A 288,358-nucleotide genomic window follows, 5' to 3' on the forward strand; every position below is an offset into this window, starting at 1 on the left:
AGAGAGTAGCCCCTGCTCATTGAAACTAGAGAAAGTTATGAAGACCCAGCACAGCCAGAGATAAAATAAAAAATAAATAAATCTTAAAACAAGAAGAAAAAAACCCGTGCATGAATGTTCATAGCAGCTTTATTTGTAATAATCAAAAACCAGGAATGATTCAACATGTTCTTTAGTGGGTGAATGGATGGTTCAACAAATTGTGTGTGTTAGTCGGTTTGGGATGCTATAACAAATTACCATACGCAGGCAGGCTTATAAACGAAAGAAACTTATTTCTCACATTTTGGGTGGGAAGTCCAAGATCCAGGCTCCAGCAGACCTGATGTCTGATGAGAGCCTGCTTCCTATTCTGGAATTTCATTTGTTGTTGTTGTTAAGGCACTAAGTCATGTCCAACTCTGTGATCCCATGGACTGTAGCCCACAAGGGTCCTCTGTCCATGGGATTTCCCAGGCAAGAGTACTGGAGTGGGTTGCCATTTCCTTCTCCAGGGGGTCTTCCCAATCCAGGGATCGAACACGTGTCTCCTGCATTGGCAGGCATATTCTTTTCTGCTGAGCCACCAGGAAAGCCTGGAGTTTCTGAAAAGGAGTACGTCAAGGCTGTATATTGTCACCCTGATTATTTAACTTATATGCAGAGTACATCATGAGATACACTGGACTGGAAGAAGCACAAGCTGGAATCAAGATTGCCGGGAGAAATATCAATAACCTCAGATATGCAGATGACACCACCCTTATGGCAGAAAGTGAAGAGGAACTAAAAAGCCTCTTGAGGAAAGTGAAAGAGGAGAGTGAAAAAGTTGGCTTAAAGCTCAACATTCAGAAAACGAAGATCATGGCATCCGGTCCCACCACTTCATGGGAAATAGATGGGGAAACAGTGGAAACAGTGTCAGACTTTATTTTTGGGGGCTCCAAAATCACTACAGATGGTGACTGCAGCCATGAAATTAAAAGACACTTACTCCTTGGAAGGAAAGTTATGATCAACCTTGATAGCATATTGAAAAGCAGAGACATTACTTTGCCAACAAAGGTTCGTCTAGTCAAGGCTATGGTTTTTCCTGTGGTCATGTATGGATGTGAGAGTTGGACTGTGAAGAAGGCTGAGCGCCGAAGAATTGATGCTTTTGAACTGTGGTGTTGGAGAAGACTCTTGAGAGTCCTTTGGACTGCAAGGAGATCCAACCAGTCCATTCTGAAGGAGATCAGCCCTGGGATTTCTTTGGAAAGAATGATGCTAAAGCTGAAACTCCAGTACTTTGGCCACCTCATGCAAAGAGCTGACTCATTGGAAAAGACTCTGATGCTGGGAGGGATTGGGGGCAGGAGGAGAAGGGGACGACAGAGGATGAGATGGCTGGATGGCATCACTGACTCGATGGACGTGAGTCTGGGTGAACTCCGGGAGTTGGTGATGGACAGGGAGGCCTGGCGTGCTGCGATTCATGGGGTCACAAAGAGTCGGACACGACTGAGCAACTGAACTGAACTGAATCCCATTCTTTAGAGTCCTGCCTTCATGACCAAATCATTTTCCAAAGGTCCCGCCTCTAAATACTGTTATAGTGGGTTAAGTTTCTCCATACGGCAACACAAAAATTTAATCTACAGCACTGTGGTACACTCATACCATGAAACACTCTTCAGTAATAAAAAGGAATACGTTCTTTTTTCTTGGCCATGCCACACAGCATGTAGGATCTTAGTTCCCCAAACAGGGATCAAACCTATGCCCCCTGCACTGGAAGGCGAAGTCTTAAACCACTGGGCCACAAGGGAAGTCCCAGAAATAAACTCGTTTTTAATTATATTTCTTCTTGAAGTATAGTTATTTATAATGTTGTGTTAGTTTCTGGACAGCAAAGTGATTCAATTTATATATACATATATATATATATATATATATATATATATATAAATAGAATATGATATATGTTCCTTTCCATGATTGTTTATTATAGGGCATTGAATATAGTCCCCATGATGTACAGTAAGACCTTGTGTAGTAGTTTGTATGTATAGTAGTTTGTACCTGCTAATCCTATAACTCCCAATTTGTCTCTCCTCACGCCTCTTTCGTGCTTCCCTGATGGCTCAGATGGTAAAGAATCTGCCTGCCATGCAGGAGACCCAGGTTCCAACCTTGGGTCAGGAAAATCCCCTAGAGAAGGATGGCTACCCATTCCAGTATTATTGCTTGGAGAATTCCAGGGAGAGAGGAGCCTGGCAGGCTATAGTCTGTGGGGTTGCAAAGAATTGGCCACAACAGAGCAGCTAACGCTTTCATTGCCTATTCCCTTTCGGAAACCATATGTGTGTCTTCTGTGTCTGTGAGTCTGTTTCTGTTTTATAAATAAGTTCATTTATATCATATTTTTCTATGCCACATGTAAGTGAGACTGTATGGTACTTGTCTTTCTGTCTGAATTACGTCACTTAGTATGATTATCTCTAGGTCCATCCATGTTGTTGCAAATGGCTTTATTTCTTTTTATGGCTGAGTAGCATTCCAGTATATATCTGTCTATATATTTACTATGTATTATATATGCCACATGCTCTTTGTCCATTCATCCGTCAGTGGACACTTAGGCTGCTTCCATGTCTTAGCTGTTGTCAACAGTGCTGCTGCGAACAGTGGGGTGCACATATCTTTTCAAATTAAGAGTTTGGGCCAGATGTATGTGCAGCCTAGGATTGCTAGATCATATGGTAACTATTTTTAGTTTTCTTAAGGAGCTTCCATACTGTTTTCCATAGTGGCTACACCAATTTACATTCCCACCAACAGTGTAGGAAGGTCCCAAAAAAGAATGGATTCTTCCTTGTAAATGTTATTTGCTTACTTTATTTATTTTTGGCTTGCTGGGTCTTCGTCGCTGTGTGCGGGCTTTCTCTGGTTGTGGCGAGTGGGGGCTACTCTCTAGTTGCGGTGGGCAGGCTTCTCATTACTGTGGCTTCTCTTGTTGCCGAGCACAGGTTCTAGGGTACGTGGGCTTCAGTAGTTGTGGCGCTTGGGCTTAGTCACCCCACAGCATGTATCTTCCTGGACAAGGATTGAACCCGTGTCCTCTGCTTTGACAGGCATATTCCCAACCACTGGGCCAGCAGGGATACCCAGGAATGAACTCTTGATACATGCAACAGCTGGGATAGATCTCAAAGGTGTTGTGCTAAGTAAAAGAAGCCAGTCTTAAATGTTCACATACTATATGATTTCTCTTATACCACTTTCTTGAAATGACAATTATAGAATTGGATAACATTTCTTCATAGTTTTCAGGAGTTGGAAGTGCGGGTGTAGGTATGGCCATAAAAGAATAACAGGAGGGATCCTTTTCTTTTTTGGCCATGCTGCACAGCATGCAGGATCTTAGCTCCCCAACCAGGAGTCAAACCTGAGCCCTCTGTGGTGCGAGTACAGGTCTTAACCGCTGCACCACCAGGGAAGTCCCACTAGATGATCTTAACAATAGACGTGAGATGGTAGAAGAATCAATGAACGTGAACACAGATCGTGAAAATCACCCAAGCCTGAAAACTAGACAGAAAAAAAGATGGAAGAAAAATGAACAGAGCCTCAGGACCCATGGGCAATGTCAAGCATACCAACATAGGAAACGGTCGTCACAGAAAAAAAGGAGGTTAAAAAAAGGGACGGAAAAAACATTTGAAGAAATAATAGCCCTCAAACTTTCAGATTGGATAACGATCACTAAATCTGCAGATCCAAGAATGTCAATGAATCCCCAGTTAAATCAACACAAAGAGATCCCTCCCTAAATATACCATGAAAGAACAAAGAAAGGAAGTGAAAGTGAAGTCACTCAGTCATGCCCAACTCTTTGTGACCCCATGGACTGTAGCCTACCAGGCTCCTCAGTCCATGGAGTTTTCCAGGCAAGAGTACTGGAGTACTCGTTTCCTCCTCCAGGGGATCTTCCCAACCCAGGGATCCAACCCAGGTCTCCCCAATTGCAGGCAGATGCTTTACTGTCCTGAGCCACCAGGGAAGCCCATGAAAGAACAAGGAAAGGTCAAAAAGTAGCAAGAGAAAAATGACTCAAGGAAACAGTGCAATTAACAACTGGCTTCTCAGAAGCAACGGAAGAAGACAGTGGAGTGGCATATTGTTGTTGTTGAGTCACTGTTGTGTCCGACTTTCTGTGACCCCATGGACTGTAGCCCCCTGGGCTCCTCTGTCCATGGGATTTCCCAGGCAAGAATACTGAAGTGGGTAGCCGTTTTCTTCTCCTGGGGCTCTTCCTGATCCAAGGCTGGAACCTGAATCTCCTGTATTGGCAGGTGATTCTTTATCACTGAGCCAGCAGGGAAGCTCTGGAGTGGCATGTTTAAAGAGTTAGAAGGAAAAACTGCCAACCAAGAATTCTACATGCAGAAAGACTATCCTTAAAAAATGAAGTTGGAGGAGATCAAGATGGTGGAACAGGATGACACAAGCTGACCCACCCGCTTGAACACATCAAAAATGCATGTGAGGTGGAGCAAGTCCCACTGAAAAACTGGAGAGCAGCAAAGGACACATACCACCGCGGCTGTAAGAAAGATTCACCCAGAATCAGGCAGGAAGGAAAGAAAAGTAATCAGGGGGTGATCTGCACCCCTGGGAGTGGACACAGAAGAGGAGGGGGATTACATGGCTTTGGAGATGGCCCCTGGGGATACCGGGCATCCCAGGCTTGGGGGCCTGACCCTGGGGGAGTGAGTCCCCTTAACTAGTTTGGGAACCAGTGGGGCAGACAGCAGGGCTGTAAGGAACCAAGACTGCTCCTGAAGGGTGCACACACAGCTGCTGATTTCCAAAACCAAGGGAGAAGAAACAGATTAAAGCTGTCTGGGACTCTGGCCAGTTTCTCTCAAAGGTCCCAGTTGTGCCCCAGCCCGAGCTGAGTGTCTGCCCCGGACCCTCTTGCCCCGCTGTGGCACAGCTCCACACTAGGGCAAAGGCTGCCCCAGCTGAGGGGGCTGCACGGCTGTAGGGGACAGAGCAGTGCAGACCCAACACAGCACCTGGACAGGTGAGGGAAGCCATTTTTGGTGCTTCTGGAGGCAGGAGATGGGGAGTGAACAGGAACTCTGACTGGTGCAGGGGCTGCCCGAGCCCGTGCCCCAACACACGCTGAGCGCTCACTCAGCCCCTCTTGCCCAGCACTGCTCCCCTTTAGGACAAAGGTGCCAACGCTGGGAGCAGGGAGCACACACACAGAGGGAACAGAGACAGCGTGGACCTGATCCTCAGGACTGCTGCTCCAGCAGTGTGGGGACTGACCCCACGCCCAAAAGGGATGTGCTGGTCACTGATAGAAGAGATGGCCCAGCTCACACCAGGCTCCAGCCCTAGCCTCTCCGTTTTTAGCCTCACTTCCTATCAAGGTGCCAACCGCCAGCACACCCTGGGGTGGTGACTTGTGCCTGTGCGTCCACTAGGTGGCGCTAGTGGGAAAGAACCAACCTGCCAATGCAGGAGACATGCGACTTGAGTTCGGCCTCTGAGTTGGGAAGACCCCATGGAGGAGGGCATGGCAGCCCACTCAGTATTCTTGCCTGGAGAATCTCATGGACAGAGAAGCTTGGCAGGCTACAGTCCATAGAGTTGCAAAGAGTTGGACACGACTGAGCGACCTAGCACACATGCACGCATGTCAGACCCAGCTCTCCCAGAAAAGCCACTGGGTATGCACAGGCTGCACAGGGCTGCTCTCACACAAGACCAGGATAGGTAACTGTTTCACCTAATTCCATGGAGACAGAGACATTTAATCAAAATGAGAGACAGAGGAATTTGTTTCAAAAGCAAGAACAAGAAAAACAACTAATGAAACAGATAAATAATTTACAAGAAAAAAAGTTCAAAGATTTAGTAATAAGGATGCTAATTGGTATAGGGAAAAGAATAGATGAACATAGTGATAATTTTAATAAAGAATTACAAAATATAAAAAGAAAATCCAATCAAATCTGAAGATTACAATAACTATAACAAACAAACCAAAAAAAAACACTAGAAAGAGTTAACAGCAGACTACGTGATACAGAAGAATGCATAAGTGATCTGGAAGATAGAATAATGGAAATCAACCAATCAGAAAAAAGCAAAAGAAATTTTAAAAATGAGAACAGTTTAAGGGGCCTCTGGGACAACATCAATTGTACCCACATTTATATAATAGAGGTCCCAAAAGAAGAAGAGAGAGAAAAGGGTCAAAAATGTATTTGGTGAAATTATGGGTGAGAACACCCTGAATCTGAAGAAGGAAATGGATATTCAGGTACAGGAAGTACAGAGGGCCCCAGAAAAGATGAATCCGAAGAGATCCATGCCGACACATATCATAATTAAGATGGCAGAAGCTAAAAAGAAAATTCTAAAGGGATCAAGAGAAAAAGAGTCATAGACAAAAGTGAAAAGTGAAAGTCACTCAGTCGTGTCCAACTCTTTGTGACCACATGGACTATACGGTCCCTAGGATTCTCCAGGCCAGAATGCTGGAGTGGGTAGCCATTCCATTCTCCAGGGGATCTTCCCAACCCAGGGATCAAATCCAGGTCTCCCTCATTGCAGGGGGATTCTCTACCAGCTGAGCCACCAGGGAAGCCTAAGAACACTGAAGTGGGTAGCCTTTCCCTTCTCCAGGGGATCTTCCCAACCCAGGAATCGAACCGGCAGGCAGCTCCAACTAGAGCCAGGAGGGAAGCCCGTCTAGAATGGAAGGACATATAAAGAACTTGTCAGACAAGTAAAACTAAAAGCTAATCAATACTAAACCCACCCTAAAAGCCATGTTACAGGGTCTTTCCTAAGTGGAAACGAAAAGGCTGCAACAAGAAATAAGAACCCTTGTGGGAACTAAGATCCCACATGCGAGGGGCAACTAAGCCTGTGTGCAGCAACTATATCGCCCACGCCCTAAGGAGCCCGTGAGCAGCAGCTCGAGGCTTGTGTGCTCCAACGAAAGACCCTGTCTGCTGCAACCAAGACCTGACGCAGCCACAAATAAATATTAAAGAAACCAAATCCAGTATGCTATTGGCCCAAAAATAGACATATAGATCAGTGGAACAGGATACAGAGCCCAGCAATAACTCACACACTTATAGCCAATCGATTTGTGACAAAGGAGGCAAAAACATACAGTAGGGTAAAGACAATCTCTTCAATAAGTGATGCTGGGCTAACAGGACAGGTTCACATAAATCAATGAAATTAGAAAACGTTTTAAGTTTCTCATACCGTATACAAAAATAAACTCAAAGTGGATTAAAGTCCTAAATTTAACACATTACTGACCAGGGAATTTTCGCAGAAACTAACACCTGTGGCCAGCGATTTGTTATGTAGGTGAATACTAAATCGTCTCTGGTCAATAACCTTTGGCTGACAAAAGATGTTTTAATACATCATCAGTCAATAATGTGTTAAGACCGGAAACCATAAAATTCCTAGAAGAAAACATAAGCAGAACACTCTTTGACATAAATCAGAGTAGTAGTTTTCCGGATCTGTCTCCCAAGGAAAAGGAAAAAAAGCAAAAATGACAGAATGATCTCTGTTCGTTTCCAAGGCAAACCATTCAATATCACAGTAATCCAAGTCTGTGCCCCAACCAGTAATGCTGAAGAAGCTGAAGTTGAACGGTTCTATGAAGACCTACAAGACCTTTTAGAACTAACACCCAAAAAAGATGTCCTTTTCATTATAGGGGACTGGAATGCAAAAGTAGGAAGTCAAGAAACACCTGGAGTAACAGGCAAATTTGGCCTTGGAATATGGAATGAAGCAGGGCAAAGACTAATAAACTTTTGCCAAGAAAATGCACTGGTCATAGCAAACACCCTCTTCCAACAACACAAGAGAAGACTCTACACATGGACATCACCAGATGGTCAACACCGAAATCAGATTGGTTATATTCTTTGCAGCCAAAGATGGAGAAGCTCTATACAGTCAACAAAAACAAGACCAGGAGCTGACTGTGGTTCAGATCATGAACTCCTGATTGCCAAATTCAGACTGAAATTGAAGAAAGTAGGGAAAACCACTAGACCATTCAGGTATGACCTAAATCAAATCCCTTATGATTATACAGTGGAAGTGAGAAATAGATTTAAGGGACTAGATCTGATAGAGTGCCTGATGAACTATGGACTGAGGTTTGTGAGGCTGTACAGGAGACAGGGATCAAGACCATCGCCATGGAAAAATAAACAAGTGGGGGCTAATTAAACTTAAAAGCTTTTGCACAGCAAAGGAAACTATCAACAAAACAAAAAGATAGCCTGCTAAATGGAAGAAAATACTTGTAAGTGATATGATGATAAGGGTTAACATCCAGTATATATAAACACTTCATATAACTCAATGTCAAATAAACAACCTGATTTTTAAAATGAGAAGACCTGAATAGACATTTTTCCAAAGATATACAGAGGGCCAACAGACACATGAAAAGATGCTCAGCATCACTAATCACCAGAAAAATGCTAATCAGACCCACAATGAGATATTACCTCATACCCATTGGAAGAGTTACCATCAAAAAGGATCACAACCAAATGCTGGTGAGGATGTGAGAAAAGGGAAATCTGGTACACTGTTGGTGGAAATGTAAATTGGTACAACCACTGTTGAAAGCACTATGGAGGTTCCTCAAAAAGCTAAAAATAGAACTACCATATGATCCAGCAATTCCACCACTGGGTATCTATCTGAAGAAAATGAAGACACTAATTCCAGAAGATACAAGCACCCCAGTGTCCACAGCAGCGTGACTTACAACAGCCAAGAAGTGGAAGCAACCTAAGCGTCTACCAACAAATGAATGGATAACGAAGACGTAGTGTGTACACACACACGCACACGCAATGGACTATTATTCAACAATAAAAAGGAATGAAAACTTACCATTATACCAACACAGATGGACCTGGAGGGTATTAAGCCTAGTGAAATAAGTCAGATAGACAAAGACAAATTCTGTATGTTAACACTTGTATTTGTAATCTAAAAAAATAAAACAAATGAATATGAACAAATCAGGAACAGATGCAGAGAACAAACTACTACTTATCAGTGGGGAAAAGGAAAAGGTTTAGGGGATTATGAAACACAAACTACTATATAGCAAATAAATAAGTTACAGAGCATACAGACAACATATTGTAAGAACTTCAAGTGAAGTATATTTCATACTATAAAATGTAGTATAAAAAGTTTATACTATAAACTATAAAAAAGTTTATATCATACTATAGAAGTCTTATACTATACTATAAAAGTTTATAATATAAAAATTTTGAATCACTGTGTTGTACCTCTGAAACTAATTTTGTAAATCAATTATATTTTAGTTTTTAAAAAATGACTGAATGATGATTAAAAGGGGAAAAGGGACAAATCTTTCACATGGAATTCCAAATAGTGTGTGTAAATGCTTGCTGACCCCTTCTGGGAGATGGAGCTTAATTTTTTTCCCTTGTGTGTGATCTGGGTTGAGTGACCCACTTCTAAGGAATAAAGCTCAAAAAGAAAAAAAGTTACGTGGAGAAACCTAGCAGATACATCTTAGCCTATTGATTAAGGTTATATTGCCGTTAATGTGCTGTCAATACCTTAATATGATGCATTAAGAAGGGTATTTCACTTTGAAGCTGTCTTTCCAAAAACATATAGCCCCATTCTAATCACAAGAACACATCAGAAAATTTGAAGGACAGTCTACAAAATACCTGGCCAGTATTCTTCAAAAGGGTTAATGTCCTCAGGATATGAATAGATTGGAAAACTGTCACAGGTTGGAAAAGGCTAAGGGGACACATGATAACTAGATGCTAGGGGTATCCTGGGTTGGGTTCCAGAACAGAAAACGGCTCTTAGTGGAAAAACTAGGGAAACTGGAATACATTATATCACTCCACTGATATGACAGTATTTTACTAATGATAATTTCTTAGTTTTGACAGGTGTTCCACAGTTGTTAGATGTTAATATCAGGGGAAGCTGGGTGAAAGGTATATAGGTAGGAACTGTCTACTGTCTGCAACTTTTCTGTAAAACTAAAATTATTCCAAAGCAAAAAAGTGTTAAACAATGAGAAAGATGTCTATGGAATGATATGGAGAAAACTCCAAGACATTAGTGAAAAAAGTCCAGGTGCAGAATGACAGGTGGTGCTTGCTTTTGTGTCTTTGTAAATGCTGAGGCTGCTTTGGGAGGACACCTCTCAAGGCTAGTCAGAGTGTTGCCTCAAGGGCAGAGTAACTGAGTGGGGGCGGGGACAGGAGTGGGACGGAGACTTTTTGCTCTGAACTTTTGTACCTTTTGGGTTTTATACCATGTGTAAAAAGTAAATTATATAAAAGGTGGGTAGGAAAATGGCAGTTTGGGGTCCTCCCTGGTGGTCCAGTGGTTAAGGCTACCCACTACCACTGCAGAGGGTACAGGTTTGATCCTTTGTCAGGGAACTAAGAACCCACGTGGCATGTGGCATGGCCAAAAAGAAAAAGAAATAGGAGAAAAAGAAAGAAAGTTGCTGTTGGTCAAAAGCACACCCCCACCTTTTTTTTTTATTATTATTATTATTATTTATCAAAAAGCACTTGATGAAAGTGAAAGAGGAGACTGAAAAAGCTGGCTTAAAACTCAACATTCAGAAAAACTAAGATCATGGCATCCGGTCCCATCACTCCGTGGCAAATAGATGGGGAAACAATAGAAACAGTGACCGACTTTATTTTCATGGGCTCCAAAATCACTGCAGATGGTGACTGCAGCCATGAAATTAAGACACTTGCTCCTTGGAAGAAAAGCTACGACCAACCTAAACAGCATATTAAAAAGCAGAGACATTACTTTGCCGACAAATGTCAAAGCTATGGTTTTTTCAGTGGTCATGGATGGATGTGAGAGTTGGACCAAAAAGAAAGCTGAGCATGAAAGAACTGATGCTTTTGAATGGTGGTGTTGGAGAAGACTTGAGAGTCCGTTGGACTGCAAGGAGATCAAACCAGTCCATCCTAAAGGAAATCAGTCCTGAATATATATTGGAAGGACTGATACTGAAGCTGAAGCTCCAATACTTTGGCCACCTGATGCAAAGAACTAACTCACTAGATAAGACCCTGATGCTGGGAAAGATTGAAAGCAGGAGGAGAAGGGGGCGACAGAGGATGAGATGGTTAGATGGCATCACCGACTCGATGGACATGAGTTTGAGTAAGCTCCAGGAGTTGGCAATGGACAGGGAAGCCTGGCATGCTGTTGTCCATTGGGTCGCAAAGAGTTGGACACAACTGAGCAACTGAACTGAAAAGAACTCACAAATCCCTGAAGTAAGCCAGGATTAGGAAAAAAAAAAATTTAAATTTGGTTGATTTTCCCAAAGAACCAGCTGGCCTGAACTCAGGAGCCAGGATATGTGGTTCTCTGTGCTCAGGTCGCTGGGAAAGGGCTGCCCTGAGGAGCTGTGAGCCTGAGGCAAACGGGTTCCCACGCCCTCCTGGGAATGGTCCTCAGTTCTTGCTCTGCCCTCATTCTGGTTCACTTTTTTAACAGGTTTGGTTGAATTCACTTCATTTGCCACTCTACTCATCAGCACTTTCCCCGCCCTGACTTTCTTTATAACATTGACGCTGTGTAACACGAACATTACATATTTGCTTGTTCCGACTACATACTGCCCCATGACAAACCATCCCAAACGTAGTGAGGCAATGATCATTCCGTTGCGATCACGAGTTCTGTGGGTCAGAATCTGGACAAGGCAGGGATGAACTGTTTGCGCTCCAGACAGCGGGAGTGGGGAGGTGGGGAGGGGGTGACCTGGAGGCCGGGGGCGAGCGTCGAGTGAGGACTGGAAAGGACGCTCACTTGGGGCTTTGAGTACAGCGCCACCTCGTTGGCCTTTCCACCAGGTTTGCGCTTCCGAGAGCGTTTGCAGGTGCATCTGGCGCTCCTGGTAAAGAACCTGCCTGCCGATGCGGGAGGTAAGAGACGTGGATGGGATCCTTGCGTGGGGAAGATCCCCAGGAGGAGGGCATAGCAACCCACTCCAGTATTCTTGCCTGGAGAATCCACCGACAGAGGAGCCTGGCGGGCTTCAGTCCTTGGGGCTGCAAAGAGTCAGACACGACTCAGCCACTGAGCCTGCAGGCACACCGGAAGAGGCGTCTCAGCAGAGCAAGTGCTCCAAGAGGCGTGGCCTTTTATGAGCCCGTCTGGGGTCACTCGTGCCCTTATCTAATGGCTGAAGCGGTCCCAGGCCTGCCCAGATTCAGGATAGAGCAGTTATCAACTCTACCTCTCCTTGGGAGGAATGCCAGAGAAGGTGGGGCCATGTTTTAAGACCACCACTCTCTCAAGAGGGAGGGAACATATATACATCTCTGGCTGATCTATGCTGATGTTTGGCAGAAAACAACAAAATTCTGTAAAGCAATTATCCTTCCATTAAAAGATAAATAATTAAAAAAAAAAAGATCACCACTCTGGCTTATCTTCTGTCTCCTTTCTAGGAGGGCTGGGACTCTGTCGGTTGTGTTTTCTACCATACCCCTCAAAGGCACAGAAAGAAATGTTTGCCGATGAAAGCTGTATGAAGTTTATGTGCAAAGTGTCATTTTATTCCTAGTTTTAAAGCTTTTCATTAAGAGAACATCTCAAATAGCAAGAGTGTCTTCTGAATGGTCTGTGGAGACCATCAGATGGCCCAGCCACCTCACCTTTCCTGAATCTGCACACTGTGCTCTGAGCCTTACTTCTCCCAGGCTCCACACTTCCACCCTTGCTATGTCCCAGCACTGTGGTCCTGCTGGATCCTATAAGCTGTTTAAGACACCCTCAGACTTGATGAGGATTGGATGTGACATGTATGCCCAGGACCAAGTGGCATTTGAAAGCACTGTGGTGTCAAGCAGGTGAGGGGCCCCTGGGTTGGCAATGCCACTGACACTTCCCAACAATGCCACCCACCCATGCCACACACCGGGGCATGACTACCTGCGATTCCGAGAGTTAATAGAACTCAGAGGCCTTCTGGGTTGAGAATGTCCCCTACTTGTTGGCCCCCTTCATCCTCACTGAATCCCAGTCCTTTTGGTTAAGACCCTGAGCTTCTCTACTCACCCTGGCACCTTGCTCGAACCAGAACAGGGGTTTGCCATTTTGAGGCCACCTAAGCCTTTATGGATGACAGCACGTTATTCTGCTTTGGGACATCCTCTCTGCCACCGTGTGTCGTCTCTTGCTGGGATCGCGAACCCAAGTTGCCTGCCCTTCCGCTACAGAAAACATGCGGTCCATTCACTGGTCACCTTCTCTCCCCTCCAAGCCAAGGACTCGATCTACATGCAGCTTGTCAGTATGTCTGTCATGGGACACATCTCGAAGGCAGTGACACCGGGTAGACAAATGACTAAAGCCACCCTGGAAGTAACTCCGAGGCATGACTGTTGAGCGGTTCCTGCTACTGCGCCTTCCCCTCAAGGTGCCAGATTCCTGTCTGTCCCGAGCCTATGTCTCCTTCCTCCCTCGAACCCTGTTGCTTCTCCCACACATGAAAAGATGTTCAGCGTCACTGATTATTAGGGAAATGCAAATAAAAGCCACCTCATGCCTGTCAGTGGAGAAGGCAATGGCACCCCACTCCGGTACTCTTGCCTGGAAAATCCCATGGATGAAGGAGCCTGGCGGGCGGCAGTCCATGGGGTCACTAAGAGTTGGACACGACTGAGCGACTTCACTTTCACTTTTCACTTTCATGCATTGGAGAAGGAAATGGCAACCCACTCTAGTGTTCTTGCCTGGAGAATCCCAGGGACGGGGGAGCATAGCGGGCTGCTGTCTATGGGGTCACACAGAGTTGGAGACGACTGAAGTGACTTAGCAGCAGCAGCAGCAGCAGCATGCCTGTCAGAATGGTGATTACCAAATAGGCGAGAAATAACCTGTGTTGATGAGGATGTGGAGGAAAGGGACCCCTCAGACAGTGTTGATAGGAACGTAAATTGGTGTTCTCATTATGGAAAACAGCATGGAGATTCACCAAAAAATTAAGAATAGAGCTATCATATGATCCAGCTATCAACTTCTGAGTGTTTATCCAAAGAATTCTAAAATACCAATTTGAAAAGACATATGCACCCCTATGTTCATTGCAGCACTGTTTACAATAGGGTTTCAGTTATGCAAGATGAAAATTATTGCTATCTGTTGTATAACAATGTGATATAGTTAATACAATACATTTAAAAATTAAATAGCAAGGAGAGATAAGAAAGCCTTCTTAAGTGAACAATGCAAAGAAATAAGGGAAAAAATACAATGGGAAAGACTACAGATCTCTTCAAGAGAATTGAAGATACTGAGGGAACATTTCATGCAAAGATGGGCACAACAAAGGACCGAAATGGCAAGGACTTAACAGAAGCAGAAGAGATTAAGAAGACGTGGCAAGAATACACAGAACTACGCAAAAAAGGTCTTAATGACCCAGATAACAACAACGGTATGATCGCTCACCTAGAGCCAGACATCCTGGAGTGTGAAGTCAAGTGGGCCTTAGGAAGCATTACTACTAACAAAGCTAGTGGAGGTGATGGAATTCCTGCTGAGCTATTTCAAATCCTGAAAGATGACGCTGTGGAAGTGCTGCACTCAATATGCCAACAAACTTGGAAAACTCAGCAGTAGCCACAGGACTGGAAAAGGTCAATTTTCATTCCAATCCCAAAGAAAGGCAATGCCAAGGAATGTTTAAAATATCATACAATTGGCTCATTTCACCCGCTAGCAAGGTACTGCTCAAAATCCTTCAAGCTTCCACAGTACATGAACCGAGAACTTCCAGATATACAAGCTGAGTATAGAGAAGGCAGAGGAACCAAAGATCAAATTGCCAACATCTGTTGGATCATAAAGAAAGCAAGAGAATTTCAGAAAAACATCTACTTCTGCTTCATTGACTATGCCAAAGCCTTTAACTGTGTGGATCACAACAAAATGTGGAAAATTCAAAGAGATGGGAATACCAAACCACCTTACTTGCCTCCTGAGAAACCTGTATGCAGGTCAAGAAGCAACAATTAGAACCAGACATAGAACAATGGACTGGTTCAAAATTGGGAAAGGAGTACATCAAGGCTGTTTATTGTCATCCTGCTTATTTAACTTCTATGCAGAGTATATTATGTTAAATGCTGGGCTGGATGAATTGTAAGCTGGAATTAAGATTACCTGGAGAAACAGTAACAATCTCAGATATGCCAATGATACCACTCTAATGGCAGAAAGCAAAGAAGAACTAAAGACCCTCTTGATGAGGGTCAAAGATGAGAGTGAAGAAGTTCGCTTAAAACTCAACATTCAAACAACTAAGATCGTGGCAAGCAGTCCCATCACTTCATGGCAAATAGGTGGGGAGAAAGTGGAAACAGTGGCAGATTTTATCTTCTTGGGCTCCAAAAATCACTGCAGATGGTAATGACAGCCAAAAATTAAAAGATGCTTGCTCCTTGGAAGAAAAGCTGTGAAAAACCTAGACAGCATATTAAAAAGCAAAGACATCACTTTGCCAACAAAGGTCCACATAGTCAAAGCTACAGTCTTGCCAGTAGTCATGTACGGATGTGAGAGTTAGACCATAAAGAAGACTGAGTGTCGAAGAATTGATGCTTTTGAACTGTGGTGCTGGAGAAGACTCTTGAGAGTCCCTTGGATGGCAAGGAGATCAACCAGCCAATCCTAAAGGAAATCAACCCTGAATATTCATTGGAAGGACTAATGCTGAAGCTCCAATACTATGGCCACCTGATGCAGAGTGCTGACTCAATGGAAAAGACCCTGATGCTGGTAAAGATTGTGGGCAGGAGGAGAAGGGGGCGACAGAGGATGAGATGATTGGATGGCATCACCAGCTCAACGGACGAGTTTGAGCAAACTCCGTGAGATAGTGAAGGACAGGTAAGCCTGGTGTGTGTGTGTGTTTTAACCACATGAAAAAGAGCAGGGCAGGGCAATGTTTTCAGTAAGAATGTTTACAAAGTAAGGAGAAGGATGAAGAAGACAAAGAAGAGGAGGAGGAGTCGTTATCTCTGCCCATACACAGAAATATGTTTAATATATATAAATACAGTCTTCTAACTCCTGGACATCTCTGAACCTTTATGCTGCTGTACATTGGCATTCTGGAACCAGGAAATTCATGGAATCAACCCAGTGTCCATGGACAAATGAATGGATAAGCAAAATGTGGCATATAATACAATGAAATATCAATCATCTAAAGCAAAGGAAATTCTGACTTATACTACAAAGCAGATGAACCTTGAGGACACAAGGCTCAGTCAAATAAGTCACAGACAAATATTGTGCAATTCCATTTATGTGCAGAGCTTAGGATAATCACTACCATGGAGGCAAAAGGTAGAGCGGTGGCAGAGTGATGTCAGCAGCAGGGCAGTTTGAAACGTTCCCTTTGTCCGTCCCTTTCACACTACAACCAGCAGAGCATCCACAATTCAAAGGTACCTCCACCCAACACGCCAGAGAATTCCACACATATGACTGGAGCACAGGGAGGAGGGGGAACCAGGGAAACTGTGCACGTGGTTCCCGCATCCTGGCCTTCTGGCCCGGAGAGGCGCACGTGGCTCCAGCCTCCAGGCGGCAACGCATCTGCAGCCCCAAGCAACCAGGAGGTGGTGGCAGTGGAGCCTGGGATCCAATTCTTCAGCAGCTGAGGTGCCCAAACCCTGGCCCCTACCTGCATGCCCCACAGTGGTGGACCCCACAAACCTTACAACACTGGACACAGCAGAGGCGCCCCTCACCATTCCAGGCGCTACGTCACCCTCACACACTGCCAGCAGTAGCACAGCCTGTGAATCAGGGGATCTCGGACATGGCAAAAGGAGCCCGCCATGCAAATGCTCCAGGCCAGGACATCAGAGACACTGGAAGCCTGGCACTAAAGACCATAGAGGCACAAGAAGCAACAACAGGGGCACGGGGCAACACCTCTGAAAAAGGCTGTGGACAGTGGAGGGCGCGGATTCTAGCAATCTAAGGCAGCTCAGTTGGAGAAGGCAATGGCAGCCCACTCCAGTACTCTTGCCTGGAAAATCCCACGGATGGAGGAGCCTGGAAGGCTGCAGTCCATGGGGTCGCTGACGGTTGGACATGACTGAGCGACTTCACTTTCACTTTTCACTTTCATGCATTGGAGAAGGAAATGGCAATCCACTCCAGTGTTCTTGCCTGGAGAATCCCAGGGATGGGGGCGCCTAGTGGGCTGCCGTCTACGCAGTCGCACAGAGTTGGACACGACTGAAGTGACTTAGCAGCAGCAGCAGCAGCAGCAGCAGCAAGGCAGCGCAGTTAAGAGAAACCAAAAAGCTGTGCTTTAGCGCCACCTGCTGGAAAACATAAGAAAGGTATCTAAAGGTTTTTTCTTTTCCAGAGACACATGTATACGCATAGCTGATTTATTTTGCTGTACAGCAGAAACTAGCACAAAATTTTAAAGCAACTAAACTCCAATAAAAATTAACTTTAAAAAGGCTTTTGTTATTCCAAATGTGCCAGTAGATAAACAATTCATCAAGAACCATGGAGAAACTCAGTAACAATATACCACAAAATGAAAATTACAGTTCTCCAGAAACCAATATTAAATTCACAGAAAATTGCAATCTAACATAGAAAATTCAAAATAACTGTTAGCATGAAACTCAATGAGCTCAAAAATAAAATGAATAGAAGGAATACTTTACCAAAGAGACTGAAATTCTAAAAAGAACCAAACTGGGACTTCCCTGGCAGTCCAGTGGTTAAGACTCCATTCTTCCAATGCAGGAGATGAGGGTTTGATCCTTTGTCAGGGAAGTAAGATTCCACATGCCTCTGAGTATGGCTAAATAAGTAAATAAATATTAACAATAAAAGAACCAAACAGAAATTCTGGAGCTGAAGAATTCAATAAATGAGATGAAGTATTCACTAGCAAGCATTGGAAATAGAGCAGACCATATGGAAGAGAGAATTAGTAAGCTTCAAGACATAAATTTAGAAATGAAGAGGAAAGAGAAATAAGATATTAAAAAATAAAGAAATTCTGTGAGAGTTTCCAACTCTTTTAGAAGGGCAACATTAAAGTAATGGATATCCCAGAGGGAGAAGAGAGCGAAAAAGGGAAGAGAGAGTTTATTTAAAGAAATAATAGCTGAGAACTTCCCAAACCTGGGGAAGGAACTGGATACAGAAGTTCATGAAGCTAAAAGAACACCTAATAATTTCAATGTAAAAAGGTCTTTTTCAAGATACACTACATTAAAATTGTCAGAAATCAATGCCAAAGAATTTAAGGCAAAGAAGGAAAAAAGGATGGTAACCTACAAAGAACCTCTATTACGTTATCAACAGATTCCTCAGCAGAAACTCTACAGGCCAGCAGAAAGTGGAACGACTTCTCAAACTACTGAAAGACGGAAATGGTCACCCCAAAATACTCTATCCAGAGGAGTTATCATTCAGATGTGGAGGAGAAATAGACTTTTCCAGAAAAACAAAAGCTTGAGGTAATTCATCAATACTAGACCTTGTCTTACAAAAAAAAATGTTAAAACAAACTTTCCTAACTCATTTCTTCTGTTTCCTTTTGTTAAAAGGAAACAAAAAGGCAGAAGTACACAAAACTTTGAGTAAGCTGATAAATAGACAATCAGAAAATTGCGATTCCTTATCAGAATTGGCTTTTAAACACTTTATTGTAGCGTAAAGATTAAAAGAAAAATAAACTATAGATACTTCAATTTGGTAACAAACCCACAGAATAAAAAGGCATATTTTGAGGCAAGAAAATCACAAAAGGGAAAAAGGAAAGAACAGAACCTGTATAGATAAACGAATATATGATGTTACCAGCAGTGGGACCTCCCTGGTGGGCCTGTGGTTGAGACTGAGCCTTCTAGTGCAAGGGGTGAGGGTTTGATCCCTGGTCAGGGAGCTAAGATCCATATGCCTTGCAGCCAAAAAACCACACATGAAAAACACAAGCAGTATTTTAACAAATTAAAGGCTTTAAAAGATATTATCAACATAAAAAGAACTATTTTATCTGAGACATTTTATAAAACTCTCATGGTAGCCAAAATATGTCTAAAGAAAAGACATAAAAATCTTTAAAAAAAAAAAAAGGAAAGAAAATGAGAAAACATTGTAAATCCCCACCAAACCAAATGGTAGAGAGAAACCCTGCAAGGATAAAGTGACAGTGAAAATATTGAGTGACTAGAAAAGATAAAATGGCAGTACTAAATTTTCCTCTGTCAATAATCACCCTAAATATAAATGGATTAAATTCACATATCAAAAGACACAGAATGGCTGTATGAATTAAATAATAAGATGCAACTATATGCTGCCTCCAGGAGACTCAGCTCTAAAGGCAAATATAGGCTATAAGCAAAGGGAAGGAAGATGATTCTCCAAAAAATGGAAGCCAAAGTAAGTGGGTATAGCCATACTTGTACCAGATGAACTAGACTTAAAGTGAAAAAAGGTAACGAGAGACAAAGATAGAAAGTATATAATGATAAAGGGGACAATTCATCAAGATGACTACAGTAATTATATATATGCATCTCACATAGGGACACCAAAACATATTAAAAAAGTAATTAATAGACCTGAAGGGTAAACCTGACAGCAACGCAATAATGAGGAGAGGACTTTAACACCCCCATTTACATCAATGGACAGATCAACAAGGAAACGGTTTCCTTAGATGAAACATTAGGTCAGATGGATTTAATGGATTTATACAGGACATTCCATCCAAACGCAAAAAATACACATTCTTCTCAAATGCATATGAAACTTTCTCAAGGATAGACCATCTATTGGGACACAGAACAAGTCTCTATAAGATTAAGAAGACTGAGATCACATCAAGCATCTTCTTCAGTCACAATGGTATGAACTAGAAATCAACCACAAGAAGAAAGTTGAAAAAATTACAAATATGTGGAGATTGAACAACTTGCAATTGAACAACTATTGAGTCAATGAAAAAAATCAAAGGAGAAATCAAAAATTACTCAAAGACAAATGAAAATGCAACACAAGATCTATGGGGTGAAAGAAAACCAGTACTAAGAGAGAGATTTATTGAGCAGGCCTACCTCAATAAACAAGAAAAATCACAAATAAACAACCTAACCTCATAACTAAAGAAACCAGGGAAAGAAGAACAAATGAAGTCAAAAGTCAGTAGAAGGAAGAAAATAATAAAGATCACAGAAGAAACAAAACAGAGCCAATAGAAAAGATCAATGAAACTAATATGTTTTTTTTTAAAAAAGATAAAATTGATAAACTTTTAGCTACCTTCACTAAGAAAAAGTAAAAAGTCTATGACAAGTAATATTAGAAAGCAAAGAGGAGAAATAACAATAAATAGCACAAAAATATGAAGGATTAAGACAGTTTTATGAACAGCTATAAGCCAAATAAATCACACAACCCAGAAGACATGGACAAATTCTTAGACTCATACAACCATCCAATCCTAGATCATGAAGAAAAAGAAAATCTGAACAGACTGACACTACTGTAGAGATTGAAATAGTAAACAAAACGCTGCTCCCAAACAAAACTCCAGGACTAGGAAACTTCACAGGCGAAGGCTACCAAATATTCAAAGACAATTTAATGCCTTCTCAAACTCCTCCAGAAAACTGAAGGGGAGAAAACACTTCTTAACTTATTTTATGAGGCCAACATCACCCTAATACCAAAACCAGACGAGGACAACACAAAAAAAGAAAATTACAGGCCAATATTTCTAACGAACACAGATAGAAAAATCCTCAACAAGATATTAGCAAACCAAATCACATATCATAATCAACTGGGATTTATCACAGAGATGCAAGGATACTCCAACATCTGCAAAATCAATATGCTACAGAGCATATACAAAATGAAGGATAAAAACCATATGATTATCTCAGTAGATGCAGAAAAACATTTGACAAGATTCAACACCAGTTTATGATTTAAAAACTCTCAATAAAGTAAGTATAGAAGCAATGTACATCAACATAATAAAGGCTACATATGACAAACCCACAGCTAACATCATATTCAGTGGTGAAAAACTGAATGCTATCCCTCTAAAATCAGAAACAAGAAAAGAATGTTCACTCTTGCCATTCTTATTCAACGTATGTTGGAATTTCTACCCAAAGCAATTAGTCAAAAATGTGGAGGGGGGCATCCAAATTGGAAAAGAAGTAAAACTGTTACTGTTTGAGGATTACAATGATTTTATGTATAGAAAACCCTAAAGACTCCATTGGAAGTCTGTTAGAAAAAATAAGCAAATATAGTATAGTCACAGGGTAAAAAATCAACATAGAAAAATATATTGCATTTCTATACATTAACAGGGAGCTACCAGAAGGAGAAATTAACACTTTCATTTACAAAAAAAGGAACCTAGGAATAAACTTAACCAAGGAGTTAAAAGACTTGTATACTGAAAACTATAAGGCATTGTTAAAAGACATTAAAGAAGATGCAAATAAATGGAAAGATACCTGTGCTCTTGGATTAGAAGAATTAACGTTGCCTTAGGTGATATGGACATTTTTATAATCTACAGATTCAATACATTCACCATCAATATCTCAAGGACATTTTTCACAGAAATAGAGCAAAAAATTCTAAAATGTACGTGGAACCACAAAAGACCCCAAACAAATAAAGTCATCCTGAGGACAAATCACTTCCTGATTTCAATCTATATTACAAAGGCACAGTAACCAAAACAGCATGGAATTGGCAGAAAAAATAGATACATAGATCAAGGGAACAGAACTGAGAACCCAGAAATAAACCCATGCATCAGTTCAGTTCAGCCGCTCAGTCGTGTCTGACTCTTTGCGACCCCATGAATCACAGCACGCCAGGCCTCCCTGTCCATCACCAACTCCCGGAGTTCACTCAAACTCACGTCCATCGAGTCAGTGATGCCATCCAGCCATCTCATCCTCTGTCATCCCCTTCTCCTCCTGCCCCAATTCCTCCCAGCATCACAGTCGTTTCCAATGAGTCAACTCTTCGCATGAGGTGGCCAAAGTACTGGAGTTTCAGCTTTAGCATCATGCCTTTCAAAGAACACCCAGGATCGATCTCCTTTAGAATGGACTGGTCGGATCTCCTTGCAGTCCAAGGGACTCTCAAGAGTCTTCTCCAACACCACAGTTCAAAAAGCATCAATTCTTTGGCGCTCAGCCCTCTTCACAGTCCAACTCTCACATCCATACATGACCACAGGAAAAGCCATAACCCATGCATATATGGGCACTAATATTTAACAGGAGAGCAAAGAACATACAATGGAGAAAGGATAGTCTCTTCACTAAATGGTTTTGGGAAAACTGGTCAGTCATATGCAAAAAAATAAAACTACACCACTATCTGACACCGTACACAAAGATCAACTTATAATTGCCTAAAGACTTGAATGGAAGACCTGAAATCTTAAAACTCTAGAAGAAAACATAAGCAATACATTCTTTGATAATGGTTTTAAGTATCTTTTTAGATATGTCTTCTCAGGCAAGGGAATCAAGAGCAAAAATAAACAAATGAGATTATACAAAATTAAAAAGCTTTGCATAGCAAAGGAAGCCATCAATAAAACAAAAAACAGCCTGTAGAATGAGACAAGATATCTGCAAATGATATACTGGGTTGTCCAAAAAGTCCATTTGGCCATTTTACAGAAAGCCAAATGAATTTTTTTGCCAACCCAATATCATATGAAAGTGAAGTGTTATCGCTCAGTCATGTTCAAGTTTTCGCAAACCCATGGACTGTAGCCTGCCAGACTCCTCTGTCCATGGGATTCTCCAGTTAAGAATACTGGAGTGAGTAGCCGTTCCCTTCTCCAGGAGATCTTTGCGACCCAGTGATCAGAGCCTGGTCTTCTGCATTGAAGGCAGATTCTTTACTGTCTGAGCCATCAGGGAAGCCCAATATTATCTGGTAGGGGGTTAACATTCAAAATATATAAAGAACTCATACAAATCAATGAGAAAAAATAAACAACTTGATTAAAAAATGGGCAGAGAAGCTGAACAGACATTTTTTCCAGAGATGATATATAGATGGCCAACAGGTACATGAATGACGTCCAATATCACTAGTTATTAGGTAAATGCAAGTCAAAACCCCAGTGAGATATCACCTCATGCCTGTTAAAATGGATATTCTTAAAAAGGCAAGAAATCAGTATTGGTAAGGAGGTGGAGAAAAGGGAATCTGCATGCAGTGTCGATGGGAATGTAAATTGGTGCAGTCATTATGGAAAACAGTATGGAGATTCCTCAAAAATATTAAGAATAGAACCACCATATGATCCAGCTGTACCACTTATTCATATCAGCCAAGGAATACATTAACATCAATTTGTAAAGAAAAATGCACTTCTATGTTCATGGTGGCATTATTTACTATAGCCAAGATATGAAAAAAAATCTACATGTTCATCAACAGATAAAGAAGATATGACATGTATTATATGTGTGTACACACACATACAGAGAGACACACTAGAATCTTATATTTTGAAAGTCAGACACATTCACATTCACTTATATTTTTATAATTGTTTTACTTTATTAATAATTATTGTTAATCTCCTACAATACCTAATTTATAAATTAAACTTCATCATAGTGCGTATGGGGTTGGTATTATTCCAGGTCTCAGGTATCCACTGGGGGTCTTGGGATGTATCCCCTACTCAGGTAAGGGGTGACTGAAAGTCAAAATGTTAGTTGTGTCCGACTCTTTGTAACCCCATGGACTGTAGCTGGCCAGGCTCCTCTGTCCATGGGATTTTCCAGGCAAGAATACTGGAGTGGGTTGCCATTCACTTCTCCAGGGGATCTTCCCGACCTAGGGACTGAACCCAGGTCTCCCGCATTGCAGGCAGATTCTTTACCGTCTGAGCTACCAGGGAAGCCCTACTGCATATATAAAAACACATCATTGTATCACATCTCATTGTCAAGGGATAGATACAGACTTAATAATGCTCAAGTCAATCTTACTCATTCCCAGAACACACTAAGAAATGAGATGTGCCTGGTGCCTGCTGTCTGGTTATTATTGGATGGCCCATTCAGTCTCGGACCTGATTCCATGATAGGCAAGTAGCCTTGATAATAATAATCATATCAAGGCAGAAATAGAGACTATAAAATAGGTCTTTAATTGAGAGTTCTGTCCAAAAATAAGAACTCCATCTTTTAATAAATGATGAAACCAGGGCTCAGAGAGGTTAAGGAAACTTCTGGAGGCTTCATGCTATTAAGTGATAGAACCAGGTCTGTTTGATCCATACTTTAGCTTTTGTGATATTAAACATGAAGTTAATGTTACTACATGCACCAGAAATTTATAATTCCTTTAAAAAATTATACTTCTGATATGCAGTGCAGAGAAAATTAACATTCCTGAAGCTGATGGTGGGTTATTTTCCTGATGAAGGTGAAAGAGGAGAGTGAAAAAGCTGGCTTAAAACTCAACATTCAAGAAACTAAAGTCATGGCATCCTGTCCCATCACTTCATGGCAAATAGATGGGAAAAAAATGGAAACAGCAACAGACTATTTCCTTGGGCTCCAAAATCACTGCAGACAGTGACTGCCACCATGAAATTAAAAGATGTTTGCTCTTTGGAAGACAAGCTATGACAAACCTAGACAGTGTATTAAGAAGCAGAGACATCATTTTGCTGACAAAGGTCCACATAGTCAAAGCTATTCAGTAGTCATGTACAGATGTGAGAGCTGGACCATAAAGAAGTTTGAGCACTAAAGAACTGATGCTTTCAAACTGTGTGTTGGAGAAGACTCTTGAGAGTCCTTTGGACAGCAAGGAGATAAGTCAATCCTAAAGGAAATCAACCCTGAATATTGATTAGAAGGACTGATGCTGAAACTCTAATATGCTGGCCACCTGATGCGAAGAGCTGACTCATTGGAAAAGACCCTGATGCTGGGAAAGATTGAAGGCAGAAGGAGAAGGGGACGACAGAGGATGAGATGGTTGGATAAGATCACTGACTCAGTGGATGTGAGTTTGAGCAAACTCCAGGAGATGGTGAAGGACAGGGAAGCCCAGCATGCTGCAGTCTATGGGGTCAAAAAGAGTTAGATTGACTTAGTGACTGAACAACAAAGCACTATAAAATAGAGGCAAAGTTATAGGGCACGACTGTAGGTGGCACCAGTGGTAAAAGAATCTGCCTACCTCCAATGCACAAGAGATGTGGGTTCAATCCCTGGACTAGGCAGATCCCCTTGGGGAGGAAATGGCAACCCACTCCAGTATTCTTGCCTGGGAAGTCCCATGGACAGAGGAGTCTGGTGGGCTACAGGCCATGGCGTCGCAGAGTCGGACACGATTGAGCTACTGAGCAGCGGCAGCAGAGCTCCTGGCAACATAGCAGCTCCCTGTCCCTTTTCCCATGGGAGACCCGTTTCATGTGAAATATAATTGCATGAGATTTAGAAATGTCTGGCATCCTTAACTTCCCTCTCACTGGGAGCGTGTTTCATGGAAATTCAGCCTCATCTGACTTGAGGTGTCATGCACTTTTCCATGTGTGCCTGAGTTTTTCTTTGCAGGGTGGTTTGAGGGGCTGCTTATGAAATATATTTATGGATCATTTCATGTGAAAAGGTTAGGGCTGTTTGCATTGAGTTCTAGGAGTAACCTGCATCCGGAGACAATTAGGGTGACAAAGGTCAAAGGGCAGGGAGCTTCCTTGCAAAAAAACAAAACAAAACATCGAGGTCTTTTTCCTCTTTAGTGCTTGTCTGGGTAGGACATTCTGCTCTGACCTCAGGTGTCCGGGCTCACAGGTGTGGTCTCTGACTGGGAAGACAGTTCCCTCAGGACATCACATTGTTTTAAATTTTATATTTTTTTATTAATTTTTTTGATGTGGACCATTTCTAAAGTCTTTACTGAATTTGTTACAATATTATTTCTGTTTTATGTTCTGTTTTTTGGCCACGAGGACCATGAGATCTTAGTTCCCTGATCAGGGATCGAAACCACTGCATTGGACGGTAAAGCCTTAACCACTGGACCACCAGGGAAGTACCACATTCCTTCTTTAGGGTCCCTTTTTATCTTTTCCTCAAATAAGCCTGTGATCTCTGTGACCTTATATGATCCTCGGTTTCCAGTCCCTGTCCCATCACAGGACTTCCGGGAGGTTGGGGTTAGAATGAAGACCGGTCATAAAAAAGGATGTTCAGCATAAAGGTGGTTTTGCAGGTGGCCTGAGGACCAAGTTGGGGCGAGGGGAGGGGGGTTTCTCCAGGGACACAGTGTTCACCAGCCCAGTGGATTCCTCAGGGACTGGGATGGAAGGTCCATCTCGGCACTGTGTCATTGCCACACGTTTTTAATTCCCTGTGAGCTGTGTGGGGACAAGTTCTTGTTGTTTTTAGTCCCTAAGTCGTGTCTGACTCTTTTGCGACCCCATGGACTGTAGCCCACCAGGCTCCTCTGTCCAGGGGATTCTCCAGGCAAGAACACTGGAGTGGGTTGCCATTTCCTTCTCCAGGGGAATCTTCCCAACCCAGGAATCGAATCCCTGACTCCTGCCACATCTCTTGCATGGCAGGCGGGTTCTTTACCGCTGAGCCACTGGGAAAGCTCTGGGGACAAGTTGGGCAGAGGTTATAAAGGGCTCATAAATTGTTAGCAACAGGTACCAAGTTCAAAATGACTTTCATGTAACAGTTTCTCATGAAAGGTAGTGTGGCAGTTCTAACCCCCACCCACAAGAGGGGGCAACTGAGAGTCCCTCATGGGAAGCAAGCGGTTGCTAAGACTGGAGGTTGGCAGTGCTGGAACCTGCCTTCTGACCCCAGGATCCCTTCCACCCAGTCTGTAGTCCCACCTCCCTCCTGGGGAAGCAGCAGAAGGAGGGAGCTGAGGTTCTGGGGCCCTGACACCAGTTGCTATTCTCCTTGTGGGGGCATCGACTCTCATGGGGACAGGCTTTCTCAAGAAAATCCCCAAAGCTTTTGTCACCCATAGATGCACATTTCAGTGAACCTGAAATTTTTACAACAGCTCCCTTCGGGCAGTTTATTTTTCTTGGAAGCTGTTCAGGTTTGGGAAGCTTGGACTTAGTTAAGAGTGATGTGGTAACCAAGGCTCTGGCAGCAGAATGTTCCAAAATTCCCCGCCACCTCTCCCCTTATGAGGCAAGCCAGGGCAGCCCCTGGTGACCCATGACCAACCACAGGCTCTGTGCCCCAGACCCTGCTTTGTTCTGGAGACACAGCTCCTGAGAGATACTAGGGAGGATCAGGGCAAGGATGATTCTAGAAGCCCCAGCCTCTGCTCCAGGAACACTTCCAACTCGCTTTCCTATGTAAATGCTCTATTGAGGCAATCTATACATAAGACACAAGGGCTTCCCTGGTAGCTCAGACAGTGAAGAATCCACCTGCAGTGCAGGAGACAAGGGTTCGATCTCTGGGTCGGGAAGATCTGCTGGAGAAGGGAATGGCTACTCATTCTAGTATTCTTGCCTGGAGAAGCCCAGGAACAGAATCCCATGTAACCTGCGGGCTAGTCCGTGGGGTCACAAAGAGTCAGACATGACTGATCAACTGAGCATCCCTTACCTGAGGGGGATACTTAAGTGAAGCCTCAAATAGTACCAAACCCCATACATACTATGATGAATTTTAATGTATAAATTAGGTACTGTAGGAGGTTAACAACAAAAGGGACTTCCTTGGCGGTTCAGTGGTTGACTGTGCTTCCAATGCAGGGGGCTACAGGCTTGATCCCTGGTTGGGGAACTAAGATCCCACATGTTGCATGATGCATCCAAAAAATTAAAAACAAAAAAACAAAACAACAACCCCCCACCCCCACCCCCCAAAAAAAACAAGCAAAGTGTGAGAAACCGTCAGGGCCAAGAAGCACCTAAGGAGTCATGACAAATAAATGTAATGTATCCTGGAAAAGATAAAGGACATCAGGGGAAAACTGAGGAAATCTGAATAAAATCTGGATTAAAAAAGAAGCAAAGTAGAACAATTATAAAAATATACTGTAATAAAGGTTATGTGAATGTAGTCTGTCTTTCAAAATATCTTATTGCATGGATTTAACGCCTTTTCTGTCTTAACCAAACACTTACGTGCTACGGCCGTGACTTTTGCAGTTTGAGATGGCACAGTAAATCTAGAAGGAATTTCTTTTTTCCTTTTACACAACGTCAAGGACTGATTTATTCTTACCATAAATCTTAGCACCCTCACCATATGATATTCTTTCTTTTTCTTATTAAGTTGAGAACTTTCACATTTTCACATGAAGGAAACACTGTCTGGCTTCTCTTTGGCACACATTGCCATCCTCATCCTCGTGCACTCTGGAGTCATTATTAAGTCAAGTAAGGGTCACTTGAACACAACTGATAACAGAGCTGGCTACTAAGTGACTAACGGGTGGTGGATATGTAGACAGAGGTATGATTCATGTTCTGGGTGGGACGGAGCTGATGTGAAATTTCACCACATGACTCAAAACAACAAGCAGTTCATAACTTATGAGTTGTTCAGTTCTAGAATTTTCCATTTAATATTTTTGAAATGCAGTTGACTGCAGGTACTTGAAATGGCAGAATGCGAAACCATGGATAAAAGACGACTATTGTCATCTCCTTTATTGCCTGTGTGCTCCTTGAGGGCAAGAGTGTGCCCCGCTTGCCACTATGGCCTCAGCATATGGTCTTGACTATTGATTTGTTTTAAATCCAGGAAGCAAAAGTTCTGTCTTTATTATTTGAAAAGTTTGTTATAAAAGACCCAGGAAGACTAATCTTAGAAAGGAAAGAAGTTTTTTGAAAACACCTGTCCAGATGTTGAAATCACTGAAAGGCACCTTACCATTTCCTTGCCAATCCGGACAAGTTATCTGTGGATGCCTGGGCTTCTGGGTGGAGACTAGGTAACAGTCCCAGGAGCCATGCTCGTCCTTCTGCCCCAGAGCAGGGGGGTAGTACAGAGCTCATCGCCAGTCAATGAGGAAGATATTCTGAGCCTCATTTCATAAACACAGACACTGAAACAGTGAGATCAGGTAACTGCTAACACATTCTTAGCAGACTCTCTGCTTGTGAGTCACAAACCAACTGAGGCTTAATTTTGTAAAGGAAAAAAGGGGAGGGGCAAGGAGGGTTATTTATATTAATGCATATATATGGGATCTAGAAAAATAGTACAGGAGATCTTATTTGCAGAGTAGGTATAGAGACATAGACATAGAGAACAAATATATGGACACCAAGGCGGGAAGGAGGTGGGTAGGAGGAACTGGGAGATTGGGGTTGACATATACACAACCGACACTATATATAAAACAGGTAACTAATGAGACCCTACCGTAGAGCACAGGGAACTCTACCCAGTGCTCTGCGGTGACCTAAATGGGAAGGAAGTCCAAAAGGGAAGGAATGTATATATTCATATGACTGATTCATTTTGTTGCGCAGCAGAAAGTAACACAACATTGTAAAGGAACAATAAAAATTAAAAAATAAAAAAGAGTTGAGGAAAACAAAGAATCCCAGGATATTTAGCACAACCCAAAGGCAGACTTGCCACTAGACCCAGGACGGTATTGAGTTCAAATCAGTAAAGTGCTGGGAGCCCAGGAAACACACCCACGATTCTCTTGTGCAGAATGGTTTCTTTTTCTTGACATCCTCATCCGTGTAGAGAATAATGGCTGCTCCACAGCTCAAGTCATATATTAGAGGAAAGCACTATAGTATATATATATATAAATTATATGTAATAATATTTATCAATTATATTAATATTATATAATAACACATAAATATAATATATATGTATACTAATTATATATATTATATGTATAATATAATATATATTATATTAGTGTATATTAATTAATATAATATAATAGTATAATATAATATATATTATATTAGTGTATATTAATTATATATACACTATATAATATATATAGTATATAATATATAATATATATTATATATTATATTATATGTATAATATATATAGTGTATATATATAATAGTCATATATTATTTGCACTCGCAAAATCTGATTGCTTCTGTCTCAATTCTAAACTCCTTAGAAAAACAACTGCATATTCTTAGAAGGGCCTGGAGCCAGGCACACAAATATGGTTGTAAGAGTCTCTCCACGTGAGAAACATCGAAAGTCAGATCTAGGCAAACAATGCCAAATGCACACAACTAGTAAAACCTAAATTTCTTTGCGAAGACAAACTCTGGGCTTTTTCTACCTCCATGATGCTTTGAAAAAAGCTGTTTGATACTTTTTCTTGTCCTTTTTAGTCTCCCAAGAAGGTCATCAGTTTAAAATCCATATGACCTCAATAGATGCAGAAAAAGCATCTGACAAAATTCAATGCACGTGTTCAAGGCAACTCTCAAAGTTGGTATACAGAGAACATCTCAACATAATAAAGGCCACTTATGACAAACTTACAGCTAACATCATAATGGGGAAAAGCTGAAAAATCTTCCTTTAAAATCAGGAACAAGAGAAATACGCCAACTCTTGCCAATTCTATTTAATGTAGTATTGGAAGACCTGGCCACAGTAATCAGACACAAAAAAGAAATGAAAGTCATCCAAATTGGAAGGGGAGAAGTAAAAACTACCTGTAGATGACATTATATATAGAAAACTCTAAAGTTTCCACCAAAAAAACTAGTAGAGTTCATCAATGCATTCAGTAAAGTTGCAGGATACAAAATTAATATAATGAGATCTATTGCATTTCTATACACTAATAATGAATTATGAGAAGGAGAAAGCAAGAAAATAACTCCATTTTACATCTGATCAAAAAGAATAAATATCCAGGAATAAATCTAACTAAGGAAGCTCCAATATTTTGGCCACTTGATGCGAAGAGCTGACTCACTGGAAAAGACCCTGATGCTGGGAAAGATTGAAGGCAAAAAAAAGGAGAGGTTTGATAGAGAACAACAAAATTCTGTAAAGCAATTACCCTTCAATAAAAAGTAAATAAATTAAAAAAAAAAAAAAAGGAGACAGGGGCGGCAGAGGAGGAGATGGTTAGATGGCATCACCATCTCAATGGACATGAATTTGAACAAACTCCGGGAGACAGTGGAGGACAGAGGAGTTTGCGTGCTGCAGTCCATGGGGTAACAAAGAACTGGACATGACTTAGTGACTGAACAACAACAAAGGGTGTAAAAGTTTTGTACTCAAAACAGTACAAGACATTGATGAAAGAAATTGCTGATATAGATGGAAAGACAAGTGTTTGCAGATGGAAGGATTCAAATGTTAAAATGACCATACTGCCCGAGGCAATCTACAGGCTCAATGCAATCTCAATGGCATTTTCCACAGAACTAGGACAAATAATTCTAAAATTTGTATGTAATCAAAAGTCCTCAAATAACCAGAGAAATCTTGATAAAGAACAGAGCTGGAAATATCACGCTCCCTGACTTTTGATGACAAAGCTGCAGTCGTCGCAACAGTGTGGTACTGGCACAAAAAGAGACACGTGGATTAATGGAACGAAATACAGAGTCCAGAAGTAAACACACACTTACGGCCGATTAATCTGTGGCACAGGAGGCAAGAATATACAAACGGAAAAAGACAGTCTCTTCAATAAGTGGTGCTGAGAAATCTAGACAGCTACATGTTACAGAATGAAATTAGAATATTTCCTCACAACATACATAAAAAATAAACTCAAAATGGATTAGGACCATAAGACTCATAGAAGAGAACATAGGCAAAACACTCTTTGACATTACTTGTAGCAATATTTTCGGGGGGATGTCTCCTAAGGCAAAGGAAACAACAGCAAAAATAAACAAAAGGGACCTAATTAAACTTGAAAGCTTTTGCATAGCTAGGGAAATCATTAACAAAAAGACACCCTACTGAATGGGAAAAAAATATTTGCAAATATATATGAGTGATAAGGGGTTAACATCCAAGATATATAAACAGCTCCTACAACTCAATATCAAACAGACAACCCAATTTAAAAAATAGGCAGAAGACCTAAATAGTCATTTCTCCAAAGAAGACATACAGGTGGCCAACAGGCAAATGAAAAGATGCTCAACATCACTAATTATTAGTGAAAATGACTAAAGTGAGGTATCACTTCATATCAGTTAGAATGGCCCATCGTGAAAAAGTCTACAAACAAATCCTGGAGAGGGTGTGGAGAAAAGAGACCCCTCCTACACTGTGGATGGGAAAGTAAATTGGTGTAGCCACTATGGAAAAATAGCATACCCTCCAAGCTTCACGTAGCTTAGATAGTATGTCACAGGACTCTCAACCGCCCCTATAGGTAACACCTCTGATGTATGGGTCACAATTTGGAGAAGGAAATGGCAACCCACTCCAGTGTTCTTGCCTGGAGAATCCCAGGGACGGAGGAGCCTGGTGGGCTGTCGTCTCTGGGGTCACACAGAGTCGGACACGACTGAAGCGACTTAGCAAGTTGTTTTTTAAAAACTAATTCTTGCCCAACTCAAACTGGTTGAGACCACTGACCATTCAGCTGGGCCTGTGTGAATGGCCAGTGGATGACCTTTTGATGTCAGGGGGCCAAAAACCCTGCCCTCAGATCATGTGAAAGCTGCCATATTCTGAAATGCTTTCTATGAAGCCTGATACTCAGATGTAACCTGCACAGAACAAGTACCTCACCTTTTCTGATGGCTCAGATGGTAAAGAATCTGCCTGCAATGCAGGAGACCTGGATTCGATCCCTGGGTTGGGAAGATCCCCTGGAGAAGGGAACGGCTATCCACTCCAGTATTTTGGCCTGGAGAATTCCATGGGCGCAGGAGCCTGGCGGGCTACAGTCCATGGGGTTGCAAAAAGACGGACACAACTGAGCAACTTTTCACTTTCCTGCTTCCAGTTGCTTCCTCTGCAGCTCTGACAACTCTCTACTCTTTACTCAAAAATACCTCGAGGCTCCCCCCAACCCCCCACCTTCAGGGAGGCAGATTTGACACTTATTCTCCCATCTTCTCACTTGGCTGCCTCATGAGTAAACCCTTTCTTTACTACAAACATCGACGTCTCAGTGTTTGGCTTCATGCACATTGGGCAAAAGGCCCTGGTTTGGTTACACTTTCCTCCGTAAAAACAAGTCCCTGTCATCTGTTCTCGCCCATGGTTTGCCATGTTCTGTATATCCTGATTGCAATCTCTGCAGTTCATAAATAAACTCATTTTGCTGGGACCACAACGGACTCTTGTTTTTTAAAGGTCAGTATTATGTGGTGACCAGAAGTTGAGTCCAAAGGAGACAAACCCCTGAGAAATTGACAAACCCTGGAACCACAGGAGGTACCCAGTCAGGCCCTTTCTGCCCTCTGCTTCTGTGAGTTGACCTCTTCCTCTTGGTAAGTCTCCTCTCAGATGCGTGCTCCCTCCTTTCAGTTGAGCGCTGGTTTTACTTCGGATTTGTTTAAAGGTTTGCCCTTTATGGTGTGTGCTCGTTCGTTTTGAACCTCTGGATTTGAGTAATGGCATCTTAATCTGTTAAATTTTCTCAGGAGGGTCTTCTTTCTGGGACCCCAGCAGGTTTTATGTTTAAAAAACTTGCACATATTTTTTTATATCACTTATATGGACATGAGTTTGAGCAAGCTCTGGGAGTTGGTGATGGACAGGGTAGCCTGGTGTGCGATTGCCCATGGGGTTGCAGAGTTGGACACGACGGAGTTACTCAACTGATATGTGGAATCTAAAAATCATACAAATGAACTTATTTACAAAACAGAAACAGACTTATAGAAAACTAATCATGACCAAAGGGAAAAGGGGCTAGGGAAAGGACAAATTAGGAGCTCGGATTAACAGATACAGGCAATTATAAAATAAACAAGGTCCTACTGTATAGCACAGGAAACTATATTCAACATCTTGTAATAATCACTAATGGAAAAGATTTGGAAAATGATATATACATACTATCTAAAAAACTGGATCACTTTGCTATACACCTGAAAACTACATTTTAAGTCAACTAGACTTTTAAAAAAAACCAAACCAAAAAAAACAAAAAATCATATGCACGTTTTAAACTAATTGGACCAACTTAACCAAAAACAATTTAGAACTCCAACTGCCATTATGGGAATTTTTGACCTCCTCAGACTTGCTTCTCTTAGAACCAGATTAGAAGACTGAAGCTGTAAAATGAAACAAAACAAATGGGACACCCTTTTCAATTGGTATCTTGAGGCTTCTAAGCATATTTGAGACTCTAAAATTGCCTCTTTACAAAATACTATTTCTAAATTAATCAATGTGAACCAACAATTGAAAGAAGACAAAAGAAAAAAAAAAAAACCTTTGAAGCCCCGTTCTCCCCTTTCCCATACTTTGTCTCCATTCCCACCTCCTTCATACCCTCTTCTTCCTCATTCAAATTCTCTCACTGAACTTTGGTTTTTCCCGAAACTGTCCCTACTTCTTCCCCACCTGAATCCATAAGAACCTGTCCCATTAGAGTGATACCCTCTGCAGACTCTCATGCTAAGCCCCTAACTTCCAATGTCCTCCAGAATAAGGCTCAACTATAAGCCACAAGGATTTTCCTAGTAAGGATCCCTTATATTTGCTGAGAAATTTAGTATAGCATGGACTTCCTTACCAAGGCCATAGACCACGAGCCCAGAACCAAGTCACCTCCAGACTGGACTGAGTCCCATTGTAACTATTGCCAGAAATCCCCCTGATCCTTACTGGATAGCATCTTGACCCCAAATTAGGCAAAAACGCCCCCCCCCCCCAGTACTCACTCACTTTTTTCGATAACACTGACAGCTTGTGGTTTACCGATAGATCTTATTTAAAAGGTGAACATGGTAAATATTACATTGGGTGTGCTCTTTTAAAAAAATTACTTATTTTTTGTTGTGCTGGCTCATTGCTGTGTGCAGGCTTTCTCTAACTGTGGCGAGTGGGGGTACGACTCTGTATTTGTGGTGTACCGGCTTCTCATTGCGGTGGCGTCTCTTATTGCGAAGCACGGGCTCTAGGCACATGGGCTTCAGCAGTTGCAGATTGCAGGCTCTAGAGCACAGGCTCAGTAACTGTGGCCCATGGGCTTAGTTTTTGCATGGGATGTGGGTTCTTCCTCGACCAGAGATTGAACCTGTGTCTCTTGCATTGAAAGTCCTTGGACCCTTGGACCCCCAGGGAAGTCTCCCCCTTGCCAATTTATTTCTATTTTATAAGTTTAATGTTTGGATTATTTTAAATTGCCTTATAATTTGGGTCCACTAATATTCCACCAGCTTGGGTGGAATTGGGTCCACTGGCTTCCCAAGGGGCTCAGTGGTAAAGAATCTGCCTACAGCGTAGGAGACTCAGGTTTGGTCCCTCAGTCAGAAAGATCCCAGAGTAGGAAATGGCAACCCACTCCAGAGTTTTTGCCTGGAAAACCCCATGGACAAAGGAACCTGGTGGGCTACAGTCCATAGGGTTGCAAAGAGTCAGGCATGACTGAGCACGCACACACTATTCAAGACTCAACAGCTTAAAATTAGCATTATCGTATTTTTGAAACCTTTTTTAATTTCAAAAATAATCGTGCTGGCTGTAGTAGGCTGTGTGAGTCACATGTATACTTTGCACAGATTCCTCTATGCTCTTTCAAACATGTATCAATCTATACATACATATTTAAGGGTTTTCCTCTGAAGAGGAGGTCATGCCACCCCAAAATATGCCACTTGGGCACATCGATTATTCCGAATTAAGGTTACTTAAGAGACGTCAGTGCAAGAAGGACACTTGACTTTTGTCCCCCTGAAAGCAGGAAATAAATTTCCTATGTGACATGTGTCTCCCTGTACCAGGAGGGTGGAAGGCACTCTCATCACCGGAAACAGGGAATTCAGCGCCCCAAAGGCTGGATGAACAAACCTTGTTACTTCACTGATTTGCTATCCCAGGTTCAAACCCAGTCTTACCAATGCTTCACAAACGTATTGTTTCCTTGTTTAAAAGGCACAAAAGCTGCCTGCGTCGGTCAACTTCTTTGTGTCTCACGTTCGTATGAGTTCCCAGCTGTGTGACATTTGTTTTCCTCCTTTTTAATCTGTCTTGCGTCAATTTAATGATCCAACCAGCAAAAGAACCCAGAAGAGAAGGAAGTCTTTCTCTCCTACACCGCTCCAAAATGTGTAAGAATGGGATCAGACTGTAACTCACTGCTCTATAATGCGTTTCCCTTGGCCTACTCCCTCGCCTCGCCTCCACATCATGGGTAACAGGTAAGTACCTCTTATTTGTAAAAACTACGTTAATACTTCACAATAAGGAGGTATCTCAATTTATTTAACTATGTGCTATGGAGGGTGAAGTCATTTTCAGGTCTTCTACTGCAGAAAACATGTATATCCTTTGAATTTAGATAATTTATTTCTGGAGGACAGATACCTAAATCTAAGGTATACATATGGCACCCCACTCCAGTACTCGTGCCTGGAAAATCCCATGGACGGAGGAGCCTGGTAGGCTGCAGACCATGGGGTCGCGAAGAGTCAGACACAACAGAGCGACTTCACTTTCACTTTTCCCTTTCATGCATTGGAGAAGGAAATGGCAACCCACTCCAGTGTTCTTGCCTGGAGAATCCCAGGGACGGGGGAGCCTGGTGGGCCACCGTCTATGGGGTCGCACAGAGTTGGACACGACTGAAGCGACTTAGCAGCAGTAGCAGCAGCAAGGTATACATATTTAAATTGTTAAAGATACCATCACGTTGCTTTCCTAAAAGACCGTAGCAATTTATACTTTCATTAGTAAATGTGTGAAAATGTTGGTTCCACCCTCATCCTTGCCACCGTCAGAATTTTTTTTAATCTTTTTCTCAATATGATGGATAGAAAATTATTTTTCACATTTCTCTGAAAGAAGTTGACCATCTTATTTTGCATATTATTTGTAGTGCTTGGGGTTGAGCATTAAGACCGTTTTATTCGTTTGTCCTGACTTGCTGACATGCCACCGGTCTTAAATACTGTATATATTTTCTTGCAATTATATTTTCTCTATGCTTTCTTGAAGTCAGAAATTTCACTTTTTTACGTGGTTATATCCTTATTTTCCTTTGTAATTTCTAGGTTTCCTTTATAAAAGTCTCTTTTAGTCTTAGGTTAAATATTTTCCTATGTTTTCTAACACCTTATTTCCTACATTTTCTCATGTGTTTATCTTTACACTTCTACAATTCTAGTAAAATTAATACTCTTTATGTTATGATGTAGGAGTTTAGTTCTGTTAGACAGATGCAGATGCAGACATCAACTATGCAGATGTCTTTAAGCAAATCAGCTCTTTATGCTTGTCATACTGGAACATCCATAATCTATAGTTCCTACTACTTTTGTGCTTCCAGTGCCAGGGGTGTGGGTTTAATCCCTGATGGGGAATTAGAGATCCCACATGCCGCCCAGAAAAAAACAAAACAAAACCACCACCAATGCGTAAACTTGTTACCTTACGGGCAGCGTGTCAGAAGCCCAGCTCAGATGTCACTAGGCTAAACTCACAGGGCCAGCTCTGTTCCGTCCTGCAAGCCCTAAGGGGGAGTCCAGTTCCTCACTCCTTCAGGTTGTTGGTAGAATTTAATTCTTTTCAGGTCCCCATTCCCTTGATGGCTGTCAGCTGGGGGCCCTTCCCAGCTTCTGGAAGCTGCCTGGATTGTCTGGGTCATGGTCCCACTGCTCCATCTTAGACGCCAGCAGTGGTGAGGGGGGTGCCCCTCACGGTTCTAATCCCTCCTGCCCCCTTCTCCCTTCATTTCATTCCTTTGAACTGCTTGTTCTGCTTCCCTTTAAAAAAAAAAATTTTGGCCACACCCTGTGGCAGGTGGGACCTTAGCTGCCTGACCAGGGATGGAGGGAAGTCCTCCTTGTTCATTTTTAAGAACTCAGGTGGTTACACTGGGACCACTTGGATAATTCAGGGTAATTTCCCTATTTTAAGGTAACCTTAAGTCCATCTGCAAAATGTCTTTTGCCCTGTTAAGAATATATATTCACAGATTCCAGAGATTAGGGTACAGGCATCTTTTGGTTTGGTGGGTGTGTGGGAGGGTGAGCAGGGGAAAATCTCTGCTTACTGGAGTTGAACTTCATATTACCTTTTCATCTATTTGGGGTCTAGGGTCCACACCTCTGGGCTCTAGATTATTGATGGATGTGTCTTATTCTATATTGCCAATTCTATGTTGGCTTGATCATAGTTGCTTAAAGTTTTATTATTTGGTGAGACAATTTCCTTTCGAGTAATCTTTTTCAAAATTGTCTGGGCAATCCTTATCCAGACTTTATTCTAGCCTCTCATATGACAGCCAGTGATTTTGGTCCAATGCAAGTTTGATCCCTGGGTTGTGAAGATCCCCAGGAGAGGGAAATGGCAACCCACTCCAGTATTATTTCCTGGAGAATCCCATGGACAGAGGGACATGGCAGGCTACAGTCCATGGGGTCCTAAAAGAGTCGGACACGACTTAGCGACTAGACAACAACAACGGTGATTTGGTAGTAATTTTGAAGTTATTTCAACAGGTAGGTGGGAGTGCAAACATTCCATTAAAAATTTCTAAATATTTTAAGTCTTATACTAAACATTTAATAAAAATTCTTAGGCTATTGCTTTCAAACTCTGGGACTACTGTTGACAGTAAGCATTTTGTAGTTTGGGTACAAATGTTTTAATAAGGACTAACTGGCTTCCCTGGGTAGTTTGGGAGAATGAACTACTATAAATAAATTTCTGACCTTTTTGACACAAGAATATATAGAGCTGCCCCGTGAGAAGCGGTTTTTGTGGTGAATCAATACAAGTGACTTACTGCCCTTGTCACTGTGGACTCTGGCTTGGGGAGCTCATATATATAAAAGTTTGTCTTCTGTACCATGTGCCCATAATACGAGGCTCATTCAGCTTTCCTGGACAAAGTCAGAATGGCTTCATTGTACCTGGTTCCCACTGCTCTGGAAGATGTCTCTCTCTCTTAGAGGGGCTCCCAAAGTAAGTTTCATGAAAATTTCAAGTTATACCCTCTGTATCTGGAGAAGATCCATCTCACTGCTTTTGCGTGACTGGTAACAGGGATGATCCTATTTACATAGTGGTATAGTTCTTTAATTGATTTTACTCATAAGAAATATCCCAACTACAGAGATGACAAGCCCTTTTAAAAACAATATCCTATATGATTATGAAACCTTAATTATGTCAGCATGTTCAACCCAATTACTGAACTCCTGACAATCACCATGTTGCTGAGAAAATCAAGCAGTTATCATTCAAGCTTTACACAATTCTCTCTCTATATAAATTTCACTAAGAAACACTTTCAGGGAACCCAAAGCCGGTGCTCTGTTACAACCTGGAGGGATGGGGTGGGGAAGGAGGTGGGAGGCGGGTTCAGGAGGGAGGGGACACATGTATGCCTATGGTCGATTCATACTGATGTACAGCAAAAACCATCACAGTATTCTAATTATCCTACAATTAAAATAAATAATGCTACAATTAAAAAAATATTTGGCTGCATTGGGTTTTAGTTGCATCATGTGGGATCTTTTGTTGTGGCACGCAGGCTCTCTAGCTGTGGGACACGGGCTCTGTAGTTGCCGTGTACACGCAGGCTTACCACAGCATATGGGATCCTAGTTCCCCCACCAGGGATCGAACCTAGGTCCTGTGCATTGCAAGGCAGATTCTTAACCACTGGATCACCAGGAAAGTCCCAAGAAATGCTTTCTTTACTATTCCCTTTTGTCATACCTGCTGCTGCTGCTAAGTTGCTTCAGTCATGCCCGACTCTGTGCAACCCCATAGACGGCAGCCCACCAGGCTCCCCCGTCCCTGGGATTCTCCAGGCAAGAACACTGGAGTGGGTTGCCATTTCCTCCTCCAATGCATGAAAGTGAAAAGTGAAAGTGAAGTCGTTCAGTCGTGTCCGACTCTTAGCGACCCCATGGACTGCAGCCCATTAGGGTCCTCTGCGTATGTCCAAAACCGTCCTATAATCTGCAAACTAGTTTAAATGCACAAACTATTTTACCTGCAGGATTCCTTGATTACATGGAAGATTCCTAGTCTTCATCCTTTCTACTTCTGCATGATGTGATAAATAAGTAAACTTGTGGCTCCTTTCCCTTGAAAAGTATGTCAACCATGCTTATCTGCCAGGAAGAGTGCCACTCAAGAATCTTTTGGCATTCAAGTGTATTACCACATGGAAAAATGTCCTAAGATATGAATGGCATTGAGTGTAGAAGACAGGTCTGCTCCTTTCTGCAGTAAAAATGCCCCTGTTCTGTTCAGTTCCTCCATAATCCATTTATTTCCCTTCTCTGCCAACTGAAAATATGTAGGAATTTGGTGACGCTGATGACTCTTCCTGAGGTATTTGGAAGGGGTCTTGAGCTCCTTTAAGTTCACATGCTCAGAGTGTTGTAAAACCATTTTTGAAGTAATCGAGCTGGTAAAGAATGAGCCTGGATTGTACTTTTAGCTCACAAGAATCGCTGCTGCTACAAAATTACATTTAGACTTGCTAATTTTGTAGGTACTATTAACATATATGTGTAGATGAAAATCAATGACCTCCATCATCTCAGCCATTAAATGCTGTTAGTGGCCAACTAGGTATACACGACCACCCCTAATATGTAGCAGCAGAAAAGTACTTTCAAATAGTGAGTATGTTGCATTTCAGTAATTTAAGAGCAGGGATGCAAAAATCTCTAGATAAGGAAACTTATGACTACCAAAATTATAGGGACCTCACGATGGGGGCTTGAGGGTAGCATGCAGGTTAAAATCGAGTGTGTGGCTTCTGCTTACAGTAATGAGTACTGACCTATGTCCCCCCATCACAGCCCAGGGCATGGGCACCTATGACACCGTGGGGTCAGTGTGAGAGGCTGCTTGCTGGCAGACATAAAAGCCCTGAGGGCTGAGGGGATATGTTAGAGAGAAACTACCAGAGAATGCACACCAGCATGCATGGGTATGAACAATGGAAGCTCTGGCTTAGCTGACAAAACTCAATTGAGCTTAAGTCATTAGTCAGCCAAATTTGCCATTACTCATCCTCACTTCTGAATCCCCACTGAGAGTATGCTTATTATACTCCCCAGACGTTTATTCTACGAGGTCCAAACCAGAGTGGGATACAGAGCTGGCTCATCTCCTGCCCTTGAGCTGCTCACCATCTAGCGTGCCAGGCAGATGCGTAAGCAGCTCTCTGTAACACTGCATGTGTGTTCAGTCCGGTCTGACTTTTTCGACCCCATGGACTGTAGCCGCCAGGCTCCTCTCTCCATGGAATTTTCCGGACAAGAATACTGGAGTGAGTTGCTATTTCCTCCTCCAAGGGATCTTCCTGACCCAGGGACCAAATCCGTGTCTCTTGAGTCTCCTGCACTGGTGGATGGATTCTTGACCGCTGAGCCACTTGGGAAGCCCTCTCTATAACACACAATTGGGCAAAAATCAAGGCCAAATGGGGAATTTCAAAATATATGAGGTTACACAGGCTGGAGCAAATAATTGTGTATGGGAATAAGGGAAGCTTCAAAGAAAAAAGCTCTGGGACTTCCCTGGTGGTCCAGTGACTAAGACTCTATGCTCCCAATGCACAGTGCCCAGGTTCAATCCCTGGTCAGGGAACTAGAGCCCACATGCCGCAGCTAAATGTTAGTATCTTCTGCTGCAGCAAAAGATCCTGCATGCCACAGAGACCTGGTGCAGCCAAATAAACAAACATTAAAAAGATAATAATAGAAAGAAAAAAGCTCTGAAAATAGAAGAGGCTGAATTCTGAATGTCATCCTGACCAAATGTACACAGTAAAGCTTACATCAAAAAAACAAAATAAACCAATAATCCTTAAGGTAATGCATTATAGCAGTAGTACTGGAAAAATGATTACAAACCAAACTTTTTAATTATTTTGAATAATGAAATTAATATAAGGTAAACATTTTTTTATTTGTCATAGGTTCAGAAACATGACTCATGTTGGTCTACATTTGACATTTCTTAAAGTTCCAGCTTTTTAGAAGAAATAAGTATGAGAATGGGAAAAACTTAAGGCAGTGTTATAGTAACATTTATCTTTCTCTCGTTGATATGCAGCTGTTGAACATTTTAGCAATTATGACTTCTGATCTGAAATACTGCTTTATCTGTTTAAGCTAGAAATAAAAAATGTAAACCTCATTGGTTCAAATTTCTTCCCAGGATTTCAAGTTTCAATTATCTTCATAAAAAACAAATTATGTAAGTAAAATGGAATCAGTGAGGAGGGTCTTGAAGACTGTATAAGAACAATATTTTAATTTCAGCATTAAAGTGTGTGTCCCATGTTATTCAACAACAAAAATATTTCTTCTAATGTTATGAGAAAAAACTTTGAGTTCATTATTTCAATTGAAGTTTTTGTAAAATGGGGGCACTTCTGAGAGCTTGTATTAGCAGTGGATTCTGTGTGCTTATAAAACCAATCAAGACCTGTTTAGGTCAAGAAATCTTTTTCACTTAAAAATACTTCCATCCATAAAATACATCTGATTTGTATGTTTATTTTGAGCGAAACCTTACTTTGTGTTCTAGACTATCTCTTTTGAGGATAAGCAGATTTTAAACAACTTTTACATTGTCTATTTAAGTGCTCAAATACTAATACTCAAATTCAATTACATCCCAAATTATTTTCACCAAGATTTCCCAGGTATTTAACAGAACAGGCCTGCCTCGAACAAGCCCCATCCCCCAAACAAACAAGTTTAATCCTGCTAAGAACTTGCCCATACTCGCCCATCCTACCAGACAAAAGGCAGAGAAAAGAAAGGGAGTTAGGAAGCTGTCTAGAAATACAAGCCATAGCTTAACAAAAATAAAAAGTGGTTTATTGATTACATAAGATTTCAGCTCTAATAATATATAATATAAACTTTAAGAATTAGAAATAAATGACTTTATATTTTACCAAGAATAATCTAAGTTATGGCAGCATGTTTGATGAATATTAAAGTCCTGCAGTCATCATATATCTATTTTTCAGAAAATCAGGAAGTCATCATCCAAGTTTTATATTATGTCGTGATATAGTTACCCCCATACACACGTTTCATTAAGTAGAAATAAGACATTCTAGGTTTTCTTTTTTGGCAAATCCTCCTTTTCTGTCATACAGACATACCCTCCTAACGTTAATGTCTTACAAGGTACAAAATTTAACTTTTTATCCGAAAGTTATCTCAATAACTTTCACCTGGGAAAGCCACAAAGGCATGAGGCAGCAACTGAATGCTTCTCTGAACTTCGTATCTTGGATTTTCACTTTTGCCTAAAACCCCATTTTATAATTAAAACTAAATGAATTCCACATCATCATACTTACTGAGGAACGTGTTTTTGTGTACACGTTTGCCACAAAGATGCAAAACAGCAACTCACTCATCTGAACAAGTATTTGGCTGATCACACAAAGAAAACAGGACTGTGGGAAATGAAAACGCTTTAGTGTTTGACAGCTGAAGAGATGGGTGACGGTCACTCGAATTTCTCGTCTCCTTCTTCCACGTCTTTCAAGCTGAGTACTTCCAAGGAGCCCTTGCCTTTTGTCTCCTTTTTTATGAGCTCATCGATTTCTCTGAAGCAGCCGGGGTCAATGAGACACACCTGAAACATGGAAAACAGCTGCTGACCACACGAGGACACAACTTTTTTTCTTTCATTAAAAAAAAATTTTTTTTAATTGGAGTATAGTTGTGTACAATGTTGTATTAGTTTCTTTTGTACAACACAGTGAATCAGCTATAAGTGACGAAGCTGTAACTTGCTCTGAGATGAATATGCCACACTTTCTGGGTCTCTCTCTGACTGCACAGGATCGGGGCTAGCTTCTAGTCTAGCCTCTGCCCTTCAGTAAGCACTCAGGCCCCTGTGATGAAGCCCTGATTTCCCTACTGAGGATGTTTCCAGATTCCTCAGCTGTAAAATGAAGCGGTTAGATTAGAAGGCTGTGGTCCTCTGCATACTAAATTTAGCATTGAAATTTATAGTTCAATGAAATCATCTCTCTGGAGCCACATTTGAAGGCAAAAAAAGTAAGGGGGAGGAAGGCCTGTTTAGAAACCATGTGCAAAGTTTTGCAAAGATTTTAGAACTTTGAGAGTTTTGTTGTTTCACATCTACAGTAATAAGTTCAACAATCCTCTAGAACAACAGTCCCCAGCCTTTCTGGCACCAATTTTGTGGAAGATAATTTTTCCACGGATCGGGGCGGGGAGGTTTCAGGATGATTCAGGCACATTGCATTCATTGCACACTCTATTTCTATTACATCAGATCATCAGGCATTAGATCCTGCTCTAGAGCTCATTTATTTGTCAGGAAGCTGTAAAGCTCTAAGATGTGGGTTTGCAGACAGCTGAATTTACATGTTATCTGAAGCTGTGGGGTGAGGACCCAAAGACATGATGTTTTTGCTCGCTGCTTTTTAAAAACGTTCTGTGGTAAATGAGACTGAAAGAAGGGTCACTGTAAAATATACTCTCTCATCAAAAACGAGCATGACCCATATCTCCTTACTGGGAATCATTTAACTAAAAAACAAACACAAAGCAATCTTAAGTGTTCTTAACTACAATCTTGTTCTACGGAGATCTTGACCTTTTTACCTAATTCTAGGTTAAGATGTTTCCGGAAATGTCTTACTGTTCACACTTTCTAAGTGTCTGGGCCACATTTATGACTACAGAAGAAACTATTTTGGTCATGAGGAAGCAAAGAAACAAGAGTATGCTAATCTTACAATTTCTAACTGTTGACCGTAGTCTTCACTTTCGATAACCTTGATCAGTGGCTTGAGTTTTTCTTTCAGCTTCTTCCCTTCATTTACTGGAAGGATGAACCGAAGTCTCATGTGAGCACGTTCTATCTTCATTTTCTCTTTTAACTGCTTTATCACTTCCAAAGCCTATCAAGACAAAATGAAAAAATGTTTGCAATTTCTTTGTCTCTTCTGATGCATTACTGAGGAAGGTATTCAAAATGAAGCAGTTTCCTTCTAGCTGGACCGGGCAATGGTTTTTTAGATGACATGAAGAACATTAGCAACGATAGGGAAAAAAATAGATAAACTTAACTTTAAGACTAAAACTTTTGTGATTCAAAAAACTGTCAAGAAAGTGAAAAGACAACCCATAGAATATGAGAAAATCTGGGCATCATGCATTTGATTGGGTACTAGTATCCAAAATATATAGAGAAGTCTTGGGCTTCCCTGATGGCCCAGTGGTAAAGAATTCAAATGCAGGAGACATGGGTTTGATCCCTGATCTGGGAAGATCCCATGCCGCAGAGCAACTAAGCCTATGCTCTAGAGCCCACGCTCTGAAACAAGAGAAGCCACTGCAATGAGAAGCCTATGCACTGAAAATAGAGGAAAGAGTGTGCAGCAACAAAGACCCAGCACAGCCAAAAAGAAACAAAATTATTATATATATGTGTGTATATTTACATATATATAACAACTCACCTGCTGTTTCGTGCTCTTGTTGGGTTTGACTGAATAGTGGATGTCCTTCATGGCTCTCTCAATAAGGATAACGGTGTATGGTCTCTTTGTTTCAGGGTTCACACATTTGTCGGCCACAATAGTTGCAATGTCCCTGAACATCTGTTCCAGCTGTGTGTGCCGTTCTTTATCTGACACTTGAACCTCTCCTTTAGTCAAAATCTTAAAAAAAAAAACAAAACAAAACAGCAAGTTTAAGAAAGCAATGTCTTTGTTCCACACTATTTGTTAACTAACCACAGGAATGAAATAGTGGGGGATAAAATTAAATTTCATTCTCTTCATCTACTGATATTTGGTAATAATTTGAGCTCTGCCTAAAGGAGGCACTGGATTACCTTGTTTTGAAATCTTACTTATTTAGATGGGGGAAGGGGTAAAGGCAATCTTAGCAGAGGGTGGAAATGATGAAATACTTGAAAATAAAAAAAGTTCTCTTTTCAGGTTTATTACACTAAAAAAATATATAAGTGGACAAAAAAAAGGCAGTTTAGCAGATAATCTGATTTCTGGAGGCCTTTGCAAAAAATATCCATGTCCTGGGACTTCCATGGTGGTCCAACTTCCATGGCTAAGAGTCCACCTTGCAATGCAGGGAATGCAGGTTCGTTCCCTGATCCGGGAACAAAGATCTCCCATGCCACTGAGCAACTAAGCCTGTGATGCAATTAAGACCCAACACAGCCAAATAAATAAATATATAAAGAATCCATGTCCTGAATTATTAAAAGTGATGTTGTACAGATCAAATTATTGCAAAATAAATGTTCACTCCAAAAAAACAAAACAAAACAAACAGTACATTATTAAAGCTTAACATACCTGTAACACAATATCTAACGCTAATGGATATCAGGGTCAGTGACGCTGCGGCCCTGAGAACTCACCTGCTTACAGATTTCAGTCTGGTCATCTGTTCCAAATGCACTGATGAGATCTTCCTTCTTTGCAACCTGACCTTTGGAGACATTTACAAACACTGAGTGGGTCTGTAGCACTTCATCAAGGTCTTTTTCCCTTGTGAGGATAGAAGAGAAAGTCCTACGTGAGTACTCTTGAAACTTGGACATTCATCCACACTTAAAAGACAAGATGGGCAATGATAATGTAAGAAACAACAAATACTCCTAAATGACTCTCGGTGACATTTTCAAAATCCAGAACTGTTTGGATTCGCTTTCACTTATAGGGGAAAAACGTCGTGGGAATATGGGTGAATCACTGAGGGGTGGGGTCCGGCTGGTGCCAAAGGAATTCCGATCCCTAGATGGCAGCAGTGAAGTCAAACTACTGAGCAGAGAACTGTGACAGACGCACCAGCTACAGAAGTACCTGGAAGACTACGCCCTTTGCCTTGATCATTTTCAGAAAAGGACCCCGATTATGGAGGTTTCTTGGCTGTAGCTTTTATGACACCAACAAAGCAAAGTAAAACCAAACCCGAAACCAAAACTACCAATGATAAAAGGGAACGTTTGGTTTAGACGCGAAGCCCAGGCAGCAGGAATAAGTTTCCTATTCTCCTTCGCTGACAAGACCCCAGTTTGGCCGGTTCGTTAGACGACCAGAGGGAGGCCGCCTCAGAGGCTACCCGCTTCGGCCAAGGCCCAGAGGGAGAGGGTCACTCACACGCCGCTCCGCCAGCCCACGACCTTGTTTTTGTAGCAGGCGATTTCGAAGCGCTTCCCGGCTCGCTTCATCCGTACCACGGCCACATTGGTCAGGCGGATCTGGTTTGTGGGGGTGAAGATCGACATCTTGGCAGCTCACAGATATTGGAGCCGGCGAACCAAGGCAGGCCCGCGCAGCTGGCCACAGGGCCACCCGCACCTAGATGTAACCACCCGGCGGCGCGCGGGACAGTAACGACCGCACACTGCGCGGCGCCGTAACTAACCCGGCCGCCACAATACAGCCACCCAACTTATTGCGCAGGCGTCAGGTTTAGCGGAAACCCGGGGAGGAAGAGGGACCAATAACGTCTGTGGATTTTGACTTTTACGACATTGTTCTGCGCCCGGAAAGAGAGGCGCTCTTTCTTGACGCAATGTTCTTTCGCCAACGAAAAGAACTCCGATTGGTTGGTGGAGCCGAAGTTTGGTGACCGGGTGGAAACTTAGTGCCTGACGCCTTACAATTCCGCCGATTTCAGGGTCCATCTTAACCTTTCATGATGGAAAAAGTTTAACACCAAAAACGTTTAGATAAAAGTGTAATGAACTGCCATGTACCCATCACCCCGCTTCAACAGTTACCAACATTTTGCCATTCTTGTTTCATTCTCCCTCATTTTTTTTTTTGTTGGAGTATATTAAGGCAACTCGTCATAAGGTTAGCTAAATTTCCAACAGATACATGCAACAAGATTAATTATAATCCCTTAATAGCATCTCCTAGCCAGTCCATAATTAATTTTCCCCTAAATAAATAATGACTTTTTACAGTCGGCGTGTTTCAATTGAGATTCAAACGGGCTCACACGTTGCATTCGGTTGATGATGCCCTTAGTCTCTTAACGCAGACCTCTTCTCTCGCCCCTCCAACCTTCCCTCCACCCCAAACTACTCCTGTTTTTCCAATACTCATGTACGGATCTGAGAGTTGGAGCTTAAAGAAGGCTGAGTGCCAAAGAATTGATGCTTTTGAACTGTGGTGCTGGAGAAGACTCTTGAGTCCCTTGGACAGCAAGGAGATCCAACTAGTCGATCCTAAAGGAAATCAACCCTGAATATTGGTATATATCAGTTGGAAGGACTATATATATCAGTTGGATATAATATATCAGTTGGAAGGACTGATGCTGAAGCTCCAGTACTTTGGCCACCTGATGCAAACAGCTGACTCACTGGAAAAGACCCTGATGCTGGGAAAGATTGAGGGCAGGAGGAGAAGGGGGAAGACAGAGGATGAGATGGTTGGATGGTATCTTCGATTCAATAGAGATGAGTTTGAGCAAACTCGGGGAGCTAGCGAAGGGAAGGAAGCCTGGCGTGCTGCAGTTCATGGGGTCGCAAAGAGCAGGTCGTGACTGAACGACTGAACAAAAACTCTTGTTTCCAACCCTGCTTTGTCTGCACCCAGGCCTTCCTCAAGGAGAATCAGTCCTGGGTGTTCTTTGGAAGGACTGATGCTGAAGCTGAAACTCCAATACTTTGGCCACCTCATGCGAAGAGTTGACTCATTGGAAAAGACCCTGATGCTGGGAGGGATTGGGGGCAGGAGAAGGGGACAACAGAGGATGAGATGGCTGGATGGCGTTGGGTAAACTCCGGGAGTTGGTGATGGACAGGGAGGCCTGGCGTGCTGCGATTCATGGGGTCGCGAAGAGTTGGACACGACTGAGCGACTGAACTGAACTGAGGCCTTCCTCCTCAGTGGCATTTGTTTGGGGCTGGCAGCCCTCCCGTTTACTTGCCCGGAGCTCTGGGCGGTACTTTCATTTGGGCCCGCCCCTTTATCCTCTGAGCCAATCGGAGCAGGGCCCGGAGGGCTTTGGCTTTCTCCCACCGAACTCTGGGCGGAGCTTCCCCCTCGGCCCGCCCCTTCCCCCTCTGAGCCAATCGGAAAGATCTGTAACTGGCATGGCTGTCTTCAGCTCCTCTGGCTCCGGGCACACAGCTAGTGCTGCGAGGTAGTTCTGGCGGCCTCCCAGTATTCACACCGGACCCTAAGTTTTTTAGGTTCGCAGACCTGGTCTCTTGTCGGGCCGCAGGGCTCAGGCTCTGAGGAGAATGGGTAAGGGCCCCAGACGGGCAAATTTCGTGGGGCCAGGAAGGGAGGAAATCATTTTTCTGAGACCCTCGGGCCCCTTCCTCTAGAATGTGTTCCCCTTTTCCGGCCAGGATCGGTGCCACTGGGCGCTTGGGAGGACAGATCCCTGCTTGTGACCTGGCTTTTGCCTTCTGAGGCTAGGAGATGAATTTAGAATTGCGCTTCTGCCCTCAGGTAAAACGCAGAGAAAACTGCCTTTCCCCATTACCCACGTGTGTTGAGGACTTTTGGTCCTTTCCTGGGCGGAGTGGCACCTGTAAGCCCCAAATTTTAGACTTCGTCTTTGAAATTGCCCGCAGACTCAGCTTTTGAGGCCAGGTCCATCCAGATCTCCCTTAAAAACTGTGGGGCTTGAGGTCAGTTATTTGAGAATCCTTTGCTAAGTAAGCTTTGGGTCTCTAAGAATAAAATTAGAAAAAAAAAAAAAGAGGAATACTTCTAGTATTATTTTAAGCTTTTCTGATGGAGCAGCTAACAAAAAGAAAAGTTAACTCGTAATTCCAAGTACAATGTTTTGACTTTATATTCCTTTCCTTCCAAATGCTATATCTAAATGAAAACAAAAATTTTTATTTTTTGAATTAGCATTTTATCATGATAATTATGTCACGTTATCACATAATGTGTATGTGTTGTTTTATTAGCGTTGTATTTTACAGATTTCTGAGCAGGGTTTTTGAATATGAAGATTGGCTTTTCTTTTATAATGCTTATAAGGATGGGCATCATTGTATGTGTAACTTTACAAATAAAATTGTTTATATGGATCATTTTAAATTTAGATCCTGCTTTGGATACCTGGGACTTCTCCTCACCTTTAATATCATTATGGATAAACAGGTTTTACATATACTTGGGCTTTGCCTTTGGTTTTAGCCTTTGGATTTGTTTCCAGATTGTCATCAGGAAGCAGGTGAGTGGAGCTGCTGCTGTTGTTGTTTTTTCCACTGGAGAGTATTTGGCATCAGATTTTATAGGGACTTCAGAGTGCAGATTTTCTAAGGCTTCCAGAAAAATATGGAAATTCTAAAAAGAACTTTTGATTCCTTTCATATTTGGTCTCTAGACATACTTTTATCATGCCCCCATTTTTTTCTTGTTAATTAAAAAAAAGTGTTATTTATTTATTTGGCTGCACTGGGTCTTAGTTGTGGCACGTGGGATCTAGTTCCCTGACCAAGGATTGAACGGTGGCCCCCTGCATTGGGAGCGCAGAGTCCTAGCCACTGGCCCACCAGGGAAGTCCCTCTTGTCAATTTTTATAGATTAAGTTATTTAGCTTTTCTTTGCTGGACTGTGGACATCGCATTCTTAAGATTCAGGAGGATTTTGTAATGAAAAATTAAATTTTGCAAATACTGAAAATCTGCTCAGCACCTTTAAGGGATAGTAGTCTCTTTTATTTCCACTAATTAGAATCAGAAAATAAATTTGTACTGTCACTCCACTAAAACATTATACGTGAAAGTATGTATAGTTTTATCCAGGAGGGAATGGGAATCATTATAGTCTTAAGAAATGTGGTCCCTGGTTTTAAAGAACCTAATTATATCAAGGAGTCAATATTTGAGGAGTACAATAGAAAGATTAAGAGAATAATAAAATGGGTCAGTATCTGAGCTAATGTTCATCCCTAATGAAGTTGGGAGAAGATTGAAACTTGATGGATATTGTGTTTATTTCAAGAACAAGAACTCACAGGAGAAAACCATTCCAAAAGCATCTCAGAATTTGATGACGAATGGCTATATCTCTAGTCCAAAGAAGGAAGTCTTTGTGTCTGGAGTGAAGATATTTTATGGTTCTCAGACTGGCACAGCAAAGGTGAGAACTTTATATGACACTTTTCCTTGGGTCTCCTGATCTTTTAAGATAATCTCTGAAAAGTGTTCTTTAATGTGTGGCGGCCACTGTCTTGCAGGGTCTTTGTTCCAAAACTTGCTTCTGCTCAGCAGAATGGAGACTTGGAGTTCCAAGTCCATTATTGGCTATAGAAGTAGAGACTAGTGAGAAATGGCAGCAGCAGTGTCCAGTATGGGTCCTTATGTTCACAACTTCACATATCTATTTAATTAAAATCTATTTTGATTTCTAACAGTGTTAAAAGTATTAATGATATATGTTGAATACTGTATAGATACAAAATGCAGATATAGAGCTGAAAGATGCTTTAGTTGTATCTGAATGTTGCCTGTTTTTTTTTGTTATGAAAGTCACAGCTATTTATTGCTTTCTAGGAAAAGAATCTAAGGCTAACATGAAAATAAATTGAAAATTTCAAGTCGCTATTTTGGTAGAGTATTATAGAGAGTTTTACTGCCCTCTTGTGTATGTTTTGTAGAATACTACTCTTTTTAAAAAGGTTTTCAGTACTTCCTGCTGTGTATCCTAATTAAGGTCACTTATAATTCAGTTCAACTCAGTTCAATTCAGCAACAGAGCATGAAACAGGAAGAAATGTAAGAAAGGCATCTGGGTGGCCAAAACAGAGTCCTTTTTTTGTTTCTCATAAAAAGTCTCATTTCTAGCCTCTTTTATGCATGCTTTTACATTTTTTAAAAAAAGATCCAGTTAATACTTGCAGATAGTAACAACACACAGAGGGTTCATAATGCAAGTACACTTTGGAGAATCTATTTTAACTATTTATGTTTGTAGTTCCTCTGAGGGTTATTTCTTGAACCTGCTGGGCCACGTTTCTAGATTTATTCCAATTAGATAAAAGTTATTGACTCCTTTTATCAGTCAGTTCCTCAGATCTCAGCACCCTAATGTTGTTGCCCGCATAGATGATATGAATTCAGTGGTACACCTCCTTTAAAGGTGTGCCATCTGAATTTATCTGTTTGGCTTTGAAGTTGGCTGATTCATATTTGGCTGAGTATAGATGACTAGGTCAAAAGTTTTCCTTCCAACTTTGATAGTATCACTTCAGTGTTGCTGAAGAGGAGGCTGGTTGCCACATCCCTTCATAGATGAATTTTTTTTTTTTTTTTTTGGTTGTTGTTCCTGGAAGCTTTTAGAATCATTTGTTTGTCCTTGATGTTTGGAGCTTGTGTGAGACAGGGTCTAGGGTGGGTCTTTTACAGACACTGTATTGGATACTTGTGCTGTTTTGTTTTGGAAATTTTGTGTGCATTAATTCTGCTACTATTTCTTGGGTCAACTTTTTTTTCCCTTCTGTTTTCTCTGTTCTTTATTTCTGGGACTCTGTTGGATGTTGGACCTTTTGGATGGTCTGTGTTTCAAGGGAGTCACAGTGGTAAAGAACCCGCCTCCCAATGCAGGAGATGTAAGAGTCGTGGGTTCAATCCCTGGGTTGGGAAGATCCCCTGGAGGAGAGCATGGCAACCCACTCCAGTATTCTTGCCTGGAGAATCCCATGGACAGAAGAGCCTGGCAGGCTACAGTCCATAGGGTTGCAGAGAGTTGGACAGGACTGAAGCAACTTAGCATGCATGCATGCTGCATTTTGAATCCTTTCTCTCATACTTTTTCTTGAATTTCAGCTCCAAACCTTTAAAAAATTTATTTATTTATTTATTTGGCTGAGCTGGGTCTTAGATGAGGTATGCAGGATCTTCATTTGGGTATGTGGGGTTTAGTTCTCTGACTAGAGATTAAATCCGGGTTCCCTGCATTGGGAGTGTGGAGTCTTAGCCACTGGACCACCAGAGAAGTCCCCCAAACCTTTTTTTTTTTTTTTTAATGTCTTAGTTAGGTTATAGTGTTTTTAATTGTAAAAATTCCATCCTGTGCAATTTTTATAGCATCTGTTTCATAATTTAAAAATACATTTCAGTGAGTTCCTTTGTCGGTCCCATGATTTAGCCACTTCCTCAGAGTTTCTGCTGCTATTTCTCTTTCCTGCTGCTTGTTCTCATCATGGTCTTGGTGGTCCGTAGTTTTCTGTTCATATTGGGGGTGAAATGATGGGGTAACTGATGTGGCTTTTCTCAACTCCAAATAGATTTGTTTTCTCCGGTTGTAAATTCTTGCTGGATGCTCTGTGCAAGGTAGCTCAGGGTACGCTGTGTGACCTATTGCCTATTGGCCCCACATCCCCCTCTAACTACCACCTCGATTTTTTTTGTGTTGAAAAGTCATTGAAAGTGTTGTCTGTGCTTGCCATCTCTGGTCTTTGTTCTGTTTTTCTTGACCCATTTCAGGTAGGCTCACGTGACTCGCACGTGGCTTGCGTGACTCGCATGTGGCTAATTCATCCTCAGTCTTCATCTTCCTTGACGTGTTAGCTGCACAACAACGCCTTCCTTGTTGACATACTTTCTTTATTGAACTTTGGGACACTTGTCTCTAGGTTCTTCTCCTCCTATGCCGAGGCTCACCTTCCTCACTATCATTGGTGGATTTCTACCCATCTTCTTGCTCTCCAAAGATAGGAGCATCTTAGGGTACAGTTCTTCAGACTGTGTCTTTATCTGCGCTCACTTCCCTCTCAAGGGATCATGTTATCTAGAGCTTTCAGTTCTGTTTATCAGAGTTTTTCTGTAAAGGGCTAGATATTTTATTTGGCATGTAATTTTTTAGATTTTCAGGTTTTATAGACTGTGTGGTCTTTGCTGAAGCTGTTCAGCTCTGCTGATGCCTTGTGGAAGAGGCCATAGATAATTTGTAAATAAATGAGCATGAGTGTATTGCAGTAGTGTCCATCACTCAGTCGTGTCCAACTCTTTGAGATCCCATGGACTGCAGCCCGCCAGGCTGCTCTGTCCATGGGATTCTCCAGGGAAGAATACTGGAGTGGGCTGCCATTCCCTTCGCCAGGATATCTTCCCGACTCGGATTGAACCCAGGTCTCCCACATTGCAGGCAGATTCTTTACCATCTGAGCAACAGGTATTCCAGTAACCTTCACTTGTAAAGACAGAGGGCTGGGTTTTGCCTGCAGGCCTTAGTCTGCTGATGCCTTAGAGCAGGCTTAGCTTTAGTCCCGGCAGGTGGTGAGCCAAGTGTTAGGCTACCAAGTCAAAAAGAGGAGGAGGTTTTTCCTGGGGTGCCAACATCTGGCTAGAAGTTGTAGCCTTCTCCAAGCATCGGTTCATTTTGTTTGGAGAAGAGCTTGCCGGAGTCTGCCTGGAGGTAAAAGGTGAACACACACAGCAGCTCTGGATTCACTGGTCCCGTATATAGGTTCTCTGCTGACTGGTTCTCTTGTGGCCCATGGCTCCCTCCCATTTTTGTCATAGTGACTGACAGATCCCAGAGCCCCTCCGGTTTTCTGTTTCTCCTGAGGCTTTCTTCTGCCTGTCAATCTACTTCTGTTTGGCTTCTCTCTTCCAGAATTGTGTTCACAGTTCTCACATTTCCCATTCTATTGCCTCTTTAGTATTTCTTCTCCGTCTATATGTTTATTGTAGAAGGGCAAATCAGCCTGAATGTCAGAAAGCCAATTGAGATCGAATCCCTTCTGTGTACTTGTAGAGCGAGAACAGCACAGTTGAATGATTGATCTCTGTAAAGGTGCTCGAGAAAACAGTAGAAGTGAGAATAGTATTTGTGTTTATGGTGATAACTGTCAGTCAAGTGGGAAAGTTTTTCCTGATAAATGTCTCCTTCCCTGGCCAACAGGAGTAAATGAAGACTGTACCTTTCGCTTATTTAGTTTATTGGAGACTGTATTTGATTTTTTTCCCCTCCTATTAGGGATTTGCGACAATTCTGGCTGAAGCACTTAGCTCCCTCAATCTGCCTGTGGCAGTGATTAATCTGAAGGACTATGACCCAGATGACCATCTCATAGAAGAGGTTGGTAATTGTCTTATTTTTCCTTTGGTCACAACTTTCAATTTTAATTGACCTGCTGTGTTCTGGGATAAATAGACTCTTCAGATAAAATTTAATTTTCACGCTAAGGGATTTCCACTGGTTGAGTTTTCAGGATCAGTGAGAGGTGCCGAGAAGGTGGTGAGTGCTGACTCTGGAGTGGTTGGGGCTGGTCCCTCAGGGGTGTTAGACTGAAAGCTTGTATGAAGTTCCCTCCTGCTTCGAATCTCATAATCAAGGAAGTTTGTCACTCACGGCTGGGTGCCGGGTATGTGAACCTACTGTCAGCCTACTGAGACGTCAGGGGCCACTTGGGTAACAGAAGTAGTGTGGGTTTTGGAGTTAGAGAAATCTCTTACTGCCTGCGGGACCTCCAGGCATTACATCGTATCTGTGAGAGCTTAATTTCTTTACCTAAGGAATGTCCTGCCCCCTCCCCCAGCCACACCCAGGTAGGGAGGTTGGCCCACAGCAGAGGTCCGGGTGTGGTCCTTGAACTGGCAGTATCAGCCTCTCCTGGGGACTCATCAGGATTGCAGAGTCCCAGGTCCTGGCCCAACCTCACTGAAGCAGAATCTGGACGTGGCAGGGCTATGTTTGAACAAGTACCCCAGGTGATTCTGGAGCAGCTCAAGCTGGAGAAGCCCTTGAAACAGGCGTCCACAAACCTTTTCTGTAAAGGGCCACTTGGAAATATGTTGAGCTTTGTGGGCCAGCCAGCTATGGAGTTCTGCCTTTGAGACAAAGCAGCCAGAGACTATATGCAAACGAGTGAGTGTAACAGTGTTCGAGTAAAATTTTATTTACAAAAGCAGGCAGCAAGCAGGATTGGGCCTGTGGGCTATAGCTTGCCAGTCCTTTCTTAGTGGAGAAACTTTTGGCTGTACACATCCATTTTCTTTTTCCCCAAGAACACATTGGAATGCAAATGAGTGAGCTTGAATCTGCTTGAAATTATTTGTTAAAAAATTATTAGCGGGACTTCCTTGGTGGCCTAGTAGTTAACAATCCACCTTGCAATGCAGGGGACATGGGTTCAATACCTGGTGGGGAACTAAGATCCCATGTGCTGGGAACTGAGCCCACGTGCCACAACTGCTGCGTCCATGTGCTCTGGGGCCCAAGCACCACAGCTGGAGAGTCTGTGAGCCACAACTCAAGATCCTGTGTGCTACAACTAAGACCCAGCATGGCCAAATAAATAAATTTAAAAAATTATTAACAAGCTTGGGTACTTAATTATCATAAAGGGTTACGTGGGGGTGACAGAGGATAAGATCGTAGGGTGGCATCACTGACTCAATGGACATGAGTTTGAGCAAACTCCAGGAGATAGTGAAGGACAGGGAAGCCTGTAGTCCATGGGGTCTCCGAGTCAGACATGACTTAGTGACTGAACAACAGCAATAACTTATAATGTCTTCCTGGCTTGGATCTGTGAAGACATACTCAAGCAGATGAAATTCTGTGGCTAATAGGACTGTTGATTTGGTTTTTTGTTTCCCATGGAGATGTTGATGCCAAGTGTTAAGTCACTTTACATTTAACGTTTTATTGTTTTAATTTTTCAGGGAATTTTTAGAGCTATCTCTTCTATATTTCTTCCTGACTGATTTGGCATTAGTTTCTAATATGACAAACGGAAGCTGGGAAATGGGATGGAGTATATGGTGAAGGGCACCAGGAGGTCTGTTGGCAGGAACAGAGGGCTGGGTTTTCTCCCCTGGCTGTGTTTTCTTTCTCTTCTGAAAATAAGTAACATTTCTAAAAGCACCCTTAGAGGCTACTGTGTTGTGAATGTCAGCATTTCAGAAAGGATCTCTTGATTGAGATAACTTAGGTCTTGGCCACTCTTCTGAAATAATGGCTTTTCTTGGTTAGGTTACTAGTAAGAGTGTTTGTGCCTTCCTGGTTGCCACCTACACTGAGGGTCAACCGCCTGAGAGCGCCGAGTGGTTCTGCAAGTGGCTAGAGGAAGCAGCCAACGACTTTCGATTTGGCAAAACGTACCTGAAGGGGATGAGATACGCGGTGTTTGGCCTGGGAAATTCTGTGTACGTGAGCCACTTCAACAAGGTGGGTACATTTTCATCCGGTCATCTTTTCAAGATGTGTGTTCTCCACCTGCCACCACCGTGCCGCTCCCCTCAACCCCCCATATTTTCAAAGGAATTAGGCCAAAGGTAAAATTCAGATACATAAATATTTTGTTTACTGCCTTGCCACTCAGGAAGCCTGTTAAGTTTTTGAACTCTTCACTGTGCCTCTTGATAACTCCCGTGCCTCGGTGGAAGTGCTTCATACTGTAATAAAACACATTTCTGGCTGCGAAGTCATGAGTCTTGCCAGATGGGTTCTGTTTGTACCTTGTTATTTCATGGTCTTTGGCCTCAGAGGAAGTTTGGAAGAAACTGATTTTGCTATCGAGTGGTTTCATTCTGACCATTACTTAGAAGAGTCGTTTTCAAGTTCTTCTTTACGTACTAGCTCCCAGTTTAAGAAAAGAGTTTGTCCGCCCCCTTTATTTAAAAAAAAAAAAAACAAAATTCTGCAGAATCTCATCTGAATATATCAACTGCACCCCTGGATGGATGGGGCTGGAGGGCACCTTTTTTTCTCCCCTGTTCAACATTTTTTTAGATTGGAATATAATTGCTTTACAGTGTTGTTTTAGTTTCTGCCATACCACAGTGTGAATCAGCTGTGTGTGTGTATATATATCCCCGCTCTTGAACCTCACCCCCAGCCTTCATCCTACCGCTCCCGGTCATCACAGAGCACCGAGCTGAGCTCCCTGTGCTGTACAGCAGCTACCCACTAACTATCTGTTCTACACACAGTAGTGCGTATATGCCATTGCTAATCTCCCAATTCACCCCGCTCTCCTTCCCCCATTGTGTCCATATGTCTGTTTTCTGCGTCTGTACCCCGAAGCCCTTTTGACGGAGCGATTCCTTCTTCCCAGCAGCCACCGAGGACAGTCCCCCAGCGGAAGCCCCAGCTGTCGCAGCGCAGACTGGCATCTTCTGATCCGGAGGGCTGTTCTCGCTCACCCGTCCCTTTCTCCTGCAGGTGGGGAAGAACGTGGACAAGTGGCTCTGGATGCTCGGTGCTCATCGGGTGATGACCCGAGGGGAGGGCGATGGCAACGTGGTGAAAAGCAAACACGGCAGTGTTGAGGCTGACTTCACAGCTTGGAAGACCAAGTTCATCTCCCGGCTGCAGGCGCTCTGCAAAGGAGAGAGAAAGCACTGCGGGGGCAACTGCAAGAAAGGCAAGTGCGAGTCTAACCAGCGCGGCTCAGAGGCGGCGGAGCCAGGGTCCCACATGCAGGAGGAATTGCATCATAGAGATGCTGAGGTACGGAGCCCATGGGTCCATGTCTCCCTGTTTTCCTCCTGTGTTTGGAGATGCTGAACCTTTCCTCTGTCTGAAGTGCTTTTCTTGGCTTCCGGTTGGAAGGAAGAGCTGAAACTCAAATGGGGCGTGTTCTAGAGGGAGCGGGGTCTTGGGTTAAGCCATGTTGGGCTGGGTGCTGTCTTTAACCTGTTTTCTAGTCGTTGCCTTGCTGGAGTCCAGTAGGTTTCTACCCGAGTGTGCAGGTGAGGAAACAGACCTGGAGAAGTTAAATGTGTCCAGAGCTGAGCTCATGATCTTTTTACCCTTTAACCACATACTCCTCCCGTTGTCTCTTATTTAATGACTCCGATCATTCAAACTTGAAGGCTGTGAGTTATCCCAGATTCCTCTCTTTGATCCGTCACATTCTAAACACCTCTCTTTCTTCTTCCTTCGGACACCCCAGTTCCTTGAGGCTTGTGTTGTCAGGCTGTATCACTGCTGTTACCTCTGGGCCACTGGTCGCTTGTGCCTTTCGGGAACAACTTTGCATTCTCACTTCCTGTCTTTCTCTCCACCCTTGTTCCTGTCATTCCATGTATGCAGTTGTCTCTTTAAAATCTCTCCTTGGATGTCTAAGGTATCTCCTCTTTGACAAATTCAAAATGGAACTCTTCCTCTCTACTCTTCCGGTCTCTCTGCAAGTCTTTCTCATCTTAGGAAACACCACCACCATCTCCGTTACTTAAGAAAAGGAACCAAAGAGCCATTCTCAATTCCTCCCTTTTCCTCATTTAATTCCTCACTTAAGTCTGGTTGCTTCTTAGTTTAAATCAAGGGTTAGGAAACATTCTTGGTAAAGGGCCAGCTGGTAAATATTTCCAGCTTTGTGGGCCATACTGTTTCTGTTGCAGCATCAGTTCTGCCATATTCTTAAAGTAACCATAGATGATGTGTAAGCGATGGGCTTCTTTAGATTTGACTTGGAACTGGCTGGCCTCTAGCCTAAAATATCTCAAGTCCATCCAGTGAACTCACAATTTGGGAAGGATTATTAGACACTTTGCTACTTTTTACAATTGATGTTCCAGGATGAAGAGCCCTTTGGGAGCACCAGTGAGGAAGAGTCCGATACTGAGGACCATCAGAGTCAAAATCCTGTCATTGATGTTGAAGACCTCGGCAAGATTATGGATCATGTGAAGAAAGAAAAGGTACTGTAATTTTGGGAAATGGTGAGCTGGGATCCTACAGTTGGTTGACAGTTAGCATCATCTCTTGGTGCATAGTCCATGTGAGCTGAAAATTGGACAGTTTTATTTCTCTTCCTCCTATTTTGCGAGTTTTATACTTTTTTTTTGCTGATGTAACATGGGCTTTGTGAAAACCGTTTTTTTTTTTTAAATTGGAGTATTGTTGCTCCACCCTGCTGTGTCAGTCTCTACCATACAGCAAAGTGAATTGGCTACACGTATACATATATCTCCTCCCTTTGGAGTTCTTTCCTACTTAGGTCACTGCAGAGCACCGAGTAGAGTTCTTTGTGCTACACAGTAGGTTATTATTAGTCATCTATTTTATACACATGTTATTGTGCTAAGTCACTTCAGTTGTGTCTGACTCTGTGCGACCCCATGGACTGTAGCCCGCCAGGCTCCTCTGTCCATGGGATTCTCCAGGCAGGAATACTGGAGTAGGTTGCTATGCCCTCCTTCAGGGGATCTTCCCGACCCAGGATCAAACCCACGTCTCTCAGTCTGCTGCATGGGCAGCCAGATTCTTTACCACTGGCGCGACCTGGGCAGCCCCCCTGTTTTATACATAGTAGTGTCTGTACGTCAGTCCCAGACTTTGTGCTGTCTCTCCTCTTCGGAGGTTAGACTTGCCTCTTCTCCCAGGGTGCGTGTTCATGCGCCTTTGGAGCCCTCATCCCTGGCTATCTCCCAGCCTGGCCCTTGCACCAGGTGCTGCGTGCGCTGAGAGATGTGCTTCTGACGGTCCTCGCTCCTTCTGAGCCTCTGGCTTCCTCTCTTGAGGTCTTTCATCTGTTCTCCTCTCTGGTTGCCTAGTGGGTCAGAATCTGAGATCTGGCCCATCCCCTCTCCCCCTCCCAAGGGGGTGCTCCTGAGTTCCTTCTTCTGGGAGCACAGACCGATTGCTCCCCAGCAGCAGTGCTTACTCGCTAAGCCACCAGTCAGGCTTTCTAGATTTCCTGGGCAGAAGTGATTCACCAGTCTGAGTGCAGGCAGCACATTGTAGCTTCTCTGAGGAACCCTCCTGGAGCCTCTTTCCTGGGGCTTGAGGTGAGACACATCCCCGGACACCCCCAAACATCTCTTCATTTGAGGCAGATGGAGCTCAAAATACCTTACTGACATCCTCTGAAGAGTTCCTCAAGCATGTGCTCTTGTTATTTCCATACTGTCTACCCTTTCATACCCTTGACGTGAGGGAGGCACTCTTAAGGTTGTTAAAGTGAGGACTTCCCTGGTGGTCCAGTGGTTAAGACCCCACGCGTCCAGTGCAAAGGGGTGCAGGTTCGATCCCTGGTTGAAGAACTTAGATCTTGCATGCTACGTAGTGTGGCCAAAAAAAAAAAATTGTTAAACTGGTTCTCAGATATTTCCTTTAAAAATTTATAACTTGATGTGACCCTCTCTTTGGAGTTTCCTTTAATTTAATACTCTATTTGCTGCTGCTGCTAAGTCGCTTCAGTTGTGTCCGACTCTGTGCGACCCCAGAGACGGCAGCCCACCAGGCTCCCCCGTCCCTGGGATTCTCCAGGCAAGAACACTGGAGTGGGCAATACTCTGTTTACGTATGTTCAAAAAATTCAAAGAATACAACTGTTTGTCCTTATTCTTTCTAAACCCACAGGTAACCACAATTTACACTTTGGCACTGTTCTTCTAGGTATTTATTTTATGGCCTTTACAAACACACCTGCATTTTGGTGTAACTTCATGTTTCGGGCTATACAGATGGAATCATTTTGTACTCCAAGTCTACAGACTGCTTTTTTTCTGTTTTATGTGACAACTTTCTTTCCAAAGCCTCGTGAGTGAAATCTGCCTAATTAATTTTAATGCCTCTGTAGCAGTCCACAGGTACGTCCTGTTGTTATATGACTTTTGTTGATTAACATTTAGGTGTTTTCTAATTTCTGTAATGAACACTTTTTTTTTAAACATGTTATTAATCCCTGAATGGTACTCCCCCCGCCCCCCCAACCCGATTCTTTACCATCGGCGCCACTGGGGAAGCGCTTTTTTTTGGCCATGCCATGCAGCTTATGGGAGTTCCTCAACCAGGGATTGAACCTGGGCCACAGCAGTGACTGCAGTGAATTCTAACCGTTAGGCCGCCAGGGAACTCCCTCTAATGAACCCTCTTCCTCTTATATTTTTCGTGGCTGATATAAATTTATCTTGAGTAAGTTTACTCAATCTGTAAAATTAAATTTGTAAAAATTTCTGGATCAAAGAGAATTTTATCATTTTGGTGATATTTCCAAATTGCCCTGTGAGAAGTTGAAAATACTTTAATTTCTTCTCACAGTATAAGAGAGACATGAGAATGCTTGTTTCTCTGTACGCTTGCCAACCCCCAGATATTCTCAGTCTTTTAAATCTTGGCACCTGAAAAGTGAAAAACCATACCTTAAATAAATAATAATTTGCGTTTCTTTAATTTTGAGTTAAATCCAATGTGTTTTTTTTCCCGTGAAGCGTTTCTTTCTGTCTCCCTGGAGTTAGACAGCTTACAAAGTCTGAGGGCATAGTTCTCGAGACGGCTTTCACTTCTGACACCACCTGCAACTTTGGTGGTGGGGGGCAGGTCCTAAAAACCACCCTTAGATTCGGTCGTTTGTTAGAAAGACTCACAGGGCTCGCTGAAAGCGCTCATCCTCACCATTGCAGTTCATGGCTGGGAAAGGGCAGCATAGTCAGCTGAAGGAGCAGAGACACAGCATTCTGGGACGCATTCATTCATTCTCCTCAGGACGTGCTACTTCTATCACGGATGTGAGATAGGATGCGTGGTGCATCACCAACCTGAGAAGCTCACTGGAGCTTTGCTGAGCTTCGGTGTCCAGAGTTTTTAATGGGGCTTCATTATGTGGTGGTGCTGGTTTAGTTGCTAAGTCATGTCTGACTCTCGTGATCCCATGCATTGTAACCTGCCGGACTCCTCTGTCCATGGGATTCTCCAGGCAGGAAAACTGGAGTGGGTTGCTATGCCCTCCTCCAGGGGATCTTCTGGACCCAGGGATGGAATCCGGCTTTCCTGCATTGCAGGCGGATTCTTTACCATCTGAGCCACCAGGGAAGCCTCTCATTATGTAGGTTTGGCTGATTGATTGATTGCCCCTGTGGTTGAACCCAGCCTCCATCACAGTGCCCCCAAAGTTTGGCATGAGTCACCCTATTAGCATAAACTGTTCAGTGTCTCCAAGGAACCCACCACGAATAACAAAGATACTTCCATCACACAGGAAGTTCCAAGGGTTTAGAGGTTACTTTGCGGGAATGGGAATCAGGCCAGACTTCTCTTTGGGCAAGGTGAAATTCTATTTTTAAGACTTTTTTTCCCCAAAGATTTATTTACATTTGGCTGTGCTGGGTCTTTGTTGCTGCTCATGGGCTTTCTGTAGTTGTGGGGGATGGGGGCTACTCTTTGTTGTGGTGCGTGTGCTTCTCAATGTGGGGGCTTCTCTTTTTGCAGTGCACAGGCTCTAGGCTGCGTGGGTTCAGTAGTCGTGGCTCAAGAGCTATTGATGCTGGCTTAGTAGTTGTGGTACACGGGCTGTCCTCTGAGCAGGGATTGAACCCATGTCCCCTGCATTGGCAGGCAGATTCTTAACCACTAGGCCACTGGGGAAGCCCCTTTTTTTCTTTCTGATGTGGACCATTTAAAAAATCTTTATTGAATTTGTTACTATATTGCTTCTGTTTTATGTTTTGGGTTTTCGGCTGCAAGGCATGTGGGCTATTTGCTCTCCAGCCAGGGATCAGACTGCATTCCCTGCACTGGAAGGTTAAGTCTTAACCACTGGGCAGCCAAGGAGGTCCCAAGGCAAAATTCTTTACTAAACAGGATCCTTTGCCCATGCTTATGTTGGGTTATTTGGCTTCTTTGGTAAAGTCCATAACCCCAAAATACTGTGTGTCAGACTCTAAACTACAATGCAATTATTTTCCAAATATAAAATTGCGATTGTTCCTGTTGCAGCATTTTGTTACTTTCTTCCTGATACTTCTGTGTGTTCTTGTTGCTGCTGTCTTATTTAGTAGCTTCTGTATTTTAGAAGCCCTGCATTTCTGCATGCTAAGTTGCTTCAGTCATGTCCAACTCTGGGTGACCCTATGGACTGTAGCCCTTCAGGCTCCTCTGTCCGTGGGATTCTCCAAGCAATAATACTGGAGTGGGTTGCCATGCCCTCCTCCAGGGGAATCTCCCTGACCCAAGTATGGAACCTGTGTCTCCTGCATCTCCTGCCTTGCAGGTGGATTCTTTACCGCTGAGCCGCCGGGAAAGCCTTTAGAAGCCCTAGCAGAGAAGTTATTAAGAATGACAAGTGTGTGAGATGTAGGTTCAGGGTCTGGGCCAGCTGGTTTGTAACTTGGTGCCTTAAGGGCAATGCTTAATCTTCTCTGGCCTTAATCCCCTTGTCTGAGAAACATGGACCTTAAGCTCTGCCCTCCTCACAGCACTGAGTGAGGTGAGAACCTGTGTGTGCAAATGCATTATAATCTCCGAAAGCCTGACAGATTGAAATGGAAAGTAAATATGCTTAGACATTTTAAATTTGCTTAGGCATTCTGTTGGAGTTGGTCATTTAGTCTGTTTTAGCTTTTCTGCCATTGTAATTAGCACTGGTCTGAGACCCTTAGCATATTAAAAAGCAGAGACATTACTTTGCCAACAAAGGTCCATCTAGTCAAGGCTATGGTTTTTCCAGTGGTCATGTATGGATGTGAGAATTGGACTGTGAAGAAAGCTGAGCATCGAAGAATTGATGCTTTTGAACTGTGGTGTTGGGGAAGACTCTTGAGAGTCCCTTGGACTGCAAGGAGATCCAACCAGTCCATTCTAAAAGAGATCAGCCCTGGGTGTTCTTTGGAAGGACTGATGCTGAGGCTCCAATACTTTGGCCACCTCATGCAAAGAGTTGATTCATTGGAAAAGACTCTGATGCTGGGAGGGATTGGGGGCAGGACGAGAAGGGGACAACAGGATGAGATGGCTGGATGGCATCACACGACTCAATGGATGTGAGTTTGAATGACCTCTGGGAGCTGGTGATGGACAGGGAGGCCTGGCGTGCTGCAATTCATGGGGTCGCAAAGAGTTGGACACGACTGAGTGACTGAACTGAACTGAACTGAGACCCTTATGGCAGAAAGTGAAGAGGAACTAAAAAGCCTCTTGATGAAAGTGAAAGAGGAGAGTGAAAATGTTGACTTAAAGCTCAACATTCAGAAAATTAAGATCATGGCATTCAGTCCCATCACTTCATGGGAAATAGATGGGGAAACAGTGTCAGACTTTATTTTTTTGGGCTCCAAAATCACTGCAGATGGTGATTGCATCCGTGAAATTAAAAGACGCTTACTCCTTGGAAGGAAAGTTATGACCAACCTATATAGCATATTCAAAGCAGAGATATTACTTTGCCAACAAAGATCAGCCTAGTCAAGGCTATGGTTTTTCCAAAATGTGGTCATGTATGGATGTGAGAATTGGACTGTGAAGAAAGCTGAGTGCCGAAGAATTGATGCTTTTGAACTGTGGTGCTGGAGAAGACTCTTGCAAGTCCCTTGGACTGCAAGGAGATCCAACCAGTCTATTCTAAAGGAGATCAGCCCTGGGTGTTCTTTGGAAGGAATGATGCTGAGGCTCCAATACTTTGGCCACCTCATGCGAAGAGTTGACTCATTGGAAAAGACTCTGATGCTGGGAGGGATTGGGGGCAGGACGAGAAGGGGACAACAGGATGAGATGGCTGGATGGCATCACTGACTCGATGCACATGAGTTTGGGTGAACTCCAGGAGTTGGTGATGGACAGGGAGGCCTGGCATGCTGCGATTCATGGGGTCACAAAGAGTTGAACATGACTGAGTGACTGAACTGAACTGAACTGAGACCTTTTTTACTTAGAATGAAGTATTGATATTTTCTTGGTTTATATATTCCCTGAGTTACTGGGTCAAAGCAAATGTATAATTTTATGACTTTTAATAAAAATCTGAGTAATTTTCACAGTGAAATTGTCTTAAAATAGGATAAATTTCAGTGTGTGAGATGCCTGATTTAGGTAGATTTCTGGATCTACCAAGTTAAGAGCAGATATTTATAGCTTTAGGGCTTCCCAGGTGGCGCTGGTGGTAAAGAATCTGCCTGCCAATGCAAGAGATGCAAGAGATACAGATTCAATCCCTGGGTCAGGAAGATCCCCTAGAGTAGGAAGTGGCAACCCATCACTCCAGTATTCTTGCCTAGAAAATCCCATGGACAGAGGAGCCTGGGGGACTACAGTCCATGGGGTCGCAAAGAGTTGTATACGATTGAGCAACTGAGCACGTTTATAGCTTTATTTGTAGTAGGTGAAGATTTGTGGGATAATTTTTTTCCAACTTCATTGAGATATGATTGACAAAATTTTATATACTTAGGTTGTATAATGTGATTCTTTTTGGGTGTATAATGTGATGATTTAATATATGTATACATTGTGAAATGCTTTCCATGGTCAAGTTAACACATTGACCATTTCATATAGTTAACACTGTATGCGTGTGTGTTTGTGTGTGTGTGTGGTGTATGTGTGTGTGGTGTATGTGTGGAGAACACATAGATCTACTTTTAGCAGATTTCACATGTACTATAAGGCTTTGGAATAGTTTGTGGGTGTATTTTTTCTTTGCCTTTTCATCTTATGTCCATTAGAGGGCGCTGGAGAAAAGGCACTAAGGAAAAATTTGGACATCCATGTAAATTATTTTTTGAAATGAAATAATTCTGGACTTTATGCACTTCAAGCAGCTGGCTTAAGATATTTCAGGTTTCTCCTAGAAATTTCATAAAGTAATCAGATTTAGGGGGAAAAATACATATATATATATATTTCCAACTTAAGTACAGCATGAAAATCAGCCACCAGTTTTTGATTTTCATTATTATGTGGTCGCAGCAGAGTTCCCATTTGTGTCCCGTGTGTTCACTGTTTATTGGGCACAGTGTACTAAATTCAGTGATGGGTTTCTTTCTGCTTGGCTCTTCTTTTTTATATTTTTGGGGGATTTTCTTTGGGGGTTCATCCATACATATTCCCAGGCTGCTTTCTGCCCAATCATCATTCTGCCTCACACTAAATTGCCTTAGTTGTTACTGTAGAGGAACCAGGACGCTCTAGTCCTGAAGAGGATCAGCTGTAGAATTGGACTACAACACTCCTTCCGGAAGACCTCTTTTTGAATAATTGTCACTAGTTTTCACGGAGTCACACAATCTCAGCTTTCTGTCCGGGCACGTTGTTTCACTCTCTGTGCTTCAGTGGGAGGTAATAACATTAACTGCTGTATAAAGCTGTTATGAAGATTCAATAAGTTAATCCATCGAAAGCCTTTATTTTACTGTCTGCACATAGTATGTCCTTGATAACTAATAGCTTTCATTGTCTAAGAAGGTATCTTCCAGTGGGATACGTTTAGTCTGACTAGAATACCACGATGGTTTTCTGTCTCCATCCCTCTGGAGCAGGATGTAAAGCCAAAGAGAATTTGAATGGTGGGAGTGATAACCAAGAACAAGAGAGCCAGAATTTGAAGCGTGGCACATGTGGAGCGAGTGGGTGTTGGGGGAACCTGGCAAGTCTGGGGGTCCTATAAGCATTTGGTATGTTGAGAGTGGAGTTGGGTGGGAATTACAGGGGGCTGAAATAGACAGGGAGGGCAGGGGCAGGGTCCTGGAGGCCCTTTCATGCTCTGCCATAGGTCTGTGGGCTTTGTGCTCAAGGCAGTGATTTGATTGAATAGGATGGGTGGTTTGGAGGTGTGGGGAGACAGCTCCAGGGTAGGTTCAGCGGGATAGGAGAAATCATAGTACACGTTGGATGATCTCATTCAGTCTTCACTCTGACCCTGATATCTATACCCTTGTCACCTCCACTTTACCATTTTACAGGGTAAGACACAAGCTTAGAGAAGTAAATCAATTTGTCTATAATTAGATGGCTGCCTAGTTAGTGGTGGGGCCAAGCCCAGCATCCGTCTCTTCGTTTCACTCCCCTTTGCCGTCTCTCTGGAGGAGAAGCAATGACAAACCTAGGCAGTGTATTAAAAAGCAGAGACATCACTTTGTCAACAAAGGTCTGTATAGTCAAAGCTGTGGTTTTTCCAGTAGTCATGTATGGATGTGAGCTGGACCATATAGAAGGCTGAGCACCAAAGAATGGTTGCTTTTGAATTGTGGTACTGGAGAAGACTCTTAAGAGTCCCTTGGACTGCAGGGAGATCAAACTAGTCAATCCTGAAGGAAATCAACCCTGAACATTCATTGGAAGGATTGTTGCTGAAGCTGAAGCTTCAGTACTTTGGCCCCCTGATGTGAAGAACCAGCTTCTTGGAAAAGACCCTGATTCTGGGAAAGATTGAAGGCAAAAAGATAAGGGGGTGGTAGAGGATGAGATGGTTGGATGGCATCACTGACTCAATGGACTTGGATTTGAGCAAATTCCAGGAGATGGTGAAGGACAGAGGAGCCTGGCATGCTGCAGTCCATGGGATCGGGAAGAGACACAACTTAGTGACTGAACAACGATGAAAGAGAGAAGTAGTTTCCAGGAGGCAGGCTGAGGAGTTTGACTAAAGAACAAGGTCAGGAAGAGCCTGGCAACGCTGAGGTTGTTTCTTTTCTGTTTCTCTCATGTTGTGCTGGTAAATCTAAAGCAGATTGCTTCTTGTTTTTTTGCTGCAGTAAATAAATGTTGCTCAAATGCTCCCCACGGTGTCTTCTGGTTAAGCAGACAAACAGTGATATCAGTATCATTAGTTTGGAAATCAATGGCGGAGGCTTGGTAATTACTCACCAGAGAAACGTTTCAATTTACAAAAAGAGCTCAGTGTGTCCAGTTTCGATTATAAGGTCTCTTAGTACTGCAGTGTAATTGCGTGAAGCCAGTTCTCCTTTCATAATTAGTTTGAAGGCTTTATGTGTTAAATTCACCCTCAAATGTAAGGTGACATCTCTTCAACCCCAAGACCCTGTCTTTAAAACAGCCTGATTCAGCTATATGGGCTGAATACAGCCAGGAGGACTTAATGATGAGTTCTGGGGTTATTTTCCTAAGTCAGGTTATCCAAAATAGAATTATGAGGCCAGAGGAAAGCCATTTTAAAGCTCTTGACACACCTGGTCAAAGTGCTTTTTGAAATGTTCCAAAAGCATCCTTAAAATCTAGTGTACAGAAAAAGCTTTGAGTCCTGTTGGAAATCGGTCATTTAAAAACTCACCCATGACAGGTGAGTGGTGTATGGGTGATTCCTTTATTATAGGATTGGGAACACTTAGAAGTGGGGTGGAATTGCAGAAGGTGGAGTTGTAGTTACACTCGAGGAAGGGTTTTTACTGTTGAAAGTTGCCTGGTTTAGAATCCAGATCTGCTCTTGTAGCGCTGGAAATAGCTATCTGGTAGTTTTGAGGCATTTATTCATTTATTCAGCCAGCATTTCCTGAGTATCAACGTTGGCTGTGCCGGCCTGGCTCCAGGCTGATTGTAGGGGAAAATGACCTTTGGAGAACTGGGGATTCTATATCCAGTGTTTTCTGTATGAATTGGTATTGAAGGGAGTCACTGCATGGTAAACAAGGATCAATAAAATAACCAAACAGGGACTTCCCCGATGGTCCATTGGTTAAGACTGTCTTCCACCGAAGCAGATGTGGATTCGATTCCTGGCTGGTGAACTAAGACCCCACAAGTTTGTAGACCAACTAAGTCCCAATGCAGCCAAGTGAATAAGTAAATGAATATGAAAAGACCCAAAGACAGACTTGAACAATTTAATCCATCAGAAAGACGGCCTGCTTGCTGCAGTACACCTGTTTGGCATTTAACCAACTGGATGGAACTTCTATCGTAAAATCTTTAACAAATTCCTGTTTGTCCTGTTTTTATCCTAGGCAGTAATGGGGGTGGTACTGTGGTTTCTGGGATGAAGATGTGAAGATGAATTAGGTAATATTGTATAATATCTTTTCTTTTTTTAAATAAGGAGAATTAGTACTACTTTTTGGCTCCTTTTATTATGTCAGATTCATATATTGCTGCCTGTTTAGAAAGAACTTTTTGCTTATTTATAGTCATTTTCCCAAGTGCCTAGGAGGTGAACTTATAATCGGCTTTCCATTTTGCATATCAGGAAGTAGCAGCTTGGAGAGGGCATGCGTTTTTTTTTTTTTTTAATTAACTTAAAAAAAAAGTTATTTAATTTTGGTTGCGCTGGGTCTTTGTTGCTCGGCATGGGCTTTCTCTAGTTGCGTGCACGGGCTTCTCGTTGCAATGGATTCTCTTGTTGTGGAGCACAGGCTCTAGGGCTCTCGAGCTTCTGCAGCATGTGGGCTCGGTAGTTGTGGCACACAGGCTTAGTTGCCCCGTGGCATGTGGGATCTTAGTTCCTGGACCAGGGATCAAACCCACATCCTCCGCATTAGCAGGTGGATTCTTAACCACCTGACTACCAGGGATGTCCCAGGGTGTGCGTTTTCTTTCAAGACAAGTGTGATGGGTTTGAGCGTTGGGAAGGTGTGAAAGGTTGGAGACAAGGAGACTTAAATTCAGCTGTTGTAGTTGTTCCTTAGAGGAAACCGTGGCTCTGGGCAGAAGCTGTGACATGTTGGATGGAGAGGACTCACAGGTTGGGAATTAAGAGTTTAGAACTTGGTCGCTTGTTCAATAGGGTTGCAGGAGAGGGAGGCATCTAGATTGACCAGTTCTGGGATCTTCATTTATTTCTGCTCAGCCTATGAAAGGGCTATAAAAAATAAAAATATACAGGCCCTGTGTCAGTTGTTATATTCTGGGCAAACAGGGAAAAATGTCTACACCTAGGAGATTAGAATTAGAATTTGAAAGGGGCTCTGCACTTCCCTGGAGAGTGTTATGAACCATTGTCTATCTTTTCAGAGAGGAAATTACTGTTGCATAGGAAAGATAGAACTAACCTGCTGTAGAGGGAAGGAATGATGAATGTTTGTCCTGAATGTTCAAGACCTTTAATCACAGCTGCTGATCTCTTTCCATGTGAACTATGTGTTCAGATGATTGAATCTGGAGTAGCTGTGCTCACGATTTATAATAGATAATTTCTGCAGTGATGGCATGTGGATGGTGTCCCATGGCCATTCTTTAAAGAGTGTGTTCATTATATAGGGGTTAGAAGTTTACATTTAAAACCAGAAGGGTGGACTTCCCTGGTGGTACAGTGGATAGGAATCTGCCTGCCATTGCAGGGGACATGAGTTCAATCCCTGGTCCAGGAAGATTCTGCATATGGTTGGAGCAACTAACTCCACATGCAGAACTACTGAAGCCTGCATGGTCCAAGGCCTGAGCTCTGCAACAAGAGCAGCTACCCCAGTGAGAAATCCAGGCAACCCCCGTGCATCACAATGAAGAATAGCACCCACTCACCACAACTAGAGAGAGCCTATGTGGAGCAATAAAGATCCAGTACAACCGAAGAAATAGTTCATGAAACCATAGGGGTTGTCTGTGGAGCTCTGAGCATGGTGGTCAGAGGCCAGTGTCATGCTGGGTCCAGTTCTGGATTTATGTGGCCTTGAGGGTAAGCAGATAAGCTGGTGATGTTTTATGGTGACAGGCTTTGGAGGCCAGCTGTTGCCACCTACTGTCAATTCTGGCATGGAGTAGGGAATTACAGTAATTCGCTGTGGAATGACTTCAGAGACATTTAAATACTCTCAAGGTCAAGGTTAGTTCACTTTGCTCTACCATGAGACTTTCTTCTCAAGCTCACATCTTTGCTCTTGGGTCTGAAGCAGACTTAAAAAAAAGCCAAAGAATTCTTTTATTTTTAAATATTTTAGCAAAATCATAGCTGTACATTTTTTAAAGCAAATGCCTGGCATTAAAACTGATTACTTTCCTTATAGATAAGAACAAATGATTGATGTTTGTTTATAAATTTTTTTAGTTCCATCTGGAAAAATGTCTTGGAGAGCTCTATTAACAGCAGCAAAACTTTTCATTAACTTTGCTGTTTGATTATATTTAGTGATTTGGAATGCTAACTTTTAGGATGTGTATAAACTCACTGTGGGACTTGGGTGTCTCATTTAGTATATTTGACTACTCTAACGTGCTTTTTCACTGACTTCCTATTTTGGAAACGTCCCTGAAATAATAGTAGATAGAGAGGTTAATTCTGAATTTCATTGGTGTTTCATTGGTTTCAAGAGAAGCTTTCTCTTTCTTGAACAAAATAATTTTATTTGTTTATTTTTGGCTGCGCTGGGTCTTCATTGCTGTGTGAGGGCTTTCTCTAGTTTTTGTGAGCGGGGCGGGTACTCTCTGGTTGCAGGGCGTGGACATCTCATTGTTGTGGTTTCTCTTGTTGCAGAGCCCAGGCTCTAGGGCACACGGGCTTCCGTAGTTGCAGCACGTGGGCTCAGTAGTTGTGGGGCATGGGCTTAGTTGCCCCTTGGCATGTGGGATCTTCCTGGAGTAGGGATCAAACCCGTGTCCCTGAATGGGCAAGCAGATTCTTAACCACTGGACCACCAGGGAAGTCCCTCTCTTTCTCTCTTTTTTAATGTTTAATCTTGTTTTACATTTTATGTATAGAGAACTTTGAGCATTCACTAGAATAGATAGAATGAGACAGCTAATCCCTATTCCCTTCCTGCCCGGCTTCAAACATGGACCATCTTCCTGCTTTCTGTATTAGTTTGACATAGACCTGAGACAGTATGTCATCTGTGAGCTTTTTAACTTTTAGGTAGAAAGGGGGCATTGCCGTGAGTGTCCTCACTGATTCACTGGGGGCTGGACATGGAGAATGGACAGAGCCTGAGGGTAGTTTAGGGCTTGGTGGCAGGGTTTCTGCCCAGGTGAGTTATGTCGGATTTCTGTAGCTCTTAGTGAGGTCTGATGAGTGTCTCCTCTAAAGTGTGACACAAGTCTTTGTATGTTGTCTCACAATTACTGGTTAGCACTTGAACCATCTTTCAAAGAGACACTGTATACACTTGTATACATGTATACACGTGTCATGAGCTTTAAAAAGAGGGGAAGAAATCAAGGACTTCCCTGGTGATCCACTGGTTAAGCATCTGCCTTGCAATGCAGGGAACACAGGTTGGATCCCTTGTTGCAGAACAAAGATCCCACATGCTGCAGGCAGCTTAAGCCTGTGTGCTGCAGCTACTGGGCCCCAGGGCCACAACGAGGGAGTCCATGTGGCACAAAGAAGGATGCCGCGTGATGCAATGAAGATCTGCGTGCCACAGCTAAGGCCCAACAGCCAACTAAATAAATATTAAAAATAAGAAAAAAAAAAAGGAATCTCTCTTGTAGCTACTATCTTGCCTCTTTAAAAAAAACAAGAAGAGAGGAAGAAAGCAACATAAACAGTGAATGAGGGTCATTGTAATATGATGTCGCTGACAGAGACTATAGGACAAGCACGATGCATGGTGTTCTATGCAGTGATCATAGTTGGGCTGTGAATTTTCTAGTGGTCGGAGGCAAAAGGAAACCCAGGTTTATATTATCCTTCAGATTTCTATCACCGAAGACAGATTTCCACCATGGGATCTTCTAAAAGAAACCTTTGGGGCTATGGGTGGAGGTGGTGGAGTAACTTGACTTGTGAGCAGATGGCCATCTGGGCAGCTCAAAGCGATTTTTGGACTTATTTTGCGAGTTTGCAGATGTTACAACCAGCAGTAGCCACAATTTAGTGAAGCCCTATGACGTATCAGGCATCATGCCAGGTCATTTCATTTCATTTAATCTTCAACACAGTCCTGCTCCATGGATGTTACTTTTCTTCCTTTTCAGGTGAGAAAATTGAAATTCAGAGAAATAACTTGTGAAAGGTGGGCAGCTGTCTGTATTCAGATTGTGAATACTGTTTGACATCTAGATAAGTGGATTATCGATTTATGTTTTGCGAATGTGTGTGTTTGACTATGTAGTCACCTTTTATAGGGGAAAAAATGGGTGCTGGTGTTTCTTTAGCTCACTGTGTGACTGGAAATGTGATCACTTGGGAGAAAACAGGTTTGTGAGGAGCGCTTTTATCCAAGCCACATGTGGATGACTGTCATGCTCTTATTTCCCTCGCGCATGACCAATGCTGGGTTTCATTCATTTCTTTTTAATACAGAGAGAAAAGGAGCAGCAGGAAGGGGAAACGAGTGTGATCAGGAGCACAGTGAAGAGTGAAGCCAGTGAAAGAAGAGCTATGATCACTCCTGCTCTCCGAGAAGCCCTTACTAAACAAGGTGAAAGTCCTCAGGAACTGTTACAGTACTATGCTGTTGAGTGTTCTGAGTGCATGCATACTAAGTCTCTTCAGTCGTGTCTGACTCTGTGTGACCCCATGGACTGTGGCCCGCTAGGCTCCTGTCCATGGGATTCTTCAGGCAAGAATACTGGAGTGGGTTGCCATTTCCTCCTCCAGGGGATCTTCCCACCCCAGGGATCGAACCCACAGCTCCTGCACTGCAGGCGGATTCTTTACCGCTGAGCCACTGGGGAAGCCCTTAAGTGTTCTGATTTATCACTTAAAAAAGGAAACATAAAATAGGGATTGCCAAGAGGAAAAAAGATAAGTCCTGCTACGGTTGGCTCAGCTGTGGGTGGCAGTGGCAACTGTGGGTGTTTAAGGAGCCACAGTCTTGTTTCTGTGGATCACTTGTGTTTTGGCTGCTTGGACCAGCAAGCTTTGTCTTTGCTTGGTTTATTGGGTTGGTACTTGACCATCGGTGATGCTCAGGTATGCAGATGGAAAATGCAGTCACTGGTTTCTTTACATAAAATTGTCTATTAAAAAAATTATTAAATGCAAAAAATACCATATGATGTTAGGCTGGGTTAATTAGAAATGTTTTATGTAGAAGTATATCTGGATTTCTGTGGTCCTACCTTATTAAGAAGGCTGCAGTTGAATGAATGAATAATCCTGGTTTGCTTGTAGAAGGAAGAATAGTAAATTGGGGATGAGTAGACTGACTTCCTTGCCTCCCTCCCTCTTTCTATAATTATTGAGATCCTTTTATGTAACAGATCTGGTTGTACAGAGGAACTTAAGATACTTGAAGTTATCTCCTTCAAGGAACTCTGGACCTATGAGAGGAGACAGACAAGAATATACAGATTTTATACATAGAAATATATATGCTTTTTCTTTTTTTTAATTTTTAAGGTTTTTTTTTTTTTTTTTTTTTAATGTGGACCATTTTTAAAGTCTTCATTGAATTTGTTACAGTATTGTTTCTGTTTTATGTTTTGGTTTTGTTGGTCACAAGGCATGTGGGATCTTAGCTTTCTGACCAGGGATCTAACCCACACCCCCTGCATTAAGAAAGTGAAGCCTTAAACCCCTGGACCACCAGGGAAGTCCCTGTGTCTTTTAATTAGAGTAAATGAAAGTGATTTTTATAGTAGGTTTAAATCTTGCATCTTGCTGTTTGTTTTCTACTTGTCTTGTGGATTCTTTGATTTCCTTTCTCTTGTTGAACTATCTTCTTTTAGATTTTTTTTTTTTAATGATCCTCTTTTATATCCTTTGTTGGTTTATTAACTGTAGCTTTGTTTTGTTCCTCAGTGGTTTCTTGAGGTTTTGTACTATCCAGTATCACAGTATATCATCACATGGTGTTATACCACTTTATGTAAAGTAGAAGAACCTTCAGTACTTCTGTTCCCTCCCCGCAAACCTCTATACAGTCGTTTTGGTACATTTTATTTTTACGTATGTTTTAAGCCCTGTAGTACATTGTTATTCTTTTGATTCAAACAGCGAATTCCCTATTACAGATTTAAGTAATTAGGAAGAAATCTTACATGTTGACTCATGTAGTTGCCACTCTTGGTACTTTGCCTTCCTCTGTGTAGATCCGTATTCTGTCTGATGGCCTTTTCTTCCTGCCTGGAGGACTTCTTTTAGCATTTCTTGTAGTGTGGGCTTGCTGGTGATGGATTATATCACCTTTTGTATATCAGAAAAAGGCTTTCTTTTGCCTTCATTTTTGAAGGATTTTTTTGTTATTTAATTTTTGAAGGATATTTATTGATGTGCCTAGAACTGTGAAAGTTTCATAGGCGTGTCCAGTTCTTTGTGACTCCATGCACTGCAGCCTCCTGGGCTTCTCAGCGTGTCTGTGGGATTTCCAGGCAAGAACACTGGGATGGTTGCCATGGCCTCCTCCAGGGGATCTTCCTAACCCTAAAAATTGTAGGTTGGCAGTTTTCTTCTTTTTTGTGCTTGACGGGTGTTGTTCCGCCGTCTAGTGGCTCACATTGCTTCTCATGAGGCCTCTGTCGTCATCTTTTGCTTGTTCCTTTCAAATGTAATGGTTTTTACCCCCTGGCTAATTTTTTCTTCTAACTACTGATTTTGAGTGATTGTAATTATGTCTCAATGTAGCTTTCTTCATGTTTCTTTACTTGAGATTTGGTGAGGGTCTCACTTCTGTGGATACATGGTTTTAATTGGATTTGGACAAATTTTGGCCATTGTTTCTTCAAGTATTTTTCCACTACCCTGTCTCTTTCCTCTTCCCTGGGGACTCCAATAAATAGGCCTCTTGAATTTGACCCACAGCTCACAGATGTGCTTTTCATATTTTAAAATTATTTTGTCTGTCCTGCTTTACATTATTGGATAGTTTCTATTGCTGTCTTCAAGTTTAACTCAGTAATCTTTTCTTCTCTCATGTTGAATCTTCCCTTCTATCCAGTGCGTGTTCCAACTTAGAGGTAGTTTTCATCTCTAGAAGGTCAGTTTAAGTCTTTTTCTGTCTTCCATGTTTCCATGTCTCCACTTAACTTTTGGAGCCTATGGAATACAATTTTAACTGTTTCAGTGTCCTTATCTGCTAACATCTGTGTCATGTCTGGGCCAGTTTTTGTTACTGGAGTATTTTCCTCATTACTGGTCATGTTTTCCTAGTTTTTTTGCATGCTTGGTAATCTTTGGATGTTATTGTCGTTCACTTGCTAGGTCATTTTTACCTCTGTGACCCTGTGGACTACAATATGCCAAGCCTCTCTGTCCCTCACTATCTCCTGGAGTTCACCCAAGTTCATGTCCATTGAATCAGTGATTCAACCATCACATCCATTTCTGCCCTCTTCTTCTTTTGCCTTCAGTCTTTCCCAGCATTAGGGTCTTTTCTAATGAGTCTGGTATCTGATTGGATATCAGATCTAATTTTACCTTTTGGAGTGCTGGATAGTTTTGTATTCCTGAAAACATTTTTGAGATTTATTTTGGGACAAAGATAAATTACTTGGAAACAGCTTGAGCCTTTAAATCTTGCTTTTATGATTTGTTGGATGAGACCAGAGCTAATTTTTTTCCCCACCATTGAGGCAGAACCCTTCTATGTACTCTGTGCAATGCCTTGGGAATCTTGAAGTTATCTGTCTGCCTGGTAGGAACAGGCACAGTTCCCAGCCGACTGTGAGTACCAGGCGTATCTTTAATCTTTACAGATGGTTCTTTCCCATTGTTGGATAGTTTTTCTCTCACATGTGTACTAAGCAGTATAGGAATCCTTTGCCGAGTTCAGTCTCTGTGTAGCCCTTGTCTCTGCTGAACTCGATCCTGCAAACTTTAGCCACAAGGGTTCTCTAGACTCTACTTCTGTGTTCTCAGCTCAGGGAGAATGCTGAGCTCTATGTAGGTTCTCCCTCCCTGCTGCATAGCCTAGAAACTTCCAAGGCAATAAGCTTGGGTAATGGTAAGGCTCAACCTTGTTTGTTTCCCATCTCTGTTGGATCATCGTCCTTTGTTGCCACATGTTTCATGTCTTGAAAACTGTCGTTTCGTATACTTTGTCCAGTTTTGGTATTTCAAGTGGGGATTATACCCTCTGTTACTCCATCTTGGGAAGAAGAAAAATCCTGCACTTGGATTCTTAGCAACTGCATAGTGTGAATTATGGTCAACTAAGGTCGTTTCATCCTGTGCTGTACAGTCTTTACCTACCTAAATGCAGATTTTTGTAGAACCCTGTGTATCTTGGGAGTTCAGTTCAGTCACTCAGTCATGTCTGACTCTTTGCGACCCCTGTGAATTGCAGCACGCTAGGCCTCCCTGTCCATCACCAACTCCTGGAGTTCACCTAAACCCATGTCCATTGAGTCGGTGATGCCATTCAACCATCCCATCCTCTGTCCTCCCCTTCTCCTCCTGCCCTCAATCTTTCCCAGCATCAGGGTCTTTTCAGATGAGTCAGCTCTTTGCATCAGGGGGCCAAAGTATTGGAGTTTCAGCTTCAAAATCAGTCCTACTAATGAACACCCAGGACTGATTTCCTTTAGGATGGACTGGTTGGGTCTCCTTGCAGTTCAAGGGACTCTCAACAGTCTTCTCCAACACCAGAGTTCAAAAGCATCAATTCTTCGGTGCTCAGCTTTCTTTATACTCCAACTCTCACATCCATACATGACCACTGGAAAAACCATAGCCTTGACTAGACGGACCTTTGTTGGCAAAGTAATGTTTCTGCTTTTTAATATGCTGTCTAGGTTGGTCATAACTTTCCTTCCAAGGAGTAAACGTCTTTTAATTTCATGGCTGCAGTCACCATCTGCAGTGATTTTGGAGCCCAGAAAAATAAACTCAGCTATTGTTTCCATTGTTTCCCCATCTATTTGCCATGAAGTGATGGGACCAGATGCCATGATCTTAGTTTTCTGAATGTTGAGCTTTAAGCCAACTTTTTCACTAGAAAGATGTAAAAAACTAGTAGAGTGTGATTTCTATGATAGTGCTGTGAGCAACATATAATGTAGGAGTCCAAAAAAGCTAGAATTTTCTCCGGGAATCTATAAAATGCTTATTCTGTATCTGAGATTAGCTTTTCATTTGGACTTGGTTCCATCTTCAAGTAGATAAGCAGTTCTTTATTTATATTCAAGATGTTTACATAAATGTGGAAGAGGATAAAAGACAAAGCCTCATAATATTGCCACTAGAGACTTGTAATCCAAATTGAATTTGTTCCATTAATCATCACACTGTGAACATGGGTGTTTAACCAGCCACTGATCCACTTATGCCATCATCCAGGCTGTATTTCTCCATTTGCCTCATTTGTCTGCAAGTCAGGGGTCTTTTTGTGCAAGAGACTCATGGTAATTGTAGTTTATTACTTGAAGCCTCATGAGAAACTTTATTAAATGCTTTCTGAAATCAGTATGTTCTACTTGTTTGCTCCACTAGTGTGTTAAAATAAGGAAATGTGATTGCTTTGGCATAGCTTTTCCATGTTTTTCAAGTCTCATGTGGCTCAAAAAATTTAAAAGCTAGGTTGTGGAGGGTGCTGAGAATTCATTTCAGGTTCCTAAAATTTTATTTTCCCATTTTTGAGGACAATATTTCTTTCTTTTAATCTCCTTTTGCCCATCTGATTCTTTATTTATTTTTGAAGATTATTGATGACAGTTCCCCAGTCGTTTTTTGTACAGAAATGCGTGGTTACTTGCTTTTGCTGTTTGTTGCAGTATATGGTTCTTTTTTATCTCTATAAATGTTCCTTGGGTCCTTGTAAAGCATGTGCTTCCTGTAGTTGTTGAGTGCGGTCTCTCTCTCTGTGCCCTTGATCAAGTTTACTTTGTTGCTTCAGATCTTAGGGCTCCACTGAGTTTTGATCTATGAGATCTGTTAGATGCTGAGAGATCTTAAAATCACTTCCTGTGATTTTGGATTGGCTTATTGTTTCTTTGTGTATTTTGAGCCTGTGTTATTAGATGCATACGTATTTTAAATTGTTGTACCGTCCTGGTCAGTTAAACCTTAGTGGCCTTGGGATTGTTGTCTGTTATTATTTAAATGAAGAAAAATGATTTTGCTACAGTTTTATAATCACTTTTAGAATATATACATGTATATAAAATCACTTTTTGATATAAGGCTTTGAATAATTTCAATTTTGTGTTCCCTGTTTTTTCATTCAGGTTATCAGTTGATTGGGAGCCACTCTGGGGTGAAGCTTTGCAGATGGACAAAGGTATTTGTTTTTGTTCAAATATTATTTCTGTTTTAGGCAACTTTTATATGGCTATTATATGCAATGCATTTTACCATTTTAAAGGGTTAATTTACATTTAATAAAGAGTAATGATTTTGAATGAATTAGTTACATGAGTTCAGCATGTTTTGATGGATGTAAAAAAATCCTTATCAAACACCTGAATTAAAGCTGTAGACTATTTTCCTCACCCCTACAGGTTTACTTATGACTGTCTCTGGGCAGTAGCCCTTGCCCTGACAGCCACGCAACAGTTGTTCTCTTTGGTCTCACTGTAGTTTAGTTTTGCCTGTTGTAGAATTTCACATGAATAGGATCATATAATGTGTAGCTTTTTGCTAATGGCTTCTTAAACTCAACATCAGGTTTCTCAGATTCACCCACATATAATGTGTATCAGTTCATTCCTTTTTGTTGCTGAATGCTATGCAGTAGCAGTATAGGCATGGTACTCAGGGAAGCCTCCATGGCTCAGCGATAAAGAATCTGCCTGCAGGCAGGAGATGCAGGAAGAGGTGAGTTCAATCCCTGGGTTGGGAAGATCCTCTGGCGTAGGAAATGGCAACGCACTTCAGTATTCTTGCAGGGAAAATCCCAGGGGCAGAGGAACCTGGACATGACAGAGAGACTATACACACACATTCAGTATTATGAACATGCCACAGTTTTAAATCTGTTGATAGTTGTTTGGGTTGTTCTCAGATTTTAGCTATTAAGAATAAAATGACTGTGAATGTGTGTGTACAGTGCTTTTTTTGGGGTGAACATATATTTGATTTCATCTGGGTGTATACCTAGGAGTGGAATTGCTAAGTCATGGGGCAGGTATATATTTAACTTTATAAGAAACTCCCAGTCTGTTTGCAGTGTGTTGTACTATTTTATATTTGCATCAGCAATTTAAGAAAGTCGCTATATTCTCTCACCATCATGTGGGATTATAAATCTTTTTCTGATTGTGAAGTGGTACCATTTTGGTTTTAATTTACATTTTGCAGATAACTCCTGTTGACGAGGAGCACCTTTTCATGTGCATATTGGCCTTTCATAGTTATGCCGCCTCTGTTCAGATATTTTACCCAAACAGAATTGTTTGACTTTGTATTATTGATTTGTAGGAGTTCTTTATATATTGTGGATATGAGAGGTTTGCCTGATGCACACTCTTGTTTTCTCTTAGTCTGTGGCTTCCTCTTTTATTTCCCTAATGGTGTCCTTTGAAGCTTTTAATGTGAATAAAATCTAATTTATCCTTTTTTCTCTTTTGGTTAGTACTTTTCCTATGTTAAGAAGTCTTTGTCAACTTGAAGGTCACAAAGACAGTTTATGTTTTCTTCTGGAAGCTTCATATACAGTTTTAACCTTTATGTTTAGGTCTTGAATTAATTTATATGAATGGTGTGAGGTAAGGATCAAGATTGTTCCTTTCCACCACCTATCACCTACATGGATATTCTGATGTTTTAGCACCATTTGTTAAGAAGGATTTTCCTGTCACCATTGAATTACTTTCAGGCCTTTGTAGAAAAGTCAGTCAGCTGTATATAGGCAGGCCTGTTTCTGGACTACTCTTATTCTGTTGCATCAATGTGTTTGTCCTTAAGCCAATACCACAATTGGCTTGACTACTGTGGTTTTGTAATAAGTTTGAAATCATGCAGTATAAGTTCTCTGTCTTGGTTTTTAATTTTCAAGATTGTTTCTTCTCTTCTGGGTCTTTTGTATTTCCATATACTTTTTAGGATCAATCTATGAATTTCTCTTGTATGTATTTATTCTGTTTTCTTATGTTCTGTGTTTGTCTATTTGTCATCTCTGTACCTCAGGGCCAATTACATAATTTCTTACTTTCTGTATTTTTTAAAAATATTTTTTTATTATTGTTTTTTATTTTTGGCTGTGCTGGGTCTTTGTTGCTATGCATGGGCTTTCTCTAGTTGCGGCAAGCAGGGGCTACTTACTCTGTAGTTGAGGTGGACGGGCTTCTCATTGCGTGGCTCCTCTTGTTGCGGAGCATGGGCTTTAGGGCACACTGCCTCAGTAGTTGTGGCACGTGGACTTAGTTGCCTTGGGCCATGTGGAATCTTCCTGGACCAGGGATCAGATCCGTTTCCCCTGCATTGGCAGGTGGATGCTCAACCACTGGACCACCAGGGATATCCTTATTCTCTGTATTCTTGGTGCTCTGGCAGGCTCATAGAGACTGCCCCTCCCAGGCCTAATTGCTGAAGATTAACAACAGCTTGCCTTGAACATACCTTTCATCTGTGATTCTAAATCTGTAGCCTTCAGCTACCTCCTTATCTGACTCTCTCACACACCAAGCCAATATCTTCCCTGCCCTAAATCATGCCAGGCCTGATACAGAAAGCTAGAGATAGCCCTGTAGTCCAGAGCCCACTGGAATAATTCATATCAGCCAGTCCGGCATCATTTACCCTGCTCTGCCTTTCCTCTCCTAAGGAGACTCCAGTAAGGGCTGTGGCCCAGGCTTTTCCCTCACTTCTCTCTGCCTCCTGAACAAACCCTGTGTGGTATGATGTGCACCTTTCTCTCGGAATATGTAAGTAATATCTTCCTTCAATAGCATTGGCCTGTATTGGCACTCAGTCACCCTTGTGAATTAAATTCCCATGGATACAAATAAGATAGCATTAAAATTCTTGTATTTTCTAATGAAAATGCAGTGATGTACAATATTATGTTAGTTTCAGGCATATCACATAGTTGACATTTGCATATATTATGAAAGGCTCACCACAATAAGTCTAGTAACCATCTGTCCCCATACAAAGTTATTACACTATTGTTGATGATATTCCTTCTGTTGTATATTTTATCCCTGTGATTTGTTTATAATAAAACTGGAGGTTTGAACCTCTTAGTTCCTTCACCTATTTTGTCCACCCTCTCTCCCCTCCCTTCTCTCCCTTCTGACCATGACCAATTCTCTGTATCTGAGGCTGTTTTCATTTTGTTTGTTTTGTTTTATAGATTGCACATATGAGTTAAGGTCATGTGGTGTTTGTCTTTGTTTCTCTGACTGACTTACCATAGTAGTCTCAAGGTCCATCCATGTTGTTGCAAATGTCAAGATTTCATTCTTTTTATGGCTGAGTAATATTACTCTGTGTGTGCGTGTCTATATATACATCTATCTATATCACAGTTTCTTTATCCATTCCTCTATCAATAAACACTAAGTTTACATCTGTATCCTGGCTCTCATAAATATTGCTGCATCGAACATTGGAGTACATGTATCTTTTCTGATTACTGTTCTTATTTTCTTTGGGTAAATATTCAGTAGTAAAATTGCTGGGTCATACAAAAGTTCTATTTTTGATTTTTTGAGGAACCTTGATAACTGTTTTCCATAGTGGCTGCACCCATCTACAGTCACACCAGCCATGCACGAGGGCTCCCTTTTCTCCACATCCTCACCAGCACTTATTATTTGTTGCCTTTTTGGTGATAGTGATTCTGAAAGATGTTAAGTGGTGTCTCATTGTGGTTTTGATTTGCATTTCCTTGAAAATTAGTGATATTGAGCATCTTTTCATGTGTCTGTTGGCTGTCTGCATTTCCTCTCTGGAAAAATGTCTATTCAGGCCACCTGCACATTCTTTAATTGGGTTGTTTGATTTTGCTGCTATTAAGTTGTGTGTATTTTTATGTATTTTGGATGTCAACCCCTTATTGGATATATTGTTTGCAAATATCTTGTCCCATTTAGTAGGCTGCTTTTTTGGTTGTTGAGAGTTTCCTTCACTGTGTAAAAGCTTTTTGGTTCAATACAGTCCCATTTATTTATTTTTGCTTTTGTTTCCCTTGCCTTACGAGACATATCCAAAAAATATTGCTAAAACTGATGTTGAAGAATGTGCTGCCTAAGTTTTCCTCTAGGAGTTTTATAGTTTCAGGCCTTACATTTAAGTCTTTGATCCATTTTGAGTTTATTTTTGTATATGGTGTGAGGAAATAGTTCATTTTGATTCTTTTGAATGTAGCTGTCCAGTATTCCCAACATCATTTACTGAAGAGGCTGTCTTTACCCTATTGTGTATTCTTGCCTCCTTTGTCACAGATTCATTGACCATACAAGTGTAGATTTATTTCTGAGTTCTCGTTTCTGTTCCTTGGATCTATGTGGGTGGATTGGAAACAGAAATGGTAGTAAGAGTAGTTAAAGGAAGTGAGATGGGCCTCACTTACTCTGACATTTTCAGAGTAAGATTTAAAGATGACAGGCAGTCCTCAAATAAGTAAGTTCAATTTCAAATAATTATTGCAAGATAGATTTCTCATCACTGTGCTGTAAAAATTAGCAATACATAAAATGACCACAATAACTTCTTAAACAACTTTGATTTGTGAGAGTCCTGTATTTCATGTCTTAATATTTCATATGTTAACTTAATATTTGGTTTCAAGTCTACCCAAAGCCTCTCAAGTCTCTTGTGTACTGTTTTTATGGGAGACACCTACACATATAACCTGGGATACATGTATTGTGTTAGTGACTTAAATACTAGAAGCAGCATTATTCTCCGTGGTGTGGGTTTTCAAAATGGTGAAATTTCTTACAAAAGCTTCGCACCAAAGAAAGTGTTTTCTGTCCTCATTTTCCACAGTAGCTACATTCCTGGAAAATTCAATGTACGACAGAGTGTTCAGAAAATACTTTACCTGTAAAATGAAGTTGGAATCTAAGCGTGGAGGATTATAATCAGGTTTTTCACAAGTACGGAGGTGTCATGCGTCATTTGGAAGGAAGTGGCTAATAAGACCCTTTGTGTGTGTGGGAGGGTGGGGTGGGTGGGGAGGGCTATCTTAAACATTACAGGAGATGTGAAAATCTTGCCCCTCCCCTCACTTATTGCCAGTAGTGCCTCCCAACCATTTTGATAACAATAGTATTTCAGGGAATTTCCAGAATACCTCCAGATAGTGTGGACCCCGTTGAGAACCTCTGCCCCAGTCCATTTTCATTGCCATCCTTGAAGTTCAGGTTGTCCTCCTGAACATTGCAGCTAGGTTTTTTTCCCCTCTACTTCTGACCTCCAGTGAATCCCCTCCCCTACCTGCTCAATTTATCTGACCTTAACCAGGTTAATCTCTGAAGTTCATTTCTCATTTAGCCATTCTGTTCTCTGAAGCCTTATGGTAGCTCTTCATTACTTCTTACTCAACGTATCAATTGGGATGTGTAATAGGCATCTTAAACTTAATGTGTCAGAAACAGAATTCCCTAAGTCTATTCTCTTCAGTCTTCACTCCAGCGATTTATGACAACATTGTCCTTTCAGTTACTCAGGCCAGAACCCTGGGAGTCATTTCTGTTCTTCCGTTGTTTTTCTGTTTGTTTGCTTTTGTACCCTCCCACATCTGTTCCGTGAGCACGTCTTTTCAAACTATATCCAGAGTATAACTACTTTTCAGCATTTATACGGCTATGCCTGGATCCAAGTCACTGTCATATGTTCCTTTTATTATTGTAAGTGATCTCCTAACTGCTGTTCCTGATTCCACTCAGTCATCTCCACTGCTGTTCCCTGCGCAGCAGTTGGATGCCTCAGATCATGTAACTCTTTTACTCAGAACTCCCAGGGGTTCTAATCTCTCTCAGAACCAAACCCTGAGTCCTTACAGAGGCCTCCAAGGGTCTGATCTTCCATGCTTCATCTCACCTTACTTCTTGCTGTTCCCCGAATACACTGAACTCAGACTCCTCCCTGGCTTTCTGGTCTCTTGTCTGCTCACTGAGATCTCTGCTCAGTGAGCCTCTATCAGAGAGGCTGTCCCTTGACCACCTTTTTAAAATAACAGCCTTCCCCTGGTCCCCTGACACTGCTTGGAATTTCTGCATAGCACTTTCTCCATAGCACTGTTATCAATTAACAAATTAGGTCTTGCTTATTAACTGTCTCCTCTTTCCCTTCTCATCTCCTCCCCAACCTAAGAGTCTTCATTTTTCTTTCCAATACTGAAAACAGAGCATAGCATGTAGTAATTACTTAGTAAACATTTGTCAGATGACAGAATTATATAAAACCCTGAACCCGAGGAAGACCCTCTCTAGTATGGTTCTGATCTACTTGTTTAGCTTTGTTTTCTGTTTTAACCTTCATACATCCTGTGCTGCTTCTCTTCCCGCCTCTGATCTCGACCTGGCTGAATCCTCCCCATCTGTCCCAGTCAGGAAAACAGAAACCACCCTGGGTATTTTCACAAGAACAGATTTAATAAAGTAAATTAACTGAATGCTTACAAAGCCATTGAAAGGCCTGGGGTAATGAAGGTCAGAGAGAACTGCTCCTTGCTCGGAGAAAGTTGAGAAGTGCTGGGCTCGCAGGACACTGCTGGAAGTGACCTGAAATGCTGGCAACATTAAAGCAAATGTGTCCCAGGAGCTCGCTTGAAGCCGCTTCGGACTCAGTGTTTGTTGTACGCCCTTGTGTCTGCCAGCTGCTGCCAGTGAAGAATAACGATTTTTCCTTTCTCGCCATCTAAGTCTTGGCATAAGTGCCTCTCACTGGTGGAGTCTAAATCAGAACCCCTCAGACAAGGGAATCTGAGAAATATGGTATTGGGGCTTCTTAGCCCCTACTTATAAGGGGAGGCACAGGACTCAGTATTAATAGCACCTCTTTAGATGCTTAGCATCTGTACACCCCCTTCTACCTGTATTTACATTTTTAAACCATAATAAAAACAAAACATTTGCTCTCCCTAAACTGTTGTAATTATTACTCATGCAAGGGAGGATGTATTCATTCTCTCCCTCTACTCTCTTTTGAGATCCTCTGCCTAAGGATGCAATTATAAGGTTGACCACCACTGACCTGTCTTACATAAAATAGTTGGAGGGGAGGAAAGATAATTATGTATATCCAAGCAAGAAAGACAGTATGTATATTTGCAACTGCTCCTATTTGTACTTGGTCACTTGGTCATAGTTGGTATTTCTAACTTCCTTCCTCCATGAGGCAGGCCACGTTTCCTTTGTGTTGTATCACTACCTCAATATGATGCTTCTTTGCAGAGGTGAGTGATTCTGCCAGTGAAGAGTCTGAGCCACTAATGGCTCCTCCTGTAATCTTCTCTTAACTTCTCCGACTGTAAAGGAGAATATTAAGGGCTTCCCAAATGGCAACCCACTCCAGTACTCTTGCCTGGAAAATCCCATGGACAGAGGAGCCTGGTAGGCTGCTGTCTATGGGGTCGCTAAGAGTCGGACACGACTGAGCGACTTCACTTTCACTTTTCACTTTCATGCATTGGAGAAGGAAATGGCAACCCACTCCAGTGTTCTTCCCTGGAGAATCCCAGGGTCGGGGGAGCCTGGTGGGCTGCCATCTATGGGGTCGCATACAGTCAGACACGACTGAAGCGAGTTAGCAGCAGCAGCAGCAGCAGGTGGCTCAGGGGTAAAGAATCCACCTGCAATTCAGGAGACACAGGATACATGAGTTTGATCCCTAGGTCGGGAAGAACCCCTGGAGGAGGAAATGGCAACCTGTTCCAGTATTCTTGCCTGAAAAATCCCATAGACAGAGGAGCTTGGTGGGCTACAATCCATGGGATCATAAAGAGTGAGACATGACTGAGAACACATGCACAAAGAGATGTCTTGGAGGTCCCCTTGGTTCCTGAGAAAATTTTTGTTTCTGTGACATGAGGAGCTCAAAGGGACCAGGGGCTAGTATTAACTGTCAAGAACTATGGAGGGTCTCCTCGTTCAGCCTCCTTACAAGCCAACATATTCACCTGGTAGAGTTTCTTAGATGCTGGTGGAGGACCCAGGACTCCCAGGTCAAAGACAAAGAACAACAGGCAGATTGAGATTCATGACCAGGTCAGGAGACAGATTCCTGATGCTTCCTGCTCCTCTGTCCTCCCTAAGTCCTCCTCCTGTTTGTACTTTTTTTTTTTTAACAGTTTGCTTAACCAGTTTAGAATTTATTTTGCTCTGTAGTATGAAACAAATCTCTAAATCAGGGGTTATCAAACATTTTCTTAAAGGGCCACATGGTGACTTTTAAAGGTTTTTGGGTCATATGATCTTGTTGCAGCTTTTCAGCTATGCCATTGTAGCCCCAAAGCAACCATCAGTTCAGTTCAGTTCAGTTCAGTCGCTCAGTCGTGTCTGACTCTTTGCGACCCCATGAATCGCAGCACGCCAGGCTCCCTGTCCGTCACCAACTCCCGGAGTTCACCCAGACTCACGTCCATCGAGTCAGTGATGCCATCCAGCCATCTCATCCTCTGTCGTCCCCTTCTCCTCCTGCCCCCAATCCCTCCCAGCATCAGAGTCTTTTCCAATGAGTCAACTCTTCGCATGAGGTGGCCAAAGTACTGGAGTTTCAGCTTTAGCATCATTCCTTCCAAAGAAATCCCAGGGCTGATCTCCTTCAGAATGGACTGGTTGGATCTCCTTGCAGTCCAAGGGTCTCTCAAGAGTCTTCTCCAACACCACAGTTCAAAAGCATCAATTCTTTGGCACTCAGCTTTCTTCACAGTCCAACTCTCGCATCCATATGACCACAGGAAAAACCATAGCCTTGACTAGATGGACCTTTGTTGGCAAAGTAATGTCTCTGCTTTTGAATATGCTATCTAGGTTGGTCATAACTTTCCTTCCAAGGAGTAAGTGTCTTTTAATTTCATGGCTGCAGTCACCATCTGCAGTGATTTTGGAGCCCAAAAAAATAGTCTGACACAGTTTCCACTGTTTCCCCATCTATTTCCCATGAAGTGATGGGACCAGATGCCATGATCTTCATTTTCTGAATGTTGAGCTTTAAGCCAACTTTTTCACTCTCCACTTCCAACCATAGATATAAGTAAACAAATGTGGGTGACAGTATTCCAACAAAACCTTACCTACAGAGACAGGCAGTAGCCTGACTGGCCCATGGGCTGCAGTATATTGAACACTGCATTGAACTCTTCATCCCCTGTCAAAAGTGGAAGACTGAAATTTTACCCAGACTCTGTGTTTACTAAGCCTTAATCTAGCAACAGAAGCCCACTCGGTTAGGTTGTATGCAGTGGGAGTCCCTCTAATAGATTCTGGTGAGCCCAGAACCACTCACAAAGGGGTCAATTGGGAGCCCCACTAATAATAAGCAGCTGGGACAAATGCTCTTCTTCCCTGTTGGACCATGAATTTCCCCCTCCTGGTAAGAGATATCAGATGGTAAAGTAAAAATGAAAAGAGAGAGACCCTCTTCTTACCACCTTACTCCTGCAGTAATCGACCTGGCCTGTGACATGTTCTCTGTGCCTGCTGGGCCCAAGACTCCTTTCCTTCACTGAGACATAGCATGGTGGTTGGGTGGCAGTCCCCTCCACAAGAAGTGTCCTGTCTAGGGAAGCCACGCTTCTTTATTCTTGTTCTGAGACTCCCCTCTCCCATTCAGAGTTACTGGGGCTATCCAGGCCCCTTGGCCAGAGGAACTCTGCCAAATAAGCTGCCTGTATGGGAACCCTGCTGGCCTGAGATTCCCCTCCTCCATGTGAAACCTCTTTCACCCCCTCTAATGGTACCAGCTGAGATCAGTGGGAGCCCAAGCAAAATTACATTGCAAAGCCTCTGAAAATTAAACTGCCATCGGAGCCACAGCATACAAAATAGTCCAGGACCTGCAAGCTCAACCTAAACCAAGTGCCTGCTGCTAAAATGAAAGAATGAAACAGAATTTAGAGCCTCCTAACATAGTAGACAAAATGTCTAGGATGCAGTGAAAAAAATCACCTGTCATTCCAAGAACCATGAAAATCACAACTTGAGCAAAAAAAGATAATGAACTGACACCAACACCAGATGAATCAGATGGTGGAGTCATCTGACAAGGATTTTAAAGCAGCTGTCATAAAAATGCTTCAGCAGTCACTTACAAAGTCTCTTGAAACAAATGAAAAAATAAAAAATCTCAGCAGAGAAATGCAAGTTATAAAAGGAACCAAGAGGGAATTATACAGTTGAAAAAATACAGTAGCAGAAATAAAAACTCACTGAATGGGTGCAGTAATAGAGTGGAGATGACAGAGGGTAGAGCCAGGGACTTTACCAATTAACAGAATGATCTGTGACCAGGGCAAGTCAATAGAATTTACCCAACTTGAATAGCAGAGAGAATAAACTCCAATAGGATAGAACCAAGGAAATCCACATGAAGATAACCTTACAATTAATGATCTTAAAGCTAAAGAAGAAAAAGATCTTGAAAGATGCTACAGATAAACAGTGAACTAACATCAGTTTGACATCAGATCTCTCATTTGAAATCATGGAGGCCAGAGAAAAGTGGCTCATGTTGTTCAAGCGTTGAAAGAAAATACCTGTCAATCATGATTTCTGTGTCTGGCAAAACTATCCTCCAAAATGAAGATTAACTAAACACATTATCAGATTAAAAAAAAAACTGAGTCTGTTTCTAGCAAATCTGCCTTAAAGATCAGTTAAAGAAGCTATTCAAACCTAATGAAGTGATGAAAGAAAGATTCTTAAAGCATGAGAAAGCAAAGCAGAATGATGAAAAGAGCAGAAATATGAGTACATACAGTAGTTATGATCATTTTCCTCATAATTTTTATAATCATATTTGATGATTGAAGCAGAATACTTAAAATTTTATTTATTTATTTTTATTTGGCTACACTGGGTCTTAGTTGCGGCAGGTGGAATCTTTAGTCTTCATTGCAGCATACAGAACCTTTAGTTGAGGCATGCAAATTCTTAGTTGCAGCATGTGGGATCTAGTTCCCTGACCAGGGATCAAACCTGGGCCCCCTGCACTGGGAGCTTGGAGTCTTAGCCACTGGGTCACCAGGGAAGTCCTAAAACAAAAATTTTAACACCATGTGATACTCAGGACAATGATATATAATTTAAAAGAGAAAATGAAAGGGATCTGTATGGAAGTGATGTTTCCACATTTCACTTGAAGCTGGTAAAATTTTTTTACTAGTAGACTTGGTGGGTCATGTATGTATATTTTTATACTCAGAACAACCACTACAAACACTATCTCAGTGAAAGTCACTCAGTTGTGTCCGACTCTTGCGACCCCATGGACTGTAGCCCGCCAGGCTCCTCTGTCCATAGGATTCTCCAGGCAAGAATAGAGTGGGTTGCCATTTCCTTCTCCAGGGGATCTTCCCAACCCAGGAATCAAACCTGAGTCTCCAGCATTGCAGGCAGATTGTTTTCCAACTGTGCTTTGAGGGAGGGGCTATGAGGAAAGCCCACAAACACTGTACATAGAGATAAAATCAAAAATAAAAAATAAAGATGGAATCCTAAAAATGTTTAAGTAATCTGCAGGAAATCAAAAGAATAACAGGAATGAGAATCAGAGGGAATACGCAGGAAACAAATAATAAAATGGTAGGCTATTTTAGTGCATAAGTAATTACTTCAAATGTAAATATTCTAAATATATCAATCAAATGATAAAGATTGGCAGAGTGGTTCTTGCTTGCTTGCCATTTCCTCCAACTAGCCCCTCCGTGCGTAGGGGCTCTGTCTTATTAGTCATTGTACATTCAACACACAGTATGCTTAAAGTACATTAACTGATTGGTAAATAATGAATGAAACACGCAGGGCTTCAACTTTGTTTCTCCATTGCCATAATATTTAGTGGTAATTACTCTGTAACTTTTGCATATGGTGGACATTTTAGTTTTCAGGGCTACTTTGGAACATGTGAATATTTTGTTTGCCTTCTTGAATATTTTCTTGGGAACTTGGAAGAGCGTTTGTAGAAACAGTTATCCTGTACAGCATTTTCCCTTCACGCCTTTTTTTTTTTTTTTTAGTGAAAGGATTAAGTGAAGCGGACAGGGGGACCTCTTTTATCAGGACAAAAGATAAGACTTTTTGGTCAACTGACATAGTAACAAGCTGGTAGATTTTATGTGGGCAGCACTGTAATATCATTACACTGATATATACTGTACACTGATCCATATGTATAAAGGCTTGCCAGCTATGTTTCCTCGTTCATTGTTCCTATTGTTAATTCCATAATTTTCAGTCACTTAGCTCAAAATCGCAGTTATCTTGGACAACTTCCTGTTTGTCCCTCTAATTGGGACCATACCTCTTCAGTTCCCTTTGCCTTTCCTCCGCCAATTTAGAGCAAAGTCACCAGGTCCTTTTTTGCATTAACCTCCTTACAGGTTTCACTTTTTATTGAATCAAGCCCATCTAACAGAGCTCCTGGATGGATCTTTCTAATGCTTGCCACAAGGAGCTCCATGGTATCTTGTGATCCCAACCCTGAGTTGATCTGCAGTATTTCTTCAAGTGGCCATTCTTACAGTGGTTTTATCAATAGCATTGTATTCTTTTCTGGAATAATCTATTTCTTGTGTACATGCTGCTTGTCCCCTCAACAGTCTCAACTCCCCTCTATGTTCAAATTCTACTGTTGGGTTGACATAGAATGTGCTCCAGGTTTCATTACTTTACTCACCCTCCTTATTCAATATGGAGATAATTCTTTCAGGTGAATGCTACTTCCCCCTTTTCTGGGAGCTTTATTTCTCCTTTGGCATTATATATTATTGTACTAATATTGGAAGCAGGTGAATGGATTTGAAAATGAAAGTATCCATGGTCCTCCCTGTGGAGCTTTCAAAATTAATGAATCATAGGTTTATCTCATTAGGGTTTAGAAAACCCAGAGCATTATCTAAATCCGAACGCCATCAAAGCAATCTAATGCTATAATGTTAGTTTTCTGTCTCATGCAGATAACTGGTAAGGGGTATTTATACTCCTGAAACACTTGGTTTCTTCTTTAAAATGATGCCCTGGTATTTTGTTTCCTTGCTTTGAGGATCTTGTTCAAATTATCGTTTGTTTTTTATGTTCACAGTCCATGCTCCGAGGGAGAGGAGGTTGCTATAAACATACATTCTATGGCATTGAAAGCCATCGTTGCATGGAAACTACCCCGAGCTTGGCATGTGCAAATAAATGTGTCTTCTGTTGGCGGTAAGTAAAAATGAATGGCCCTGGTGATCAAATATGTAACGTTGTGCTGAGACTGAAAAATCCTAGGAGTTTATTATGCTGTTAACCTGTTCTTTCCTATTTTGATAGTGGTGTCATTAGCTATTCAGTGGTATAGATTGGTTTAGATCGAAAATCTCTACTTTCTGTAACTCACTATATCTGTTTATGTAGCTAATTCAGTTGATTGTATTTTAGGTTCTCATTATTTCATCCTTTTTTTTAAAAAAGTTTCATTGAATCATAAAAGTAATCTACTTTTACATAGAAAATTTTAAAAACCATTAAAAATTATAAAGAAAAGCAACAATTCAAGCATCCAGGGAAAACACTTTTAATGCTTTGTAGTATTTGCTTTCTGTTCTTTTTCTCCCAAAGTCTTTCATTTTTAAAAATACAGCATTTTCTACTTTCTGTTTTATATCCTGTTTTTATTTTTTAAATATAAGACTCATTCTCTGTCATTAGAATTTTATATACATAAGCTTTTTATTTTGAAACAATTTTAGTTTACAGAAGATTTCCAACGACATTTTCCAACTTCTCTTAATGTTCAGACTTTATGTAACCATGGAACAACTATCAAAATCAAGAAATTAACATTGATGCAGTGTTATTAATCAAATTGGAAACTGACTTTCATTGGTTTTCCCACTAAATTCAATTCAGGATCCTACATCAAATTTAGGTCTTAGGTGTGATGTCTCTTTAGTTATCTACAGTTCTTTAATCTTTCCTTGTCTATAATGACCTTTACACTTTTGAAGAGTATTCAGTTCATTTCAGTTCCGTTGCTCAGTCGTGTCCAACTCTTTGCGACCCTATGAATTGCAGCATGCCAGGCCTCCCTGTCCATCACCAACTCCTGGAGTTCACTCAAACTCACGTCCATTGAGTCGGTGATGCCATCCAGCCATCTCATCCTCTGTCATCCCCTTCTCCTCCTGCCCCCAATCCCTCCCAGCATCAGAGTCTTTTCCAATGAGTCAACTCTTTGCACGAGGTGGCCAAAGTACTGGAGTTTCAGCTTTAGCATCATTCCTTCCAAAGAAATCCCAGGGCTGATCTTCAGAATGGACTGGTTGGATCTCCTTGCAGTCCAAGGGACTCTCAAGAGTCTTCTCCAACACCACAGTTCAAAAGCATCAATTCTTCGGTGCTCAGCTTTCTTCACAGTTCAACTCTCACATCCATACATGACCACTGGAAAAACCATAGCCTTGACTAGACGAACCTTTGTTGGCAAAGTGATGTCTTTGCTTTTGAATATGCTATCTAGGTTGGTCATAACTTTTCTTCTAAGGAGTAAGTGTCTTTTAATTTCATGGCTGCAGTCACCATCTGCAGTGATTTTGGAGCCCAAAAAAATAAAATCTGACACTTTTCCCACTGTTTCCCCATCTATTTCCCATGAAGTGATGGGACCAGATGCCATGATCTTCATTTTCTGAATGTTGAGCTTTAAGCCAGCTTTTTCACTCTTCACTTTCACTTTCATCAAGAGACATTTTAGTTCCTCTTCACTTTCTGCCATAAGGGTGGTGTCATCTGCATATCTGAGGTTATTGATATTTCTCCTGGCAATCTTGATTCCAGCTTGTGCTTCTTCCAGCCCAGCATTTCTCATGATGTACTCTGCATATAAAATAAGCAGGGTGACAATATACAGCCTTGGCGTACTCCTTTCCCTATTTGGAACCAGTCTGTTGTTCCGTGTCCAGTTCTAACTGTTGCTTCCTGACCTGCATACAAATTTCTCAAGAGGCAGATCAGGTGTTCTGGTATTCCCATCTCTTTCAGAATTTTGCACAGTTTATTGTGATCCACACAGTCAAAGGCTTTGGCATAGTCAATAAAGCAGAAATAGATGTTTTTCTGGAACTCTCTTGCTTTTTCCGTGATCCAGCAGATGTTGGCAATTTGATCTCTGGTTCCTCTGCCTTTTCTAAAACCACCTTGAACATCTGGTAGTTCACAGTTCACGTATTGCTGAAGTCTGGCTTGGAGAATTTTGAGCATTACTAGCGTGTGAGATGAGTGCAATTGTACGGTAGTTTGAGCATTCTTTGGCATTGCCTTTCTTTGGGATTGGAATGAAAACTGACCTTTTCCAGTCCTGTGGCCACTGCTGAGTTTTCCAAATTTGCTGGCATATTGAGTGCAGCACTTTCACAGCATCATCTTTCAGGATTTGAAATAGCTGAACTGGAATTCCATCACCTCCACTAGCTTTGTTCATAGTGATGCTTTCTAAGGCCTACTTGACTTCACAGTTTAGGATGTCTGGCTCTAGGTGAGTGATCACACCATTGTGGTTATCTTGGTCGTGAATATCTTTTTTGTACAGTTCTTCTGTGTATTCTCGCCACCTCTTCGTAATATCTTCTGCTTCTGTTAGGTCCATACCATTTCTGTCCTTTATCTAGTCCATCTTTGCATGAAATGTTCCCTTGGTATCTCTAATTTTCTTGAAGAGATCTCTAGTCTTTCCCATTCTGTTGTTTTCCTCTATTTCTTTGTGTTGCTTGCTTGCTTGCTAAGTTGCTTCGGTCGTGTCCGACTCTGTGCGACCCCATAGACGGCAGCCCACCAGGTTTCCCTGTCCCTGGGATTCTCCAGGCAAGAACACTGGAGTGGGTTGCCATTTCCTTCTCCAATGCAGGAAAGTGAAAAGTGAAAGTGAAGTCGCTCAGTCGTGTCCAACTCTAGCCACCCCATGGACTGCAGCCTACCAGGCTCCTCCGTCCATGGGATTTTCTAGGCAAAAGTACTGGAGTGGGGTGCTATTGCCTTCTCCGTTTCTTTGCATTAGTTAGGTATATTTGGATTTTGGGACAAAAACCCATAGAAGTGATGTAACCTCTTAGCATATCATATTAGGGAGTACTTCTAACTTTTATTATGGATATGTTTTGAACAAAAATAGAGTGAATAGTATAATGAATCTCTGTGTACATTTGTTAAATCATTTCCAGTCATGTTCCGTTTACCTACCCTAGTTCTCACTATTTCGATGCAAATCTCAGCCATTATTGTTTTATCTTATACCTACTTTGATTGACAGATAATATTTAAAAAAAGGCCTAAAAAAAAGAATCTAATATCATCATCATCCCATCATAAGTTCTTTTACATGGTTTCCCTTTTCTAGTTATCTAGGGATATAGTGAAGAAACAAAAACAAAAACTGAAAAATATCTTTTCAGACATTCTGTTAAATCATTGGTTCTCAACTGGGGCAAAATTTCTATTTTTCATCCTGAGGGGAAACTTAGGGCATTTGACCATGTCTGGAGACATTTTTAATTGTTGTAATGGAAGGAGGTGCTGCTGGTGCCTAGTGGGCAGGGGCCAGGGATGCTCTTAAACACTCTGTAACACATAGGACAGCCCTTCACAGCAAAGAGTTATTGAGTTCAAAATGTCAGTTGTGCTGAGGTTGAAAAGTCATGTGTGCGGTGGTCTAGGGATGTGTAGCATAAGAGCTTCACAACAGTATATTTGCTGTTTCTATTATATTTTTTGGCTGCTGTTGGCATAAATTTTACTTTTATATAAGCTGTAAACACAGTATATCAGTACTCTGTTTTAGTTGTACTGTCAGTTGTTTTTAGAGTAATTAAAAGGAAAATAAACTTTATCTTTCCATATTTTATTTTCTTTTTTCAGCACTCATCATTTCTTTGAGTAATCTTAAGTTACTATCTGGTGTCTATTTCTTTTGCCTGAGTGATTCCCTTTAATATACTCTGTAGTATAGGTTTGCCAACAAGGAAAACTCTCAGATTTTTGTCTGCAAAAGTCTTTCTTACTCCATTTTTGGAAAGATAATTGCACTGGGTATAGAATTCTGAGTTGACAAGTTTATTTCCTTTAAGCATTCTCTCAGGTGTCATTATAGTGTCATCTGGCTTGCTTGTTTTCTGATGAGTTGTCAGAAATAATACCAATCTGTGTCCTTAAGTAATGTGCCCTTTTTCTCTTACTTGAAGATTTTCTGATTTTCTTTTGTTTTCATTAGCTTAGATACTGTATTTTTACACTGTCTTTAAATATTCTGGTTGTTCTGCAAGCTTCTTGGATCTGTGGTTAATTGTTTCTCATTAACTTTGGGAAATTGTTGGCCGTATTTTTTCGACATCTTTCTCTACTTTATTTTGTGTTTCCCTTCTGGGATTTTAATTATTATATTTTGGCTCTGGGATTCCAATTATGTATATTTTGGACCTTTTGATAATTGTCCCACAGCTCTTGGATGCTGTGTCTTTTTTTTTTCCCCACTTAAAATTTTATGTGTGTTTTAGTTGGCTTAATTTGTTCTCTCCAAGTTTTTTTTTTTTTTTTTACCTCTTTCCTTAGCTGTTGTAGTTTACTGTTGAGCCTGTCGAAGTCCTATTTTTTTCGTGTTTAGTATTTCTATTTGATTATAACTTTCCTCTCTGTGCTGAATTTACCCATTTGGTCTTGTATGTTGTTTACCTCTTTCTATTAGGACTTGTAACATATGGTAATCATAGTTCTAAAAATATAACCTGTCAGATACTTTCACCCCTTGTGTCAGAAGAGTTTGGTCCTATTGATTGCTTCGTCTCTTGGAAATGTATTGTTTTCTTGCTTTTTTGTATGCCTCTTATTTTGTTTTTTTTTTTGAAGTCCAACATTGTTAGAGACTGAGATGATTGTTTTTTGCGTGTGGAAATTGGCACCCCTTTCTTTTCTGGTGTCCTTTAGAGATACCTTGAGTGTTGCCTGGGGTTTGCTGGAGGTTTTTCCCTCCGTGACTGATCCATCCTAAGCTTTAGGTCTTCCCATTGCCTCTCAGAGAGAGTCTTGAAACAGTATTGTACTGGTGGTCATTGCTGGATGCTTGTTAGCCTGGTGGTGTGTGGCTGGGAGAGAGGGGTACATGTTGTATTGTTCTGATTAAGCCTCAGTCTTGGCCAAGCATTTCCCTTGTCCATCTGTCTGTCTGTCCTAGATGTCATGACTCAAAATAAGTTGTGAAATATAGCTGTAGATAGCTGAGCTTTTAGGAGAAAACCAACCTGGATTTTATAATTATATGGACTCCCTCATAGTGGGTGACTAGCTGAGAGTTAACAGAGTTCTGAAGAACTTTTGCCTCTCTTTTTCCTAGGCACCACACCAATCCAGTGGGTACCGAATGGCGGTGGAAAATGGACCAACCTGAAATGATCTTGAAGGAAGCCATTGAGAACCATCAGAACATGATCAAGCAGTTTAAAGGTATTTATCTTCCCTCTACAAAGGAATGCTAATAGCTTGAATTAAATTGGCAGAGGAATTGCCTCCTTTGGCAGAATGTTGTCCCTGCTGGCAAATTCTTGTGTAGGAAATCGAAAACTTTGTAGAAATACTATATATACTTTGGCCTTTGTAGTTTTCACTGATAACTTTATATATATCATATGATGGGAGAACTAAAAAATTAATTCAGAGCTTAGCTATTTTTAATATAGTGCATTCAGCTTGTAAATTTTGGCTGGGAATGTATCATCATTCCTCCTAAAAACTTTTGCTATTGTGCTGTGTTGGATACAAAGCAACCTTGTGATTCGACTGATAATTTTAGATCATTCAACTGATAAGTAATACCAGTTAGATAGTATTAGGAAGGCATTTTTGAATAAATGCTGTACAAAAAAGGAGGGTTAATTTTAATCAGATTTCCTCCACATGATCCACAGTGATGTATAGAATTCTGCTACTCAGTGTCTAGAATTTCCTGATCTACTGTGTCTCACAGTTCAAGGTATTTGACTCCACTGGAGATGGCTGGTTCTTAAGCTTTAGTGTGCATCAGAATTGATCATTAAAATAGAGATTCCCAATCTCCTTCCCCAGGGATTGATTCAGAAAGTCTGAGGGAGGGAGCTAGAATGTACATCACTTACACATTTTCTGATAACCCTGTTGTTGAACTGGAAACTATACTTTGAGACCCACCACTGTAGATAGATATGGAGGACTGGTATTAGGTTGGCCAAAAAGTTCTTTGGGCTTTCCCGTAGCAGCTTAAGGAAAAACCTGAACAAACTTTTTGGCCAACCCAATAAAATAATGGCTTTTTAAAGACAATTGCAGGTGATCAACTGAAATGTGTTAGGTTCCCTGTTAAATGTGCATGTCTCTTGTCTCCACCCATCCCTTGTCACTCCTGTCTCCTTTATTCTCCTTTCCTTTCATATACAACAAAAAAAGTGAATTCCAGCCAAGGTGGGTTTGGCATCTGCACTCTTGCATCGTAAATGGGAATCTTTATAAACCCCAGTAATTAGCATTTTGAAGATCAGGTAGTCCTTTCATGCAGAGAAGTTTTTTCTGCCAGGTCACTACTGCTTCTTGAGATCACACTGTTTCTGATGTTTTTCTTTCACCAAGCAGTTCTCCAGGTCTCAGTAGACACTGCCTGGGTGTTCAACAAGTGTAATTCAGTCCTGGCACTGTCTGGAGATAACATCAGACCCACAGGTTAGGGGTTCAGTCCTGTAAGATTGCACCCCACTTCAGATGCCAATGGAAAGCCTGGGATGTTACCTGTGTTTCTGATCAACTGTAAATCGGAAGTTCCCACGAAATCCTCGGATTCTGTTAGTTTGTTAGAGTGGCTCGCAGAACAGAGAAACATCTACATATGTTTACCAGTTTGGTATAAAGGATATTATAGAGACCACAGGTGAACAGCCAGATGGAGAAGTATAGGGTCGGTCTGGAAAGGTCCTGAGGCCAGGAGCTTCTGTCCCCATGGAACTGGGGTGCACCACCCTCCTAGCACATGGATACATCCACCAACCCAGAAGCTCATCAAATCTTGTTCAAGGGTTTTTATAGAGCTTAATTTGTCAGTTCCCTTTCCCTTTCTCACTGGTCCATGGGTGTGATTGAAAATTCTAATCCTTTGAACACTTGGTCTTTATGGTGACCAGCCCCATCCTGAGGCTATTTAGGAGTCCTACCCTATGCCACCCCATTTGCATAAATGTACTTAGGTGTACTTAAAAAGGGCTCCTTATTTATTTTTTGGCTGCGCTACCTGGCATATGGGATCTTAGTGCCCTGAGTCCCCTGCAGTTGAAGCATGGAGTCTTAACCACTGGACCCCTAAGGGAAGTCCCGAAAGGGATCTTTATGAATGACAAAAGGTACTCCCACCACTCAGGAAATCCCAGGGGTTATAGGAGCTTTGTGCCAGGAACCAGAGCAAAGACCAAATCTATTTCTTATTTTTTACCATGGTATTTCTTACTACTATTCTGACTTCCTAGGACAAATTGGGAAAGTAATGCAAATAATGATTCAAGAGCAATAATAATTTATAAAGGTATTTTTATAAAAGTAATTTATAAATTTATATTATCTTTATGAGTTTTCTAAGGAAAATTGCCCTATACATATATGTGTACATATGTATGTGCCAACTTGTACATCTGCAGAGATGCTAATAAATATTTTAACATTTCATCTTGGTTTTTAGTCTCAAGAATTTTTTTTTTTTTTGGAAACAAGTCATTTTCTCTTATTTGGAAAAAGCAGTGTCTCTTACCAGCCTTTTGGAAAATTAAATGAAACTGTGTAGTAAAAAACTAGTAAGTCTCCACATCAGGAATTTACTAGCTTTTCTTAGACTCTTTGTTGATTTCGTTAATATTATTGATCATGACCCTCAAATAAACCATATGCCTTTTAAGTATATTTCAAGGCAAAGTCTTTCTTTCTTTTGGATACTTAGTTACTAGTCAGAGTTCTCCAGAGAAAGAGTCATCAGGATGCTGTGTGGGTGTGTTTAGAGGGAGAAAGAGAGAGAGAGATTGATAGAGTGAGATTGGCTTAAAGAATTGGATCATGGAATTGTACAGGCTTGGTCAATCAAAAAGATAAAAATAATCTGATGGAGTGGACCAGCAAGCTAGAGATTTAAGGAAGAATTGCAGTTCAAATCCAGAGGCTGTCTGCTTGCAGAATTCCTTCTTGCTTGAGGGCTGTCAGCCTTTGTTCTTTAAGGCTTTCAGTTGATTTGATGAGGCTCGTCTGCATTATAAAGGGCAGTCTGCTTTACCCAAAGTCCACTGACCTAAATGTTAATTTCATCCGGAAGACATCTTCACCATCCAACATCCAGAATAACGTTTGACTAAACTGGGCACCATGGCCCAGCCAAGTTGACACGTAAAATTAGCCATCCTAGACAGTCATATCAGAAGCAGCAAACACCAGTAATTTTACCTCTTTAGTGTAATCAGTATGTTTTTATTTGGTGCTTAAAGAAGCAGTTGAATCCTTAAATAATGGGGTGATAGCCGAGGATGTGTGTTTCCTGGACATCTAGGAAGCTCCCTGAATAAATTGTGTGCCAGGCAGTTTGTATGGGTGGAAGCAGCCCCGAGGAGTAGACATGCATTTTTCCATCCCGAGATGTCCTTGATACAGAGTGACAACCTGAGTTTTGATCGTGATTTTTCTGACAGGAGCATTTTTGTAAATGCACTTTAAATGGAAATAAGAGATGAATAAATCATGAGGCTGCCTTTCTTCACGTTAATAACATATGTTAGGCGAGCTCGGTGAGCACGTAGTCTTTGTTGTCTGCCTAGCTTGTTGGACGGTGTGTCCTGTGCAGAAAGGTGTCCCTGGTTAGTAACCTTGTGCTTGCTTTAATCAGTAGGCATCTTAGACGGTTTGTCTTCAGGTACCTGTGGCATAAGAGACAAAGCATTTTAAAGTATATATATTGTCTTGCAGGGGAAGGACAGATACAGGATTGCAGGGACAAAGAACAGAGTATGTCTGTGAATAAGTGAATCCTGAGTAGGGGGGAGAATGCCTAAGAGGGTGGGGGTGACCCCCGAAATACAGCAGCTGCCATTCATTCACCCTTAAAAACAGCTTTTATAGAGTATCTTCCTTGCCCTTGTAATTCTCACAAAGGATGCTTTTTGCATACCTTAATTAATTGCCTTGACAAAATGTTACCATGTCAGCAAAACATCTCTTTATTTAATCAACAATAAATTTTCTCGAAAGGTTTTCAAATTGGAACTGGTTGATACTTGTACACTGACACTCTTCAGAATACTGAAAACAGTTTTTCTTTACAGTAGTAGAAAACAAGTGAATTTTTGAAGGTGTGGTGGGCAGTAGACAGGTCTGCCCATGGGCTTAAAGGAGCTCTGATTCATTATATTTTCACTAAGAATGAGAACTCCTTTAGTTTCCAGTTTTTTAGATGGTGGTGACTATTTGTTAATGCTTCTTACTTCATTCTGGGCTTAAATACTTTTTTGAAAATCCGTCTCATTTTAGTAACTGCAGCAAATCCTACTGTGAAACCTATAGTATTAGAAGATGTGTTTTCTATCTTTTTGGCTCTTGGCAGAAAGTAATCTGAAATGTTCAAATCGATGGTTGTTTACTGTGGGCATTCAGCTAGGCAGTAAGATTTTCTAACTTCACTCAGTTTTTATCAATGGTTATAATCTAAAGTTTTCTTTTTTAATGAACCCGAATTCCTCCTTCAATCAGTGAAATCACTGTGTTCTATCTCTCATTCATCCCTAAGTTGAGTTCAGATTAGTCATTCAGTCATGTCTGATTCCTTGTGACCTCACGGACAGGAGCACACCAGGCTTCCCTGTCCATCACCAACTCCCGGAGCTTACTCAAACTTATGTCCATCGAGTCGGTGATGCCATCCAACCATCTTATCCTCTGTTGTCCCCTTCTCCTCCTGCCTTCAGTCTTTCCCAGCATCAGGGTCTTTTCCAATGAGTCAGTTTTTTGCATCAGGTGGCCAATGTATTGGAGCTTCAGCATCAGTCCTTCCAATGAATATTCAGGACTGATTTCCTTTAGGATGGACTGGTTGGGTCTCCTTGCAGTCCAAGGGACTCTCAAGAGTCTTCTCCAACACCACAGTTCAAAAACATTGATTCTTTGGTGCTCAGCTTTCTTTATAGTCCAACTCTCGCATCCATACGTGACTACTGAAAAAAACCGTAGCTTTGACTAGATGGACCTTTCAGTTCAGTTCAGTCGCTCAGTCGTGTCCGAGTCTTTGCAACCCCATGAATTGCAGCACGCCAGGCCTCCCTGTCCATCACCAACTCCCAGAGTTCACTCAAACTCATGTCCATCCAGTCAGTGATGCTATCCAGCCGTCTCATCCTCTGTCGTCCCCTTCTCCTCCTGCCCCCAATACCTCCCAGCATCAGAGTCTTTTCCAATGAGTCAACTCTTTGCATGAGGTGGCCAAAGTATTGGAGTTTCAGCTTTAGCATCAGTCCTTCCAAAGAACACCCAAGACTGAGCTCCTTTAGAATGGACTGGTTAGATCTCCTTGCAGTCCAAGGGACTCTAAAGAGTCTTCTCCAACACCACAGTTCAAAAGCATCAATTCTTCGGTGCTCAGCTTTCTTCACAGTCCAACTCTGACATCCATACGTGACCACTGGAAAAACCATAGCCTTGACTAGATGGACCTTTGTTGGCAAAGTAATGTCTCTGCTTTTGAATATGCTATCTAGGTTGGTCATAACTTTCCTTCCAAGGAGTAAGCATCTTTTAATTTCATGGCTGCAGTCACCATCTGCAGTGATTTTGGAGCCCAAAAAATAAAGTCTGCTACTGTTCCCATTATTTCCCCATCTGTTTGCCATGAAGTGATGAGACCAGATGCCATGATCTTAGTTTTTGAATGTTGAATTTTAAGTCAACTTTTTCATTCTCTTTCACTTTCATCAAGAGGCTTTTTATTTCTTCTTCGCTTTCTGCCATAAGGGTGGTGTCATCTGCATTTCTGAGGTTATTGATATTTCTCCTGGCAATCTTGATTCCAGCTTATGCTTCATCCAGCATTTCCCAGGATGTACTCTACATATAAGTTAAATAAGCAGGGTGACAATATATAACCTTGATGTACTCCTTTCCTGATTTAGAACCAGTGTGTTGTTCCATGTCCAGTTCTAACTGTTGCTTCTTGATCTGCATACAGATTTCTCAGGAAGCAGGAAGGTAGTCTGGTATTCCCGTCTCTTTCAGAATTTTTCACAGTTTGTTGTGATCCACACAGTGAAAGGCTTTGGCATGGTCAATAAAGCAGAAGTAGATGTTTTCCTGGAACTCTCTTGCTTTTTCAATGATCCAATGGATGTTGGCAATTTGATCTCTGGTTCCTCTGCCTTTTCTAAATCCAGCTTGAACATATGGAAGTTCATGGTTCATGTACTGTTGAAGCCTGACTTAGGGAATTTTGAGCATTGCTTTGCTAGTGTGTGAGATGAGTGCAATTGTGCAGTAGTTTGAGCATTCTTTGGCATTTCCTTTCTTTGGGATTGGAATGAAAACTGACCTTTTCCAGTCCTGTGGCCACTGCTGAGTTTTCCAAATTTGCTGGCTTATTGAGTGCAGCACTTTCACAGCATCATCTTTTACGATTTGAAATAGCTCAACTGGAATGCCATCACCTCCACTGGCTTTGTTCGTAGTGATGCTTCCTGTGGCCCACTTGACTTTGCATTCCAGGATGTCTGGCTCTAGGTGAGTGATCACACCTGGGTTATCTGAGTCATGAAGATCTTTTTTGTTTAGTTCTTCTGTGTATTCTTGCCACCTCTTCTTAATATCTTCTGCTTCTGTTAGGTCCATACCATTTCTGTCCTTTATTGAGCCCATCTTTGCATGAAATGGTCCCTTGGTATCTCTAATTTTCTTGAAGAGATCTCTAAGGGTGTAAATATTAATGAAACAGATGACTGTCCTTTCTGGATAGTCAGTTTCAGAGTAAGGATGGCAAGGCTAATGAAGTCACTCTACCTCTTCTGAACTGAGTTCCGCCCCCTGGGTGATGCTCTGACACACGTTCCAGTTCTGGGTGCTAAAGATGCAGGAGTGTCACTTAGATTTCATTTTAGCCCCTGGTGGAGAGTCTCTTCTCTGTCTTCGCCAAATCAGAATTCCTTAGTAGAGACTGGCATGGAGAAGTGGCTTAATCTCAAATGTAGAATTACTCACAGATGCCCTACAGGAAACTAGTTCTGCTTTCTCTTCTTCCACATCCATTTTAGAATTTCCCTGTTAAAGCCCTGTTGTTATTACCCTGTGTCCCCTTGTGGCTTACAAAAAAGAAAAACAAAACAAAAAGCCAAACGTAAAAGTGTGTTTCTGGTTTCCTCAGTTGGAACTTGGGATACATTTTCCTATAGGAAAAAAAAATTGAATTTGATTAGGTGATATTGAAATGGACTTGGTAGTGCTATAGTTTAGGTATGTGCTGTGCTAAGTTGCTTCAGTTGTGTCTGACTTTTTGTGACTCAATGGATTGTAGCCATGAGATTCTCCAGGCAAGAGTACGGGTGTGGGTTGCCATTTCCTCTTTGGGGATCTTCCCGACCCAGAGATCGAACCTGAGTCTGTCACATCTCCGGTGTTGGCAGGTGGGTTCTTTACCACTAGCGCCACCCGGGAAGTTCATTGTTTAGGTATATTACAGATTAATTTGATGTTGGCGGGGGTTGGGGGTTTGAATGGTAACTTCATCTCCGTTTTAATAGCATTATATCTGGAGGAATATGAATTTCAGATTTCAACAGAAATTTAGGAAACAGGAGTCATATGTTGGAAGTTACAGGCAATTTTCAAAGGTTTGTAGCCGTTTCCTTCTTAGTTTGTTAAGTTTTTCCACTCCCGCCTCTCCTTAGACCGCACTCTTTTAACTCACTGATGTTTCCCATCACTCTGCTGTGGAGTCCTTAGTTTCTTTGGGTGCTTTCCCACCCCGTGTTGATCACCGACTCCCTCCCTTGGGTCTGGTCCAGTCATTCTATGATCTGATTTTTGTATGGGATGAGTCTTGTTGTCGGTATTGTTTTTGCCTCTGAGTTTCCAGCTTTTGGGGCTTCCCTTGTAGCTCAGTCAGTAAAGAATCTGCCTGCAGTGCAGGAGACCCCGGTTTGATCCCTGGGTCGGGAAGATCCCCTGGAGAAGGAAATGGCAACCCACTCCAGTATCCTTGCCTGGAAAATCTCATGGACACAGGAGCCTGGTGGGCTGCAGTCCATGGGGTCACAAAGAGTTGGGCACGACTGAGTGACTAACACTTACTAACACTTACTTCCAGCTTTTGGCTCAGTGGCCAGCCTTCAGCACATTTTGAAGACATTCTGATCTTTTCAACGTTTCCTTTTTGTGCTTCTGTTCTCAATCTCAAGGGTAATCATTGTCTTTTCAGTTATTTCATTGATCATTAAACCAGTCTTCTTCCCATGACCTTTATTAGCTTTCCCCTTTATATGCACAATGTAAAATTAACTTTATACTGATTACAAGTGGGTCAGGATTAAAGTGCAACTCAGCATCTTTTCAAAATGCTCACTTCCCCCCTCCAAATACCACCATGGCAGGGAGACACAGGCTTCAGAGAATGGGGTGGAGGTTTCTTTTTTTTTTTTTCCCTTAGTTAAATTTATGTATTTGTCTATGCTGGGTCTTAGTTGCGGCACACAGGATCTTCGATTTTCATCGTGGCGTGTGGGTTCTAGTTCCCTGACCAGGGAGTGAACCCGGGCCCCCTGCCTTGGGAGCGTGGAGTCTTAGCCATTTGACCACCGTGGAAGTCTCAGGCTTAGGTTTCTTTAACTCAGTTTCCCACCAGTTCAGCTGAGATCAAGTAAGTGAACACTCTTTGGGAGGAATGTGCTCAGTGCTGAAAGTGCAAAGATGAAGAAGACATCATTTGTTGCTAGGTGTTTTTATCTATCGTTTAATGCAAAAAATAAAGGGTCTCTGGAGAAGGAAATGGCAATCCACTCCAGTATTCTTGCCTGGAGAATCCCATGGACAGAGAAGCCTGGTGGGCGACAGTCCATGGGGTCACAAAAGTCAGATACGACCTAGTGACTAAAGCACCACCACCACCAGTAACAGCTTGCAGACAAGCACGTCCAATAATACTGACTGATCTAAGGTCCTTCTGAATTTCAACGCTCCACACAGCCCTTCCTTTGAGAAGGAAAAAAAACTTACTCTTCTTAGTCCTTTCACTACATTATTACTATATCAGCATATTTAAATACTTTATTGAAATATGACTGAAATAAACTACACATATTTAAAGTGGATAGTCTGAGCAGTTTTGACATATACGTACCCAGGAAAGCTTCTGGAGTAGGAAATGGCAACCCACTCCAGTATTCTTGTCTGGGAAATACGACAGGTAGAGGAACCTGGTGGGCTACAGTCCACAGGGCTGCAAAGAGTCGGAGACGACAGAGCACGTGAGCACAGGAAAGCATCACATCAATCAAGACGGTGAGCAACCAATCATTCCTGAAAGTGTCATCCTATTTTGTTGTAATCCTTGCTTCTTGCCCACTTTGCTCCTAGACAACCACTAATCTACTTCCTGCCACTATAGATTAGTTCACATTTTCCAGAATTTAAATAGAATCATAGAGCATGTTCTTTTTTGTGTGTAATCTGGCTTCTTTCATTATGATTTTGAGTTCATCCATATTACAACATTTATCAGTAGTTGATTTCCATTTTATTTTTGAGAACTATTCTATTGTAGAATTCCACCATCATTTGTTTATCTGTTCACCTGTTAATGGATATTTTCGTTGTTTGCAATTTTTGGCTATTAAAATACACAGAATGCTGTAAAAAAAATAAATAAATAAAGGGTCTCTTAATAGATGGGCCTCAGGAAAAAGGTGTGCTAAAGTACACATCCAAAAGGAGTGTGGGGGAAGCCAGGAAGAGAATACCACCTGCTAATTGTTTTCTGAAGCTTGTTTATGAAATAAACATCACAATAGAAGTGGCTGGATCAAAGATATATTGTATGTGACTTTCAGCCAGAGGGGTTCTTAGGAAGATCTTTGGCCGGGAACTGTATCATTATTTGAGAAGAAAGAATGTTTTATTTCTGATTGGTCCAGTCTTTAGAAATAGAAATACTCATATTTGTCAATTATACCTCAATTTAAAAAAGGCATAAGAAAGTATTAAAAGAATAAAAGTTCATCATTAACCAATGCCCGTGCCCCCCCCCCCAAAAAAAACACCCAAAGAAATAGAAATACCCTGTGTTGAACCTTATGTCCTTTTTCTGGGTTATTCAGCTTATTGCTATGACCTTAGGATAAAAATTCTGGAATCTTAAGTTTCTGCGTCAGCATCTTTCAGTGACATAAAGTGCATGCATGCGTGCTCAGTCGCTTCAGTCATGTCCAATTCTTTATGACCCCATGGACTGCGGCCAGCCAGGCTCCTCTGTCCATGGGGATTTTCCAGGCAAGAATACCGGAGTGGGTTGCCATGCTGTCCTCCAGGGGATCTTTCCGACCCAGGGATCGAACCTTCGTCTCTTATGTTTCCTGCATTGGCCAGCAGTTCTTTACCACTAGCATCACATGGAAGCCCAAGGTCTTTACCTCCAGTCTAGAGGCTGAATTAGAGACATTGTGTTTGGGGGCAAGTAAACCATTTGGGTGCCTGTGGTGTTGAACTCATGGGGTCTGGATTGGCCATTGTCCAATATGGGGCATTGTCCAATATCAAAAGAACTTTAAAAGACTGTCACTTACCAGCAAGGTACTTCCTGACTTCAGGGACAGAGCATCCATGGAACCAATCTAGAAAAAGTTTTCCCATTGTCCACACCTTCTTTTTGTACAACCAGAAGACTGGCAGCTGGTGTTTATTTTATCCATTCAAGGCTCAGGGGTTAACAACTTTATAGAGAAGAGCAGTCGTAATCATAAACCTGACTGCATTTGCCTAGCACCATGGCATTAACCTGCCCATTCCTGCCTTAAATTCTGGTGCTGGCTTCTCTTCCTTACTAATAAAATGTCCTTTGAAGCCTTCTTTGCACCCCAGCATAGGGCACTTTTGACTACATTAAAAACCTGTTCAGGCAGGTATCCTTTCTTCTCAATGATTTTCTTTGCTGGGAATTCCTTTGCTGCCTCTTGGTTGGCAGAAGCTGCTCCTCCTGTTATCTTGACATTTTAAAAGTCAGACCTCTTTTTAAAATCATCAAACCATCCTTTGCTGGCATTCCATTCTCCAGCTTTAGATCCTTCACCTTCCTGTTGCTCTAAGTTGTCATATAATGACTTCACCTTTTGAATCATATTCGTCTATAGGTATGTCTTTCTTATAACAATCCTGCCCCACACATAAAAGCTGCATTTTCAATACAAGATACAAAGGCATTTTACAAAAAGCTCAAGGTTTTCACACCTGCTGTAGCTGCAGCGACCGCTTCATGAATTTCCTTTTCTTTTTCGTTTTTTTACAATGGTCCTTCCACTGGACTCATTTGTCTTGAAGCGGTGGGCAGCCGCAGCTGCAGACTTGACTCTTGGTGCATATCAAGCCATTTACCCTTTGTCACTTTTCTCTGCTTCTTGGGAGCATCACGTATCATATGGGTCCGTGCTGTTATTCAAGGTTTACGGTATTGCAGTAAACATGATGAAAACTATGAGAGAACTTCAAACCTGTACTGCAGTGAAATTGACTAGAGAGACAGCTGCTCACATGATGATGCCTCTCACCTGGAGTTTCAGACAGATACTTGGAGCACTTGTGCTCAGTGCCCTAGCAACAGGAGGTGCCAGGAAATGTGTACAGTCTTACAGGCTATACTGCATCTTTACCTTTGTTTACATTTCTGTCAACTGGGAGTGGTGCTATACAAGGTCTGTTTGTGTGAGTACATTTTGATACATTTTAACTTAAAAAAATACATGTATATTTTATGATAGTAAATGATAGAGTAGTATCTACATGTATTTTATGCATTCAGGATACACCTAAGTTTTAAATTCTTTTGAATATTACTGTGTTATGGGGTGCATCTGTGAGACTTTTCAAATTGTCACAAATCTTCAAAAACTTTTACATAAACAGAAATTTCCAAAAATTATATGTATATATGTATATAAAAGACAGGCGAAGGCACTGGCACCCCACTCCAGTACTCTCGCCTGGAAAATCCCATGGACAGAGGAGCCTGGTGGGCTGCAGCCCATGGGGTCGCTAGGAGTCGGACACGACTGAGCGACTTCACTTTCACTTTTCACTTTCATGCATTGGAGAAGGAAATGGCAACCCACTCCAGTGTTCTTGCCTGGAGAATCCCAGGGTCGGGGGAGCCTGGTGGGCTGCCGTCTCTGGGGTTGCACAGAGTCGGACAGTACTGAAGCGACTTAGCAGCAGCAGCAGTATATAAAAGAACTATATATATATGTATGTGTGTGTGTAGAAAAAACCACATACACGTTGACCTGCACTCTTCCAAACCTTGTTGTTCAAAGAGCAACTGCATGTTGAATTGAATGGAATTACCATTTTATTTAAAATAGAAAATAATTGACTTTATAGAACAATTCATGAAATAATTATCATAACAAAATATTTGCAGCTAAGATTAAAAAAAATGCTTATGTGCTGGGCTTGGTACCAAACTAGTTATTTCATGTGGCTTGTTTCATTGAATTCTCACAACTCTGTGTTCGTGTGTGTGAATTCCCCACGTTATACATCAGGGCATAGGTGTAGGGGGGATGGGTGGCTTGACTCAGGACACAGATCACCTTAGTGGTAGAGCCAGAGTTTGAACCTGGTGCATCTGACTTCCAGTGCATCTGACTGCCTTGCCAGTACTCAGTCATTCTTCTTTCTGAGTTTTAGGTTAAGTTTGCCACTTCAGATTAAATCTGCCCTTCAGCTCTTCTCCTCATGGAGAGATTAATGATGTTTCTTTCTTTTTTTTACAAAAAGAAAATTTTATACTTAATGCTGAGTTGTCTTGGCAACACAGAGTGAGTTAAGTATCACGTTTTATTTAAAACCTTGATTCACTTAAGATTTTAGATTTCAGTAACTTAAAAAATTATCCATCTCCAATACCGACATGAAATACATTCTTAGAATTGCAGTTAGATAGTCATAAAAGAAGATAAAACCTGCCACTTTTAGATTGTTCTGATTTTAGCCTGTATTATGTTGATTTTGATGGCTTGGGTGTTTACTTGCACTTGCTTATTTCCAAGTAGATTGTGTGTGAGTGTATGTGTAAAATAAAGTCACCTCCTGGAAACTAAAGCACAAGCAAGCAGTGAAAGCTAACTTTATTTTCTCCAGATTTGTTGTTGTTCCTTAAGGCGATAGTTACTGGGATTTAATTATTTTAAGAAACCAGGATAAAGGTGATGATAAAAACATGTCCTTAGTGAATTTTGTGTGTGTGTGCTAGGCCGTCTGCTAAAGCCTTTCCAGGCATTATCTCACTTAATTCTAACAAACATTCTTTGGGGTAAATCCTGCTTATAGTGAAAAAACTACATTTCAGAGGTGACTAAGAAATGACTGAGAAGGTGTATGAATATGCTTCTCCTCACTTTTAATCTTGGTGAGGAATATTATACTCTTTAGAAAGAATGTGTTTTTCAAAAAGTACCTAGAGAAAGTAGCATGGATGCATATACAGTAACATATGTAAATAGATAGCCAATGGGAATTTGCTGTATGATTCAGGGAACTCAAACTGGGGCTCTGTAATAACCTAGAGGTGTGGGAATGGGCTGGAGCTGGGAGGGAGATTCAAGAGGGAAGGGACACATGTATACCTATAGTTAACTCCCTTGGACTGCAAGGAGATCAAACCAGTCAGTCCTAAAGGAAATCAGTTCTGAATATTTATTGGAAGGACTGATGCTGAGGCTGAAGCTCCAATACTTTGGCCACCTGATGCGAAGAACCAATTCATTAGAAAAGACTGTGACGCTGGGAAAGATTGAAGGCAGGAGGAGAGGGGGACAGCAGAGGATGAGATGGTTGGATGGCATCACTGACTCAACAGACATGAGTTTGAGCAAGTTCTGGGAGATGGTGAAGGACAGGGAAGTGCTGCTGCTAAGTCACTTCAGTCGTGTCTGACTCTGTGCGACCCCATAGACGGCAGCCACAGGCTCCCCCGTCCCTGGGATTCTCCAGGCAAGATCACTGGAGTGGGTTGCCATTTCCTTCTCCAATGCATGAAAGTGAAAAGTGAAAGTGAAGTCGCTCAGTCGTGCCCGACTCTTAGCGACCCCATGGACTGCAGCCTACCAGGCTCCTCCGTCCATAGGATTTTCCAGGCAAGAGTAGTGGAGTGGGGTGCCATTGCCTTCTCCGAGGGAAGTGCTACAGTACCTGAGGTCTCAGAGAGTCAGACGAGATTGAGTGATTAATTCATGATGTATGACAGAAATCAAACCAATATTGTAAACCAATCGTCAATCAATTAAAAATAAATAAATATTAAAAAAAAAAAAGACCTGGAGAGAGCACCAAATCCTGACCACTAGACCACCAGGGAGACATTACCGTATATAAAACAGATATCCAGTGGGAATTTGCTGTGTGATGCAGGGAGCTCAAATCCAGAGTTCTGTGACAACCTAGAGGGCTGGGGTGGAGTGGGAGGTGAGAGGAAAGTTCAAGAGGGAGGAGGCATATTTATACCTGTGGCTGATTCATGTTGCTGTATGGCAGAAACCAACACAGTATTGTAATTATCCTCCAATGAAAACTAAATAAATAATAATAAAAAAGAGCCTAGAGATAATGGACAGAAATGTCTGAAGTAAAGAAGATTTATTTTTATTTGCCTTCTTATGCTCTTTCCAAGCCTTTCCAACTCATGTTAGATTGAAGGATGCTAATGAATGCTTTTTATTTATTAAAAATAATTTTTTTTCTTTTTTTCCCCATGAATGCTGTGTTGAGCCAAAAGCAGTACTGCTTGACCTATGCAGTCCACTCGAGTCACATGGGGAGCATTTAATAAATACTAATGTCTCAAGCTCATCCCCAAAGATCAAGATTTAATTGGCTTGGGATACTGCCTGGATGCTGAGATTTTAAAAAAATTCCTTAGGTTATTTCTCAACGTCTAACTACAGTGGAAATCCATGGTGTGTGCCAGTGGTTCCCCAAGCTTGACTGCACATTGGGATCACCTGGGGAGTTTCAAAAACTCCTGATGCCCAGGCCCCTCCCCCAGATGGTGATTTTATTGGCCTGGGTTGTGGCCTGAAGTTTGGAACTTTGAAGATAGTCCCAGGTGATTCCAGTGTATTTCTAAGTTTGGCGACTGCTGGTTTATGCAGTGGTTTTCTTTTTTAAAAAATTGTTTTAAACTGATAGAAATTTAAAAAGAAAAGTTAGTTATTTGGCTGCACCGGGTCTGAGTTGTGGCATATGGGATCTAGTTCCCCGACCAGGGATGGAACCTGGGCCTCCTGCATTAGGAGCCTGGAGTCTTAGCCACTGGACCACCAGGGAAGCCCCTGTGCAGTGGTTTTTTACCTTGGCTGCACATTAGAATCACCTGGGAAACTGTTAAAGCTCCCATGACCCTGGCTTGCACCCACTCCAGTTACATAGAATCTTTGGCGCTGAATCTTGGCAGCTCTAGTTTTCCAAATCTTAATTCAAAATACTTGAGGGACGAAGGGAGGCAATGATTGGGGTAGGAGAGGCTATTCTTGGGCTTCCCTTGTGGCTCAACTGGTAAAGAATCCACTTGCAATGCGGGAGACCTGGGTTGGGAAGATCCCCTGGAGAAAGGAAAGGTTACCCACTCCAGTATTCTGGCCTACAGAATTCCATGGACTATACACAGTCCATGGGGTCATAAAAAGTTGGACATAACTGAGTGGCTTTCACTTCATTTGCCTTATGTAGCTATACTGAGTTCATTTTCTTAGACCAACATAATGGAATGCAGAGCTAAGAAAATTATGGAAAGTAATGTATTCTGTGTTCCAAATAATCAGCTAATAATAAAATTAGTTTTGCCTGCTTTATTGATGTAGTTTAAATAGTGTTAAAGCCAAGGATGAGATTGCTGGTTTAATCACTGTAGGTTTTTCTTTTTTTTTTTTTTTCTGACTTAATGTGGCTCAGCTGGTAAAGAATCTGTCTGCAATGCAGGAGACCTGGGTTTGATCCCTGGTTTGTGAAGATCCCCTAGAGAAGGGAAAGTTTGTGTATGCCCTCTTAGTGCAGTAGGCAGCATGTCAGTCTCATAATCTGAAGGTCCTGAGTTTGAACCTCAGAGAGGGCAGATCATTCTTTTTGGGATTCCCTGGTGGCTCAGACGGTAAAGAGTCTGCCTGCGATGTGGGAGACCTGGGTTCGATCCCTGGGTCGGGAAGATCCCCCAGAGAAGGAAATGGCAACCCTCTCCAGTATTCTGGCCTGAAAAATCCCATGGATGGAGGAGTCTGGCAGGCTACAGTCCTTGGGGTCACAAAGAATCTGACATGACTGAGTGACTTTCACTTTCAATAATTTTAAGGGTCGCCCCCCTCCCAGCCCTTGTTTTGTATTATTTGGCTGGTATCAAAAATGAATTTTCCCTCTAAAATCAAAGAACCATTAAGAAAAATTAAAAATTTTTAAATTATGGAAAATAAAAGTGACATTCTCTATTTGTACCTTATTGAACTTGGTCCTTTCCACTGTCTTCCAGGGGTGCCAGGCGTCAAAGAAGAACGCTTTGAAGAAGGAATGACAGTAAAGCACTGTGCGTTGTCTCTCGTGGGAGAACCCATCATGTACCCAGAAATCAACAAGTTTTTGAAGCTACTTCATGAGTGTAAAATCTCCAGTTTCCTGGTCACAAATGCACAGTTCCCTGCGGAAATCAGGTAAGTGGTCTCGCCTGTCAAGATGATGCTTCTTGAGTCTTGTGTTTGACTAAGAAGTAAAACTAATAGGTATTGATTCAGAAAGGATTTACTCATTTCTAACTATGTATAAATGTTGGCTTTGAGGGGTCAGAGCACCTGCTTCTAAACATCAATTCTATTGGTAAAGATAACATTTGTTTAAAGAATAGAGGCAAAAAAAATTGCTGGGGGAGTTCAACAGAGAAGTCATTTTTTTTTTTTTTTAGATGGGAGAAGTGGAGTAAAAACTTCTCTGAGAAGGCTTATTAAATTTGGGTCTCAAAATATGGCGTGACAACCTAGAGGGGTGGGAGGGAGGTTCTAGAGGGAGGGGACATATGGATACCTATGGCTGATTCATGTTGATGTATGGCAGAAACCAACACAATATCGTAAGGAGAGAGCAATTGGCCAGGTGGCGGTGGTCAGGCTCTCTTGCCCCACTCCACTCACATCCTACTAGCTGGGATCATTTGTGGCACTGTGCATGTGTGTGGTGGTGTGGTCCTATGTAAGCGCCACCTGAAAAGCTCTTAGAGGCAGAGTAGAGTTGCGCTGCAGAGAAGGCAATGGCAAGCCACTCCAGTACTCTTGCCTAGAAAATCCCATGGATGGAGGAGCCTGGTGGGCTACAGTCCTTGGGGTTGCTACGAGTCGGTCACGACTGAGCGACTTCACTTTCACTTTTCACGTTCATGCAATGGAGAAGGAAATGGCAACCCACTCCAGTGTTCTTGCCTGGAGAATCCCAGGGACGGCAGAGCCTGGTGGGCTGCTGTCTATGGGGTTGCACAGAGTCGGACACAACTGAAGCAACTTAGCAGCAGCAGCAGCAGCAGAGTTGTGCTGAGTTGAGCTGCTGCTGCATCAGCCATGAGCCAGTGAAGCATGTCTGCAGTTCCTATGGCCCTTGCATCTTCTTCCAGCTTCCCTGCTCATACCTTGGCTGCACTGGGTTCAGCAAACAGTGAGATACAGCAAGATAGTAATTATCCTCCAATAAAAAAAAATAATTTTAACAGTGTGGCTGGGATTGGTACTTGGGGAGACAGGAAACTGTAGGTTTTTAATAGCCTTTCCCTTCTCCAGGGGATCTTCCCAACCCAGGGATTGAAGCCAGGTCTCCCATATTGCAGGCAGATTCTTTACCAACTGAGCCACCAGGGAAGCCCAAGAATCCTGGAGTGGGTAGCCTATTCCTTCTCCAGCAGATCTTCCCGACCTAGGAATTGAACTAGGGTCTCCTGCATTGTAGGCAGATTCTTTACCAACTGAGCTACCAGGGAAGCCCAATTAAAAAAAAATTTTTTTAAATATGGCTGGGATTGGTACTTGGGAAGGAGATAGGAAACTGTTGGTTTTTAATAAGAACTACCTGAGAAAGATACAGAATTGGGGTCTTTGGGATACCACTATGTAAATATAGTTGATTTGGACCACAGAGGGTGCAGAAGAGCCTGGCAGCTGGAAACCAAGTTGAATAGGTTGGGGCGACGACTTCAAATGCTGTTCTTTAGGAAGATCTTGCTTTCTGCAGGGTAATCTGCCAGCATGTTTGTATAAAGTGGGCAGGCCAAGAAACAGGAAACTGGATAGGAGATGGTAAGGTTTGTTTAAGAGTTGTAAGGATGAAAGGAAGACAGAATGAGGAGTCTTCAAAAAGGTGTCATTGACATTGCACTTGAAAATATGTGGATTATTTTCAGATATCTTTTGATATTGATTTCTAACATAATTCCACAGTGGTAAGAGAACAGACTCTGATTTCAGTACCTATAGACCATGAAATTTTTGCACCTTGTTTTATGTCCTTGGATATAGTCCAGTGTCTCCTAGTTTATAGTCTATGGGAACTTGAGTTTGTATCCTACTGTTGTGTGAAAATTGTATAAATCTTAATTATGTTGAGTTGGTTCATGGTGCTTTTTGGATCTACCATATCCTTCTACTTTTCTGTCTATTCATTCTGTTAGTTTTTGAGAGTTTGATATTGAAACTCCAACTAAAAATCTTAATTTTTCTACCTAAAAAAATAATCGTAATAGATAGCAGAACTATATGTAACTTTGTTCTGTGTTTTCCAAGTCTGCTGTGTATGTGTTGTCATACTTTCATAATTTAAAAAATAAAAAAGAGGAAAAAAAGGTGTCATTGAGGCATGATAGATAAGTTTGGCAAAGTGGATGGCTCTGTGAGCCCTGCATAGAAGAGGACTTAGCTGATGACTGGGAAGGTTCCAGCCGGGTTGATTGCTAGGATAGTGGGGCTCTGTAAAAGTAGAGGAATCTCCCATACTCTGGTATTTTCAAAGAAACTCTTGACTTTGTTAGCTGGTCTTCCCTTGACCCACATACAAGTGTTACATTCAGGCTAGTGGCCTTTTTGGGCTACTTAACTTTTCTTTAAGAGGATCTCAGTTCCCCCTCCAGCTCCAAAGCATAGGATTCCTTGCGGACAGTTCTCCCACAGAAGGGAGTTTTCACAGTGAGTGGTCCGTGAGGATTTATGGAAGATAGGAAAAAACACCTTAGGCAGATGAGAAAGCTTTATGTTTTTATTTGTCAACATGGCGGCTAATAAAACTGACAAGAATGTGACATTTAATTATAGAGCTGTTGAGGATTAAACAACAACAAAAACCCCTTCTCTTGAGAAAAAGTCCTCTTAGTTCCACAAAAGCAAGTGTTTTTATAATTGTATTTTTGATAGGCATGAAACTGAGGTACCCTAGCATGCATCAGTTACCTTCTGCTGTAATCATTTTCCTTGGGACTGAGCCACTCAAACTCGCCACCATTCGTTTGGTTTCCAGGTCAGCGAACACTTCAGGTGGTGGGAAGCTGATGCATCTGGAGAGAGTAGAGACGCCCAGTGCCCCTTCCCCCTCATCTTTTTATCCGGCAGTTTTCTGAGTTGTAATCTTGAAAATAAACTATTAATAGAAAGTAAACTGTTTTCCCTGAGCTCTGAGAGCTGTTCTAGCAGATTATCAAACCCGAGGAGGGGTCATAGGGCACCCAGATCCACAGGCAGTTGATCAGAAGCACAGGTGGCAGCCTGGGACTGTGACTGGTGTCAGAAGTAGGGGTGGCTTGGGACTGAGTCCTGACCCGGGAGGTCTGTGCTGACTCCAGGGATTTACTCTCAGAATGGAATTGAACACAGGACACCTAGCTGGTGTCTGCAGAGAACTTCAGGCCTACTTGGTGTGGAGAGGAACCACACATCTGGTGTCAGAAGTGGTGTGAGTCAAAAACCAGATAAGTGTGTTCTGAAGTGATCTAATGTCATAAAAACAGCACTTCATACTTGGTGCTTGGCAATTTTTGCCAGATTGTCTTTTTTTCCAAAGGTTTCCAAAAGAAATCTCTTTTATGCAGAATCTCAGGATTTTAAATGTTGGCTCAAAAAAAAAAAAAAAAAAGTTTTTAAACGTGGTGCAGGACAAATAAAACCTACTCCTTATCAATTGCCAGTTTGAGATTTCCAGTCTTAACCCTCCGGGCCTTCCAACATAACTCCAATTTTTTTTTTTTTTTTAATTGAATTCCTGAAAAGCACTGAGTCCCAGTAGGTTCAAGGCCACCCTCTTTGTACAGGGTACAAAGTACAGGGTACAAAGTCTGTTTTGCGCTACAGTAGAGGACAAACGATGGCCATAAATTCTCCCTCTCCTTGTATCCGCAATCTTTGTGCTGTAGCTCTGAGTGTCCCCCCCCACTGACTCCAAGCTCGGCCATGTGACTTGCTTTGGCCAAGAGGAAGTGAGCGAAGGTGACAGAAGCAGAGGCTTGAATAATGTCTGTGCATCGAGGCTTGCCCTTTCTTGCTGCTCTCTGAAACCCTGCCACCGTGTGATCAACTTCAGACTTGCTGGGGGATAAGAGGCTGCACACACACAGGCCCCAGCTGTCCCAGTTGAGGCCATCATGAACTAGCCAGTCCAGCAGATGCGCCAACTGAGAATAGCAAAGGCAGCCAAGATGAACGGACCTCCCAGCCCATCCACAGAATTTCAAGCCATGTCTCTTGGGTCTCCTGCATTGGCAGGCAGGTTCTTTACCACTAGCGCCAGCTGGGAAACAGGATCGATTGAAATCATTGTGATCGATCATTGGTGATGAACTCAGTCTCTTGTCTAGCTCGTCTCCCTTTCCTAGAGGTTGTGGGTGGGGCTGAAAGTGCCAACCCTCTAATCACTGGGTTGGTTCTTTTGGCACCAGCCCCCTGTCCTCAAGCTGTCCAGGGGCCCACCAAGAGTCACCTCATTAATATAAATTCTTGTTTGGTGGACAGGGGCTCATTAGGGATAACAGAAAACACGTCTCTCACCTCTGTCACTCGAGAAATACCAAAATTAGGAGCTCTGTACCAGGGATTAGGGACAAAGACCAAGTGTCTACTTCTTACTATCTGACAATATCACACCAAGGAATGGTTATCTATTCGGTGAAGCCTTCAGTTTGCCGTGCTCTCCACCACTTGGCTGTCTACTCAGCCCTGAGGCTGAGTGTCATCTGCTACTTGTCGGAGGAATCACACTGTTGAATCCCTTACAGCAGAGAAATTTCCGTCAGCATTTCTAACAGGCATGAAACAATGGAAGGCAGACAGAACACCGCGTATCAGAAAAATAGAAGCCTATTGCTTGGGGTAAGGCAAGAATATTCTTGAGTGTTTCACACACAGTCTGTGGTTCGGTGTCCAGAGAACCTCTTTTTCGTTTAGAAGTGGCTTGTTTGACTCGCATCGTATCCTTGGCTCCTGCAGACATGTGAGTTTAGGACGCTTAATTCTGGAGCCTGCATGATCTATGCTGACATTCAGCCCTGCTGTCAGAAAGGCCCATCGCACCTGGATAATGCTGTCCCGCTGGACCGCTGCATGTCGTTCCTTCCTGTAAACTGTTCTGTGCTAAGGTGTCAAAGACCTCCTGAGACATTTTGCTCAAAGCAGACCATGTGGCAGAGTAAGGAACGTGTTGAGGGTGATGTTCCACAACACTGAACCCAGTTTTTTTTTTCCTTCTACTATTTATTTATTTGGCTGCATGGGTCTTACTTGCGGTATGTGGGTGCACAGACTCTCTAGTTGCGGTGTGCAAGCCAATTGTGGCACGCAGGCTCCAGAGCACACGGGCTCAGTAGTTGCTTCGTGTGGGCTTTGTTGCCCCACAGCATGTGGGTTCTTAGTTCCCCGACCAGGGATCAAACCCGTGTCCCCTTCATCGCAAGGCAGACTTTTAGCCACTGGACCATGAGGGAAGTCCCCTGAACCTAGTGGGTCCTTTCCTTTGTGGGTGTTTGAACCCTAAAACTGTGTCCCTCTTTATGAGTGTATTAGAGGGTGGAGAGTGGCGTGTACAGCCCTCTGTAGACTGACTTGCTCTTAGCTTCACCTTCACTTCACCTGTACACGGTTTTCTTGTCCATTGTTTTTAAGTTTACATTTAAAATCTTATATTTTTTCTTTTTTGATACATACAGTTAATTCAAAGCTTACTCCCTGCCAGCAGGCTTATTGTAAGAAGACAGAGCTCTGTTCCATTTTTAACTATGACACAATTAACATTTAACTTCCCACACCTCCTCCACCACCGCGGAATTTGTCCCTGTGTGTGTTTACTTTTTAGCATCTTCATCGAAACTATGTGTGAGCTTCATTCTCTTTCTTTCACTTCTTCCACTTGTGCTTCTGTTATTTTGTTTGCTTCGTGTTTTTGCTATTAATAGGATAGTCACTATATGTGTTAGAGAAACTCTGTAAATTGGACATCTCTTCACATATTACTTAGTAAATGTTTGAAGAAATGCATGAATTTTAATAAAATAAAGTTTTCTTGTGTTTATCAGCTCACAGTGGCTATAGATAACAGTGACAATGAAATGAAGATCGGTTATAAATACTACTTGCTCCTTTCCACAGAAGTTTCTTATTTCCTCCTAGCCTGTTTTGCTTGTTTTTTTTTTGTTGTTCATTCACTAAGTCATGTCCGACTCTTTGCAACCCCATGGACTGAGCACGCCAGGCTTCCCTGTCTTTCATGATCTTCCGGGGTTTGCTCAAACTCATGGCCAGTGAGCCAGTGATGCCATCCAACAATCTCATCCTCTGTTTATCCCTTCTCCTCCTGCCCACAATCTTTCCCAGCATCAGTGTCTTTTCCAGTGAGTCGGTTCTTCCCATCAGGTGGTCAAAGTATTGGAGCTTCAGGTTCAGCACCAGTCCTTCCAATGAATATTCAGAGTTGATTTCCTTTAGGAGTGACTGGTTTGATCTCCTTGCAATCCAGGAGACTCTCAAGAGTCTTCTCCAACACCACAGTTCAAAAGCATCAATTTTTCGGTGCTCAGCTTTCTTTATGGTCCAACTCTCACATGCGTACATGACTACTGGAAAAGCCATAGCTTTGACTATATGGACCCTTGTTGGCAAAGTGATGTTTCTGCCTTTTAATATGCTGTCTAGGTTCATCATAGCTTTTCTTCCAAGGAGCATCTTTTAATTTTGTGGCTGCAGTCACCGTCAGCAGTGATTTTGGAGCCCAAGAAAATAAAATCTGCCACCGTTTTGTTTGTATTAAGTTTAAAATATAGTCTTCTTATTTGTCTATGAATCGATGAAATACTTTTCAGAACTATGCTTTTCTGGATGAGCTAAAAAGAGAGAGAGAGGCAGCACAGTGAAATGATGAGGAGCTTGGTTGGGCTCTGTCTAGAAGAGATCTGAATTTGAATCTTGACTTGCTTTCTTATTGTCTTTCTGACATGGGGAAGATAACTTCTCAGTGTCTAGTTACTCATCTGTAAAATGATCACAGTAATAACGACCACCTTGTAGTGACATTGTTAGTGCATAATATAATATGTGAAAAACACTGTTGGAAAGGTAGGCTATGTAGTATCAGTCAGGTGTACTTTAAGGCAAGAACCATTACTTGAGATGAAATGGGGCATTTCCTAATAATAAAATATTAAACCCACTAGGAACATAAAGCAATTTGTTTGTATATATGTCAGAATTTGTAAACACTCAGTAACATAATCTCAAAATTGACAGAACTCTAAGGAGAAATAGCAAGTTTTTAACATGCTTCTCTCAAATGGATAAAACAAGTAAATCAAAATCAGTAAAAGTAGTGAAGATTTGAACAGCTAAATTAACAAGTTTAGTCTATATGGCAGAAATAGAGTATTGAAGCTTGAAACTTTGGAATGTAAATTCTTAAGAGCACAGAACTTGCTCTCAGAACAGTTAAAAATGGCCATGTGCTGGGCATTACAGCAGGTTTCAAGAAAGTGTTGAAATCATTTAGAGCACAGTATCTGAACACAAGGCGATTAAACTGTGAATCAGTACTTAAAGATAACTAGAATATTCCAATATGTGTATAACTTAGTGTACTTCTCACTTGCTAGTGGTCACTTTGGTTATTTTTTTATTAATAGGAGCATCAAAGTTACTACTGAATTCCCTTGATTTCTTGTTCTTCAGTTGCTAAGTCATTTTCAACTCCCTGCAACCCCGTGAACTGCAGCACTCCAGTCTTCCCTGTCCTTCACTATTTCCCAAAGTTTGCTTAAACTTACATCCATTGAGATGGTGATGCTATCCAATCATCTCATCCTCTGTCACCCTCTTCTCCTCCTGCCGTCAACCTTTCCTAGCATCAGGAAAGGTTCCAATGAGTCGGCTCTTCACATTAGGTGGCCAAAGTTATTTGAGCTTCAGCATCAGTCTTTCCAGTGAATATTCAGGGTTGATTTCCTTTAGGATTGACTGATTTGATGTCCTTGATTTCTTACAAACATGAATTTTTCTCCCTTTTTTCCTTTCTGTAGAGATGAGTAGGTTCATTTTAGGTAGGGTCTTGATATGATTACTGAGATTATTCTGGGTAGAATGAGGCCTGTTCTCTAAAGAAAGGAAGGAGGAGAGGATTTTTATGTTCAGTTACTGTGTATTTCTATATACGATCATTCATAACTCAGGTTTAAAATTAGCAGGATGAAAGGTCATCACAATAATCATATCGAGATTCACAGGATGTTTTCACTGGGGATTGGGCTCAGGCTTTATATCCTTTTCATTGTATAGTTTTTAATTATCCTCAACAGCCTTGAGAGATTCTGAGACTCAGGAATTATTATGATAGTTTTGAGGATGTGACTAAAACCATCCTATCTCTGTATAAAATGGAGGCAGACAAATGACTGAGCTTGGAGCCTCTTTGCCTGTTTTTTCAGGGAACAGAGGTCAATAGCAGAGACTCAGAACATTTCTCCAAGGTCCTTTTACTGCTTTTGAGCCACTTAGGAATGAACACAGCTCCTTAAGGCTTTTCCTCTTCTCCATTCTTCCTCTGCTCCTTGGGAAAAAGTCTATAAAATTCCTTAATTATAGCACTTCAGGCATCTAGTATTGACAAAATTCCTTATTGCTAGTGTCAATGTCCAGGCGCCCCCCCCCCCCTTTTTTTTGTGTGTGTGAAATGATGGAGGCTTGTAAAACAACTAAGGCCTTTGGAATTTACTGTTCATAATCTAAAAGCAGGTATGGAGGTGTAGTGAAAAGGTCAGGCCGGTTCCCATTTTGCATCAGGCAGCTTTATGACACAAAGTCCTGTGAGTTATTAGATGATGATAGCCTGCAGTATCCATTAAGACGATCTTTTTTAGTTTTGTAAAACACAAAGTCCAGTTAGAGTAGCTTATTTTATTAAAGAGGCCCCCAGCGAAAGGGGTGGTGAGACAAGTTGCCGCCATTATAGTTACATTCGTTTTGCGTTTCCAGTAATTGATGTCCTTTGCTCAGTAGTGACACATTATTGAACTTTTAAGGATTCCTTTTAGATATCATATCAGCACTGGAGAGGGATTAAAGCAATGAGAGTCTGCCGTGTTTTAATCATTCTTTCCTAGCTTTGATCAAAGCTTCCCCACTTTTAACAACTTTGACTGTAGCCCCTTCTGGTTTTTCCATATGTCACTAAGCCAGATCATTACAAGCATTTGTTTGGCCTACATTCCTTTAAAAGTTCTGTCAGTTGAAGTCAACGATATCCACTGAAAAGTAGCTTTCAGTGTCTACTGATATGACTGGGTAAAAAGAAAAATAGAGTTCTTGTCCGTCAAGGAAAGTTGTAAGGCCAACCCTGATAGATATAAAAAGCACATAAACCCCTTTGATGGTGAATTTTATGGCATGTGAATTATGTGTCAGTTTTTAAAAGGGCGTAGACTTTGAAACCAAAAAAACAACATATAAATAACATTCTTGAGGTAAATATAAATTATGGAATAGTTATAGGAAATTAATAATGGGAGAATTTAGTCAGGATTATTAAGGGGCAATTTCTTTCTTTCTCGAAATTCACTGAAGAGAGTGAATTATGAGACCCATTGGCAGGGAGAACAGAGAGGCTTTGGAAAAAGTACAATCTGAGCTTTAAACATAACTGGCAAGAAACATGGTAGATGATTACTTTGTGAAATGAGCCAGTGAGTTTGAGAGAAGTGGGGAATGAGTGGTACTGACGGATGCAGATTAAGAAGGCAAAGAAAATAAAAATCTGCAACATGTGTTTTTCTTCTGGGTTGTGCTCTTTTGTGAATATGTTGCTGCCCTTCTGCTAACTCGGCTTTGCTGATGGCCCTCGGAGTAGGTCATTGTTTGTCTGTGCAAGGCTTGACTGTCAACCCACTCCTGTTCTCAGAGGCCTAGACGAGGCCTTGGTGTGGCTCTGTGTGCTTCAGAGAAGACTTGTTCTTGTTCCTTAGAAAACCCCATCAGCAAATGGATGATGGGAGGTGGCCCATCAGCACAGACCCCTGGAGAAGCCTTAGTGGCAGAGTTTTTGGAAAGCTTTGGTCTGAGAGCCCCTTGTAATTGAGCTGAAAGTGCCAGACCTAAAGCTTGATCTTGTTTTATTTTCCAATGAAACACCTGTTTGAAGAGAGACCAGTTTTAAGTAATCAAATGTTTTCAGTTCAGTAGGGATGGTGTTCAGTCATTTTAAAGAATAACCAACTGATATTTCATTCTGTTGCAATGTCACGCATGCTCGGTCCTGTCTGACTGTTTATCACCCCATAGACTTAGCTCACCAGGCTCCTCTGCCCATGGGATTTCCCAGGCAAGAAGACTGGAGTGGGTTGCCATTTCCTTCTCCAAGGGGTCTTCCTGACCCAGGGATTGAACTTGCATCTCTTGCATCTTCTGCATTGAAAGTGAGAATGAAAGTTCTCAGTCGTGTCCTCCTCTTTGCAACCCCATGGACCATATAGTCCTTGGAATTCTCCAGAATACTGGAGTGGGTAGACTTTCCCTACTCCAAAGAATCTTCCCAAGCCAGGGATCGAACCCAGGTCTCCCATAATGCAGGCAGATTCTATACCAGCTGAGCCACAAGGGAAGCCCAGGAATACTGGAGTGGGTAGCCTATCCCTTCTCCGGAGGATTTTCCCAACCCAGGAATCGAACCGGGCTGTCCTGCTTTGCAGGCGAATTCTTTACCAACTGAGCTATGACGGAAGCCTGCCAGCTGAGCCACCAGTGAAACAAATCATACCTTCAATTTCTGGGAGAAGTAGAAGCCTCTAGATCCAGTGACATGTTTAAACACTGCATCTATTACAGATTGTAAATTTAGCATTGTGAAGAGCCTGACTTATGTGTAATTTTCTTCTTCTGTTGTTGTGGTTTTTTTTTTTTTTTTTTTAAATTTTGAATTACCAAGGGACCTCACACCAGTTACCCAGCTCTACGTCAGTGTGGACGCTAGCACCAAAGACAGCCTGAAGAAAATCGACCGCCCGCTCTTCAAGGATTTCTGGCAAAGATTCCTTGATAGTTTAAAAGCCTTGGCTGCAAAGGTAAGAGTTATGACATCTTTTAAAAAAAATGGAGAGGTTTTTCTTTTCTTTCTAAAAAAGACTAAAATCTACAACTTTTTTTTTAGACTTCCACTTTTATTATTCAATAAATATTTATTTATCGACTTCCTCTTAAGTTTCTAGCACTGTGCCTTATATATTATATGTCTTTCATGTATTTAGAGAGAGGAATGCATACCCCCAAAGCTAATTAAACACAATTAAGCCACAGTACATAGCAACCCTAGAATATATTTAAATATGGAATTAGTTTTCCTGAATTTCTAGAACAAAATTACCTACCCAGTAGGGAATTCAACCCCAAAGCATCCAAATTTGCTGTCTTTTCCTGCAAACCTTTGCCCCTTCTTAAGTCTCCCTATTCTTTTAGACCTAAAGTCCTGGTTCTTCTCCATTGGCCCACTGTCAGCATTTGATATTTTCTGTTCTACCTTTAAAAAAAAAATAATTAAAAAAAAATTTTGGCTGTGTTGGGTCTTCGTGTGTGCATGGACTCTCTTAATTGCTGTGTGCGGGCTTAGTTGCCCTGGGGCATATGGGATCTTAGTTCCCCTACCTGGGATCAAACCTGTGTCCTCTTCATTGGAATGCGAATTCTTAACCACTGGACCACCAGGGAAGTCCCTCGCTTTGCCTCTTCTTCTCTTATAGCCGTTTTCCCCTTTCTTGTTCTCTTTGCTTCTCCCCTGCAGTTCCTCCTGCTCTACCCAGATCTGATATTGACGACCACTGTAGGAGCTTAAAAAATGAGTTTCTTATTCCTGGTGGGATTCAAGAATCTTCATTTTAAACATCTCGGGGGACTTTTGATGTGTAGCCAAAGCTGGGAGTCGGTATCCCAGAAAACCTGCCCTTCCCTCTTTTGCCCTTCCTGCCCCATGGCTGTCTGGCTGCAGTGGACATTTCCAGGCTCATCGTTCACCATATAGCCCAGGAATGCTACACGTCTCTACTCATCTTGCCATTTCTGCAGGTGTGCCCAGCACTTTTCTTGAGAGCCCAGACTGTCCTTTCTTTCCATTTCTTTGACTGGCAGAAATTCTCTGCAGCCTTCAGGTCTCAGCTTCCTTACTGCCTCTGCCGTGAAGCCTTCTCCAGTTGCAGATAGCTGCCCCGTCTCCTAAGTTTCATATCTGTAAATACACTTCGTTTCCTCTGTTTTATCCTAACTTCCCTCTCCTGAACTGGATTCCTTACTCATATCTGAATTTTATCTAACATGGCACACTTTATGGTATTTGTGTGCTATGCTTAGTCATTCAGTCGTGTCCGATTTTTTGTGACCCCAAAGGACTATAGCCTGCCAAGCTCCTCTGTCAATGGGGATTCCCCAGGCAAGAATGCTGGATTGGGTTGCCATGCCTTCCTCCAGGGGATCTTCCCAACCCAGGGATCAAACCCAGGTCTTCTGCATTGCAGGCGGATTCTTTACCATTTGAGCCACCAGGGTATTTGACAAATGTTTGTTAAAAGAATGAATGAGACTCACCAGAGCTCTGTAGTGGTAAGAGGTACTGTATACATTTTCTTTATTTTTCAGCTGATCACATTCCATACTCTCTCCTATCCCCACTGCCTAATTTTATGCTTGAGAAATTAAATCAGTGCCTTTTTTGGTGATTAACACTGACATTATATAAGACATGAAAAATAGGCATTAGTTTCTGATCCATCTTGTATTATTTATAAAACTAGCAAGTCAAATCTGGCTTGGTTGCTAAATTCTCTTTGGCTGTGGACTTTATCTTCAGGTGTATCCTCTTTGCTTGTTGCTGAGACAGGAGGTACAGCACATGAAAATCAGAATGGGTTTAAATGGAAGTAAACAGCAGGGTTGGCAATATCAAACACATATGATACACACAGCTCTATAAAATAGAAAACTAATAAGGGCCTACTGTATGTAAGGAACTACTCAGTGTTCTGTAATGGCGTACAGGCAAAAAGAATCTGAAAAAGAGTGGAATATTTATAACTACCTGAACTACTTTGCTGTACACCTGAAACTAACACAGCATTGTAAGTCAACTGTACTCCAATAAAAATGAAAAAGTATCAAACACATATGAGATTGTTATCCAGGCCTATCTGAGTCAGAGTGTGGAAGATGACAAGTAGGCATTAGCAGACTGGCTCAGTAGTCTCCTTTTTTCCTTTTGGCCAAAAGTCTCCACAAATGCATTCTTTAATTATTTGTTGACATATCCTGATTTACAGTGTTGTGCTCATTTCTGCAGTGCAGCGAAGTGACTCAGTTATATATCTATATATTTAATATTCTTTTCCATTAGGATTTATCCTGGGAGATTGCGTATAGTTCCCTGTGCTGTACTGTAGGCCCTGTTGTTTATCCACTCTAAATGTCATAGTTTGCATCTACTAACCCCAAACTCCCAATCCATCCCTCTCTCCCTCACTCCTTGGCAACTACATGTCTGTTCTTCCTGAGTCTTGATTCTGTTTTGTAGAAAGGTTCATTTGTGTCCTATTTTAGATTCCACATGTCAGTGATATCATAAGGTATTTGTCTGTTTCTGACTGACTTTACTTAGTAAGACAGTTGTATCTACATTGCTGCAAACAGCATTGTTTCATTCTTTTTAATGACTGAGTGGTATTCCATGGTATATACGTTGCACATCTTTTAGAAGAACGTGAAGATGTCTTTGACCCAGTATGGAAATTTAGCAAAAACACAGAAGGTGACTCCTGCTTCAAAGCAACACAAAATGAATTCTTATCTTGAAGTTCCAAGCCTTTGAATGTCCAGTTCAATTGTAAGTAGTCTGGATTGACTCATTGTTAGCCATGTAGTAACTTAAAGTTCTACAATATTTTCTAACCCATGAGCTTCTTACATATAACATCATATTTGTGTCCATGTAACTCTAGTTGGAAAAGTTTCTTGGGCTGTTTAAACTAGCTGCCTGCAGTTTAGGATAATTGCTTTCTAAGCATTTTGTAGCGATTAGTTTATGTTTCTCATTCTTCCATTGTTTATATTGTCTTTTAGGAAAGATCTGTGGCAGGAAGCTGCTGTCAAAATAACAAGTTTTAACTCAAGCTATGTTATTTCCTTTTGAATATCTGATATGATGGTACATTAGATAATTATTAAGAAAGGTCGACTTTACTGCTGTTTAATACTAGACAATAAGACATTTATGTTGTGGCTATACTTTTTCACTAGGGCCAAATGTATGATTACTATAATCGCATATCATTTGAGTTTTTAAATGAAAATAAAAGTGATACTTCAATTAGAACACCCATAGTATTATCTCCTGTTATTTGTTTGAGCATTTAATATACCTGAGCAAGGAAAAGCATTTGAAGAATTTCTTAAACTTTATAAACAGAAATCTGATTTTTCCCAAGTTTTTCAGCCTACGTGTGAGCTTGTACCACCCAGAGTAGAAGGTAGCATATTTTGTTTTATTACTCTTGGCAAGTATAAATGTTTACATTTCAAGATTTTTTATCCTTTGTCAAAATGTTCCTTTTCAAATATGAGGGGAGAAATATATTGGTATTTGATTATGTAGGGCTAAAAAGCAATTTTGTCAAGATAACACAGCATAAAATGTGTTAGCTTCAGTTTCTGGACACGGCAGCTACTCGTCAAAGTCGTTTTTTTTAAAAAAAGAGAAATTCATTTTGTGCAAGACAACACTGCTTACCTTTGGCAGTAGACTTTTCATCAGCAGTGTGACCACTTGTCTTTCTGCTGGTCCATTATTATGCCAAGCTGAAGATCCAGTAGGAAATGAAAGTAATTAATCTTTCCCCATGTTTGAGTTATAATATTGATATTCTTGAAACCTCATGTTTGAAAGACAGAAATAATTCCCCTCATTACACATTCTTGGATGTTCAAAATGAACATTAGTTCAACAGATATGAGTATGCACTGAGCTGATGTTCTTGGAGTAATGTCTTGCTGTTAAGAAGGGCTTGTGCATGCTTGCTTAGTCACTCAGTTGTGTCCAACTCTTTGCGACCCCGTGGACTGAGCCAGGCTCCTCTATCCATGTGGATTGTCCAGGCAAGAATACTGGAGTGGATTGCCATCCCTCCTCCAGGGGATCTTCCTAACCCAGGGATCAAATCCAGGTCTCCCGCATTGCCGGCGGATTTTTTATGTCTGAGCTACCAGGGAAACTGTACATTAATGAGATGGTTGTGTATCTAATATTTAAATAAACTGAAGTATTCATGTGGCCTACAACTGGCAGATTTAAAAAAACAAACATTTAATATTTGTCCTTATCTGATTATAAAAATATTACATGTTGATTATAGAAAGGTAGGGGAAGTAAAGAGAAAAGAAGAAGTTACCCATAATTCCAGGACTTTGAGACAACTACCACTGACATTGAAGTAGTTCTTCTATTCATCCTTTGGAGGAGGGTGTTTTTTTTGCATATATGATTCAATTTTGTATGTTGCTCTTTGTTAACACTGGGTCATGAGCATTTTTCCACGCTAATAAAAATTCTCTTTGACCTTCAGGTTAAAGCCAGTATAGTTTTTCATCAGTAACAGTGTGAAATAGTAGAAAATATGTATATTGGTCTCTGCCCCTAGTTCCTGGCACAGAGCTCCTAAAGCCCTTGTAGTTTTCTAAGTGATAAGAGCACTAGAAGCATCTTTTGTTCTCATAAGGCAGCTTTGGGTGGGCTCCTGGATGGATCCTGCTTGAGGGCTGGTCAGCAGGGTGACTAAACCATAATTAGAAGCTTGAAATTATCAGCACGCCCCAGCACACACACACACACACACACGCATGGAGAAGGGCTAGAAGTGAAGTTAATGATTGATCGTGCCTACAAGAAGAAGCCTCTATAAAAATCCCACTTGGGGGTTTGGGAAGCTTCCAGGTTGGTGAACACAACCACATATCGGGAGGGTGATGCACCCCCATCTCCATGGGGACAGAAGTGCCTGTGCTCAGGACCCTCCCAAGACCATGCGTTATGCATCAGTTCATCTGTACCATTTAATGAACTGGTGAATGTAGGTCAGTGTTTCCCTGAGTTCTCCGAGCTGCTCTAGCAGATTAGTCAAACCAGAGGAGGGGGCCCTGGGAACCCTTGATTTACAGCCCATCAGCCAGGAGCACAGGTGACGGCCTAGACTTGGGACTGGCCTCTGAAGTAGGTGTAATGTCAAAAGTGAGTTAATTGGTGGGACACCTAGCTCATGTTGCAGAGAATAATTTGGTGGGGGAAAATCCCTCACACATGTGACCAGAAGTGTCAAAAGTGATGTGTTGTGTGTGAATGGTAAAGTAAAATGGTAAAAAACCCAGGGGAGGGAAGCCTGGGTTTTCCCCTCCTTCCTTAGCTTCCTGCTTGTTGGCCCGTATAAGGGTCTCACCAGAGTGCGTTCCAGCCTGCTCCTTCATATCGTGGGGGCCTGAGTGTAGATCAGGTTCCTGTCCTGAGCACACCTGGGAGGGAGCCTTGTGTCTCTGTTGTTCTCCAGTTGCAACAGGAACATTTTGTTACTTTCTAACATTTCTAAAGTCAGATGCAGCTAGAGATGGCATGTCGTATTCAGTTGGTAGCATTGTTACTTTCATAGAGGAGAGACATAAAATAATGGTACATAAAATAATTGTGTGTCTTACAATGTAGAATATCTTGTGTGTGTGAGTCGCTCAGTTGTGTCCGACTGTTTATGGCCCCTGGACTGTAACCTGCCAGGCTCCTCTCTGTCCATGGGATTCTCCAGGCAAGAATAGTGGAGTGGTTTGCCATTTCCTTCTCCAGGGGATCTTCCCAACCCATGGATCAAAGCCGGGTCTCCTGCATTGCAGGCAGATTCTTTACCATCTGACCCACCAGTTAAATAGCATTCTTCTTCCCTCCTTCCTTTTTAGAATAAACTAATCTCTTCTCTATCTTTCGGACTAATTGCCCTGCTTGTTGACCTCTTTGGTTTATTTCTGCCTCTCATCATTGATGCCAAAGTCTTCTCTTGAGCTTTAGTCCATCTGGCTGTAGTCTGGATATCTGTTCTTATTATTATCTTTTCTTAGACTTTATTTTGCCCTTTACGTTTATCTAACCTGCGTGTATCCTCTCTGTATTGTTGATCCCATCCAGCCTGGATTTAGTGTCGTTTCACCCTCCTCTGCCTGGCTAAGAGGGTATTCTGGTTTTAGCCACTCTAGAGATCAGACCAAGACTGCTGACCTTGATCTCTCCAGTTGTTGTTTTTGTTGTTGTCTACTGGCTAAGTTATGTCCGGCTCTTTTGTGACTCCATGGACTGTAGCTGCCAGGCTCCTCTGTCCATGGGATTTCCCAGGCAAAAATACTGGAGTGGGTTGCCATTTCTTCCTCCAGGGGATCTTCCCAACCCAGGCATTGAAATCGAGGCTCCTACCATGTCTCCTGCATTGCAGGCAGATTCTTTACCACTGAAAGTGCAAGTGAAGGTCGCTCAGTCATGTCCGACTCTTTGTGACCCCATGGACTATACAGTCCATGGAATTCTCCAGGCCAGAATACTAGAGTGGGTTGCCTTTGCCTTCTCCAGGAGATCTTCCTAACCCAGGGATTGAATCCAGGTCTCCCACATTGCAGGTGGATTCTTTACCAGCTGAGCCACAAGGAAATCCCTTTACCACTGAGCCCATGGGGTAATCTGCAAACTGGTGACTCTCCCCAGTCCTGGGAATTCCCTAGTGAGTAGAGAATAGATTTTCTCCAAACCTGACTTCTGCATAAGCTTACTACGAAAAGATGAGCATGTTGCATCTTAGGTTCATGTTGAGGCGTCAGGTGATGTCTTGTAGCCAAGTAGATAGTTGCTTCCATGACTCAGAGACTCAGAGGAATGTTGGAGTGTGAATATGTAGATTTAGAAGTCATCTCTGTAGCAGTAGATTGCAGGTGAAGGCAAGAAAGTGGGTGGAATTATCTAAGAAATGTCTAGAGAAGGCCAAAGAAGGAGCCTTAGGCAAGACAAATTTTGAAGCTTTCAAGATGAGGATCGTATGTAGAAAGTGAGTCTGGTGTGGTACATAGTGAGTTTGGTAACAGTGTTTTTACAATCCCATGCAAGTATGGTGTATTACATACAATTCAAAGAAACTGAGTTTTCATGAAGTTACTGAGGGATGGTTAAGGTGTAGTGAAAAAGAAACTTGGTTTACCAGTTGACCTCTTAATAACTGTCAAAATGGACTGTAGTGTTTTGCATAGAAGCCATTGTGTAGTGGGTTGAGTGGAAGGATGGAAGTCAGAAAAGTGAACAATAGATATTAATGTGATGAATAGTAACTTTTTGAACCCAGAGTGATAATATTGTTTAATGAAGAAATTAAAGGCATTTCCTTTTATCAGGTTAAAATTAGTTAAGCATATCTACTGAAAACAAATTAGAAAATAAATATCCCCATAACGAAGAAAATAAGATGACGTGTATGCCACCAGAATTCAAAGACAAAAACACTATTACTATGATGATTACTATTAGTTTTTCTTTCAAGAGTTTTAATTCATGTGTATAAGTATGTGTATGTCTTATAAAATGAGATTGTTACATATTTTTGCAACTGTACTTTTTAACATATGATTATGTATGATTTAACATATCTTGAAAACTCTGTCATCTTCTGTCACCATGGATTTTTTTTCTTCTTTTTTTAAATTTTTTTTTCCTTTTTTTTTTAATTTAATTTTATTTTTTTAACTTTACAATATTGTATTGGTTTTGCCATATATCAACATGAATCTGCCACAGGTATACATGTGTTCCCCACCATAGATTTATTTTGCCTGTTCTTGAACTTTTGTTTCTGATTTGACTATTTTTTGAACTTCATACAAATAGAGCCATTTATTATGTTTTATTCTGTGTCTTTTTCTCTCTCCTCAGTATCATGTTTGAGATATTTCTACGATATTATAGCTAACAGTTCATTCATTTTTACTGCCCTACAGAATATGACTATACAACAGATTTTTTAGTGTTTCTACCTTTGGTGGACATTTGTTTTATGGTTTTGACTATTATGAATAATTTTGGGGGACATTCTTATATATGTCTAAATATACATGCATTTCTGTTGGGTAAATATGTAGGCCGGATTTGTTAGATTACAGGATAAGTGTATGTCCCACTTTAGCGGGTGTTGCCAGTTTTCCAAATTAACTATGCCAATTTGTACTTCCCCCAGCAGTGTATGAGAGGGTCAGTTGTTCTGCACTCTCTGACCTCCTCCCCACTTTTTAAAATGTAGCCATCTTTGTTGTTGAGTGATATTTCACTGTAGATTTAGTTTGCATTTCCTCAGTGCATACCTTTCATGGTTTTACAGATGTTAACTGGCTGTTTGGCCATCCTTTTTATTTGAATTATATGTTCAGTTCTTTTGTTCCTTATTTATTTGGATTATTGTTCATTTTTTATTGACCTGTAAATGTTCTAAAATATATTCCGGATACAAGAGCTTTGTCAGTTACATGTGCTCAAGGTATCTTCTAGTCTGTCTCTGCCTTTTTCCTCTTAATGATATCTTTTGATAAGCAGAAGTTCTTCATTTTAACAAGGCCCAATTTATCAATTTGTTGAAGTTTCAAGGTTAGTGGTTTTCATGTCCTGTTTATGAAATCTTTGTCTACCCCAAGGTCATGAAGATATTTGCTAATTTTTTTAGTAAGAGCTTTATTAGTTTTTCTTTCACATTTGGAACTATGAATCATCTCTAATTTTTTTAGGATAATTTGTGGAGGGTTTATTTACTAAGGGCTTAATTATGCAAGTGTATGGGAGGAATAGGGGGACCAAGGAGAGAGTGCCAAGAATCCTGGGGCCAGCAGCACCAGAGCATTACCATCCCAGGAGTCAAAGGGACAAGGGGGAGGAGAGGTTACTGCAGCCTGGGAGGAGGGGAGAGTACTATAGAGCAGGTCATCTGGAGAAGGTAGTGATGTTCTGTGATGTTTTGTCCCGGAGTACAGCCACAGCCACAGCCTTGCAAGGAGAGAAGAGGCCCTTTCTCCTCCCTTCTCAACTGATGCTCCCATTGGCCAGAGCCCAAAGGAAGGACTAGGTAGGCTGGGAGGGAACTGGTCCCTCTTGAAGGGGATTACCTGATCTAGGGAGGCCTCTCTAGACCAAAGTACAGCCCAGAGGAAGGAGTAAGTAGTTTTGTAGTAGAGCGCAGCCCTGTGCAGCCCTTAGCATACAACTGTTGCTGTGTGCCATCAGCCTGCACGCCATTACTAGGCAGGTGTTACCACGGAACCATTAGTGGTCCTGCTCAGCCATTGGTCGGCGCCACAATGGGCCCACCCCCAAGCAACCAACTATCAAGGAGCCACTGTTAGTGGGCTATTCAGCCAGTGGTCAGAGGAGTGGTGGTTCTCAGGCAGAGAGTGAGATAAGAGGCGAATCCCAGCCTTCTCCCTGGGGTCCTCCAGCTCACCCAGCCTTGGGTCAGTGGATGAGCTGGGGGCCCAGGAAACAGGCTGGCAGCTGTGTCCTGCAGGGCTCCAGAGCCCTCTCCAAGGCCACCCAACTGGCCAGACCCAGGCCTTGAGGTGGTGGTGACTCTCTCCCCCATCCCCGTCTCTGTGACCTCATGGCAGTGGCCGTCTTCATAGGATGCAGTGTGTGTGACTTGGCCCCCCTGTTCGGGCGACCTGAGGAACCTGGGGGCCAGTTGGGTCCTGGGTGCCTGGATCCCTCAGTGTTGACAGCTGGACCTCAGAGGGTGAAGGTTGTGCCTTGGGACCTGACACTTTCTTGTCAGAACAGAGAATAACATTCCTTTGGTGGAATATACAGGAACATCGTTAGCTGACCATGACCAAGCCTGACCTCAAGAACAAAGGATCTGATACCTAGACTTCCAACAACTAACCATGCCCCTCCCCACCTTTGCTAGAAATGGGCTTTGCTGAGAGCTTTGGGGGAGTTTGGGCTTTTTAAGGCATAAGCCCACCTCTCCTTGCAGGGCCCTCTGTAAACCTTTTTCCTTTTTCTCCTCCAAACTCTGACATTTTGGTATTGTTTGGCCCCACTGCGTGATGGGCACGTGGACTTGCCTTTTGATAACAGTTGGGGTCACTGCTTGGACACTGCAGGTATGAACTCAGTCTCCCAAGGCCTACGTGCTGGTTGTTGCAGGCGCCTCCCCACTGAAGAGCGATCATGACTGAAGAGTCTCCTCCTGTCCCCATGGTGCAAGGTCAGGCAGGGTAGGGGCTCCCACAAAACCACCCATGATGCTGGGGGCAGGGAGGGTGCTGGATTCTCTTTTCCTATTGGAGCAACCAGAGACTCAGGAAGTGGTGCTGCCCTGGCCTGAGGAGGGGCGGTGTGGTCAATGCGCTGCTGTTTCTCCTACCTTCCATCGCAGTCTACCTTCCATCGCGTCTACCTTCTATCGCGTCTACCTTCCATCGCAGTCTACCTTCCATTGCAGTCTACCTTCCATCGGAGTCTGTCGTGGTCGCCGTGGTGCTGGATGTGGTTCAGCCTCACCTTCCCCATTCCAGAATTCTCTCCATGGTGTCTTGTTTTTGAAAAGTTGTTAGTCTTCTTCTGAGAGGGACAGAAGTCAGTAACAGTCTGTGTCACCCTCTTGGTGATGTCACTCTCAAATATATTTTTATATATGGTATGAGATAGCAGGTTGGGGTTAATTTAAAACTTTGAAATTGGTTCTCTATGTCCTTCTTCTAGCTTTTTCCTTCAAGATCTAGTCCTCTTGCTCTTTGTGAATTCTGCCCTTAGTGACGTGCTTAAAAAGTCCTCCCCAACCTGTCCTGGGTTGTAAAAATATTATGTGTATTTTCCTGCTCTTTCATGGCCTGCGTTTAAAAATCTTGACTGTTTAATCCAGTTGGGATACAATTTCATATTTACTTTTATTTAGTCACCTGGTATCATTTATTGAATTATTTATTTCTCATGCACTGATTTGATAAGCTTATTGTATCTTGAAACTTATATCGGTGCCAGTTGATTCCAAGGAGACGCTGTATGTGTGGATTTTGACCTTTCTTTCCCCATTAACAGCGTGTCACAGACATTCTCCCACAGCAGTGCATATAACACTTCAGCACCATTCTTATTGTCTGGGTGATATCTCATTCTGTGCATCTCATAATTTAATTTGCAGGTCTTGTCTTTGGCTTCTTTCCCTGTCTCCTCCCTCCTCCCCATCCCCAGTCTGTATCCAGCACTTATATGCCAGCCATGCCTTGTGCTATCTTGTAAAAGGCCATCATAGTGCTTACATGGTAGGTTGTGACTGCTTAGTAAATTGTCTTTCTTCTTGCAAACTGAAAGGTCCCTCAGACAAGGCACGGTGTATGTCATGTCATTTTTGCTCATTGTCGTTTTCCCAGCTCTTATCGCAGTGTGGCACACAATTGCCACATGATAAATGTTTGGTAAATGAGCAAATTAGATTTATCTCTCTTCCTCTTGGTGTATATTTCATTGTTAACCAACCGTCTGTCTTGTGTAGCAGTTAAGAGCTTGGGATTCTTAAATAAGACTGCTCTTGCTGGAATCCTGTTTCTGCCACTTCCTGGCTAATATTGGTCAAGGGACTCAGTTTTCTCATCTGTGAAATGGGATTAATAGCAGTGCCGACCTCCTAGGTCTAGAAACAACCGTGGGAAAACATCATGGGGTGCTTGGGTTTATATTTTAAAATATACCCTCTCTCACCAATGTTGTATGTGTGATTAAATATTTTGGAGATATAAAAGAGTAAATAAGATGGTAAATCCCAAGATACCTACCATCTAGCTTAAGAAATAAAAATATAAATATGCTTTTTTAAGTTTTGCCAGTCTGATGTATATGACTTGATATTTACCAAGACTTGTGGTTTTATTTTCCATTTCTCTCATTAGTGGTTGAATATGTGGAGTGCCCTCTACTGAACGCAGACTTGGCTCTAACCCTGGTCTCCTTGCTCGAGTGGGCCAGCGCTGCAGCATGTGTTTAAGGTGGTGAAGGGTGGGAGAGGTTATTATCTGGATAGTTGGATGCTTCTGCAGTAGTGAACTCCTTCACTGTTTAAAGTCCATCCTGATATTCAACATCGATAGTACAACCTAGCTAATACATGCATGGCCTGCTGTGCTCTGGGGCCACAATGCTCGCGTTTGAAACTGGATCCACTCCTTAGAGCTCTGTGAGCTCTGAATTTCAATTCCTTTATCTGTAAAATGGGGATAAAGGAACACTTAACCACATAAGCTTGTTTTGAGGATTAAGTGAATTACTGTGAAACGTGCTTACTGGAGTGACCTATAAGACCGAATAAGACTTAATAAATGAAAACTTATTTATACGTCTCCAAAGTGGGTTAATAAGAATTTATAACCTATATGTCATGCTGAGGAATTTATGTCCTCAGTTTTAATATATATATATTCTTTGAAATACAAATTATTCAGCTATTTAAATTTATATCTATTTTGGGTATGAACATTTCAAAGTATTCTGAGTTTATCTGGGGTCTGCTTTGAATGTTTATTCTCAAGACCAGAAATTATGTTTGCTCTGAAACTTGTTTGCTCTGAAACTCTAAGCAGAACTTCATTGAAAGAGGGGGTTCTGAAAGGAATTTTAATACAAATACCTGCAGTCCATTATCTTCCCTGTTGCCTTACTTCATGTGAATTTATCTGCAGATTATTTTTATCTTGAATTTTAAAATGGAACAGATGTTTGTAATACTTGAAGCAAGTGTGTATGGACACATGCATACAGTGTGTGTTTATAGCCATGTGTGTGCATATATATTTTTTGTGGTATCTCCCTATTTACTTACACACACACATATATATAGTATATATAAAATACACATTTTTATATTATATAAAATATGCCTATATACTTTTTGCAGTATCTCCTAATAAAAAATGTAAATCCCAAACATTAGAAACTGTAATGATCACCTTGTAAAAAAAATTCTGTTCCCTCTTAGAACTATCTTCATGAATCATCATTTTGCCTCATGATCTGTTACTGTTAGAGGGATAAAATCCCTTATACTTGCTTTTAGACCTCATAAAATACTGATCAAGCATCTTGTTTCTTTCCTTGAATTTTTCTCAGTTTTATAATGGTGCGTCTTAGGATAAGGATAGTTCTGAAAAAAAAAAAAAAGATTTTTAGGTTAAGTTTTAAAATAAACTTAATAAAGTGAACAGGCTTCCCTAGTGGTCAGCAGTAAAGAATCTGCCTGCCAATACAGGAGACTTGGGTTCGATCCCTGGGTCAGGAAGATCCCCTTGGAGAAGGAAACAGCAGCCTGCTCCCATATTCTTGCCTGGGAAATCCCATGGACAGTGGGGCCTGGAGGGCTGCAGTCCATAGGGTTGCAAAAGAATCAGACACGACTGAGTGACTAAACAACAACATCAATAAAGTGAATAGTTAGTAAAGTTTAAAAAGTACTGACTTTAATGAAAATGCTACTACACAATCATTAAGAAAAAGCCCAATAAAACAATAGGAACAGAAGCCAAAGATTGATGATGTTGTTCAGTTGCTAAGTTGTGTTTGACTTGTTGTGTCTCCATGGACTGCAGCACACCAGGCTTCCCTGTCCTTCACTGTCTCCTAGAGTTTGCTCAGCCTCATGTCCATGAGTCCAAAGACAAAAACCCATAATAGAACATGAACTACAAATGCTTTTAAATGCAAATGAAAATAACAGTGAGGAAACAAGGACTCTCATATATCTCTGGTGAGAATGTAAATTGGTACAACCTCATTTTTGAAGGACACTTTTTTGCTTTCTATGAAAATAAAAAGTACATATGCCTTTTGAGTGAGCAGTTCATACTGAGTAATTTATCCTGAGACATACTTCCATCCACACAAAGTAAACAAAGTGAGATATATACAAGATTATTCATTATGATATTATTTATAGTCACAAATGATTGGAAGCAAACTAAATATTCATCAGTAGAGAGCCAATTGAATAAATTATGGTACATCTATACATTTGAATTCATTTTAACTTGAGTGTCTAGTGGTAGAGGGAGCTCTTTGGCTGTTTTCCTCTTTGTACCTTTTCAGAGTGTTGTGTGTTGTGTTGTGTTGTGTTGTGTTGTGTGTTCTCAGTCATGTCTGACTTGTTGCAACCCTGTGGACTGTAGCCCCCCAGGTTTCTCTGTCCATGGGATTCTCCAGGCTAGAATAGTGGAGTGAGTTGGTATTTCCTTCTCCAGGGGATTTTCCCAATGCAGGGATTGAACCTGTGTCTCTTATATCTCCTGCCTTGGAAGGCAAATTCTTAACTACTGCACCACCTGGGAAGCCCTTTCAGAGTGTTCTTAATTTTAAAAAGGATAACTATCAGAAGCTGCCCCAAGCAGATACCTTTTTCTAGGGAAAAGAATTGTAAAAATTGTTTTATATTCTTCTTTCTAGCAAGTAGTAACAGTCATTATTGAAGCTTGAGTAAAGCAGAGAAGGTGGTATAGAAGCTAAGAAGCCCCTCAGATCAATCAGTCGCTCAGTTGTGTCCGACTCTTCGCGACCCCATGAATCGCAGCACGCCAGGCCTCCCTGTCCATCACCAACTCCTGGAGTTCACCCAGACTCATGTCCATCGAGTCAGTGATGCCATCCAGCCATCTCATCCTCTGTCGTCCCCTTCTCCTCCTGCCCCCAATCCCTCCCAGCATCAGAGTCTTTTCCAATGAGTCAACTCTTCGCATGAGGTGGCCAAAGTACTGGAGTTTCAGCTTTAGCATCATTCCTTCCAAAGAAATCCCAGGGCTGATCTCCTTCAGAATGGACTGGTTGGATCTCCTTGCAGTCCAGGGGACTCTCATGAGTCTTCTCCAACACCACAGTTCCAAAGCACTAATTCTTTGGTGCTCAGCCTTCTTCACAGTCCAACTCTCACATCCATATATGACCACTGGAAAAACCATAGCCTTGACTAGACGAACCTTTGTTGGCAAAGTAATGTCTCTGCTTTTGAATATGCTATCTAGGTTGGTCATAACTTTCCTTCCAAAGAGTAAGCGTCTTTTAATTTCATGGCTGCAGTCACCATCTGTAGTGATTTTGGAGCCCAGAAGAATAAAGTCTGACACTGTTTCCACTGTTTCCCCATCTATTTCCCATGAAGTGGTGGGACCGGATGCCATGATCTTCGTTTTCTGAATGTTGAGCTTTAAGCCAACTTTTTCACTCTCCACTTTCACTTTCTTTTTTTTTTTTTTGTTTGACAATTATTTAAGACCTTTATTAACAGGTGCTTGCAGTTTGTTGACTTTTTTTTTTTGAAAAAATCAAGCTGTAAACTTTTATTACAAATTAAAAATGAGGTTCTTAAAAATCTCAACTTGACCAGATATGAAACAATTTAAAAACCTTTAAAGGTGTATTGAGAAAAAACAGGCTTTTTTTTTTTTTTAAAAAAACACGTTTGTCATTACCAAAAAGAGACGTCTTTAGGTAAAAATAATAAAAACCCCATGCTGCATAGATAATGCAGATAGTTCTAGTTATCTGGTCAACAGGCAAAAAGCAAGCACTTAAGGTCTTCAGCTCCAATCTTTTGTTCATTTCTTATTGCTGGAATTTCATATTCATTTCTTCTTGTTGGATGACTAAACCGGATGATGGTAGAGATGGTAAGCCGGCATTTACTCAGCCCCGCCCTGCTCAGCCTCGGGAGCGGACGAATTCTCAGCTGGTGGATCGGCTGCTTTTGTCTCTTTGCCATCTTGTGGTTTAGGGTTTTCTGGGCGTCTGCATCGGTAATTGAAGTTGCGGCGGTACCGACGTTGAGGTGGCTGCTGACCTTGGGTCTCATCTCCTTGGTTTTCCTTATCTTCTTCATTGCCGTCCTCTCTGGGCTGTCTTTGGCGAGGAGGGCCCCTGCGGAATCGTGGTCTGTAGCCCCGATACATATTCTGTCTCACTGGTCTACCTTGCTCTCCTTCACCCTGGTTGTCAGCACCCTCCATCACTTCTCCCTGCACAGGAGGGTTGGAGTACTGTGGTCGACGCCCGTAGGGTCTCCGCATGTAGTAAGGTGGGAACCTCCGCCTGCGGTAGGGCCGGCGCTGTTGGGCCTGGCCTTCGGGAGCGCTCTCCGATCCCTCATTCTTTTCCCCACTCTCACTATTCTGGTAGTTCTGCTGGTAATTGCGTGGAGGACCCCTGCGACGTGGATAGCGTCTATAATGGTTACGGTCTGCTGCGTATTTACTGCCTTGCACTGGAACTCCACCAGGGCCTGTAACATTTGCTGCCTCCGCACCCTTTTCTCCTTCAACAACATCAAACTCCACAGTCTCTCCATCTCCTACACTGCGAAGGTACTTCCTGGGGTTATTCTTCTTTATGGCAGTCTGGTGTACAAATACATCTTCCTTGGTGTCATTCCTGTTGATGAAACCATATCCGTTTCTTACATTGAACCATTTTACTGTTCCCAAAACCTTCGTTGCGATGACCTTCTTGTCCCCGCCGGCAGGCGCCGCCGATGTGAGGCCGCCCGGGCCGCCGCTCCCTGCGCCGCTGCCAGTCATGCCGGGCTTGCTGTCGGCAGCGCTGAGGGCGGGGGCCGCGGAGGGGGGGGGGGGGGCCGCGGGCGGCTGCTGGGTCTCGGCCTCGCTGCTCATAGTTGCGGTGATGGTGACTGGGGCCGGCTGCGGCGGTGGGGCTGCTCAGGGCTCTCTGGGGTCCGCTCTCCGCTCCCGCTAACGATCGAACTCCACTTTCACTTTCATCAAGAGGCTTTTGAGTTCCTCTTCACCTTCTGCCATAAGGGTGGTGTCATCTGCATATCTGAGGTTATTGATATTTCTGCCGGCAATCTTGATTCCAGCTTGTGTTTCTTCCAGTCCAGCGTTTCTCGTGATGTACTCTGCATATAAGTTAAATAAGCAGGGTGACAATATACAGCCTTGACGAACTCCTTTTCCTATTTGGAACCAGTCTGTTGTTCCATGTCCAGTTCTAACTGTTGCTTCCTGACCTGCATACAAATTTCTCAAGAGGCAGATCAGGTGTTCTGGTATTCCCATCTCTTTCAGAATTTTCCACAGTTTATTGTGATCCACACAGTCAAAGGCTTTGGCATAGTCAATAAAGCAGAAATAGATGTTTTTCTGGAACTCTCTTGCTTTTTCCGTGATCCAGCGGATGTTGGCAATTTGATCTCTGGTTCCTCTGCCTTTTCTAAAACCAGCTTGAACATCAGGAAGTTCACGGTTCACATATTGCTGAAGCCTGGCTTGGAGAATTTTGAGCATTACTTTACTAGCGTGTGAGATGAGTGCAATTGTGCGGTAGTTTGAGCATTCTTTGGCATTGCCTTTCTTTGGGATTGGAATGAAAACTGACCTTTTCCAGTCCTGTGGCCACTACTGAGTTTTCCAAATTTGCTGGCATATTGAGTGCAGCACTTTCATAGCATCATCTTTCAGGATTTGGAATAGCTCAACTGGAATTCTATCACCTCCACTAGCTTTGTTCGTAGTGATGCTTTCTAAGGCCCACTTGACTTCACATTCCAGGATGTCTGGCTCTAGGTCAGTGATCACACCATCGTGATTATCTGGGTCGTGAAGATCTTTTTTGTACAGTTCTTCTGTGTATTTTTGCCATCTCTTCTTAATATCTTCTGCTTCTGTTAGGTCCATACCATTTCTGTCCTTTATCAAGCTCATCTGTGCATGAAATGTTCCTTTGGTATCTCTGATTTTCTTGAAGTGATCCCTAGTCTTTCCCATTCTGTTGTTTTCCTCTATCTCTTTGCATTGCAGAGAACAAAAATTTGATTGAAGTCAGATCATAGTGAGTTACAGAAAGTGGGTATGTTAATTGTCTCATGTACAAACATTTTCACTTTGAGCTCTTATTTCATCAACATCACACACATTTGTTTTTCCTAAATATTCTAACCAGCACATAATATAATTTCCCAAGACTTAACACTAGTAATTAGTCATCTTAAACATATTATTTGATCATCATTTGATATAATGTTTACTAAAGAGCATTGACTTTGCTTTCATGCTCCATCTCCTCTTATTTTTGTGTGTGTGTTTTCCACCCTTTAGAAGCTTTCAGGCAGTGATTGTAGTTAGTGTTTTGTCAAAGTGTTTGATTAGAACTTCATGGGGGATCTTTCTAGTTCTTGGAAAGTAAGCATAGTGGACATATGTGACTCCACTGTGGCACTGTACCAACTCTGTGACCTCGGTGAAGCCACTCAACCTCTGTAAAGCCTTTGCCCTCTCACCAGTTCAGCAGCATTAAAACAGTCTGACTCAACCAGATTGAGTTGAGGGGTTAATGATATAAGACAAGTAAAATTCTTAGTACATTGCTTGGCACGTGGGCTCAGTAATGTTAATGGTATAGATGATTAATAAAATTAGTTCTAATCTAAGGAGTGATCCTTTGCCTCTTGGAATAATTTTTGGTTACAAATTGATTCTTAACACTTGGGAGAGTTTGTTTTTACTGCATTCATTTCAGCCAGCTCTCACTTGGAGCTTAGTATGTTTCAAGTCCTGTGCAAGGCCCCGGGTATAATTATATCTAGGATGTGGTCCAAGCCCTAGGGGAATCACAGTCTTCTGGGGACAAATACAAGCATACCTCGCTTCACTGCACTTCACTTTGTTGCGCTTTGCAGATATTGTGTTTTTTTACAAGTTGAAGGTTTGTGGCAACCCTGTGTCAAGCCAGTCTATCAGCCAGTCTATTGGCAGCGTTTTTTCAACAGCATTTGCTCACTTTATGCTTCTTTGTCACATTTTGGTAACTCTGGCAAAGTTTCATATTTTTTCATTACTAGTGTATTTGTTATGGTGATCTGTGATCAGTTATCTTTGATGTTACTACTACAGCTACCTGAAAACTCACATGATAGCATTTTTTAACAATGAAGTACTTTTTTAATAAAGATATGTACATTTTTTTAAGCCATGATACTGTGCACAATTAATAGACTATAGTATTGTGTAAACATGACTCTTCTATGCAGTGAGAAACCAAAGAATTCATGAGACTCACTTTTTTGTGATATTAGCTTTATTGCAATGGTCTGGAACGAGCCGGCAGTACCTCTGAGGTCTGCCTTTAGGCACAGGGAGAATTTCAGCACGTGGAGACAAGTGCTGGAGAAGGAGTATGCACAGGGTTAGGAGAGACACTGGGATCAGAGTTGGGAAGGATCTGTATTATTCAAAATATAAGAAATGGTCAGGGGGCTTCCCTGGTGGCTCAGTGGTGAAGAATCTGCCTGCCAATTCAGGAGACTGGGTTCGATCCCTGGTCTGGGATGATTGTGCCTGCCTCGGAGCAACTAAGCCCGTGTGCCACAGCTGTTGAGGCTGTGCTCTAGAGTCTAGGAACTGCATCTGTTCAGCCCACGAGCTGAAACTGCTGAAATCTTCGCGCCCTAGAGCCTGTGCTCCACAAGAGAAGCCACTGCAAGGAGAAGCCTGCGCACTGTGCCCCACAAGCCACAACTAGAGAAAAGCCCTCGCAGCAACAAAGACCCAGCACAGCCCAAAATACATAAAGTTACTACAAAAAAATTAGCCTTAAAGATCTAGTCCTCCACAGGTTAATAATGCCTAGCCCATCAACAGAGTTTTAAAAAATCTGTTAAAGTAATTCTGTGATTCTAAAAACACTCGATATGTCATTTAACTGAAGCTGGAAAAGTATATACTAATGAGATACTTTTTTTGACTTACATTGAACAAAAACATTATTAAGAGTTGTAAAATTATGCAGGCATGGGTGACAAAAATTTGCTATAATTTTATATGTCATGAATGTAACAGTGGATAATTTATCCAGTAGAAGTTTCGAGATCTTGATGGCCTAAACCTTACCAGGTCCGTCCACTGAGTAGTATCAGTTTTGGGTGGATGACCTTCATGGCACAAGGTTTTTTTTCCCCCATTTGAGGAACTATCTTTTACATGAAGCTCACTGTGTATTAAGGTCAGCCCCAGGTAGGCTGTGGCTTGACTAATAGTGAATAATACTGACATGCTATAGCTCAAAAAATGAGAAATGATTTTAAAGATCTAGTTATCCACAAGTTAAGAGGGTTTTATCCACCCTTTGACCTTCGGTTCGTATTATCAGATCCACTGAAGGATATAAGCAGAGACATCTCTTCTAAATACAGGCACACCCTGCAGACCATCTCCCTGTCAGTTGTTGGTTTCCATCTCTTTGTTTCTGATACCCAAACACGTACAGTGTATATATTTTTCAGTACAGTGTTTTAAATTGATATTTACAAGGGCAATGATGGCAATGTACTCAGTTGTGTCTGACTCTTTTCTGACTCCATGGACTGTAGCCCACCAGACTTCTCTGTCTGTGGGATTTTCCAGGCAAGAGTACTGGAGTAGGTTGCCATTTCCTCCTCTAGCGGATCTTCCTGATACAAGGATAGAACCTGCATTTCCTCCTTTGCCAGCAGATTCTTGACTGCTGAGCCACTGGGGAAGCCCTTACAAGGGCAAAATTTATACTTATTTTGCAAAATGTAATACAGCATTTAAAGCAAAATGATATGCAAGGCAAGTCTCGGATGATGTCCCAAGTACAATTGGTAAATCATCAGAGTCAGGTGTAGGTGATGGGAAAGCTCATCACGTGAGCCGAGGGGTACCAGCATGGAGGGAGGCCCTTACTGAACAGTTGCTGTTTACCTTGTTTGTCTTCCATTGTTAAATCGAGAAGTAGTGTTTTACACATTTTACAGGCTAACATAATAGATGTTACATTTGTGGGCATTTTACCCTCTTTTAGTTTCATTTTAAGAAAGTCTTTGGAGGTTCTGAGCTGATCTGTAACACATTTTAATTTTTCCCATTTAAAATAATGGGAAATATGCTTCACTTAGCATTTTTATGCATGCTTTTAGATTCCAGGAACAGATTACTGCTCTTAGCTGGGAGATGCCTGTGTTACTGTAGTTCCATCCTTTTTAATTAATTAGTGATTGTGATTCTTGAGATATATTGGGTGTGTGTTTCCCGTGGCCATTTTTTTCTCTGAATGTCTTTCTGCTGCCCAATATATTTTAAATTGCATTTTCAAATTTACAGTTTTCAGGGAAGCACAGTTTATGTTCTTTTTTTGTTATCCTTATAGTTCTTATTTAGGCATAAGTTTGACTTTTTGGTAGCATAGCATAATCATACTCTATGTATAACTTTATCTCCTTTTCAGCTTAAATATTTTTCTGTGCTATGATATAATCTTATTCTACTATTCACTGATATTGATGGATCGCCTTCCTCTAATATTTATCAGTTTTCCCTTGTATTTTTATTTTTATGATGGTTCCTTCTTATGTGTGCATAAAATTTAATATAATGGATCATAAACAAATGTTTAAAAGATATAAACTGCACAAACTGCATTCAGTCATTCATTCAGCGGTATATATTTTGCTAAATATTTTATAAGAATTCTTCTCGACACTGGGGATCAGTGAATAAGACACACAAGGCTCCTGTTCTCTGTTAGGAGAGAAAGAGAGAAAACAAATGAATTAAAAAATTTTGCCATTCATAGGCCACCAAACATAATGTGGTAAGAACAAAAGTTTAAATGAACAAGGCTCAATCACTTGATAATTCATAGAGTAACTTTTAATTTTCATTAGATGAAAGGAAATCAAGACTAGAATTTCACATATTTGTAGACTAGAGGAAGTCAGAATACTGCATGACAATATCCAGAATTGAACCAAAGATGAATTATGTCACTTGGGATTCAGATTACCTATGTATAACAGATACCCCCAAATAGTGAGTGAGATAATCAAGTTAGAAATCCTTTTTTTTTCCTCATGTTACAGAAACTCAAATAAAGGTGAACCAAGAGCTGATACAGCTTCCCTGGAGACTCAGGTGGTAAAGAATCCGCCTGCAGTGCTGGAGACATGGGTTCCATCCCTGGGTTGGGAAGATCCCCTGAGAAGGAAATGGCAACCCACTCCAGTATTCTTGCCTGGGAAATCCCATGGACAGAGGAGCCTGGTGGGCTACAGTCCATGGGGTCACAGGAGTCAGACACAACTTACTAACTAAACCATCACCAAGAACTGAAGCAGTGGCTGTGAGATAGTGGAAAAGAATATATACTGGGTTTTGTCTTCACTTTCTGGCATTGATCTCCTGAAACTTGTGTAATTTCCTAAGTGATAAGAGCAGCTGTTATTCTAATATTGGTTTTTGACCCTGGTTCTTGACGCAGAATCCCTAAATCCCTTGGAATTTCATGGATGTCTTTTGTTCTCATGAGGTGGCTTTTGATGGGCTTGTGGATGGAAACTGATCACTAGAAAGACCAAGTCAAACTTAGAAGCTTGGAACTTTCACCCTATACCATATCTTGTAGGAAGGAGAGAGGGGTTATAAATTAATGATCGATCATGCCTATGTGATGAAGCCTCTATAAACATCCCAAAGGCACAGGGTTCAGGGAGCTTCTGGGTTATTGAAACCATGGAGGTGCTGAGACAGCAGTGCCTGGTAAGCATGCAGACTCCTCACCCCTTCCCACTTATCTGGCCCTACTCAGCTATCCCTCTGCAGGTCATCTGTATTCTCCATCTTATCCTTTTATAATAAACTGGCATATAGTAAGTAAATTGTTTTCCTTAGTTCTGTGAATTGTTCTAGAAAATTAATTGAACTTGAAGAGGTTGTGGGAATCGCCAGTTTATAACTTATTGGTCAGAAGTACAGGTAACAACCCTAATTTGCACTTAGGGTCTGAAGTATGGTTGGGGCAGTCTGGAGGGCATGAGCCCTTAACCCTGGGGATCTGATGCCGTCTCCAGGTAGATAGTGTCAGAATTGAGTTGAATTGGAGGATCCTCAGATGGTGTCATATTCTTGCTTGATATGGGAGAAAACCCCACTCCTCTGGTGTCAGAAGTGTTGTGAATACGGTAGTGGTGTGAAAGTAAAGGAGAAACATGGGAAAGAGTGTGAGTTTTTCATTTTCAGTATTTTCACGGTGTTTTCAGAGACCCAGGTTCCTGTCTGACATTCAACATATGACTCCCATTCTGAAGTTTACTTCATGGTCCAAAATGCTTGCTAGAGCTCCAGCCATCATGTTGCCCTTCCAGTCTTCATTTTGAGCAGGCAGTACAAGGATAGGTATTAGAAGAGCAGAACTTCTTTTTAAGATAATTTGTATACCTCTTTCTTTTACATCTTTTTGGCCTGAACTTAGTCCCTTGACTACATCCTGCTAAGGGAGGCTGGAAAATGTAATCTTTTAGCTGAGAATACTGTTGTCCCCAAGTAGTTCAGACATTATGCTTATAAGGAAGAAAGGGGAATGAGTTTTGGTAGGAGACTAGCAATCTACATCAATGAACTAAGCATTAAGTTCAAATGTTAAGCAAATAGCAATAAAATAAGGCTATTAGGAAGAAAGAAATAATCAAGGTAAAAAAAGATCAATTAATTTGAGGGTAACCCCCCCCCAAATATTGGTCATATGGAATGTAATTGATGCTCATCATCAAAGTAACCTTAATGGTTTTTCTTTTTTTTTTTTTTTTAATTTTATTTTTAAACTTTACATAATTGTATTAGTTTTGCCAAATATCAAAATGAATGCGCCACAGGTATACATGTGTTCCCCATCCTGAACCCTCCTCCCTCCTCCCTCCCCATTCCATCCCTCTGGGTCGTCCCAGTACACCAGCCCCAAGCAGGCAGATTGTATAGCATTTCTAAAGACAGAAAACAGAAGACAGAAAAGGAGACAGAAGAAGGATTTAGGGTTTGTTTCGGGGTGTTACTTGTTTGAAGTGAGGAAGCCTGAGCATGAACCTGTAGGTAGAAAGGAAAATGTGTGAGAGAAGGTTGATCTTTATGTACCTCTCAGGGAGAGGTATGTTTTATTTCTAATTTCTGAACTAATACTTTTATCAGTGTCAAGAGGTATGTTTTATTTCTAATTTCTAGACTAATACTTTTATCACTGTCTCAAGAACACATATATTCTTGTGATATATATGTTAACATTCACTCAACACGTGTTTTTAAAAAGATTTAAAAAAAAGTTAGTCCTAGACAAGTTAGAACTGAGGTCACTTAACCAGGGTTCATTTGCAAGGGATGTATATTTGTCCTAATGTACATAGATAAAGGATTTTCTTCTGACAAAGGGCTAGAGAGGGACACCCAGGTGGTTTGAACAGACATTTTCAAAAAGAACCACTACCTTCAATTTGGTTTTGGTGATATTTGCTTTGACATTTCAAATAGCATTAAAGGAAAATGTTCATGTTTATCAAAAGTGGTTTGGGGTTAAATGTGATTGAGATCCGCTGCCACAAATGAAAGAATTCACCAGTTTCCCCCTCCCCTTCGCCCATCACTAAAAGACCAGTAAGCATTTTTTCCTGCAACTGCATGGATTTCATACTCTTTAATGTATTCCAAATGGAATCATTTAAGGCCATTCATCAAGCTTAGCTATTGTTATTTTGGACATTAGAATTGGACCTTTTCATGAGAATCATTGTATTTGATTTATGAAAAGAGTGTGGAGAAAAGGGATGTTAAAAAAATGGGCAGTAGCTAATTTCTTTTGCTTATTGAAACCAGAAAGAAGGAAGCACGTTGGACATTTGAAGATCCTTATTAGTGTATTTGCAAAGTGAAGATAATGGAGCCTGAGTTCTGTTTGACTTATGGCAACATGAAGGTAATTTGCTTCTTTGCTGTGGCCCAGGAGCTAGTATTTATGGCAGAAACTCATTTGCCACATCATAGGAGTAAAAAATTATGCCATTAATTCCTTCATAGTCTGAGATATTGGATTGAAATAAATACCATTTATATGTAGCACCTTTACGTCCTCCAGCCACACAGTGGGAGAAGAAAAAAACGATGTTTTGCCAATGACAAGTTAGAAATGTTAAAAATCATGTAAATAGAATTTGAGAAACCTTTGGAATTTATTAGCTTTATTTCCACAAGGTTTAGAGTCTTTCTGATGGTGTATCTTCTAGCTTTGGAGTTTGTGAAACAGACCAAAAAAAACCAAATCAAAAAGGAGATACGTCATTCATCTTCTTGCTGATTCATGAAGATGTCAGGAGACCCTGACCTGGTCCAGTGATTGAAGAGAGCTTCCATTTTATATTACCACAAAGAAAGTTTCTGGTTTTTTGTTTTTCTCTTCCTGGTTCATGCTGGAAAATTGTCATCTTTTGACTGTATGTACTTTGAAAATATCTGGTAGATGCTGGAAAATCCTTCAGTTGTAGTTCTATTTGTATAATTATAACCCATTACAATTCAACTACATCTTCCCCAGGGGAAAAGCAGTGATTATTTTTTAGACTCCTGGTCACCAGTTTCTAGGAGTGGTAGGATGTAGAGACTGAGGACAGGAATAGGAGAATGGATGGAGACCATCTTATTTTCCAGAACTTACTCCTCATCATCTCTAAGGGGGAGCTAGGATACACAGACCACCTCCTGCCCATTTTTTAAAGATGGTTACATTTAATGGAGCTCTGTTTTGAATACAGTGGTTTCTTGACCAAAAGTCAATTTTATGTCCTAAAAAAATTCATGCACTAGGAAAAGGCACTTTTGAAGAATTTAGCACTTAAAGGAAAATTTAGATTGAAGCTGGGAATTAGAGTGAATCAGTGAAATCCCTTCTAAGTACTGTGTTCATTAAATAGAAGGACAAAGGAAATCATATTGAATACAGTGAATGTTAATAACATTTTACAAATCTTTAATTAGTATTGGGTAGTGTTCAGCTAATTTTTACTTCTCTGTTCCTTGTTTGCAATAACATTTCAGACTCCTCTACAGCAACCACATGGTAATTGCAAATTTGTTTGTGTTTGTGTGTAGTAAATGAAGGATTTGTTTTTTCTTTCCTCTCTGACCCATGACTAAATTGACTTAACTTCCACTGTAGGTCAAAAACCCAGAGAATTTGATGCTTGAAATGAAAAGCCTGGGGATAAATTTTATTTAACCTATTTAGTTTACCATATTTTAAAATATCTTCCTCAACACATAGAGTTAACTACCTGTGGTGCCACCCATAGTAACTTTACACCAGACCTCACCAGAATTTAGTGAAATTGAAGGCAGGCGGGGAAGGGGACAACAGGAGGATGAGATGGTTGGATGGCATCACCGACTTGATGGCCATGAGGTTGAGCAAGCTCTGGGAGTTGGTGATGGACAGGGAAGCCTGGCGCGCTGCAGTCCATGGGGTCACAGAGAGTCGGACACGACTGAGCGACTGAACTGAACTGAACTGATAGGTTCCAAGATGCAGTTTTATGGCCTGTCTTTGTTTTGTCTTTTTAATTATTGCTCATGACTATAATCCAAAAACCTTCACTGCTCTACTTTTTATTTTCTATCCTTTTTTTGTCTTTCACTAATATCTAGATCCTTTTTTCCCTAACATATCCAGTAGTCGTGATTCAAAATCCCTGTACAAGGGCATTCAAATGTTCACAGCAAAGGGAAATATATACAGGAATAAATCTGCAAGTGGTAGGATTTTACAAACAAGGAACTGGTGATTGACTTACAGACATCATGATATGATCACCACTGGAAGTCTAATGAACATTCATTGTCTCATATGGATACAAAAATTAAATAGAAAAAATATATTTGCCTTGTGATGAGAACTCTTCCGATTTACTCACTTAACAAATTTCATGTGTAACATTCAGCAGTGCTAATTGTATTTATCATTAGCATCATATCCCTAGTACTTACTTATAACTGAACGTTTGTACCGTTTTGGTTTGTTACTATTTTTTGCTTTTGAGATGTTTGTGATTTTCATTGACTCCAAATACTTTTAATTAAAGACTTAATGATCTTTTTCTATATGTATACAGATACACACATAACATATATATGTATGTACATATCTATATTTATTTTTCTAAGTATGCTGTGAGACAGGGCTTCTTTTTCTCCTTTATGGATTATTGATTGGAGCTGCATCATTGTTGAATAATTTATCCTTTACCCCATGATTTGTAATGGCTGCTTGTCGTAATCAAGTTTTCATGTATTCATGGATGTTTCTGAACTTTCTACTCTTATATATATATATTTTTTTTAATCTTGCTCCATTAGCACACTGAGTTACTATAAGATTGTTATTTAGTGCAAAAGACCCCTCTTCTTCAAAATTGTTCTTGCTTATTCTTAGCCCCTTAATACATTTTCATATTTATTTTAGAATCATTTTGTCAGTTTTCACACCTCCCCCCACATACACCCACATACACACATAACTTTCAGATATTGATTGGAATTGCATTGAATTTATAGTTTAATTTGGGAAAATTGCCATCTTTATGAAGTCATGTCTTTGGTTTAAAGTCACTTGTTCTGTCACTTTAATTTTTTTTTTTTTTTGACTGAAATTTATCTTCTAATTGTAGATTCTGTTGGCTGTCTTTGTGAAATGTTACATTTCCACACATCTCTTGGAATTGTTTGCAGGCTCTTCTTGAGTAGGTGGTTGTTTTTGCTCACATGTGCGCTCTAACAGGCGGCTAGGTCCAATTCGTGGTCACGAGGCTGTTTCATTATATATTTTTAGCCATCTTTATCTATTGGATTTTCAGTTTTCATTTCTTCTATGTATCCCTGCAGCAGGGCTGGCTCAAGAGGTGAGCTTAAGGTACCCCTTTGTACATTCATTTATTGGTAAGTTATGCACATTAGATAAGTAAGGGGGTTTTGGATGAAAGACTTAATTTTTGGTATTTTTGTGTCTGTATAGCAAGCACCAAATACCCTTCTTCCAGGCTCTTCTTGCCATCATTCCAGATTCACTTTCTTGTGAGTCACACATGAGGTAAAGTGCTGTACACTCAGTCTCATCTTGTCACTAACAAGCTTTCCAGGGAGGAAGCTTTATAGGCTTGCTTCAAAGACTGAGTCACCTTCTAATGAGTCTGGTTTTGCTTTTTGGTTTTTGTGTGGGTTTTTTTTTTTTTTTGGCGGAGCCAAGCTTAGGTACAGGGAGATTGTTAATGGTAGATTAAAGACAGTCTGAACATCCCTCGACTATAAAAGCATATGCATTTGGACAGTTAATTCCCCAGGAAGGGAGCCTTTACCATTTAACATTTGGGGCTTGAACTTGTGAATTGTCACGAGTAATATTTCTGGAGAAATAGATCTATAGGACTTATTGATTTTAGAGTTGTGTGGTTTCTGGCTGCCCTGTTATTCCTTTCACATTGGCTTTGTCTCAGTGGTTTTGTATTAATAAGATGTGCTTTGGGTATATCCAGATGTCCTTCTCGTTCATCCTCTGCACATTCCCAGTGTTTCTGTCTGTGTCTGCTGCAGGATGATGGAGAGGTGGTTGCCTGAGGGAACTTTGTCAGAGATTTTACTTCTCTGTCAATATCCTCAGACTTTTAAGTCGAAGGGCTGCTTAGGTGACTTCGGTCTGTGTATGCCACCCTGGTGTAGGCCTTCACAAAATCTTCTGCTTATCGATTTGCATAACATTGTTTCTCTGACTTCCGCTTACTCTTATGTAGATAGGCTACCTCTCTCATTTACCTTGTGATAGCGGCCCCATAATTTTGTACTCACACCTTTCTTCCCATAGAAGTCTTCAGTTAAGTTCAGTTCAGTCACTCAGTCGTGTCCAACTCTTTGCGACCCCACGGATTGCAGCATGCCAGGCCTCCCTGTCCATCACCAACTCCCAGAGTTTACTCGAACTCATGTCCATTGAGTTGGTGATGCCATCCAAACATCTCATCCTCTGTTGTCCCCTTCTCCTCCTGCCTTCAATCTTTCCCAGCATCAGGGTCTTTTCCAGTGAGTCAGTTATTCGCATCAGGTGGCCAAAGGATTGGAGTTTCAGCTTCAGCATCAGTCCTTCCAATGAATATTCAGGACTGATTTCCTTTAGGATGGACTGGTTGGATCTCCTTGCGGTCCAGGGGACTCTGAAGAGTCCTCTCCAACACCACAGTTCAAAAACATCAATTCTTCCATGCTCAGCTTTATAGAAATCTTAGCATTTTGTTTATTCTCTTTCATTGTTTTGGTTTCGTCTTGAGCTCTTTACATTCTGTCTCTCTTGGTAATCATCTTTTTTCCCTCTCATTGGTTCTTGTTTCTTCCCTTTTCCTTGCATTCCCATGTTTTATTGATCAATTTCTGTGATTGTGGCTCTCAGGTATCAACTTAAAAAAAAAAGCATAACGTGGGAGTTTTGAGTTAAGTTTTATGTGGAGCAAAACGAGGACTGCAGCTTGGGAGACAGCATTTCAGATAGCTCTGAGAAACTGCTCCAAAGAGATGGGGGGAAGGTAATTATATATGTGATTTTGGTGAAGGGGGAGTACATGCAATCAAGCACGTATTTTTTTTAGAAGGTTTCTGCCAGTCATGAGGAGCAGACATCACCATGAAGGATTTTAGTGCTTTTCTGGATGTGAGGAGGTGCAAGAATTGGGCACATAAAATCGGCTCCTGAAAATAATCAAACTATCGGAAGGCCTGTCATGCCAATTGTTCCCCTAGCACAGAGTGCCTCATTTCTGCTCTCTGCTCTGAACTCCTTTCATAGGGTGTTTAAAATCAGCTGCTGCAGTAGCACATGATTTAATCCTTGTAGAGGTAGATGGCAAGTGCCAATGGCAAGTGTCAGTTTGTAGTTGACACCGGGTACTAGTCGTTTTTACACTGTAAGAACAGTCCTGTTCAAAATGCCAAGAGAGCTTTATTTCTTCCATTCTATTCTAACCTCCAGAAGATGGAAAAACACGGCTCCATATTACTCATTTGCTTTTCCGGTGTGTAAATACTACTGCCTTTTAAAAAAATCCTCTCATGGGGTTTGTTTTTCCCTGCTCTTATTTACGTACAGTTTCTCTTTATACAGCTGCCAGTGCTCTTAGTCTTCTGTGTTTGCATTTTGCACTCCTCAGCTTCCTCTTCTTGCTGTTTTTCAAGAGATGGACTTACAGTTCCCCTTTGACCGTACTTCCAGTATGCAGTACACTCCATGTCTGCCAGTTCCGCATCCTCAGATTCAACCAACTGCAGAGCAAAAACGTTTGGGGAAGACAAAAAATTCCAGAGCGTTTCAAAAAGGAAAACTTAAATTTGCCTTGCGACTGTTTACATCGCATTTACATGGTATTTCCAACTATTTACATAATATATACATTGTATTAGGTATTATAAGTACTCTAGAGATGATGTAAGATGTACAGGAGGATGTGCATGCATTATATGCAAATACCGTGCCATTTTATATTAGAGATTTGAGCATCTGAAGATTTGGGTATCTGCGGTTGTCCTAGAATCAACCCATGAATATTGAGTGTTGACTATATGCATACATTATAACGTGACTTTGTGTGTGTGTGTGTACATGTATGTGTATATATATAAAATTTTTAAAATTATGTGTGATTTCACCTTCCTTCTACTCTTTCACACAAGCAACATCTTCCTTCATATTAACTATGTTACTAGGAGGATGTCAAGCCGTTTTTTTTTTCCTCTTTGCTATTATAAGTAACACAGAGGTCCATGACTCTTCAAATTCAGGCCACATTCTGTCTCATATTCAAGTTGATTTGCATGGTCTTCAAGGCTTAGCCGAACCTAAGGCAAATCTTTTTCTACTTCCTTTACCAGATTTCTGGTTTTTGAGCAGAGAATTTTGTTTGAGGGATCTGTTTAAGGATAATTAAGATCAGGCATATCAAGAAACTTTTAAACTGATCCATTCTCATCTAATGAGTCAATACTGTTAATATGAAAAAGTGTGTGTGTGCAGGTTTTCTGACCCCACAACTTTTCTTGTATTTCCTTCTCAGATTTTTGTATTTCTTTGGTGTATATGTATTTATGTCATTAATACTGTAGTACGTGTACAATTTTGTTTTTAGCTTTTTAAAATTTCGATGCTGTTACATAAAAATTACCCCTTATTATTAAACTTTCTTTTAAAACAGTTATGCTCAATAGGAGCAAAGGTACAAAAGAAAAACAGGTCTCCACCCCCTTCCTTCCCTTTTTCTGAGAATCACATCTGTATGGAACTCTCTTACTGTTAGGAGTGTGTTTCTCTGCTGTGTTCAGATTCATAACCGGTGTTCTGAAAGAATCGTCTTTAGTGTTAAACAGCTGTATCATAAATCATCTAGCTATTTCTTGGGATTGAGATATTTATAGTATCTCATTAGTACAAATAAAGCTGGAATGAACCTTCTTATTCATCAGTATTTGTCCACAAATTTTATCATTTCCAAAGGCTTACATCTTTAGAAATGTAGTTATTGGATCAACAGATTTGAGTATTTTTCAGAGACTTTAATTATGTTGCCATGCTACTTCCCAAAATGTTTGTAGTGAATTATGCTTTTACCATCAGTGAATGAATTTCTCTGTCTTGCTACACTCTAGGCAGCAGTGAATATTGCTATTTAAAAAAAATCTTTGCCAATCTGATAAGCCAAAATGGTACCTCATTACTGCTTCAATTTGCATTTCTTTGATTACTGGTAACTCAGAGCCATGTTTTAGAAGACCATTTTATCTTGTTTTGACACACAGCCTCAGCTCAAGTTTGTCTTGAATTGCAACTGTCAAGATAAATTGTTGAAATTAAGAACTGTAGTCCTGGGATATAATAACCTCATCTAGAATACGTAGCACTGCAAGATGCCTAATTAGAGGGAACAGAACGAACTCATAACTATATATTTTTAAACCTTTTTAGTATGGATTTTTAAAACATTCAAGTGAGGTGAGAATAATATAGGGAATTCCTATGTAACCATGATCTTAGCTGTCATTTTCACCTCTCCTTTTGAGACTCATAATGTATATGTTAAACACTTGAATCCTCTCCAGTATTCTTGCCTGGAGAATTCCATGGACAGAGGAGCCTGGCAGGCTGCAGTGCGTGGGGTCACACAGAGTCGAACATGACTGAGCAACTAACACTTTCACAGGTGTTTAAAGAGGAATGTAAATAAGCCTACAACCCTTCTGATCCTTATAAGTAAGCACTATTAATGGCTTGATGTGTTTCCTTTAGGATTTCTTTTCCTGTTGGATTTTCTTCACTGAGTCTTATAAAACTGTCCTTGCCATCTTTCCTTGATTTACATTTTCAATCATTCATAAAAGTTTAAATTAGTTGGTTACTTAGTTAATTTATTTTGGGAATAATTCTATAATAGTTTTCCTTCTTATCTTTTAATATGAAGAATACTTCACTTAGCTGGATCATGAGTTATATCTTTGAATTTATTTTCTACTTTTTTGCTTTATTTGACCTATCAGATTGACACATTTTGTTTTGTCTCCCATAAACAGTATCAGACTTAATTAAGGGACTTCCCTGGTGGTCCAGTGATTAAGGCTCTGTGCTTCTAATGCAGGAGGCCTGGGTTCAATTCTTGGTCAGGGGACTAGCTCCCGCATGCCAGGACTAAGAGCTCACACACCACTACTAAAGATCCTGCATGTGGCAGCTAAGACCTGGCACAGTCAGACTAAACCAAACCAAACCAAAAAGCAGAAAAGTAACTCTTGATTAATTAAAGCCATTTTAAGGATAGGTATGCTTTCTAAGGTCTTTAAAAGAATCATTATCCAGTTTCTAGTATTGGTGAACACATATTCCTTTGATTTAAAAAACAATGGTTGTCATTGAGGGGTTGTTTCAATTTTAAGTTGTTTTTTGTTTTAAGGGGTTCAGAATCATTTTTTTGACAAGCATGGTATGATCTGGTCAATATTCTGTCTGGTTTTCATGGCTTGTGGAGCCAGGCAGGAGTGTTGAAGTCTTGTCTTGATGGTTTCCTGGCTCCTCTCCTCTTTTGATATTAACCATTGTTGCTAATTTCGTTTCTGACTTGAGTTTGTTCATTTACTAGAATAGAATGTAGATTATTCAACAGCTGACACTGTGGTTGCTTCGTTCACAGCTGTGTCTCCCGCACCTAGTGTTAGCACCTGGTGACTGTTGTGGAGTTGATATCTGTGTGATCAAATGAATGGATCTGTGTAACTGCTGGTGGTGGTGGTAGCCGAAATTTATTCATCGTTTTCTCTCTGCGGGGGCTGTGTTCTAGGTTCTTTGTTTTAGTCCTTTTAATTTAACAACAATACTATGAGGTACAGATACTGTTACTCTTCCCTTTTTTACAGAGGGGCAAAGAGCTCACCTGGAAAATCCCACAGACAGAGGAGCCTGGTAGGCTGCAGTCCACGGGGTCGCAAAGAGTTGGACACGACTGAGCAACTTCACTCACAAAGAGCTCACCTAAGCTCACACAGTTGACTCAGTAGCTTCATTGCTACTGTGTACTCTTTTCCTCATTTTATACTTTTTTCCTCTTTTCTTCACTCAGGCCTTTTCTGCTTTGTACTTGATTCTTTATACCGCCTGCCTCCCTATGCAGTTCCCTTTGATAAGCATTTAACATTTACCTTTGGAATTTCAACCTCAATTTTTACTTCATGTGTTTTCAGTCCATGTATTGCTTCCCTCTAAGAAACATAATAAGTTGAAACTTAAATGTAAAATTTGTCACAAAAATCTGATCTAAAGTCTAGAGGTGAACGTCTAGGTCTCTCGCTGCACAGTCCAGCCTCACGTTTGTTGGGATATAACTTTCCGATCACCCCACCCCCCATTTATTGTGTGTGTTCTCACCACTAGGGGAGAAGAATCTTAGATGCTTAAATTAAACAAATACATGTCATGTTGAGGTTTGGCAGAAACCAACTCAATATTGTAGAGCAATTATCCTTCAATTAAAAATGAATAAATTTAATGATTAAAAAACCCCAGAAATACATGAAATTATAATGTGCCAACTACTTGACTTTTTTTTTTTAACAACTCACATTGTGACATTTCACAGATCACATTGTAGCTTGAACAGAAAGTAGCTAAACTTTTTGCCTAACTGGATACTTTTCATCTTCATTTTTATTATATTCCATATTATATTCCATTCAGTTCAGTTTAGTCGCTCATTCGTGTCTGACTCTGCGACTCCATGGACTGCAGCACACCAGGCTTCTCTGTCCATCACCAACTCCCGGAACTTGCTCAGACTCATGTCCATCAAGTTGATAATGCCATCCAGCCATCTTATCTTCTATCGTCCCCTTCTTCTCCTTCCTTCAGTCTTTCCCAGCAGCAGGATCTTTTCCAGTAAGTCAGTTCTTTGCATCAGGTGGCCAAAGTATTGGAGTTTCAGCTTCAGCATCCATAGTATTGGGTTGGCTAAAAAGAGACACGTGTACCCCAATGTTCATCGCAGCACTGTTTATAATAGCCAGGACATGGAAGCAACCTAGATGTCCATCAGCAGATGAATGGATAAGAAAGCTATGGTACATATACACAATGGAGTATTACTCAGCCATTAAAAAGAATACATTTGAATCAGTTCTAATGAGGTGGATGAAACTGGAGCCTATTATACAGAGTGAAGTAAGCCAGAAAGAAAAACAGCAATACAGTATACTAACGCATATATATGGAATTTAGAAAGATGGTAACAATAACCCTGTGTACGAGACAGCAAAAGAGACACTGATGTATAGAACAGTCTTATGGACTCCGTGGGAGAGGGAGAGGGTGGGAAGATTTGGGAGAATGGCATTGAAACATGTAAAATATCATGTATGAAACGAGTTGCCAGTCCAGGTTCGATGCACGATACTGGATGCTTGGGGCTGGTGCACTGGGACGACCCAGAGGGATGGTATGGGGAGGGAGGAGGGTTCAGGATGGGGAACACATGTATACCTGTGGTGGATTCATTTTGATATTTGGCAAAACTAATACAATTATGTAAAATTAAAAAAAAAAAAGTTCATTTGGGTTTTTCCATAAGATGTAATGAAAAAACCCAAATGTACCTTTTGACTGACCCAATATCACACCATCCATATCCCCTACTAGATAATATGACACATTCAGAAAATCCTGCAGTAATAACCAATCCAGAACCTATACAAATTAAATTTGCTAATTAATTCCCCAAATTGGGGAAAAAATATTTTTTATTTGAATTAAATTACTACAGTCCAGTGTGTACTCCAATTTTACCTCTCTCTCTCCTGTTTTTTTTTTTTAATCTAAAAGGATAATATAAAGTATTAAGTATGTCCTTTGCAAAGGCAATTCCAGCTCTCACCTCTCAAGCATCATCTGTACTCAGTTTTTGTTTTAATTTGATGTAACTGGAGTGTAACTCCACTTTCTTTTATAGACTTTAGGAACTGCTTTAACTAACTTTACATAGACTTTAAAGTCTCCAAAACTGTCCCATTGAGCAGGCTCCCTACAGACACAGTGAAACCCAGAATGTGAATCTGATCATTTGAAATAAAATCTAATGACATTCCTGTTTTTGTAACCCCATAGTAGTGCTTTTCTTTGTCTTTAATCATCTGAACATTAGTATGCTATAGATAAAATGTAAATGTACTAAAATCAGTTCCTTCTGTTGATCAAAAGATGTGCAGAAAGTAAAAAGGAAAGCCTTAAAGCAGATGAAAATATTTCTGATACAATTATAACAGAGTTCTTATAGCCAGGATATATAAAGAATTTGAAAAACCCAGTAGTAAAAAGACCATTATCCCCATAGAGAAATATTCAGGACACTCGAACAAATACTTCACAAAAGTAGAGATCAGAATGGCCAAAACATACTCAACTTCATCAGTAAACAGACAGATACAAAATAGAACAGCACAGAAATGGCTGAAGTTTTAAAAGACTACCAACAAGAGTCGTTGAAGATGAGAAGTAGCCGGAACTCTGATCCACTGCAAGTGGCTGTGCGGTCAAATGCCCTTGAAAACCAGTCTGGCAAAATACCTGTGCTTCCTGTGATCCAACATTTCCAGTCTTAGGAACATCAAAGAAATGTGTCCATCAGGAGTCCGGTACAGTAACACTCTTTGCATTGGTGTTTTGTAAGAGACCATGCTGGGAAAACAACCAACCAACCAACAACTTTCACTAGTAGTTAATGTTTTCCTATCCTGGAGTACTAAACAGCAGTAAAAATGTATCTAAAGCCAGAATCACCATCAAATTCAGTGAATGACATTCAGTGAAAGAAGCAGACATAGAAGAATACGTGTCATAGTAGCATTTCATAAAATTCCCTAAAGCAGGAAAAGCTGAACTCTAGTGTTATGAGAGATAACAGCATTGCTTTTCTTTTAATTTTTATTGGAGTATAGTTGATTTACAGTGTTGGATTATTTTCAGGTGTACAGCAAAGTGAATCAGTTTTATATATATTACATTTAAAATATATTTATATATAAATATAGAAAATATATAAATAATATATTTATATCTAATTTAGATGTTTATTATATATTTATATAAATATATAAGATTTATATTGTATATATATTTATATATTTCTTTTCCCACATAGGCCATTATAGAGTATTGAGTAGAGAGATCCCTGTGCTATACTGTAGGTCCTTATTAGTTACTATTTTATATATAGTGTTGTGTATACATCAATCCCAATCTTCCAACTTATCCTCCCCTCCACCCCTAGGAACCATAAATTTTCAGCATTGTTTTATAACAGCTAAAAGGTAGAAATAATCTAGATGTCTATCAGTGGGGATATGGCTGAATGAATTATTGTATACTCATGTAATGGAATGTTAGATAACAAAATGAGCAGATCCCAACATACAGCAACATGGATGAACTGTATAAACACCATGTTGTGTGAGAGAAGCAAGACACAAAAGAATATATGGTTCTTTGTATATACATTTCAAACATAGGCACAAGTCTAATGTTGAAGTCAGAATATCAGATAGCTTCAGGGTGAAGGGAATGGATGGTGCTGGGTGGGTGATGGATGTTTCTTTGTGTTAATCCCTTGGGTGATACATTTGTGTTTTATGTACATTTCTCTTTGCATGATTTATTTCACAATTTGAGAAGGTTTAGCAACGAGAGATAGAGTCTGCCTTGGATTCTTTCTGTTTGGGTTCATTTCCGAGCTCTGCTGCTTTCCAACTGTGTAGCTTTGGGAAATTTATTTAGCAGCCCTGGGCCTCAGTTTCATATCTATAATGGGAAGATAATAAACCTATTTTATAAGATTTGTTGCAAAGAAGAGACAAATATTGGAATCTTTGCTAAGATATTAAACACAACAACAGCTGGCACATAGTAAGGGCTGACTCATTGCCAACTCCTGCTATTGTTTTTGTTGGTATCATTGCTAGTTTATTTGTTGAAAAGAATTTTTAACTCCCATTGGAATTACATTATATTTAGAAATCTCTCATGGCTCTCCATATAGGCTAATTTTTTGTTATGGTCTCAGAAAAGTTTACTTTTTTCACTGTCCATGTTATTTCATAAATAATCATCAAGTATTTTATAGTTGTATTTTGTAAAGTAGAATTTGTGTTTTGTAATATATATGTATATGCTATATAGATATATGTATATATAGTATATATGTAGCATATATATGGCATATAATAGCTAATACATATTATGACTTACTGCTGCCAGCATGGTTCTAAGCATTATGTAGTAGTGAAAGTCGTTCAGTCGTGTTTGACTCTTTGCTACCCCATGGACTATACAGTCCATGGAATTCTTTGGGCCAGTATACTGGAGTGGGTAGCCGTTCCCTTCTCCAGGGCATCTTCCCAACCCAGGGATCAAACCCAGGTCTCCTGCGTTGCAGGCGGATTCTTTACCAGCTGAGCCACCAGGGAAGCCCAAGCCTTATGTAGATGAACACTTGCAGTCCTGTGCAAAACCTGCATTTTACGCAGGGAGGAACTGAGAGAGTTTAAGATGGCTAGTATGTGGTCTGGGATTCAGTCTGGCCTGGCTTCCCTGATAGCTCAGTTGGTAAAGAATCTGCCTGCAATGCATGAGACCTGGGTTCAATTCCTGGGTTGGGAATATCCCCTGGAGAAGGGAAAGACTACCCACTCCAGTATTCTGGCCTGGAGAATTCTATGGACTGTATAGTCCATGGAGTCGCAAAGAGCCAGACCAACTTTCACTTTCAGAGTCCACATCTATCCTACCACTCTATGCTTGGAAAGCTGCTCATTTTTCTATTTTTATTTGGCCACTGGCCAATTTGACTTAATCTGATTTTTAGTTGATTTTCTTAGGTTTCCAGGAAGCCAACTATATCATTTGCAAGTACGTTTTTTTTACGTTTATTCAATTAGTCTTGTTCTTGCCTTATTGCTTTGATTTTAACTTTCAGAAAAGTGTTTATAAAGATAATACAGTGGACATTCTGCTGTTAGTCTGATTAAATGGAAATACCTCTGTTTTTTACATCTATAAGAATGACATGGACTGTTGACTCAAGGGTGTTTTCTTTATGTTAATGGTATGTTTTTTAATTTTTGAGTTTACCAAATGGTTTTTCAGTTGTTCATTCTGTTTTGTTTTAAAATCAGGGATGGACTTTAAACTATATCTATAAGATGACTGATTGATTTTTCTGTGTCGCAATATTAATGTGATGAATTATATTAATACATAACCTAATATTGAATGGGCTTCCCTGGTGGCTCAGATGGTAAAGAATCCACCTGCAATACAGGAGACCCAGGTTCAATTCCTGGGTCAGGAGGATCCCCTGGAGAAGGAAAAACCCACTCCAGTGTTCTTGCCTGGAGAATTCCATGGACAGAGGATCCTGGTGGGCTGCAGTCCATGGGTTGCAAAGAGTCAGTCATGACTAAGTGACTTCACTAATATTGAATCATCTCTCCTTTTCTAGAATTTTTAACATAACGCTGAATTTCATTTGCTAAAATTTCGGTAAGATTTTTGCATGTATAAATACAAGTGAGATTGGCCTGCAGTTCTCTACCATTTTTGTTAGGTTTTGGCATTGGGTGAATTCTAGCTATGTAAAGGGAATCTGGAAGATGTGTGTCTTTTCATGCTTTATATACTGCATTTGAAAAATAAGTTTTGAGTGCATTTTCTAAAGTGGCCGCCTAATGATATTCATCTCTTCATCTCTTGGTTATCTTCAGATATAAGCAAAAGTAGAGAGAGAGACTGGTATCTTTTAATTGAAGTATAGTTGATGTGCAATATTATGTGAGTTTCAGGTGTACAGTATAGCAATTTGCAAAAAGATTATACTCCATTTATAGTTATTATAAAATATTGGCTATATTCCCCTGTGCTGTACAATATATCCTTGTGGATTATTTTATACATAATAGTTTATATCTCTTAATCCCCTACCCCTATCTCCCTCCTCCACCCTTTCCTCTCCCCACTGGTAACCACTAATTTATTCTCTATATCCGTTTCTGTTTTGTTATGTTCATTGGTTTGTTGTATTTTTTTTAGATTGCACATCTAAGTGATATCATTCATTGTTTGCCTCTCTCTGACTGCCTTATTTCATTTAGCATAATCTCCAAGTCCAACCATGGTGTTCCAAATGGCAAAATTTCATTATTTTTATGAGTAATATTCTATTGTTTATATATACCACATCTTTATCCATTCATCTTTTGGTGGACATTTAAGTTGCTTCCATATCTTGGGAATTGTAAATAAATTCTGCTGTGGACATTGGGGGGCATGTAGAGATTGGTATCATTCTTTTCAGCTCTCATCTCATTTTGTCTTTGTCTTGAGTATAATGAACATTGCTACTTAAAGCATGGTTTGAGGTTTAGCAGCATGGATACTGCCCAGGAACTTGCTCCAAATGGATGCAATCATGCGCATATAATCACAGGCACCAATCACCTTTGCGTATTCTACTTGTTAAAGGCAAGTCATAGGTTCTGCCCCCACTCTTGTTGTAGATTTTAAACTACCATTAATCATGTTGTTTTGAGATGTTTGAGTTAGTCCTTGAACTTTTCACAGTTTGTCTAGGGTCCTGGAAAGGAAAGTCAAAGGGTATAAAGTTTTTAAAGGCGTGCATAACTGTTGTTTAGTTGCTTTTCAGAAAATCAGTACCTTTTTTTTACATGACAGACAAACAAATGGCAACATTGACAGTTCATCAGTGTGCCTTTTCTGCCAACTAGGGATCATTAAATAATAAGAAAGCAGGAAAGAGGAAAAGTGTAAATTAAAAATCCTTATCATAAATACTTTGATTGATAACGGAGAGCCCGAAGGTTATTTGAATTCATTTTTGACAGTCTGAAACTATTTAGTCAATTCACTATTTCTGATCAAATGGAATTCAGTGTATTTGTTAAGAAACTTTTGGGTATCTTATCTAGCGTTAATGACTCAGACAGTAAAGAATCTGCCTGCAATGCAGGAGACCCAGGTTCGATACCTGAGTCAGGAAATCCCCTGGAGAAGGGAATAATCGCTACCCACTCCAGTAGTCTTGTCTGGAGAATCTTATGGACAGAGGAACCTGGCGGGCTACAATCCTTGGGGTTGCAAAGAGTCAGACATGACTGAGCAACTAGCACGTATCTAGTGTTAGATACCATTAGTGAGAGAAGAGAAATATGCCAATATTTGTGCCTATAAGGCTTCTGGGAGTCTTATGATATTGTTTACATTTTTTTCATCTTTCTACAAAATGTAAACTTCAATTTTTAAAAGTTCATACTGGATTTCACCTTGCCTGGGGTTTCTGTGGGTTGAAGAAATTTGAAAATCTTCCAAGGTGATAAAAACAAAGTTATCTTTTCCTGTCTTTTAGCAACAACGTACTGTCTACAGACTGACTCTAGTGAAGGCATGGAACGTGGATGAGCTCCAGGCCTATGCCGAGCTGGTGTCCCTGGGGAATCCTGACTTCATCGAGGTGAAGGTAAGCCCCTGGCGGCCAGTGCCGGGCACACTTCCCCTGGAGCTTTGCTGGCCACGGTGGGGTTACAACCTTCTAAAACCCTACACGAGGTCCTGGATGTTTGATTTATTTATGCAAAAATATTAATCAAGATCCTGGCGCTGTTCTAGCCACTGGGGATAAGAACAGTAAAGACCAAGCATTTGCTCTCATGTATAAAAAGCTTATATTTTAGCGAGCCATAGACTGTCAACAGAAAATAAATGTACTGTCCACTACATAGTAACTTTAATATGCAGAGAAGTAGAACACAGTTATAGTGAGTAATTGTTTGACATTTAAATAAACCTTTGCTATGGAAAACTTCAAATATATACAGAAGTAGAGAGACTGATGTAATGAACCCCCATCCATCCATTACCCAGCTTCAAAAATTACCAGCTCATGTTTCAGCTGTACTCCTACCCATTTTCCTGCCCTTACCTATTATTTTCAAGCAAATCCTCACATTATACCATTACCTATAGCTGTTTCAGTGTGTATTTTTAAAAGATATGCACTCACTTTAAACACTTATTCAGAATATTGTTCTTACAACTAAATCGTTTTAATAGTAATTTCTTAAGTTTGGGGGCATATAAGATTTAAAACTTGACTGATTAAATTTGAAATAGAGTTGATTTACAATATTGTATTAGTTTCAGGTATACAGCAAAGTAATTCAGTTATATATATATTTTTCAGATTATTTTTTATTATAGGTTATTATAAGATATTGAATATAGTTCCCTGTGTTATATAGTAAATCTTTGTTGCTTGTCTACTTTATGTATAGTAATGTTCATTGATTAATCCCATACTCCTAATTTACTCTTCCCTTTCCCCTTTGGTAATAACTAAGTTTGTTTTCTATGTCTATGAGTCTGTTTCTATTTTGTATGTAGATTCATTTGTATTCTTTTCAAGATTCTTCACGTAAATGATCCCCTGTAACATTTGTCTTTTTTTGACTAGTATGATATTCTCTAGATGATCTGTGTTGCTGCAAATGGTAATATTTTATTCTTTTTAATGCCCGAGTAATATTCCATTGTGTATATACATCATATCCTCTTAAACCAACTGTCTTGGTTATTTGAAAAGGGTAGTTGCTCAGTCGTGTCTGACTCCTTGTGACGCTATGGACTGTAGTCCACCAGGCTCCTGTGTCCATGGGATTCTCCAGGCCAGAATACTGGAGTAGGTTGCCATTTCCTTCTCCAGGGCGTCTTCCCGACCCAGGGATCGAACCTGGGTCTCCTGCATCACAGGCAGATGCTTTACCCTCTGAGCCACTGGGGAAGCTGGGGTTATTTGAAAATCTAGATCCAAATAAGGGTTAGAATTGGATTATTTCTGTCTTTAATTTCTTTTAGTCTATTAGTTCTGCTAGTAATTAATTCCCCTAGTAATTTATTTTGTTGGAAAAAATGGGTCATTTATCCTGGTTAGTTCCCTGTATTTAAATTTTAGATTTTGCTCTATTACATATTCTTCTGCCCCATATATTTTCTTTGGGTTAGTAGTTAGATCAAAAGAAGATTGATCAGGGGGGTGTGTGTGTGTGTTTGCATTTCAAGATGATTTCATTGGTGACAATTTCTAGCAGGCGGCATTTAATGTCATATTTTTGCCCGTGTTCCTTTGGGATAAATACCTGTAAGTGGATTGATGTGTGGGAGGATACATGGATATGCTGTTTTGCTAGATATTGTGGTTGGCTGTTTTAGATTTCGTAAGCAGGAAGGTTTTTTGAGGAGATTACTCTTTTAAAAATTGATACCTGAGTAGGAAGAAGCAACACAATATTCAAAGGCTTGGGGTCAGAGCATTCTGGGCAGATGACACAGCTAGTCTGCAAGAGGGCCTTTGTGACCTCTGGGGCGGTTGGAGTTGGCTGTGGTACAAGATGAATCAGAGAAGAGGGCTGGGGCCAGATTTTGTTAGGCCTTTCGCACAAGGATAACAGAATCAAATTTTATACTAAGTTTAATGATAAAACTTTTTTTTATACTTGGTGTACTTGGAAAGGATTTTAAAAGCTAGAGAGTGATGAGATCTGATTTATGATTTTAAAAGATCACCCTGCTGTTGCTGTGAGTTGGTTTACAAGGGCAGTAGTAGAAGTAGGTAGACCAGTAACAACACTTTTGCCAAGCAAGAGGTGTGATGGCTTGGGGAAGGTCTTTGGTGATATAGTTGGAGAGGAGTGGGTGCTTCCGTGATGAATTTTGAAAGTAGATCCAATCGAACTTATTAGATGATGTAGGAAATGACAGAACAAAAGGAATCAAAATAGTGCCTGGGTGTTTGGCTTAAGCAACCGTGTGGATGTGGAACAATTTGCTGATGTGGAGAAGACCAATGGAGAAGAGAGGCTGATTTGGGGAGCGATTTCATGAGTTTTGTGTTAGCCTGAGTAATTTGAGATAGCTTTTAAATATCTAAGTGAGTGAAGTCGCTCAGTTGTGTCTGACTCTTTGCGACCCTGTGGACTGTAGCCCACCAAGCTTCTCCGTCCATGGGATTCTCCAGGCAAGAATACTGGAGTGGGTTGCTATTTCCTTCTCCAGGGGATCTTCCTGATCCAGGGATTGAACCCAGGTCTCCTGCATTGCAGGCAGATGCTTTAACCTCTGAGCCACCAGGGAAGCCCTAAGGATAGGTTCAAATAAGCCATAGGTTATATAAGCCTGGAGTCCTGGGGATGAGACAAGCCTGGCAATAATGACTTGGAAGTCATCAGCATGAGACAGTAAGTAGTTAAAGCTGTAGAATATTAAGAGGCAGATAATATGCTAGGCTTTCATGGACAACTAAGAATATGCAAAAATGAGAGAAAGTGACCAGAAAATTCACCTAATCTCTCAGAGCTCCACTCTTCCGTTCATGTTTATGAAGCTGGGTGCCCTCTGTCATGTCAAAGGATATTTCTTAGAGCTATCTTTTAGTAAGTTCAGCATTCTGTATGACTGTCTTCTGGAGGGATGGGGAGGTTGGAGCAGATGAAATATTGCTATCTGAGTGTGTAGCAATCTCTAGTCAGGTCAAAGACACTTTTAAAGTTGTTCTTAATTTCAAAAGGCTCCTCTTGGCAAGAACTCTAATGATGCAAAGATACAAACTACATCTTAAATATATGCCTTGGCTTTACAAAACCTTGCCAGTGTCAAGGATTAGTGGTGGTTTAATTGATGACTTAGCTATTAAAGAATGTTGCTTCAAATTATATTGCAGTAAAACATCTATTATTAAGCAACTTGGCTGGATCACACCATCACCTTTTTTTCTCCTTCCTTCTTTCTTTGCAGTCATGTTTTCTGTAATGAACAAGATATTTTATAATCTGAAAATAATCAAGCAGAATTATTTTTTAATGAAAGATGACCACTTTGTAAACAGTGTAATTCTCTGATGGGCATTTTGTATTTGGACAAACTATTGCTGTAACTTGAAAACAGGTGAAGCCTTCTTGCGTGTAGCTGAGATGTTATAATGACATAGTTTCTTTCAAACAAGATTTCCATTTTACTGTTTTATCCTTGCCTTTAATAAATATTTCTGTGCTCTCTCCACATGCCAGGCCTCGTCAAAGCACCATAGGTACAGATTTTGTGCCTAAATTTGGATATGCTGTTTGGGAAATGGATGTCTTGCTGAGCAAGGCCACATCTGCAGAAGTAAAATGAGCTACTTGGAGAGATTTTTTTTTTTATTGAAAAATTCTTGGAGAAGTGTGTAATCTAATCATGATGTAAAATGTCATATTTAAATTATAAAATATAGAGTAACAGAAAACAGTTTGTGTTGTACCAGGAGAAAGTTTGTGATGGTCACTTGACTCTGTAATATCAAATACCTGGGCCTTTTTAAAAAAAATTTTATTGATTGATTGATTTTTGGCTGTGCTGGGTCTTTGTTGCTGTGTGTGGGCTTTCTCCAGTTGTGGTGAGTGTGTGCAGCTCCATTAGAGACAGGATGTGGGTGTGAAGGCAGAAGACTAGGCCCTTTGACCTTTAGCAAACAGACGAATTAGGAAAAAATTCACACACTGACACAGTGGTGCCTGGAGATTTATCTCTTACCTGTGAAGTGATGTGTTAGTCGCACAGTCGTGTCCAACTTTTTGTGACCCTACGGATTGTAGCCTGCCAGCCTACTCTGTGCATGGGATTTTCCAGGCAAGAATACTGGAGTGGGTAGCCATTCCTTCTCCAAAGTATCTTCCTGGCACAGGGATGAACCTGCATCTCCTGCACGGGCAGGCAGATTCTTTACCGTCTGAGCCGCTGGGGAAGCCCATCCCGTATCTATCTCTTGGTAAAAAAAAAAAAAAGTCTCCCAGGGTCCAACCTTCGAAAGGAGTTAGTGTTAAAGCTTAATAGTGCCTCAAGGTCACACAAACGCCCCAAAGATGTGAAGTTGATAATGTAAGATGACCCTGGGATAGTGATATACCTGGGGCTCTCAGATTCCATTCATATCCTTTCCCTGGGTTTCCTGGATGTGTGTGTGAATGTGGAGGGTGTAGCCGTGTCTCTCAGTCTCCAGTGGGGAAGATGTGTAAACTTTGCTGTATTCCTAAAAGGTACTGATGTCACCTGGGACAGATTACTTACCTTCATTGAGCCTAAATTTCCTCAGTATTAAAATTAGACTAATAATTTCAATTTAATAGCTTTGGTTGAGAATTCAAGGGGGTGACTTATGCCTGGGGTCAATAACTGCTTAGATCACTTTCCATCAAGCATATTATTAAAAATGAATCGATAGAAGCTGCTTATTATATCGATTTTCTCTTTACTTTCACTTTTAGTCTCATAAAACCTCTCTCTGTTCCATTCCCTGTAAATTATCATGTATTTTGGGTTCATTAGGCTTAAATGGGCCTCTATTTGCTAGCCTGAGAAACTTAACCATTGTTATTTGCTTACTTGTTTAAGAAAATGTGTTTGGCGTTGTAAACATCTGCCTTATTGAGAAGCTTTCATAGCACAATCCATTTTGTAAATGAAATACTGTCTTTGTATTCTGTGCCTAGCACTACACTTTGAGACGAGTAAGTGCAGTAATTATTTGTTGTCAAATGATTTAAAACCTTCTTCCCGTTAGCACTGTGACTCTCGACAGAGCTCAGTCCTTGCAGAATGCGCCTTGCAAAACAAATGACTTAGCATACCTCACCCTGTTTCTGCACACAAACGTTAGGGAATATTGGTCATATCGGGCAGATTCCTTTCAATTGTTAGTTGTTCAAGTATGCAGCAATACCTGAGCAGTGCTTTCAGTTGGTTCATAATCATTAAAGAGCAGAAAAGTCATGAAAGATATGAAGGAAATTTTGTATTAGAAAGAGTTATGAAGTCTAATGTCATGGAAGAAATGTGTGACTTGGTCTTAGGACAGATTGGTTGAGGGTACAGAGAAGAACAAGGTACAGTTTCTGCCCTTTGAGAGCTCAGGATTTAGACACATCTTTGTGTGCGTTATCTGATAAGAGATAGGCACAAGACATGATAAATCTGGGATTAGATGGGATGGGGGTTTCTGGCAGAAGATCAAAAAAATGGTGGGAAAAAAAAATGGTGGCGATTTTAGCTGGGGAAAGACTGGATGCTGAGTCTAGTAAGAAGGCCTCAGGTGCTATGCTGAGAAATTTGGGCTGGTATTGGAGGGGGGGGGCTGGCAGTGATTGAAGCATTTTTAAAACTGACATGTATTGCTGCAAAAAGTCACGAAGACAACATTTCTTCTGTCCTCAAAACGATCAGGGACAAAAGAATAATATCAGGAGCCTTTTGATACCCAGTCAGTATAATTAGAATTTCAAGAGCCAAAATACTGCTGTTCCCATAGACTTTGAATCCCCAGGTGAACTTTCTAAGCAGCCTGTAAAAAAGACCTACCTGGTGGCCCTCATCTCCTTGAGCAGAGTGGTCCCTCCAGAAGACACCAGTGTAATGTAATGGTTTGTGTGTGTGTGTGAGTCACTTAGTTGTGTCCTACTCTTTGCGACCCCATGAGCTGTAGCCCACCAGGCTTCTCTGTCCTTGGGATTCTCCAGGCAAGAATACTAGAGTGGGTCGCCATTTCCTTCTCCAAATGTAATGCTGTGGGTTGTGCATTTCACCACAAATACCAAGACACGTAAGTGGTCCTGCTCCTCGGGAACTTTCTTTGGGTCTGCCTGTCACTCCTCAGCCTGCAGATATCTGGAGTGAGTGCTTTCAGCCGCCACATTCTTCCCATCTGTTTTCTTAAGGACGTTTTTTCAAAGTTGTGAGGAAAGAACACGGTGCTGGTGATAAACGGAGTGGGGGTTGTGCTGGTAGGAGAAGGTGGCAGAGAGCTGTGGTCTGAGGGAAAAGGAGACATTTTGAGACAGTTCAGGGGCAAGTGTGATCAGGAATCAGGTCCAGGCGGTTCATAAGTAGACAGGAGTGTGGCGTGAAGTGAAGTAGCCCATGCAGAGTGGGGAGCACTGGAGGGGCAGCTGCCGGAGACCAGCTCACTGGTGGGAGCTGTGCTTTGTCACACAGTCATGTCCGACTCTTTGCAACCCCATGGATCGTAGCCCGCCAGGTTCCTCTGTCCATGGAATTCTCCAAGCAAGAATACCGGAGTGGGTTGCCATGCCCTCCTCCAGGGGATCTTCCCAACCCAGGGATCGAACGCAGGTCTCCCTCACTGCAGGCGGATTCTTTGCCATCTCAGCCACCAGGGCAGCCCCCGGTTCACTGGGGCCGGTTTCTACCCGTCGCAGTTGTGTCACGATGAAGGCTCGGGCTCTGTAGTTGGCTCAGGAAGTCACCCATACTGCCCACCTCCGAGGATTTTGTCTGGCTAGAAAGAGAATTTTTACACGAAAATACTTTGTTAATTATAAGGTATCATGTGAACATGTAGAGAAAGTGAAGGCCTAGTGATGACCTATGACAATCACTCTTTCCTTTCCAAACCAAATCTTTCCTTAGCATATTGTGCTTTATTATTGCTGAATAATCAATGTTAAGTGAAAATGGCTCAGTCGTGTCCGACTCTTTGTGACCCCATAGGCTATACAGTCCATGAAATTCTCCAGTCCAGGATAATGGAGTGGTAGCCTTTCCCTTCTCCAGGGGATCTTCCCAACCCAGGGATTGAACCCAGGTCTCCCACATTGCAGGCAGAATTTTTACCAGCTGAGCTACGAGGGAAGCCCAGGAATACTGGAGTGGGTAACCTATCCCTTCTGCAGGGGATCTTCCCAACCCAGGAATCGAACCAAGGTCTCCTGCAAAGGTGATTCTTTACCAGCTGAATCTCAAAGGAAGCCCAAGTACAAGGCATAATCTGCGCCTCCTGGGAATCTTGCATGATAACCACTACACCAGTGGCATGGCTAAATCAATTAAACTATTTTCCAAAGCCATTGTCATGAATATAAGATCTTACCTAAAACCTCTGCTTCAGTGAATTAAGGTAAATATTAAAAATAAATTCCTCTGAATTAGCCACTATCTGCTTGGTTATTCATATAATCCGTCCATCATAAACAATATTTAAAGTGAAGTAAAGTTCATATTTTTGGCTAATTTGACTTAGGAATAAATCATTTTCATGTGTTTTTAATACATTTGGGCAAGTTCAGTACAATTTTTCAACTATGCTTTTTTAAAGAGTTTTAAACTATTGTTTGCTTTTTTTATTCAGCTAAAACTGAACTCAGTTTAATGAATTCTGTAAATCATTGGGCTAATAGAGAAGATTCTCTAGTTTATTGTAATTAAGCTGGGTTACCTCTAGTTTATGTTCAGCAAAGGTCATCTCAGTGTACTATACAATAGTCTTTGAACAGCCATCTGGAGTGGAGGGTTTTGCAGAACTCATCTGAGTTTTTGGCCCCCTCCCAGCTCTGCCATCTGTAGGGTCACGATCACTCTGCTTTGCTCATTGTGAGCTTTTCATTTAATGTCATTCTACCCCCTCCAGTCTGTGCGTATGTGTGCATCTCAGAGAGAGCATCTTTTTTTATTTTATTCTTTACTTAGTAGCAACATATCTAGACTATTCAAATCTTTTTTTCAAGTAAGTTTGATTTCTTAGATATTTAGAGAGCCTACAAAGTTAAGATATATTCCTTATTATTGAAAATTCGTCATTAATCACTTATCACTATGTAACTTACCAGTTAAAGAAATTAGTTATGGAACTTTTGGCTGTCAGGTAGAATTCAAGAGAGTTAAAAACCAATTTATCTTAATGCATTTGTACTGAATGAGAGAATCTCTATAGGGGTAGATACATGTATATGTGTGTGTGTGTGTGTGTGTGTGTGTATATGTATGTATTTCTACAAATGTATTTTCGTTTTGGCATGATTCTGTGTTTATATTGGGTTGGCCAAAAAGTTTGTTTGTGTTTTCCCATAACATCATATGAAAAACTTAAATGAACATTTTGGCCAACCCAATACACATCGACATACAACATATATTACAAAGTGGTCTCTTTAGAGAATAATTTGAAAGGAATCCCTATCTGGCCCTTTACAGAAAGTTTACCAGCCTCAGATTTCCCTGATAGCTCAGTTGGTAAAGAATCTGCCTGCAGTGCAGGAGACCCTGGTTCGATTCCTGGATCGGGAAGATCTACTGGAGAAGGGATAGGCTACCCACTCCAGTATTCTTGGGCTTCTCTTGTGGTTCAGCTGGTAAAGAATCCACCTGCCATGTGGGAGACCTGGGTTTGATCCCTGGGTTGGGAAGATCCCCTGGAAAAGGGAATGGCTACCCACTCCAGTATTCTGGCCTGGAGAATTCCATGAAATGTACCATCCATGGGGTCACAAAGAGTTGGACATGACTGAGCGACTTCCACTATCTTACCAACCTCAAATCTAAACTTTACTCGAAAATGGGAGCTCATCTTATTTCCCCAGTCAATAAATTATTCATTGAATTTTTGTGGGTGTCAGCTATGCCTCCATTATTATAATCCCATGACAGTCAATTTCTTATACTGCATGAGTGAATCTGATTGGGAAGGTACTGATTGAATCGGTTGAAAAGTATTATTGTGAGTAGACTGTGCAGATGGCGAGGTAGCACAAAGCACAGGAACCCAAGCCCCCAGCTTTGTCAGAGTGCAGAGAGCCTTGGCCTGGGAGCCCTAGTGTTATCTTTGTCACTTGCTACTTGTATGAGCTTCTAAGCAAATTTTATCATCTTTGTATTACTTTTTCTTCACTTTAAAATATGGATTGGATTGGTTTGAAAGTGTGTTAGTCGCTTAGTCATGTCCGATCTCTTTATGACCCCATGGACTGTAGCCCACCAGGCTCTTCTGTCCGTGGAATTCTTCACATAAGAATACTGGAGTGGGTAGACATTCCCTTCTCCAAGGCATCTTCCCAACCCAGGGATTGAACCCAGGTCTCCTGCATTGCAGGCAGACTCTTTACCGTTTGAGCCACCAGGGAAGCCCTGGATTGGATTGTTGGATGACCTCTAGAAGCGTGTCTGGGTCTGAAGCTCTTACTCTGTGACATGTGAATAGGCCTGTAACTGTCTCTGTTTCCACAGGGTGTTACCTACTGTGGAGAGAGTTCGGCGAGCAGTCTTACCATGGCCAACGTGCCCTGGCACGAGGAGGTGGTGCGCTTTGTCTGTGAGTTGGTGGATCTGATCCCCGACTATGAAGTTGCTTGTGAACACGAGCATTCCAACTGTCTACTAATAGCTCACAAGAAGGTAAGAACAGCTCAGGTATGCGTTCTTCCATCACCCTTGTCCTTCTTGCTCCCTTCTTCTCTTTTCTCCTTATTTTCCCCCTCACCTTATTATAGTGAAATTATAAGTGAATAATACTAATATAATAATAATAATATAGTGAAACAATTCTACTTGTTTGCTACCTTTCCTATAATGAACTTTAAGAAAACCCTGAATTCTGTCTGTTGGACTCATAAACCCCCTTTTCTGTGTGAGACTGCTTCATTTTCAGCCCTCACTCAGGCACTTGAAGTGCCTTCTGGCTTGTAACTGGCACATCCTGAGAAACAAAACAAAACACCCTTGTAATAACCTCTAGTCCTTTACCTAGAATGACAAGGGAAAGCTAAAATAGTAAACAACCCTCGTATGATAGTTTTTGACTGTCAGAAGAAATATTGAGGTGTTTATCAAATTTTAGATCACTTTGAATCCTGGCCTCCACAGAAATGTTTCTAGGATTTTAGTTTTCCTTTTTCCTCTTTAGTGTTTTTAGTACACAGAAAAAGTACCTAAATTTAATGTATTTTTAAAGTAAATAATGCCTAGCAAAGGAAAAATTCAGTTTTTGGTAGAGGCAGGCTCTTAAAAAGAAATAAAATACCCAATCAGAAGTCCAGTGTTAGAGTAGCAATCATACTGATATGCCCTTACTGAAATATGTATGCAGAAATAGTGTCTTGGGTTTGATTCAGAATGGTATTAGGTGAGAAGTGTGTGGGTGTGTTGGTGGGTTGGGAGCTTTTGAGGACAACTGATGGATACATAGAGGCTCATTTTACTTCTCTGCTTAGTTTTCTGTTCATACTCTCCTTTTTTAAAAAAAGTGAACATGGTTGAACCTTGAAAACATTATTCTAGATGCAAAATGGACACAAAAGGCCACATGATATATGATTCTGTTTATATGAAATGTCCAGACAGATCAATCCTTAGAGTCAGAACGTGGTTTAGTGGTTGATGGGGGCTGGGGGAAGAGCAGGTCTGAAGGTGACTGCTAATAGGTATGGGATTTCTTTTTGGATGATGAAAATGCTGTGGAATTACATAGTGGTGTTGGTTGCACAACTCTGTGGCTGTACGAAAACCCACCGAATTGCATACTTTAAAAATTGAATTTTATGGTTTCTGAATTATATCACAATAAGGATAAATTAATACCCAAAAGGTAATAAAGAATGGGCTTACCTTTTCTTATAAAAATGTTTTTTATGTGAGTCAAGTCAGGCTTCATTAATTCGAACATGAGTCTCACTTTTTCCTCCCCACAACCTAAGTGGCTTCCAGAACAGCTTCATAGGTTAATGATATTTAATAATATTAGAAGCGCTCAATTAAAATGTCACTTGATCTAGGCTCAAACAAACAGGAGGTTAAAAGGCCCTCATGTCTTAGTCGCAGTGAGATTATAAATATCTGACCTAATGATCTGTCAGACTTAAATATTTGGACAGAAGAATGTGTTCTGGGAGCATCGGGGAACAAAGAAATAAAAGCCGCCTAGTATTTGAAATGTTCATTAAAGTAGCTGCAAAGACAATTAACTTACAAAGTAAATCTTAAAAAATTAAAGCCAAAAAACAGAATTTTATTTTCTAGCTTTTTAGTTACTGTTCTTTTTCAGGTAAGGTAGTACCTTTAAAAAAATTACTTGATTGGAGGGGCAGTGCCCTGGAAATAGTCCTGACAGTGGTGGCAGAGTTCTCTCTTCCTCCCTTAAGTCTGGCCTTCACACCATAGCCAGAGAAGGCTTTGTAGAACGTAGATCTCTTGCTGCCTTTGATTGACCTCCCATTGCTTTTAGTATGAAAATCAAAATCCTGTAATGTGGCCCTCAGCATCCTGTGTGATCAGTCTCTGTCTGCCTTTCCAGCTTCTTCTGGAACCCCTCTTCCTTCCCTTTCTGCACTTTTTTCCTTTTCTCAGCCTTAGTAGATCTTAGTTTTGCTCCAGGTAGGCTGGGGATTGTATACTTTTTCTATTCTTCTAGTGGATGTACTAAAGATTACTATTAACATGCGTTCTGTACGCAATTATTTTGAACTGCTGTCCTATGTCCCATATTGCCTGATTGTTTTCTTCACTCCTCCACTCAATTAAGCCTCTCTAAACTTCATCTCGAAACTGACACTAATAATACTGACTTTAGATGTTATTGTCAAGATTAAAGTTAATATATTTGAAGTACTCAGAAGGGAACCTAAAATAAAATCAGCAGTTCGTAAATAGTAGTTGTTACTGATGCTTTTATTGGCCTGCGCCTATCCACAGGGAGCCCTCAGAAGATGGCCAAGCAAATTACTGAAATCCAGTGTGATAAATGCAACAACAGACATAGGTACAAAGTACGTGCCAGACAGAAGAGAGAGTCTGAGATTGACCTTCGTTATTTTCTTTAATGTGTGCTGAATACCCAGGTGTGTCAGGCACTGTGCTGACATAAAGACGAGTTTAAAAAAAAAGATCCCTGCCTTCAAGAATGGTCTACCAAAAAAAGACAAACATCTAAACAAATAAATGCCCCCAAATTATTTCAGGTCAGTGATGAAAGATTAGAATGGAGCCCAAAGGAGAGCACACTTGGGACTATGGTACTATCAGGAGAGATTTCACAGAGGAGTTGCTGTTTGACTGGGTCTTAAATGATGCCCAAGATGTGGTCCATGAGGAAGTGTGGAGCCCTGGCACCTTGGGACAACTCCAAAGTAGTTTGGTATGGCAGGAGGTCAAGAGGAGGGCTAAAAGGCGCAGGGGTGATTTGGCAGGGGCAAGATCACTGATGGCATTGAATGGTATCCTAAATGTGCATTTTTCCATATGGCGTGGGCAGGCACCAAAGAGTTTTAAGAAGGGGAATGACACAATCAGATTGGAGTTGCAGAAAAATTTCTCTAGCAATATTATAGAGGATGAATAGCAAGACAGAGAAACCAGTTAAAAAGGGTTGTGAAAGTCCAGCAGTCTGAGGGCTAGATGCTGAGGGTCTGACACAAATTGCTGTGATGGGGGAGCGTGGGGAGGAGGTGGTCTTGGGGAAGTGCTGAATGAGGGCTGTTGTATTAAAGGGCCTGCCGAGTCCGAGTGGCCCCCTGGTTTCTGACTTGGGTACGTGGCTGATAGTGACGATGACCTTCACTGAGGTTGTACTGTTTGCATATTGCTTTTTATTGGTTTGTTCGGGGACTTAGGGTAGGGAGTGGATAAGTTCACTGCAGTAGCAGCAAGCAGTTCCAGTAGATTATAGATATCAGATGATGGAGGCAACAATTTGTGATTAGAGAGCACGGTAGTGAGAGACGTGGTCAAGGTGAGAACTCCAGTATGCGCACCCTGAGGCGTGCGTACCCCAGCACAGAACTCTCACACTTTCTCGTTCATAGTTCCCTAGTGCCTCAGGAACTTCTCCACAAGAACCATAGGTGGAAAGACAGAACCAGCAGTTCCGTCTATTAAGACATAATTGAAAGAAACGTAGCGTAACCTAATGTTGAAACTGTGAACTCTCTCAAGCTGCTAGTTGACACGGTACCCAGCAGCTATCCAGTAGCACTGCTCTTCCTTCCAGATTTTAAAATATTATGGTGAGTATTCTGCACTCACGTTTTGAGAACCACCACTCTAAGGAAACAACACAGACATCCATCCAAAGGGAAATAGAAATCTCGTTTGGATTGTTCCCCGTTGTGTATTTTTTGCTGCTGCTTTTTGTTGACATTGTTGGTATTGAGGTGTGCAGACCTCATAATTTTCCAGTCACTTCCTATTCTCTGTTCTTACAGTAGTGCCTAGTGTAAGGAATGAAAATACAACTTCTTATGAAGTAGCCACTTCTCACACTTGTTGGAGTGGCTCGCTCTTTTGACTTACAAGCTGGGAAGGGTCACTTGAAACCAGAAAGGTCAGAATCATCAACTGTTTATCATTCCCTGTTTTCTCAGGAGATTGCTCCATTTCTGCTTATAATTTCAGAGCTTCAGAACAGGAGGATAAGCTGCAGTCGCATTGCTGTTGTTTTACTGTTATACCAGAAGACAGCCAGAGAAGAGATCGGAATAACATGTCCTTTTATTTTGAAATGATTACAGATTCATGGAAAACTGCAGAAATGGTCCAGAAGCTTTCATGTACCTGTTACCTGCTTTTCCCCAGCAACATAAATATCTTTCATGACTATAGGACATTGTCACAACCAGGAAACAGACAACAACCAACCAGGAAATAGACATGAGTGCAATCAGCAGACATTATTCTGATTTCACCAGTTTTGAACACCTTCATTTACGTTGTGTGTAGCTCTTTGCCATTTTATCACACGTAGATTCATCTACTCACCACCACAATCAAGTTACAAAACTAGTCTGTTGCCACAAAGATCCTTATACCCCTTTTGAGTCCAACCTACCCTCCATCCCCAACTACCTGTAAGCTCTGTCAACCACTAACCTGTTTTCTATCTTTATAATTTTATGATCTTGGGAATCACATATAAATAAAATCATGAAAATGTGACTTTTTGAGATCAACATTTTTCACTCATCATAATACCCTTGAGTTCCATGTGACTCACTGCACATGTTAATAGTTTATTCCTTTTTATTGCTGAGTAATATTTCATGGTAGGGATGATGTACCATGGTTTGTTTAACCATTTAACTGTTAAAAGTTTTTCCCTCTTATGGGCTGTTACCATTTAAGCTGCTTTGAACATTCTTGTACAGGTTTTTGTGTAGACGTGTTTTTGTTTCTCAGGGCTAAATGCACAGGAATGTAATTTCTAGGTCATATAGTAAGTGTATGTTGTAGGTTTTCTTTAAAAAAAGTCAAACTGTTTTATAGACTGGCTATATATTATTTTATAGGTTTCCCAAGTGGCTCAGTGGTAAAGAATCCGTCTGCTAAGCAGGAGATGCAGGTTCGATCCCTGGGTTGGGAAGATGCCCTGGAGAAGGAAATGACAACCCACTCCAGTACTCTTGCCTAGGAAATCCCTTGGGCAGAGGAGCCTGGTGGGCTACAGTCCATGAAGTCATAAGATTCGGACACAATTTAGTAACTAAACAACAACAAAATACTATTTCACATTTCTGCCAACCATGCATGAAAAATCCAGTTTCTGTGCATCCTAACCAGCACCTAGTATTGTCATTTTTTAGGTTAGCTGTTCTAACGGGTTTGTCGTGATCTCATTGGATCTTAATTATTTACATCATGAACATGATCTGTCTCTCTATTTAGATCTTTGATTTTGTTAAAAATCATTTTATAGTTTTTAGCATCTAAGTCCTGTACTTTGTTAGATTTATGAAAAGAAAATGAAAGTTGCTCAGTAGTGTCTTGACTCTTTGCAACCCCATGGACTATACAGTCCATGGAATTCTCCAGGCCAGAATACTGGAGTGGGTAGCCTTTCCCTTCTCCAGAGGATCTTCTCAACCCAGGGATCAAACCCAGGTTCTCCACATTGCAGGTGGATTCTTTTACCAGCTGAACCACAAGGGAAGCCCAAGAATACTGGAGTGCATAGTATATTCCTTCTCCAGTGGATCTTCCCAACCCAGGAATCAATGCGAACCCTGGGGTCGCATTGCAGGTGGATTCTTTGCCAAATGAGCTATCAGGGAAGCCCTAGATTTATACCTAAGTATTTTTCTGTTTTAGCAATTATAAATGGTATTATGTTTTTAATTTCAGTTGCACATGTTCATTGAATTCTGTAGAAATAGGATTAATTTTATAATCCTAGCCAATCTGCCTTCTTGTCTCTACCTTTCAGAGTCTTCTTATATTTGTTTTATATATAATATCTAGGGGTTTTAGCTGCAGAAACACAGTTCTCATCTGGAACCAGAAGTCTTATGACTACGCAGTTGTGACATTTATACTTTTTGTTTATCTCCCCGGTGAATAGGAATACCAGTACACCGGGCACTATTTGTCATTAGATTATTTCCATGTAAACTCATTTTCTTTTCTTACCTTTAAAGTGTCACTCAGTGTGGTTGCACAGCTGCATCTGTCGTGTTACTGGAAGGTTTTTTTCTGAAACCTGTATGAAAAGATCTTTTTCTAATCCTAATCAGATCCCATCAAATCCCATTTAATAACTAGGCTAGCAATTTACAGATGAATGCCTTTTTAAGGGTACTAAAAGCAGAGTTATAACCAAAAGGCAAACAAAGGAAAGAAATGGAAAAAAAGACAAAAACAGAATCCACAAAACAGATCATTTAGTCTACAAATAATTTAGAGTGGGCACTGACTGTTCAACATCCTCATTGTTTATGCTGCCAACTCCCAGTTTATTATTTCTCTGCTGTAGTTTTGAAACACGTGACATCTTACAGAGTGTGCAAGAGAAAAGCCTAAACATTTATTTGATTTTAATGGCCTTTACAATCAAGTCCTTTCAGCTTCATTTCATGCCTACTCCTGGGGCCTTGAGAAGGCCCTGCCGTATAATTTTCTTCCTCTTATGTGTTTGCCCAGCTAAGGTTTCTCTACTGCTAGACCTCCTCTTCTTACCTCACTTCACCTGGTGAACTTCTGTTCTTTAAAACTATAAAATAAACCTCCTTGGGGACCACTTCTTTCAGAGCTGTGTGCACATCTATAAGGCTGTTTTCTCTAAGAAGCCAAGGTTCCTGAACGCAAGGACTGTCATTCCCAGCACTTCCTAGAGTACCTGATACATTCTAGGTTCTTAGTGTTTGTTTAGTGAATTAGCAAACTCTTTACCTTCATCTTCTCTCCTTATTCATCATCTTGCCTTCTGAAATCAGAGATACTGTCCCATCTTCCTTGCTAATTTTGGTACCTATTTCCCTTCTTCCTTATCATTTATTTACTCACTCAGTCATTCAATAAGTGTTTATTCTACCAAGTTTGCTATTTTATAGGTCATCAGTAACTTGCTAGTTGTCAAATCCAGTTGTTTTCCATTTACCATTTTTTTTCTTGCAGCAGAAAATTGATGCCCATTCATATTTTTGAAAGTCTCTCCTGCCTACTCTACTGTACTTTTCTGATTGTAGTAAAGTTGGCTAGTGAAAATAAGAACATTGTCAGAAAGTGCAGCATTTCTTTACCAATTTCAAAAATTTGAAATTCTGAGCCAGGAAAGCTCAAAATGTAAGGTGAATCTTTAAAAAAAAGAAGAAGAAAAAATCTAGAGTGATCCCAAGTACTGGTTGACTGTATGTAGATGACCTTTCAAGGTCTTGTGTTAAATTTGCAAGATTTTCACAACATGAAATAGTTTCTAGAGAGTCTATTATAATTTGTACCCTGTCCATTCCCAGAAAACTCTCTGGTCATTTGCAGTGCAATGATCTTGTCACTGCCATATGTTCCACTACGTGCAAAGCATTTTTTTTTTTTAATTCTACTAGTGGAATTTTTAAAATGGATGATTGTTTTAAATATCTTTATAGAACAGTTTTATCATTCAGAAGCAGTTTAGGCTAAACATAAAGGAGTTTCTGCTATTGATAAGAAGTAGCTTCTTAAAGTAGGTGGAAGAATAGGTGGGTACTTCATAAAGTTGAGTGAATGTCTCTGACTTTGAACAAAGGAAAGCTGAAGACTCACATTAAGATCAACATGTCAGCATATACTAGTTCCAGGGTTGAGCTGGAGAAACACAGAGAGGACTACAATTCCCCACAGGAGATCATTGGAAAGAGGAGGGCCAACCCGGCCGTGTGCTTTGGAAGGGTCAGGAAGGCTCAGCTGGAATAAGGCACAGCCTTCTGTTTCTGGGTTTCGAGCCTCACAACCTAAATGTTACCATGATCCTGTCAGTCTGCAAACTAGTAAGACCATGATGAGTCCAACACACTTTGATCATTTTAGTTCAGAAACTGTGAACTTCTTTCAACATATTGGCAATACCCCATTAGAGTGGATCTCTGCCTGTGCAAACCAAGTGGTGGGTTGTATGCACGGCTTGCAGAATCTACATAGCATAACTCTTAATTGTTTAAAAACTAGACTTTATATTTTAGTAGTTTGAGATTTACAGAAAAATTGAGAAGATAGCACAGAGAGCTATTATATACCCTGAATTTGCCTATTATTAAATATGCCAAAGCCTTTGACTGTGTGGATCACAATAAACTGTGGAAAATTCTGAAAGAGATGGGAATACCAGACCACCTGATCTGCCTCTTGAGAAATTTGTATGCAGGTCAGGAAGCAACAGTTAGAACTGGACGTGGAACAACAGACTGGTTCCAAATAGGAAAAGGAGTATGTCAAGGCTGTATATTGTCACCCTGTTTATTTAACTTATATGCAGAGTACATCATGAGAAACGCTGGACTAGAAGAAACACAAGCTGGAATCAAGATTGCCGGGAGAAATATCAATAACCTCAGATATGCAGATGACACCACCCTTATGGCAGAAAGTGAAGAGGAACTCAAAAGCCTCTTGATGAAAGTGAAAGTGGAGAGTGAAAAAGTTGGCTTAAAGCTCAACATTCAGAAAATGAAGATCATGGCATCCGGTCCCATCACTTCATGGGAAATAGATGGGGAAACAGTGGAAACAGTGTCAGACTTTATTTTTCTGGGCTCCAAAATCACTGCAGATGGTGACTGCGGCCATGAAATTAAAAGACACTTACTCCTTGGAAGGAAAGTTATGACCAACCTAGATAGCATATTCAAAAGCAAAGACATTACTTTGCCAACAAAGGTTCGTCTAGTCAAGGCTGTGGTTTTTCCTGTGGTCATGTATGGATGTGAGAGTTGGACTGTGAAGAAGGCTGAGCGCTGAAGAATTGGTGCTTTTGAACTGCGGTGTTGGAGAAGACTCTTGAGAGTCCCTTGGACTGCAAGGAGATCCAACCAGTCCATTCTGAAGGAGATCAGCACTGGGATTTCTTTGGAAGGAATGATGCTAAAGCTGAAACTCCAGTACTTTGGCCACCTCATGTGAAGAGTTGACTCATTGGAAAAGACTCTGATGCTGGGAGGGATTGGGGGCAGGAGGAGAAGGGGACGACAGAGGATGAGATGGCTGGATGGCATCACTGACTCGATGGACATGAGTCTGGGTGAACTCCGGGAGTTGGTGATGGACAGGGAGGCCTGGCGTGCTGCGATTCATGGGGTTGCAAAGAGTCGAACACGACTGATCGACTGATCTGATATGATCTGATCTGAACATCTTATATTGGTATAGACCACCTGTATTACAATCAGTGAACTAATACTGATACATTATTATTAACTGAAATCGATAGTTTAGATTTTCTTAGGTTTTACTTAATGTCCTTCTGTCCTAGGATCCCATCCAGGATAACACATTACATTTAGTTGTCATGTTCCTTTATGTACCCCTTGGCTATGGCAGTTTCTCAGACTTTCTTTAATTTGATGACCTTGGCAACTTTAAGGAGGACTCATGAGTATTGTGCAGGGTGCAGCACTACTGAAACGTGTCCAGTGTTTTTCTCATAAGACATGCATTGTAGGTTTTTAGGAGGAAGATCACAGAAGTAAAGTGCCATTTTCATCACATCATGTCAAGCTCCCTTTATCTTGACCTTGATCTGCAAGCTGTGGCAGTGTTTGTGAGGTTTCTCCCCTGTAAAATTATTCTTCCCTCTCCTTTTCTGTAGGAAAACTATTCTTTTCCCTCTCTCCTTTGGAAGGAAGCCTATATTCAGCCTGTATAGGGAGTGAAAGTTAAATATATGCACAAATTATTTGGAATTCTTCTACATAGGTTTGTCTCTTCTTCCTATTTATTAATTTTTTCAGTCATTTTTATATCACTGTAGACTCATGGGTACTTATTTTATAATTTTGGGTTGTTATCCATTCAGCTTTATTACTTTTGCTCACATTGTTCTAGCTTTGGCCACTAGGAGTTCTTTTAGTTGATTCTAATGTTTCTTTTACGCCCATTAATATGTGTGTGTGGGAGGGAGTGTGTGTGCAGGGTGTCGGGGAGTGGGGGGGGGTTTATTCATTTTGATCACTTTCCTTTCTGGTACTTCAGGAAACTTCCAGGCTCATCTTGGATATTTCCTACCCCAGTCCCAGAGTCAGCCATTTTTCTCAGGAGCTATGGCTTCTTTTCTTGGAGAATGGTGTTAGAAATCAGAAGGTGAAGATGTGCTCATTGTTTGGGGTATTGTTTGTTTTAGGCTTTCTTAGATGACAGAGCAAAGAAATATATATATATATATATATATATATATGTATACACTAACTTTCGTATATACACATGTAGGAAACTATTTCTATATGTACCTTTTGTATCTGTATTAAGCTGAACATACTGTTGTCTCAAACTCTTATTACGATATAACTCATTCTGGCGTCCTCTCCTTGCTTATTTGTAAATTCACACCTCCAAGAACGAGAATCGAATCCTAGCTCCTGTTATCAGTCAGCTATTTAATTGTTCAACTTCAGTATACGTATATGGCAGTAACAGAATTTTTAACCCTAGCATACAACGTTTATATGTAGTTTCTTTTGCCTTAAGTCTTACAGGCTCCACTTATTTTCAAAATTACTTAGGCCAGTACTACCCTTCCCACTGCCTTCCCTTCACTGAAGTTGCTTCACTAATTTGTAATTTAGTTAGATTCTCTTATCACAGTCTATACCTCTTCCTGGTTTCCCCTGACCTCCTAAATGATTTTTTAAACTTAAACCACATACTTTAAGGTTCAGAATTTATGCTATAAAGTACTATAGATTTTGAAAAGCACATATTGTCATGGGAACGTGATTGAACGTTTTTTCTTATGCTTGTTTGTCATCGGTATATCTTTGGATAGGTGGTCAGATCTTTTGCCCATTTTTAAACTTGGCTAGTTATTTTGTTATTGTTGAATTTTTTAAGAGTTTTTAAAATGTATTATGAATATACATCATTTATCAGATATGTTTTGCAAATATTTTCTCCCAGTCTACATGACTTGACTCTTCATTCTCTTAACTGTACCTTTCTCAGAACAAATGTTTCTCATTTTAATAAAGTCCAGCTTATCAGTTTTTCTTTTATGGTTCACGTGATCAGCACATAGAGACAATTTTACTTCCTCCTTTCCAATTTTGATAGCTTTTATTTTTTTCTGGCCTGATCGCTCTGCCTAGGACTTCTGGTGCTGTACTGAGTAGAGTGGTGAGAATAAGCATCCTTGTTTTGTTCCTGATCTTAGCAGAAGAGCTTTCTGCCTTTTGCCATTGATTATAGGCTTGTCTTATATGGCCTTTTTTATGTTGAAATATGTTTCTTCTCTTCCTAATTTGCTAAGAGTTTTTTTCCTGAATGAATGTTGAATTTTATCACATGCTTTTTTTCTGTTTCTTTTGAGATGATCTTACAACTTTCAAACTTACCTTAGACCTAAACATAAAATAGAACACTGTGAAATTTCTAGAAGATAACAAAGGGCATTATTCCCTTCCTCCCTTCTTCTCTCTTCTTTTGCATCTTCATTTTCAAAACCACTTGTTATGGCTACTGTAGCCCCCATTTAGCTCAAGCATCTAGTGTGACTTGATTTAATCTCAAGTGCCAAATTCTCAAGAGAAGTCTTGCCTATGTATGAAGTTGTATCATCTCTGAAGAGATAATTTTACTTCTTCATTTCTTGTTTGGATACATTTTTTCCTTTTTCTTGCCTAATTGCTCTGTCTAGTACTTTTATATATGTATGCCTGTTGATCTAATTGATTTATTGTGTTGATCAAATGCTTTTTAAAAAAATTAATTGTATTTATTTTTAGCTGTGCTGGGTCTTTGTTGTGGCATGTGGGCTCTCTCTGGTTGTGGCGAGCAGTGGCTACTCTCTCGTTGCCATGCACAGGCTCCTCTTGGGTAGCACGGGCTCTAGGACATGGGCTCAGTAGTTGTGCATGGACTTAGTTGCCTTGCAGCACCTTGTGGAATCTTTTAGACCAGGGATTGAACCTATGTCCCCTGCATTGGCAGGTGGATTCTTAATCGCTGTATTACCAGGGAAGTCCAAGTCCTTTGCTTCTGTAGTTATCCTTTGTTTGGTTGTTCTGTACACTATTGAGTATGAGATATTGAAGTCCCCAACTATTACTGTAGAACTGTCTATTCCTCCCTTCAATTCTGTCAATATCTGCTTCATATATTTTGATGATCTGTGATTAGGTACATAAATGTTTATAATTGTTATATTGTCTTGCTGTATTGAACCTTTTACTGATATATAATGTCTTTGTCTCCTGTAACTTTTTTGATTTGATCTATTTTGTGTGATGTGAGTATAGCCACCCCTGCTTCCTTTTGGTTACTATTGGCATGGAATAGCATTTTTCATCCTTTGCCTTCCAACCTATTTGTGTCATTGGATATAAAGTAAAGCTCTTGTAAACAGCATATAGTTGGATTATGGGTTTTTTTTAAATCCATTTCTCCAATCTCTTGTTTTTTGATTGGAGAGCTTAATCCATGCACACCTCTGATCCGAAGCAGCAGTTAATGGTCAGAAGACAGATATCCAATGTTTGAAGGACAGAGTCCTCAATGCCCATTCTGTCTCCCACAGGTTGCCTGCAGGCTGCTCCAGTAACGTGTTCACCGCTGCCTGCTGTGGTGGTGGGGTGGGGGGGGGGGTCCTGTCTAAACTGAAATCGACTGAAATTAGCTGCAATTTACAGTCCAAACTTTCCCCTCAAAGTTACAAACTTTCAATAGACTTCAGAGTTGGTAAATAGTTATGTCAGACAAGATTCTGCCAGTATAATTTTTGTCTGGGTTGAGAGAAGTATCCTTAATGCTTCCTATGGCACCATCTTCCCTGAGTCCTGTACTCTTATGTTTTAAAAGTTTATACTTAGTTTAATTCTGAAATTAATTGACATTGCTGCAGTCCTTCAACATAATACAAGGAGTTACTAGTACTCTTTCCTGCAGTTAATGCATATATTGATGAATCCATGTAAATCCTATTTGCAGCCTAGTTTTTACTGCTGGGTGCAGTTTCCTTCTTGATGAGGTAAGTGGTAAACTTAGACTTTTTTCCCTCTAAAACATCTTTATTTCATTTTGCCCTTGCATGAGGAATTTTCTTTCAGCACTTTAAAAGTGTTATTTTGTTGTCTTCCAGCATAATCTTTCCGTTATCTTGTAGCATCTTTCACCATCAGTGAGCATTCTGGTGTCATTCCTTAGTATCTGCTGATAAACTCAACAACCAGTAACATTTATTAAGGTCACTTTGATTACACTATGCATGCATTAATTCATTGACTCCTTACAAAAATCTTATGAGTCATGCTATTTTCCCTCATATTCCAAAGGAAGAATCTCAGGCTAGGAAAGTACAAATCTTGTCCAAGCACAAATAGGGCGCAGTTAGAATTCAATTCCATATCTTTCAAAATACAAAGCCTACTTTTTAAAAAAATTATTTATTTTTGGCTGCTTCAGGTCCTGGTTGCATCATGAGTGAGCTTCCCTGTGGCACACAGGCTCTCTCTCTGCAGTTGCGGCACGTGGGCTCAGAATTGTATCGTGCAGGCTTAGTTGACTCATGGCATGGGAGATCTTAGTTCCACGATCGGGGATTGAACCCCCGTCCCCTGCACTCGAAGGTGGACTCTTAACCACTGGACCATCTGAGAAGTCCCACAAAGCCTACTTTGGACCACTACATTATGCTGTCTGTCAAATGCCACAGAGCAGTCAGAAAGAGGGTGGGGAAACGGAAGTGTCCCTGGGAAATGGTGTCGATTCCCCTCCCCCACTCAGCAGGCACCATCTCCTCCAAGATCATCATCAACTGAAAATGTTTTTGCCGAATTTGAGGCCCTGTAGGTAATTAAGCACTGATCACAGAGGCTTCCCCTTGGATGTATTGAAGCTCACAGTCTGTAAAGGGAGGGGATGAAGAGCTGCCACCTCCCACACCTTCGCCTCTTGGAATGAGAAGGGAACTGTATGTCTCCATTAGGGTTTAGTGCAGTGTTTTCCTTACAAAACCTACTGACTGACTGTTTCCTCCTCTGTTACATGTGGAACTCATTCTTATCGGAGGCCCTGAGTGTTCCGGGTAATTACTTTCAGAAGAATGTCAGAGAAAATTGGCAATTTGGTGACACTACCTAGAGGACTTAGTGTTACTCCAGCAGAATGGGGGATTAAGATGAAAACTCCAGAAACTGAGTTTCCAGATAAAAATGTTTTCATTGCCCTTGCATAGATCTAGAAAGCAGTTGCATTGTGGTTTTACCTCTCAAAACGGTCCCCCAGGCAGCTTGTGCCATGGAAGTGCTGCTTATCACCAGTAAACTCAGAGGAAGATGGCCCAGCGTCTCACTGTGGCAGGCAAGTCAGGTCACTTTGAAGTCTGTCTTTGGGATCTTGGCTTCCTTTTACCCAGAGAACAGACAATGCATTTGTAGCCACAAAGGTGAAAACAGAACTTTTAACTCTGGGAAATTCAGAAAGCATTGACGTGGCACCCTTTGGTGTGTGTTGCAAAATGACTTCTCCCTCTAACGACCCTGGACTCCCTCTGCTCCTTCCAGTTAACATGTATCAGTACTTCTGAGATCTGAGGTCTGACAGAGCTCCTCTTCCATCCCTTGCTGCTGCTGCTGCTAAGTTGCTTCAGTTGTGTCCAACTCTGTGTGACCCCATAGACGGCAGCCCACCAGGCTCCCCCTTCCCTGGGATTCTCCAGGCAAGAACACTGGAGTGGGTTGCCATTTCCTTCTCCAGTGCATGAAAGTGAAAGTGAAAGTGAAGTCGCTCAGTTGTGTCCGACTCTTAGTGACCCCATGAACTGCAGCCCACCAGGCTCTTTCGTCCATGGGATTTTCCAGGCAAGAGTACTGGAGTGGGGTGCCATTGCCTTCTCCGTTCCATCCCTTAAGCAGTGCTTTTCTAGTTGTTTGGTTCCTGAGTACTACTGTATGTTTGGAGGAGCCAACTAGAAAATAATTGATACTGAAATCCCATAAAAGCCCTTCTGAAGAAGTGTGAAAATGAAAGTGGTATGTGTGATTCTTATTTTTGTATCATTGTACTTTGTTCTCTGTATGTGAACTTTGAGGTGAGTTTATTTGTAATTCTGCATAGGTTTGCCTCTTCCCTTACAAAGCTGGGTGACCTCATGTCCCTGCATACTTAACCTTAAATTTTATGATTTGAGGTTTCATTCCTCTACTTAGGCAGCTCTGTCTTTCAGGTTTATTTGTGTGCCAGTCATACTAAAATTTGCCCTTTTAGCTTCTGCCTTTTGCTTGGAACACTTTGACTTTTTCTGAGCTATTACTCAATGTGATTATTCTCAGATTGTTTTGAGAAGGGGGCATGTGTCATGAAATTTTGTCTTAGGACTCTTATGTCTCAATGTTCATTTAAGAGTGACCTACGGTTATAGACTAAAGGTTTATGTTCCTTGAAAATTCCTGTGTTGAAGTCCTAAGTATGGCCTTATTTGAGATGGAGTCTCTAAGGAAGCAGTGAAGGTTAAATGAGGTCATAAGGGTGAGGCCCTGATCTGATGGGTTGGTGTCCTTATTAGTAGAGACACTAGAGCACCTCCACCCCAATCCCCTGCCATGGAACCTTAGTGGAGAAGATGGCATGTGGAACCTTAGTGAGAAGGGGGCTATCTGCTGGAACTTTCACCTTAGATTTCTAGCATCCAGAATTATGAGGAAATAAACTTTTATGATTTAGGGCACGCAGTCTGTGTTATTTTGTTACACAGCCAGGCAAACTAATACACTAACCTTTTGTTACATTTACATGATCTTCTAGTTTGTTTTCTTAGACATCGGCAATCTAAGAAGAGTTGTCAGATGTTAGGTTATAATTGTCATATCGTTGCAACTAATTTCTTGCCTTTTAAGACCCGGTAAAGTTTTGTAGTTAGAAGAGACCAGATCTTCAAACTGTAATAGGAGTTAGGAAATCAGTGCAGTAGGTTGCAGCTAGCAGTTTTTTAAATGAAATACATTGCCTATAGTTTTGTGAAAGTTGTATTTCCAGAGTATGTATGTGTGACTGCGTGTACTAGATCAAGATATAAAATGTGTTTCTTACTGTAGGTTGTGGTAAAAGATTTTAAATCTGTTGCTCTAATCTAAGATAATCTTTTAGATGCTCTTCAGATATCCATGGCAGGTGAATATTGTTAGAATTTGAAGGAAAAGGAGGACCAGGATTGTGGACTCTGAGGGTTCAGAGTTCTGGCCTAGAGATCTGAACCCCAAAAGGGAAAGATACAGGGGAGAGGAGAATAAGTTAGGTATATTCATGAAACCAGCAGTCTTGGAGGGTGGGGATGCATGGGTTAAGTGACTACAAAGGCCAGTATAATGTGCTCTTGTTGGACGAGTTCAGGGTACAGTGAGGTTCTATGGCAGGGGACTGTCATGGTTATCCAAAGGGATTCAGGAGGACTTCCCAGAACAAAGGACATTATGAAGAGACTTGTTTGTTTAGTCACTAAGTCATGGCTAACTCTTTTGAGACTCCATGGACTGTAGCCCACCAGGCCCCTCTGTCCATGGGATTTCCCAGGCAAGAATACTGGAGTGAGTTGCCATTTCCTTCTCCAGGGGATCTTTCCAATCCAGGGATTGAACCTGCATCTCCTGCATTGCAGGCAGATTCTTTACTGCTGAGCCACCAGGGAAGCCGACTTGAGTCTTAAGTCAGCGTTAATTAGACAGACAAAACAGTATGGGGATCACATGAGGGGTTAGGAAGCTCACTGAATAGCCTCCAGTTGGAAATTAGATATTTAGACCGTATGTCCTAGGTAGCAGGGCTTCATTCTGCTATAAACATAGTCATCTCAGGCAGTCTGCAGAAGCTGGCAACAGCCAAAAGTGGACTCAGACAATCAATCAGCTGGCAGACTGTTGCCAAGTCCTAGAAGCGAGGACGTGCCTTAGGGCAGTGCCAGGATGTGGCTGTGGAAATGCAGCGTAGGAAGAATCAATGAGGCCTGACCATGTTTGGGGTGTAAGAGGCCAGGGAAGGGAGGGGCACCTTTGACTCGTTTTGAGGTTCAGCACCCAGGGAGAACACTCATTACTTTCCTAGCAGTAGAGAACATTCAAGAGCAGTCAGCTTTGGGAGGGAAAGTGATGGGGAAATGTGGATCTTACATCTTGAGTTGCAGAATTCATAACGCTCTTAGGGCAGCTTTTCAAGGAATGGCCTCACTAGAAGAGCATTTCTCATGATTCATAGGTAAAGTTTTCCATTTGTTTGGCTTTTTTTTTTTCCCTTTAGAAAGCTCCCAACTGTTGGGTAAAATATTAGATGTTATTTAAATTCAGCAGATTTTATTATTCTAAATCCAGGAACCTATATATTTTCAATATTTTTCTCAGCTAGAACATGAAATTGTTACTTACCTTGACTCATAATCAGGTTTTTAAAAAAGAAGGTGGCAAAACAAAGATTTGTCTGTTTATAAATCAGGTATCAATGTATTATATATTTACCTGATGAAATGCCAGGTGGTTGCTTTGAATTAAAAGCCTTTGCAATTCAATTTGTACTTCCTTCAGAGCCTCCTCAACCCACTCTGTTTTCTTTATTCATGGTCATTATTCTACAGTGACTTTTGAGAAGTAGTTTCGTAGAAAGAGTACAAATTGGATTATTTCTCTTTATTGAATTGAAATTCTTAACTAGGCTTTCCATTAATGAACTATGGTATCCATGTTAGGCAAAAAAAGGCTAGTTGGATTCATTAAGGTAGTGTTTAGGAATTGGAGTCATCCATGAAAGCTTCCCTAACAACTCAGGCAAAATTTAGTAACAACCATGAAAATTCATACGAGGGAAAAAGTGGCAACAAGAGGAATTTGAATTACACATGATAATGCCAAAAAACTTCATTAATCTTCTTTCAGTGATACTGCTCAAGATAAACTTGACTTTCAGTTCTGGGATGTATTCTTTATTCAGCAATTGGGTCTTCCAGGCCCAGCACGGCAGTGGTCCTGAGGAAAAAGAAACTCCCTTTTGACGGTTTATAGAATATTCTGCTTTGATATGGAACCGTGTCTGGAGCGTGAAAAGAATTTTCTTTAACATGATAAGGGGAAAAGATCAGGCTTGTTTTTGATGTTCCGACACTGATTTGACCGTCTTTACAGCTATTTTCAGTTCTGACCTGACTCCTTTTTCTCTTGCTAGTTTAAGATTGGCAGAGAATGGTGGACGTGGATCGATTACAGCCGCTTCCAGGAGCTCATTCAGGAATATGAAGATAGTGGCGGATCAAAAACTTTCAGCGCAAAGGATTATATGGCCAAAACGCCTCACTGGGCCTTGTTTGGTGCCAGCGAAAGAGGCTTTGATCCCAAGGATACCAGATATCAGAGAAAGAATAAATCAAAGGATATTTCTGGTTGTTGAGATTGTCTGGATTTAGGATACCGAAGGACACAAACCAATGGCTGCAGAAGGTTCTCAGACTCCACTGTGATTTTTTTCCAAGGACAGGTTACACAAATAATATTTCACATAGAGAAGGGTGTGAGGAAGAACATGGGGCCACAAGTCATGTCCCAGGGCTCAGGAGAGAGCAGCCACACTGGAGTGCCTGGGACTTGGCCTCACCGTCTCTTTCCAGAACTCAGTCCCTTTTCTGAATTTACTTCTGAAAGAAAATCATCTTGAGGGGGAAGTCCATAAGCATGATTAGTTTTGAATTACAACTAGGAAGACTCGCTGGAACGCCATCCATGGGAGTGTTGTACAGTGTGAATTTCTGTTTCTCTTCCCTCACTGTGGGCTATTGGTCTTCTGTCGATTGTACTACCTTGAGGTCCACGTGTCTGCTCACCATAAGATCTCCATCCCTTTCTTACGTCTGAAGATAACACCTCCTGAAAATAATTTAAATTGTCATTATTCTCAATTATTTTAAATACCACATAGATTTCTTTAAATTTTTGCTTAGATCCAACCCTTAAGAAGTTGAATTAGATCTAGAACTGTACTAGATTTCATTGTTCCCATACAAATTGCCATAGAAGGTAGCATGTGAGCTGGAGTAGAGTAAAATCTTCTGTAAGAGGCATTGTCATAGGATGTCACTGAATAATTAGTCTCATACACTGTGAAACAGTGAGTACAGTTTGCTTTTGCTTTGAAAAGTCAGCATGTAAATTCATCGCTACACTTGTAGGTTTCCATCTTCTTTCACTCTGGTGCCCTAGCTGCTTTCTGCCATGTGTTTTTTAAGGCTCAATTTTTTTTCTAGTTGAAAACATCACTAAACACTCAGTAATTTTTTTTACAAGTATTAGTTATTTTAAAAATTCCTTTATCCTAAAAATATAATAAATTATCTTTTGTAAAGACTTGGACCACACATTTTCTTTTGAGAGCTTATTTTAAAGTGCTTCTGGTCCTGTGTCTCTAAGCCCCATCAGACCCAACCCCCACCCCCCATATTCTCTGCTGAAGTTCATAATGATATAATCTACCTACTCATTTAGTTGAAAACCGGGCACTGCATTTATATCTGAGTGATAGAGTCAAAACATGTCTCTCTGTTGTGCCATATGGTGAAATGTGATGTTCTTCTTCAGCCCACCACAGCTTCACATCCCATGTTCTGTTAACTCCTGAGACAGACAAGGGACGGGAGTGATCCAGGCCAGTGAGGCAAGATCTCAGTGAAGGTCGGATGTGTTAGTGGTCATTGAACAGAGATGGAAAATCACCATGAAGTAGAACAGTGCTATATGGTAAGAGCTCGTGCTGTGGAGCACACAGATGGGCTGCTGTTTGTGAAGTTAACTGAGCACACAGCTATTGGAAACACTTCAGGGGCTGCTGTGAGGAGCAGGGCAGGTGCCAGTGCCTGTTTGACTTTGGACTGTCCCTCAGCCTCCTTTTCAACCGGGCACCTCTGCTTTTACTTTTCATGCATTGAGGTTCTGCTCACAATTTAATTTGAACGAAAATATTCTGTTGCTTCAAAGGAAAAACACACAACGAACCTTTCACCTCCCGAATGAACCCTCCTGATGCTATTAGCTTTAAGTGCATAAATGAGCAGTTTTTCTCCCCCTGCCATCCAGGAAGTGTTTGCTTTATATTTTTAAAAATAGCATGGCATATTAATCCTGGTTCACAGACACAGCAGAAAAATTTAAATGCCTTGGGGAAAAAAATACAGTAGAATCCATGTGAAAAAAAATTCAGTGTTTGCTGAGCAGTATTCAAGTAGAAAAGATGCAAAGGTTGAATGTTCTTAGAAGGTGAGCTGCTTAGAAAATAGCATTCTAGATGTCCAGTGGAAGTTCTTGTTGGAGTTTGAGCCAGTGATTCCCACATTCTGCTGAAAAACCAGCCAGGTAAAAATAGTTACAAAATTCTAGAAAAATCATTATTATTCAAGGAAAATCCCTTTACAAGATATTAAATCATGTTGTCTAAAATAATTAAGACAACATGAAACAGATCAACTTCCAAAATGACAGAGTAAGAACCTCAGTGAACTTACTCTCCCTCTAAAACAGTGAAAATATGAGCAAAACAACTGAAACCCGTGACCTGTAGCATGTGCGCTTAGTCACCCAGTCGTGTCCAACTCTGTGACCCCATGGACTGGAGCCCGCCAGACTCCTCTGTCCATGGGATTTTGCAGGCAAGAATACTGGAGTGGGTTGCCATTTCCTCCTCCAGGGAATCTTTCTGACCCAGGGATCAAACCTATGTTTCCTGCATTGGCAGGTGGATTCTTTACCACTGCACCACCTGGGAAGCCCATGAACTGTAGACCTCTTGACAGTTTAACCAAAGCTTCACCATGAGCTAAAAATCATCTATTAAGAGAAACTACTGAACCTCAATGAAAATTAACAGTTTTCTTCTCATCAGAAAGCATAGAGGCCAGAAGACAGTGGGATGATGTCTTTAAAGAGCTGGAAGAAAAGACTTCCTACCAAAAATTCTATATCTAGCTAAATTTTCCTTCAGAATTAAAGAAGAAATTAAGACATTTCCAGATAAGCAAGAAGTAAGAATTCATCACCAGCAGACCTGCCTACAAGGAGGAGTCCTCAAGCCTTAACGAAAGTATGTTAGCCACTAACTTGAAACCACGCAAAGAAAGAAAGAGCATTGGTGGAAGTACCTATGTAAGTTTTATAAAAGACGATATAAGTGTATTTTTGTTTGTAACTCTCCTGTCTGCTTTATAAGACAATTGTGTAAAGCAATATTTATAAAAACTGTGTTAATGGACTTAGAATGTATAAAGATGTAATTTGTATGGCAGTCATAGCACAAAAGGAGGTGGGGAGGGGAACCAAGTTATATTGGAGCAAGTCTTGATTACCCACTGTTGAAATTGAGTGTGTTTCCAAAGTGAATTGTTTTAAGGTGCTAATTGTAATCTCTAGAATGGCCACTAAGAATAAATTTTTAAAATTACAGTAAAAAATTTTTTTGCTTCCAGTTTCAACGTGTGGATTTTTAACCCTCACACCAAACAGTTTTCCAATACCAGCCGGGTGTCCTCCATTTCAGCTTAATTCTGACATTGTCTGCCTGGAGGTAGCGTCAGATCCCACAGGTTAAGTGCTCTGCCCCCCAGCTTCAGATGCCAGTCACAAGTCCACTCTGTCACCTGTGCTTCTGATCAGCTAGAAACACAGGTGTAAACTGGAGGTTCCCTTGGATTTGATTAATGTGCTAGAGCAGCTCACAGAATTCAGAGCAACATTTTACTTACTAGATTACTGGTTTATTATAAAAGGATATAACTCAGAAACAGCCAGATGGAAAAGATACAAAGGGCAAGATATGTGGGAAGACAACGCTTCCATGCCTTCTGTAGGCACACCACTCTCCCCAAATCTCCATTTGAACACCAGTCTGGAAGCTCTCTAAACCCAGTTATTTTGGGATTTTATATAGAGGTTTTATTACCTAGGCATGGTTGATTACATCATTGGCCATTGGTAATTGACTTTAATCTCCAGCCCTTTGCCCCTCTCTGGAGGTCCAGGAGTGGTTCTGAAAGTTCCCAAGCCCCTAATCACCTGATGGGTTTCCCTGGCAATGAGCCCCCTTCTTTAGCTACCTAAGAGCTTTCCAAAAGTCACCTAAACATAATGAAAGACTGCTTTTATTGCTATTGCTCTCATCACTTAGAACATTCCAGGTGTTTTAGGAACTCAATGCTAGGAACTAGGATGAAGACCGAATATATATTTCTTATTATAAATCACAGTGTCACAAAGAAGAGAATTTAAAAGGTATACTAGAAAATACCTGGTTAGCACAAAAGACAGCAATAGGAATAAAACAACAAAGATCTAAGACATTCCAAAAAAGCAAAAATGCCAAGCATAAATCTTACCTTATTGGTAAGTATATTATGTAAGTAGATTAAATACTCTAATCAAAAGAGGCAGGATGTATTTTTCTTCTAAATCCAATTATATGCTGTCTACAATAGACACATTTTAGATTCAAAGACTAAAGGAATTGAGACACATATACCATGGAAGCAGTGACCAAGAGAGAACTGGAGTGACTGTACTAATATAAAAAACATAGACTTTATTTATTTTTTATTTTATAAAATTAATTTATTAATTTAATTGGAGGCTAATTACTTTACAATATTGTGCTGGTTTTTGCCATACATTCACATGAATCAGCCATGGATGTACATGTGTTTCCCAATCCTGAACCGCCCCCCTCCTCCCTCCCCATCCCTTCCCTCAGGGTCATCCCACTGCACCAGCCCTGAGCATCCTGTCTCATGCATCGAACCTGGACTGGCGATCTGTTTCACATATGATAATGTACATGTTTCAATGCTATTCTCTCAAATCATCCCACCCTCACCTTCTCCCACAGCGTCCAAAAGACTGTTCTTTACATCTGTGTCTCTTTTGCTGTCTCACATATAGGGTCATTGTTACCATCTTTCTAAATTCCATATATATGCATTAATATATTGTATTGGTCAAAAACATAGACTTTAATACAAAAAATTATTACCAGGGACCAAAGGGATGTTTTATAGTGAAAAATTTTAATTATTATAATTGTTTATAATTGCATCTTAATAGAAAGATGTAATGAGCATGTAAGCATGCATGGACCTAACAATAGAGCCTCAAAATTATGTGAAACAAAACCTGACTGAAGTGACGGGAGATGATTCAGTAGTAATTGGAGACTTACAAAACCCACTTACAACGCTGGATAGAACAACTCGGCCAAAGACCGACAAGAAAATGAGATTTGAGCAACACTGTGAAGCAAGTACACCTGACAGACCTCTTAGAATACTCCACCAAAAACACCTCCTCAAGTGCCCATGGAACATTCCCCAGTAATAGACCATGTGTTAGGCCATAAAACAAGTCTCAACAAATTTAAAAGGGTTGAAATTATACAAAGTGTATTCTCTGACCAATGGAATGAAGTTAGAAATCAATAGCAAAAGAAAATTTGGAAAATTCATAAATACGTCGACATTACCCAACATCCTAAACAAACAGTGGGTCAAAGAGGAAGTCACAGGGAAATTAGGAAAGGCTCTGCTGCTGCTGCTGCTAAGTCGCTTCAGTCGTGTCTGACTCTGTGTGACCCCATAGACGGTAGCCCACCAGGCTCCCCCGTCCCTGGGATTCTCCAGGCAAGAACAATGGAGTGGGTTGCCATCTCCTTCTCCAATGCATGAAAGTGAAAAGTGAAAGTGAAGTTGCTCAGTCGTGTCCGACTCTTAGCAACCCCATGGACCGCAGCATACCAGGCTCCTCCGTCCATGGGATTTTCCAGGCAAGAGTACTGGAGTGGGATGCCATTGCCTTCTCTGAGGAAAGACTCTGGAATGAATGAAAATGAATATACAACATACCAGAACTTATGGGATGCTGCTAGTGTTGTGCTTAGAGGAAATTTTATAGCTGTAAATGCCTACATTAAAAAGAAGATACATCTCAAATTAATAACCTGACCTTCCATCTTAAGGAACTAGAAAAAGGAACAGCTAAACCCAAAGTGAACTAAAGGAAGAAAGTAATACTAGGGCAGAAATAAACGAACAAGGGAAAAGCAAAACAAAAAATTAGTGAAGTCAAAAGTTGGTTCTTTGAAAAGATCAACAAAATTGGCTGACCTTTAGCTAGGCTCATCAAGAAAACAGGAAAATGCAAATAGTTAAAATCAGCTATGAACACAGTTTTGTAAATATACTAAAAGATATGCTTTGTGATTATACTAAAAGCTATACTGTACAATTTAAGTGGGTAGATTTTTTGGTATATGAAATATATCTCAATACAAGTGTTTTAAAAACACAGAGGCAAACTTTAATGTTTATGAAACCAATATAAGATAAAATCAATGGAAATTTTGGAGAAAAATTATGTATTTTTATGTTTATACTAAATACCAAAAAGTCAAATGGAACAGAAATCTCAGAAGAAACCTTGAGTGATGAAGGCCGTTCTTGACCAATGGCTTCCACCTTTCTCATGCATTAGAATCATCTGGGGGGCGGTGTGTGTGTATGTGCACTCAGTAGTGCCCGACTCTGCAACCCCATGGATTGCCCGCCAGGCTTCTCTGTCCATAGGATTTTCCAGGCAAGAATACTGGAGTGGGTTGCTACTTCCTACTCAAGGGGCTCTTCCTGACCCAGGGATCAAACCTGCGTCTCTTGCATGTCCTGTGTTGGCAGGCGGGTTCTTTACCACTAGCTCCACCTGGGAAGTCCTGGAATTATCTGGAGGGCTTGTTAAAAAAAGATTTCTGGACCTCTAGAGTTTCTGATATTGCAGGCGTGCAATGCAGAAGAATTTGCCTTTCTAACAGTTGCCTGCGTTTTACAAATGCTAAGAGACCACACTTTCAGAACCTCTCATAGATACAAAAGTGGTATAAGAGTTACAGAAGTCGGGGGAGGAAGAACATTGCAGATAGAGGACTGAGCATGCTCAAAGACCAGGTAGGGAAGGATCGTGGCACCTTTGAGTAGCTGTAGGCAGGCCACAGTGGCTGGAGGATGCTGCAGAAGCTGTAGGAAAGAGCCCGGCCACTCGGGAACCAGGAGAACAGAATGGTGATGACTCAGGGAGACGTAGGCCAGTCCAGGCCCTAAGAGCAATTATGCAAAGGAACAGCATGATTAGATTTGCATCTTAATAAGATCACGCTAGCTTCTGGTTGGAAAATGGCCTGGAAAGACCAAAAAGGGAAGGCGATGAGGTGATAGGTGTTCTTGTAGATCAGGCCAGAGGTGATGGCCCAGGAGGTAGCCTTTCAGCAGTGTATGTCCTTGTGTGCTGCCCTGGTGGTTGGAATGGAGGAGAGTGGGTAGATTCGAAAGAGACCTTAGGAGGAAACAGTGATGGATTTGGCCACTGATGGGTGGGGGAGGGTGGAGAGCAGGGAGGCAGGAGGGATGAGTTGTCAAGGATGACTCCTGGGTTTCTGGCTTGAGAACAGGAGAGATGACGGTGCCACTCTGCAGGCTGGCTGAGACTGGAAGGGGACCAGGCCTGGGGCAGATCCTGAATTCGTCTGTGGACATGTGGGCTTGGAACCGCCCAAGGCTTCCAAGGGGAAGGTTGAGCCGGCAGTCAGGCATACAGGTCTAGGGTAGAAGAAAGGTATGAATGGTCATTGGTGTAGGTTATTCTTGGAGAAGAGCCAAGTATACTTCTTTTACTTAAGAAGGGCCAAGGTCACCTTAGAAGAGAGTGTAAAGTGAGGAGTGGAGAGGTCACACCTCTAGAACCTCTAGCAGGTAGGGGTGGGACAGGAAAGAAGGTCCCCTGACATCTTCAACACAGGAGACAGAATAACCTGACCTGTGGAACCACAGAAACCTGTGGTGAGGGGTGGGGATAGATCAAGAAAAGACTGGAGACAGTTTCAGGGGCAGCAAGAAGTGAGTCACCAAAGAACATCCCTTGGATGGGGGTCCTGATCAATACTTACAGGCAGTGTGCCCACCAGTGAAAGTATTTGAAGGCTTTTTTTTTTAAATTACTTTTTATTGGAGTATAGTTGCTTGACAATGTTGCATAAGTTTCTACTATACAGCAAAGTGAAACAGATATATTTATCCATGTTAAAAGTGCAAGTCACTCAGTTGTGTCTGACTCTTTGAGGCCTCATGGGCTGTGCATGGAATTCTCCAGGCAAGGATACTAGAGTGGGTAGCCATTCCCTTCTCCAGGGGATCTTCCTGACCCTGGGATTGAACCCGGGTCTCCGGCATTGCAGGCAGACTACCATTTGAGCCACCAGGGAAGCCCATATGTATACATATAGCCCTTCGTTTTTGGATTTCCTTCCCATTTAGGTCACCACAGAGCACTGTGTAGGGTTCCCTGAGCTATAAACATTAAGTTCTCATTATATATCTATTTTATACTTAGTATCCATCTGTAGAATCTAGAAAAAACGGTTTAGATAATCTTATTTGAAAAACAAATAGAGACAGACATAGAGAACAAACAATGGAAGACTTTTTATGGACAGAAGATGTTTATGATATAATGCTGAGTTTAAAACTCAGAATACAAAATCACAGTTATCATAATTATATAAAAATCCTATGTATGAAACAACCAATAAATGAACATCTATTATTTTAATTAGTCTAGCACTGTAAAAGGTATGAGGAAATGTGTTTTCTACCTTGTGGAGTCAGCCTTTAAGCTTTTTCTTTAAATAAGATCCTGAAGTTGGAATTCAGCCTATGGTTGGAGTTAAATCTATTCAAAACAGCATATTTTGTCAGCTGAAAGATTATTTACTCTTTTTTGTTTTTCTTTCAGTGTGTTGGGTTGCTTTTTTCACTTTTTATTTAAATACAAATTGATGAACCCTTCCTGGGGCACCGTTGATTTAATGCAAGTTGGCAGTGACTAATCTCATTGGCTATTAGCCTGTGTGATGTTCTTGTCCTTTACTGATTTCCTTTCATTCAATATAATAAAGTATGTTACTCTCATGACTAGGTTTTCAAGTTGTTTGAATTTACAGTTGTAAATTTCCTTGCCTTTTCTGGAGAAAAAGACCCTCTTATTTGGAAGGAGCTCTTGTATGGTTAGATTTCTCTTCACTGATTTCAGGAATTCCAGCCTCAATGTTAGAGACCTTCTAATGGCCACAGCCCTCAATTTAAGGCAAGTAAGTTTGCAGCGGACTGTGAGGGCAGCTACCCATTTCTTGGTGAGAAAGGAGCGTGTATTTGCAGAAAATTGGACCAGGCAGACTTTTTGTGATTCCTTCTCTGGTCTGGTCTAAAGTCTCTCAGTCGTGTCTGACTCTTTGTGACCCCTTGGACTGGAACCCCCCAGGCTCCTCTGTCCACGGGATTCTTCAGGCAAGAATATTGGAGTGGGTTGCCATTCCCTTCCTCAGAATGAACAAGCACTGTGAAACTCCAGCTAACGCTTTCACCTTCCTCCTTATTGAGGAAGCAGATTAACTGTGTAGCTAATTAACTGGCTCTCACTGAGGACTACTAGACATTTGTACTCTGATTGCTGGCTAAGGAGAAGTGGGATAAAATCCCTTGGACTGTGGAAAAATTGAAGTTTTTTTTTTAAGCACCTGGTCCCTCCCCTCCACGCTCCTGCCAGGAGGAGCCTGCAGTTCCCTGATCTGCCCATCACTCGGGCAGGAAAGAGGGCCTGGACTGTCCCCCAACACAGGACCCCAGCTCAGGGAGGGATTAGCAAATGCCAGTCTCACCGTGTTCACAACCCCCCCACCTGCCTCCAGAGAAGGGGGAGGTGAGGCCATAGAAAGAGGGCTCAGGAGCCTCAGTCTGGGGCAGCGAGGCAGAAGGGGCTTTGTGAGATTATGCCGAGAGGGTTAAGCCCACCTGAGTACTGCTTTGAGGGTATTGGGCACATCTGGGTTGAGCAGGGGAGCCCTGTGGTCAGGTTGTGGTGTCTGCAGGGTGCCAGGTGGGCTTGGAACTGTTGCCACTCACCTGCTGTGCACAGCAATAGGGATTCCTGGGACAAGGCCTTACGTAAGGCCTTAATCCTGGGGAAGGAAATGGCAACCCACTCCAGTATTCTTACCTGGAGAATTCCATGGACAGAGGAGCCTGGTGGGCTACAGTCCATGGGTCGCCAAGAGTCCGACACGATCGAGTGACTAACACTACTACTAAGGCTTTAATGGCCAGGAATTTGGGCTCTTCTGACTTGTCTCTGACCTGGCCCCTTCCCAGGGGGCCAGGACTCAGCACTTCCTCAGTAGCACAGTTAGATCCTGAGCCGCAGTGTGGGAGCTGGGGACGGGTTCAGTCTGAAAAGCAATACCTCGTGTCTGGGGGACGGTGAAGGTGAAAATGTCCCTGGCAGGGAGGGCACAGCTCAGAGCCCGTGGATGCAGATTCTTGGTAAGTGTGTGCCATGTGGTTGGGGTTGGATTGTTTTTCCTGGCAGATAGAACCCAGCAGTGTTCATCAGTCTGCACATGGTGCTGGGGAGACACAAAATCAGAGAAGTAATTCCTGGCCATTTACTGAGAACCCTGGCTTCCCTGGTGGCTTGGAGAGTAAAGAATCTGCCTGCAATGCTGAAAACCTGGGTTTGATCCCTGGGTCGGGAAGATCTCCCGGAGAAAGGAATGGCTGGCTACAGCACTCCAGTATTCTTGCCTGGAGAATTCCATGGACAAAGGGAACCTTGCCTGGCTATAGTCCACGTGGTCGCAAAGAGTCAGACACAACTGAACAACTAACACTTTCCTATTGATACCAGAAAACGTAACACACACGCTGAGGCTGAGGAGCAAAAAGAACAAAGAAGCAGTTTATTGAGGCAAAAGCGAAGGACACACTTTTCGAGTGCAGGCGTCCTCGAAAGTGGGGGGTACACTGCAGAGTTGTTGATTCCCCCCTTTTATCTTATTTTAGGCCCTTGAATGGAAGGAGGTCATTTGATTAGGAGGTAGAATATTCACTGGGGGGAGAGTCGAGGTGAGGCCTCAATGGCACCAGGTTGCATCTGTGCGTTTGTCTCCTGAAGCCACCATTACATGCACTGTGAGAGCTGTTTGAAAAGCCATGATCAACCTAGACAGCATATTCAAAAGCAGAGACATTACTTTGCCAACAAAGGTCCATCTAGTCAAAGCTATGGTTTTTCCGGTAGTCACGTAGAGACTGAATGTGAGAGTTGGACTATAAAGAAAGCTGAGCACTGAAGAATCGATGCTTTTGAACTGTGGTGTTGGAGAAGACTCTTGAGAGTCCCTTGGACTGGAAGGAGATCTAACCAGTCCATCCTAAAGGAAGTCAGTCCTGACTATTCATTGGAAGGACTGATGCTGAAGCTGAAACTCCAATACTTTGGCCACCTGATGCGAAGAACTGACTCATTTGAGAAGACCCTGATGCTGGGATTGAAGGCAGGAAGAGAAGGGGACAACAGAGGATGAGATGGTTGGATGGCATCACCGACTCTATGGACATGATTTGAGTAGGCTCTGGGAGTTGGTGATGGACAGGGAGGCCTGGCGTACTGCGTTCATGGGGTTGCAGAGTCAGACAGGACTGAGCGACTGAACCAAACTGAACCGAAGAGCTGTTTTTCCTTCACGTGTCTCTCACTAGTCGAGCAGCCACAGGTGGAAGGTTGTTCAGGGTCATCAGAAACCTGTGCAGTTTTATTGCACATGCTCCATTGTTTTCATGGTCAGAGTTTCTTGTTCAGATGCTACCGAGGTTCTGTTTTAGATGCCATTCCTCCGTGTGTCATGGCCTCAGGAAATTCGAAGCAAGGAGGTGACTTTGCCTTCTGCCTAATTTTTATGCATGAGGAGGCTGTCCTTGGGCCCGGTCCTGTCTTTCCTGCCTCATTATATGCCAGGCTGTGGGCATGACTTCTGCCTCCAGGCTTGAGGGTTAAATGGCAGGCCCTGGTCAGAGCTGTAACTTTCTGCCTCACCTCAAACTCTGTCCAACCACCAGGCAGGCAGCAGGGGTGAAGGTTCTCGAATGCACATCTGACTGTGTCTCTTTCGCCTAAACCTTCCCATGCCTCCTCCAAGCCCACTGTCAAGTCTGCACTCCTCAGCCTGACTCACCTTACCACCTGGTCCTGGAGAACAGCTTATGCCACTGCTTCATCCCTAATATCCAGCCCCCTGACCAACTCCTGCTCAGCTACTAGACTCCAACTCCTGTGTTTGTGATTAACCTCATTCACATTACTTCATTGGCTAGCTGGTTCAAGTACACATTGTCCTTGAGTTTTTTCACCCCAGTTTTTTTACCCAGAGCTTTTCAACACATTTGCAGAACTCATAGCCTTTGGCAGAGCATCCTTATTCATATTGCCCTGTCTTTAGGGTCAGAGTCTTGGGGTGGATTGTAATGGTCCCCCAAGGACATGAGCCACACTGAGCAGGTTTGCTTAGATACACATGCTCAAGAGTTCTGACCTCTGGATTTATGCTCAAGTCACAGTACGTTATTGATCACTTTGTACTTGAAATGATTGATAGTTAGAAAAATTTTCACGATGCTTGATTTTTAGGTGGTTTTGGCCTCTAATTATCCTAAACTGCCATGAGATGGAAAAAGATGTTTATACTGTAGAGTCCCTAACTGCTGTCATGTCATGAAAGCATGTAGCACTTAGCATGCTCTCCGCTACTAGTAGCAAAATTAATGGTTCTGAACTAGTGGTTTTGAACAATAGGGATTTTTATTGTTTCGTGTAAGCAAACTGAAAGTAGGTGGTTCCAGGTTGAATCTAGGGATGGATAATCAAAGACTCAGGCAGTTTCCAAGCTTTACACCACACCCTCTAGATATACTGACTTTTGTTTTCAGACTGTTGCCCCATGGTCTCAAGATGGCTGCCACAGCTCCAGGCATCACATTCTCTCACTGTTGTATTCAAAGCCAGGTAGGAAAAGGACAAGGCAGAGACCTCTCTTCTGTTGAGTTGCTCTATTCATCAAAAAAGGAAGAACAACTTACAGACTTCTCTTTAAGTCTTATTAACCATAATGGGTCATTTAACAACCTCCAGTTGCAAGGGAGGCTGAGAGTGCAAGTGTCTGACATTTTCAGCCTCCAGTGTGAGAGATGGGTTCTATTAGGAGGGAAAAAGTGGACAACTCCATCTGCCACAGAGAATATATATCTTGCATGTGTATGTTATGCACCCACCAAAGAAGTACAGAGCACCTGCTAAGACCCAGGTTCTTGCTGTGGGTGCTAGAAGCGAAGCTTCACATCATCTGACTCAGTCCCTGCCCTGTCCTGGAGAGAAGCTGTATTCATGAGCCAGAGATTAAAAATCAGCAAATTAAATGCAAAATACTCTCAGAACTCCTAGGAGCAGAACTGAGAGGCTATCTTGGTTTTGGAGAATGGAGAGCTTCATGGAAGAGGTGACATTTGAACTGTCTTGAAGGATGAATAGGAGTTTACCAGGGGGAAGAAACAAGAAAAGGCCATTTCTGACCAGGGGCAGCAAGGGCAAATTCAGAGCTCTGCAAAAACCTGCTTTGGTTTTATTGGCCACCACCTCCTCCATCACCACCCTGGCTCTGAAGGAGTGCCACCCTTAACCAGAGCTGAGCCTCAGGGCCCATTTGGCTGTTCTGAGAGTGACAATGATGTGTGTTCATTCAACTTGGGGAGTCTTCATTCAGAAGGACTGAAGTCCTTCAGGCCTGCTGTGGGTGGTATGGGCTGCTCTATGGGGGCATTTGTTCTTCGTTCAACCCACAGTGACACCCCCACTGACCCTCACCCACTGTATGGGGGTGGGGGGATGTCTTGCAGAGCCTGTGCTCTTAGTCTCTCCCTGCACCCCCGCCCCTGCCGGCCCTGACATTGGCCATATGACCTGAACCAGGCAGTGGCTATGCCCGCCTGCTGGGTGTGGTGATGAGTCCAGATGTGAGCAGGAGCGATTGAAGGCCTTCCGTGGATTTCTTGAAGTCCACCCTGCAAAGGCTGATTTGAGAGATGGAGCCTGAGTCCTGCCAGGGCTCCAAGCCCATATCCAGGCATCTCTCTGCACGGCTTCCCTACGCATCCCATTATGAGAGCGACAAATTACCTTTCCCACTTGGGTTCATTGGAGCTGGTTTTATCACTTGCAATAAAGTCTTGGCTAATCTACTAGCACACATCATTAGCGAAAGCACACTGTCTGCTGCCTGGCTGCCACCTCTGCTGATAATGTCCCTGTCCCCAGTGAGGCCTTCTCTTCTCTCTTACTGAGTCTGGTTGGAGGACGAACTCCTGGGAGGGCTGGCTCGACGTCTCTTCTCCCATTTCTCCAAGACCTTCCCTCTGTGGCTTCTTTCACTCCAAGCCAGCCAGGGGCCCAGGGGTGCAGGTCCCTGTCATCCCACTGCTGTGTGGGGTCCGTGCCATCCAGGAAGTTCCCCCATGCACAGCTGGAGCCTGTACAGGTGATAAAACTCCCTCTGCCTTTCACTGTCACTCCTCTGGGACATTCACACATTTCCCTGGGCCTGTGGTCCACTCGCCAGGGGAGCCCATCACCTTGCTGACACGTGAGCCAGAGCACGGAGGCCCAGAGAAAATCAACACTCTATGACCTCGTCTGGCCCAGGAGCTCCCTTCCCTGGGCAGCCCGTCTCAGCTGGAGTCTCTCCAAGCTTCGTCAACAAGATTACCCTTTACTCAGATCAGTGACTTCTCATCTCCTCATTTTCTTCTCCTGAACACAATACCCTCCTATGGAGATTTCCCTGGTCTAGTGGTTAAGAATCCGCCTTCCAGTGTAGGGAGCCCAGGTTTGATCCCTGGTTGGAAAACTAAGATCCCACGTGCTGCAGGACAACCATGCTCACTCACCACAACTACTGAGCCCACGGGCCACAACCAAGAGCCCATGCATTGCCACAAAAGATCCCACATGCTGTAACCAAGACCCAACACAACCAAAAATAAATTAATTAATTAAAATAAATCTGATTCAAGCTGAATTCCTTAAAAAAACAAAAACAAAAACAAAAAACCTATCCAAGGGATTGGCAAGCCAGGCCCCATGAGCCACATCTAGCTTGAGTCCTATTTTTGTACAGCTGCAAAGGCAAGAATGGGTTTTACACTTTCAAATGGTTGAAAAAAATCGGAAGGGTGATCCAGGTGGCGCTAGTGATAAAGAACCCACCTGCCAATGCAGGAGATATGACACTCGGGTTCGATCCCTGGGTGGGAAAGATCCCCTGGAGGAGGGCATGGCAACCCACTCCACTATTCTTGCTTGCAGAATCCCATGGGCAGAGGAGACTGGCAGGCTACAGTCCATGGGGTTGCAAAGAGTCAGACATGACTGAAGCGACTTAGCACCCAGTATGACATTTCGTGGCATGTGAGAATCATTGTGTCTATAAGTTAAGACTGATTGCAACGCAGCCACGCCCATCTATTTGCATATTGTCTGTGGCTGCTTTCACACTGCAGCAGCCGAGGGTGAACTGCTGTGACCGAGACCATAGGGCTTCTCGGTGCCTAAATGATTTACTGTTTACAGAAGATGTTTGCAGACCCTGCTGTATCCTTTCCCCTTTGGTTTCTGGTGACTTCTGTTCTACCCAAGTCTCCCAGAGAAAGGCACACCCCTCGTGCTGCTCCAGCGCGGGGACTTCGAATTTTCAGGAGACAAGAAGGAGAGCACAGCTTAATCCCAAAGACGTTATGGTCAGTGCTGATGTTTCAGACTTCGGAGGGGACTTCTTGGGGGAGAGTGGGCTTCTCATGCCCTTCAAATGACAACACGCGACAATGAAAGCTTCAGATCCAGAGCCAGTCCCAGGGCGGCTGCTACTTCTATGACCTTCCAATACAGCTTTGGAGGCTGTCCCACTAGATCCCCCTAGGCTGTCCCACTGGCTCCCTAAAGAAAGGCCTAGATCCTGCCCCTTCCTGGGCTAACCGTCACTTCTGCTTTGCTGTAAGAATTCAGAAAACTAATAGGGACTTTGGCACAGCATGTCTTTGGGACATGATGGCAACCTCCCACTAATTTTCTCTTTGGAATCCCAAGTCTTTAGACTCCCACAGTCTCAGCTGGCCTGGTCATGAGCCAGGGTTACCCCAGGTTCCATTCTGAGACCTAAGGTTTGCCACCACTTGCTCTTAACTGCCGGCTGACTCAGGAGGCACAGGTGAAACTGTCAGGCTGGGTACCCGGGGAGCATCTGAACTAGAGATGGGCAAGCGTAAGCACCACTGATGGGCTGATCGGAGGAGGAGACCACAAAGGTGCGTCAAGGTGCGTTTGGCTGCAGGTAACAAGCCTGTGTCAATGGTGGTCTAAGTGCAGCAGGCACTTAATCATCTCACATGGTATGGCATCTGGGGGTGTGCTCTGCATTTTCTTTGGCGACTCAATGATACCAACAGGACTCCAATTCTTTCTCTTTCTGTTTTACAGTCTACACAATACAGTCACCATAGCTCCAGGCGTGACAGCCATATTCAAAGGCAGGGAAGCCAGGGCAGCAAAAAAACTTTATGCTTGCTTGGCTCTTGCCCTTCAGAGAGTGAATGCCTTTCCCAGAAGCCTCCAGCAGACTGTGGCCAGAACCATCTCTACCAGGTACTTGAGCAAAATCAGGATTGTATGAGCAGGAAGCTGGGGAGATGTAGCCTTGACAGCTCCCACCCTTCATGGCCACCAGACTTTCTGGACCAATGAGAAGTCAGCCCCTTCTATTCATCTCCTGCTGAGTCTTGCCTTTGGAAGGTACGTTGGAGGAGTGAGATGTGTGTGTGTGTTGGGGTGGGCAGGATGCAACTCAATGTTGGGTCTGACGCACCTCTCAGCACCCTGCAAGGAGGAGGGGAGTCAGAAAGCTGGGTACCCAAAGTAACTCTTTCAAAAGTCTTCGTCCACAAGGGCTGTAAAAAATGCTGGGATTGTTGGGACTTCCCTGGTGGTTCAGTGGCTAAGACTCCGTACTCCCAGTGTGGGCTTCCAGGTTCAATCCCTGGTCAGGGAACTAGCTCCCACATGCCGCAGCAACTAAGAATTCCCACGCAGCAGCTAAAGATCCCACATGCTGCATCTAAGACCTGGCACAGCCAAATAAATATGAGAAAATAAATTTCCTGGGGTTGTTGGGTAGAGACCTAAAAGGCAGGAAGGTTGGGCTTCCCAACCCAGCCTTCCCTTCTGCCCCCTTCTCAGGTTACCTAAGTATGAAATGGTGGTTTTGTTGTGAGTGGGGCCAGGCCAGGCTCTTGCTGATGGAGAATGCTGGTGATGTGGAGTTGTCACCATGTCAGGCGGTCTGGTTCTCAGAGCAGGCAATTTCCCTTCCCCCAGCCAGCCTCCCCTCTTCCCAGGTCTACCCTACTTCCACCAATCATCTCAGCAGGACCCTGCTGTCCTAAGAGGGTGGTCAAGAGTTGAGTGTTTGTCCTTGAGTGGTTGAGTTTGCGATCACAAAGTTATCCTTCCCCAGGAGGTCATCCCATTTCCCAAACCCTCCTGGCAGGGTTCCTGGGACTCATCCATGGTTTGTTCCCAGGAGTAAGGAGGTTTCCTTCTTTTTGGGTTCTTTCTTGTTCCTTTGCCTGGGACAGAGGGGGAGGTTCCCGGAGGTGACATTTCAATCTATCTTCTCCAGGACTAGTCGGCCAGAGGTCTGTCTGGGTCTGTCTGCTGCTAAGGGGCCGGGTGTAGGCCATTAGGTAGAGCCCTAGCTGGCTGTTTTTTTTTTTTTTTAAAGCCTATTATTTTAATTCCTGAAGCTTTTACAAGGAACAGGCAGCAAATACAGCAACAGCAGCACACTCTGTCTGCCTCCTAATTATGATAGTTCATGACTCAGAATCTCAAATTGGTCATTTCTTTGGCCCCAGCATCCTACCCGACTCTTCCCCACATCCCCTCTGAAAGAGTCAGCCCATCTTGCAGGAGGAGAGGATGCTGATGTAATTCATCATGTTACAGATATTATGTGTGGGGTGGAATAGCGATGCTGTCTGCTGCAGGGCAGGGGGTGAAGAGAGGACTAAAATTTATTTCATAAAAAACCAAGAGAAAGTCACATCAAGCCCTCATCCCTGCACGCCCCTTTTACTGTGCTCTGTTTACCAAAGCTCCTGTGTGTTTATTTAATTTTATTGGAAAATAAGAAATACACCCCCCCCCCATCACTGCCTCACACAAACATGATTAGAAATAAAGTGTGTTTATAATGCCTTTAGATTTTCTCTCCTTAACCCACCACTTCTCTGACCTGGTGGGGTGTGGACATTGTGGGGGTGGTGAGGCAGGCATCGGGGTGCTTCTTCATGTGCAGGGCGGGCTCCCTTCTCCCAGGGTGCCAAGGCCCCCGCCACCCTCCTTCTGTGGTTAAAAAGCTTTCCAACCCGTTCTCTATTTCATGAGCATGTCCCTAGTCATTTCAGGTTTCCCCCAAGCAACAACTGGAAATTTTCCCCTGAAATCAAGCTTCATTTTTCCCATCCTGATGAATAAAAAGTCAGGCAAGGTGAAGAAATCCTCTTTCTCACCTCCAGTTAGTTCTCTGCCTCGTCTGCTCTGCCCATGCCACTGAATCCAGTTCAGCATAGTCCCCGGGCCAGGTGATTCTCACCCAGGCTTTTCAACTCCCCTTTCTCTCGAGCCCACACTGTGACCTCAGCCTTCCCTCGCCCCCTTGGGTCTTGATCACTTCCACGTGGATGGCTCCAACCCTGGGTTCTCCTCTGAACCATGAGCTTGTTTGGCCAACTGTCTTCGAGGTACCCTCACCTATTTTTTTTTGGCTGAACCGTGCAGCATTTGGGATCTTAGTTCCCTGACCAGGGATTGAACTCAAGTCCCCTGTATTGGAAGCAAGGACCATTGGACCACCAGGGAAGTTCCAAGGTTCCCTTACCTTGGGTCCCCTCCCACCCTCCCTTACAGAAGGATTAGCTGTTCCCCCTTCAACACATGTCCAAGATAGTAGGGCCCCTGAGGGGCCCTCCATGCCCGCCACCCCAGGGAGCTGCTCCTTTGTATACAAGTCTCATATGGTCCATTGCATGTGGAGTTCTCTTATGGTCTAAATGTTTGCCTCCCCTCCCCCCGCAGAGAGAGACTGTGTCCCCATCACCTTCCCTGACAGTGCCCAGCTCTGGGCAGACCTCTTGCAAAGTCATTATCACCTGTGTGAAGAGTAATCATAGGAATGATTTCCTTTGGCAGACTCACCAAATAATAGATTTCTAACCTCCCTCATTACTTCCCCTCCCTCCTATTTAACCAGTTCTCAGGGCCCTAATATCTCACAAGTCCTTCCTAATGGGCTCATTTCTAAAATCATTCTCTTTTTTAATAAGTCAGGGATAACTTGCCACGTCTATCACTAATGGCCTCTTTCAAAATGCCTGGGCACCTCTCTTGGTTTTTTAAAGGCCTTAAATGGTTTTCTGAGTTTGAGTGGGACCAATTTTTCCTTTTACCGATCTGCAGCAAGAACATTTCTGAATGACTCATAATATCTGTATCGCAGTTCTCTTCCAGTGGATTAAAAATATTTTGTACCTTTGATATTTTTTGCCCTGATATGTGGTGTCTGCAGACCAGGATCCTCTTTCAAGGGACTGTATCTTCCTTGAGGGCCATGGTAGTTTACATGATTTGTGCACATATTCACTGCACTTCTCTGGGCCCATCTCTTGAGCATCTGCCCCATTGCCTCCTCCATGGGAGGGATAGATACCCTTCCTGTCCCACTGGCTTCTGGCTTGGCTGTTGGACTTACTTTGGCCAGTGGTATATGAGCAGATATGACGTACATTTTGGGCTTCCCCAGGTGGCTCAGTGATAAAGGGTTGGCCTGAAGTGCAGAAGCCACAGGAGACACAGGTTTGATCCCTGGGTTGGGAAGATCCCCTGGAGGAGGAAATGGCAACCCACTCCAGTATTCTTCCCTGGAGAATCCCATGGGCAGAGGAGCCTGGTGGGCCACAGTCCATGAGGTTGCACAGAGTTGGACACGACTGAAGCAACTGCACATCAGCAAATTGCTATGGCACAGCACAGCATGGCAAAATCAGACCGATACAGATGCTGTTGGTCATGCAGAGAAGACAGAGATTTATATTTTGAAAACTCTAGGGAGGTTTTCTTACTTGCCCATTGGATCATGGGACCCCTGCTAGGTGGTTAAAAGGGGTGCATTTTGGAGAAGACTCATTAAACCTTCAAAACCCTGTTCCCATTGCAACTTGTCACCATCTCCCACTCTTGGCAGCCATTCCTCCTATCACCATAGCAACACACGTTCGGGGACAGAAACTGGAAAATCCTCGAAAGGGATGAGGGAAGCAATTTTTACTTCCTCCTCGGACCTCAGAAACCTCATCTTATCTTCTGTAGCTTTGTTACCTAAGGTAAAGATGAAAGCAAAATGTTCTAAGACTAAAGGGTCTGTAGACCAAAGAGTCTGTTTAAGTACAAGGAAATGTTACTGTACCTGCTGCCAGAGGAGAAGGGGAGGAAGGATCCCTCAGAGTGTGTTCCATTGCAAGGAGATTGCTTATATATGGGAAGAGCTCCCCCCAATCCAACTGAGCCCCACTCCACACACAGCAGCAACCTCTAGGTACTTTGTTGAGAATGCGTCTTGATCGGGGGTCTGCCTGTGTCTCACTTGGATCGCCTATGTCTTGGAACCCGCAACCCCAGATACTCTGATGAATCATGTGTATTTTGAGGTCATTGAATCGAAATTAGTGTAAACAGCTCTGTCAGGACTGGCAAGTGCATCTTCTCTTTCTTACGCAGAAGTCTAGGTTTGGGTTGTTGATTTGTTTCACCAAAGAGCTACATTAGAATTATTTTTTTTCACCTGCATTTTTTTTAAAAGAGAAGATTTGACAGTGGGCTTTGGAAATAAATGTCCTGGTAACTGTCTACGCTCACACCTGACTCAGCATCAAACCAGGACAGATGGGAGCAATGACCCATACCTGTGCCACATGTGGGCATCCTAGGCTGGAGAAGTTGAATTTGAGATGGAACAAGATGGTCTCAGCAACATGGACCTGCCAGTTAGGGAGGTGGGTGGACCATCAGGGTTCTCAAGAGAAAGAGAACCAATAGGAAGTTGGAAATATTGATTAAAAGAAGTTAGCTCAGGGACTTCTCTAGTGGTCCAGTGGCTAAGTCTCCACACTCCCAATGCAGGGGGCCTGGGTTCAATCCTTGGTCAGGGAACTAGATCCCATGGGCTACAACTAAAGACCTTGCATGCCAAGCAAAGACTGAAGATCCTGTGTGCTGTAACTAAGACATGGCCCAGCCAAATAAATATATATATTAAATAAAAAAAAGAAGTTAGCTCAAGCAATTATGTGGCCAGAGAAGCCCCACAATCTACTGTCTGCAAGCTGGAGACCCGAAGAGCAGTGGTGTAGTTCAGTCTGAGTCTGAAGGCCTATGAACCAGGGGAGCTAGTGGGATAAATCCCAGGCCAGGGACAGGAGAAGATGAGATATGCCTGCTGAAGCTGTAAGGCAGAGAAACAAAAAGAGGTGAATTCCTCCTTCCTCAGCCTTTTATTCTATTCAGGGCCTCAGTGGCTTAGATGTTGCCTAGCCACACTGGGGAGGGCAGATCAACTTTACTGAGTCCACTGATGCAGATGCTAATTTCATTGGAAACAACTTCATATGGGGAGTTCCCTGGTGGTCCAGTGGTTAGGACTCAGTGCTCCCACTGCCAGGGGCCCGGGTTCAGTCCTTGATTGGGGAACTAAGATCCCACAAGCTTTGTGGCTCAGCAAAAAAAAAAAAAAAAAAAAAGAAAAAACAACCTAATAGACAACCTGGAAATAACGTTTCATCTGGGCATCCTGTGGCCAGTTGGGTAGACACATAACATTAACCATCTCAAGAGGAAAGCCAGATGCAGCCCAAGGCCCGCCTCGAGGAATAGGCCGATGAAGAAATGCCAGCAGCCTGAGAAGATGCGGGGAGCAGAATCACATCTGGGGAGGCTCAATTGAGGTGGGGGTACACAGCCTGGGACAGGGGTACCGAGGCCTCCACAGCATGATCTCAGAGTTATCCATTGTTAGTTGGACTCTCATCAGCACCTGGAATAAGGAGGGAAGGTTGGAAAAAGAATCCAGAAGAAGGTGGATGGCAGGAGCGGGTGGGGGTGAGTGCCTTATTGGAGGCACTGGGGCCTGGGTTGGACCTGCCAGGGGAAACCAAGACAGATTTCTTGCAGCCAGATGTATGCTGGTCCAAGGAACTGGAGAGAGTTGGGGGTGGGGCTGCGATTTGCGAGCTTCAGGGCTCCCAAGTCTGCCTCCCACTGAAGTCTGAGACACAGAGGGTCTGGTGGAGCAATCCCTTCCAGCCTCCCTGTTAGGAGCCCACCTCCCTGGCTGTCACAGGTCTTTGCAGATATTATGGGACCGAGGCCCTCCCGTCCCCCCGCCTCCTCCCCCTTCCCCACCAGCTCAGAAAGCTTCTTGTTTCTTTCTCCCATTCTGGCAACAGCATCTGACAGTTTCACTCTCTCAGGCTGTTAAGATGTTCATTTCCTCTCAGGTGCAAATGGAAATTAGAGGAAAGAAAATGCCCTAGAATTATTTGATGTTTCTCTAATTTGATTGCCAGCAGCCCTCTGAACCTGATCATCTCATTGTTGCCACGGAAGGAAATGTGAGAGCAGTGCTGGGGGCAGAAGGGGCAGGCTGGGTTAGTCTCTGTCCTCTCCTTAAACCTCAGAAACCAAAGCGGCTCCTCGAGAGAGAGCCTGTCCTATTTTGTCATGAATAGATGGATTCCCAAAATGAACTGAAAGGCCTTGAGTAATTTTGAAGGAATATGAAGAGAATTGTGTTCGTGTTTATGATCAGTTTCTCTCAGTCTCTTCCCATCTGCTTTCCTGGGAGGAGCCCTCTGCAGGAAGCTTCATTCAAGGATCATAGCTGTCATGGTGCTTTGAGCATCCTGAGATGGGCAGTGGTTCCATTTTATGCGTCCCTGTGAATGTTCCTCTCCTTCCGTGTGGAGCAGAGGGCTGGACTGGGCATCGGAATGCTGGTTTACTGGACTCTGTTACAGCTTTGAAAAGAGCCCCTCCTGTATTTTTTTCCTGGTGTAAGGGTAGCAACTCCTGTCATCAGCCCCCCAGCCTCCCAGCTCCAGTTTAGAGGCAGGCACATCTCTTCCAGAATCACTTTCCAGACGTCTAGCAGAAGGCAGTGTGCTGAGGGCTAATAACATTCAGCAAATTGAGGCTTTTAATACCTGTGTGTGTGTGTTTCTTTCGAGTGTTTCCTATGGAATTGTCCCAATGTTAAGCTAATAATAACCTTTTAGTCAGCACATCACACAGAACACATGTGGATTTTAGAAAAATCAAAGATTTAAAGGCCTGGCAGGGACCCTCAAAGTCGTGAAACCCAACTTTCCCAGTGTTTCTGTTATTTCTACAGAATACTAACGTGGTGTTGTCCAGTCCAGAACAGAATGCCTCTGGTGATGGAGACCTTACCACCGCCCTGAGGGATGAAACCATTAGTGAGAGATTCCTCTGGTCGAGTTGAGATAACTCTTTTGTCAGTAGTCCTCAGGTCTGGTCCTGGTTCTCACAGTTGGGAAGTTCAGAGGTGGATAAAGCTGTTCCCTGAGGTTTTCTTCCCTGGACCAATAACCAATTGCTCCCACCGTTGCCCACGTGAAAAGGACTCAAGTCTTCTTGGATTTCTGGCACATTCTGCTCGTCAGTCTCTAAGGAAAACCAGGAGCTCCAGTTTCCTGAGCAGGGCAACCCCTCCCTCCACTTTGAGAATTTGAGGGCAAGCCAGTTTGGAAACCATGGCCTCCTGCGTTCCCTCAGGTAACAGCCTCCTCTTGCTCTCGGAGCAGGTGTGCAGACAAGGATGAAGGACCATGAGGCACACACACTGGGCCTGCTGAGGACTTCAGACTCCAGCAGCGGGACCCCGGTCCTTGACCCAAGGACCTTTTAAAAATTGTTAATGAATTTATTAAGCTATAATTGACCCACAGTACACTGCACATATTTGAAATGGACAGTTTGATCAACATGACTTATGTATTCAAAGTTTCGCATAAGGTGTTATAGGAAAACCTGAATGAACTTTCTGGTCAACCTAATATATCCATGAAACTATCACCTCAATCAAGATAGTGGACAGTCCATCACCCCCTAAAATCTCTTTGTACCTTTTATAAACTCTCCTCTCCTCTCTCCCAGGCAACTGCTGGTCTGCTTTCTGTCACTAAAGATTCGTTTGCATTTTATGGGGCTTTATATAAGTGGAATCGTATGGTATGTACTCTTTATTTTCTGGCTTTTTAAAATTTTAGTCAGTGTATTTACTTTGAGATCCATCCACATTCCTGTTTACATTCCCACCAGCAGTGCATCAGCGCTCCCATTTCTCCACATCCTCACCAACGCTTCTTATCATGTCTTTTTGACAACTGTTGAGATAATATCACTTTGTGGTCTTGGTTTGCATTTCCCTGATCGAACCCAGGTCTCCCGCCTTGTAGGCAGACGCTTTACCATCTGAGCCATCAGGGAAGTCCGAAGATTAGTGATGCTGAGCACCTTTTCATGTACCTGATGGCCATGTCTGCATCTCTTCTTTGAAAAAATGTCCATTCATGTTCTAAGCCTATTTGAAAATCAGATTGTTTGTTCCATTCATATTTTATTGATGCTGTGTGTATGGCATTTATTTCATTTATTTTGGTTTCCAGTTGTTCATTGCTAGTATGTAGAAACACAGTTGGATTTTTTTTTTTTTTGATCTTGTATTCTGCAAACTCACAAAACTAATTTATTAGTTCTCCTAGCTTTTTTGTCAGTTTCCAGTAATCATGTCATCTGTGAATGAAGAGAGTTTGATTTATTCCTTTCTAATCTGGGTGACTTTCGTTTCTTTTTCTTGTTTTATTCCACTGGGTAGAGTACACTGTTGAATTGAAGTGGTAAGAGCAGAAATGTCATCTCCCTGATCTTAAAGGAAAACTGTTCAATCATGATTAAGTATGATTTAGCTATAGTATTTTGTAGATACCTCTTTTCAGGGCTGAAAAAATTGCCTTCTATTTCTAGTTTGATGTGAGTTTTAACTAGGAATGGATACTGGATTTGATCAAATACTTTTCTGCATCTTCTGGGATATATGTACAGTTTTCCTTTTTCATTTAGTCTGTTAATATGGTGAATTACACTGATTGGTTTTTGAATGATAAACCGACTATCTATTCCTGGGTTAAACCTCACTTGGTCATGATGTATTCTTTTTTATATATCATTGAATTGAATTTTCTAAAGTTTTGTTAATTTTTTGCAACTATATTTATAATAGATATTGGGCTGTATAGTTTTATTTTCTTGTAAGGTCCTTGTCTAGTTTTGGTATTAGAATAATGTTGGACTCATAGATTGGGTTGAGAAGTATTTGTCATTCAGTTTTCTGGTAGAGATTGAGCAGAATTGGTCTTATTTTTTGGTAGATGGTAGACTTCAACAGTGAACTCATCTCAGCCTAGTGATTTCTTTGTGTGAAGTTTTAAAACTACAGATTTAATTTCTTTGATATGAACTTTTCAGGTTACCTGTTTCTTCTTAAGTGAACTTTGTGACTTTCAAAAAGCTTGTGCATTTCATCTAAGTGGTTGAATCAATAAGCATAAAGTTGTTCATAATATTTCCTTATAATCCTTGTCATATCTGTTCAATCTGTAGTGACATTATCTGTCTCATTCTGAATGTCTTCTTGTCTATGTATGACTTGATTCCTTCTAAATTTATTGTGATGTGCTTTATGGCCTAGACTATGGTCTGTCTCAATAAATGTTCTCTGTGCACCTGAAAATAATATACAGTCTGCTGCAGTTGGGGTAAAGTGCTCTCAAATGTCAGTCAAATCAAATTAATATTGTTCAAATCTACTGTATCCTTGCTGATTCTATTTCTGTGAGTTATTGAGAGAATGGGCATTGAAATATATGCCTGTAATTTTTCTGTTTCTTCTTGTACTCTCCAAGGTTTTGCTTCATTTATTTTAAAACATTTATTATTCACATTTAGAATTGTCATGCCCTCTGATTAATTGGCCCCTGAATCATTATGAAATGACCTTCTTGGTAATATTCTTTGTGCTGAAATCTACTTTGCCTGATATTAACATAGCTGTTCCAGCTTTTGACTACTTGTACGTGGTATATCTTTTAAAATGTATTTACTTTTTAATTTATATTTGTTTTATTTGTCTATATTTGAGTGCAATTTAAGGGCAGCATATAATTAGGTCTTGCTTTTTTACCCGATGTGACTATCTCTGATTTTTTTGTGGCATGTTTACAGCAATTTAGATTTAATGGGTTATTAATTTTTAGGCTTAAATCTATGAATTCACTAATTATTGTCTATGTGTCCTGTCTATTCTTGATTTCTTTTTCCTCTTTTTCTGCCTTCTTTTGGTTTAATGAATATTTTTTATGATCTCATTTTATCTCCTTTGTTGGCTCATTAAGTCTTAACGCTTTTTAAAGATTTTAGTGGCTGCTTCAGGGTTTATCGAATACATTAAGTGATATTATATGACTTCACATACAGGATAAGAATCTTTCAAGAACAGACTTCCATTTCTCCCCCATAACCTTTATGCTACTGCTGCCCTATGATTTATTTTTACATATGCTATAAACTCCAGAATACCTTGCTTTTATTTTGTATACTCTGTCAATTATCTTTCAAATATATCTGTGCAACAACAACATGATATATTTATCATCTCTAGTGTTCTTTCTTTCTTTGTGTAGATTCATACTTGCATTTGGTATATACCTCCTTCTTCCGGAAAAATTCCTTTAACAACAATTATTAGCTCAGTTAATAATTAGTTTTTTTTAGCCTTTCTATGTCTGAAAACCTTCATTTTTTGAAAAACATTTTTGCTGGGTATAGCATTCTAGGTTCTCTTTGTTCTTTCACTACTATAAAGATGTTGCTTTATTGTCATTCTTGTTAATTTCTGATAAGAAATCTGCTGTAATTTCATCCTTGTCCTTGTATATGTGACATGTCCTTTTTTCTCTGCTGCTGCTTTTAAGGCTTTCTTTTTTATCCCTGGTTTTCAGCAACTGATAATGATATGCTTTGGTTTATAGTTTTCATCAGAGTAGTTAATTTTTCAGTTATTTCTTCAAGTATTTTTCTGTCCTTTCCCCTGCTTTGGGGATTACATGTATATTGACCACTTGAAGTGTTCCAACACCTCACTGATGCTCTTTTCATTTTTTAAAATTCATTTTTCTCTGTGTATTTCATTTTGGATAATTTCTCTTACTAATCACTAAGCTTTCTTTTCTTCTGCTGTGTCTAATCTATCATTAATCCCATCCACTGTAGTTTTCATCTTAGACATTGCAGTTTTCATCTTTTTAAAAATATCTCCTGTGTCCCTACTTAACTTTTTGAACTTACATAATATAAGACTGTTCTAATATTCCTGTCTGATAATTCTAGCATCTTTGTCAGTTCTGGGCATTTTCAGTTGATTGCCTTTTCTCCTCCCAATGGGTCCTGTTTTCTGCCTTCTTTTTGCATGCTTTGTCAAAATATTTGATTGGATGTAAGACATTGTAAATTTTACCTTATGAGATGCTGTATTTTTTTTTTTTTCCTATATTCTTGACTTTTGTTCTGGATTGCGGTGAAGCAACTTAGAAACGGTTTGATCCTTTAACGGTCTTGCTTTTAAGATTTCATAGGTGGAATCAGCAGTGTTCAGTTGAGGGTAATGATTCCTCATTATTGAGGCAAGACCCTCCTGAACACTCTACTCTAGGCTCCGAGTTATAGGGGTTTTTTCCCCCACCTAACTAGTGGGAACAGGCATTATCCCTGTGCCTGTGTGAGCACCAGGCACCACTCACTCTAATCCTTTTGGATGATTCTTTCCCCAGCTTCAGGCAATTTTCCCTACACTAATGTGCCGACCAATTTGGATGAATTCTCCAGGGGAACTTTCTACAGATCCCTGAGGTTGTCTTTCTGTATCCCTCTCTCCTTTCTTTTACTTGGTTCTGCAAACTCTAACTGCCTTCATCTCCCCACACTGTCAAGATGAGAGATTTTTAAGCTACATAATTAGAAAAGCAGCAGGCAAAACATACACTTCACATAATCATAGGCTAGGATAAACAGTATGATATGACAGAATCTTAGGTTTAGCCCCATCCTACCAGCTAAAGATGTGTGGGGGAATGGGCATCATCTCCTTTCCTGGCGTGATCTGGAGGCTAGGGATTATTCCTGCAGTTGCCAGTGGTGGGGTTTATCACAGAACTCAGAGTTGAGGCAGCACCTTCTCCTGTGATGCGTGTTGGGGAGACTGAGGTCCAAGCCTTGTGGTTGAATGGGACTGATTGCTTTAAGCACTGGGCTTTTCAGGAGCTCCTTTTTCTGTGAGGCTATCCTGCAGGGGATCAGTTTTGGAAAAGTTAATTTTAAAATTTTAAATTAAATTTAAAATTTTAAATAAAAAACAGCATGGCAAAACAAAACCAAATTTGTGCAAAATACATGCCAGAGTAAGTGGCTTAGAAGCAGCACATATAAAAAAAAACTAAGAGTAGTAGTTGACATCATGTGAGTCAGACTGGATGTGGCTGCCAAAAAAAAAAAAAAAAAAGTTAATGTGACCTCAGGTTAAATTAAAAGAAATATTTCATCTAAGGCAAAGGAGGTGACATTTATTCCACTCTGGCAGCCTGCTAAGGGGGCAAGAACTGTGATATTTCTGTTGACCTCCTCCTCAAGTCCAGAATCCTTACCCTCTACACCTTTTGATTTTATAGATAATTAAATGTCTGTAATTTAAAGCTGCTTTTGGCTATAACTTGCAGCTGAATATTCATCACTAATGCAATCTTCCCAATGAAAATTAATTGTTCCCCATTATAAGCATACATGTCCTTTCCTCCTAGACTGTGATCTGATGGAACTAGACTCATTGCCTGACACATAGTAGGAAATACAGATATATTTTGGCTGTTGCATGAAAAAATGAAATTCTCTACACATCTGACTAGCCTTGGCCACTTTTCTGCACTGATGGATAATAGCAGAATATGGAGAAATGTTTCTCAGAGTGTAAATGTTTATCAGTCTTCTTGGTATGTGTTAAAAATCAGATTCCTAAGCTCCACTGCCCAGAGATTCACCTTTGGTAGGTCTGGGGGTGATCAACATTTTGGCTGGGTGAAGTCAACATTTTGAATTAGCCAAGAAAATTCTAATGTTTAGTGTCTTCAGACTACTTTGAGAAGTACTGATAAAGAAAATCAAGGACTGCTCAAATATATACATGGAGATTCTCCAAGTCTGGAGGGTAAATTTTGCAGTTACTGCCTAAATTAACTTTAAAGTCTCTTTATATGTCTTTAAGGCTCCTGATGTGTGTTTTTTTTTCTAAATGGGGTATAGTTGTTTTACAATGTTGTATTAGTTTCTGCTGTACAATGAAGTGAATCAGCTGTATGTATACATATATCCCTCCCTCTTGAACCTCCCTCCCACCCCTCCCTCATCCCACCCCTGTAGATCACCACAGAACACGGACCTGAGCCCTCTGTGCTGTACAATAGCTTCCCACTAGCTAGGTATTTTACACATAGTGGTGTATATGTGTGCATGCTAAGTTGCTTCAGTTGTGTCTGGCTCTGTGACCCTATGGACCGTAGCCTGCCAGGCTCCTCTGTCCGTGGAATTCTCCTTCATTGGGAGACAGGTTCTTTACCGCTAGCGCCACCTGGGAAGCTCAGTAGTGTGTTTACATCAGTCCTAATCTCCCATTTCATCCCAACCCTCCTTTTCCCTGCCCCGTATCTGCATGTCTGTTCTCTACATCTGCATATCTATTCCTGCCCTGCAAATATATTCATCTGTATCATTTTTCTAAATTCCACATATGTGTTAATATATAATATGATATTTATTTTTCTCTTTCTGACTTACTTTATCCCTGTATGACAGACTCTTAAGTCCATCCACGTCTCTACAAATGACCCAGTATCATTCCTTTTCATGGCTGAGTAATGTTCCATTGTATGTACCCTTGATATGTTTTTAAATGATGTGGACCAAAATCTCTTTTCCAGGATATCATAAAGATCTAGTCCAACCCAAACTCGTTCCTGGGATGTCTGCAGGACAGATGTCCTCCCATCTGTCCTCAGATGGCCCTCTGGAGTCTTCCTCATGTCTCCTTAGGTCTCCTTGCATGCGTGCTAAGTTGCTTTAGTCGTGTCTGACTCTTTGCAACCCTGTAGACCATAGCCCATCAGGCTCCTCTGTTCATGGGATTCTCCAGTCAAGAATACTGGAGTGGGTTGCCATGCCCTCCTCCAGGGGATCTTCTTGACCTGGGGATTGAACCCGTGTCTCTTATATCTCCTATATTGGCAGATTGGCGGGTTCTTTACTGCTAGTGCCACCTGGGAAGCTCACTGTCTTCCCTCCAAACCAGTTAGTCTGCTAGACTTGGTCTCAGGGTTTGTTCCAAGTCTTGAACACAGGGGAGAAAGAGGAGGGGAGGGGGAGTGGGGAAGGGAGGGACTGGGAAAGACAAGAAGAAAAGAGAGAAACACAGATGGTGTGCTGTCTCTTTTTTTTTTTAGGGAATTTATTCATTTCTTCTAGATGGGTCTCCCAAGAACTTTTGAAAACATTGTCTTTTTGTTCAAAAGAAAGATCTATGCACTTAATCACTTGCACAGAAGGAGGGCTCCTGACAAGTAGGAACATTGGGACCAAAAAGGTGATATTGGAATAAGAAACATATTGTCAGTCCCATAAGCCACATGCAAGTCATGTAGAAATTAAAAGGAAATATTCAGTCTTATTTTTGATTATATTTATTGTAGAGTATTTAGATAGTACAGAAAAACACAAAGATGACAGTAAATATCATGATCTATAACTCAATAGCCCCAATAAAACCATGGTTAGAGTTTCTTTGCTTGCATAAACATATTCTTTTTAACTTGAAAAATGAGAATGAGGGATTTCCCTGGTGGTCCAGTGGCTAAGACTTTGTGCCCCCAATGCAGGGGGCCTGGGTTCGATTCCTGCTCAGGGAGCTAGATCCCACATATCACAACTAAGAGTTTGCTTGGTGCAGCTAAAAAGAGATCCTGCATACTGAAACAAAGATCCTGAATGCTGCTCCTAAGCCCTGGCACAGCCAAATAAATAAATATCTAAAAATCATTAGAAAAATTAAATGATAGTTTTTAGCCTATATTTTCCACTTAAATTTATAATGAACATTTTCTCCATGCAATAAAATATTCTATAAAAACCTATTTTTAATGATTGCATGCTCTCTCTCTCTCTCTCTCTCTCTATATATATATATATTCTAATATCTGCCTATTGCTGGATATCTAGATTATTTCTCTTTTCTCCATTAAATAGAAGTACTATTCTTCCTTTCCCCTTTTCTCTTTCCTTCTTTTATTCTCTTTCTTCCTCTTTTTCTGTCCCTTCTCTTCCCCATCTTGCTTCTTATCCTAGAGTTAGGATGGCCTCACCCAGCATTTGGGGAAGCAGGCTGGCAAGGGAAAGAGGGGCCACATGGAGGCCCTTGTGGGGTGCCCCCAGGGGCTGTGGAAGCAGAGGAGTTGGGGTGACACATAGAGGACTCGGTGGCAGTGTACCCAGGGAGTTTTGCCCCCATTTCTGATTTATTCCTTCGTATGAACTTAATGGGTTTGTGCTCAGTCGATCCAGTCATGTCTGACTATTTGCAACTCTGTGGACTATAGCTGCCAGGCTCCTCTGTCCATGGGATTCTCTAGGCAAGAGTACTGGAGTGGGTTGCCATGCCCTCCTCCAGGGGATCTTCCCAACCCAGGGATTGAACCTGAGTCTCCTGCATTGCAGGTGAATTCTTTACTGCTGAGCCACTGGGGAAGCTAATGGGTCCAAGGGCCTTCATTTTTAAGGCTTTTCAGACCAGTTGTAGGACATCATACTCTCACTATCTGTGTATGGAGGACCTGTCTAATGATATTGACTAGTGTTATTCTTTAACTCCTTGACAGTATGGTCAGTTAAAAAAAAATCTTTGATTACCAGTCAAGTTTAAAATTCCTTATGTTCGTTAGCCAATAAATAGTAGTTCTTCTTTTTTGAATTGTTGGTGCATGTCCTTTGACCATTTTTTTTTTAATTGGTGGGTTAGTATTTTACATACTGGTTAAGAAGTAATTGATTTTGAAAGCTATTGTTCTTTCGTTTCCTTTAAAATCTTTTCCTCAATTTTTCAGTTTGTTTTTGCATTTTTAAAGAAATAATTTTTGCACAGTCAAAATATAAGTCTTTTAAAAGTAACATTTCTTAAATTAGATATATCAAATCCTGAACAGGGAGAAAAATGACCTTAGTAGAAAAATTGGTGAAATCAGAATAAGGTCTAGAGTTTAGTTTAACAGAAATGTTGGCTTCCCAGTTTGACAAAAACTACTGTGATAATGTATGATGACACTAGGGGGAAATGGGTGAGGAGTATATGGGAACTCTCTATTCTGTCTTTGTAATTTTTCTGCAGATTTAAAATTATTTCAAAATAAAATTTGTATGTGTCTGGCTTTTTGCTATTGGCCAAGAGGAAGTAACAGGTATTGGATTTACCCACTTGCCTGAAACAACCAAAAATTGGGCAAAATATCCAAAGTATATTTTTATATAAAATATAAAAACAGACAAAATATACAAATTAATGAAGACAGATGACACCAGGCTGAAATGAAGAATAGGAATCCCTGAAACACAAGAAACTGTGAAATGAGTCCCAGGGTTGCTATAACCTGTAGCCTGAGGAGAGACTTCCAGGCTGTGGTTCCTGGAGGGGAAACCAGGCAGAGCCCAACAGTCTTCTTGCCTTGAGGACACGGGGCTGGGAGTCCAGGGGGACCAAGATGTATAGAGTTTTCAGGGCAGGGTATTGGAGAGAAGATAGCTACATAGAGAGAGAATGCCAGAGATCTAACAAAGGTACTTAGTCTTTAGCTGAACTCCAAAGAATGTGAGGAACTACTTGGTGATGGGAAATAATCCTTTGAAGATATTGACAGGAACAATCTACAGGGGTCCAACAGGAACAGGAAGAGTTCCTGTTCCCACCAGCCATAACAGCACTGGATAGAGTGCTAAGAAGGGTTTTACCATAATGGTGAGAAAAATAGAACAAAGAATATACAGGGTAAAGTGAAAACAAGTAACAAAATGGTAGAATGAAATTCTACCATATCACTAATCACTATCACATTTACTATAAACAGTATTAACACCTTTTAAATTAAAAGGCACATGTAGACATCCTTCTAGTTAAAAGGCAGAGATGGTCAAATTGGACAAAAATTTATTGCCTCACTGTATCCTGTCTTTAAGAAAGCCACTTTAAATATAAAGACACACAAATAAGTTAAAAGTAAAAAGAAGGAAATAAATATACCATGCCAAATCCAACTACTAGAAAAGCTGAGTAGTTATATTACTATCAAACAAAGTAGATATCAGAGCAAAGAATATTACTAGAGGTAAAAAGGTCATTTCATAATGATTAAGAACTCAATGCATTAGGAAGACAAAATGATCCTAAACACTTATGAATCTAAAAAAGAGAGCTTTGAAATAAATACATGAAGCAAAACCCAATAGCAGTGCAGGCAGAAATGGCTGTAACCACCATTATAGTTGGATGTATCAACAATCTTCTCCATAACTGATAAAACAAGAAGACAGAAAATCAGTAAGGATGTAGAAGAACTTAAACAATATTATCAATCAGCTTGACTTAATTTATAAAACACTCCATTCAACAACAGTATAGGGAAAAAAAATATCCCTTTGACTCTCTAAGTTTCTGTGGCTGGCCTAAGAATTAAACTGACATAGGAAGATTTTTTTCAATTTATTTTTTCATTGGAGGATAATTACTTTACAACATTGTGTTGGTTTCTCCTGTACAATATTGTGAATCAGCTGTAAGTACACAGTACCCTTTTGAACCTCCACCCCCCCACCCCATTCCACCCCTCTGTCATCACAGAGGACCAGGCTGAGCTCCTTGTGTTATTCAGCAGCTTCCTACTAGTTGGCTAGTTTACACATGGTAGTGTGTATATGGGGCTTCCCTGGTGGTTCAGACGGTAAAGCGTCTGTATGGCAATGCTACTCTCTCAGTTCATCCCACCCTCTCCTTTCCCTGCTGTGTCTACAAGTCTGTTCTCTACGTCTCTATTCCTGCCCTGCAAATAGGTTCATCAGTACCATTTTTCTTGATTCCATAAATATGCATTAATACAGGAGAAAAGGTGTACAGATTTATTTAACATTTTAAGATGCAGATAGGAGTCTCCAGAAAGGAAAAGATCTGAAGAGGCTGTTAGGCCCCAAGGCTTATATATCTTTTTACACAAAGGGCAGTAAATTGTGTGAATAGGACAAAGTAAAGGGACTTGGGCTCAGGGCAGTAAATTGTAAAACAGGGACCAGAAAATAGATGAGGAAGCTAATGGAAGATGAGGGTTATTTTAGTAAGTTTGTTTGAACAGGTGCATTTTGGCATTGACTCCCAATCTCTAATCATAAGAATAGTCTTCTCTTCCTGGTACAGGAAGCGTACCTTTCTCGTGGGAAACTTTATGCCTGCTTTTATGTAAAAGGAGGAAGGTCAGAGCGCCCTTCTCATCTGCTGTGTCTCAAGTCCCTTCAGCTCAAAATAATCAATATTCCAAAGCATCGTGTATTGGGATGGCAGTTCTGAACACTTACGGCAGCAAAATATACATTCTGTTCAGAATAGACCATATTCTAGCCAGAAGTTTGATACATACAAAAAGATGCAATTAATACAAAGTATAGTCTCTGATTACAGTGTTGTTAGATTAGAAATTTATTACAGAAAGATATCTGGAAAACCTCACATATTTGGAAACTAACACATTTATAAATAATACCTGGGTCAAAGAATAAATCAGAAGAGAAATCAGAAACTATTTTTAAACTGAATTAAAATGAAAATAATATATATCAGCATTTGACTTTCTAAGCAGGGCTTAGAAGGGTATTTATAATAATGAATGTTCATAATGAAAAAAAGAAAAAAATGCCTTAAAGCAATAATTGAAAGTTCCACATCAAGAAATTAGAGAAAGAAGATCAAAATAAACCCAAATCAAGCATAAAGAGGGAAAGAGTCGGGAAAAAAAAAATCAAAGAAACAAAAAATTCATTCTCTGAAAAGACTGTTAAAATTAATAAATTTCTCTCAAAGAAATTTGGCAAAGATTAAAAACACACAAATGACTAATATCAGAAATGAAAGGGGGGACATCACTATACAACTCACATAAATTTAAGAAATAAAAAGGAAATAAATCTTTGCATCATAAACTTGATAACCTAGAAAATGGACAAGTTCCTTTAAAAACTACGAACTACTAAAACTAAGTCAAGCTGAAATAGGTACTTTTTTTGGTTAAAAAATTCTTATTTGTTTTATTTTAATATTGTATATAATTTTAATGAAAAACCTAGTAAAATCTATGTGAGATATAAAATAAATTTAAAAGCATGAACCCTGAGATTAAGTTGCTTAAGTGTGAATCCCTACTTTCCCATTCACTTGGTCCATAATTTAAGAATGATTAGTTATATTTTTTGTACCTTAGCTTCCTAATCTGAGACATAATAACTCCTGAAAGAGATACTCTTAATATTTCTATAACTATTAAAGACATTGCATTTGTAGTTCAAAACCTTCCAAAAGCTAAATTCCCAGTGTATTAGTTTTCTAGGCTGCCTGGTTGGCATTTGGGGATGTGTATTGTCACACATCCTGGCTCAGAAGATATGACATCGTCCATGACTCCACAGGGAAAAATGACTTATCAGACTCTGCCCTGTGTGTTTCTTCTTTTGGCTGGTTCTAATTTGATCACTGTACTACGATTCCACTGGGGGAAGCTGAGTGAAGCATGTACAGAACTCTCTACACTGTTTTAGTAACTTTGATGGAAGTCTAAAATTATTTCAAAGTGGAAATAAAAAGAAAAAAAGCAGTCAGATCTTTGATCCCCACTCCCACCCTGCTGTACAGCCCATAAGGTTCTTCCTCCATCTGGCAAAGACCAGAGGTTTATTATCTGAGCAGTATGTATGGGCTGTGGTGGATGGGGACCACTAGCGCAGCTGAAGGCAGGTGAGTTGCATACTGAATAAAATGATTATTTAGATTCCGAATACAGAGACTCACCCCTAGTCCTCTCCTGTTACTAAGCCCTCATATTTAGGCAGCTTCCTGCTGGCAGTCCTGATCAACTCAGGAAAAAGACTTAGATCTGACACCTCGGTATTTCCAATGAAATGGCCCAGTCAGACCACCTTCCATGCAAGACAATAGTCTTTGGGTTCATACATTCCAACCAGCTTCTTTGTCCTCAGTTTCTAAACATGAGTAGAACACCAAAAACATCAGGCTAAGGAAATGCTCTAATGTGAAATTTTATTATGCAAACAACCAGCAAGCACCTAGGAGGAAACAGAAACAATTCAGGAAAAAAGAAGTTTTAAAAAGAACAATCATTAATAACCTGAGAGAAGGGAGCATAATACATTCATTAAGCAAGAACAGAACAGGATGCTACTTTAAGAAAAAGAGGGGGACACAGAACAAAAAGGAACATGTTGAAATTAAAAGTGTAATAGAAGACATGACAAACTTGATAGAAGGAAAGATAAAATTAGGAAACCTCCCATAATGTAGAGCAATAGGAGAGGGAAAATAGGAGAGGAAAAGATAAGAAAATTCAAGGACTATTGGAAGCAGTCCAGCATCCAAATAATGGGAGTTCTAGCGACAGAGAAAAAGAAAGAGGTGTATAAGGAAAAAACAGATACAGAATTTTCTCCAGAACCAAAGCTACAAATGAAATAGACCCACACCAGGAGAAACTAAGAAGAAATGAAGACCCCTTGTAGTTATATCTTTTTAATTTCTTAAAATTTTATAAGCAATTACAGAACAAATGTATTATTCATTATTTTTTTTTCCTTAGAAAAAAAGATTGATGGTGGCATGGTTCCTTTTATATCAGATGGCAGGACTGGTATATTGTAGTTACATAGCTGCTTTCCAGTTCATTGTTTTAATGACCAGAGCTCCCTTCCATGCCTTATAATACTAAAACAAAAGAACAATAACAAAAATGCTTCGAGAAAAAAGAAATCCAAGTTGATTGATTTTTATACTTCCAAAGGAGTTGCTTGAGTTAGAATTGAATCCAGAATCTCTTAAGAATCAGTCAAGAGACTCAAGAGGTCAAACAAAAAATATTGGGACATTTTGAGAATTTTAATCCCTAATAAATTATACTCCCATAAAAAGGAGACATACATAGAACTATGTCCTTTGCCCATTTTGCTAAAGATTTTAGAGAGAAAATAAATTATATAGAAAATTATCTCTCTCTGTGTTTATATATGTAGGTGTATGTATTGATGTGTGTGTGTGTGTGTGTGTGTGTGTGTGTGTTAGATGCTCGGTTGTGTTTGACTCTTTGTGACCCCATGGACTATAGCTGGCCAGACTCCCCTTTCTATGGAATTATCCAGGCAAGAATATTGGAGTGAGTAGTCATTCCCTTCTCCAGAGGATCTGCTGCTGCTGCTGCTGCTAAGTCACTTCAGTCATGTCCGACTCTGTGTGACCCCATAGACGGCAGCCCACCAGGCTCCCCTGTCCCTGGGATTCTCCAGGCAAGAACACTGGAGTGGGTTGCCATTTCCTTCTCCAATGCATGAAAGTGAAAAGTGAAAGTGAAGTCGCTCAGTCATGTCCAACTCTTCACGACCCCATGGACTGAAGCCTACCAGGCTCCTCCATCCATGGGATTTTCCAGGCAAGAGTACTGGAGTGGGTTGCCATTGCCTTCTCCACTAGAGGATCTTCCCAACCCAATTATCAAACCAGAGTCTCCTGCATTGGCAGGTGGATTCTTTACCACTCTGCTACCTAGGAAGGCCCATCTTTCTTTTATACCTACATGAAAAGAAAAATATAAGTGAAATGACTGATAAGCATTGGTTCTCAAACTGGAGCATCCATATCACCTGGAGTGTTTGTTAAGACACAAGTTGCTGAGCTGCACTCCCAGTGTTTCTGACTGGGGAGGTCTGATTCAGTGGAACCCCAGATTTGCAGTTACAGGGAAAGCTGATGCTGCTGGTCCAGGAACCACACTTTGAGCACCATTGGATTAATGACTACTTCTTCACATTCAAAGTTAACTTTCTGAGTCACGTTTTAACTCAGTGTCATTAATGTGCATGATTTTCCCACAGTTTTATGAACCATTAAGAGTGTAGGTGAGGCAATATTTTTAACAAGAATCCATTAAAGAGTAACAGCCATTGGTGCTGGGTTCTTTGGCTGGTTTTGCAATTATACAGAGCCTGTCCACTTTTAAAAAATAGCTTTATTGAAATGTAATCCCCCCCCATGTAATTTGCATAATATAAAATCCATCCATTTAAAACATACAGTTAAATGATTGCTAGCTTATTTACAGAACTATGCAAACACTATCACAATCTAATTTGAGACCATTCTCATCACTCCAAAAGAATCCTCTAGACAGTTTACACTGATTCCCCATCCTTACCTTGCATTGTAGGCAATTGCTAGTTTACTTTTTGACTGTGTAGATTTGCCATTTCTTTGGACAAAGATTATTTGCTTATTTTAAAATTATTTAACTTTTTATTATTGAGTTGTAAGAGTTCTTCAAATATTCTGGATACAAATGCCTTATCAGATATATGATTTGCAAAAATTTTCTCCCATTCTATAAGCTGTCTTTTTAATTTATTAATGGTAGTGTTTGTAGCATAAATGCTTTAAATTTTGATGAAAGCCAGCTTATCAATTTTTCCTTAATTGCTTGTGCTTCTAGTGTCATATCTAAGAAACCATTGCCTAACTCAGGATTAGGAAGGTCTTCTCCTCTGTCTTCTGACAATTTTAAGGTTTTAGCTCTTACATTTGAATTTTCGATGCATTTGGGTTAGTTTTTGTGTATAGTGTCAGGAAGGAGTACAAATTCATCTTTTTTTTTCATGCGACACAGTTTTCCCAGCACCATTTGTTAAAAGGGTTATTCTTTTATCACTGAATTTTCTTGGAATCTTTGCTGAAAATCAATTAACTGTAACTGTAGAGGTTTATTTTGGGGGATATCTCAATTCTTTTCTATCATCTACCTATCTCTATACTAATACCACTTACTGGAAAAGCTTACTGCACTAATATTATGCACTAATATTATATTACTTACTGCACTAATATTATATTATAATAATTATATTATTATATTATAATAATATAAGTTTTGAAATCAGGAGTTGTAAATGCTCCAACTCCTGGGTCTTTTTGGATTTTCATGTGACTTTCAGATCAGGGTCTCAATTTCTGCAAAAAAGCCAGATGAGCCAACTCACTGGCTTTCTCCAGTTGCAGCGAGCAGGGGCTACTCTCTAGTTGCAGCATGCAGGCTTCTCATGGCAGGGACTTTTCTTGTTGAGGAGCATGGGCTCAGTAGTTATGGCACCTGGACTTAGTTGCCCCAGAGAATCTGGGATGTTAGTTCCTGGACCAAGTTTTCGAACCCATGTCCCCTGCATTGGCAAGCAGATTCCTAACAACTGGACCACCATGGAAGTCCCACAAGCTCACTTTTTAGTCTTGCTTCAGAATGCTGTTAAACATCTCTTTCATCTCATCTGCTGTCCTTGTCCTCAGCCAACTGTTTTCTATAGCTTGTGTTGACATGTTTTTCTTGTAAGCTGAGGACACTTGTTTTGGAAGTGCTGACACAGGCACTTTTAATATCTGGGTGTGTTAGGGGCAAGACCAGTTTGCCTCCCTTGATAAAAGACTCAAGAAAAATCCTCTTTTGGCCATACTGATTCGAGGTGTCTGTCACTTTTATCATACATTAAAATTCCACATGTAGATGCACTTATTTTTGGATATTCTGTTCTTTTCCATTAGTCTGTTTATCTATTCATGTACTAACACTGAAAAGAAAACTGAAAGCATTAGTTGCTAGGTCATGTCCGACTCTTTGTGACCCTATGGACTGTAGCCTGCCAGGCTCCTCTGTCCATGGGATTCTCCAGGCAAGAATACTGGAGTGGGTTGCTGTGCCCTCCTCCAGGAGATCTTTCTGACCCAGGGATAAAACCCATATCTCTTATTTCTCCTGCGTTGGCAGGTGGGTTCTTTATCACTAGCGCCACCTAGGAAGTTTACTCAGCAGTCAGTAGAGACTGGCAACTGGTAATAAAGACTGACATTTCTTATAGAGACACAGATGTAGAGAACAAACGTATGGACACCAAGTGGGGAAAGGGAAGATGTGGGATGAATTGGGAGACTGGAATTGCCATACTTACACTACTATGTTTAAAATAGATAACTACTGAGAACCAGTCGACTGTATAGCACAGGGAACTCTACTCAGTGCTCTGTAACCTACGTGGGAAGGAAATCCAAAAAAGAGGCAATATAGGTGTACATATGGCTGATTCACTTTGCTATACAGCAGAAAATAACACATTATAAATCAACTATATTCCAATACAAATAATAATAATAAAGACTGACATTTCTTAATACCACAGAAAACCAAAGATCTGGGGCACTGGCCTTCTCTATTCTCAGCTCCCAACTGCTACCCCTTTGCAACCTCTTTTCTCCTAAAAGATGCCTTTTGTGAACTTCTTCCCTGAATTTCCATATAGAGGTGGTCTGGAGTGACTGGGGTCACCTCTGGCTTTCCTTCCATGACCTTAGAGCTTCGGGGGCGAGACCCTGCCCACCCCATGTGTATGGGAAGAGGGAGAGAGAGATGGGAGGACCGTGGGCTCTTCTGGGAGAGAGCAGAAAACTCATTTGCAGACACAGGCAAAGTAACCCGAAGGACCAAGTGAAGACCTATGTGATGAAAGAAAATTATGCTGCCAACCTTGAAACAGTGACCTTGGATGACATCCATTTTGACAAAGCCTGTGTTTCCATCTACTTCAAAGGACTCATTGAAGTTAGTCTTGTAAGTTGCCCAATCCATCAGCCAGCTGGGCTTGGGGAATAATATTTCATCATGAAAAAAGGTTTATCAGAGAGAGGGTAGGAAGAATCAAAGATACAGGCGGTTTATGACACCACCACCCCCAACCCAGGTTAAGCAGAGCAGTCAGTATGCTGTTATCACCTTAAGCTTTATATTGCGGGCATCTCAGCCTGGACCTCAATGCTGACTGCCGTCGGCATCTACCCCGATATGAGGGTCTCCCCATTTGGGACATTAACATGTGCATGAGGGAAGGGGATACCCTAATGGTGACTCACCGTAATGGTGAGTCAGGACACAGCACAACATCAGCCTGTTTGTCTTGTGTTCTCCTTTTTTCCCCATTTCCCCCTTTTCTGTCCCCCTTTTCTCTCTCTTCTCTTCTCTCTCCTTCATCCCCTCTATGGGTGACTCGGCTTGTTTCCAGAACTCTGGGATATAGAAGCAGTAACCAAAAATATGAATAAAAGTCTTTGTGCAGTCTCTCAGGGAGTAATTGAGAAACCAAGACATTTGCACCTTGACCATTAGCAAAGCATCAGTCCAGCGTTAGCATTTCCGGCATGTCCTCAGCTCTGGCCATCAACCCTCAGAGATGTTCAGAGCCCGTGGGATGATGCTGGGATGATGCATGTGAACCCAGGATACCCCAGGATTCAGGTCCAGGAGGAGAGCATGACTGTTTCATTTCATCAATGGGGAGGCACACTCAGAGACCATTACTGGTACTGGATGAATTGATTTTCAGAAGTCATGACAGAAACAAAGTATGGGACAGTGGAAAGGAACTTAGCAAACCAGAGAGAGCAAGACACTCAAGCTTGCAGAGGAGAAAGGCTGAGAATAACATGGAAGTGCCTGTCTGAACTCCAGAGGCCACAGGTCTCTCTCAAAGTGGGGATACAGCTTGGGTTCAAGACAGGAGGGTTGGTGGAAAGTCTGTAGAGAGAAGTTGTCTCTCTGTGTGCTCTGCCACACCCGGGCCTGCGGTGACCCTGTCCACCTTAGTGGAAACTTGCAGGGCTGCCCCTTGTGTAGTGGTGGACTTCCCAGCCCCAATTCAAGGCATGATGGGACCTTCCCTCCTACTTCCCTGATGCCAGCCCACATGCTCCACTGAGGCAGGGGCCGCTCCACTGAGGCAGGGGCCGCTCCACTGCACCTCTCTGTGTGTGGCCGAGCCTAGCCCACCAGGATGGCCTGCTCCTGCTGCCCACCCACTGTACTCCGAGGGCATCAGCTCCAGGGCCATCTCGGCAGTCATGGGCTGGCTGGTGGGGCCATGGTGGGCTGAGCCCACGGCAGTGCCCGCTGCATCGGACAGTGATCACTGAAAGTCAACTGCTTCGACATGGCCACTGTGGACTCTGCCTCCTGAATGCCTCCGTCCACCTAGAGCTGGATGATGACGCTGCTGGAGCGGTTGGATACTTCAAACCGGGCCACTTTCTGGAGTTGCACATTTCTGCTCCTGGTGCAGTGGCAGTGAGGCAAGCACCTGCTATAAGCAGCCGCTCAGCCATTGGCTGGTGCCACAGAAGGCTCCTCCCCCAAGCCCGCGACTTCCCTGCGCAACTGTCAACCAGCGACCGTTGGGTGTCCTGCTCAGCCATTGGTCAGTGCCACAGAGGGCCCCTCCCCCAACTCTTGTGTTTAAAAGGAACCTGAGTTTGGACTGAGGGAAGACCGTTTTTTGAGAAGCTAGTTTGCCATCTTCTCAGTTTGCTAGTTTTCCCAGTAAAGTCATTATTCTGTGTTTGAACAACTCGTCTGCCGATTTGTTGGCCTCTCCTGTGGCGAGCAAAATGAACTTGGGCTCGGTACATTTGGAGATCTTGATGTAAGTGAAATCGACTCTGGGGCACTGGACCAGGTACTACAGTGAACACGGGGGATTAAGTACAAATCGACACCCCCAATGGTATAGTGTTCTGATCCTTGCCTTCCATCTGCTGCTTAGAGTAATTCAGAATTATACATTTATATACAATTACTGATAGATATAGACAATAAGAGATGATATAATGAGACAATCATGATTGACTTCAAGGCGATGTTGCCTAAAGGAGAAATTGTTTCCAAGTACACCATTCAGCCTTGACTCATATTTACATTGGTACTGAATATTGATTTCACTCGGAATTGTAAGGACATGAGGAAAGTTTCATAAAGTTAAATCTTAAGACTCAGTAGTTAATAAGGTCAGTAGTTTTAAGTACTCACTAGGAAGTCAGTAGTTAATACTTAAAAGTCAAGAAAGAAACAGAATAACTGTTCCATTTTCTAAGGTGAAAATGGTGCCAAATGATGAAAGTATTTACTCTGTAGAGTGACAATAGGTGAAATTAAAGTTTTGAATGTGTATAATAGTCACTGATAAGACATAATCAGGTGTCTGAATTATAATTATATATAATATGCATTATATACAATATGTGTGTATATCTGCACATACATAAAATGGAGAGGCTTTCACAGCTTGAAAAATATGTTAAAGTGCTCAGATGTTTAAGAAATTATACCTTATATTTTCAAACCTTAATCATAAAATGTTCTGAAGGTTCCGGAGCCAAACATCTACCATCACTGTATTTAAATGAAATTCAGCAAGGAGAATGTAGTATTCTGACCACTCCTTCTCAAGGTTACAAAGATTTTCCCAACAGTACAGCAGGAAGATACTTTTCAGTCATCGATAAGCATGGAACTCAAATGAATCTTGACAACCTAAGTACAATGAGGAAACCATAGTCAGCAATTAAAAAGATTTTAATTCCAGTGTTTATTTAAAGAATATTATAATGGGTCCTCTGTTGTTAGACTTTCTGTTTCTCTCCACTGAAGTTCCCTCTCACTGCTAATCACTTGAGTCACCTAACCTTGAAACCTTCAGTTATTCACACTTTACCCCAACATCCCTAAGCATTTTACCTCTCCAATTCGGATGTCTTTTTACCCACTCTCCTTATTTCATCTCATCAAGGTTGTTCTTGTGATGGAGGCCTGGCATGCTGCGATTCATGGAGTTGCAAAGAGTCGGACACAACTGAGCAACTGAACTGAACTGAACTGAACTGAAGGTTCTTCTTGGAGGGTGTGGGCAAAGAGGAAAGACAAAATTGTCTTCAGCAGGTAAAAAAATAGAAGTCCTGAGACTATTTATTAGTCAATGAATTTCATTCTCATCACAAATGGAAACACTTACTATGAGCAGATTCCTCATTATGATAAGTAATGTGGTAACTTAGGTATTATTCTTTTGAATATTTTCATATAAATGCTCTATGGAATCACGCATGTAAATTATTATTATTTTGAGAAAAAAATGACTTAAGAGAAATTGATTCATACATAGTGATTATGAAATGGAAATCACTGGAAATTTTTAATAAGTTTTTAAAGTAGAAATGCACAGGGAATAAATAATAACACCAGTGCTTTATCACCCAGAATTAATCTCTGCTACCAGGTTTTCATGTTTGCTTTATGTTTTTTTTTTTTTTTAATTTTAAGAAACAAGGTGTCATCCATTAAAGTAATAAGCACTGGGTTCAAAGGATTTGGAGAGGTTATATAAGCAGAGGAGGGTGTTGGTAGGGAAAGGGAGGTCAGAAGGAACAGAAATGATCTGAAAATAAGTCTATGAGGCCCACAGAAGGGGCACAGGAAGTTAGAGCTGGAAACTTACAGCAAAAATCATAACTGATGGTGGCTTTAATGTTAGATGACTAAAATTAGTCATAACTAATTTTCAAATGAATGAACAGAACTATTTACATAAACTGATTTGGAAAGAGAGGTAGTTGAGCTGGAAAATCATATACTTAGTTTCTATATGAAAACAAATTTTCCCCTCACATACTCAAGTTGTTTTGATTAAAAAATGCAACTCTGGAGGGCAGGCTTTATTATATGAAACTGTATCTTCTTGGATGATCTGTTCATTGCTTGATTAAAGCCATATCTAGGGGAAAAAAGGCTCATTCCTTTTAGAAACAATTGTTCTTGTATATTTGCCCACATATTAACCATTTCCAGTACTCATCATGCCTTTTTATAGGTTCAAATTTTCAATAGTGTCATTTCCTTCAGCTTAAAGAACTTCCCCTAGCACTTTTCCCAGGGCAGATTTGCTGGCAACAAATTATCTCAACTTTGATGTATCTGAAAATATATTTGTTTTCAGTTTTGAAGAATGGTTTTACTAGGTATAGACTTCTGGGTTAAAAGTTTTCTCTGCCCACACTTTGAAGATATTGTTTCTTTGTCTTCTGTACTCTATTTATTGGATGAGAAGTTCCCCATATGGGCTTCCTTGATAACTCGGTTAGTAAAGGATCCACCTGCAATGCAGGAGACCCTGGTTTGATTCCTGGTTCAGGAATATCCGCTGAAGAAGGGATAGGCTACCCACTACAGTATTCTTGGGCTTCTCTTGTGGCTTAGCTGGTAAAGAATCTGACTGCAATGCGGGAGACTTGGGTTCGATCCCTGGGTTGGGAAGATCCCTTGGAGAAGGAAAAGGCTACCCACTCCAGTATTCTGGCCTGGAGAATTACATGGTCTATATAGTCTATGGGGTCACAAAGACCTGGACACAACTGAGAGACTTTCACTTCACTTCTTCCCCTATATATAATATGTCCTTTCTGCCTGCTTGCTTGTAAGATTTTCTATTTCACTTTGATTTTTATCTGTGATGTGGCTAGGTACTGGTTTTTTTTTGTTTGGTTTTGGTTTTGATTCTTTTTAGAGGTTTGTTAAGCTTCTTACATATGATGCCTGATGTTTATAATTAAGTTTGGAAACTTTTTGACAAATAGTCCTCCAAATATTTTTTATTCTCTATTCTCTCCCTATCTTCTGAAACCCAATTAAGCATATATTAGAATGTTTGATACTATGGCTCTATTTGGTATTTGATATGGAAGTTCTGTATGTCTCTTTTCTAAATACTCTTACTGATTCATTTTGGATAATTTCTATGTATTTGTATTTAAATCAGTAATAATCTTTATACTCCCCCTCATTCAATCATCTCTTAATTTCATGTTATGGTTTTAAAAAAAATTTCAGATACTGTATTTTTCAGTTCTAAATATTCTACTTGATACCTTTTTAGAGTTTCCATATTTTTTTTGAGAGTTTCTCTCTTCCTCCAATGTATCCATTCTACTCATGAAACCCTGTAACATATTTATCACTTAGTTTAAATCATATCATTCCATATTATACTGGAGGTCCTAACAAGTGGAATAAAATAAGAAAAAAATAAACGGTATCTGAATTGGAAAGGAAGAAATAGAATTGGAGTTATTTGAAGATGATATGAAAATCCAAAATCATCTATAGAAAAAAAAGCTTTCATTATAGTAAAAGTTAAGGAAGGATGCTAGGTATTAGAGCAATATTTTAAAAATCTGTTGCTTTCCCTACATCAACTTCAGGTCTCTTAAACTATGCTTTAAGAATATCAGAGATTTGTATCAGATTTGGAACAATTTTACCATCCTAATTCTTTTTATCTGGTTTCTTGAAGCAATCTTAATTTTGTTCTCTGTTATTTGCTACCAGAAGAGCTTTAGCAAAAGAGAAGAGACTTCTCTGAGATCAGATATAGAGAAGGTGGACAAAGGGTCCCTTGCTCATGGGGTATGGCGTGGGCCTCCTAGAGTAGAGTGAGGAAGCTAAACTGAAATGAGCTTTTGGGAGGCAAAAACTGTATTTTGTTCACTGCTGCATCCCCAGTAGCTGTCACACTGGCTCTGATGCTGAGTAAGTCTCAATCAGTGTCTGTTGGCAGAACACGGTTGCTCTTGATAAGCATTTGAAGGTCTCACGCAGAGGAAGAACTGACTCAATCTGCAGAGGATGTCAGGGCCATCTGAGGACAGAGCAGTCAGAGCTGGAGGACCTTGAACTCCTGCCCAGAAGGATTCAGTCAGTGACTGAGTGAATACCTGGAATCTCATTCCAATTCTCTTTAGCTCTAAGGATCTATGGTGTTTTTACATTTTATCATTTTCCTCTGGGTTGCTTTTGACACAGCACCAGAGACAAATGTTCTGGGCAGCAACCTGGTCCAACAAATTCCTGAAGCTAGGAATTTGGACTTTGACCTTCAGGGTGGAAAATGAAAAAAAAAAACAAAAAACAAAAACCAAAACTGAATAGTAATGTGGTAGCCAGTCTGAGATGGCCTTCAATGACTCTTGCCTCCCGTTTTTCATGTCCTTGTGTAGGTCCTTCCCGCACTGAATTTGGTCTGGCTGTGTGACCCATAGAATATGGTGGCAGTTATGGTAGATGGCTAAGACCAGGTCTTAGAAAGCATTGCAGCTTTCAGCTTGGTCTCTTACATTATTCACTTGAGCCAGCCCTCATGTGGTAAGGACCCTCAAAGAGTCCAGTGGGAGGACCACGTGGAGAGGAGCAATCTTGACAATATCAGCTTACTAACTATGGGAGTGGGCCACCCAGGAAGCAGACCCTTCTGCCCCAGTCAGACTTTCAGATGATTCTAGCCCCAGCTGACATCTGACTATAACCCCCACAAGAGACCCTGAACCAGAATGACCCACTGAGTTGCTCCTGAGTTCCTGACCATGGAAACTTTGCAAGATAATTAATTACTATTATTATTTTAAGTCACTTGTTTTTTAGGGTGATTTGTTACACATAACCTTTGAGATGGAGATTCTCAGGTGGCTCAGTGGAAAAGAATCTGCCTGCCATTGCAGGAGACAGGGATTTGGAACTATGGAATCTCATTCCAGTTCTCGTTAGCTCTAAGGATCTATGATGTTTTTACATTTTATCATCTTCCTCTGGCTTGCTTTTGTCATAGAACCAAAGACAAATGTTCTGGGCAGCATTCAGGTCTGGTGAATTCCTAAAGTTGAGGAGGTTGTGTTGGACAGGAGTTCCAGCATGTGACAGAGAAAACTCCTCAAGGTCAAGGATTTCCTGGAGGACAAAAATTACTGCCGCGTGTTTGTACCAGCTCAGTACCTAACACAGAGTAGATGCTCTTTAAAATAGTTTTTGAATAATGAACAAATAAAGGTATTTGTCAGAAACAGGTCCTCTGGCTCTTTGGTGTCTTTTCATATTCTTTTGATTTTTGGTCTTCCTGACATACTACTCAGCAGAGGGCAGTATAGTGCATCCCTGAGATGCATGAAGAGTCCTTTCTTGAAATAGGGAGATTTCCCAAGTTCCGTGGCTCTGTTATTTTGGTGATAATTTTTATCGTGCAGTAAGTCCTAGATTGATATATGACCAGAAAACTATACCCACAAAACACAGCTAAACATTTCTGAAGCTGAGGTATCTAGTGACTGCTGCTACAGATATACAAATTGATTTATTTCACCTTAGAAATAATATAATGCCACCTCCATCAACGGGGCTTCACCAGTGGCTCAGCAGTAAAGAATCCGCCTGCAATGCAAGAGGCACAGAAGATGTGGGTTTGATTCCTGGGTCAGGTAGATCATCTGGAGGAGGGCATGGCAACTCATTCCTGTATTCTTGCCTGGAGAATCCCACGGACAGAGCAGTTTAGTGGGCTACAGTCCATGGGATCACAGAGAGTTGGACATGACTGAAGCGACTTAGCACTCATGCGCTTCCATTAGCACACAAAAAGTTTAGGTAAATAGAATTTATTTTCATTCTGATTTCCAGTAGTAACCAAGATGTTTGAAGATGGCCTAGAAAGCCTTGCAAGATCCAGAAAAGATGCTGTAAGAGCTGTGTAAAGAAGAATTAATACAGAGCATAAATGAACCTTGAAAACATTACACTAAATGAAGAAAGCCAATTACGAAGGACCACATACTGTGACTCCATTTCTATGGAATGTCTAAGATAGGCAAATCTGTAGAGGGAGAAAGTAGATTAGTGGGGGCCCAGGACAGGAGAAGGTTGGGGGAGGATGGGGATGAGTTTCTTTTGGGGGTGATAAAAATACTCTAAGATTAGGTTGGGATAAGGGTTGTAAAATTACGTGAATCTATTAAAAACCATTGAATTGTATACTTTTAATGGGTGAATAACATGGTTTGTGAATTATATCTCAAAGTTTAAAAAATTGTTAATGATGTTCAGCTAAATATTTATGTTCATCTTGTCTATCCCCCTGGTTTAGTCTCTGAAAATACGTTAGACATCAGTGATGGAGATGATGACTTTTTAAGGACCGAATGTATCATTGTCCAGACATTATGGATAGCACCCGTGTAGAGACATCTGTTCCAGCACTTGGTGGTCAGTCTGTTTTCTGATCATTGTCATGGTGTTTTGAGGGCCTCATCCATTGTTACCACTGACAGATAATGACTAGGCTGGGACAGAAGTCAGTGTTTTCATTCAGGCTACCAATCCCACTGCTGGGTAAGAATCTACCTGTAATGCAGGAGCCACAGGAGATGTGGGTTTAATCCTCAGGTGGGGAAGATCCCCTGGGGGAGAAAATGGCAACCCACTCCAGTATTCTTGCCTTGAGAAGCCCCTGGACAGAGGAGCGTATTGGGCTATATATAGTACATGGGGTCACAAAGAGTTGGACATGACTGAGCAACAGACACTCACTCAATATCCATCTTTGGAGGAAGCATCCCTGCCTAGGAATTAGGAGGCTTGGCTTCTGGTCTGGGCTTTGCTGTTTGAATTGACCAAGATCACTCCCTGAGTTCTCACTGACTTTGGGCATGTCAGTAAATAAAATTTCATATGGGAATCAAGGCTTGGAACTGCAAGGTCATCCTCAGTTCTAACTTCTATGAGCTATTGATTTACACTCTTGGGAATAAATGTAGTTCTACTGTTGGAGGCCAACAGAAAAGGCAGTGAATCTCCACTTGTCTCTTTTTCCTGTTTGCTGTCTCTGCTGTTTGCAATTACTGTATTTTGAAAAGCTTTGGCAACCTTGCCTACTGCCCAGGTGCCTGAAGTGCCTGAGCCTTTGTGCCCGACAGGAAGGGTGAGGCTGGGGGAGTGATGGGGCTTGGAAAAACTGCCTTTAAAAAAAAAAACAGATTGAGATTAAAAGTTAATTTTTCATTGAAAGTATAATTGCTTTACAATGTGTTAATTTCTGCTATACAACAAAGTGAATCAGCTATTTGTATATGTATGTCCCCTCTTGAGCTTGCATCCCACCCCTCATCACAGAGCACCAAGCTGAGCTCCCTGTGCTGTACAGCAGCTTCCCACTGGCTATCTGTTTTACACATGGGAGTGTGTATTTGTCAATGCTACTCTCTCAATTCACTCCACCGTCTCCTTTTCCATGCTGTGTCCACCAGTCTGTAGAACCTGCTTGACTGCTTAAGTCTCTTGTTTGGCCTCCCAGGGTTTGCCCCATATCTCAGGCTAGAGGGAAATTGTGCCCATTATGTGACATTGGCAGGAAAGGAATGTAGCTCAGAGCATCTTGGAGAGGAGAGCGCAGTGCTTGAAAGAGCACCTCGGTGTTTTCTTACTACTTGCATGTAGAAATGCTGGGTGTTCTTTCAGGATCACTGGTTTCTTAAGCTAGAGGAAAACAATGCAGTTGTCTTCAGAGACCCTCCTTTCTGGTCCTCTGGGTCCCATTATCCACTGGTCCCCATGCAGAGGTTCTTCCAGCAGAAGCCTGGTTTGCTCTCAGCAGGCCTGAAGACCTTTTGATGAGCCTCACTGAATAAACCGTAGATGGAAAGAACCTTTCTTGACTGCCAAGCTGTGATTCAGCATATATAATACACGTTTATCATATAAAATGTGGTTGATACAGGCAAAGCAAAGAAAAAGTTACCCGTAGTCTCACTGCTTAGAAGCCACAATAATCAATCGTTTCCAATTTTTGAGCATTATTTTAAGGACTAGGCACTCTGCTGGGTAATTGCAAACATTACGTAATGTAATTTTCACAACCCTCTGAAGTGTGTGCTATTATTTCCCTCTGCAGAGACAAAAACTGAGGTCTAGAGAAGTTAGACAACATGCCCAAGGCAGTACAGCCGGTAAGTGGCAGAGCTGAGATGAGCATCCAAGCCTGGATGACTCCAGGGTCGTTGCCATATGTAATCTAATTTCCTAACATTTTGCAGGCTTCTCTCTGCCAGACTTTTTGCCTGAATGGTTCTTTGTTTCTTTTTATCCTTGCATAATTATGGCCCTACTGTGTTTTCTGAGGGGTCTCCAACCTGCCAAATGCCCAAGCCCTCAGGTGTTCTTGGCTGTTGAATCTCTGTGGAAATCCATCCAACAGAAGCCATTTCTAGGGAACTCTCACGCGTTCTACCAAGGTGGCAAGTCTTTTTCTATTTGGCAGGGAGAAGACAGGGTCTCTTTTTCAATCTTTCTTCAGTCCCTAATCTCTTGAAGCTTTGCTTGCAAGTTCCTTTGTCTAAAGAGGGAAAGGCTTAAGAGAGTTATCTGTATCTGAGATGATCACCATGCGGCTATCCAGAGAGCCGTGGCCAGGAGCCGAGAGGCTTGGCCACATGTGCAGGCTCAGGCATGTATGGGCTCCCGGATACCTGGGGCATACCATCAAGACACTGGGGGACTTCCCCAGTGGTCCGGTTGTTAGGAATCCGCCTGCCAATGCAGGGGACACGGGTTCGATTCCTTGTCTGGGAGAATTCCACAATACCATGGGCCAATTAAGTCCATGTGGGACAACTGCTGAAGCCTGTGTGCCCTAGAGCCCATGCTCTGCAACCGGAGAAGCCACCGAAATGAGAAGCACATGCACCACAACTAGAGAGTAGCTCCCACTCGTTGCAACTAGAGAAAGCTTGCTCACACAGGAACGAACACCCAGCACAGCCAAAAATGTTAAAAAAAGAAAAGACATTGAGGTACATGTCCCATCAGCCCTGAAATGGGGGAGTACTGAGGAAGGGTCTGTGTGAGGCCCCTGTAGGAAATGCAGCCAGACTCCACCTCTTGAGTCTGCAAGCATCCCTGGCCAGGCAGGGGGCTGCAGTTTGGGACTGCAGCATGGGCCCACCCACCCTGGACAGGGTGCCACGCCACCGGGCCTTCCCTCTCATCCTCACTGACTCCTGGATCTCGCTCTATTGCCACTCCCTGCCCCCAGCCTTTTTGTTCCTTCTAGTTTTCAGGAACATCAAATAAAGGCTCTTTCAAGAGGCTCCCTTGAGGCCAACAGCCAAGAAGTCACATTTCGTTCTGCCGATCCAGCAGCCAGCCAGACTGATGGGATTCAGCCCCTTTAATAGAGAGAAGCTCTTCCCTGAGATTAGACTGTCCTGGGCCTGATCCCTCAACTTCCTAGGACATCAGGCTTAAGCTGTGAGAAAAATGTTATAAGGAAAATGTGACTTAAAAAATAAAAAGCTCTGAACTCTGCTTTCTGACTTCTGCTAAGACTATTTACGGATAAGATTGTGTCCAAAATCCAAGCCTCAGGAGGGCCAGGACCTCAAGTACTCAGCAAATGTGTCTTGAATTCAAGTTAGAGAAGCTTTAACGATTCCTTCTGGTAAAGGGAGAGTCATTTTTGCCTTTTTGTTGTTGTTCTTGCATGTTTCCAAAGTGGAGATGCCCTCTGGCCTGTGTCCTGGAGGAGGAGTGTTGGGGTGAAAACCTCCACACCAGTTCTCTCCACTTACTGGGTTCTTCGTCTGGACAGGGAGTGGCTGATGGGCTCTTGAAACCCAACAGGGCTTGATCCACGTAATCGGGGGTTGAGTCACTGTACTTCAGAAGCATAAAATATTCCACTGCATCTCTCTAGGCCATCTGCCTCCTGGGTGGGTAAGAGAGTCCATGGGCTCCCCTCGGCTTCTGGCTCTGTGAGTGAGCACACCTGGGTCAGGGTGGGGGTCAGTTCTGAGAAGTACCTGGGTGTGTGAGGCCAGCCTGGGATCCTTGATCCTCCATGAAGCTGGTGGGGGTGAGAGGAGACCAAACCAGTCAATTCTAAAGGAAATCAACTCTGAAGTTGGTGGGATCTTAGAGATTAAGTAGTCAGTCCTAAAGGAGATCAACCCTGAATATTCATTGGAAGAACTGATGTTGAAGCTGAACTCCTATACTTTGGCCTCTTGATGTGAAGAGCCAATTTATTGGAAAAGACCCCAATGCTGGGAAAGAGTGAAGGCAGGAGGAGAAGGGGATGACAGATGATGAGATGGTTGGGTGTCATCACTGACTCAATGGACGTGAGTTTGAACAAACTCTGGGAGATGGTGAAGGACAGGGAAGCTTGGTGTGCTGCAGTCCGTGGGGTCATAAAGACATAACTTAGGGACTAAACAATGAGAGGAGACCCACATGGTCCAGGGTGCATGTACTAACATAGTTTAGCAGAATGTCCTGTTCTGGCGTCATGGGTACTATCTGGCCCACTAGTAACAATAATCTTCTGGTATCCATTTGGCTCCTCTTGTTGTGTGTGCTCTCTTATCAGCTACAATCCTGGAGAAAGTGGGGGAGATGAGACTTGGCCCCTCTGATCTCCAGTAACTTCCAAAGTATTCGACCTTGAACCCACCCTCTGCTGCCCTCCACGCTGGTCTTACTTTCTCATCCCCCATGGCAGAGTTTTCTTTCTAAAGTCAATGTCCAGAAGAAGCTTCTCCAGTCTTTGCCATGTGTGTCAAACCTTTATAACTTCCTTTTTTAAAATCTGTTTTTAAAAATTTATTATTATAGTTATTATTTATTTGGCTGCACCGAGTCTTAGTTTGGGCACATGGGATCTTTGATCTTTGTTACAACACGTAGGGTCTAGTTCCCTGACCAGGGATTCAACACGAGCCCCCTGCATTGGGAGTTTGGAGTTTTAGCCACTGGACCACCGGGGAAGGCCTATAACCTCCTTTTGATCCTTCTTCTGTGGCTACTCATCTTTTCTTTTTTCATAACACTCTTCCCAACTTGTCTATTTCTGCAGATCTTTATCCATCCCTGACCCTCATCAAAAAGCAAATAGAGACACATCCACATCTATGATGATTATGTTTACATGTGACACATGCATGATGCATCATGTGCACCTGGACACTACACTCCCATGAATATCCCTGGATTTTGACTGCCATTATGTTTTTGTAGAGAAGCAAAAAAGGTTGCCCCAGATGCATTTTATAACTTTGTAATTAAAGTAGCCATTAATTTAATTAAACTTGGAGTTTTATTACAGAAGTAGGCAATCAATGAATATTTGTTGAATGAATGGTTAAATGAAAAAGGTCTATGAAGGAAAAAATAAATGGTGGTAACAAAAATTAAAACACTAAATTTTTTTTTAATACTATATACAGTGACGAGATAGCATGAACAAATCTTATTGTATTGTAGAAGAGGATATGATTTAAAGATTTACATTTATTATTACCATAGTACAATGGCAATCCACTCTAGTACTCTTGCCTGGAAAATCCCATGGACGGAGGAGCCTGGTAGGCTGCAGTCCATGAGGTCGCTAAGAGTCGGACACGACTTAAGCGACTTAGCAGTAGCAGCAGCAGCATAGTACCTTTGTTGAGAATTCCATTTGCATTGTTGTTATATCTATATTTGGTCTAGTAACAGCTCACTTTCAAAGTACGCAAAATGACCATGGATCAATCTACTTTATACACAACATGTATGTAGACAGCACCACTTAAACTCATCAGTTCCTTATGTTTAATGAGATTTATGTATAATTAAAAAAATGTTTTAATTAAAATTGTACAGTCCATGAGACAGTCCATGGGATTCTCCAGGCCAGAATACTGAAGTGGGTAGCCATTCCGTTCTCCACGGAATCTTCCCAACTCAGGGATCGAACCCAGGTCTCCTGCATTGCAGGCAGATTCTTAAACCAACTGAGCCACCAGGGAAGTACCTTTAATTAAAATAGTGACAAATTTCAAGATAAATTCTGTGACTGATGATCATAACGACTAATGGTGCATCAAAAGTGGTGACATAGATGAGAGTAAACATCTTCATTGGTGAAGTGTGTTATACATTTAATGAAGAAATAATGCCAAATCATGTGAATTCTTCTGGACAATTGAAACGGAGGAAGTATATCCCAACTGATTACCCTGATACCAAAACAAGACAAAGACATTGTAAAAAAAAAAAAAAACAATAAAGTTGGAAAACTAACACTATCAATCCCAAGGCTTATTTAAAGCTAAATAGTTAAGACAGTATGTCATTGGCATAAAAGTAGGCAAAACTTCAATGGAATAAAATAGAAAGTCCAGAAATATACCTTCACTGCTTCCATCATAGCTCAGTTGGTAAAGAATCCACTTGCAATGCAGGAGACCCTAGTTTGATTCCTGGTTCAGGAAAATCTGCTGGAGAAGGGATAGACTACCCACTCCAGTATTCTTGGGCTTCTCTTATGACTCAGCTGGTAAAGAATCTGCCTGTAATGTGGGAGACCTGGGTTCAATCTCTGGGTAGGGAAGATCCCCTGGAGAAGGGAAAGGCTACCCATTTCAGTATTCTGGCCTGGAGAATTCCATGGAGTATACAGTCCAGGGGATTGCAAAGAGTTGGACATGACTGAATGACTTTCACTTCACATATAGACAATTAACTTTCGACAGAAGTGTAAAGACAATTTTGTGGACAAAGGCCGGTACCAGTCTAGCACTGGTATAGTGCTGTAACAATTGAATATCCATATGCAAAAAAGAAACTTAAATCCAAACCTTATATCATAGGTAAAATTAACTCAAAGTGAATCAAAGACCCAAATATAAAACCTAAAATTATAATATTTCTATAAGAAAACATAGGAGAAAGTCTTTGCAACTTCCAACTTTTTTTCAGCACAATGAGGTGTAATTTGTGTACAAAAAGACTGCACATTTTAATATCTATAATTTGGTGAATTTGGACATATGTATACATCCAGATACCATCATCACAATTAAGGTGATAAAAGTGTCCATCACTTCCAAAAATTTCCTTGTGTCCCATTTTTTTCATGTGTGTGTAGTAAAAACACTTAACATGAGATCTATACTCTTAAAAATTTTTTTAAGTCACAACACTGTCTTTAACTGTAGGGTTTATGTTGCACAGGTCTCTAGAACTTATTCGTCTTGTATAACTATAAATTTATACCCACTGAGCAACAGCTCCCTATTTCTCCCTTCATCCTCTGAAAGCCACCAGTCTATTTTTTGCTTCTATAAATTTGAATAGTTTAGATACTTCATATAAAGGAAATTAAATGTCCATCAACAGGTAAATGGATAAAGAAAGCATGATATATACATGCAATGGAATATCATTCAGCCTTTAAAAAGAAGGAAATCCTACCATTTACAACAACATGCATGGACCTAGAAAACACCACGCTAAATGAAATGTCAGTCACAGAGGCAAAATTTAATTTACTATCAAAAGCATAATCCATACAAATAACAAGCTGATAAATTTGTTCATCAAAATTTTAAAAATTCACCCATCTGTAAGATACTGTTAAAAGGCAAGGTACAGAAGCATATTTGTGGGAGAAATATGTTTTTAAAAAGTCTCATATCCAGAATATATAAAGAACTTTCAAAACCTAATAATAAGGAAACAACCCATTAAAATGGGTAAAATATATGAATACATACTTCAGTAAGAAGATGTGGTACATATATACAATGGTATATTAGTCATAAAAAGGAACAATACTGGGTCATCTGTAGAGACACAGATGAACCTAGAGTCTGTCATACAAAGTGAAGTAAGAAAGAGAAAAACGAATATCATATAGTAACACAAATACATGGAATCTAGAAACATGGTACAGATGAACCTATTTGCAGGCCAGGAATAGACACAGATGTATAGAACAAATGGGTAGACACGAGAAGGGAGGGAGTGGGTTGAACTGGGAGATTGGGATTGACATATGTGCACTGCCACGTGTAAAGCAGATAACTAGTGGGAACCTGCTGTATATAGTACAAGGATCTCAGCTTGGTCCTCTGTGGTAACCCAGATGCCTGGATGGGGGTGGGGGTGGGGGTGGGAGGGAGGTTCAAGAGGGAGGAGATATATGTATATCACCTTATAGTTGATTTACTTTGTTGTACAGCAGAAATTAACACAACATTGTAAAGCAACTATACCCCATTAAAAAAAAAACAAAAAAACAATAAATATATTAGCAAAAATTTAAAAAAGGACCCATAAGCATAGCAAACAAGCTTGTGAGTAAAAGATCCATACATTAGTCTTTAGGGACGTGCACATTCAACCTACAGTACACCCCCTGTGATTTATTATTTTAATTACATTATTTGCAAATGTTGATTTTGTTTTTGGTGCCCAATTATTTATGATATACTCACAATTCGCCCCTGTACACCAGCGTGTCAGACACTATACTAACTGGAGAGGAATCAGCAGTCATTTGAAGACGGGGGGCCAGGCACCCTCACTATACTCTGAGATGTCAAGGTCCTCCTCTGAGCTTGTTACCCTAATTGAGATGAATCTTGTCCAGAATGACTGGGCTGCCCATGTTATGTCTGGCTTACAGATGTTTACCTTTCAATTCAGTTCAGTTCAGTCGCTCAGCCGTGTCTGACTCTTTGCGACTCCATGAATTGCAGCACACCAGGCCTCCCTGTCCATCACCAACTCCTGGAGTTCACTCAAACTCATGTCCATCGAATCGGTGATGCCATCCAGCCATCTCATCCTCTGTCGTCCCCTTCTCCTCCTGCCCCCAATCCCTCCCAGCATCAGAGTCTTTTCCAATGAGTCAACTCTTCACATGAGGTGGCCAAAGTATTGGAATTTCAGCCTCAGCATCAGTCCTTCCAAAGAACACCCAGAACTGCTCTCCTTTAGAATGGACTGGTTGGATCTCCTTGCAGTCCAAGGGACTCTCAAGAGTCTTCTCCAACACAACAGTTCAAAAGCATCAATTCTTCGGCGCTCACCTTTCTTCACAGTCCAATTCTCACATCCATACATGACCACTGGAAAAACCATAGCCTTGACTAGACGGATGTCTCTGCTTTTGAATATGCTATCTAGGTTGGTCATAACTTTCCTTCCAAGGAGTAAGTGTCTTTTAATTTCATGGCTGCAATCACCATCTGCAGTGATTTTGGAGCCCCCCAAAATAAAGTCTGACACTGTTTCCGCTGTTTCCCCATCTATTTCCCATGAAGTGATAGGACCAGATGCCATGATCTTAGTTTTCTGAATGTTGAACTTTAAGCCAACTTTTTCACTGTCCACTTTCACTTTCATCAAAAGGCTTTTGAGTTCCTCTTCACTTTCTGCCATAAGGGTGGTGCCATCTGCATATCTGAGGTTATTGATATTTCTCCCGGCAATCTTGATTCCAGCTTGTGCTTCTTCCAGCCCAGTGTTTCTTATGATGTACTCTGCATATAATTTAAATAAGCAGGGTGACAATATACAGCCTTGATGTACTCCTTTTCCTATTTGGAACTAGTCTGTTGTTCCATGTCCAGTTCTAACTATTGCTTCCTGACCTGCATATAGGTTTCTCAAGAGGTAGGTCAGGTGTTCTGGTATTCCCATCTCTTTCAGAATTTTGCACAGTTTATTGTGATCCACACAGTCAAAGGCTTTGGCATAGTCAATAAAGCAGAAATAGATGTTTTTCTGGAACTCTCTTGCTTTTTCCATAATCCAGCAGATGTTGGCAATTTGATCTCTGATTCCTCTGCCTTTTCTAAAACCAGCTTGAACATCTGGAAGTTCACGGTTCATGTATTGCTGAAGCCTGGCTTGGAGAATTTTGAGCATTACTTTACCAGCGTGTGAGATGAGTGCAATTGTGCAGTAGTTTGAGCATTCTTTGGCCTTGCCTTTCTTTGGGATTGGAATGAAAACTGAGCTTTTCCAGTCCCGTGGCCACTGCTGAGTTTTCCAAATTTGCTGGCATATTGAGTGCAGCACTTTTACAGCATCATCTTTCAGGATTTGGAATAGCTCAATTGGAATTCCATCACCTCCACTAGGCTTTGTTCATAGTGATGCTTTCTAAGGCCCACTTGATTTCACATTCCAGGATGTCTGACTCTAGATGAGTAATCACACCATTGTGATTATCTTGGTTGTGAAGATCTTTTTTGTACAGTTCTTCTGTGTATTCTTGCCACATCTTCTTAATATTTTCTGCTTCTGTTAGGTCCATACCATTTCTGTCCTTTATCAAGCCCATCTTTGCATGAAATGTTCCCTTGGTATCTCTAATTTTCTTGAAGAGATCTCTAGTCTTTCCCATTCTGTTGTTTTCCTCTATTTCTTTGTATTGATCGCTGAGGAAGGCTTTCTTATCTCTCCTTGCTATTCTTTGGAACTCTGCATTCAGATGTTTATATCTTTCCTTTTCTCCTTTGCTTTTCGCTTCTCTTCTTTTCACAGCTATTTGTAAGGCCTCCCCAGACAGCCATTTTGCTTTTTTGCATTTCTTTTCCATGGGGATGGTCTTGATCCCTGTCTCCTGTGCAATGTCACTAACCTCTGTCCACAGTTCATCAGGCACACTCTCACCTTTAGTTAATCATTCATTTACTCATTCATTCATTTCCTGGCTATTCTGTTCTAGGGAATGTGCGAGGCCTTGAGGGTATAAAGATGAATACTACACAATTCCTGCCTTAATGGAGCTTAGAAATTAATGGGTAAGGTAAAGATGTAAGAAAAAAGTTTCACTAAACTTTCCCACCTTCAGCTCTTAGTATTGGTGTTTGGCACAAGGTAAGTGTTTAGCAGCTTTGTGTGGAATAAATGAATGATGGAATGAATGAACAGTTTGAAGAGCTGCTGGAGAGGCATCCCTGAATGGTACAGATTGATTGTGTTTGAGGTTGTGCAGGCCATTAGGGTGCCGGCAGCCTCAGGATGAAGTGTGATATTGGGCCCAGCAGAATTTCACTCTCTTCAGGGTGACCTCAGAGACCTCCATCAGAAAGTGAGTCACCGCACTACGCTGCACTTGCATGACATGTCCCCTTGGCATCTCTGATTTTCTTGAAGAGATCTCTAGTCTTTCCCATTCTGTTGTTTTCCTCTATTTCTTTGTATTGATCGCTGAGGAAGGCTTTCTTATCTCTCCTTGTTATTCTTTGGAACTCTGCATTCAGATGTTTATTCACCCAAGGGCAAGACTCTGCCAGCTGAGGTCATTCCCGAATTCCCAGGGACTCTCAACCAGCTCCACAGTAGACATTCTTTTTCCATGTCCTTCCTATCTCTCTGTGGGAGCTGGGTTTGTCCAATTTTTCAGATAGTCTTGGGCATTTTGTGCTGGGGACATGTGGCACGGAACTCATTTCCTTGAATTCATGAAAATTGGCATTAACAGTGTGAAAAATAAGGCATTCTGGAGTAGAGGAACAAATATAGTTATGCATCCGGAAGATCTGTGTTTGAGTCTTGCCTTGACCACTTTCCAACTATGTGATCTTTAAATGGAAAGTGGGATAAAATTATTTTTATTCAGCCATTCATGTCAGGTTTAAATTGGATAAGATCAATAAATTATTTAGGACAAAAACTAGCATGTGTTAAGGACCCAGTAATCTGTCATGTTGCCAGAATTACCACTCTAAATACTGTACAAGGAGGGCTTGATTCCCCAAGCTGAGGACAGATTTCCAGAATAAGCCTCTCTAGCACAGGAGTCGTCCTGATGGACAGTTGGGTAAAGAGTGTTTCAGGTTCAAGGGTATAATATGCATGTGCACGCACATCCTCAGTTGCTCAGTCGTGTCCAGTTCTTTGTGACCCCATGGACTGTAGCCTGCCAGGCTCCTCTCTCTATGGGGCCACAGGGTATAATGAGATTCTGGCAAAGCCAAGGATGAAAGAAGCCAGTGTATTCAGGGGTGTGCATGGGTCAGAGTTCTGGGTGCCTGTGCAGAAGTGGCAAGAAGTGGGCTGGTGAAGGGCTCAGGACAGGCAGGGCTTGTGGGTATCCTGCCCAAGAGTTGGTCTTTGTCCTTGAAGGGCATGATGTTTCATTACAGGGTTCTAAAGTTTGCAGGTTCATGTTTCATGACATTTTCCTGAGAGCATCTTTTTCTTAGGTCTTAGGGAGACATTCACAACCCATCCACAAAGTTAAAAAAAAAAATCTAAATCTTGAAAATAAGGCGAAGAAAGGACAATATCTTCTTTCAGCATCACACAAGGGCATTGTTGTACAAGTCCCCTGAGCATTTTTTAATTATAGGGGAATGTACCTTTGTTTGACTCACTGTTTCATCATTGGTTGAGAGCCCAGGTACTGTGGAGTTACACGTTAACTCAATGTTTTGTTTTGTTTTGTTTTCCTAGTGGAGATACAATTGATTTTTGCCTGGTAAGAAAGATAAATCCAAGTGTTACGATCTTAGTGAACTATCAGGACATGAACCAGTGTTGTATCTAACCTAACAACTTTATTCTTTTGTCAAAAACCTGTAAACACTCAGTTCCTCAAATGCTTTCTGAATCAGCTTTACTCAATGCTCTGATCTTCTCATTAATAAGTTAAATAAGTCTTTGATGTGTTTCATTCCACATTTGTGTGAGAATCGTGTTCACTCTTTGAAAGTCATACTTTGACGGCAATGTTTTAGCCAAAATCCCTGTGAAAGAGCGAGTGACGGAACTGGAAAGGCTGGAGCCATTTTCTCAGTCTGAAAGGCCTGGGGACGCCCAGTTCCTGAGATCATTGGAAAGGTTACTCTGGGGATAAGTAGGGAGTGTTGTGACTCAGGTGGTACTCTGGGACATTGGCAGCTTTGATTGATGGTGAGGGGTAGTGAGCACAGGCACAGGGAAGCTGACTCATCTTGATGTGGGTGCACTGGGGTTGACTGGGGCCAGTGTCGACTCTAGCCCACTGGGGATAGGACAGATAGGAGGATTCCCCGCAACAGGTGATATCAAAGTCAGACCCCTAGTAACATCCCTACTCCCATATATTGTTAGATAGATGTAAATCTCCTGAAAGCAGGCCTTAAGCCAACAGCTGGCTAACCTCCAGGGATACGGGCTGCATCCAGCCTCTTGTGGGAAGGTTAGCAGGGGTATTCAGGCTACAGGACATCCCAATGGAGAACTGAAAACAAGGCAAAAGCACCTCATTTTAGATTTGGCCCATGGGTAGGGAGAGATGAGAGTGGGAAGACTATAGCACAAGACTGTAGCTCCTGGGGGCTCAATCTCAGACATGCCAGCTATCATTGCAGAGGCAAAGAAGATCTGCCTGCACTGTCTCATCTGTCCATTCCTTTATTCATTTACTCAGTGCAAGGATGTATCACTGCAGGAAGGAGGGTTTCTGTGACTGTGGTTGATAGGGCTAGCGAAGGTGACCCTGTCATGTCTCATTTTTCTATTGACCCATTTCCTTGCCTTTGCTGCAGTGTGATTGGGAACAGAAGAGCAGTATTCTGTTTACCAATGTTAAATAGGACCTCATTAAGACACCCTGAGTAGTGAACAACTCAGCACTCAGCTCCTCTGGCCACCTAATCTGTATTGGGAGAATTTCTCCCATGATGTGTTGGTGCCTCTCCAACACAAAGCTGAGGAATAAGGTTCTGCAGCCATCCTCGCAGCTAGAGACAAGCATGTGACTGAGGCTCTGCCAGTCACAGGTACCCTGGACAAACTTTGATTTGGAAGCCATGTGATCCCAGAGGCAGGGACCACATGGCTTCCACTTTGGCAGGGGTGGTGCAGAGACACCTAACCTTCAGAAGCGGTACAGGCCAGCCTGTGCCCAGTGATGAGGTGGGTGAGTTTCTCAGGGAGGTTCAGGGATAAACACTGCTGACTGTTGGCATCTCTCTGCAGTACTTTACTCAGGCCAGATGCTGTGCAGCCCTGAAGGTTTCCCCTGAAGGTTTCCAGGTCCATAATGGGCTTGCTCTCCAAAGGAGAGTCCAGTTCAATATATATGTCTTCATTCAGGGATTTACCTGAACTTCTAGGGATGTTTCACACAAAAGAAATTCTGAGAAGCAGTTAGATTAACCCCATGAGCTCTGTCTTGCCTCTTTTTTTTTTTTTTTTTTTTTAATAATAGAAATGTAGGTGATTAGTTATATTGGATCCCTTCTATCAGGGAGGAAACAGGGATTGGTTATCACTGAAATAGACCCTCATCCTGTATTTGCCTTCCCAATTCACCATGCTTCTGACAGCATTATTTATGGATTGCAGAAAGCCTTGCTTGCCACTGGTACTGAATCCAAGCTCTCCCTGCTTGCTGCACGACAGGCCAATGAATAGGAGACAAGGTGTTGAGGCAAGGAATGCAACTTTATTTGGAGAGCTGTCAGACTGGGAAGATGGCAGACTAATGTCTCAAATTAACCATCTTGTCGGAGTCTGGATGCCAGGTTCTTTTATGGATCAGAGACGGGGGAATGGTAAGGAAACAAAGTAAAAAGGCCATTTAATCTCACAAATATCTCCTAGAATGGCAAGCCTCAGGCAGGGAGTTGTGTTTCTTCCTTACTGCCATCTACAGGTGGACAGGGTTCTGAACAAAGGCACTTTAGCTTAACAATCAGGCAGAGGGGCAGGATTCTCTGAGGCAGTCCCTTACGTATTATTATAACAACAAAAGTGACAAAACAAGGGTTAAAGTCCAAGAAACAGATCTAGCATGGAAGAGTCAAAATCAACTCTTTCCTGTTACATCATTATGATATCCCACAGAAGACTTTTAATTCATTCATTCATTCATTAGTAAAGAAGCTCATTTACAGCAAAGGATGTAAAGACATGTTAAAAAAAGACCAGTGTTGTCTCCTGTACTGCCTGGCCTGACTCAGGGTATGCCTGTGATGAATTTAAAGCAATCAGGAGATCTACCCTTAATGCACACCCTTCCAGAGTGGGTATATCACATCTTGGCATAGTCAGGATGTCATGTTTCCATGGTCATTTCTCAGTTCCATTTCATGCTATTTACTGAGCAGGTACTCTGGGCCAGATGTTTTATGTATCTTGTTGCACATATGCATGCGATTCTCACAACAGCCCATTTTCTACCACGATAAGACCGAAGGCCAGAGAGGATACATTGCCCAAGACTAAAAGCTAGTAGCTTCAGAAATGGGCTTGAAACCCACCTATGACCACATTCTTTTCACTTCATGATACCTCCTGCTTTTATGGAGAACGGAAGGTAGCAATTACTGCAGTTGCCTTTTTTTGAAATTGTTTCCTAAGGGCTTTCCAGGTGGCACTAGTGGTAAAGAACCCACCTGCCAATGCAAGAGATGTAAGAGACCCAGGTTCAGTCTCTGGGATGGAAGATCCCCTGGAGGAGGAAATGGCAACCCAGTTCAGTATTCTTGCCTGGAGACCTGGCGGGCTACAGTCCATGGGGCCGCAAAGAGTCAGACAGGACTGAAGCGACAACATCCATCCATCCTAAGGCAAGGGAAACAAAAGCAAAAATCAACAAACAGGACCACATCAAACTAAAAAGCTTTTATGTAGCAAAGGAAGCTATCAACAAAATGAAAAAGCAGCCTACTGAATGGGAGAAGAGATTTGCAAACAATGCATCTAATAAGGGGTTAATATCCAAATATTCAAAGAACTCATACAATTTAGCATCCAAAACACTAGATAATGCAATTAAAAATGGGCTGAGGATCTGAGTAATCATTTTCCCCAACCAAAACATGCAGATAGCCAACAGACACATGAAAAAATGCTCAACATCACTAATCATCAGAGAAAAGCATATCAAAACCACAATGAGATACCACCTCACACCTGTCTGAATATCAAATAACAAGTGTTGGTGAAGATGTGGAGAAAAGGAAACTTGTGCACTCTTGGTGGGAAGGTGAATTGGCACAGCCACTATGGAAAACAATGTGAAATTTCCTCAGAAAATTAAAAATAGAACTACCATAAGATCCAATAGTCTCACCTCTGGGTATTTACCCAAAGAAAACATAAACACTGATTGGAAAAGATATACGCACCCCATGTTCACTGCAGTGTTATTTACAATACCCAAAATATGGAAGTAACCTAAGTGTCTGTTGATAGATAAATGAATAAAGATGATGTGGTATACATATACAATGGAATATTACACAGTCATACAAAAATGTAACTTTGTCATTTATGACAATATGGATGGATAAAGAGGGTGTTATGTTAAGTGAAATAAGTCAGATAAAGATAAATAGAATACAATCTCACTTATATATGGAATCTAAAAAAAAATAATGAATGACTGTAACAAAACAGAAACAGATTCATAGATACAGAGAGCGAATAGGTGGTTGCTAGGGGGGAGGGACTTGAGGAGGTGAAATAGATGAAGGGGATTAAGAGGTACAAACCTCCAGTTGTAAAATAAATAAGCCATGGGTAATGTAATATACCACATAAGGAGTATGGTCAATGGTATTGTAAAAACTTTGTATGGGGACAAGTGGTTACTAGACTCATTGTGGTGATCATTTCATAATATATCCAGATGTCAAATCACTATGTAGTACACCTGAAACTGAGATAATATTATACATGAGCTGTATTTTGATTAAAAAAAAACCCTCTGCCATGATTAGTCATTGGCTGGGAGCAACCCAGAAGCATGTCCTCCCTCTGCATGAAATTGATGGTAAATCCAGGTGGACAGCAGCTGGGCTGTCAGTCATTTATTCTTCCTACATTCGGAGCCCAGAAGGGTGCATTTTTATGGCTATCACACCGATTGAGTTCTAGGCAATGGAATGTGGGCAGGACTGATGTATGTCTCTTCTAAGTCTGGCCTGTACACCTTCTATGTTAATTTCTCCTTCCACTTGACACACACAAGTGCAGAAACCTTGGAGGCATTAATTGAATAACCAAAGGTAGAAGAAGCTTGACCCACTGAAACCATTTAGGTGTTATTTCCAGGGCTCTGAAGAGCTCTGGCACCATAGTCCTTTATGTCACAATGCATAAAGGAATTCAGTGAGAGGCAAAGTGATAGATGAGAAGTAATTTATTACAATAGGACGCTTGTAAGGTTCACAGGTAGGCAGGCAAGTGTTGCGATGCCCTGGGTACTCAGTGGGTTATATTTTTGTAATCAGAGGAAGAGAGGAGATGGGGAGATCTTTGTCTTTCTTGAGTAGATGTCACATCTCCATCAACAGTTCCTCTCCCAGGTAGGGCAGGGAAGTTTACTTGTGCCTCCCTATATAGTCAGACCAAGACTCTCAGAGCACTTTGGAAAAATATTTTCAGGTCTCAGTATAATGAGGGTCTTTTGTTTTGAAAAGTCACCTTTCCATAAATGATTGCTTTTTTGTGTGCACAAAGCCTGTTTTGGAGGTCATTAATTGGATGATACCACTGGGCAGGTTGTAGGCCTTATTTCTACTTTTTTATTGTTTGGGGGCATTGCACAAAGAACATGTCTTCGGGGCCAAAGGACATGTTTTGGGGGTTATCAACTCACTGAGCTCACTGGGCAGCGTGTACGTCTCATGCTACCATTGTTTTCTTGTTGTGGGGGCATGTCTCCTGCTTCTGTTGTATGGTTTTGTTACTAAGCAAGATAGCTTGATTTTATCATTAAGCAAGTCAATCTGACTTTGATGCTAAGTGATAGGAGTCAAGCAAGCCCACATTGTTTCCAAAATTTTCCAGTACTTTATTGAGTGATCATTAGTCTTATTGTGGTCTCCCTTATGGGATTTCTGAGCTAAATATTTGGTCATCCTATTCTGTCCCTATCACCACCCCTTGAAGAAGAGCTACCTACCAATCATAAACACTCATTTAGGGCATCCATTAAGTGAGAAAGTTCTACTGTGTTTTAAAAAAGAAAAGGGAAAAGAATGAATTTGGACCTCCCTATCTCTACAAAAATTAACTTGTGCATGCATGCTAAGTTGCTTCAGTCATGTCCGACTCTTTGTGACTCTATAGACTATAGCCAGCCAGGCTCCTGTGTCCATGGAATTCTCTAGGCAAGAATACTGGAGTGGGTTGCCATGCCCTCCTCCAGGGGATCTTCTGGGCCCAGGGATTGAACCTGGGTCTCCTACATCCCCTGCGTTGGCAAGTGGATTCTTTACCACTAGCATCACCTGGGAAGCCCCAAAATTGACTCATAGTGGATCAAAGACCTGAATATAAATGCTAAAACATAAAACTCATAGAAGAAAGAAAAGGAGTAAATATTCATGACCTTGTATTTGGCAATGTATTCTTATATATGACACAAAAAGTGCAAAAAACAAAAGAAAAAAATAGATAAATTGGATTTTATCAAAATTTAAAACTGTGCATTAAAGAACATTATCAAGTAAATGAAAAGACAGCCTACGGAATGGGAGAAAATACTGGCAAATCACGTCTCTGATAAGGGTCTGGAATATATAAAGAACTCTTATCATTCATCAGCAAAAGACAATCCAATTTAAAAATGGGCAAAGGATTTGAATAGACATTTCTTTAAAGAAGATATTCAAATGGGCAACAATCGCATGAAAAGATGCTCAGCGTCATCAGTCATTACAGAAATGCAGGGACTTCCCTGGTGGTCCTTTGTCTGACACTCTGCACTCCCAGTTCAGATGGCCTGAGTTTGGTTCCTGGTTGGGGAGCTAGATCCCCAAAGCCACACGGAAGATCTCATGTGCCACAACTAAGACCTGGTGCAGCCAAATCAAACAAAAATAAAATTAGTATATTCAAAAAAATGTAAATCAGAACCCCAACAAGATCACACTTCACAGTCACAATGATATAACTATTAAGAAAAAAAAATATTGTTGGTGAGAATGTGGAGAATTTGGAACTCATGTACATTGCTGGTGGGAATGTCAAATGGTTCAGTCAATGTGGGAATCACTGGTGATTCCTCAAGAAGTTAAACATATTATTATTATATAACCTAGTGATTTCTCTCTTAGATCTATACACCAAAGAAATGAAAACAGGTCTCAAATACTTGTACCCAATCCCAAAAGGTCCAAATGTCCATCAGTGGATGAATGGATAAACAAATTATGGGTATACATACAATGAAATATTATTTGGTCATAAAAAGGAATGAAGTACTGATACCTGGTACAACAAAGTAGATGAACCTTGAAGACATTATGCCTTGAACCTTGAAGACATTATGAAAGAGACCAGATGCAAAAGGTCACGTATTATATGATTACATTTATATGAAATATCTAGAATAGGCAAATCCATGGAGATTGAACACAGATTGTGGTTGTCAAGGGCTGGGGGTGGGAAGAAATGGGAAGGGTTTCCTTTTGTGATCCATGAAAACATTTTGCAACTAGATAGAGGTGGTGGTTGTATAACATAGTGGATATATTAAATGCTACTGAATTCCTCACTTTAAAAAGGTTAATTTTATGTTGTGTGAATTTTACTTCAATAAAGATATATTTAAAAGAAAAAAAGATTAGAGTGAGACAACAGCCAGTCCCTTAGGACTCTACTCAGGGTGTGTGTAAGAGAGGGTGAGATCCACCCACTCCTGCCTGGGTGGGGTTCTGCAGTTGGCTCCTTAGGTCAGCCCCCTGGGCTTCCCCTGAGTTAAGCTGATCCTCTGGAGGTTTTATCAGGCTCTCTCCAACTCCTCCTCCACCTGTCTGTCTGGCTGGCGAGCCTGGCGGGGATCCAGGGAGCTCGCGGCTCTCTTCTTCCTCTTGGAGCCCGAGCAGCTGGCCTTGCCAGGGTCTGGCATGCCTTCAGTGGGCTCCAAGGGGCCAGGCCAGGGCCAGCTCTGGATTGGGGCTCCCCAGCTCTGCAGACACTGCAAATCCTTTTTCTTAGCGCAGCTGGCAGGATTAGGACCACTTTGGCAGCTCCAGGAAAAGGGATTGAAACCACCTTCCGGGACACAGGTAAGTAAGAGGGTCTGGGCTCTGGGGCCTCACCAAGGGACTAGACTGGCTCTGCACATCTGAGGTAGGTGTGACCCACGCTGATCTCCTTATCTGCGACCCACAAGAGGGCTTGTAGCTGTTCTCTGAGGGTAAAGGTGGGGGACATTTCATGGACATGCTTCTGGCTAACTTCTGCCTGATCTTTAGAGCTTAACACAGACATCACCTTCCGTAGGGAGCCTTCCCAAGTCCTAAGGTGCCCTTTCTCTGTGTCCTCAAAGCATCTTGCACTTCTTACAAAGCATTTTCTGTACTCAATTATAAATATACACTAGACCATGTACTTCCTTGTGGCTGGGTGCCCTCTTCCGGGGGCCCTCTTACCTACATTAGTGACCCAATAGTTGTCTTTGGAGCCTGCTATTGACCTGGGGATGGGGGACTAGTTCCTTCTCTTACTTTGCCAGGCAAGCACTTGTTCACACTTGTGTGCAAACATACCTTCACACGCAACCTCACGGGAAGTTCAGTCTTTTCTTCAATCCATGTCCCTGTGATAAAATCTAAACTATACAGAACTGAGGTGGCAATGGGCTGAGGGGTGAGCATGGTGGCCCCAAACTAAGAGTGTCAAACCCTTGCACCGTGTGAACCAGGTGTCCCCCTGACCAGACTTATGAAAGTTGTTGGTCCCCAAGTGGATGTCCTCTTGGCTGACCAGCTCTCCCACTTGGACCTGTTTCTCATCCTCATTCTACTCTATTTTGCTTTTCTCCTTGCCTGGGTGGGGTCTATTCCCTTGGTTGGGGTGTCCCAGCTCCTCATCAGTATTAAGAGTCCCCATTCATTTTCTTGCTGTTCAGAGTGAGGGGGAGACTTGGAGCCTGGCAGTCAGACAAGAGAAGGGAGGGGACCCTGCCCTCTGGGCGGAAGCTTGCTTTTTCTTTCTGTTCCTCTATGATCATTGCAAACTCTTTTAAACAACAAATCACTTATACTGCAAGTATTTCTCCTGCCCACAGACTTCAGTGATCTACATATAAGATTCATGTCTTCCTGCTAGCATAATTTTTGGACTTTATTATGCTAGAAGAGTGTCTGTCTCTTTCCCAACCTTGACTGTGGCATTACAAAACCCTCTTCTATTGGTGTGGCCTTGAAGAGCTCTGTTTTTAATTTCCACTTCTAATTTTCCCCTAGTTGCAGCAATTAAGGCTGGGGGTGAGAGGAAAGCTATTAATCTTGGTGTGGATAGACACAAACCAGGTCTTAAAGATCAAGTTTTGGGTTGGGAGTAGCCAGGCCCATGGCAGATGCAGGAGGTCATGGATATAGCTTCCCATAGGGGTGAGTAAGACACAGCCCCTAGGCTGTGTTTGGGAGCAGAAGGGCCACTGGAAATTTAAAATGTGGTGTAATAAATCTAAAAGGGGATGTACATGATGCTTATAGAGCACAGAGAATGGGGGCCTAATCTTGTACATGAAGGAAGACTTCCTGGATGAGGTGATGTCTGGGTGGCGCCATGAAGAGCAAATAAAAGTTATCCAGGAGAGTATCCGTCTGCACCCTGATCCCCAAATTCTCTTCTCTCTATCAAGTTCTGAAGACACTAGAGAGACATCTCAGATGCCCTCCTGTGCCTTGTCCAGGATAATTTGGTTTAATAACCTCTGAAGCATTAGCTGGACAGAGGTATCCATGGCTATTTCTCTCTGACCTTAGGAAGATGTGGAGAACTCTAGAGGGATTGGTGGTTCCTGGAAAGCCTTGGTGTTGCCATAGGTGTACCACTCTTGATTTCTTGCCAAGAGATTCTCAGGTATGAGATGGACCCCAGTTTGGGCTGTAGGGTGTTGGTGGCTTCCACCCTCAACACTTCTGCCATGTGATGGTGTCCATCCCAAGGACCAGAACTTTGGAATCCAAGTGAGAGCCGCAAGCCACCCTCATGGTTCTTCCTGTGGTTGAGGAGGGAGCTTGGGATGATGCTCTGACTTGGCTCCAGTGTGTTCTTCCCAAAGCTGGAGTCATTCAGGCTACACTCTTACCTGGGATGGCTGCACTGGAGAGTCTAGAGTGGGCTTTGCTCTGCCAAGTTCAATGAACAATCTCAGATGGCTTAGGAGTAATTAGCTAACGGACTTGGTGGGAACTTGGCTTCATGAAACAGAGGGCAAGATGAAAAAGCCAGGAATATGTGGGATTAGCATGAAGGAATGGGCTAGTAGTGGGATGCTCTTGAGATGGATATGCCTAATATTGCTATTTGGCCACTATTATAACATGAATTCAAGGGAGAGACTCATTTTATTCTTACTACTGTTGAGGGGTCTTGTGGTCTACCTTGGCTGGGGACAATAATATACAAAATAAGGCTGGTGTTTTTATTATTTTGTCAAGTAATATTTTACCTTCTTTGCCCTAGCTTTTAGCTGTGTCCCTGAGTCCAGTTGCATACAGAACCCAATCAAGAGATACCATCTATTCATGGTTGTACAAAGACACAGCAGAGCCCTTGACATCACTGGTTTTCAAGGTGGAAGGGAGACCATATGAGCATTTACCCCTTCTGCACAGTGCCCCTGGGGTAGTGGAGGGTGGGGACAGTTAGCTGTAACCAACAATGAGGCAGGGACTCAGTAAGAGACCAGGTCTGTCCCGTTCCTCACCAATGCAGATTCAGCAGTCTCAGGGCCTGCCATGTTTTTTTCCTTTAGTGATCCTCCACTCCACTGCACTTGTAGTGATCCTCCTGCAGTGATCTTCCTCGTTCCCCTCTGAGCTGTCCTTGGATTCTTGGAGTTCTCCGAGTTTCTAGAAGAAATGGTAGTTGGCTCCAGGTTGGTCTTTAACCAGCCTGTAAATGTGCTAGTTCCTGAACCTGAGAAGGCAGATGAAGGGGGCTCTGGTCTTGACCTCCACAGACAGCCTACCCAAGCAGGTATTGAGCCTTTGTGGCCCAGCCTCTGCCCCTGCTGGCTTGGCAGGTGGGGTGCAAGCATGCTGGATCCTCCAGGAGAGGCTCAGAACCCAATCACTTTAGTGCCTGGTCACAGTTTATAAAGAAGCAGGTGGTGGGAAAGAAAGCTTTTGCCAGGTGCTCATTGGCAATAAATACATTTTCTTGGTGGTGACCCTTGGATAGTGGCATTTGAAAAGATTCTTTGTGTTTTCTGACTTTCAAAGATAAGTGTGCATCAGATGTGTTGAAATTGCATAGGGATTAACAAGGACTCTGGCCAGGGAAGTCTCAGAGTGGCCTGTGGCAGTGAGCTGGACTGAAGTGCGCCACATGGGGGTCTTTGGTTTGGGAAGGGGAGTGGGTACTTTGGGCCATCCTGGAAGCTCCTGATTCATTCCCCACTCAAGCTCCCTTGTAAGGCTCCCACCTCTTGGCCAGAAAAGACCCTGGAGGTAGGACTGGGTAGAGGCCCCTTGTGCCCCTGGCGGGGCTGCCCTTTGCCTGGAGTCTCGCGGCTTGACTGTAGCCCTCTCTCTGCAGGGGGTTTTCTGTGTTTGGAGCCAGGATCCTTGGGCTGTAGACATTGCTCTGCTTCAATTCTGGTCACAGCTAGCATCTGTACACATAGCCTTGTCTGACTGGTTTGTTTTCTTAGAAGCCAATGGTTTCATTGTTGAGTTTGGCATCTGGTCCAGCTATGAGGAAGTTGGGTCTCTGTATGTTGGTAGATGGCCTTGCCAAGTGGCAGCAGTGTGATTTAGGGAGGTGGCACTGATGCACAGATATCCATGGTCCAGAGCACCCTGCAAGGCTGCTCTGTTCCTAGAGGCTTGGACAGGATGGCCAGCTGTGCTGATGCCCAAGGTCAGGTGGACAGAGCAAAACTATCCATCAAGCTGTGAGCCCTTCATCACCTCCAGAAAGTTCACCTGGGGCTGTCTCCCTGCCTCCCCAGGCCACCGTGTTAGCCAGTGAGAGCTTGGGGCCCAGAGTCTGCCCAGGCTGCACCCCTGTGTCTGGACTTAGAGGGGGCTCCTGAGGCCCTGAACCCCTGCCATCTGGGAACAGATTTCACTGATAACTTCTCGTGTGCCCAGTTCATGCTTTGAGTGTGTCATGCCCTCTTATAGGGTGTTTGTGGCACAGGTGTGCCACCCTCTCAACCCTGGAATGGGACAGAGAGAAGGAAGGAGGAGTGAGAGGGGAGCTGGAGAGAGGAATTTGGCTGCTTGGAGAGAACAAAGTAGTCTGCCCATCTGCTAATTTCAAGATCCTCTGAGCCCTCTAACTTCAGGGTGGTGAAGCAGAATTCAGCTACACCAGTGATTAAGGAAAGCAAAGCTCTGTACTCTGTAGTGGGGGATTGGGGTGGGGGGAAAAGCAACATCTGATCCACCATCCACATCCACCAGGTAAATGTGGCCGTGGAGGCTGAGCCATGATGTGTCAGAGAACAGGGCCTAAGAGCTGATCAAGAAGTTAGAGCTGGGACTCAAGAAAAGACTTCAACCAAGACCTTACATTTATGCAGTTGATCCCATGGGCTCACAAAAATCCTGGGGCAGTAAGCTTGGGGATCTGCATCTCTGCTTTATCACCGAGGAATGAGGGGGACGTCTTTTTATCTTCCGGGGAGAAGGCTGTATGTTGACGTTTGGACTTTGGCACTTTTATTTTTTTTTTGGCACTGCATGGCATATGAGATCTTAGTTCCCTGACAGCAGGGATTGGACCTGCACGCCCTGCATTGGAAGGCAGAGTCTTAACCACTGGACCATCAAGGAAGTCCCCTGATTTTGGCACTTTTGTAAGCTAGAGGCTCCAAATCTTGCACACCCATATCCCATACTCGTGGATGCTGTGCCAAGTTGGGACACTGCCTTTAAATTGGGACCCTATGCATGTACTTTGTTTTGATAGCTCTATAGGAGCAGGGGCCTCTGGTTCTTGGACTGGGTGGGTCTAGCCTACTTCTGCTGGCAGGAACATATTGAAACCACTCTAGAAAATTGACTAATGTGCAGAAAATGAGAAAATCAATAAATCATTACTTGTGATTTATTCTAACAAATAAGACAGCAATTTATTTATTTTTTAAAAAGTTATTTATTTATTTGGCTGTGCTGGTCTTCATTGTGGCATGTGGGATCTTTAGCTGTGGCATGTGACCAGGGATTGAACCTGGGCCCCCTGCATTGGGAGCATGGAGTCTTAGCCACTGGACTACCATCCCAAGACAACTATTTGTTTATTGAGCAGACTATCCCTTGATTGTAGGCCGTTAGTGGATCCCAGATTATTGACATTTTATTTGAACTTCATAGATGTGAGTTTTACAAAGTTTCCATTTTACACTAGGGAGCTAAGCTTGTTAATGTGGAAATATATTCGCTAGTTCATTTAAAGTAGAATCTGTACCAGCCCTAAGAATAGGAGGACACCTACGGCTGTTCTTGGGAGACAGTCATGTAGCTATCCAGGGAGGGGATGTTACAGGAGAGGTTGGACCCCCTCTCTGCTGGAGGGAAGGTGGGAGGAAAGGTGATCCTTGGTAGAAGTTTTCCAGAGAGGGTGACATCAGGGTAGGGCTTTGATGGATAAGTAGGAGTTCACTAAGGCAGCAAAGAAGGACATTCCAGGCTGGAGAAATAGCTGCACTAAGCCTCGATGCATGAGGCTGGCCTCTTCTGGGAGTTGCAAGTGGTTTCATGTGGCTGGAGCCAATTGATGTCTGTTAGGAGGAGGCTGCGGAGAAGGCAATGGCACCCCAATCCATTACTCTTGCCTGGAAAATCCCATGGACAGAGGAGCCTGGTAGGCTGCAGTCCATGGGGTCGAGAAGAGTCAGACACGACTGAGCGACTTCACTTTCATGCATTGGAGAAGGAAATGGCAACCCACTCCAGTGTTCTTGCCTGGAGAATCCCAGGGATGGGGGAGCCTGGTGGGCTGCTGTCTATGGTGTCGCACAGAGTCGGACACGACTGAAGCGACTTAGCAGCAGCAGCCGCAGGAGGAGGGGGCTGGGAGGAGATGAGAGGGGATGAAAGGTAGATTGGTGTCAGCAGTTGACAAAGGGCCTTTTAGGTAGATCAAGAAGTTTGGTTTTATCTCAAACACCACGAGTAACAAATGTTTTGTATTCTGGACCCATTGACTACCTGTGCTCTGATTGTCAAGCCTTGTTCACGTTTTCTTCATTGCTGACTTGGATTGTACAGCAGATTCCTTAGCTATTGCATATTGATGGACAGTTTTTAAAGGGACTTCTCACCATGTAACGATCCAGCTTAGCCCTGCAGCAGCTTTCCCTTCCCTGACTGTGAAGCCTGCAGGCTTCATGGGAGTCCCTTGCTTACTTGCCTCTCCCTCTGACTACACACCAGTGCCTCTGCTTGGTCAGTGTTGGCATCCTCCTTGCCTGTGCCTGGTGCCTTAGAGCCTTTTCTGTCTGTCGAGAGCCATCCCTCCCCTGTCACAACATCAACCTGAAGGGTCCTCCAGGTCCCTCCTCAGGAGCCTTCCCCTATTCCCACAGATATGTTGGTCCTCAGATGAAAGCAGGCGATCGCCCTGGGTGTTTCTTGTTCTTTGCTTTTGTTCCCTTTTGCGGTTGGTATTTGTCTTTCTCAAGCTTCTGGGCTCCCCAAAGGCTGGGCTGCGTCTACGCTGTCTGCCCCCATATCTCCAGTGCCTTGCAGGACACTGGGCGTCATTGGTGAATGGAGGAAAGGAGAGGGATTCATTTAGAAATTTCTTGTAGGACAACAGCTGAGAGAGAAAAGGGCTTGCATGGCGTTGCTGCATTGGGAGTGGAGAGGGACGGCTGCACAGACCCATATCTCCAGGGTAGTACACGCTGACCATGCTGGAGTGGCATCCTGGGAGAGTGGGCAGAGGTCAAGATGATGTGATGGACTGCAAAAACAGTTTTCCTCCTTTCCTCACATTTTCACCCCTGCCCGTAGAAGAGGAATAATTCTGTCTTGCTCTCTGTTCTCAGATCAGACCCCCAAGGGGATGAAATGAGAGATGAATTAAGGCTCTCCAATTCCCTAATAGCCTACATCACTCAAGTTCCAAAATATTAGTGAAACATACTAAGATTCACCCAATGCACCTAACATAGTCAAACAGGAGGCAGAACAATTGTGTAAGTTACCCCAAGTCCTGGGCTGACATTCAGTTCCATTCTGAGGTTGACTTCCTAAGTTGCCCTGAAGTATCTTTTATTTTGAATTCAGTAGATCTAACATTAGACCAGCAGTATTTTCTCTTCTTTTTGATATCTGCAAATTTGGTGTAATAAATGACAAATATGTAACATAAGGCTGTGCTTGTGGGCTCCAGCATGAAGAACGCTCTTAGAACTTTCTTCCTTCTCTTGTAATTTCTTTTAACCTACAAATGTTAACACTGATTTCCAAAATGTGTGCTGTGTGCCAGAATGTTCAGACTCTGACTTGGACATGACTATCAGAACACTCCAATTTGGGATCTCCAAGGAAAATTCCTGTCCAGTCAGGAAAACAAAACCACACTAGATATTTCAAACAGATGGTATTTAACACAGAGGATTAGTTACACAGGAACTGGAAAGCTGAAACAGTCCAAGAATTAATCACTGCGAGAACAGCTACCATCTCTAGGGCTGGGGAACACAAGAGAAGAGGTGGTCTTACCTGTACTAAGGGGGGCCCTGACGGAGGCATCAACCCAGCAGGACCACAGGCAAGGGGACATGGGAGTGGGGAGGAGTGGGGTAGGGTGGATGGCTAGTGGTCTGATTGCAGTGGAGCAGGACCCAGCTGCTGATACCTCTGTGGGGCCAGCAAAGCTGGTGCTAGACCTTTGAAGGGATGCAGTGAGGTCTGGTCTTAGCAGGAACAAAGAAATCTGGGGGCGGGAGCCATCTCTCTGCATTTTCTCCCTCCTGGCTTTTTTTTATCTACTCCTGGCTTTCTCATCTCCCTTGAGTCCTCCTTTGGCTGAACAAACTGGAAGCCAGGGGCCAGGGGTGCCTGGTGACAGTGGTCTTGAGAGCCAAGTCCCAGAATGGCAGAGCGTCTGCAGCTGGCCTGTGCAGAGGGGCCAGGGTGAATAACCAGATTCACAAAAGCAGATTTGGGGCCAGGCCAGTTTCAAGGCTCCATGGAATCATTCCCACTGTCTACAGAGTGAGGCTTCCTGAATGGTATTCTGATAAGCTTATCTTGCAGAAGTCAGATAAAGTTAAGCTTCTGCAGCTAGTAATGAAGAGACTGGACTTTCCCATTTGTCAATCACTGGAGAAAAGGCAGGTCATCATTTGCAGCAAAGGGATAGAAATGGTGGACCTCAGACTGGTGGAATGGGGGGGCCACCCTTCTTTCTAGACCATGGTCTCTTCTGTTTGGACTTGGAGGGGTGAGCATCATCACGAGGCACTTCCCCGTGGTGGGGGCTGGGATGACCTCCCCTCCTAAGGGCCAGCTGGGGGCAGTGGCAGAGCTCGGCCCTGGGGGCCTAGCTTCCTGTCTGGGTTCATAGCCCTTTGTTCCTGGGGAAGACATGAACTGTTGGCATTTGGCATCACAGGGCACCCAGGGCCATGAGGCTGTCAAGGTGTAGTATGGTCCGGGGGGAGAGTACCTGGGGTTCCCTGAGTGAGGGTATGGAGGCCACCGTTCCTCCCATGGAAGCACTCTCTTTGTTGCCAATCTCAAAAATGTAGGACTTAATCTTATTCATGAAAACTGGGAAAGAGACCCTCAAGAATTGCTAGTAGGAGGCTGTCCCCTCCAGTGCTTTTTTATTGTGTGGTTTCTTGAGTTTCTTGGTTTCTAGAGCTGCTGCACCAGCTCTATTGACAACAGAGGCCACCAACCTCAGAGGTGTCCTGAGGTGTCAAAAGGCTCTGGGGCTGTGAGTCCGGGGGAACCCTCTTTGTGCTAGGCACACATTCCCTACCTCATTCCCCAACCCTGACCTCTCTGCTTTTCTTGCTTGCTCTCTTTCAAGGAGAGAGAAACTGCCATATGCACATCTCCCTGGAGGATGGAGACAGGAAGTTATGTGAAATTGCTATCTGCATGGGAGATATAGCAGGGTCTTTGCTGGGACCAGGGTTTATATTGCCAGGGGGCTTAAGGGAGTGGAGTCTGAGGGTGAGAAGAGGGTGCTGGGCAGGGGCACAGTGGGAGCAAAGAGACTGGCTGGACTGGTGGGCGAGCCTGGAACTGTCAGTGGTCTTACCTGAGCTGCAGCTGGAATTGCAAGTGGTCTCTTCCTGACCTTGGCCAGCAAGAGCTGGCTCCGGGCAGGACCTCTGGCTCAGAGGAGAGGCTGTGATCAGGAGAGTGTGTCCACCCCACTCCATCCCTCATTAACTCGAAGGCCCTTGGAGATAACTCCACACAGCGTTCTCGAGATTTTTTTAGTGGATGCCCTCTGCAGTGTGCCATCCCTATCCACCAAGTAGATGTGGTCCAGCTTGGTGTTTGGATAGCGGAGCTTGCTTTCTGAGAGTCCACATGGCTCCCTCTTTGCTTGCCCTCTCTGGGAAGCGTGCTGCTGGCTCGGTTTAACCTGGTCATTTTGCAGATGAGAAAATCCAGGCTCAGGATGAGGAGAGGGTCACACCTGTGCTTGTGGCAGAGCTGGGCGGGGTCTGATGTTCACCCCATCCAGCAGCTCAGGTCCCCCCATCTCCAAGAGCTGGGCCCTGAGTTTGCTGAGCTCCAGTTGGCTGGATGTCTTTGGACTGCTTACTGGGGGAAAGTGGTATTAAAAATATTGCACAAGGTGCTACTATATTGGCTGAAGTATCACAGAGAAAATCAACTATATCAACTATTGTAAGGATGCCAAGCCCAGGATAGGTGAGTGTGAGGATGAAACTGTGAGGTCTTATCCAAGGTGAGGCTTCACAAACAGACAGTAGAAGTGGGTGGAGAGAGGCTGTATGACTAGAGGGGCTTTAGGGCTCATGGTCTTGAACTGACACTCTCCCTGACACAGAGCTCTGCTCCCCAAAAGGCAGCACGTGGTAGGGACCCCCAACCTTGTACCCTACTACCTTGCCCCAGGCTCCCTCTGTATTACAACTATTTCCCTTGTTGATCTGCCTGTAAAATACAGGTATAGGGACAGGATGTCTGACTCACTGCAGGTCATGGGTCTTTGTACCTGGGTGTCTGGAAGATGGGCATGTGTGTGTACTTGGACAGGCATGTATGGACCTGGGCAGGTGTGTGTGTACCTGGGCAGGCACGTATGTGTACCCGGGAAGGCATGTGTGTACATGGACAGATATGTGTGTACCTGGGCGGACGTGTGTACATGTGCAGGTATGTGTGTGTGTACATGAGCAGGCATGCATGTGTACATGGACAGATATGTGTATTCACGAGCAGGGTGTGTGTGTGCAGCATACACGGTGGCTGTCACCAAGCGGTCCTCTCAGGAGGGACACACACAGCAGAGCCAATGCTGCTCGCTTCTCTGGCACTGTCCCTCCAGTCCCACGTCTGGAGAGGGGGTTCCTCCAGGCACCTGCACACCAGGAGCCCAGCCCTTCTCCCCGGGCTGGGAGACCGTGTGTAGGACGTGGCACTCACTCGGATGGGCAGCAGCCTGGGTCCACAGTCCTGCAGTTCTGATACAGGCCACGTAGCCCATGACCCCCTGGGGTTCCTGGCTGCACCTCTCCACCTTCATTGCTCCACTCCCTTGCTGAAGAGAGAGGTTCTGCAGGAAACTGTTCCGGCAGCCGGGCGCAGCGGCCGGAGCAGCAGCAAAGGCGGCAGCAGGAGCAGCACCGGCACCCTCCAAATTGGGACTCTAGCCCTTTAAATCTGCTCAGTTACCAAAAAAGAAGAGGCATCAGACCCTGTTAATTAAAGCTCGCCCTGGTCCATCATTCTGAGGAGCTGCAGTGCTCCGCTTCTTCCTGATGGCTTAGAGATTCTCCTTAACTCCCAGCCATGGATCTTGGAGAATTTCCCCCGAGATCAGCAGGAGGTATGATCCTTGTCAATGGCACTCTGGGGCTTGTGTGGCTCTAAATCAATAACACAACTGACTGCATGGACGCTGCCTGGCCCCCCTTTCTTTCCCGCTTCCCCTCTGCCTCTCCAATTTCCCAGCTTGTGTTTAGTTGAGACAAATCAAGTTTTCATGGGTTTTGGAGGAAGGGGAGGGGCCGGGGTCTGGAGGGAACTCCCAATGTGTTTGTTCTGGCCCTGGCTTCACCTAGCTGCCCAAGTGGCTTGGGGGAGCCAGGGAACGTGTTTCTTCAAGCTCGGGCTGCTGCCAAACCACTTCCTGCCTGGCTGGGTCCCCTCCCTTGGGTCAGCATGAAAAGGGCATAAGCCTGACTTTGACTTGCTTCTTAAATCGATGACCTGCCACTCTCTGTCAGTCTGACGATGGTCGTGCCCCAGTGTTATCGGAAAACTCATTGCATAGAACTTTCTCTCTGTACATTGTCCCGGCAGGAACACCATGCTGGCACCTCCCGTCCCCTTTACTCTAGATGCTGCTCGATTAAAACGCTTGCTGTAGGATTTCAGGAATTCGTAACCCTTTCCCTGTGCCTTTTGAGGAAACTCACTTCTTGCTGAGGCTAAGGTTCTGTGGCAAAGAGTTGTTTTTCTTCAGGAATATGCTGTAGGCTGGCAGAGAGAGGGAGGAGATTTATCTTCTTTTCCATTGCATTTTGTAAATTGTACTTGGGCCCAGAGAACATCTATCTGCAAATCCTTCATTGATTTGCTTTCGCCCCCACGGCTTCCTTCTGGGTGAAACACTCTTCTCGAGTTGTACCCGAAGGAAAGGTTTCCTCTTAATCAGCTTGACACGACTTCACAGTTGTCCCTGAAAGCCAGGCCCTTGAGGAGGGAACCATTTCCATTGTCCTGGGTACCAGTCCCCGGGAACCCAAAACATCGGGTCCCTGTGCCTTGAGAGGAGGCTTGCAAGCCCTAACCCAGGAAAGTAGCTTAGGAGACAGAGCACTTTTACTGATGTTTCTAGGGGCTTTTACACACTCTGGATGGTAAATGCTGCTGTTCAAGTCTTGAGAGGGATCGGGGCCAAAATATAGCTCATATGGGAGTGGGGATTCCCACCCCCCATCAAAGTCATTCCCTGCAGAGTCGCCAACTGTTTACACTGACAGTAGTTATAGCATGTGCAATGAAATCCTTTCCGATCCCCCAGCAAAGGATGGGAACTTTCTCTGGGTGGACGGTGTGGAAGTCAGCATCTCTGCCTCCCAGAGACTGGGGTTGCAGTATGATTTGTATTCTCAGGATAATAAAACCCTCAGCCATGGCAGCAACACTCTGGTTAGGAGAGACTATTCAGAGCCTACAAGTGAAGCCCTTGATATGGAATTCCTAATCACTGTGCCCATTGTGGATTTGGGTAATAATTTGGAGGTTCTGAGGGAGGCATCCAGGAAGAGATGCTTCCTGTAAACTAAAAGCCACCTGGGAAGCAGGATGAAGTTGGGGGGAGCCCTCGAGGGGTTTGGTACCCCCTTCCTGGCTTTGCTTTCAGCTGGTCTGTTTACGGTGTGGCTGAGGGTTGGGCTCTCACCTGGCCTTGGGATGCTAGGTGGGACTGTGGTCATGGCAAGGAGAGTACTTTGCTGAGCTCAAAGACAGAGGTTCCAACCTGGGTGCTCCTCATGCAGTGATGGGTTATTCTTCCTGCCCTTCTCCCTTCACCCCCTTGAGGCCTAATGGTCATAGGCCCTCTGCCTCCCCAGGCCTGATTGCCCAAGGGTCAGCACCCTTCTTCCTCCACTTTCTGCTGCTGCTCCTGCTAAGTCGCTTCAGTCTTGAGCCAAAAGAACGTGGGCTTCACAGAATCCCTCCCAGGGCAGGCAGAGGCCTGAATGGATGTCACTAGACATGTCCTTGGACAGGCCAGGCCTATTAACAAAAAGTAAATAGTCAGTTCCTTTGAACCAGTTTTTCTTTTCAGCTTAATGATGTGTGTATGTGAATGTGTGTGCCTGTGTATTTTAAAATTTATTGGATGGCTGCTGGCTTTCAAGAAGCTATAAAGAGGTCCCAGTGGAGTTTGTTTAGACCTGGCAGCTTCGTAGAGTTCTGTGGTCCATGGGTAGTCATTTAATGGCCTTGGCGGGCTCTCTATTACCAGGGTGATGGAGCGGAAAGGATGGGAACCTCAGCTCCACTGCTTACTAGCATGTGGCCTGGGCCAGTTACCTAGTGAGCTTCAGTTTCTTCATCTGTGATACAGTAAAGTTGTCAGGATTCAATGGAATAATTTAGCTAAGGTCTGAGAACACAGCAGGAACACAAGAAATCTTTTCTTTCCTTCCAATGAAGGCAGCCGCCTTCAGTTAAAAAGCTGTATCACAAAGGATGTGTGCTGTGCTGTGCTAAGTTGCTTCAGTCGTGTCTGACTCTTTGTGACCTTATGACCCGTAACCCACCAGGCTCTTCTGTCCATGTGATTCTCCAGGCAAGAATACGGGAGTGGGTTGCCATGCCCTCCTCCAGGGGATCTTCCTGACCCAGCAATAGAACTCACCTCCGTTACATCTCCTGCATTGGCAGGCGGGTTCTTTACCACTGGCGCCACCTGGGAAGCCCATCACAAAGGACAGAACTATTTAAATGGCTCCAGTGGCTCCTTACCTGACTGCTGGCCCATGCGTTCTCTGAGGGCAGGGACGACCTTGTCTGTGCCATCAGGGGGCCTGGAGTGGCCCTGAAATTACATGAAAGTTTACTGAACAAACACACGATGGTCTGTGGACCTGTAACCTTCAGTATAGGTGATCTTTTAACAGTGAAGTTAAACCACCGCTCACTCAATTTACTTAAGAGATGCAGCAGAGTCTGGCACATCAAAAAACACTGTGACTGTCATAAATTGGGACTCAAATATGTCCTTTTGTAGGGAAATCTGAACTGTCATACAAAATATCTCCTGTAGTAGGACCTGGAGCAGGAGCCCGTGGACTCCAGGCATGTCCTGGAAACCATTCTGCTTGCTGAGTGTTGAAGTCATCTCTGCCTCCTTTCATCATGGGCCACCCCTTCTCTGTCATGTTTGAAGAAGAGGCTCTGAAAAGGGAAACTCGCTCTGTCACTCTGGTGTGAAGAACAAGTCAATTAATAGATCCGTAGTTCATCAATGAGTTGATCTGTATGTTGATAGTGCCTATTGGGAAGAGTCGTTTTTTAAAAATATTTGTTTATTTAGCTGTGCCGTGTCTTAGTTGCAGCACACGGGACCTTCCTTGTGGCCCAAGGTCTTTTCTCTAGTTGTGGCTTACAGGCTCAGTGGTTGTGCAGCCCAAGGGCTTCTCTCTAGTTGCAGGCTCAGGAGTTGTGCTGCATGGCATGAGGGATCTTAGTTCTCCAACCAGGGATCGAACCTGCGTGCCCTGCATTGGGAGGTGTACTCTTAACCACTGGACCACCAAGTAAGTTCCTGGGGAGAGTCACTGATTTAATAAATTGTTGTCAAAAATAATAGTAATAGTAATAATAACTGATATCACCACCTAACATTCACCGAGGGCATCAATCCCTGGGTGATAGGTCCTCTGCTCTCAAGTAGGGGGCAGACAAATGGGCAAAGTGGTATCCATGCAGGTGGTGCAGGCTATGAGAGGGGGGAGCCTGGGAGACCACGGCAGAGGGGCTTGCCCTGACTCGGGCTCAGGCCACTTATTTACATGACCCCCAAAGTGAGTCCCCAGAGAGGTGGCTTTGGAAGAGCATTCTTGGCAGAGGAGGTGACATATGCAAAGGCCAGAGGTAGAAGAGGCTCTGGGATGGTGGTGGTGGGTGATCCCATCTGGCCGTGTTCTGAGGGCCAGGTGGTGAGAGAGGAGGCTGGAGAGGTGGACAGGAACCACACCGCAAAAGGCCTTGGGTACCTGCAAAGGAGGGGACTTTATTCTAAAGGAGATAAGAAAAAGAACCACTTGGGAAAACAGAATTCAACCAGTGTGTATTGAGCACCAAGCGTATACCAAGTTGTGTTCTAGGCAACGGTTGATACAGCAGTTAACAAACCAGACTGAAAGCCCTGCTTTTGTGAAACTTTCAGCCATCGGAAAAGACAACAAATAAGCAACAGAAAGGTGAATTGTAAATTGTAAATAGCATGTTCTGGAGAGAAACAGAGCTGGAGAGAAGGAGGTTAGCGTCCAGGGAGAGTGCTGGGCCTGGGGGTGTGTGATCCTAAACAGGATATGGGGAGAAAGTGGTATTGGGCTCTTGATGGAGTCATCAGAACTTGGGGTCTGACTTTTTTTTCTGGCCACGCCCTGTAGCACATGGGATCTTAGTTCCCCAACAAGGCATTGAACCCATGCCCTCTGCTACGGGAGCTCAATGTCTTAACAACCAGACCATCCAGGATATCCCTGGGCTCTGACTTTGAGTGAGATGGGAAATTTGTGCTGGGTTCTGAGCAGAGGAGAGACATTTTAAAAATGATTCGTCTAACTATTGTGTTGGGAAATGATGGGGAGCAAGGGAAGCTGGAAGACAAGCTGGAAGGGGATTACCAAACCCCAGTGGGAAGGGGACGTTGCCTGGACAGGAGTTAACAGTGGACATGTGCAAACTGTTAGGATTCTTGATTTTTTTTTTTTAAGGACGAAGACCATGAGATTTGCTGATGGACTGGATAGTTGTGTGAGATAAAGAGATGAGTCAAGGATGATTCAAGCTTCTTTGGCCTCCAATGAGGATGGCTGTGGGTGGAGCAGGTTTGGGAAAAGATCAGGAGTTGGTGTTTCTTCTGCTAACTTTTCGACGTCTGTCGAACATCCCAGCAGAGATGTTGAGTGGGCTGCCCTGAGTTCACAGAAGGGATCTGGGCTGGATGCAGCATGGGGAGCCATGAATCCAGATGGTATTTAAAGCTGTTGAGATCATCAGGAGACTGATTACAGATGGAGAGGACTCAGGCCTGAATTCTGAGATGTTACAACCATTTACAGGTTAAAGAGAAGAGATGAAACCAGTCACAGAGATAGAAGAAGAGGTGTCTCTTCTGTTTAAGACAATTCAGCCCCTTCCTGTAGTCTATCTCCTCTAGTCTCCCGGGAGCAAGGCTCATAGATCACTTTCCCCATTTTCAACTTGTCTTTTTCTCTTGGCTTCTTCCCAACACGCTTAGAAACCTGCTCAGGTCTCTTTCATCTTAAAAAGAACCTTTCTTGACTCCTAAGATCTCCATTTATTTTTGCCCTATTTTTCTCTTTTCCTTTACACATAGACTTTTCTTTCTTTCAGCGTTAATCGAATAACTACTATATGCCAGGCATGAAGGATGTAGAGACAAAAAATAGACTTTCTCCACCTGAAAGAAGATCTATTCATTTCTACTTTGCCTACTTTCATAGAGCATTTTGGATAGCATTTTGGTAGTGGATATATAGTGAAATAGAAAATACCTAAATCAGAAACTAAGGACAAACATTTTGTACTAAGGAGGATACAGTTTAGAAGAGCAGGATCAGAAAAAGATAGACTGCACAATTAAAGGTCAAAGGGTTGTATAAAAATATAACTGAGGGACTTCCCTGGCCACCCAGCAGTTAGAATTTTACACTTCCACTGCAGGGGGCATGGGTTCAATTCCTGGTTGGGGAACTAAGATCCAGCATGCCACACAGTACAAAAAAAAGAATATAATTGAGCCACCAATCTGATAAGAACTTCTGGTCAGAAAAAAGGAAAATGGGCCAACAAGTACCTACTGGCACAGGGAACTATACTGAACATCTTGTAATAAGCTATAATGGAAAAGGATCTTAAAAAGGATATATATTTGCATCATTTTGCTCTACACCTGAAACTAACATAATATTGTAAATCAGCTACATTTCAATTTTTAAAAAAAGAAAAATGGGAAATTCTTAAAATATTTACTGAAGAACAATATATATGCCCAAAGTTCTCATGTCATTATTTAGGAGGCTTCATACATTTTTACCAGCTGAACACACTATCTAAGCAGCACTCAGATCAAGAACTAGGACAGTGTTCACACCCCAGACTCCCCCTCTCTCCACAGGGACTGACATTGTCGATTTGCCTGCTTCAGACTCTTTTGGGAATTGCTTCTTGAGTTTTATTGTCCATGAGGTAGACAATGAAGGAAAAGGGAAATTTTCTGGCATTTAGTTCTAAAAGAATATTTTCTTCTGGGATTTCATTTAAGGGACACTGAAAAAATTGGATAGACTATACCTTGTCTATTTCCATAGCATATTTTGGATACTATTAACTTACATGTATGTATGTACTGAAATATATACACACATATAAATGTATAAAAATATAAAAATTTAAATTAAGGATACTGAAGTTCAAAGGGTGGCAGTTATTTAGCATCAGGAGGCAGAACCTGGAGAGGAAGGGCTGCCATGGATATGAGCGAGGCCAGGGAGCAACACTCTGATTCGGAAAGTAGGAGGCACCCGGCACAGTTCCTAGTTTCCTGGAAGCCAGACTGAGGGAGGTCACTGGAGCTGACCTCTGGTGACATGATGGCTTTGAGTGGAGACTGCTGTTCCGAGGGGGTGTATTCTCATGGGGAGGAGAGAGAGGGTGGCAGATAGAGGGAGTCGCAAAACCTCAGAAAGCATTATGTTTACTTCTTAATAGAATGGGAGAGGCTTAATCATGTTCTCAGGGAAATAGATGGCCAAGAGACAGAGGAAAGAGATGAAAGGGAGAGCAAAGAAAATTAAAGGAGCAAGGACCAGGCTAAATTCTCCTGGTGCACATGTGCAGACACACACACACTCACACACTCAGCTTGACCTGGTTTATCCCTCTTTCACTTTTTCTGGTCAACGACTCCTCTTCTTGCCATTGTTCTCCTTTGTTTTGAAGATGAGATGCTTTAGCAACCACATACCCCTGTGGGGGCTGTAGGATGTGATCCACTTAGGCTTCTCCCTGAAGTGAGGGGCACTGTGGGGCACCTGCTGGGCTTCATTTCAGCCATCTGTCCCAGGATGTCAGGGCTGCCTTAGCGAGTGTCCAGTCTGTGTCCTTATTTTTCCAAATGAGGAGACTAAGGCCTATGTTTTCCTGGCAGCATAGAGATAACAGTGCTGAGCTCACCCCAGATCTCTGGATTGCTGGATCACAGCTTCAATGGGCATTTCCAGAACATTCCCTCTTGATCTCTCAAACTTGAGTATTTCTCAAATCCCAGCATGCATCAAAATCACCTGGGGGTTCATTAAGACACAGACTCTCTGAGCCCCACCCTCAGAGTGTCAGATTAGGTAGGACTGAGGTGGAGCTGAGAATTTGGTTGTCTAACAGCTTCCCAGGTGATGCACAGGTGCTGGTCTGGGGAAGCACTGAGAACCTGGCTGGGGAGGTGCTGTGGGCAGGGAAGGCAGGGAAGGAAGCTAGATCTGGTTCCTAGGAGGTTTTCTTTTGGTCTGATCTCATTTTCCTCAGGTCAGGCCTGAATTGGGAGGGGAGGAGGATGGCCCACTGCCAGCCCCAAGAAGATGTGCCACCAAAAGAGCCAAGGAATGCGGTGGGGCAGCCTGTGTGCTCTGAGACAAATCCCAGAGGAGTCAGGTCATCCTTAAATACAGCACAGTCCAGGCTAGTCCATCCCTCCTGCCCGTCCTTCCCTGGGGAACAGAAACACAGGGAAACCCGCAGCTTGGACCCAGGTCACAGTGTACTCCCAGCCTTCTGAGAGCTGCTTCCCCTCCCTGATGCCCAGGGGAGGGACGAATGCCTCGCTGGGTGTGACCCAAGGTTTCCCTCCTCGTATTCCATTATCTTGGCTCTCAGAGCATATGTCAAGTGGATTCTGTGTCTCTGGCAGGTTATTACGCACTGAATTAGTGTGGTGAAATAAAAACTATAATAAAGCTGTACTAGACCCTTAAATTGTTAAAATTTATTATAAAACGTGCATAGTTATTAACTGATTTTCGCCTGTGTGCGTTTGGCTGGCGCCCGAAGCCAGAGAAGATGAAAAGTGACTCTGTCAAAGGGAGGCTGAGAGTTGGCTCCTGGAATTCTCCGGAGAGTCCCAGTGGGGCAGCAAATTCACAGATTCACAGAGAGCACGGCTCGCCTCTCGCTGATGGCTGCTGCCCTTCCCCGGTGGTGCCCAGGGCTCTCTGGGACTTCAGGTCACGCTTCCATGGGAGGGCAGCCCATCTGTCCACTTCACAGGGGTCCCGGGGAGGCCGAGGGAGCCGTGGATACTCTGGCCCGGTGTCTCACCATTGTTTATGCTCAGGAGGCCTGGGTTCTTCCCCATCTTTAATCCTGGGATGGAATGGAAAGCTGCTGCCTGTGGACTTCTACCACATTCTCTCCTGCCATATCCTTAGGCATTTTTTGAGAACCTAATCAAGGGGCCAAATTTTCCTCTGCTCAGCTAAGGCTTTTTCCCAGTGATTCCATCACCACCTGTGCTGTCTGGGTCTTACAAGCATTCTTCAGAAATGAGATGAGGGTGTTTTCTCTGCTGCTCAATTCTATGGGAAGCAGGAGGACAAGGTTTCCTCTGTTTCAGAGAAAGATGCTCCCTCGAGACCTTAGGATGGAGTTGGGGATCCCTGATTTCCACTGTGCATTTTGAACCAACTCCCAGGTTTCCTTTTTATTTTTTTTTTAAATTTTTGACTGCATCCATCAGCATGTGGGGCCTTAACCCCCCCATAAGAACCATGCCCCCCTGCGATGGAAGACAGAGTCTTAACCATTGGACCACTGGGGAAGTCCTCTAGGTTGCTGTCTTGATCCTGGCTCCAACCCACTAAGAGGTGCTTTTGAGCCGATGGCGGCATCCTCATTGGTTTTTAGCCTTGGGTTCTTATTGCCAACTCGAGACCAGCTAGACTGTAAATTCACCTGAACCCAGAGACACCTCTGCCTGAGAAAAAGTGAAAAAGAAAAGCTCAGAGTGTTTTCAAACTGCCAAGACTGAGAGTTTTCTTGTATCTCTGCTATGGGTCTCATCAACCCACTGTTTCTTTGTGGATTTCCACCCATAACATACCAGGAACCACATGCACCATCATGGAATCCTGGGGGGATTAGGCCCTGAGTTTAGGGGGCCCCCAGCTTTGCTATGATCTGTGTACTCCATGGTGAGCTGAAAAACCCAGGGCTAGTATGGGAGTTCTCCTTGTTTTTACAGTCCCTCTGGGAGAAGTTTTTCTCCAGCCTGTTTCTGTTTATTCCTGTGCGTATAACTGATGCCTAAGCCTCAGAGCTCACCCTCATATTAAAAGCCGGGGAGGCCCAGTGATGGTGTTTCTGCTTTCCTGTGAATATACTGCTGTTGTTGGGACACTAGTGTTGTGGGGTTTTTTTGACCCTAGGTCACTAAGACTGCCATTTGGGTGGGAAGTTGCGGGGAGCATATCCTATATTTTTAAGACTACTGAATGGTGGTGCAGATGGCTTCTCCGCTCTAGACACTGATTTAGAGGAAAATGAAATTAGACTAGGAAAAATGTGAGACATCTAAGCTTCAGTGACTGTCTAACACTCCAAAACCTCCCTTTCCTTTCCTCTGCCCCATCAAAGCCTCAGGATAGTCCATGTGGGAAAGTAACAAATGTTTGGATTCAAACAAAGTGATGGGTTTATTCCTTTCCCACCTCCTCTTGGCATGGTTGTGTCAGCACACAGGCGCTAACAAGATTACATGAATATGTAATAAAGTGAAATCTAGTTAGTTGATCAGCATCATCTCTTTGGCCAGGCAGAGTGATTTCCTGGTTTTAAAAGACAGTGAAATTGCTGATGTGAGAGCTGGTCCCTGCTGAAGTCGGTCATAAAGTGGCCAACTTATGAGAGCCATGGTGCACTGCAGAAACCCCACGTTTAGGATCCATTTATATCTTCATCACCTTGTTCCAGGAAGGATGCAAGGCGGTTTTGCAATGATGCATATCCAACTGCAAGACATAATTAAATGAAAAAATAAGTGGACAAAGAAAATAAGACAGGGAAAATAAGACAGCAAAAGCAAGAATGGAGCCAGGAATGAGGTTAGGACACAAAATTCATGACATCAGATCCTGTGCATTTGCTAGAGGTGGAACTCCGGGGCAGCCCTGAACTTTCTGCTGGCCTACACAGAGAAGGAAGCAGACTTTCTTAAAGACCCATTTGAAACATGTAAAATATCATGTATGAAACGAGTTGCCAGTCCAGGTTCGATGCACGATACTGGATGCTTGGGGCTGGTGCACTGGGACGACCCAGAGGGATGGAATGGGGAGGGAGGAGGGAGGAGGGTTCAGGATGGGGAACACATGTATACCTGTGGCGGATTCATTTTGATATTTGGCAAAACTAATACAATTATGTAAAGTTTAAAAAAAAAAAAAAAGACCCATTATCCATGCCATAAGAGCAAACCAACTGCTCAGAGAAGGGACAGCTATTCCTGTTACTGGAAAGAAAGTGAAAGTGAAAGTTGCTCAGTTGTGTCTGAGCTGTATAGTCCATGGAATTCTCCAGGCCAGAATATTGGAGTGGATAACTTTTCCCTTCTCCAGCTGATCTTCCCAACCCAGGGATTGAACCCAGGTCTCCTGTGTTGCAGGTGGATTCTTTACCAACTGAGTTATCAGGGAAGCTGCTGCTGTTAAGTCACTTCAGTTGTGTCCGACTGTGTGTGACCCCATGGAAGGCAGCCCACCAAGCTCCCCTGTCCCTGGGATTCTCCAGCAAGAACACTGGAGTGGGTTGCCATTTCCTTCTCCAGTGCATGAAAGTGAAAAGTGAAAGTGCAGTCGCTCAGTTGTGTCTGACTCTTAGTGACCCCATGGACTGCAGCCTACCGGGTTCCTCCGTCTGTGGGATTTTCCAGGCAAGAGTACTGGAGTGGGGTGCCATTGCCTTCTCCGTATCAGGGAAGAGGCAGAGAGAAATATTCCTCATGGGTAATTACATGGTGTAATACACATTGCAGTGTCCTGCATGGCCTTACTGTCCATGTGGCAAGAAGTTTAATAGGGTTGCCTCTTAGAACATTCCTCATGGTAGTGGGGATGGTTAGGGAGATAGAGCTGCCCCCAAACACTGTCTGGAGGTGTGACTCAATCAGAATTGAGATGATCTGTGATAGGCTGCCTTCCCTTCAAGCCTTTTTCCATGATGATGATTCCAAGGTGTGGTATCAGAGGCTGCTGCAGTGTTTAACAGGGTGTGTGTGTGTGTGTGTGTGTGTGTGTTATGTGTTGGGAGGATGATAAAATGGGTGTGCCGAGGGTTTTACCTACCCCAAACCCTCAGCTTTGTCCCAGTCATTTTTCATATTGGGATTCCTCATAACATTTACTTGAAGCAAGGGTTTCCCCACCAGTCATGATAGTTTGAAAATCATGGTTTAGGAAAATGGCTTAACTTAATTTAATGGGCGGTTGTTTTCCAAACAGCGTGAGCACTGGGCAACAAATTTTGAGGTAATTCTCCTTGACAAGTACTCAGAGGGCAGCTGCCCTGGGCGGCTGGTTGGGTACAGTCCCATATGCTTTTAACAGGTGGTGGAGCTGAAGGGGGCCCTGGAATCCTCTTAACGGAAACTGAGAAGGTGACCAGGACACCTTCCTGAATAGAACGCTATGCGCGATGCATCTATGAGGTACGGGCCGCTTTCTAACTGGTTTCTCTTTGATTGGTTGGTGCCTGAGTAGCGTCCATTATGACCGGCCAGTGCTTGTGCTCTAGGCGTTGTTACTCCTTTTCAACATCACCCGGCCTGCAGCAGATCTGAAAAACTCTTCAAGGGGAATTTGGGGTGCCCTGTAGAGTCCAGACCAAGGGTCTAACAACTCCAACTCTGACCCTGGAAGGAAAAACTTTTAATCCAGAAAAAATGTAAACATCCACCTCAGTGATGAACCTCCCCATAAAAAACCTGTTATGTTGAACTTAAGACTTCATCATTTCCTCTGAAATAAACTGGCCACAAATTAAACTTGTAGGTCCCGGAATGAGCTAATTTTATATACATATTTTTGACTCCAAGGCAGTTAAGTGATGAAGAACGTTTTCTGAAAAAATGATGACACTGGGTTTCAGAGTAGCTGATCTACATACTCTCTTTTTGGCAATAATTAGAGATCAAAGCCACTTGTCTATAACAGCCACTAGGAAGTCACGATCATAAAACCACGCCCTCTGTTCAAAGGAGAATAATGATCATTCTGCTCCCTGTCGGTGTTCAGTTCCTCTAAGCGGGGCCTCAAGTTATAAAGAAAGAGAATAAAGAGGAAGAAATACAGTCCTCCTTTACATCATGTTCATATTTTGGGGTGCTTTCTACACACCATTTGCTATTCTGGGTGCTGCATTAGAGCAAAGAACAGAAGAACTGATAAGGTTCCCACACTTATAGGAGCTCATGTTCTAGTAAGGAGAAACAGACAATGAAAATTTAGCAAATATTTTCTTTTATGTCTTTAAGCCAGTTCCAGTATTTGAATCCGCTTGAGCTTGGTACCTTTTCTCTTGGGTTCAGGTCACATTTGCCTGTTTGTACATCTGGTTATTTTTAATTGAGTCCTGGGCATTGTGAATGACACATGGCAGAGACTCTGGGTTCTGTTATGTGCATCTGAAAAGTATCGACTTGTTTGTCAGTTTGTTTTGGCAGGAAGCTAACTTGGCTGGACAGGAGCTGAAATGTCCATTCTGTTCCCTTAGGCTTAGCTGGGTTGCCTGAGTCTTCCCTGGGTGTATAGCTCAGGTAAACCAGAGGTTCAGCTGAGTTATTAGGGATATTTGGGTCTCACTTTTGTGACTCTCCATTCTGGTCCATCCCTCATGCTTTTTAGCTACTGTTGATTACCCAAACTCTTTTTTCTGTTTCCTTAAAAATCAGACTTCAGCTTCTAGCTTCACAGGGCACAGACAGGGGTTGCCTTCAGATGAAAACCGTAAAAATGGGAAATCTCTTTCCCTCCCCCAAATATCAACTTCTATCAGTTTCTTCCTGTTTTGGGTCACTCTCAGTGACTTTGAACATTGTCTTTTAGATATTGCCCAGAATTCATGATTGTTATTTGCAGGAGAGTTAGTCTTCTATGAGCTGCTCTGCAATTATTATAAGTAGAACTTCCAAATTTAGCAAGTAGATAGATAAGATCATTTCAGATCATGATAAAAGTGATGATGGAAAAAAAAAAATACGACAGAGTGTCTGGAGTGTGTATGTGGAGGGGGCACTTCACCTGAGTAATTGGGAAGAGCCTCTCTTAGGAGGTGACATTGAGCTGAGACTTGAATGATAAGAAGAAGCCAAATGTTCATGGATCTGGCATGAGCTCTCCAGAGGGAGCACTAGGTATACAACTACTCAGGCAAGAATGAGCTGGGTGTGCAGGAGAAGCAGGGATCAAGCAATGGAAACAAGAGAGCAGTAGTCAGAGGCTAAATCACATAGAGGCTCGTAGTTCATGGCAGGGCATTGGCATTTTACTCTGTGTATGATTGGAAATCACAGAGGATTTTTTGTTTTGTTTTGTTTTTTGCTTTTGGTTGTTCTGGGTTTTCCTTGCAGCGTGTGTGTGGGCTTAGTTGCCTTGCAGCATATGGGATCTTAGTTCCCCAACCAGGCATCAAACCCGTGTCCTCTACATTGGAAAGCAGATTTTTAACCACTGGACTGCCAGGGAAGTCCTATCACAGAGGATTTTAAACAAGACAGCCTGTGATCTATTTCATGCTTTCCAAAGATTGCTCTACTCTTTGGAGAACAGGCAGGAGTGGAAGCAGGCAGCTCTGGTCATCTAGATCAGGAGTATGGAGGCTTGGGCAAGAGTAATTACCTACAAGAGACCTCTGTCCCCATGGATGATGGGCCCAGCGGTGGGAATCTGGAAGAGCAGCAGGCACCAGGGTCAGTGCTGACCATAGCTAGTCACTATACCCAGAACAAAGATGTCGGTGAGGTTGTCAGAAGTGGTTCCTAAGAGACCACTCCTGGAGTGATCAGTTCAGTCCAGTGGTCATAGCAGAACAGCCCTGTCTGGCTTTC

General features: G+C 42.0%; 4 protein-coding genes and 2 non-coding genes across 19 annotated transcripts in view; 3 read left to right on the forward strand and 3 right to left on the reverse strand.

Moving 5' to 3' along the window:
- Positions 1 to 42,187: 42,187 nt before the first annotated feature.
- SBDS (SBDS ribosome maturation factor) lies at positions 42,188 to 47,761 on the reverse strand. Its single transcript, XM_055561723.1, has 5 exons — positions 47,431 to 47,761; positions 46,689 to 46,818; positions 45,763 to 45,963; positions 45,037 to 45,201; positions 42,188 to 43,901 (listed from the first exon to the last, which is right to left on the reverse strand). The coding sequence occupies exons 1-5, from the start codon at positions 47,556 to 47,558 to the stop codon at positions 43,773 to 43,775; spliced, it is 753 nt and encodes a 250-aa protein (XP_055417698.1). The 5' UTR covers positions 47,559 to 47,761; the 3' UTR covers positions 42,188 to 43,772.
- Positions 47,762 to 49,365: 1,604 nt separating this feature from the next.
- LOC129638074 (S-adenosyl-L-methionine-dependent tRNA 4-demethylwyosine synthase TYW1) lies at positions 49,366 to 195,668 on the forward strand. Of its 12 annotated transcripts, none has more exons than XM_055562579.1 (16): positions 49,366 to 49,536; positions 50,355 to 50,485; positions 51,259 to 51,396; positions 55,237 to 55,338; positions 57,238 to 57,432; positions 58,429 to 58,716; positions 59,787 to 59,909; positions 74,111 to 74,228; positions 79,915 to 79,967; positions 92,882 to 93,000; positions 98,156 to 98,265; positions 114,566 to 114,743; positions 125,503 to 125,638; positions 166,448 to 166,558; positions 176,140 to 176,307; positions 194,497 to 195,668. In XM_055562579.1, exons 1-16 carry the CDS (start codon positions 49,533 to 49,535, stop codon positions 194,716 to 194,718), a joined length of 2,196 nt encoding a protein of 731 aa, XP_055418554.1. In that variant the 5' UTR covers positions 49,366 to 49,532; the 3' UTR covers positions 194,719 to 195,668. The 12 variants fall into 12 exon arrangements, 11 of the variants coding, with proteins under 11 accessions (XP_055418554.1, XP_055418555.1, XP_055418556.1 ...); XM_055562580.1 differs by lacking the exon at positions 194,497 to 195,668 and adding an exon at positions 180,414 to 181,124; XM_055562581.1 differs by lacking the exon at positions 194,497 to 195,668 and adding an exon at positions 180,298 to 180,434.
- TRNAM-CAU (transfer RNA methionine (anticodon CAU)) lies at positions 114,085 to 114,157 on the forward strand. Its single transcript has one exon. It is a non-coding gene; the product is annotated as a tRNA-Met (tRNA).
- LOC129638075 (Y-box-binding protein 1-like) lies at positions 141,261 to 142,298 on the reverse strand. The gene has a single exon (XM_055562591.1). It carries the CDS (start codon positions 142,296 to 142,298, stop codon positions 141,315 to 141,317), a length of 984 nt encoding a protein of 327 aa, XP_055418566.1. The 3' UTR covers positions 141,261 to 141,314.
- On the reverse strand, positions 167,807 to 167,878 carry TRNAH-GUG (transfer RNA histidin (anticodon GUG)). The gene has a single exon. It is a non-coding gene; the product is annotated as a tRNA-His (tRNA).
- A 67,453-nt stretch (positions 195,669 to 263,121) lies between the features above and the next one.
- The window catches only part of CALN1 (calneuron 1), a 512,378-nt gene continuing 487,141 nt past the window's right edge, over positions 263,122 to 288,358 (forward strand). For all 3 annotated transcript variants that reach the window (XM_055562459.1, XM_055562457.1, XM_055562458.1), the window contains exon 1: positions 263,122 to 263,376. The gene's annotated coding sequence lies outside the window, so the exon portion shown is untranslated. The remainder of the gene's footprint in view (positions 263,377 to 288,358) is intronic.

The sequence above is a fragment of the Bubalus kerabau genome, chromosome 23 (assembly GCF_029407905.1).
Source record: "Bubalus kerabau isolate K-KA32 ecotype Philippines breed swamp buffalo chromosome 23, PCC_UOA_SB_1v2, whole genome shotgun sequence".
Taxonomy (NCBI): Eukaryota; Metazoa; Chordata; class Mammalia; order Artiodactyla; family Bovidae; genus Bubalus; species Bubalus kerabau.

What these genes read in the sequence shown, in the direction of transcription:
- SBDS (XM_055561723.1), bottom strand. Translation starts at nt 47,558, where the DNA reads ATGTCGATCTTCACCCCCACAAACCAGATCCGCCTGACCAATGTGGCC. An exon ending in GTGGGCTGGCGGAGCGGCGT is followed by an intron (nt 46,819 to 47,430) that starts GTGAGTGACCCT and finishes TATCCTCACAAG; the next exon opens with GGAAAAAGACCTTGATGAAG. An exon ending in ACGGTCAACAGTTAGAAATT is followed by an intron (nt 43,902 to 45,036) that starts GTAAGATTAGCA and finishes TCCATGTTTCAG; the next exon opens with GTGTGTCTCATTGACCCCGG.
- LOC129638074 (XM_055562579.1), top strand. An exon ending in ATCATGTGAAGAAAGAAAAG is followed by an intron (nt 59,910 to 74,110) that starts GTACTGTAATTT and finishes TTTTTAATACAG; the next exon opens with AGAGAAAAGGAGCAGCAGGA. An exon ending in AGAAGCCCTTACTAAACAAG is followed by an intron (nt 74,229 to 79,914) that starts GTGAAAGTCCTC and finishes TTTTTCATTCAG; the next exon opens with GTTATCAGTTGATTGGGAGC.
- LOC129638075 (XM_055562591.1), bottom strand. Translation starts at nt 142,298, where the DNA reads ATGAGCAGCGAGGCCGAGACCCAGCAGCCGCCCGCGGCCCCCCCCCCC.